The 263,021-nt window shown below is 41.0% G+C and overlaps 2 protein-coding genes and 1 pseudogene across 7 annotated transcripts; 1 reads left to right on the top strand and 2 right to left on the bottom strand.

Moving 5' to 3' along the window:
* Window positions 1–39,123: 39,123 nt before the first annotated feature.
* LRP2 (LDL receptor related protein 2) lies at window positions 39,124–196,482 on the top strand (the record flags this gene model as incomplete). The annotated part of the gene is made up of 78 exons (XM_022570207.2): window positions 39,124–39,268; window positions 41,604–41,726; window positions 45,253–45,369; window positions 57,249–57,359; window positions 57,669–57,782; window positions 59,212–59,331; window positions 60,479–60,631; window positions 62,229–62,348; window positions 67,385–67,513; window positions 69,129–69,298; window positions 73,383–73,606; window positions 75,493–75,699; window positions 78,197–78,399; window positions 80,231–80,371; window positions 82,922–83,125; window positions 89,518–89,710; window positions 91,975–92,100; window positions 92,787–92,917; window positions 93,614–93,751; window positions 94,098–94,379; window positions 95,407–95,649; window positions 96,791–96,910; window positions 97,530–97,646; window positions 99,145–99,522; window positions 100,675–100,923; window positions 102,013–102,224; window positions 103,106–103,290; window positions 104,151–104,379; window positions 105,175–105,349; window positions 107,025–107,147; window positions 111,694–111,860; window positions 112,814–112,957; window positions 117,032–117,141; window positions 119,258–119,435; window positions 121,471–121,684; window positions 122,842–123,078; window positions 125,040–125,228; window positions 126,917–127,837; window positions 127,970–128,135; window positions 128,492–128,650; window positions 129,920–130,206; window positions 130,919–131,122; window positions 131,694–131,936; window positions 134,970–135,095; window positions 136,237–136,356; window positions 138,943–139,074; window positions 140,369–140,570; window positions 141,523–141,818; window positions 143,276–143,792; window positions 146,837–146,989; window positions 147,499–147,669; window positions 153,120–153,346; window positions 154,515–154,692; window positions 155,756–155,952; window positions 156,687–156,932; window positions 157,651–157,779; window positions 158,717–158,836; window positions 159,589–159,705; window positions 160,462–160,578; window positions 161,439–161,576; window positions 165,247–165,369; window positions 168,836–168,964; window positions 172,408–172,539; window positions 173,555–173,686; window positions 175,348–175,491; window positions 177,222–177,387; window positions 179,019–179,147; window positions 180,211–180,431; window positions 181,209–181,385; window positions 184,573–184,692; window positions 186,250–186,340; window positions 187,040–187,107; window positions 187,265–187,382; window positions 187,889–188,018; window positions 189,057–189,164; window positions 190,726–190,833; window positions 194,215–194,286; window positions 194,464–196,482. Coding segments are annotated over 78 exons (13,917 nt in total), but the record flags the coding sequence as incomplete, so codon positions are not given.
* A 36,060-nt stretch (window positions 196,483–232,542) lies between these two features.
* DHRS9 (dehydrogenase/reductase 9) lies at window positions 232,543–249,413 on the bottom strand. Of its 6 annotated transcripts, XM_022569974.3 has the most exons (6): window positions 249,224–249,413; window positions 247,418–247,627; window positions 241,269–241,638; window positions 239,802–240,060; window positions 239,299–239,462; window positions 232,543–236,268 (listed from the first exon to the last, which is right to left on the bottom strand). In XM_022569974.3, exons 2-6 carry the CDS (start codon window positions 247,580–247,582, stop codon window positions 236,036–236,038), a joined length of 1,191 nt encoding a protein of 396 aa, XP_022425682.1. In that variant the 5' UTR covers window positions 247,583–247,627; window positions 249,224–249,413; the 3' UTR covers window positions 232,543–236,035. The 6 variants fall into 6 exon arrangements, with proteins under 6 accessions (XP_022425682.1, XP_089772845.1, XP_089772843.1 ...); XM_089916719.1 differs by lacking the exon at window positions 247,418–247,627 and having other exon boundaries at window positions 241,269–242,110; XM_089916717.1 differs by lacking the exon at window positions 249,224–249,413 and having other exon boundaries at window positions 247,418–248,903.
* A 12,119-nt stretch (window positions 249,414–261,532) lies between these two features.
* Window positions 261,533–262,322, bottom strand: LOC111172982 (ATP synthase F(0) complex subunit g, mitochondrial pseudogene; annotated as a pseudogene).
* Window positions 262,323–263,021: the final 699 nt, after the last annotated feature.

Genomic DNA, 263,021 nt, shown 5'->3' on the forward strand with positions numbered 1-263,021 from the left:
ACAACTTCATGTCCACTGCAGGAAGCAGAAGTTGGATCAGGATAGGAACAAATGCTCTGAAAATATTTCTAGTAATTTGGCGTTGAGATGCATAATAACATAGACAAGTCAAAAATAAATTTTAGGAAATCAATGAACACAAATTTACTAGTATAAATTTCACTTTTCCGTACTTTCCTGTCTCTTTTGGTTAACTGCGCTGTAATGTATAGATGCATAGATGTAGAGAGAAATGTGGAACATAAAGAAATTACACGTTTGCATTACGTAGAAACAATGCTGGCGTAAATCACAACTGCGTTAGCCTGTGCTTTGCCGGATGCTGGTCTTTAGTTGTAATCCTCCAAATCTAGCAACAGGCATTCTCAGGCATAGATGCGGAGATAAAGACATGCGCACGGTGCAGGCTGTAAAAGACGCTTGGTTTTAAGTGGCACGAGTTTGGAACTGTATTGAAAAAATGGGGTTTTCTAGTGGAAAAGAGTGTGGATGTGTGAGTTTACATACAGTGTCGGGAATGATGGGCGGTGCTTCGTTATTGGTCCCTTAGCCTCCATCCCCACCCCTTTATCTGCTCCACTCCCTCCCACCCCACTCCATTCTTCCCCTCTTCTCCGGCGTTATTCTGGGATTAACGGCGGGGTCGGCCCCATACACAAACGCAGCTGGTTCGTACGGTCAGCCTGAGCCCTGCTGTGCAACCACGTCAGGAATTCCAGTAAGTTGGCAACACTGGAGCACAAAGACAACAACAATGAGGGAAACCCTTCAGTGCAGAAAGGAATGTTTGGAGCGGGGGCTGCTACAGTGAAAGGACACAACCCTCCCCCCCACCCATCGCGCCTGCGCTCACCCTCCCGCACCTCCGCGAGCCCACGCGCGCCCTGGGAGGGACGCAGCCCCTCCCGCGCCTGCTGTGCCCCCGCCCGCGCGCCGCTCTAGGCGCGCGCCTCCCTCGCCCGCCGCAGCTCTTTGTAACTCGGTGGTGCGGGGACGCTCATTGACTATGCAGCGCGGCTCCGGCGGGCGTCGGAGCGGCTTGACCCCGGCGCGGTCTCGTACCATCGCCCCGGCCGCCCGGAACCGGCATAAATCACCCGCTGAGACTAAAGTGCAGCTTCTTGCCCCCTCGCCCCTTCCCTCCTCCCACTCGCCTCGTCCCCCTTACTTCCCAGCCCCCCCTGCCCCTCGGGTCCCCAATCCTGCCTCCTCCTCGGCGCCGCCCAGCGCCAGACTCTGTGCAGGGAGGCACATAGCGTTCCAGTGACTTTGGTCAGAGCAGAGAACTCTGGATTCCCAGTCCTCGAAAAGAAAGCCACAGAATCTCTCCCGCCCCTTCTCGCACCCTACTCTTTTTAAGGCGAAGTTTTCTCTATCTGTGGCTATTTCTCTCGTCTCGTCTTTCAAAAATAATACCTATCTCTCCCTTCCACCTCCCCGCAAAGCTTCACCAACCACTAAATTCCAACTGTTGGGGGTCAGCAGAGTCCCACAAGATCCATGCTCGGGGGACTACGTGGGTGTTGGGCTGCCGCCTTCACGTCCATGGCCCCTCTGGCTGAGGGAATGGGCTGCTGACTCCCTGGACCAGGGCCTGGCTCCAGGGGCAGGAAATTCTGGGGTGACCCCTGGCCCGGAAACGGCCCCTCCTCACACAGGGCTCCCAGTGGCCAGGAAAGAGGTTGCACCAACCCTCCTTCTTTCTGTGGGCACTGGAGTCACATATCGGGTGAGCTGTAAGGTTAGCTCACAGTGCTTTTGGTGGCCGCCCACCCCCCGCCCTCGCCACCCTGGCTAACGCTGCCCCAAAGAAAGGAACTGCGGGGCCCTCTGAACCCCTTACGTTTCTCCCTCACATAAAGGGGCACCAGCATCATCGAGAAGACGTCCATTCTTTCAATTTTGCTTCAAAATGGACAGATTTGTACAAAGTGCGATTTGGCTGTGACACCTGTAGACGTGGTGCTTAAGAAAACTAAACAAGGATCCGAGGCGCCCCCCTGCCCCAAATATTGATCCAACTCCCCCCATAACTTGTAAAAAACCCATCTCAGCGCCCTAAGGGGGAAACCGAGGTGTCCGAGGGAGCCTGAGGATTGCAGACTAGAGAATGGTCTGAAACCTCTCCAGCAGCCTCTTTACTTCTCTTTCCCCTTCCCTTCTCTTTTTTCCCCCTTTTCAAAAACTGTATAGGTGGCAGATATCCGCGTGGACCGCCTAGCGGACTTCAGTGCGGAGGCAAATCCTGCCCGCGTGTGAGTGTGTCAATGTGAGTGTGTGACTGTGAGGGGCGTGTGTGCGCGTATGAATGACCGCGTGTACCTGGGAAGTGTGCGTGCACGTGTGCGTGTGTGCGCGCGAGGGAGCGTATGAGACTGCGTGTGAGGAGTATGTGCCTCTGTGTGCGCGAGGCTGTTTCTGTAGGAGTGCATGCGTGAGTGTGCACGCGTGTGTTCGGGTCCCCGCTCCTCTCGGAGCTGCAAAGTGCAGGGGGCGGGCCGGGCGGCAGGGGGCCTGCCCCGCGGGATTCCCGCATGCTAGTTCCGGGGCGGGCGGGTCTAAAGGGCTTTATGCACTGTCTGGAGGGTGGGGACTGGCGCGGGTAGAAAACGGGATGCCTCGGGCGCGGGGCCCGGCTTTCTGCCACTGGGAGCCCGCCGAGGTGCGGGCCTGAAGGAGCGCTCTCCAGCGGAGGCGCTGCAGTGCTGAGTGCGACGCGCGCCCACCTCCCGGGGAAGGAACGGCGAGGCCGGGGACCCGGACCGTCGCGGGGATGGAGCGCAGGGCGTCGGCGGCGTGCACGCTGCTGCTGGCTTTCGCCGCCTGCCTGGCGCCGGCCAGGGGCCGAGGTAAGAGCTCACCGGCCGGAGTTCCGCGCGGACCGCCGGACTTCCCCGCCTGGGGCAGGGTCGGGTCCGCGGACAGGCGGAGGGGACCGCGGCCGGCAGAGGCCAGGAGCGGGCGGCGGCGCGGCCGCTCCCCCTGGGGCGCTCAGGTTGCCCAGCGCTGGCAGAGCGGGAGCGCCCCTCTTTCGCCCGCCCGGGAAGTGAGCTGTCGCAAACTTGAGAAAGCAGCCCCTCCGGTTTCGGTGACAGCGCACCCCACGGGGACCCCGCCTTTGTTCCCATCGGGGTTTGTCCCAACCCTTCTGGAAGGCACTTTGCGGTTCTCCCCGCGAGTACGCAGCCTGCTCCCCCCGCTGGTTTACTCTCTCCGGGGCCGAGCGGTCCTTGGCGCTGCTCGGTGCGCAGTTTTCCACCTGCAGCGCCCGGCCCGCGAGTCCCTTCGCGCGCCCAGGCTGCGGGCTCGAGCACCCCGCCTCTCTTCAGCAGCGAAACTTGGTCTCGCCGTGACCCCCAAGAGACCGTATTTCGATAAAGATCATTTACGAGCCAAGATAAGGCCGGGAGGTGGGATTGGTCGAGAGAGCGGCTGATGTGCTGCAGCGTTTTCTTGAAGGGTTTCCCTTTCCACCTTGGGGGGGGGGGGCTTTTGTGTTGATGAATGGGCCCGTCTGCGCGGCCAGAGTTTTAAGGGCTCGAATGGAGAAAGTTTCTGCTATGAAGAGCTGTAAACTTCTCTCAAGTCGTCGGGGAGTTTTCGTTTTTTTACAGAAACAGGCGAGGGAAAGAGGAGGAGCAAGTAGTGGAGAGAATAAAAATAGTAAGATGAAAAGGAGAGAAGACAAGCAAGTAGAGAGTAAAAGGGAGAGAAGGAGGGGAAAGAGAGAGCGGGGAGAGAGAGGGAGAGGGAGAGAGAGAGGGAGAGAGGGCAAGAGAGAGAAAGCTAGGGATGAATGGGAAGGGCGAGGAGGCAGGGGAAGCAGCGAGCTCTCTCCCTGGCTTTGCGTTGCTAGGTAGCAGCCAAGAGCTGCGTGTGACCGACCGCCAGACAGACAGAGCGAACTCTGCTGCCTCCACGGGGACTAATCTGTCTGTGGGGATGGGAGACCCCCCCTTCCCCTCCTGCTCGGACAACTTAATTGCCCTACAATGAAAATGAAACCCCTATTGTTGTAGGATTAGCCAAAGCAATAAATTGATTTCCCTGGATCACATATTGGGATTGACGGGTGGGGACTGCAGAAGCCCCCATTGATGACGGAGAGAGGGGAGGGCTTGTGGATGGGCCGTGGCGTGTATTCAAATGGTTAATCTGCTTTCTTTCCTCAATTCTTAGCGTAAGCTCCTTAGAAGGAATCAACTAAGTAATTATACAGCAACTCCTAGCAGTACCCATTGCAGACTTCCTGGGAAGAAGTTTGGAAACGCCAACAAACCCCACTGGTTGTGTAAAAGTCTTTGGAAAAGGAGGGGAGGCAGGGGGAGAACGTCAATAATTCTAACTTTGAACACCTTTTCTCACTGTTGGTAACACAGAAAGAGGATTTATTATTATTGTGGAGGGTTTACTGCAGTGCTTAGGGTTATATATATCTCGTGTCCTAAATATAGCCATAGGATTTACTGTATGTTCCTGTCAGTGCCTGGCAAAAGGAAATGTTGTCCGGATTCAACTGGGATACATCTGGGTTGTCCGCATACAACCAAAACAGATATTCTCTTCCCTGGATTGATGGTTTAGTCACCAAATAACCTGTACTTACTCTTCTTGGTAGTTTAGACCCATCCATCTTTCATTCTATAATAATAATAACATAATAATAATATGTATAGTAATAGTAACATATCATATACTTATATATGTGGCAGGCCCTGTTCTAAGTATTTTACACTTCTTGACATTTAATCTCTACCATACCCCTTTGAAGTAAGTACTCTTACTATTTCAGTTTTACAGATGGGAAATGGAGGCATAGAGCAATTAACTTGCCCAAGGTCATGCTGCTAGGAAATCACAGAGCTGTGAGGCAAATCCAAGAGATTCTGACTCCAGAGGCTATAATTTAACTCCTACTGTATGTGGCTCTCTATCTCTTTTGTACCAAAAATGTCATGCCCCCTAAGTTACTGTCCCCGTGTGAAGTTACTAAGGAAGCTGAGGGGCATTTTGCAAGTTTTTGCCACATAATGTAAAATCTGCTTACTGCTCATAACTAGATATTTTCAGAAACTCTTTTCTGGTTTCTATCACCTGAATCCTACTATCCTCACTCCCAGTCCTCCTTGATCATTTTTTACATACATGTCCTCTGAATGTCCTCAACCTGGGTGTTTAAGAAGATTTCTAGATTCCTGTTGTATTGAGTTTTGATTTAGATGAAGTAAAGTATGATGACAGTGTAAATGCCCTTATTTTAGCATAAAATATTTCAGGTAAGATCTTACTACAAACTTTGTATCATTAGAAGTTGGAAAGAGTGTCATAGTTAGTCTTTCAAAAAATATCACATATCTGTAGCTAAAAATTATTTGCATTGTCCTCTATTTTGTATAATGCTGTTTAAGAAAAAAAAAATGTGGGAGGGCCTGAACTCCATCAATGGCTTCACTACTTTCTAGCTGTGTGACCTTGGGGAAGTCATTTAACTTTGCATGGCTCAGATTGCTTATCTGTAAAATTGGTATGCTAATGAGAGAATCTGTTCCATGACATTTTACGAACATAAAGAGATAAATGTGCTTAGTGTGGTGTAAGGCATGGTAGACAGTTTTCATAAATAAACTAGCAGCTCTTTTTATTATATTGATCAACAATAAATGTTACTTTTTTTTTTGCTTACTACTCATATTTCTAATTTCCAAATGCACATAGGAAAGTCTTTAGGCATTTTCCATTTAACATTTCTTTGAGGAATTCCCAGATTCCAGGATGTGATTTGAAGTTTTTTGAGAAAATGGTATTGATTCTCAGGACAATGATATTCTTTCATCCAACAGAAGTTTGGTTGTGCCCTTAATAGTATCAGCTTTTATGACAATTACATCTTTGGGTGCAGTTTATATGGTTAAAAGGGTTGTGTGGCCAACAACAAACAGGCAACATTTTGGTTCCATCATATCTCTGATACCTGCTTCTGCTCTTATTTCACAGCAGTTGGCTTCTCTTTCTCTAACTGAAGTTCTTCCTTGCCAGTCTTTGGGGCTTCTCCTTAAACTCCCTTCAACAGTGTGCTTGTCCTGTTTTAATAGAAACTTTAATAACCTTAGATATCAACTGGTCTTGCATTATTTTATAGATAAGTAACTAAACCCTGGAGGGAGACTGAAAGGGAGTGAAAGGGTGGGGAATTAAGTGCCTTGCCTAAGGGCATATGACCTGTGATAGAGCCAGGATCTGAACCTGAGTCTCCTCTCCTCATTCTACAGGACCTTTTTTAGAGACATGTCCTCTAAATGTCCCCAGGTTGAGGAAATTTCTAGATTCCTTTTTTGTTGATCCTGACTTATCAGATGAGGCAAAGTATGATGAAGAGATTTGATCTTGGCGAATCTTCAGTTGGCTGGGTCACCTGTCTCAGGCCTAAGCTGAATCTTATGATAACCATGTGTTTTTAGCTTGGTCCAGAACTTATGCCATGTCAGCACCCCAACTCCCAAAGTCTCTACCTCTGGATCCATTTTTCAAAACCTTGGGCCATCAGAGCATATTCCTGAAGGTCTCTGGGTTTTGTAGTGAAGGCTGCTACATGACTAGATTTTTAGTCTTATTCAAGGTAATTATTCGGTCATGGTTAATCACTGTCCATGTTCTTTAGTCATGTGCTCTAAGAACACTGACAGGTTTCAAAAAATGTAAATTAAAAGTTAAAAAAATCATTTTAAAATAATGATATCAAGAACTTCAATGTATTTCCCATGTGACTAGAAGCACATTGCAATGTTGTCTTTGGGGTTTCTGCTAAGTCCTAGTAGCTAGAACAAGGTATGTAGAAAGTTGAGGTGCTTACAGCAGTTTGTTGAATTGAAAAGAGTTGGTATAACTCAAATAGTTATATCATATTCTATTAACTTCTTGATCTTGAGGAATTAAAAAAAATTGTCACCACTGTGGCATTCCACAAACATTTATTAATAAGTATCCACAGTGTGCTCGTGAGTCAGCAGTATCAACACTACAGAAAGGTTAAGGAGGATGAGAACTGAAAAAATCTAGGTTTCACAATTAAAATGGTCTGCTACTTTGCCTTTAAGATTCTGAGATCGTCATTCTCTAGTTCCTAATAACTCTGGCTATGATCTCACCAATATTAGAAAGGTTTGACATGTTCCAGCCTCAGTGTTTTGGGCTGCTTCTTTAGAATGATCAGGTTGGTAGATGTTTTGAAATTTCAGAGACATTTCTTTGATGCTCCCCATGTTTCTATAGGGGTCTGTGCAAATGTTTCCTAATTGATTTCTTGACAGTCTTAGTTAGCATTGTGAGACAAAGTAGGAAGAGTGTGAGATTTTGGGGTTAGGGGATCTGGGTTTGAAACTTGCCCCTGCCATTTGCTATCTGGGAAATTCATTACAGTGTACTCAACTGCTCTGGATTGGTTTTATCTGTAAAACAGGCACATGTCTACCTGATAGGGTGGCTATGCCAATTAACTGAGATGCGTGTGAAGTGTTCTTTAGACTGTGAGGTCTCATATATTCTTCTATCCATCATTACTGCCTTCTTCAAGAATCTAACTTTTTCCAAACTTGAGGAGAAGATATTGTATCTTGGTATCCTTTTTTTATTTTTATTTTTTTAATACAACTGATCCTTTGAGTGATATTCCTGGGCATGTTTGACATAGTGCTTTAGTGACTACAACAACTTTACATAGTAGTCTAAATTCTCACGTTTGTGAATGACAGAAACCTAAGTTAAACTGCTTGAAGCCAAAAGGGAAGTTTATTGAAATACGTAATTGAAAAGATAGAGCCGTTAGGTTGAACCATATGGGATTGCTGTTTTTCTAGGTCAGAAATAGTCAAATATGGCAATTTCACTTGGTTCAACCTAGTACAAATGGGGGCTCAGCATATGTCATGCTGATCTGGATTCTCTTTCTATCTTCTGGCTCTGAGATGACTCTGTTCTCTAGCGTGTTCTTCTCTGGTGTTATAAGATGGCTGTTAATGGCTTCTGGAGGCACATCCTTTCATGTCTTGTCCAATGGGAAAGAGCAAGAGTTTTTGTCTTAATTGTTCTCTGCAAAAGTCTCAGTTGCATTTCAGGGGCTCTGCTTAGGTCCTAAGCTTATCGGAGAACCAATCGCTGTATCCAGGGATGTGAAGTGTGCCTATAGCTTAGACTTGAGTCACATGCTTGGTCCCTGAAGTCATAGACTAAGGCTAGACCCCAGAGGGAAAATTGGGTAAGGCTCCCAGGAGAATTGTGAACAGATGTAGGGCTGCAAAAACAACATGCGTCTAGAACAGCTTATCAGATAAAACCATTTTTCCACGTTATGTATGAAGACAGACCTGAAAAGGCTGTAGAAATTTCTCAAGAGCAGGCAGTCCTGGGGTAACTCAATAATTGAAGGGGGAAAAGTATTGGAAACATTTAAGGCAAAAGACATGGTGCTGTGTTCGTGTGGTCATGTTGCAACTAGAAGATTTGCTTGTAGCCTAAAGGATTCTTATTTGGAGCAGAAATTTGTGATGGACAGGAACGTTCTAGAAAATGAGCCGAGAGATCAAAGCAAGGAGCTCTTGAGTGCATTGTAGGATTTCATTTTTCAGTGAGTCCTAGGTCCTTGCTCCTTTTCCAACTTACTTCATTTGTTTTTATTCCCAAGATGTTGTCCCTTTTCCAGGCACTAGACCTTGGCTGTGAGAAAGAGGTAGAGAGAAAGAAGAGAGAAGAAGGGTTTGGAGACATATTAAGATGCTTCTATGGAGACAAAATGCACCTTGGTGCAAATCTAAGAGTCCTTAGCATATACCCTAGGGTCTTCTTCTATAAATGGTAGAATAGTTGTCTTTCACACTTCACTGGATTAATTCAGAAATGCCAAACATTTGCACTCTATGCCGATGGTTATTTTGCTGGTCTTTAAGTCTTATTTCTAATATCATGTACCAAGAAACTGGAAACATCAGTTTCCTGGAAGTATAAGTCTCTTCAAGAAAATGACAGATTAGACAATGTGAAGTTTCATGTTAAAATCTCTATGCTTTTGGTCATTAGCCCTCAGGTCATGCCCAACCCCCAAGGTTATTGGAAACAGTGAGAAATGAATGAAAGCAGGAAATGTAATTACCATTCTGTGCATTGAAAAGTTAAGCCACTGTTACCATGGATACAATGGCTTGTTTATCGTCCAGATCTTGAGATTCCAAGTTTGGAAGCAATACCAGAGGTCTCCTTTAAGTTTATGTACCATCAGCCTCATGCAGATTCTTAGTAACTTTTAAAATAAGCCTTTACTCACTGATTCACATTAAGTAATAGCATACCTACTTTTGAGTGTCCAGCGGGTGTTGAGGAAACCCAATAAAGGGGAAGAAGACCGCAGCTACAATTCTGTTATGCTAGACTTTCTTGGATTCTCATATAAAAACATCCTGTCTTATAGTGTCAGAGATTTGCTTGTCACCTCGGGTCCAGTTCTTTGGTTTTTAATCTCATTAACAAGGAGAAGTTTTTCTCAGTAAAGGCTGAAAAATCAAAACATTATTTCAATAGGGAAATCCTCAAATAAAATTGAATTTAAGGATAGAAATCTTTTTCATATGTCAATCTTACCTACCTTTTAATCTCACTAAAGGGGAGGAGAAAATGCTAGTGTGTACTTCCACACAGGTTTGATTTTGATGTGGGAAGGGTGTGGAGGATACTTTTTGTTGCAAGAAACAGAAAACCCACCTCAAATTGGCTTAAACAATTAAGGGTATTTATTGGCTCATGTAAGTAAAAACTTCTGAGTCATAGTGGGGTTCAGGTGAGGTGCAGTCATGGCTCCAGTTCTCTCTCTTTGTATTTTTCTTGACTCTACTCCCCTCTAGGTTTCAGCTTTGTTTTCAGCCTGGCTTCCCATATTGTTATATTATAGCTGCCAGGACAAATGGGGCTACATGTTTTCTTGATCCTATCTAAGAACAATTGAACTTTGAGAAGATTTCAGCTATGTTTTCAAAAGCATTATTTCATCACGATTTATAGAATGCTATAATCTCTAGGGTCCCTAGATGGAAATCACCTAGCTTCCTACATGTGGCATATCATCAAAATCACATGGGGAGTTTTAAACGGTATGTAGATTCTTAGGCCAAAACCCACACTTACTAAATTAGAAGTATGGAATCTGTTTTGTTAAGTAATTCTGAGAGTCAGCCAGTTTGGGAACAACTGATCTGGGTAACCTGTCTGATTTTAGTTTTGTAAACTGAAACTAATTTGCCATGGCAAATTCCTTCCAGTAGCAGTGAAGTATACTCTGTTAAATCTGTTCTTTCTTTTGGGTGGGGATGTTACAAGGTAGTTACAGTAATGAGGAAAACTACTCTTTTATATCTGAGGGTGATATGAAGTACTGCCCCCATTCCTGGCGGTCTCCTTTCCTGGCCAACATGACAGTCCCTTCCTGTAGCTACTATTTGTGTCTTAATTAGATTCTTTGTTCTTTCCCTGGACACCCTTGATGCCCTTCCTCCCACTCTAAGAACCTGAGATTCTTTGAGCTACTACTTCCAACTACTGTTGGAGGTCTTCTTACCCTTTTCCACCCAAGTCAGGGATTCATCTCAAGAGAATCCCTGGCAGAACTCATTGGAATCTAAAGCAGCCGTCTATGTTTGGTATGGGAGTATTGGAAAACCTTGTAGCTCATTCACTTTATATCCTAAGCCCAACTCTTTGTTGATCCCACTGGTACTTATAGTCCATTGCTCCTGCCACCTCTTCACTGCCCTTCAAATTCCTCAGTTATTCACTTCCTCAGCTTATATTTTATGGCCCATCGTTAGCATCACTTCCTTGCCTCCACCCTCAGCAGTCTGGTCCTCTTTTCTCAAACCTCCATCCAACACCACCTGCTCAGACAACGTTGCTTCTTATAAACGTGAAAATAGAAGCAATCAACAGAACTCCACAAACGCCCATAGTTCAACCATCATCACTTGAACTTCAGCCTGTATATTTTGTCTTTCCTCCTGTTACTCTGGATGAACTTTCCATGCTCTGTAGTGCAACCAGTTCATTCATGTTCTAGATCACATTCTCTCTCACCTCTCACCATTTGTCTCCTTTCATGAAATCTTCTTTTCCCCACATTCCTTCTTGCTGTCACCTATTTTCTCTGTTTCTTGGCAAAAATCCCTTGGCAGATTTGTCTTTTTTTTTTTTTTTTTTGGCTGTGCCACACAGCTTGCAAAATCCCAGCTCCCCAACCAGGGACTGAGCCCAGACCCTTGGCAGTGAGGGCACAGAGTCCCAACCACTGGGACCACCAGGCAGATTTGTCTTTATCCACTGTAGTTTCGCGTCAGTTGTTCTCAAATCCATGCCATTCAAGTCCCCCCACCCCCTTGACAGGTATTTCTTTGGCCAAGGTCACCGATGACCTCCATGTTGTTAAATCCAAAGATCCATTCTCAGCTCTCATCTTGTTTAGCTGATTAGTGACGCTGCACACAGTGTGTCCTGCCTTCCTCCATGAAACCACATTCTCCTAGTTTCCTTCCTTCCTTGCTGGCCTCTCCTTGGTATCTCATGCTTGTTCTCATCCATCTTCCTGATTACTTTTCATCTCTATCTACATTACTTTGGTTGCCTCATCCTGTCTCTTTAAATACCATCTGTATGCAGACAACTTACAAATTTATGAGTGTAATCCAGACCCTACCGTAAACTCTAGTCCTATATGTCCAACTGCTTATTTGGTATATCTACCTGGTTGTGCAATAGTCATTTCAGACTTATGTCCAAAAACTGAACTCCTGATCTCCACTAATGCCCCAAACCTGCTTTCTCCATAGATTTCCCCATATTAGTAAGTGGCTTCTCCATCCTTGTTCAGACTCCAAACCTTGGACTCTGCTGTGACTCCTCTTTTTCTTTTATACCTCACATCCAATACGTCAGACAATCCCATTGTTTCGATCATCAGAATATATGTAGAATCCAACCACTTTTCGTCTTTACCACTACTGCATTGATCCAAGTCATGGTCACGTCTTACCTGGATTATTGCAATAGCTTCCCTACTGATCACCTGCTTCCCTTCTGTCCCCCTTCTGTCAACTCTCAACCCCCTTTTAGAAACCAGTCAGATCCTGTCACTCCTCTGCTCAAAAGCTCCAGTGGCTTTTGTCACACACTAGGTGGGTTTTCCAGAAACAGGCGCTGAGATGGAGTTTGGAATGCAAGATATTTAGTAAGATCAGTGTCTGTGAAGGGAAGGGGAGGAAGCAGAAATAGGCAGAGGAAGAAACTGAACTGTGACAAGGCCTTGCTTGACCCAGTGGGGAGTTCTGGAGCTACAGTTGGCAGAGAGAGTGTTCTATGTGTCAGGCTGAAATGGCCTTCCTCAGTTGCTAGATGTGGCCTGCCCTGGCAAGGTACCTTATTCTACAACTGAGATGGACCTCAGAGGAGCTCAGTGTAGGTAAAAGTCCTTCCCTGCAGCTGGTCCTTCCTTGAAGGGGAATCTGGGTGGTACATCTCCTCATCTACCTGTCTATCATTGCTTCCCAGCTCATAAAGAGTCAATGTCCAAGTAGACCCTAACCATCTGGCCTGCACATCACCTCCCTGAACTATCTCCTTCTCTCTCCCACTCACGTTGCTCTAGGTGCAATGATATTCTTGCTTTTTCTCCAACGCAGTGAGCACCTTAAGGCCTTCATACAGGCTTTCTCTCTTCCTGAACATTCTTGCCTCAGACTGTGTATGACTTGTCCCTCACCTTCGATAGGTCACTGCTTATATGTCACTTTCTCAGTGTCACCTTCTCTGATTTTTTCCTCTTACTTTCTTCATTGCACTTAACACCCTCTGACATGATGGACATAATTTATTTGTTTTTTTTAATTTACTTTGTTGTCCCTTCCCTAAGATATGAATTCCAAGAGGGCAGGCATTTTTCTGTCTTATTCATTGACTTATCCCTAGTGTCCATAATAGGGCTAACTAAATACATATAAGTTGAATGAATGATGGATAGATGTCACCATGAGTGCTAAAACCAAGAAGGGCAGCCTAAGCTCATCACCATGTCCTTGGTATTGCCAGCCCTTAATTCTGCCGGGCTCCTGGAGGCCCCATCAAGGTCCTGATGGGGAAAAAAGAAAATTGCTGTCTCTATCAAAACAAGTGGCTTAGCAACGCTGTTTCTCTCCATTTGACTCTCCCCCTTCCTCTGCCTCACTGCCCCCCAACTACTGATGGATCCCAGTGCATTTGATAGTAGCGGATTCTGCATCAGCCTTTTTAACTTCCACCCCAGACACTTGGTTACCCTGTGAGGATCCCCTGTACATACAGAATGGGGCTATTTTAGGGACAGATTTGGTACAGTTGCTTTTACGAAAAGATAAGCCAAAGTTTTTAGACTTTATGTTAGTGGACTGTCATTCTGTGTTTAAACAGAACACAAAAGAAATCTGTCTGAGACCATAGCACAGTGAAAACAGCCTTGATCAGACAAAAGGCCCTCTTTGAAGAGGGGAGTGGTTTCTAAACTTGGGGAGGCGGCGTAGACTATGGAGGAAAGAACATCACATGTCAAGTCAGGACATTCATGGGTCTTGTTCCTGATGAATGAACCAAAAATGGGCCCAACCGAAGAGGGCCAGACTGCTGAAAAATGCCTGTGGCTGCTTGTCCCTAGGCACAATCTTTCTCACTTTAGACCCCATTCTTTTTTTTTTTTTTTTTTTTAATTTGGCTGTGTCAGGTCTTAGTTGCAGCATGTGGGATCTTTCGTTGCAGCACATGGGCTCTCTAGTTGTGGCGTGCGGGCTTAGTTGCCCCACGACATGTGGGATCTTAGTTCCCTGACCAGGGATCGAACCCATGTCCCCTACAATGGAAGGTGGATTCTTAACCACTGGACCACCAGGGAAGTCCCTAGACCCCATTCTTTTGATAACTTCATAATGCAACCGTGACCAAATAGGTTAGAGGCAGAGGAATGACTCAGTGACATGCATGTATGGGTGAAGAAGTTGGGAGAATGACCTGACATAACTACTGCTAAAAAATTTGAGTGCTTTCTATGTGCCTGATACAGTCCTAAGCGTTTTACAGGCGTAATTTTACCCACTTCTTTATTAACAGTTTGAGCTTTATGGATAAAGGAGCAAGGCAAAGACAGGTGAGGTCATTTGCCCACAGCCATCTAGTTATTAAGTGGTGGAACCAAGATTTGAACCCAGAGTCCTTAATCTTATGTGTTATCACTGTGGGTAAGTAGGAGCAAGTGCAAGATAGCGCCTCTGTATCAATCAAACAAACCCTCATTTAATGGCTCATATTATGATCAGGTGACCTCATTTCAGAAGCTGGTACCTTTGCAACTCAACTCTTGGACATTTTTGTGCTACTTTTGGCAGTCATTCATTCGTTCATTCATTACATGTCGATGGAGACCATATCATGCTTTGGCATGTGTAACTGGGTACAACAGAGGACAGAGAGATTCCTGCCACATGGGCCTATCCAAAACAGCTTACTCTTGAAGAGTACATTTCCATTTTAACCTAGTTTTCCCTCTATACTCTTTTGGTACTGGCTGATTCCTGCTTGCTGACTTTCTCCTATACTACCATTCCTTTATCTAGGAATGTCCTCTTCTCTATAGTTACACATCTTTTAATTCAGAAGACCCTTCCCCAATCAGAGAGTTCTATTCTAACTTCCTCTTCGGGATGGCGGTGATGTACAGATTTTTAAAGTCTGCTGTTGCTTAATACTGATGGAAAAATTCCTACTAAGTTCTCTTATTCAAAGTCCTAGAAGAAAGTAATGAACAACCAAATGAGAACTGAGACTCTTTACAGCTGAGAAGTTTAATCGTGTAGAGATGGGGAAGGCGTTTGCCTGTGGGCCGGAAGGGCGGGAAGGGCTGGAAGTGCTGGAACATCTCTTGGCTCCAAAGCATCTCTCACCCTGGCCAAAGATGTCTGCTCCATCACCATTAGAGCCAGTTCTTTAGAGTAAGACACTCTTCCCCCCGAAACTCTGGTTAAAGTGAGACATGTTTACCCCGTCTGGTAAAGTAGTTCGTTGAGATAATAACGCACAGTAAACATTTGTCAGCGTGAGGTTCAGAAAGAACGAGACGCAAAGCTGATGGTTTGATGCGGTGGTGGTGCGAAAGAAGGGAAGAAGGCACCAGAAGGTGAGTCCTGAAAGGGAGCCAACCTCATCTCCTAATTATTTCGCCTAAATCAGCTTTTCTGGGGAAAAAAGATATTATTGCTTGTGCTTTTTCCTTAGGGTGACATTATAGGGAGCTTCTGCTGTGAATCTGTCAAAAGGATGTCAAAGATAGCACTTCTTACTTTCTAGTAAGGCTCTCCTTCCTCTAATTAGCTTAGCTGAAATACGATTGTTAGAACAAAAGGAAAGGTTGATCCTAAAAGCAACAAAGTTGCAGCACTCTGTCAATCATTCCTTCGGGATTCATCGGCATCAGGTAAGGTTGAGAGGAAGCTTTTGGATTTAGTGTAAATGGAAGTTATAATTTTTCTAGACCATAATGATGACTATTGATAGGAAATCCAGTGTTCTTCCTTAGTTAGTATGCAATAAAAAAAACAGTTTGCAAATGAATAAAGTGAAATCCACACATTTCCCAAATCTGTTGCTAAATGGTTAATTTTTATGTACCACCACTTTGAATTATTTTTCCAGTTCACTTCTGGCATAAAAATTTACTTCTCCCCTAATATTTGGTGCAGCGAGGTGTTGAAAGAATTTGCTAAGTAATCACTGGAAGCTAAGATTCTAGTGAAAAACAAAATGCGTGGTTTAAAAATTGAATGTACTAACTCGGAGACAGCAAAAATTAGATGCTTCTTGCTGTAAATAATTAAACCCAGCAGGGCAGACAGGAGAGAACATGGGACTTGAGCTAAGAAGGATGCATAGTGTATTGAACACTTTCACTTCCCTGTAAGGGAAATCAAAGAGGTCTTTAATAGTCGTTGCTCATTGTGAATATGTGCAACAAAATCCCACTGTAATCCAGATTTATTTTTCAAGCATTTTGCTTTGATTGAAGGAATGAGAAAGTGAAGGGAAGAGGAACGGTATTTGATTGAGGCCCTTTAGCCCTCTTTTTCTCTAGGAGGTCCAAGTGTGGTTTGTCACTGTGACCTGGGGCTTTGGTTCCCTTCAGGGCCTTCTTGCACTGGGGTTGCATTGGTAGATCAAAGACAACTGGCTCTATTTTCTTGCCAAGAAGCAGTGGATATACTAATTGAGAAGTGGACTGACACAAGACACATAGGATGGATTCTTTCTGATTTTCTCTAACAGGGTTGGTTTCCTTAGTCTCCCTACCTCCTCCACTTTTTTCGAGGTGGGGGGCAAGTAGCTGGCCTTAATTTTTCTGTCTGTGTAAAAGAGAATAAGATTTTACAGCTTTCATATGGGTGGGCTTGAATATTAGCCTTAATGAAGTGCTTTATTTTATTATTTAAAAAATTAACGTCGGGCTTCCCTGGTGGCGCAGTGGTTGAGAGCCCGCCTGCCGATGCAGGGGACACGGGTTCGTGCCCCGGTCTGGGAAGATCCCACATACCGCGGAGCGGCTGGGCCTGTGAGCCATGGCCGCTGAGCCTGCGCGTCCAGAGCCTGTGCTCCGCAACGGGAGAGGCCACAACAGTGAGAGAGAGGCCCGCGTACCGCAAAAAAAAAAAAAAAAAAAAAAATTTAACGTAGACTAAAATGGTGTGTGTATAGTTCTATAAATTTTCTTACGTGTATATATTCATGTAACCAGCACCGCAATTGGGATTAGAACAGTTCAATAACCCCCCACTCCCTCGATTCCCTTATGCTATTCCTTTGTAGTCACACACTCCAAATAAAGTTTCTAAGTTCTTTTTCTGAAAACTCACTTTCCCACATGAAAGCCTCAATTTCTGCCTTTCATTTGTTCATTTTAATTCAGGAAGTGTTTCTAGCTCATTTCTGAAGTAATTCAAAATGACATGGGTGAATGGTAAGTTTGCAAGGCTGGTCTCCCCTTATTGTATGGAGGAAAAAACTGGAAAGATGGAAGCTCTTTCAGTATAGCCATATAGGAAAAAAATTGCCTAAACTTGGCTTGTTGCTAGATTGGAATCTGCAAAGAAAACACACGCAAGAAATCTCCCTTGAAGAGGAGGACAGAGGTTTATTTTTTATTTAACGATTTACCCCTTGACACCTGGGAAATGATTAGTTGATGTTTTCAAAGAAGATTAAGTCAGTGTGGTTAATTAACTGTGGTAATCAGGTGACTTAAATTAATTAACTGCTTGTTAACAATTTCCATCAATTTTGTAAATAAATGACTAAATCAGTAAATTATATTCTTAAGATTAAAGGCTTTATTTCCTGATTTATTTTATTGATGACAAATTAGAGATTTTTCTCCTCATCTCATTCCCTTCCTGCCAACCTGACAAATGAGAACTAGCTGGTTATAGTTCGAGAGGAACACACCAGAGTACCTTTTAATATGTGGTTTTAAGGAAAAGTCAGGCTAAAGGACACTTTTGCTCCGTCATCTCAGCACATTTTAAAAGATTTAGGGGAATGAAACTTAAGAAGTATGTACATAGCAACGTTAAGGGAGAATGGAGGTAGCAAGTAATGACGAAACTCACTCCAGGATAAGCCTTTTACTATGAAGTTTTTAATGTTTTATTTTCTTTCTTTTTTCTATGTGAAAAGTGAATGAGGAATATAATAGCATGAAACAGAATTCGGCTTTGAGCTAGAAATAAATTTTAATGGATAATTAGGTGTTCTATTTAGAAGGAATTTATCAAAATGTTGGGATATAGTGATTGCATTAGTCAGTAAAGCTTGATTGCAGGTTTAAAATGCCATGCAAATATACAACTAGAATGTTCTTTCTTTTTAGAATCTTTATAATTGAAAATTCCCTTCCCTGCTTACATGATTATGTCTTGGTCTCCAATGAAACATGTGAGCTGGAACATTACCCACCTGTCCCCCATGCCCTCAAATATGCCATTGCATTTTCTGAAAGGCATTGGACACTCAGGGGATTTGCATTGTGAGACAGATGCTATAGGGTTATTTAGGATTCCTTCTAGAAGGAATATTTGTCATCTTGAATAACTTTTGAGGAGCTACAATATATTTATGTATTTGCAAAAATTCAATGCTAAGATCACTCACATTTTATAAAGAGAAAATTCCTACAGTTTCCTTGAAGGTATAGAAGGCAGCCTCAATTGTGGGAATGAGCTGAAACCAGTGATGTAAATTTACATCTCTGACTGCTAAGCAAAATTTTGGGGTCTTCCTACTATTATGGAAGCTCTCTGGCCACGCCCTCTGCCCCCTTCTCCACCTACCCAAGGATCCTCAATCTCAAGGGTCTTCCCTGGATGTAGTTCACCTGTGGCCAAACCTTTCTGGTGCTGGGGCGCTGCCTGGTGTTGTTGGAGTTTTGGAGATTTAGCTCTGTCACGTTCCAGATGTGCCCCTCTGGGCTATTTGACCTCTCTGAGCTTCAGTCTCCTGGACTACTTAGTAATTTCTACTCCACAGGTTCCTGGGAATATTTAAAGGACCTTGTGAGCATGCAAGGTCCTGGCACTTGGTGAGCCTTCAGTAAACATTTAACCCCACAGGGAGCCTGGTGCTAAATCATTCATAGTTGACCAGCTCTTGGTTAGGTCAATGCAGCAGAGCAGCCACCATGCTGTGTCTTTTGAAATAAAGGAATCACTTGTCACATTCTCTATCCATAGAAATTGTTGAGGAAAAAATACAGGTTTTTTTTTTTTTTTTTTAGGAGGGGGAACTGTCAAACAAGGAAGCATTAGAAGACAGGTGTTGTATCTTGCCTTTCTACCCCCCAAGAACATTTATTTGGACTTTCACCTTTAGGGCTTGAAAGCACAGACCCCAAATGTCATGTTACGTAGTATTTCAAACTTCTCAATGGACTCAGTGTTTCCATTTCGTGTGTCCTGTACCTACTTCCTGTAAACCTGGTCCTCTGCAGAGTTTACTGGTGATGTCTCTGTAACTCTGAGAACAAGAATGATAGAAGCATGGGTCTAAGTAGAGCTCAGGTGTGCCCTCTGGTCAAGGAGAGAGCTCTCCAGAGGGAAGAGTACATTAAAAGATGAACACTTGGCTTTGTGAGAAGTTATAATCAGACCACGTAAAAATCATAGTCAATGTTATAACAGTTCCTTATTATTCCGTAAAAATAGACAAGAGTCAGTGAGAAGTTTAAGAGGTGAAAAGCTATCAGTCAATCCAGATTTGGTTCATAATTACAGTGAATACATTGACGTATTTATTCCACATTTACTGAGAGAGCCTATTGGGTCCAGAACTGAAGACACAAAGATGAATAAGACATGTACACAAACAGTTGTGCTACAAGGTGAGAGGTGTTGTCATAGAGGTTTGGGAGCACAGAGAAGGGAGTGAAGTCAAGTGGACCTGAGGGGGCCAAGAGCCAGGGAAGAGTGCCCTGATTTGCTATTTGAACAGTCTTTTTTTTTTTTTTTTTTTTTTTAATTCTAATCAAAAGAGCAGCCATCCTAATTGAAGAAATATTTTTGTTTCCCAGTGTGGATTTAGATGTAGTTCAGAAATTGACTCCCTATATCAAATGTATACGTATGCTAAGCTAACCAGTCCACTACTTTATTTTTTTATTTTTTGAATTTTATTTTATTTATTGAACAGAGTCTTGAGGAGGGTGTGTTGGCAGGAGATGGAGCTGGGAGAGCCGACTCTGGTGAGACTAGAGGACTTTGTGTGTCAAGCTAAGCAGTTTGGTGCCTTTGAAAAAAATGTAAGCTGGGAAGCACAATGGTTAGACTTAGATTTTGTTTTGTTTTGTTTTGAAGATAATGCTTTTGCCATGAGGAAAAGCAGATCAACCAGTTAAATTAGAGAATTACTGTAATTATCTGAGAGACAGATGATAAGGGTCGAACTAGTGGACCTGAAGGTGACCAGAGGGAGAAAGAGTCATTGTGGAATACAGAAAAAGCTTTTATTTGTTGCTGTTTTTGATAATTCCCTTTTTTTTTTTTTTTGCGGTACGCGGGCCTCTCACTGCTGTGGCGTCTCCCGTTGCGGAGCACAGGCTCCGGACGCGCAGGCCCAGTGGCTATGGCTCATGGGCCCAGCCGCTCCACAGCATGTGGGATCTTCCCGGACCGAGGCACGAACCCGTGTCCCCTGCATCGGCAGGCGGACTCCCAACCACTGCGCCACCAGGGAAGCCCTGGATCTTGCATATTTAACTTTAATTCGCAAGTATAAGCGGAAAAGGAGAAAAACATTTTCTTTGTGCACTTGCAGTTAATCAAATCTCAGGATCCACCTCCAGGAAACATTTCTTCCAGTTCCAGAGAATATTGGCAAAGCATCACCTTCCAGTATTTTTTAAAATATGGAAAATATTTGATGACATTAAAAAAAAATAGGGTGGCATTATGGATTGGGAGAAACTCTCATCTGACAGCAAAACAGTTGGTGCTCCATAAATGCCTGGTGAATTGAACTGACTCCATGGAGGCACTCCGTGGCTTTAGAGGGTGCCAGGATCTTACAAATTTATTTTTTACTTCACATAAAAGGAAACCTGCTTCAAGCACAGTCTTGGTAATTTGAAGGCATGTGTCCGTGACATAGGATGAAGAATGTCCTCCTTCTTGGTCATGCCCTACACTCTCCTGCCAGTTCCAGTTTGTTCCTTCTGCCAGGCACACCCTCCCCTCAGACCCCCATATCGTAGCTTAAAAGCACCTTCCTCCACAGGGCCTTTCTTGATCTCCACTGAATGTTATCTGAGCCTCTCTCACAGCACTTATCATCACACCATGAATTACAATTATTTATGTATGTATTTTATCTCTTCCTCTAGAATAGGACCACTGATGCTAAGAGTTATGCCTGCTTCCTCTGGTATCCTGTGTCTGGCACAGAGCCACGTGTAAGCAGGAGCTCAAGAAATCTTTGTTTAGAGGAAAGTTCTTTTAAGAACTCCATGAGTTGTAGTAAAGCAACTCCGTCCCCCAGGGGAGGTGATAGGCATGCTCTACTGTGGATCGCTGTTGTAGAGAGGATTTTGTTTGGCTTTGTTTCTCCCTAACGTAACCAGCAATAGGAGGCTGGCTTGGTACTTCCATGGTATCATCAGGGACCTAGGTACCTATCTTCTTGCTCCACCATCCTCTGCTGGTGGCTTCCATCCTTAAGGTCACCTCATTGTCCAAAACAGTTCTGTAGCCATAGCTACTTCTGCTCCATGCTAGGTGCAGAGGAGGAAAAAGAAGGGCATGCCTTCGCTCTTTAAAGGAGACTTCCCAGAAGTCCTACGTAACCCTATTGCTTGCATTTCATCTCATTGATCAAGACTTACTCCAGTGACCATACTTAGCTGAAGTCTGGGAAATATAGCCTTTTGGCTGCACGCGCTGTTCACCTGAATAAAACTGGGATTCTGTGTCTGAAGAGGAAGGGGAATGAATATTGTGGTAGGCTATTGTGGTCCTGGCCATAGATGGCCAGGTGACAGTGGGCATTTGTTACACTTTGAGGACCACATCTTTGTAAAGACATTTGAACTGAATTTGGAGGACAGAAAAAAGGATGATGAGAGAACCAGAAACCATGTTACGGGAGGAATGATAGAAAAACTGGGGATGTTTCTTTTGGAGAAGAGAAGAATCAGGGGAACAATGGCTAGCTCTCTCTTCAGATATTCAAAGGACCATCACATGGAAGAAGGATAAGGCCTATTTTTAATGATTCTAAAGGATAAGAAGGGAATTGTAGGCACATAGCCTGCACCAAAAGAAAGCTGGAATTTGACTTTAATGTCTCTTTTAACCTTTGACTTTATAGAGATGTATACTATATACATGCATCTGTGAGTCTGATTTTGAGGTTAGAAATATTGCTTGTTCTATAGTTGCTTTGTTATCAGAATCCCCTTTTCTCAGTGGTTGCTGTAGTGGTGCTACTGCATTGGCAGTTTATATTTTGAAAAGCTCAGGACTTTTCCTTCTGTGAGGTGTGGGCTCTGTTTCCTTTATGCTTGGTCATTTTCAAAATGTCATCGAGAGTCAGAAACAGTTTCCATACTCAGGCTGCAGTGAGGAGAATTCTTAGGTTGTAGATACTAATATCAGGGCTTAAAAATTCCATATTGTCTAACTCAGTAATTCAGTAAATATTGTCACTATCAATATTGGACTAAGATATCTGTGCTTAGGCAACTGGTTAATGTTATTTAGTTAAACATGAATTCTTTTAAATTATTACTAAACATTTTAAACATCTGAAATGTAGTTGCTGTAATGTCTTAAAAACAGAGGCATTATCAACCAGAGAACTAAACTAGCAGAGTTAATTTATCTCACTAAATAGTGATTTATTTTTGAAACTGCATAGATGTGTACCTGAAAACTTGCCTATCTTTGTGAATTAAGTTCTGTTTTTCTAGTTCAGTTTTATTTTGAATATAGATGTTTTTCTTTTGTGAACCTCAGATATAAGAAATAGTTAAGGAGAGAGTATAATTTAAAATAGAAGCGATAATTTAGTAATTAGATACTATGAAATTTCTGTATTAAATCAGCTTTTTTGGGGCAATAAGCTATAATTCTAATTAGGGTAATTTAAAAAGATCTTCAAACTGGGCTGCAGATTGTGAATACAGAAGTGCTAGAATATAAGCAAATATATATTAAACAAACAAACAAAACCCTGAAAAATTCAAAGGGGGACCATATATAGAGTTTAAAGGATCAGAAAACACCTGCCTAAAAATAGTAACAATAGCTAACGTTCATTGACCATGTCCTTATGTGTCAGGCCCATACTTCTTACACTATTTCCATTTTAACATTATGAGTAGGAGCTCTTATTATCCTCATTTTTAGATGAGGAAACAGAGGCAAGGAAATTAAATAACATGCTCACTCACCATAGTGTTAGGAAGAGGTGGAGCTGGAGTATGAACCCAGGTGTAGACTTCAGGGGCTTCTCTCCGGAAAGTTACTTGGGTTTCTAAGCAGCCTTTCCTCTTCCCTCCCTTTCCTCACCCCCCCCGATCTTAGAGTAGTATATCAAGCATTCAGCCATCTGGTTATTCAGATTTCGTCTCTTAAACTTCTGTAGAAAAGCTTTAGACATGCTGGGCTGAATGAAAGAAGGGAAATATAGACTCCTATACTTGAGATGCATTCCTACAGGTGTAATGAAAAGTACACCTCCAGGAAAACATATCAAGTCCATTCCTTAGTCAGCAAGCTTTGAAATGTTGGGCTTCCTTGGTTGTGTGTGTGTGTGTGTGTATCTGTGTACATGCATGTATACACAGATACACACATACACGTTGGGTGGAGTTGGTGAATCTTGTATTTCCAATGGAAGGAGTTCTTTGAGTTACGTAGATAAGGGGTTTCAGTTTACAAAAGAACCAATACTACAGTGTTTCAATAAATCATGTTCATTTGTTACTTGATTCTCTAGGCCTTTGGAGTCATTCCTTTTGCAATATTTCCTTAGGGCCCTTTTCTTCAGTCCAGATTAATTTAAGACACATTACACTGATTTGAGATGTCACCAGTTCTCCTGGGAAACCCTTGGACTGTATTTTCAATGGCCTGTGCTTTTATGGAAAAATGCTGTCTCACTGCCGATGAGGTTTCTGGTATCAGCAAAGACAGTTGATCACGTACCACATTAGAAGCCCTGATAAGATCCTCTATCCCCCTAGAATCTGTGCCATCAATCTGGCGAGGAAGGTATTTGGACATTAGAAATGCCTAAAATGCCACAATTAGAAAATTCACTTCTTTGAGGGCCTCCTGTTTTCTGCTGAAAGTACCAGTATCCATAAAGGCTTTAAAACTCAAACTTTCTTGTGAATAAGTTCATTTGGGTGCAGATTTGGGGGCTCAGGGTCGAGAGCCGTGAAAACTCTGGCCACGTTATGGGGATCTAAGGGAGAGAGAGGAAAGGATTTTTAGACAAGGGTGAGGGAAATGAAGCAGAGGTAGGACCCTTTAACTAGATAAGGCCCTAATCGCCTCATTCCTGGACTATCAGAAGAGCCTTTTAGATTTAAGCTGCTTTTGCCTCTTTGTAACTTTACCGACCAAGCTTAGTGAGCTGTTGAGTGCTCTTAGTAATCAGAGTGACCATGGTCCTTCTCAGGGAAGAACTGGCTTCACTTAGTTTCTGGCAGGAGGTGGGCTGGCTGTGTGGGCTTGCAGGAGGACAGCCAAAGTTGTTGTGTGTTTGCTGTCTTTACCAGAGTCACCTGACAGTTGTTATTCTGTCTCCTTGAGAGCGCATAGATAAATGGTCTTCCAGACCCTCAACATGCTGTTGGATTGAATTGAGTTTGGAGCGTTTGCTCTGTGAGGTGGAGACTGTTTAGGAGGGTGGTGAGATCTCTCTGTTTCATTACGAGGGAAGCCTGTTGCTGGGGTCATGGCAATGATGGGATATTTTATTCCTCCTTTTGGAAGGGTTGGGTGTCTAGGTTCACGTAAATCCATTCTTATTCAACCAGAGAGAAGGTAATAACTGAAGGTGATAATCAAGTTTTCCTTCGAATGTATTGCAAGGCATAATCACAAATGATTTTAGTCAAAGAATGTGTGCATTTGTAGCATTTTTCTATTACGTAAGAGAATGTTTAGAAACTAGGATAATGAATATCTTAGCATTTTAAGGAAGAATTTGAAATTTCATTTTTTTGAACCTACGCCCTGGAGAATTTATGAGCTTTCTAAATGAAGAGCTTTTTAGCTTAGCTTCAGTTGATTAAAGTCCTGGATTTCTTTATGTCCTCAGTTCTGTGCCATATGTTGAGGCGAGCGCTGAGGTCAATGGGAATACTTTTATGACCATCAAAAGGTCACCGTGTCCAAGTTTAACGTGCAGTATAATGATTTAAAGTCCACTCTGGGAAAGCCTCTATATTTATCATCGAATTTTGTGTGTGTGTGTTGAAATTATACACTTATGGTATTCCACATGAAAACTCCAGAGGCTCACCTGAGATCGAGTGATTTAAAATAGACGAAGAATAAAAATGCTTGTTGTAGGAAAATAGGGAAATGCATAAAGAAGAAAATAGGAAACCAGTGGCAAGCTTGGTGTTGGCCCTAGCTTGACCTGTGTGTCCTAGGATAAATCTTGATTTTCAGTCTTGCCCTTGACCTCAGACTGGGCCAGTGGCTACTTTGTTCATGGACAGGCAACCACCATCTGTCCTTCCTCTAAATGCTGAGCCTCCCACAGGCAAGGTGGCTCAGGCTTTGGGAGTTTTCTCTCATTTAATTATTAAGGGAACAAACAGGTCTTATCTGGTGAAGACATTGGTCCCCAAATATTTTCCTTCCTAGGCTGTTAGAATGTTTGAGATGGATGAGAAGTGGGTGTGACCAGGAGGGAACCACCCTTCATGGAGGGACTGCTGTACTTCAGGCTTTATGCTAGTGGTTTACAGGGACCTCTTTAATCCTCACCAGAGCCTGGTTTTGCAGGTCAGAAACTTTGCCGGTAAGGAAACTGTGTATCAGAGTTTAAATCCCAGTTCACCAAGCCAAGTCAGTTAAGCAACAAATACTTACTGACTGAAGATTTAATGTTGAATAAAACAAACAGTTCCTGCCCTCATGGAACTTTTTGAATGATATGGAGACAGTAGTCAGTGCTACCCATGTGTCCTGGTTCTTAGTCTAGTATTTTCTCCATCACTATCTTCTTATTTCAGCACTTATTAAGAAATCTGAATTTCTTACTGGACTTGATTTAAATTGTCTTTATTATAATACCTAAGAACCTGTATTCTGAATATCAGTTCATTCATTCATTGTCTAAGTCAGCACTGTATAATTCTAGATGCCCAATTTCCAGACTTAAGACAGCCACTGAAAACTCTGTTCTTGACCAAATCCCTAATATCAGTTTATTTTCTTGTAATTACTTTTAAAAAAAGTGTAATGCAGACAAGATTCCAGTAAACAATGGTTTTAATTTGTTTGTGTCAGTTAATAGAGATTTTATTGTATGTACTTCCTAGTATAGTTTATTACTGAAACCATTACATTTTTCCAGCATTAGAATTCTAAGATTCTATTTTAATGCATGGTTAACAGTTTCTGTTTATTGTAACAATAAGTTCTTACTGTCACTACTTATTGATACTTAAAATACAGATTAGGTGAAATCTTAGGAAATATACGCTACCTTTTTTCTTCCTACTTTTGACAGTCATTGCAGATAAACTTGTAATTTTATTTAAGCTGCTCTTAATATTGGGGGAATTATAAATTCACCATATATAGTCAGAAACCCAAACAGCATTTCATTACACATTGGGTATCAGTGGGTGACAATATAATATTGTTGATTCTGTGTCAACAAGCTATTGAGTTTCACATTATAACATGAAGTGATGACATTTATAGAGCCTGGAAGTCATTGGGAGACCCGTAAATGTTGTTTAAGCCCAGGCATAATAAACCGGGGCCAAAGAACTCCTGGTTTAACAGATAACCTGCTGGTGAGGCATGTCCTGAAGTTCTTTTTGCTCAATTGCTAAAATCAGTATAGTAGAGGAGACACAGGAAATTTCGTGTCATTCTACCATGAAAATCTTTGTAAATGTAATAAATCCTATTTTATAGACTCTCAAGTTAACAAAATCAGCTTTACCTTTGACTCTATAGGGAAACTAAAGTCGTGCTTATGTTAGCAAATTGCTTACAATGAAAATTACAAATTTTGATTTGTGGAATCAGATATTCTCTGGTAGCTTTCTTTTTCTCCCTCCTATTTTTTTGTGGGGGAGGGTATAGAGTACTCTCTACTACAGAGTAATGCTAGATATAAATGTTTTGTATAATATGGGTGGGGCGGGGGGGAGGGGAAGTCCCATTCTTTATTGAAATAGCAGAGAATGACCTGGACATATAAATAGGTTCCTAAGGATTTGGAGTTGACTTCTTAAGAGTCTTTCTGGACTCTCATGAGGGTCAGTATGGAAGATAATTGTTCAGTTGGTAATTAGATTGGAAGAAACAGTGGCTCTAAACAGCAGGATCTATTAAAAAAGTACACAAGTCATCATGATCTCATGACTTTATCACCTTTTGGAAATCAACTTCACCCATATGTTACAATGCATCATATATCGTTTAGTTATTGAGGGTCATCTGGGTACTAGGACGTTCTGTGCTAGGCACTGGGATTACAGAGGTATTTATTCCTGCTTTTAGGAGGTCACACTTTAGAATAATGCTCTGTTATTGGTAGAATCATAATAAATTCTTGCCACCTTACTATCACTCTTCTTTTGGTCTCTTAATCTCATTTACTTTTTCTGTTCTTTATTTTTCATATATCAGGTCATGGTGGAAGAATTTTGAGCTTCTGCTTATAAAATCCTTTCTGAGATAGAACACCACTAGAAGGGAAAAAAATACAAAAACACTGTAAAACAACAAAACCAGTTTTTTTTTAAAAAGTTAATGACACAATACATATGTATTAAAAATGTTGACTTCAGTTTACCAGATGATTGGTTATCAGTACTTATTGCCCAGGAACAGGCTTTTAAACTTATTGGTGGAAATATTTTCACATTGTTGCTGCACAGTATTTCTTAAGAGTTTAGGAGAATTTGTTGTTGGCAGAAGCCATACATGGCCATAACTAAATCATCAAGGTTGAGTCATGCATGTGTGCTCACCTCAACTAGTCTCCTAACAAATTGATAAAAGTCAGTGTGTAAACACTGTGATAAGCCACCATAAGCCCCACCATGATCAACATTTCTGGTCAGAGTTGTCATCAGACTTGCTTATGTATGCGTAAGTATTTGTTGTTTCAGAGTAAATTTCATACACATATATGAAATTATGTATATTGTATATAAAAATATATCTGATCTCTACTTTCTGAAAATATACACATTTAGAATGAGAGCTTATTTAGTTCCTAGCTGAAATTTGTGACTCATAAACCCACTTACCAATTACAAACTGTTCCAGCCTGGATTTGGGCCATAGCTAGATAAGAATGAGTTACCATTTTGTATCAAATTGTGGTTAGGGTGCAAGATGCAAGGTCTCATTAAATTTAGTGTTTGGATGCTAATTGTTGACCTCGATATCTCTCCTTTCCTTCCCCTCTCTCTTCCTCTTTCCCCTTTTCTCCTTCTTCCTCTATTTCTGCCTCTTCTCCCTTTTCATGTCTTGAGAGCCTATTGGTGTAACTATTGTGAATGGTCAAGAACTAAATAACAGGGCTTCCCAGGTGGTGCAGTGGTTAAGAATCTGCCTGCCAATGCAGGGGACACAGGTTGGATCCCTGGCCCGGGAAGATCCCACATGCTGCGGAGCAACTAAGCCCGTGCGCCACAACTACTGAGCCTGCGCTCTAGAGCCTGTGAGCCACAGCTACTGAGCCCGCGTGCCACAACTACTGAAGCCCGCTCACCTAGAGCCCGTGCTCTGCGACAAGAGAAGTCACCACAGTGAGAAGTCCGCGCACCACAACGAAGAGTAGCCCCCGCTCGCCGCAACTAGAGAAAGCCCGCACACAGCAATGAAGACCCAACACAGCCAGAAATAAATAAATTAATTAATTTTAAAAAAAAAGAATGAAATAACATAGAGTAAGGGATAAAGAATACAGCAAAGTGTTTGTTAAATGAAAACAAGGAAAAATTGTACAGCACAAGGAAATATAGCCATTATTTTGTAATAACTTTAAATGGAGTATAATCTATAAAAATATTGAATCACTGTGTTGTACACCTGAAACTAATATAATATTGTCAATCAACTATACTTCAATAAAATCAATAATAAAAGTTAAAGAAAAACTAAAATAAGATCAGAACAAAAAGGTGTTTGTATGATTCAATCCAGAAGATCCGTTTAGTAGTTACAAATGATTTGCCCTGTGACTATAGAGAATCATCCCCAAATCCACCAGTTGGGAGTCAATTTCTTCTGCTTCTGCTGCTATTGTCATTGTTCACTTGATAACCTGGTCATCTAATTTGCTTGTTAAGGTGACCAAAACAGCAGTGATGCTTGCAGCTTTAACACACCTGTATTGATGTGACGTGTGGTTCAACACTTGGGACTAATTAATCAGAAAAACCCTGGTTTGGTGCTATTTATAAACTCTGTGTTAGGATTGAGAGTGGGTCTATCACACCCTATGTAATAAGCCTTAAGCAGGAAAGCTGCCTATCTGGAGATCTGTGTAGTCACTTATTTCTCACATGTGTGTGATTTTCCTTTTTAGCTTTTGATTCTGTTCAACCATCTTCCAATAATTTATCTTGCTAATCAGTAAGCTGTATAGGAATACTCTGGGCGGTTGAGGTTGGAAATCAGCTCTTAAATGGGGGGATTTATAGTTTTTGTACAAGTCATGTTAAAACATTGTGTTGAAGGGTGTTGTACTCTTTTCTCATGGAGTTTGATTCATTGGGTTCTTATTAACCAGAGCAGGCAGACTATCTTAAATTTTCTTCTGTTTGGATAGTGGTCTTTTCAGCATCCTATAAATGTAGCTCTTTGGTCATCAGATAACCAGTTAGTTCCTTGCGGGGGAGTGGGGACAAAGGTCTTGGACTTAGTTTTCTCTCATGTGGAGGAGGAGTCCACCTATAGGAACCTCAGTGATTCAGCTGATAGAGAAAACACTGCATGGATTATATGAGGAAATACAGAAAAGACTAATACAAACACAGTTTCAGTGTTTGGTAATGGCTGGCAGAAAGTTTTTGTTGCTGAGTGTTCTTGGACAAAACTCAGAGGTTCTTTCAAATGTTTTAGGCACTTAGATGATTGTCAATTCGTATCTTTATTTTTTTGTGAGCGTATGTGGCAGGGGTGGAGAGAGGACATTGGAAAAAAGTTTTTTCTTTTGTTCTGATAACTACACAGATGGGAAAACATTGCACCATGGGCAGGTGTGTTTATGACTGTTTTTCATAGCAATGACCTTTTCCATTAGTGAAGAACTGCTTGAGGACTTCAGATTTGGGGCTTGTTTTTTTGTGTGACTCCCCCCACCCTTGAATGGGGAAGCCTGTGGATGCCCTGTGGAGCTCTCCAGGGTGAAGCAGGCCTCCCTGGAACTGAGATGCCTTACCACACTCCCAGGGGAGTTCACTTCAAGGTGCTAGTACTAGCAGCTGCGGCATGATATTGCCCAATCTCAGGCCCTCTCATTGATGGGTGGGAGGGAGTGCGATCGCCGCTTAAGAAATTTTATTATCTTCAGGAGGGAAGAATTTTTTTATTTACAGGGGGTTTCGTAGATGATCTCTTTCATGTGGGTTAAGACATTTTGAGCTCTGAATGTCCATGCTGCTTAGAGGTTCTAAGTTGTTCTCAACTGGGGGTGGTACCACCACTCTCAAGGGGTGTTTGGACATGTATGTCACAGGGACAGGGGATGGGCACTACTGGCATTCCGCATGTCAGGGGCCAGGGACGCTAGACATCCTGCTTTGCCCACGGCAGTTGAATAATTATCCCATCCTACATGCCCATCACGTCCTGTCAGGAACCCCTGAGAAGCGTGGTTTTGTTTATAATGCACTTCAGTGCCGATGAACCATCGGGTTGTAGGTCGAGGAGGTGCTCAGTGAAAAAGAAGTGATGTGGAAGAGATGGGGAAAGGGGAGGAAGGCAGGTAGCTAGTGTTTAAACAAAATGCGTGAGGAATAGCTCAGTTAGGAAAGGTGGAAATGTAACTTCCCACTTCTCAGAATTGAGAGGCCGCTCTGGTAGTGCATCATATTATTCTGCCGGCTTTGGATCACTGAAAAGGCACTTTAAAAATTATTAAGCAAATATTTCAGCAGTCTCTGAGATCCTCTGTCTCTCGAGGTCTGGCTGAATTCCTCATGCTGGATGCTCAGACACACGCATTCAACTTGGAGAGAACAGGACACTAGGAGGCCTTGGGTGGCACCTGCGGAAACCGTTGGCCATTTGCCATGCATTGGAGCTGCTTTGGATCGGGCCTGGGGCAACTGGAGAGGCCGCAGGGTGAGCCCCATCCCTGCCAGAGCCTCTTGGTGAACCACCCACCGGCCTGTTCACTGAGCTCATGCTCTGGGCAGGGTTCTGAGGAGCCCAAGCCGTTCTCATGGCCAAAGTCTATATCCTCATTCAGATTTGCATCCACCCAGAGTGACTTTTAGTTTTAATATAGTTACTGGCACTAGAGATTTCTAAGCTTTCTCACTCTCAACCCATTTGATCATGTCACTCTGTTCTTGGCATTCAAGGCCCTTTCTTCCCCATCTCCCCAGCTTGGTTGTCCCCCACTTTAGAAGAGATTCCCTGCACTTGGGCCATGGAGGCCTACTTATTCCCCCCTCACCCATGCTGGGCCTCCCTGAAGTTGTTTGGGCCCTTGCACAAAGCATGGTCCCTCCTTCACCACCACCCCGCCCCCGCCAAGTCCTGCTCTTTCACACAGGCCCAGTGCAGTCTTATTCTCCTTCATGAAGCCTCTCTCATTGCATCATCTTGTGGTATTCATTTTTTTCTCCCTGAGACCAATTGGTTCTTATTACCTCTGCTGCTTATTTGGAAAGAAATCATCTACTGTCATATGGCACAACTTTGGAGTCATACTACCTAGGTGTGAATCCCTGCTTCTCCACCTACCAGTTGTGAGATTTGGTCAAGCCTCAGTTTTCTTGTCTATGAAATGGGGCTATTAGTACCATCTCATAGGATTGTTGTGAGGATAAGTGAGATAATCTATGGGAAACACTTAAAATACTGCTGGCACTTAATAAATTCTGGGTGATTGAAAGCTGTCATTTGTTTTGTGGGATGGGGGTTGAGGAATAGAGCACAGGCTCTGAAATCACACAGGCCCTGGGTCTGAATCAAAGTTTGACATTTTCTGCATCTGTGGGAATTTGATTAATGCCCTTGAGATTCAAGTTCCCCTTCTATTAAATAAATATAAATCTCACTTCACATATTTCTAAGAGGATCCAATAGATATGTATAGGGACCTCCCTGGTGGCGCAGTGGTTAAGAATCCACCTGCCAATGCAGGGGACATGGGTTCGAGCCCTGGTCTGGGAAGATCCCACATGTCGCAGAGCAACTAAGCCTGTGCTCCACAACTACTGAGCCTGTGCTCTCGAGCCCGTGCGCCACAACTACTGAGCCCGCGTGCCACAACTACTGAAGCCCATGCGCCTAGAGCCCGTGCTCCACAACAAGAGAAGCCACCGCAATGAGAAGCCCGCGCACCGCAATGAAGAGTAGCCCCAGTTCTCCACAACTAGAGAGAGCCCACGTACAGCAACAAAGACCCAACACAGACAAAAATAAATAAAATTAAATCTCGAAAAAAAATGGATGTGTATAAAGCTTTTTATATTGTCCAACACATAGTAGGTGCTCAACAAGTAGCAGCTATTGTTGTTACATGGCTATTTAATTTATAATGCATAAGTAACTTTTGTCCCCAATAAATTTGTAAGCTCTGTTAAAACAAAGGATCATATCTTATTCTTTGTTTCTTCCACAAGCCTTGAACAAAGTTTTGCACACAGTGGGTATGATTTTTTTTCGTGTGTGGCTTTATTGAATCTGACATCATATTCTTTTGGTCCTTTTTTAAAAAAAATTTCATTTAAGTGATGTGTGTACATGATCACACATCAGCTGGCTTGTGGGTTTCCCTCAAAGTCTTTGACTTCTTGAAATGTCCTCTCAATATCAATATTGTTTTCCTCTATCAAAACATCAGGGCTCTGAAACAATTTGGAAAAAGCAGTCAACTCAGTTGTTTGTAAACTGGATTGAAAAAAAAAAGAATAATTCTGGCCACCTATTTGGCGAACTGTTCTGAAAACCAGGCAGCTAAAATGTTGTACAGAAAGAGTAGTAGGCTGGTTTGCTGTACCCGTCTTGTTTCAGTTCCATCAGTTGAGTTGGTGGCTATTCCACCGGTTGACATTAGGCAGGGCAGGGTCTCCAGACAGTTTGTTACCCTTGGCTGTCATGGCTGCAGTGTCAAGTTTGGAAATTGGCAAGTGACTTTAAATCTTCAAAAGGGGACTGGCCTTGTTGGTGTGGACAAGGTGTGAGAATTGTAGTAAACCATCACCCAGCTTATAAACATCACAAGTATGTCTGTCAATACCAAGGGAATAAAAACAAAGTACCGAAAAAGTGAAGTAAAAATTATGGGTGAATTGAGGAATGTATTTCTTTGAGTTCAGTGGAGGTAAGACTATTAAAGTGCCACTCAGTGCTACATGTTTTTAAAAAGAGCACATGTGCCTCCTCAGGTAGACCAAAAGTGTCTGGAAAGACCAGCACATGTTAGAGGATCTAGCCGGAAAGTAGGATTTGCCACAGAAATTACCTTACTCTGTTAACTTTGGACAATGTTCCATTGACCACGACTTGCCTTTTTCTTCTAATAAGAGAATTCATGAAAGGAAAAAGAAACTCTTATAAGGAAAGGGCAAAAGAATGAAACATTAGGGGGCTTCCCTGGTGGTGCGGCGATTAAGAATCCGCCTGCCAATGCAGGGGACACGAGTTCGAGCCCTGGTCCGGGAAGATCCCACATGCCACGGAGCAGCTAAGCCTGTGCGCCACAACTACTGAGCCTGTGCCATAGAGCCTGCGTGCCACAACTACTGAAGCCTGCCTGCCTAGAGCCTGTGATCTGCAACAGGAGAAGCTACTGCAATAGGCCCACGCACCGCAATGAAGAGTAGCCCCCAGCGCAGCAACGAAGAGCCAGCGCAGCCAAAAATAAAACAAAATAAATAAATTTAAAAAAATTCAAAAAAGAATGAAACATTAGTATGACTCAATATTTTTTCTTTTTAAAACTTTTAGATATTCCTCCTATTTCAAATTATACCAGGTTTCATTTTTCTTTCTATAGATTTAAGATAGTAAACTCCAATTAAAAGACTCATTGTTTGCCTTGATAGTTTTATGAATCTCTGATATGTAATTTTACAAAGAGAAATCTTCATTACCTGGTGAATACGTGTTTACTGTCCCACATGTGCCTAGCACTGTGCCAGAGTTTGTAAAGGATACAGAAGTGGTGCTCTCAATTCCGTGCTGTGCCCCTTCTGGAAAAACAAACTTCTTCCCTCCTCTAGGCATTATCTGTTACTCCAGTATCTTATCTTAACACATTCTTAGTCCAACACTTAAACCAGGAAGCTTGGGCTATGGCTCTTTATGAAGAAAGGATTACTCTTGTTTTTCTCCAGCTTGGGGCACTATAACGTTGAAAAACAAGTTTATCCCTATATCTATTGTAATTTTTCTTGAAGAGATTGAAACTCTTTTTTTGATTTCCCTGCATTGCTTTTTTTTCTTTTTTTTTTTTCCAGCATTGCTTTTTCTAAAAAAATTTTATTGAAATGTAGTTGTTTTACAATGTTGTGTTAATTTCTACTGTACAGCAAAGTGATTCAGTTATACATATGTATACCTTTTTCATATTCTTTCCCATTATGTTTATCACAAGATATTTCATATAGTTCCCTGTGCTATGCAGTGAGAACTTGTTTTCCATTCTCTGTAGAATAGTTTGCATCTGCTAACCCCAAACTCCCAATACATCCCTCCCCCACACCCCTCCCTCCTTGCATTGCTTTTGATTGTTGCAAACTTTCCTTTGTTTTTATGTGTAATGTTTGTTGCTAAGTAGACTACTCTTCTCCAATTGTATTATATGAGCATATGGTGTGGTGTGGATTCCACACCAGTCCAGTTAATGAATCCAGTGAATGTTGATAGCAACTTTGGAAAATAATCAAATTTTTACATTCATTTTTTTGGTGGAATTTTTTTTTTTTTTTCTGGTTTGAAGAGAACATAGAGCACTGGTAGTCAGTACAGCACAGATGCTGGACCAAAACTGTCAGATCCACATCTTGCTTTGCACATGTTTGCTATTTGATCTTGGGCAAGTTACTGAATTGCTCTGTGTCTCAGTTTCTTTATTTGTAAAATGTGCATAATAATGACATCTATCTTGTAGGGTTGTTATGAAGGTTAAATGACAAAGTTTACAAAAAGTTTACAAAGTACTTAGAATGGTGCATACCATTTAAGTACCACACAAATAGTTTTTTCATCTTTGCACCATCTATTTTGATTTTGGGGAAAGGCAGGGCCAGCCTGGGAAAGTAGGGTGTCCCTTTGGTTCTAATGGTTCCTTGTCAATGACTGCCTGGTTCTTAATGATAGGTTTTTATTTCAGTGTGGATTATGATGTTTTCCTCTTTGGTTTTTTTTAGAGGGAGACTGTTTTAAAGTTATAAAAGATTGTTTGCAAAATTACCTCTTGGTTAAAAATGGATTGGTTGAATATGGATGTTTAGAGAGCATTTGTTGAAAGAAGTGTTAAATTTTGCTCTATTTAGATTCTTTTCTTTCATAAACTATGTTTAGCTCCAAAGTATGAAATTCCCCCACTCCCACCTTCTTTGGACTTCAAATTATTAAACAATGAAGTATAGATAATATGTAGTAACCTTTGGAGGGGTTATGAGTAAAGGCTACTTATTTAAAAAAAACCTCTCAGGGCTTCCCTGGTGGCGCAGTGGTTGAGAGTCCGCCTGACGATGCAGGGGACACGGGTTCGTGCCACGGTCCGGGAAGATCCCACATGCCGCGGAGCGGCTGGGCCCGTGAGCCATGGCCACTGAGCCTGTGCGTCCGGAGACTGTGCAAAAAACACTCTCAGAAGATAAAGTGCATACAAACCAGTTGAAATCAGGGGCAGCTGAAATTGTTATCAAACTTGATCTAGACCTTTTCACTAACAGTGTGTGTTTTTTAAAATTTATTTTTTATTTTTGCCTGTTTTGGAACTTTATTATTATTTTTGTTTGATTTCTATTTTATTATTGTTAAACAATGTATTTTATATTGGGGAATAGTTGATTTACAATGTTGTGTTAGGTGTACAGCAAAGTGATTGTGTTATATATCTACATATATCTATTCTTTTTCAGATGCTTTCCCCATATAGTTTATTACAAAGTATGGAAGAGTTCCCTGTGCTATACTAGCAGTTTGTTTTTCAACAACACATATTTCCTTTGTAATAGAATGGATGACAGTCTTCTGACACTAGTGGAGCATTCGGTTGATTACTAAGATGCCACCCAGCAAATGATAGAGTATCCATTTGTTCTTCTGCAGAGATGTTTCCAAACAATAGTCATTTGGGAGTTATAACAGGCATGGAAGTTAATATTGAAAAGATGAACTTGACAAATGAATTACCATGGATCTGTTGATAAGTTGAGTGAATTGGGCTTGATATATTATTTTAGATAACTGAGTATTTGGGAGGTCAAATGTGAAAAATACTAACTAGAAAGAGTTACATAATTGTAAAACTTCCCCTATCAGTTTAAATTTTTTTTTTTAATGTGTGATTTTTTTTTCCCCTATAATGCCAGCTGCTGGGCTTAGCATTGGGAATTTTTTTTTAAAATAAATTCATTTATTTATTTTTGGCTGCATTGGGTCTTTGTTGCCGCGAATAGCGGCTACTCTTCGTTGCGGTGAGCGGGCTTCTCATTGTGGTGGCTTCTCTTGTGGAGCACGGGCTCTAGGCGCACGGGCTTCAATAGTTGTGGCACATGGGCTCAGTAGTTGTGGCTTGCGGGCTCTAGAGCGCAGGCTTAGTAGTCGTGGCGCACGGGCTTAGTTGCTCTGCGGCATGTGGGATCTTCCCGGACCGGGGCACGAACCCGCGTCCCCTGCATCGTCAGGTGGATTCTTAACCATTGAGCCACCAGGGAAGCCCTAATGTGTGATTTTTAAATAATTGACTTTGAAGTGCTTAAAAAATGACTTTCGGGTATCTATTTTGTGTTCTTTTCATGATGTGCTTAACTTCATATTTTAGCAAAAACAAACTCAAAATTTGACTTGTAATAAAAATTGCTTAAGAAATGAAAAAAGAAAAAAAAACAAATAAAAATGTTGCTTAAGAAATAACACTAATTATACATATATTTAAAAACAGGCAGTATATTGTTCTGAGAATTTGCTTCAGTATGCTCAGTTTCTAAGTGTATGATTTTTCCAGCAAGAGGAAACTCTTTGTAGGTAGACTGACCTTTAGATTGTTATAATTTTTCAACCAGAAATTATTAGATACTAAGGGAAACAAATGTACTGAATTTACAGATGTATTATGTTGGATTTCTAACAATAGACCTAATTGATAAAAGTGATTTAATATATGTTGTGTTAATAGCTAAACCTCCAAAGCCTCTAATCTCTCATGGAAATATTGCTTTGTAGAACAAAATCCAATGAGAAGTTCTGGGATTCCAGAGTGAATTTGTACATTCCTTAGGGGCATTTTTGCAAGGGAGGTTGTTGTGTTTTAAAGGTAGTTGATAAGAGACCTGCACCACCAACCCCAGACCTGCACCACCAACCACCATCATGCATTAGTCTATAGAAGGTATTTGGGTGTACGTATTCCTGTACCACTCGGTACCACCATTTAGCCAAGGAAAGTTTCTGACCATTTGCAGCATACATTATAAATCAGTATGTCACTACCAGACAATCAGATTTGAACATTCCATGAACAAAGTAGCCTATATCCCCTAGGAATAGATCACTTAACTGTGTTTATGTCATGCTCATGATAGGCCTGCATTTACACAAGACAGGATAGCACATTGTTTATTTATTTTAGGAGTAGGTAATTGATCTGTATATTTACTTAATTTCAGTTTAATTAGTCAAACACTGAAATGGGTAATTTAGCATGATTGCTTAAATACATGGGGAAAGTATAATTATTCTTCCAACCCCCCTAATTATTCCTCTACCACCATGGGTTTGTGAAAGAATAATTTTGAGTCTTCTCCACGTTGGGCTGGTGTTGGCTGCTCTCTTAAAAATAAAATTCATACTTGGCACATAATGTATGGGGAGGTTGCTGGTCAGATATTTGGGGAAACTCAGAGGATCGCTAACTGCCAAATTAGTCCCCTGGGGAGAACTAGGAAAACTGCAGGATATACTGGTTGAATTAAATGAACTTGTTTAAGTTATATTCACTTTCTGGTATCACTAGGGGATATCACTGCCACTTGGAAGTGTGGCTAGTTTGATGCCAAGTTTGTGCACTCTGATTGGCTGCAGAGATTTTTGTTTGTTTATTTTTGGCCTTTGTTGGTTGGCAGAGAAGAGCCGTACCTGGCATCTTACAAATAAGTTACAAACAAAAAGCCATAATATTGGTCTTGTATCTAAGAATGAAGAACCATAAATTGATGTATATGATTTAGTAATAAAAAGGCACTTAAAAAGACTGTAGGGTGGCAAACTGAAAAAAGCACAGTCCCACAAATGAAAAGTTACTCATGATGGTATCAGAGATAACCACCCTTAACTTTCTGGCCTTTTCTGTGCTTTTTTTCTGCTATATATGACTCTGTTACAGGTAAAATTTGGCATCCTTGTCTTTGTTATAATGTGTAATGAAATATTACAAATATTTCTCCAAATCATTTAGAAGTTCTTCATAACTATTTTAATGAGTTCCTAATATGATATATATAGATATAAGAAAATTTATTCATTTTCATATTATTGGACATTTACGAGGTTTGCAATTTCCTTTATTATAAATTATGCTATGATGAAAACCTCTACACATAAATCTTTAATTCTCTGCTTAGTTCCTTAAGGGGAAAAAAAATTACCTAGAAGTAAAAGTATTAAGTTAAAGAATAAGCACTTTTAAAAAGCAGGATACCTTTTGTCAAATTGCTTTCCAGATTGGTTACCTCAAGGTGCACTCTAGTCAGCTGTGTGTGAAAATGACTTTCCTGCAGACCCGGACACAGAATATAATCATAAAAATGTTTTCCTAATTGTATAAATAATTTACATTCTTTGATTACTAATTAGTTGAATAATTTTTTGTTTTCATCAAAAATTTGTATTTTTTTGAAATATCTGTGTGGGTAACTTTTCAAACTGGCTTTCTCTTGCTTGTGGGATTACAGAATGTCACAGTGATGAGTTTCAGTGCCAACCTGGGCTTTGTATCATTGCGTCCTGGCGGTGTGATGGGACCAGAGACTGCGCGAATGGCTCAGATGAAATTGGCTGCCGTAAGTGAAGAGCGGTGGGGCTAAGCTCTGTTCTGAGTAGCAGAAGTGCTTCATGGTCATTTCAGCTGTAACAAAGAGAAAGAGTTGTGCCTTTAGTCGTAGATTGGACTGAGCTCCAATCTTTTGAGATAGAGAGCTGGTGGCATTAAGAATTCAGTCCCTTTTGATCACGAGGTTCAATTCACATCAGTTTCTATCTTACTCTTATCCCATGACCTTGGTATGGAACCAACTTTCTGAGCTGTTTTCTGAAGCCTATAAACGATTATTTCAGATTATTCAGTCTGCAAATTTTGTGCACTAAGAAGAACAAAAAAATAATGTCGTCTGTACTGCTGTGATTTGTAATTCAAGGAAGAGTCTGTTTTTATAAAAAGGAGGTAGTAGAACTTGTGTGCATTACTATCAAGAGGTCACAGAAGGGGCTAGTGCGGTTTATGTTTTTTAAATAATAGTTAAAAACGTGATAATATTATAAACCCCCAATTTAACTCTTTAATTTAGAGAAGAATTATAAAATCACTTTCATATATTTCTTCATTTAGTTCTCTCAACAATATTCTGAGGCAGGTTTCAGATGAGGAAACTGAGGCATAGAGAAGCTAAATTATTTATTAAAGGCTTCCCAGTTGGTGCACTAATCCCAACCCTTATGTCCATTGCTCTCCCACATTGCCATAGGTGAGCCATCACACTACTGCAATTTCATTCATTCTGACAGGTGAACGGGCAAGGGTTATCATCCAAAACCCAAGAAAGGAGGCGAAAATTTGTTTTGAATCGTTGGCCATCCTGTGGCACAACAGGACAAACTTTGGTGTATTGTTTGGATGACGATGCATTTGAAAATGGGAGAAGTGTGGGGATTAGGTCCTATAAGGTGCTTCTCAAACTTTCATGCAGAAATGGATCACATGGGGAGCTTGTTAAAGTGTAGGGCTTAATTCCACATGTTTGAGGTGGGACCTGAGATTCTGCATTTCTGCAAGCTCCCAGGTAATGCTGATGCTGCTAGTCTGGAAACCACACTTTGAGTAAGGGAGTAGTTCTATTTGTAGAGATATGATCAAGTGCTATCTATTTGCCTCCTCTGGGGCTTACTGAGTTCATTTTAGGTTAAACACTAGGAGCAGAAAGTCAGGAACAGTGTGTTCTGAGATGAAGGGATAATTGAGCAGTCATACCAACAATTTATCAATGTCCCATAACGATGATGATAAAAACATACCAATGACAATCACTCGCAACTTATTTACATGGTACTTTCACATATGTTACTCTACTTATTTTTTTTTTAACATCTTTATTGGAGTATAATTGCTTTACAATGGTGTGTTAGTTTCTGCTGTACAGCAAAGTGAATCAGCTATACATATACATATATCACCATATCCCCTCCCTCTTGCGTCTCCCTCCCACCCTCCCTATCCCACCCCTCTAGGTGGTCACAAAGCACCGAGCTGATCTCCCCGTGCCATGCAACTGCTTCCCACTAGCTATCTATTTTACATTTGGTAGTGTATATATGTCCATGCCACTATCTCACTTCGTCCCAGCTTACCCTTCCCCCTTCCCGTGTCCTCAAGTCCGTTCTCTACATCTGCATCTTTATTCCTGTCCTGCCCCTAGATTCATCAGAACCATTTTTTTTTTCTTTAGATTCCATATATATGTGTTAGCATATGGTATTTGATTTCCTCTTTCTGACTTACTTCACTGTGTATGACAGACTCTAGGTCCATCCACCTCACTGCAAATAACTCAATTTCGTTTCATTTTGTGGTTGAGTAATATTCCATTCTACTTTTTTTTATAGCACACCGTGAGAAAAATATAGTCCCCATTTTATGATGCATACATTGCAATTCAGAGAACCTGCTGAAGATTGTAAAGCAAGAAAATTGTGGAAATAATAAATTATTTGATTTTGGGTCTTGTTTTCCAAATCTCATGGATTTTACAGTTTATCATGATGTTTTACTATTAGTTATTACAAAACACTTCAAATAATTTAATAATTATAAACTCATGGTTGATTTTATTGAAATTAAAAATTTAATATTTTTTTGGTCATAACTTTGTATGAATGTGTGTTTGGGCTGTTTGTTTTATTCTCTGTATTTTGTATTGCTTTGGATCATCATTTTGTTGTGATGCCATTGCTGAGATTACTTGACAGTGAACACTGGTTAAAGTCCACAGGCTCTAAGGTTTTTTATATTTGCTATCGAATATATTGAGCAGGAGTTGACATACTTCTTTTGAAACGAGCATCGTTTGTTGGTATAATAGGGTGGATGTTAGACATAATGAGTTTTTTTCCGGTTTATTTTAGCTCACCCTACTTGCCGTTCCAACCAGTTCCTGTGTCAGAGTGAGGAGCTATGCATCCCTGTCCACTGGGTGTGTGACGAGGAAGAAGATTGTATCGATGGCTCAGATGAACGGCGGCATTGCCGTAAGTGCTTGTAGGGGAATCTTGTTTTGGCCCTTTGGTCACCTTAAATTCCAACCTGTTACAAATACAAAACACGATGGAATGAATCTTTATAAATGCAGAGTTGGGCCTTGAAGGACAAGGGAAACTGTGCCAGCCGTCTCACTCAGGGGTTGGATGATACTGAAGGTGTGAATGTGCTGAAGAATTATCAATATAGCCAGTGATTTGGACAGGGGATAGATTCCAAGTATTTAACTCAGGTTATGTTATGCTTAAGAAAGAAACAAAACACTTATTGGTACCTGTATGTGGAGGTCTTCATTTGTCTGGTTGGCAGTTGGATGGGTCCATGTGCTCCTGGAGCACACTGTGCAGGCAAAACCTTCCACCCCTTCTGCCCCACTATTAAACTCTCTTCTTTCTCACTGAGTGGAAGTGGAGGTCTGCTGGAGGCACTTCAGTGACGGCTGCTAGAGCCATCGTAGGATGAGCTGGAACCAGAAAGCAAATAGTAGCAAGGAAGAGGACGTGGGCGACTGCTGATTCCTGGACATTGAGGGGGTTCAGGGCAGTAACCTGGAAGAGACACTTCCATTCTGATTTCTTTGGGATGGAACTGGAAAAGAGTGTTTTATTGGGCTTAAACAGTTTTGGACAAGAGCATAATCTTGGGTGAATGTAAGATGGCAACATGTGAGAAAGATGTCTGTCATCTGTAGCATTCCTTTCTCTTAAGGATACTTGTGTAATTTAAAATTATTCTTGTATCAATGGGGATGTTTTTGGCTGCAAAGAGTGAAAAACACAACTCAAAAAAGTTAAGCATAAAGGGAATTTATTATCTCACCCATAAAGCCTAAACGTAGCATTGTTCCAGAATTGATTGGAAGATAATGGAAAGTCTCAATTCCTTGGATCAGTGACATCATCGAGTTTTCTTCCACTGTTCTGCCCTGCCCTGCCATCTTTTTAGCCTATTGGCTTTTCATGATTGCATGAAAGCTGCAGAAGTCCTGAATTTTACATTCCCATAATTCAAACTTCAATGTCTAGAAGAGAAAACATCACCATCTTTTCCCTGTGTTTTTATAAGACAAAAGAAAAAAACAACAACAAAAAAACCCCAAACTAAAACCTTTTAACGCGTCTAAGTTGGACTGAGGTGGAAATTGGAGAGAAGATACAAGGCTGTAATGAACCACCTCAGGCTCTTGACCTCAGTTGTCCTCTGGAAAAGTCCAGCTCTGATCACTGTGTAGCATTCACCTTTAAACTTCCCCACATTCTGTTTCATTAAATGCACATCCCACAAATCATGGACATCTATCATCACTGTGTGTTGGTTTTGAGATAGCCAAGATCCTGTTGGCATTTTCACATGGACATTGTCCGCAAAGATCAAAGAAGAAACAGATATTTTTGATGGCTACGTCACGTGGGAACTTGTTCGTTAGGTGACTAGCAGTGGAGATGCTGTGGGCTTCAGTAGGTTCTGGATGTATTTATAAAAAATTAGAATTAAGTCCAGGAATTTTGAGTCCAGCAATGGGAGTATGAACTCTCTTCAGTCGAGCCACTAGAAGCCTTCTTTTGAGGAAGATAATGGAAATTCTCAATACTTATGAGTTTGACTTTGGTGTAAAGGTAAAATGTAGACTGTATAATTAAACAATCTGTTAGGGCTTGTCAGTGCTGGTCATGAGGTCTGCCAGCAACAAAGAGATGGTGATCCTTGGGACAGAGTGGTTCAGGGGAAACCAGCAAACTATGTAGGTCTGTGGAGGGTGGTGGTGGTGACAAATGGCAGTCTTGAGGAGGGCACAGACAGGAGCTAGTCAAGGCCAGATAGGAGCACGGCATATCTACATCAGGTCCAGTTACGTGCATCCGGATCTGAGGTGGAGTGGCAAAAAGGGAGGGAGGTGGGGGACAGTAGTTCAGAAGGACTGAAAGGAGGAAGGAAAAGTACCAGGCATAGTAGGGAGCAGGGACAAATCCTTGTTTCTAGGAAATCTGTTCTGGGCTCTGATATTTCTGGCTGGCCTCTCAGAGGTCCTAGAGGAAAAGGGTGACCTAGTAGGTACTCAGTGCCAGATTGTGAAGCTCTGGAGAGCAGTGACTATGCTTTATTCAGCTTGTATCCCTAAGGCTTGGTATTCTGTCTAGCAGATAGTAGGTTCTTGATAAGTGGACACTGAATGAATGAATGATGGGTTATTTATCTTTTGGCTGGATATGCCATTTGGTTCCATTTTCCCTTGCTCCCCACACAGAGTAGGAAGAAAGCTGAGCTGTAGATTGTGATGCAATGTGTGGTGGATGACCCCTTGATAATAATACTACATAGAGGGGATGGGAACTACAAAGGGCAACTGCTTGGGGAGACTGGAAATAACTTTACTGCAATAATTTATGAGCAATGTTCCATACTATTTTAACTGAGTATGGATTTTATAAGGTAACTCTTGCATTTTAAATTTTACATTATTTTTTTATTAGATCATCTTTTCCCCAAATGCTTCTCTCTTATGTGGACAATTAAAAAGTCCCATCATAATTCCTGCCTCAGAGCTTCCCTGGTGGCACAGTGGTTAAGAGTCTGCCTGCCGATGCAGGGGACACGGGTTCGAGCCCTGGTCTGGGAAGATCCCACATGCTGCGGAGCAACTAAGCCCGTGCGCCACAACTCGTGAGGCTGTGCTCTAGAGCCCACGAACCACAAACACTTAAGCCCTTGTGCAACAACTACTGAAGCCCGTGTGCGTAGAGCCCATGCTCTGCAGCAAGAGAAGCCACCCCAATGAGAAACCCACGCACCACAACGAAGAGTAGCCCCCCTCGCCGGAACTAGAGAAAGCCCACGTGCAGCAACAAAGACCCAATGCAGCCAAAAATAAATAAATAAAAATAAATAAATTAAAAAAAATTCCTGCCTCAGACTCACAGAATAGAATTCACATGATGCTTGGAATATTGATTCATTTGATTTTGTCTGTTTTATCCAGAGGCAAATTTGATAAACTACTGGTGCTCTACTCTCACCTACCCTAATCAACTTAGGATAAAATCAAGCTAGCTTAAATTTATGTTTATGAAATTGACAGGTATTCAATGTAGAAAGCTTATATAGTAGAGAAAACTCTAAAGAAAAAAAAATCACCCATTCCAAATACTCAGAAATAACCACTGTTTACTCTTTGGCATGTTTCCTTCTTGTTTAAACAAGGATTTCAATGAGGGGGACCTTACTGATCCTTGATTAATACCTATACCTGCAAAATTCTTATTTCATTCATCCTTTTTACTGTATAGGTTTTCAAGCTATATTGTATTCTCAACACATGTTGTTAATATAATTGTCTACACTCACAACCTTGAATGTTGATATGATTCTGGGCATTTTGATGGTATCCTGATAATAACACTTTTGCTTTCACATTGTAAGATGTCTACCTTAGAGTAGCTGGGTTAATGTTACTGTCATATTTGTTAGTTGGTCTGTGTTTTTCAGTAATTACAAAGTAACATTTTTTTCCTTTCACAGCTGGGAGAACATGCTCAAGCCATCAGTTTACGTGCGACAACGGTGAATGTATCCCAGCAGAATTCAGATGTGACCATTCCACAGACTGCTTGGATGGAACTGATGAGAAAAACTGCCGTGAGTCCCTTACAGTCTTTGCACTGTATTTGGTTTCACCTTTGTCCCTTTGGCATTTTAATCAATTTGTTGATGGACAGAAATGCCTACAATATGCCTCTTGTTATTGAAATCTCTTGGCAGATTCTTGTGTGGATTAGAGGTGATGTTCTGATAGGAGTCTATTTTTAGCAAGACATTCTGAGTCTGTCCTGCCTTAGCACTTCAAGTTTCTGTATGTCTTGAAGTAAGAAACTTTTAACTTTAACACAGAATCACAAAAAGTCAATGAGTACAAAATCCAGTTTGGTCAATTTTAACTTTTAGTACGTTACCATGGTAAACTTCTAGGTCAAATGTCTCAGTTTTTCTGCTCTTATGGACTCAGTGTTTTCCAGATTACCTTTGGGAATGTGTTACATTTTGAAAATGGCTATCTGTGTAATGGAAGAATACTATATCAATTTGTAACTGATCACCACAAGATAAAGCATACAAATCACAGTATTCTATGTATAATGTTTAAATATGACCATAAGCAAAATAAGAAAGTGCAATCACTTCTTACAAATGAGTAAAGAGTAATCTGCCTCTCTTGAGGTTTATATAGAATTGTTAGAATACAAGAATATACTAATTATTCTGCTGTGTCCATCCTCTGGTCCATCTAACTCTGTCTTTAGTCTCAGACATACCCATTTTCTCTCAAAAGCGCTTATAGGCCTATCATTTATGAATTTACCCAGAGCTTCTTTGAGTTTTTATATATCTTACCCTGGCATTCTTTCTGGCATACTGCATTTCAGACTTCAAGGAGTTATTTTAATAATCTAGTATTCTAATAATCGGTGGATAGATTTTGTGTACCTTAGAAACCTTGATCATAAACTTCTTGGTTATTATGTTTCCAACTAAAGATTTAGGTTTTAGTCTCTTCTCATGGGACAACTCTTTTATTGTTTGATCATTTTGATAGGATTTTAGTTCTTGACTGTTTCTAAATTCCTTCCTTTGGTATATTGTATGCTTAATGAAAGAGCCATCTTGCTACACTTCCCAACATGGCGCCATGCCGAGGGTGGGAGCTAACATAAACTGGTTATGAGCAAAGTGTTCCTATTTACTGTAGTGTTCAAATTGTGCTCTTAATGGAAGAAACACTCGTATGTGTGTCCAGATTCACGCTGCAGCCTCACTGTCATCACACAGTACATTAAAACAAAACAAAAAACTTCTCCAATGCTTTCTTCTCTTGTATGTTATTTTCCTTTGAGAGGAGTCTGTGCTATTTGTCTTTGTGTTTCCATTTCCTAGCAGAATTTCTGGTATAGTTCTGTTGTAATTTCTAACTTACATGTTTTCTTTTGAAAGAGATTGTGTTGCCTCTAGGTTGGGTCTTCTTTAACTTTGGAAAAGTTATGGAGAATTTAGACTTGGTACCGGCAGTTTTAGAGATGGTAGTGTGTGTCTGGATGTCACAGATAGCAAGTGCAGAGTCAAGGACTCCCCTTTGAGTACTTTGTAAAGCAAACAATAAATTATTTATTGTGGCAAGTGAAGAAAATATTTTTGATTAATAATAGAGATAAATCATACATTATATTTTGCAGTATTGTGTAAACTTCAAAGTGTTATGTAAATTCCAGTGGTTATTGTTATTAGACCCCTCACTGAGGACATTAGGGCCAGTATTATAATACTGTCTTACGAATAAGGTAACTGAACCGGCAAAGGATGGAGTGGCTTGTTCAGGGTTAAATGGTGTGTGGCAGAGCTAGAGCTCAGCTCGTCCTCTGGTCCAAGTCTGATGATTACTGTTCATGAGGGACTTTATTTACAGCAGGAGGAAGTCCTACCTTGTGCAAGAACAGAACCAGAGGCCTGTGCCACCAGCCAACAGTCTGTGTCTTTATCCCTTATTTACAAGTGGATAAAAATGAGTGCTTTATTGCAAATGCAATGGTACTGCAGGAAATGCTATTTTAGGGAAAATAAAAGGCAGCCAAAACAGACTGTTTGGATTTATTCCACGTGAACACCCTGCAGCCAAGTCTCAAGTCACCAATACAGCTGCCTCATGACTTTGCCGACGGACCTTCTGGAAAAAAGCTGGCGGGGTACAAGCATTCAAGCAGCTCTTATAGAAAGGAATGAAGGAAAGGAAGTGAGCTTTGTAAAATATCTGGGCAGGAATCCTTAATCAAGATTTTGTTCATTTTTTTAAGTACATACAAGTAATTGTTGAACCAGAGTTAAACCTCATTGTTTCTGGAATCATACAAGTCATGAATCCTTCAGGGTTCATGGCCCTAAAGTGAATCTCACACATGTAAGGAGGTTTTACAATGAGGTATTTTTTCCTATTTCTCTCTACCTCATTTATTTATTGCTATGTGTTCTGTAAGGAAGAGTGTAAAAAAAAAAAAAACAAATCAGAGGAAATTAAAAAAGAATCCTCATACTTCCTTGTTAGTGCTTTGATCTCCTGGCCACAGCCAGATTTGTACAGGAAGGAAATGAATGACCTGGATCAAAGTCTAAAAAGTGCCAGTACTGGGGGGAGGATTTGCCTCATTTTATCTTCCGTCTTTGTTTGGAGCTCTTGTGGGAAATGGAAAAGGGGAGGGTCACTCCCAGGGCATCAATCACTATTATATTCAATTTTTTTTTTAATTGGAGTATAGTTGCTTTACAATGGTGTGTTAGTTTCTGCTGTATAACAGTGAATCAGCCATACGTATACATATATCCCCTCCCTCCTGGATTTCCTTCCCACCTAGGTCACCACAGAGCACCGAGTAGGATTCCTTGTGCTATACAGTAGGTTCTCACTAGTTCTCTGTTTTATACATAGTAGTGTATATATATCAATTGCAATCTCCCAATTCATCCCACCTTCCCTCTCCCCGCTTGGTGTCCATACGTTTGTTCTCTACATCTGTGTCTCTACTTCTGCTTTGCAAATCGTTTCATCTGTACCATTTTTCTAGATTCCACATATACGCATTAATCAGTACTACAAAGTAGGTGTGAGGACCATCTCCACTTTACAGAGATCAAGAGGTAAGGGTAGACGAACCAGGATATTAACCTAGGTCTAAACCCTATGCCCATGCTCTTGGAATACTTTACTTTTGTATAAGAAGTTTACAGAGCATTTTTGCCTATAGGTTACTTAGCTATTTTATTATTAAAATGATTGTTTAAAGCTTTTTATTTTGGAAGGTTTTAAACATAAGCAAAAGCAGAGTGATTACATCAACTCATAGCTAATTTTGTCTTACCTATATCTCTTCTCTCCATTATTTTGAAGCAGTTCTCAGATATCATATAAGTTTGTCTTTAAGTAATTCAGTATCTATATTGCTAAAATATAAGGACTGAAACATTACAGTATCATGATCACACCTAAAAGTTAATAACTGTTCTTTAAAGTAATCAGATATCCATTCAGTTTTAAAAATTCTTCAATTGGCTTATTATGTTTTTACAGTGTCATTTAAATAAAAATCCAAAGAAAATCTATATGTTGGAGTTAGCAAGTGACTTGTTCTGGTGTTTCCCATAGTCTGGGTTTTGCTCATTGCACCCACCCTCTGATGTCCTTTAACATGTTCTTCTGTCCCCTGTATTTCCTAGAAATTGGTAGCGAGATCTAGAGTAAGGTTTTTCCATCTCGGAAATAATGACATTTGGGTCCAAATCATTCTTTATTGTGGGGAGCTGTCCTGTGCATTGTAGAATAGCTATCAGTATCCTTGGCCTCTATTCACTAGAAGCCAGCAACACCTCCCAATTGTGATGGCCAAAAATGTCTCTAGACAGTGTCAAATGTCCTCTGGGAGCAGAATTCCCCTCCCCTGCTTCAGTTGAAAATAGCAGTAGTCTAGAGGCTTGAACACATGCAAGGTTTTGTGTGTGTGTGTGTGTGTATAAGGGCAACAACACTTTGTATATAAAGGTATGTATTTCCATCAGGAGGCACCTAATGTCTAACTGCCCCTTTGTGATATTAGCAGCCATTGATAATCATGCTAAGATCCATTTAGTCCTAGAGGTACTTAGCTCTTTTAAATGTCGCTTCAGATATATAGCAACTGTTTAATTAGTTGTTTTAAATTACAATGTTCCCACATAATGGAGGATTAAGTGAGGCTTAGACAGAAAACCTTTTTGTGAGACATGACACTTTGTTCTATTGTTTTTGGAGTCATGATGAATAGGAAAATTACTTTTGGACAAACTTAGAATCAGTTTATGAATATGGCTTTAATTTGTCTATTTCTCAGAAATAAGATTGTCTGTAGGAATGGGTCTTCTAGGCACTAGAAACCACTTAAATATAGTGGAGGATGTTGGAAAACTGCCAAGAAGGACTTATTTCTTTTCCCCAAATATTTGAAAGGATCAGGAAGCTTGACTCTGTAGTTCATAGTCCCGCCTGTCAGATCAGACCCCTAGGATATAGTTCTTACCCTTTCAAGCTTCTAAGATCAAGGTCTTGAGCTCCAAGACAGAGCACCTTGTGTCCATTCCAAGCACTCCTTTTACATAACAATGAATGGTGTGTAAGGGTCCACTCAGGGAAGCAGGGAGAAGGGAGGGAAAAGAATGGGTGAGATGGCAAGAAAGGCAAGGGTATTAATGTCCCAATAAAAAGATTATCCTTGAAATAAATAGTTTCGTATCATATTTGGTCTTTTTGTCTGCTGTGTTCCTATATGCATAAGGCATAAGATATTTTTGGTTATTCTACTGTTTGAGAACTTTCTGAAAATATATATATGTGTGTGTGTGTGTGTGTGTGTGTGTGTGTGTGTGTGTACAGCTATGAAACAGGTAAAAGTTCATTTTTCCTAAGTTATTTTGCTCTTCAGTCTGGCCATCTGTAAAATGGCACCTGCTATTAAACAGTTTGTCAATTATTACTATTTTTTAAGGAACAGAGAGTTGAAACTGCCATCCATTTTGCTTTTAATGGGATTAGCATCAAGGAAAACCCACTCACTCAGAGTCTAAGATAAACATCGGAACAATGCAGCAGTTATGGGTCATTCAATTAATAATGTTGCACTGACTTTCCGTTGCTCAAAAATAGTATAATTTTTTCTTAGCTAAGTAAACAGATTATTTCATCTTTATCAAGTACCATATTAGCATGCTTTTGGTGTGAGTAAAACTATTGCTAATTATCATTGGTTTGCAGCACTTCTCTTTTGTTACTTAGGAATGCCAAAGAAAGGGTCAAATCCTTGTTACAATGAAGGCTTTCTTGCCGGTAATCAGCAGTATTTGGTCTGCCTGCCACGGGGGCGGCTTCGTCTCTGAAGTTTTATTTCTACTGACTTTCTGTTCTTTAGAATTTTGTATATCTAACTTTATATTTCTAACTGTTGAAACTCCAACTGGGGGCATAACTGGGAGGGAGTGAAGAGGAGGGATAAGTCATTCTTTGGACAGTGATGCCTGGTGACGGACATGTTCATCAAACTCAGCCCCACTGCACCTTGCTCTTACTATTCTCTCTACTCGAGGTGAGAAGGAAGAAGCAGACTGACCGCATCTTACATATCACATCACAGACGGACCTTTTTTTTTTTTTAGCAGTTTGAGATAGGATTCAGAGCCCTGAAACCTTGAGGAAAGAGAAAAATCTCTTATTTAGTCTTCATCTTACAAGCACATTATAAATATCTCCCATCTTTTAAAAGACCCTAAGATCCCTCTCAGCTGTTACCCTACTTCTCTGCTCCCTTTCACAGCAAAGTTACATAGAATTGTCTTTAATCGCTGTCTATCTCCATTTCCTGTCCTTCTTTCTTTCTTGAACGCATTGAAAACAGTCCATCTCCAGATCTCCCAAAAACATTCTTGTCAGTGTCACCAGTGACCTCCATGTTGATAACCCTAATAGTTCTTGTTCAAACATCACCTTATCAGAGAGCTACTCCTCACTGTTACTCTTTCTCATTTATTTTAATGTCTGTCCTTCCACCCTCCTAAATAGAATGTAAGTTCCATGAGAGCAGGGATTTTATGCAGTTCATCATTTTCTGTAGTACTTAGCAGTCCGTTACTATCTGTTGAATGAAATAGTTTTAAAAACCTGTGTTACTTCACTTATAATTTCATTTATAATCTCTTTATCCAGTTTTTAGCACGGTGTCTAGGAAGATGGATTTCAATAAATATATGTTGCATTATTCCCTGGAGCATTTGAGGCACAGTGTTCCATCCTGTGGCTCAGTGACTCCAATGCTAGGGCTCCTGTGAGATTTTTATTATTTTTCAAAAAATTAGAAATATGTCAGTCTTAACCTCCTTTGCAGATTTTGGTGATAGTTCTGTGTATGTGAAGAAAGAGGTACTGCAGATCCAAACTCTTCAGAGCAGACCTTTTGGGTGCTTTTTAAACTTAGGTCTGAGATCAGGTCACCATGGATAGAGACCAGATAGGGATTTAGGACTTCAGACCAGGTAGTTCAAAGCGAAGGCAGTAAGGGAAACTATATAAGTTAATGTCTTTCCCTTTTTGGCTTCAGGCTCCTGAAAGCTGCTCAGACTAAACTTGATGTTAGTCCAATTCTAGTAGCCCTTGGGAAGACCATATTTACTTTCTCTTTGCAAGGTACTGAATTGTTATTCACATTTTATAAATATTATGTATATGCTTTTCATTGAAAGGCTCTTCAAATTATTTTTGGAGGGCTTCCGTGGTGGCGCAGTGGTTGAGAGTCCGCCTGCCGATGCAGGGGACACGGGTTCGTGCCCCGGTCCGGGAAGATCCCACATGCTGCGGAGCGGCTGGGCCCATGAGCCATGGCCGCTGAGCCTGCGCATCCGGAGCCTGTGCTCTGCACCAGGAGAGGCCACAGCAGTGAGAGGACCACGTACCGCCAAAAAAAAAAAAATTATTTTTGGAAAGAGGCAAGAAATGCTTCTCTGTTGTCCTCTTGCATATTACTGCACTCCCTAGATGCTAGTCCGTGATGACAGTCACTTCAGGGACTTGAATTTGACTGACACAGGAGGCGGGGGGGGGGGGGTCAGAAAGGAATAAGTTGGTCTCCTGCTGCTTTGTGGTCTGGTTTTTTTGGTATGGACTCTCTTGTTTGTCCTGGTACTCTTGGAAAGCTCTGTTTCCTAGCATAGGGTTTCCTGGAATTCTTAGATTATACCAGATTGAAGTCCTTAGTAGAATATGCCATAATTTGATGAAATTTAGATTTGGCCTGACTTCTCCAGACTTCCCAAAGTGGAATGAGAAACTGAAAGGAAGAAAGAAAAACTTTCCCTTGCGTTGCTTCTTCTCTTTCTTTTCATGCTATCTTTTTAAGATTATTTTCTTTCATTCAATTTCATTCTTCCTCCTGTAATTTTCTCTTCCTATTACTCTGAAGCCTGTAAGTGGTAGCAATACCTATTATAGTGGTTAGGAACAAGCGTAGTGGGGCCAGGTTGTTGAATTTGAGTTCAGGTTCTCCAGCTGACCAGTCGTATGACCTTTTTCAAATTGTTTAACCTCTCTGTACCTCAGAGAGGCATGTATGTAAGATCTCTAAAATGGGAACAATAGCGTAACTACCTCATTGGGTTGTTATAAGAACAAAATGAGTTCATACACATTGAGTACTTGAACAGGCTTCTGGCACATAGTTTTCAATACATGTTATTGATGATTATTATTGTTTTTGCTCATTTAACTTCGTGGATAGTACTTGCAGCTAAGTGCTGGTGGCCAAACTAGAAAACTTTTTCTGGCAAATCATTACTCTGACTGGATTATCCTGCCTTGGAAGCAGACTAACATAAAGTAACTTATAAAGGATGACTTCAAGACCTTGAAAAGTTCCAGGTGTCTGGGCAGGACTTATATCAGTAACTTCTTGTTTTCCTTTTAATCTTGGCTTAAGTGTCATAATATACCTTTAAGAGGCCCTCTCTTTCTTTAGAATCAATTTGTCTTCTTTTTGGCTATTTTGTCAAAATGTGAGAACAGAATGTATTTATAGCCTTCCTGTCAAGATAATAAAGAGTAGTGCCTAATATGTGTGTCTTACCCTGCTGTGAATGATTTCCATTCTGGGAGGCCTACGAGTTTCTCAAACCACATCTTCCTCCTTGATTATGTAAACAGAACTATAGCATGGAAATTTCTTGCTTCAAGCCAAATCATTAGCAGAGAAAACATTAAAAAAGTCTTCAAGCACCAATCTGACATGTATATTTGGAGACAGCTCCCAATTTCGAGGAGCAAACATGGACATGTATCGTGTGGAAGTTGGAGAAAGGAAGGGAGAGGGAAAAGGTGGTGTGAATGAGGATGTTCTTTTTTTAATTTTTTTTTTAGCATCTTTATTGGAGTATAATTGCTTTACAGTGGTGTGTTAGTTTCTGCTTTATAACAAAGTGAATCAGTTATATGTATACATATGTTCCCATATCTCTTCCCTCTTGTGTCTCCCTCCCTCCCGCCCTTCCTATCCCACCCCTCTAGGTGGTCACAAAGCACTGAGCTGATCTCCCTGTGCTATGCAGCTGCTTCCCACTAGCTATCTATTTTACATTTGGTAGTGTATATATGTCCATGCCCCTCTCTTACTTCATCCCAGCTTACCCTTCCCCCTCCCCACATCCTCAAGTCCATTCTCTAGTAGGTCTATGTCTTTATTCCCATCTTGCCCCTAGGTTCTTCATGAACTTTTTTTTTTTTCTTAGATTCCATATATATACGTGTTAGCATACAGTATTTGTTTTTCTCTTTCTGACTTACTTCACTCTGTATGACAGACTCTAGGTCCATCCACCTCACTACAAATAACTCAATTTTGTTTCTTTTTTATGGCTGAGTAATATTCCATTGTATATATGTGCCACATCTTCTTTATCCATTCATCTGTCGATGGACACTTAGGTTGCTTCCATGTCCTGGCTATTGTAAATAGAGCTGCAAAACAGTATGGAGCTTCCTTAAAAAACTAAAAATAGAACTACCATACGACCCAGCAATCTCACTACTGAGCATATACCCTGAGAAAACCATAATTCAAAAAGAGTCATGTACCACAATGTTCAATGAGGACGTTCTTGCATTTTCGTATCAGACAAACTTTAGAGGTCTGGGCCTTAGTTAACAGGTGTTTGTCCACCTTTCCATTAAAATAAAACTTAGCAGGATGAGTTTCTCTGGTGTTCTTGTACAGTGTCTCCTCTCTTACTACACTTCCCCTTTACTTCAAGTCCTGTAGGACATTTCAGCTACATGATGGATTTGCTCCTTGGGAAAAAGTTTACAAGGTTAGACTCAGACTCTCCAGGCAAATAAACCAAAAAGTAAGACTTTAGAGATCCCCTATCACAAAGTATTGTGACTTCCTCTTATCTGGGGTAGATTGAAACCCATTAATTAATACTGTTAGCAGTAGAAATCTTTAAAGGAAGTAGAATCTCTTCATTTCTTACTTTGCTTAGTGTACAACTTGGACCTGTTCCCTCTGTGTGGGTATCCAAAGGGGGAAAAACTTTTGGAAACAGTTTTCCAAATCTTTTGTGTATTTTGTGTCCTGGCTCTGTGCAGTCTTTCCTATGGGCATACCCCTCCACTTAATCATACACAGAAGAGACCAGAAGGTGTACAGGGGTTGAGGCAAGCCCTTAGCTGATTGACAGAGATTCATTATCAGCGTGGACGGAGACAAGAAAGCTGTTCATTCTTCATTCCAAGTGTCAAACTGCTAACCTCTAACCATTCCAATACCCTCTCTGATGACATCAGGCTGGCCTTGTTGTTTGTTGGGGGAATGAGCCATGTTAGCAAACTTTTAGTCTTGTTGGTGGATACTGGTTTTCAGTTTTATGGGACTGGTTCTCAAAAAGCAGGACAGGGAGAACAAGAGATCTGCCCGGCATATTTGTCTCAGATCCTTCATATCTACAATAATCACCTTAAATGAAAGACTCACAGTCCAAGCCCAGATAAATTTTCCTCCTGATAGATAACTTCTCTGTTGCAAAGAGTTGGGTTTTCTAAGATTTCTTTCCTGCCTGCTGCTCTCTTAAAAGGCTAGATGGCATACTGACCCTAAACGCTATCCGGCACATGGGGGAAAGGAATCGCTTGCTGGACTCAGCTGGCTTCTAGGCATCTCTTGAAGGCAGAATTACTTAACTGAGCTGTGTGACCCTTTGAAGGTGCATCTGCAATGTGCACCATCTCAGTGATGAAAAGACATCAATAACCCTAAACACTAGCTGGTTCTTGGGCTATTAAAAAATAAAATAGGGGCTTCCCTGGTGGCGCAGTGGTTGAGAATCTGCCTGCTAATGCAGGGGACACAGGTTCGAGCCCTGGTTGGGAAGATCCCATATGCCACGGAGCAACAAGGCCCGTGAGCCTGCGCGTCTGGAGCCTGTGCTCCGCAACAAGAGAGGCTGTGATAGTGAGAGGCCCGCACACCGCGATGAAGAGTGGCCCCCGCTTGCCACAACTAGAGAAAGCCCTCGCACAGAAACGAAGACCCAACACAGACAAAAATAAATGCATAAACAAATGTGGGGTTTAAAAAATAAATAAATAAATAAAATAAAATTCACAAAAATTAAAAATTTTAATCAGTTATTAAATGCCTTCCATTTTAGTATATGATCGACTACATGTAACTTTGGCAGTTAAAGTATTTAAAGACACTTAACAGACTAGCTTTGAACTTCTGGAGATGAGAATATTTGTGCTTATTCCTTTATTGGGGGACTTCACAAAATGGGACTGTGCTCTCTGGTGTTGGAGACATACCCTTTTCTTGCTTAAAAAGAAATCAGAAGAGAATCTGAGAATCATTGTGAAAATAATCTTTAATGAAACGAAGAATGGACCAAGAAAGATATCATACTTGTGAGAGGGAGGCTATTAAAAGATCATAAAAGGCAGACATTCAAACTATTTTTAAAAGCTTTTTTAAGTGATAACTCTAGCAATACCAAGCAATTCTTGAGCACAGTGAATAATGACCCAGTCCCTGTACTGAGTGATGGGGATTTAAAAATGAGTAAGACAGGATTCTTGATCTCAGAGGGTTTCATGATGTCATGGGGGAAACAGATAATCAACCAACAGGATGAAGCCTACACTTAGGGATCATGAGAGATACATGTTCCAAGTGTGGGGAAGCACAGGGGAGAGACTGACAGTACCTTTTTTCTTCAAGGGACATGCTGATTTTTCCATTGAGATCTCAAAAACCAGAGTTAAGCATCTGGTTAATAGCAGTGAAGTGACCATATGTGCATAATGTGGTAGCAGTTATTCAGGCTTTTCAAAAAGCTTTACTAGACGTTGTCTTTTGAGGTCCCTGTACCCTGTGAAGGAACTTATCCAAATGTGTGGATGGGGAAGTGGTGACACAGAGAGGATGAATAACTTGAGTAAGAGTAAATAGATACTGAGTGGTACCCCAGGTCCCAGGTTTCCTGGCTTCTAGGCCTGTTTTCTTTCTATGACCCTCCAGCCAAAGAACTGGCCCTTCGTTTCCCAAAGCATATGTGTGGCACATTACTTTTCTGGGATGTTATTTGTATTATGTAAACGAAGGTTCCATTTTGAAATAAGTTGAATTTCTTCTCATTCTTCAGCTCGAAGCTCGCAAGTCACTTCAGAGGAGACTTCCCTGGGCTCCCATTCCCTCCTACTATGCACTCTTTTGGCACTCTGTACTTCCCACATTAAGCATGTAATCCAGTTTGTAATTTGCTGTTTGTGTCATTCTTAGGTTATCCAGAGAATGTATCTTTTGTTTACCAATGTATGCTTAGCAGTTAGTGTCTAGAGTATAGTAGTCACTCAAGAAGTGATTGCTAAAGCAACATCTTCATTTAAGGTTTGTGTGCTCTTTCTGTTCTTTCAGGATACCCAATATGTGAGCAGAAAACTTGTGCCAATGGAGCCTGCTATAACACCAGTCAGAAGTGTGATGGGGAAACGGATTGCAGAGACGCCTCTGATGAACTCAACTGCAGTAAGTAATATGGTGAAGCTGGTTTATACTGGCCAGTTATGCACATTTCTTCTCAAGTTTGTGTTCAGTGAATTCATGTTGGTAGCTTGAAGTCAGCCACGGTGGAGTATTTACACCATGGAAATTGGCAGATACTACAGGTGAGGACTTTTATGTTCCTGGAGAACTGGTTATTAAACATTTACCAGAACACTACTGCATAGTAAGAATCTCTCTTTACACTTGAGACAGAATCTTCCTATGAAATTAAGTGGCTACAGTGGAATTGAAATTCTCTCTTTTCTTTCCCTTCTTAACCTTGTGTCCCAGCTCACCGATGCTTGCGCAGTGAGTTTCAGTGTGGCAGTGGGGAGTGCATTTATAAAACCTACGTCTGCGACCATGACCTTGACTGTGAAGATGGCAGTGATGAACGTTCTTGCAGTACGGTGATTTCCTTACGTTGGGTCGTGCTGTTAGAAGTGTTTTTGTGTGTGTGTTTTTTTTTTTCTCCCTACCAATGTGCTACTTTTTTCAAATCACAGAGTCACTATGTCTGATGGCAAAGGGAGCCAGACTGTCATTTAGGGCCCATGGCATGAGCCTCAGCAGTGTTGCTGAACTTGGACTTCTTTAATTTCCAAGGATCTGTGTAGAGTTGAAGGGTTGCTGATGGACAGTTTGCATTCTTTCCTTAGGCTACAAAGATACAGAGTGTATTGTATCACTGGACTCTCAAATTACTCATATCTCAGGAATGGGTCTAATAACCTTCACAGAGTGAGAGAAGGGCTTAGAAAGGGAGACAAGGTCCCTCATAGTAATGGCCCTAACTCTCCTCTTTACTTTGAAATCCTTACCACATTAAAATCACGAGTTGGGAAAGTTTCAGTATGGTTGCAGGTGGCTTTTTTTTTTTTTTTTTGCGGTACGCGGGCCTCTCACCGTTGTGGTCTCTCCCGTTGCGGAGCACAGGCTCCGGACGCACAGGCTCAGCGGCCATGGCTCACGGGCCCAGCCGCTCCGCGGCATGTGGGATCTTCCTGGACTGGGGCACGAACCCGTGTCCCCTGCATTGGCAGGCGGACTCTCAACCACTGCCCCACCACGGAAGCCCCGCAGGTGGCTTTTGTTACTTCCACATTTTCATTCTGACCCTCCTTTTCTTTCCATGATATTGCCTGCAATGCACACGAATGCTCTCATTGTTGCCACCTCCGGACTCATTTTATTAGAATATGAAATCTCCATGAGAGAGTTTTATAAATTCCAATAAATTGACAGGTTTTTTTTTTTTTTTTCTGGTGGTCACTTATTTGCCAGAATGAAGGATTTTCTACACACCCATTTTGATTGGTGGGTAACCATGCCTTAGAGGTTGTTAAATATTTTCAGTATCACTCTAATTTTCTGTGAGCCATGCCTGATTTCTTTTCTGGTGCCTGTGCTTGTTTCAGGGACTGTATTGAGAAGAATGTGACATCATGGAAGGAGTTACTCAGAATCATTAGGTCCTAGATAGCAATGACTGTGCTTGTGGTCAAGTAAGAGAATGTTGGCCATTGGCGTGTCTATAGCATCTTTGTCAGTCTGTGTTCTCTGTTCTGTGACAACCTATAACATAACTGTCTTGTTTTTAATCTTGATGCACCTGAGTTCATGTCCTGGACCCAAAGCTGCTGTTTTCTTCTCCTCCTTCTCCTCTTCTTTCTCCTTCTCTTCCTCCTTTTTTTCATTTTTGTCAAGATAGTTAAGGGACTAAACGGGCACAGAAATTTCAGTTTCTAGGAGCTCAGTTTAGGTGGCAAGATGAGCACTTTGATTTTTCCTGAGTGGTTTGTATCTTTGGAGTGCAGCTGTCATTTTCTTCCAGGTTCTTATCAGACCTGCAAAGGTAACGAATTCACTTGCCCCAACGGCTTCTGCATTAATCAAAATTGGGTTTGTGATGGAGAAGGTGACTGTGTAGATAATGCCGATGAAGACGGATGCGGTAAGGAGGGGAAGAGCTTCTGATTGTAAAGTGTTTTCTTAAAGTGTTTTCCAGAACTTGTTTTTCCTACTTTCCTTGTTACAAATTATCTGTGTGACATGCAAGTTTCTGGATTGGCTGGGCTTAAGGGGAATTAGTGGATGGGGAGGAAAGAGGTGATTCCACTAGCTTTTCCTAAAAAGACCCCAAACTCAAATATAACATAAATTATAATCCTTTCCTTCCAATACTAAGGCCAAATAGGTAGGACAGTCTCTCCCCTGTCTATAGCCCTATCCAAGGTTTTCCCTTTAAGACTCTTATTTTAATTAGATGTATCTGTATTAAAAAAAGGTAGGCTGGGGAAGGAGGGAAAATGTGATTTGTCTCAAGACCTTATAACCTTGAAAAGTGACTTAGAGCTGGAGATTGTTAGTTGTGGGAAAGGCCACTCTCCAGGGAAGTGAGAAGGAGATTGTCAGTGATATTCGCCCCCTTCACTGTGCTGTTATCATCACCTGTAGTACCTCCAAGAGTTCAGAAGTTGCTGACACCATGAATAAAGCACGTCACCTTTGCGGGTCTAGCCCCAGGTATTGGGTTGGCCAAAATGTTCGTTCAGCTTTTTCTGTAAGATCTTTATATTAAGAATGATGCTTGTTCTGGGAACATCCATTGGTTTCATGTTTCAGTGATCCAAGAAGTTGTTTTCCTACATTTGGGTGTTTCTTACACTGCTGACATTTCACTAAAAAAAAACACAAACTGAACAACTCAAAATGACACACACACACATAAAAACAAACATAGGAATCCTGGCATTACCTTGATAGCCCTATAGTTCTATTGTTCATGATTTAATTAACTAAATGTTCTCCTATGGATTATTCATCTAGTTTGTTGATAATTCAGGCCCATTTCTCCTTCCTCCTCTTATCTGGCTGGGAGTTGCTTCCCCTAGAAAGAGTGGAACTTAATGCCATTTGCCACTGCTTAGAATCTCAATAAAAGGTCAGTTGTAGAGTTAGAAACTACTAGTTTACTGTGAAATATAGGTCATTTGTAGACTTCTTGTCTACCTGATCTCTATCCTCTCTTAACCATGTATTGAAAAAGAGTTGGCTCTGCCTCTAATGTGGCCTGTAGTAACTCTCTTTTTTCCCCACAGAAAGCAGAATTAACCGTACTTATGAATGTTACCCAAATGAATGGGCTTGTCCAAAGTCTGGAAAATGCATCCCAATTACTAAAGTTTGTGATGGGACTTCAGATTGTCCGGAAGGAGAAGATGAAAGCAATATCACTGTAGGACAACACTGTGGTGAGTATGGAAATTTATCTGGGCATCTTTCAGGTAAAGGTGTGTCTGTTTCTCTATAACAGATTGCCAAATACAGAGACTGTCAGTTGGTGTTTGCAGAACGAACAGTCCCACGACTTAGTGGCTTTAACCAGGGAACATTTATTATTTCTCACAGTTCTGTGGGTTGGCTAGCTCACTCACACCTCAGGATGCTGCAGTAAAAGCATGGCTAGTCCAGGCTTGTTTGCATGGTGGTGGAAAGGGCAAACCCCAGTGTACAAGCTCTTTTTTTTTTTTTTGCGGTACGTGGGCCTCTCACTGTTGTGGCCTCTCCCGTTGCGGAGCACAGGCTCCGGACGCGCAGGCTCAGCGGCCATGGCTCACGGGCGCAGCCGTTCCGCGGCATGTGGGATCTTCCCGGACCGGGGCACGAAGCCGTGTTCCCTGCATCGGCAGGCAGACTCTCAACCACTGCGCCACCAGGGAAGCCCTACAGACTCTTTTAAGCCTCTGCTTATGTCATGTTTGCCGAGTGTTCTATTGGCCAAAACAAGTCACAGCAAGCCCAGATTCAATGGATTGAAGAAATAGACTCCATCTCTTGATGGGAGGAGCTTAAAAATATTTGTGACTCCCCTCTCCCCCTTCCCAGGAAGAATGGATTTAATGGTAATTGTGATGACTCTAAAGTGTTCTGGAGATTTTATTCCCTGGCTTATACCTATGGAAAAAGTGTTGTCTGGATATAACTCCAAGAGGCTTCTGGTTTCAGGGATATGTACTTTTGAGTCAGTGTTTCTTTTTTCCCTCTGTGGCTGTAGAATATTCCCCCACCATCAACCATCAATTCTGTGGACAACTGACTTTCCTGTAAGAAAATATAATTCATGGCCTTGATTTTATCAATAGCACTCTCTCTAAATTATCTAGTAGTTGCCTAGCAGTGGCCATTAACTATAACCCTAAAGTTTTGGGGATTTTTTTCCCTGGAGAAAAGAGACTTCTATGGCTTCTTTTTGGCATTTCATTTGGGGACCCTTTTAAATAGTCATGGTACAAAAGTTAGAAAACTAAAATTAACAGAAAAATATAGTCACCTGAAATTCCACCACTTAAAGCTAGCCATGATTAATTAACTTTTTAGTGTTAAAAGTTAAGAGTTTAGTGTTTAGTGTCCAGTGACTTGGGAATTCTTGGGAATTTCCTTCTATGATGTTGACACAAAGATAGACTTATGACCAGATTTTTCCATAAACAGCACTTCTGATGGCTTGTGCTTACACTTAGTTACAACTTTTTAAAAATATGTGCTGAGCTTTTTAAAATTATTATTATTAATTTTTAAAACATCTTTATTGGAGTATAATTGCTTTACAATGGTATGTTAGTTTCTACTTTTTAACAAAGTGAATCAGCTATACGTATACCTATATCTCCATATCTCCTCCCGAGCTTTTTCTTGCATTGTATTGCAGGAAGGCTTGAATGGTGACAGATTTCCTGTGGCTGCTGCATGCTTACTGAGCTTTTACTTTTGAAAGAAGTTCTTACTTCTTGTAAATCAGCCTTGTCCAGAGGTCACCATTCATTTCACCAAGTGTTTTTCTCTGTTTAGATGTGGATTTGTGTCCGTTCTTAGGCTGTGAGTACCAATGCCACAAGTCACCAGCTGGAGGGATGTGTTACTGTCCCTCAGGTTTTATTGTCAACGAAAATAGCACCCATAACTGTGTCGGTAAGTGACAGGTGGGAGGGCCTGGTCTTTCATCACGGTGCTTGTGCCACTGGTGGGATCCATGCCCTCTAACATCACGGAGTTTGTACTTGTGGATAGGAATGTCTATTAACAAAGAGCAACACAGTCCTCACCGAAAACATGGCAGTATGAAGTTTTAACTCTGAGAAGCTTTTGTGAGGCACCCAAGGCGAAAGAGTGGTTGTGTGATGAGTGAATTGACTAGCGATGTGTATATCTTTCTACCACCCGATGATGAAGGTAGTCTTTTGGTGTTTTGTGTATTATGTACTTGGAAGCAGAAATGATATGGCCACACTTGTTAAATACAGTTAGCCCTCCCTATCCGTGAATTCCGGAACTTCAGATTCAAATCAACTGGGGATTAAAAAAAAAAAAAAAAAAGGCAGAAAGTTCCAAATAGCAAAACTTGAACTTTCTGTGTGCAGGCAACTATTTATATAGCACTTAAATTGTATTTATAACTATTTACATAGCATTTACATTGTATTGATATTAGGCATTATAAGTAATCTAGGGATGATTTAAAGTATATAGGAAGATGTGTCTAGGTTATATGTAAACACTACACCATTTAATATAAGGGACTTGACCATCTTTGGATTTTGGTATCCCGGGGGGTCCTGGAACCAACCCCCGTAGAATGCCAAGGTGGACTGTACTGAAATACTTCCATGTAGTTGGTAAATAGCTGCTGTCTTGAATCCATCAAGTACCTTACCCTGCTCCTCTGGCCTCTTCCCAGGATGTCCAAACCTTCCCAGTTTCCAGGAGCTAAAGAGTGGTCACCCAACACAACAGAGGGTCACCAGGTCACTGATCCACTGACCACACTGGCCAGTCAGTGCCCATGCTGTGCTGGTTGTTAATCCCATTGATTTTCGAAGCTAATACTAAAGAAGAACAAACTCTATCATGTTATTTCCATCCAGTGGCTGGCATTGAATTAGACACCAGTGCACTAAATATTTCTGACATCTTTCCTATCTGAAAGATAAGAATGATTTCTCCTACTGGGAAAATTTTGATTTTGATGTAAGCCAGCTTTGCACCCCACTGTGATTAGGAAGGGGTTCTTATGATGGGAGAATTAGACATGGCCAAGTATCATCAATTTTCAGTTTTTTAGGGTTTGAACAATGAATTTTTAATGCTCTGATTTCTTTTTCCTTCTTTCTAACTTTTGTTATGTGAACAAAAGACATACTAGCAGAAAGTGACCACAGGGGTTTTCACTGGTGTTAGGAAAAGGCATCTGGAAGGCAACTGAAACAATTCATTACTATGAAGTATTCATCTATGGATCTTCAAAAGATAGATGATTCAGAATTTTACCAGGATATCTGTGTTCTTTAGATACTCCTTAGAAATTTGAGATTCTTTAGGGCTTTTTGGATGAAAAAAAACATAGCACATGTACGAAATACTTTTAGAAAAGTATTTCTTCTGAAATAATTTCTAAAATATTAATATAATTTGGCCCAAAATATTGAATTTGGATAAACTTAATGAAGTTATTCAGTCTTTAGTCTCAGCTCATGGCTTCCAACTTAATTATGGTTGATCTTAATAATTTCCTCATAGTCAGAAAAAATTTTAATGTCAGAAAGACTCTGGGGGGTTCCCTGGTGGTCCAGTGGTTAGGTCTCTGTTTCACTGTCGAGGGCCTGGGTTCGATCCCTGGTCAGGGAACTAAGATCCCACAAGCCATGTGGCACGGCCAAAAAAGAAAAGAAAAGAAAAAAGAAAAAAAGAAAGACTCTGGTTTACAAACTCTTGAGAAAGTCTATTCCTCAGTGTTACTGAGAACTATTGTAATGGGGCTCGCTCATTTACCTGTTGTATGCCAAGATTTTTATATCCGGTAAAGCAATCCAGTTGAGGTTGTTCTTGTGGTGTTCAAAGTAGGTAATTTTAGATTTCTAATATCAGGACCGTGTCCCAAAGTTTGCCCTGGATCTGATTGCTCCTCTTAAGTAACTCTATTCGACAAGACATGTTAAGATTAAATGCTTTATGCAAATCAGCCTGAGAGATCCTGAAGACTCAGAGAGAACTTTGAACTATTTAAGAAAGCTCCCAAATTTCTAATCGTCTCAAAACGTTTTATAAATAAAACATTTATGATCTGCAGCTACCATTAAGTGATATTATAGGACACTTTTTGTGTTTTATTATTATCATTATCATTATCGTAACACTGCAGATTCATTCAAGTCATTTAAAAACACTTTTCACACAAATGTCCTCATTTGTTAGGTGGTTTTCTGACTTTGGAACCCCTGCTTGTGCTTCCTGGCATCACTGCGAGGGCTGCATCCCTTTTTTCTCGGAGTGGTGCTCATCTGTAGGTATAAGGCTGCTCGTGTGTTTTTGCCAAATGTCAGGCTTCTCCACCCCCTTTACTGCCACCCAGCTGCCAATCCGATTTCCAGTCTCTTAGTTTTCTAGGCCTCTCTGCTTTCTCTTAGTAGAAAAGGAATTCCAGTAGAGATACCAGAAGCCATGTTCTCAGTATTACACTAGCTTTTCTGTTTTTCCTCTCAGCCCCAAAGAGGAGTTAGGCAAATGCACCCTTTGCCTCTGAGTTTTGAAGCTTGGTTAACAGTGATTTCACATTTCTTTCAAAGAAGACTATATTTTGCCCTCTTTGTAAAGAGAACTCATTCGTTTCAATACATGACACGACGAAACCAGTTACACTTGTTTCAGCTGAGCTTTTAGGGGAAATGTTTAGGTCTACTCTTTCAAGCGTTTCAAGTCTTTCAAGTTCAGCGAATACTCTCTTTATGGCTGTAATCCTCTGCATGGCTGACTCATCACAGAGGCTTCAGGTGTTGGAAACCTATACAACATTTACCATCTTAGATCCGGCTCCCCAGTGAATGCCTCAGTGGTCATCAAGAATAAAATGGAGTAATCCTGACAAGAAATTTTTGGTCCTTCCGTTCATCTGCTCCTGGTAGCCTTGCCCTGGCAGCGGAGCCTCTGAGGCATGCTGCCGGAGCAGTTTACCGGGGTGATTGTTTCTGATTGACAGGACATGCTGTTTGTTGAGGGAATGACATCGTGGTGCAGAGTTAGAGCAGGAAGGTCATTCAGCATGGTGGGATTTCACACAGCCAGGTGGGTCAGAGGGTGTCCAAGGGGGTCTATGCTAAAAAACATTTTTTTGAATTACTTTCAAAGCAGTATTTGTTGGGAGGCGGGGACAAAGAATAAAAACGAAAGTAGATCAAGGTAATGGGCTGGAGTATTGTAAAGCAGCATTTTAGTGTTTTTTACAGTTTCTACTACCTTTTCTAGTCTCTTGAAAACCTCAGGTCTCCTTTCATTTTTCTTGTCTTCCCTTTGGCTGACAATGGATATTAATTAGCCTTCATTCTTCTTCATAATGGAGAATAGAATCTTATTCAGTCATTAAAAGTGACAGTGTTTATACACTCATTTAAACCTGTAAAGTATTTGTAGCCCAGGTGATAGGAAGGGCATTTGCACCCAAGAATTCCTAGTTATGACTTCACCCTCTTTTTGACATGAGAACTGCTCCCAGGGTGACTCCAGACCCTTAGACATAGTCATAGTGTCTTGCATTCAAAATGAGGTCATGACACCCTGGGAGTTTGAGGGCGAATGTCCTGTACTTTTATTCCTGCTGAAGCGAAGCCTCACGTGGTGCTTTCTTAGGGCTGAGGCGAGGGCACAGGAGACATAGATCAAATGTGGGCCTTTTATTTTTACCCACATGTCCTTTTATCTTGTCATGTCCAAATTGGATTAATTTTTTCTTCGTCACGGTCCTTGGAATGAAAGATATGCTGGTCAATGTTTTGTTATACTTGGTCTGGAGGGTAAATGGGAACTGTTATCTTGATCCCAGGACTTTCTTGGTCTTTCTTGCTGGGGAGTCACGAGATGGTGGGCCACCCAGCAGGTGTGGTAGAACTCAACTCACAACTCTGCAACTGTGATCGGATCCTAGAAATTCTGGAGAATCCTAGACCTGAGGGTCTCAGGAATTATAATTTACTTGAGAATTTCCTGAAGCCCTGGGGGGTGGGAACCTTGTTGGTTTAGGCTGTGGAGGTCATTCTCCAAGGGAAGAGAGCAGGGTGAAGGAGGGTGAAGAGTGGATGTGAACTTGGGGGGTCAAATGAAATATTTGGCACCGGTGGACCAAAGATAGGACAATTTCTGTGCCCCTTAAGCTTTATAATCTTTGAGAAAGACACTTTCTTTCCCCCGCATACTGTATTGTTTATATGTCAATTATATTGAAACTCTTTTTACACGGTAGAACTGAGACTGTTATGGCATTGAACAGAGCTCTATTATGTAATGGATTTTCAATAAGCGCTTATTAAATGAATGAATAATGCTAATGAATAATCAGAAGAGAATATATTTTTCATGTCTTAAAAATGATTTTAATTTTGGTTACGATTTTTGACATCAGAGGAAAGGCAGCTGGGTAAACAGACCTTTCCAGATACTTTATTGCAGGCACAGATTTGTGTCTTACTGAGCCACTGGATATAAGGCAGTTCTTTCTGCAGTGATGGGAATGTCTGTGTCTTCCAGTATGGTAAACACTAATCATATGTAGCATTTGAAAGGTGGCAAGTGTGACTTGGAAATTGAATCATTAAATTTATTTTATTTTAGTTAATCTAAATGTAAATTTGAGAAGCTGCAGAGGGCAGTGGCTATCATATTGGAAAGCACAATTTTAAAGGGATGCATTTACACTAAAAGTCAGATATTTTGTAAACCAACATTAACAAATGAAATGCAAAGGCAATGTGTCCAAGCAGTGCTGTGCATCACCTGCAAAGTTATCCTTTACATAGATTTGAAAAAACCTTGGGTTTTCCCTAGTATGATGATGCCTATTTTTTTCCCCCAGAGGGTACTTACTTAGGCGGGGCATCACCATATTCCTGTATAGCTTGTCCAAGATGTTTTTCAGAAATGCTGTTAAACATGATTACAAACGGTTATTTCCTATATGGCAGATTTTGATGATTGCCAGATGTGGGGAGTTTGTGACCAGATATGTGAAGACCGAATTGGCCATCACCAGTGCCACTGTGTAGAGGGGTATATCTTGGAGCACCAGCAGCGCTGTAAAGCTAATTCTTCTTGTGAGTAAATTAAAGACGCTTGTGTTTCTGAACAGTAAACTTCTGATGACTATCCTCTTTCCATAGCAGATGACAAAAGAAATGTCAGCATTGATGCGGATGGCAAGGTTTTATTACCACAAATCAGGAGTGGCTCCCGCTGTTGGAAGAATAGGTCAACATTAATTTCATACTTTGGTTATTAGGGACCAACTTGTGGATTAACGGGTTTTTTAAAAATTTTTATTGGTTGCTTGTTCCCTTTGGGACTGGAATATTATGTCATCTATCACATAAATTTTATGAGTACATTTGACCTACTTTTAATTACTGTACTACCATATGGTGACGAGTACCAATAGGCATTGTTTGTGCAAAATTTAGAAGTGGTTCAAAACGGACCTGCTAAATTTGGATTAGTTTGTGAAAATGCCCTCATTCTAACAGTACTGTGGCAGAGGAAAGTCATGAAAATTTGTTTTAAAAAATTGGGCCTCCCAAAGCATTTTTGTGACCATGGATTTCTGGGTAGTAAGATCTTTACTCTTTTTTTCCAATTGTTTTTTTCACACCTGTTTAAGGTGCCTTTGGGGGCTTTCTGAAACTTATCCGCACACATGATCTATGAATTGACCATTTTCTAGTTGTTTTTGTGTTGAAATACTGATATGCTGTGGACGAACTTTTAGATTTTTACAACTGATTTTTACCATTTATTTATTTTTGAATAGATATTATACTCATATTTTCAAAAATTTAAAATTATTTAGAAGATATATGACATCCCCCCACCATCTCTGTTCCCCTCTGCCTAGTTTCCCACTTCTCCTCTCCTATGGATAATCACTGTTTATTTTAATTCTAGAGATTGTTAAATGCATAAATAAGAATATACAAATATAGACACAACCCTATTTTTACATATATGGTGGTAAACTATACATACAGTTCTTCATCTTCCTAATGTTGCATACTATATTTGCAAGGGCTTTCCATATCAACACAGACAGCTTTTTTTCATTTTTTAAAAAATTTTGTTGTATTTTTAAATTGAATTATAGTTGATTTCCAGTGTTTCAGGTGTACAGTTTTCTTTTTAATAGTGGCAAAGTCCATTTTTTTGGTTGTATATAATTTATTTAACTAGTCCTTTACTTATGGGCTTTTATATTATTTCTTACCCTCTGATATTGCAAACAAGACTTCAGTGAATAACCTTATTCATTTTGCATTCTTGTGAGTATACGGGTATAACAAATTTGGATCCACCATTGCCATGTTTTTCACAGAGTGGTTTCCCACTAATCCTTAAAATGTGTTTTGTGTTTTACACAATCTAAGGTTGTACCTGGGGTAAGGTGCCCACATCATCAAAGATTCTCGATGATACCTCAGTGTCATTGAACTAGCAATCAGGACATTCGAGTTCTTGGCAGACTCTGTTCCTAACTTAGTGTGATTTTGGACATTTCATTAAGCCTCTTTGTGCCTCAATTTTCCCATCTGGAAAATGGATAGAATGACATATATGTGTGCCTCAGAAGGTTTAAAACCAAATAAGAAAACATAGTTGTAAGTTGCTTCATCATCTTTGTTCACTTGAAAGACTGATAATGCCTTCCTTCTTCACATTTAGTTGGTGAGGTCTCTGTGATCTTCTCCAATGGTCGGGATTTGCTAAGGGGTGATATTCATGGAAGCACCTTTGAGATCCTGGTAGAATCTCAACATCGTGGATCGGCTGTGGGTGTGGATTTTCACTATCACCTACACAGAGTCTTTTGGACTGACATTGTGCAAGATAAGGTAAATAGAAATTTCTGGAGTGTAGCTTGGGAGCTGATAGAACTCCAAGCACAAAGTGTTGATAGCTTTTCATTTTTAGGGGAGTAGAGGGGAAAGTTCCTTTGTTTTCTAACAAAAAAGGCCCTTGAGATATTTTATGTTAATCAGCACCTTTTACAGCTATAGTATTACATGTGACCTATTAAACAAAGCACTCTATTATATGGATTAGCCTTGAGCAACTTTTAATTTTATTCGAAATGGAGTCCAAAAGCCTAATTAAAAGAAATAGTAGACATTCTTTCAAAACTGGGTAGATATTTGGTAGTAATTTTTGAAACTTGATCATTTAAAATGTAAAAAGTATTCTGCTTTCCTGTATGATAAAAATCAGATTTTTACCTGCATCTTCTAAATGGAACAGTAATTGAGGATTGGGTAACAAATATTGACAGTATTTTGTTTAACAGCCAAAATTTCATTATGCTCTCTTATTTGGAAAGTGTGATGGATCTGATTTCAACTTTGAGTAATGCAACGGAGATTGTTAAAACATAAATTTTAGAGACTCCTAAAGAGTTATGGAGTTTTATTTCTTCCCTTACATTTCCTTGTACCATTAATAAAATTTTAATTCAATTAACTGATAATTTGCATAACATTTCTAAAAATTGAGACTTCGGATTATAAGCAGATATGATTTAATGACAGCTAGAAATCAAAACAAACCACTACCACCTTCTCCACCAAGAAATCCACATTGAATTAAACTTTCTCTAACTACGAAGAATTAGAAATGCAGGCTTTTTTTTGTAAACCCAGCTTTTTATATATGCCTCATATGCTTTTAAAGAAACTCCCTGCCCCCAGTAACCCATGATGTAAAATAACAAGTCTCCAGTGAATTCTTTTTTTTTTTAATAGATCTTTATTGGAGTATAATTGCTTCACAATACTGTGTTAGTTTCTGTTGTACATCAAAGTGAATCAGCCATATGCATACATATGTCCCCATATCCCCTCCCTCCTGAGCTTCCCTCCCATCCTCCCTGTCCCACCCCTCTAGGTCATCGCAAAGCACCGAGCTGATCTCCCTGTGCTATGCGGCTGCTTCCCACTAGCTAACTATTTTATATTCGGTAGTGTATATATGTCCATGCCACTCTCACTTCGCCCCAGCTTCCCCCTCCCACCCCGTGTCCTCAAGTCCATTCTCTATGTCTACATCTTTATTCCTGCCCTGCAACTAGGTTCATCAGTACCATTTTTTAGTTTTTTTTTTTAGATTCCATATATATGTGTTAGCATAGAGTATTTGTTTTTCTCTTTTTGACTTACTTCACTCTGCATGACAGACTCTAGGTCCATCCATCTCACTACAAATAAGTCAATTTTGTTTCTTTTTATGGCTGGGTAATATTCCATTGTATATATGTGCCACATCTTCTTTATCCATTCATCTGTCGATGGACACTTAGGTTGCTTCCATGTCCTGGCTGTTGTAGATAGAGCTGCAATGAACATTGTGGTACATGACTCTTATTGAATTATGGTTTTCTCAGGGTATATGCCCGGTAGTGGGATTGCTGGGTCACATGACAGTTCTATTTTTAGTTTCTTAAGGAACCTCCATACTGTTCTCCATAGTGGCTGTATCAATTTACATTCCCACCGGCAGTGCAGGAGGGTTCCCTTTTCACCACACCCTTTCCAGCATTTACTGTTTCTAGCTTTTTTGATAATGGCCATTCTGACTGGCATGAGGTGATACCTCATTGCAGTTTTGATTTGCATTTCTCTAATAATTAGTGATGTTGAGCATCTTTTCATGTGCCTCTTGGCCATCTGTATGTCTTCCTTGGTGAAATGTCTATTTAGTTCTTCCACCCATTTTTTTTTTTTTTTTTTGCTGTACGCGGGCCTCTCACCGTTGTGGCCTCTCCCGTTGCGGAGCACAGGCTCCGGATGCACAGGCTCAGCGGCCATGGCTCACGGGCCCAGCCGCTCTGCGGCACGTGGGATCCTCCCGGACCAGGGCACAAACCCGTGTCCCCTGCATCGGCAGGCGGACTATCAACCACTGCGCCACCAGGGAAGTCCTCTTCCACCCATTTTTAAATTGGATTGTTTGTTTTTCTGATATTGAGCTCCACAGACTGGCTGAATGGATACAAAAACAAGACCCATATGTATGCTGTCTACAACAGACCGACTTCAGACCTAGGGACACATACAGACTGAAAATGAAGGGATGGAAAAAGATATTCCATGAAAATGGAAATCAAAAGAAAGCTGGAGTAGCAATATTCGTATCAGATAAAATAGACTTTAAAGTAAAGACTGTTACAAGAGATAAGGAGGGACACTACATAATGATCAAGGGATCAATCCAAGAAGAAGATTTAACAATTATAAATGTTTATGCACCCAACATAGGAACACCTCAATACATAAGGCAAATGCTAACAACTATGAAAGGGAAAATTGACAGTAACACAATAATAGTGGGGGACTTTAACACCCCACTTACACCAATGGACAGATCATCCAAACAGAAAATAAATAAGGAAACACAAGCTTTAAATGACACAATAGACCAGATAGACTTAACTGATATTTTTAGAACATTCCACCCAAAAGTGGAAGAATACACTTTCTTCTCAAGTGCACACGGAACATTCTCCAGGATAGATTACATCTTGGGTCACAAATCAAGCCTCGGAAAATTTAAGAAAATTGAAATTGTATCAAGCATCTTCTCTGACCACAACGCTATGAGATTGGAAATCAGTTACAGGAAAAAACTGTAAAAAACACAAACACATGGAGGCTAAACAGTGTGCTACTAAATAACCAAGAGATCACTGAAGAAATCAAAGAAGAAATAAACAAATAAATAGAAACAAATGACAATGAAAACACGACGACCCAAAACCTATGGGACGCAGCAAAAGCAGTTCTAAGGAGGAAGCTTACAGCAATTTAATCTCACCTCAAGAAACAAGAAAAATTTCAAATAAACAATCTGACCCTACACTTAAAACAACTAGAGAAAGAAGAACAAACAAAACCCAAAGTCAGTAGAAGGAAAGAAATCACAAAGATCAGAGCAGAAATAAATAGAAACGGAGAAAACAATAGCAAAGATCAATAAAACTAAAAGCTGGTTCTTTGAGAAGATAAACAAAATTGATAAACCCTTAGCCAGACTCATCAAGGAAGAAAGGGAGAGGACGCACATCAATAAAATTAGAAATGAAAAAGGAGAAATCACAACTGACACCACAGAAATACAAAAGATTATAAGATACTACTACAAACAACTATATGCCAATAAAATGGACAACCATGGAGAGATGGACAAATTCTTGGAAAGGTACAATTTTCCAAGACTGAGCCAGGAAGAATTAGAAAATAAATAAGCAGACCTATCACAGGTAATGAAATTGAAACCATAATTAAAAATCTTCCAACAAACAAAAGTCCAGGACCACATGGCTTCACAGGCGAATTCTATCAAACATTTAGAGAAGAGCTAACACTGATCCATCTCAAACTCTTCCAAAAAATTGCAGAGGGAGAAACACTCCCAAATTCATTCTATGAAGCCATGATCACCCTGATACCAAAACCAGAAAAAGACATCACAAAAAAAGAAAATTATAGACCAATATCACTGATGAACGTAGATGCAAAAATCCTGAACAAAATACTAGCAACCAGAATCCAACAGCACATTAAAAGGATTGTACACCGTGAACAAGTGGGGTTTATTCCAGGAATGCAAGGATTCTTCAATATACGCAAATCAATCCATGTGATACACCATATTAACAAATTGAAGAAGAAAAACCATATGATCACCTCAACAGATGCAGAGAAAGCTTTTGACAAAATTCAACACCCATTTATGATAAAAACTCTCCAGAAAATGGGCATAGAGGGAAACTACCTCAACATAAGAAAGGCCATATATGAATTCTTTTTTTTTTAAATCCAAATGACTGATTTGTGCAACAAAGATAGGTCCCTGGAATGAAGTATAGGAAAACTGCTCCCAGTGAATTATGCTTAAGAAGTGTAATAATTTTGGTTTTTCTTTCAGGTTTTTTCAGTTGACATTAATGGTTTAGATATCCAAGAAGTTCTCAATGTTTCTGTTGAAGACCCAGAGAATCTGGCTGTGGACTGGGTAAATAATAAACTTTATGTTGTAGAGACCAATGTCAACTGCATAGATATGGTAAATTTGGATGGAAGCCAACGGATTACCATTATAAGTGAACATTTGGGACATCCTAGAGGAATTGCCGTGGACCCAACTGTTGGGTAAGTTATGTGAAAACATACTGATTCCAGCATTTTTGGAGTTTTATTTCTCCCCCTGTACACAAAACATCCATTGGCAGAATTGAAGGTTAATCCTGACTTCTTTTAGGTTCTGTACTCTAGAATCCATGTTTATTTCATATCTCTTTTCATAGAAGCTTTAAAGGAGTTGGCTAAATATAATCCAATTTGAGGATATGCAGTCCAAACACACCTACTGGTGTCCTAAAAATATGTGATATTTTGGGGGTATGAATTTTATTCTTAGTGTTTGACACATTCTCCTGGCTGAGAAATTGGATTCTGTTTTCTGACTTTAATAGTATTGTCACAACTAAATCATTATTAACATGATCACTCTAACGTAAGTTGTAAAGTTGTTTTAAAGAGGGGATAGATCTGAAACCACTAGGTGGCGTTGCGAGGGGCTCTGAATATTCTTTATGTCTCAGTGCAGAGAGAATTCAGCGAGAGGCAAACTGATAGATAAGAAGTGATTTATTAGAATAGGATGCTTGTGAGGCTTACAAGCGGGCAGGCGAGTGTTGTGTTGCCCCGAGCACTTAGCGGGTTACATTTTTATAATCAAAGGAAGAGAGGGGAGGGGGAGAAGACCACCTTCTTTTTCATTCTTTGAGTCTTCCATCATTAACTCCTCCTATACGTTGGGCGGGGGGGTTTTTGAACCTACATGGTGTCTCCGGGACTGTCACGGCACTATGGAGAAATTATTTCAGGTCTCAGTACAATGAGGGTCTTTCACTTTGAAATATCACCTTTCCATAAGTTATTGTTTTTGCGTGTGTGCAAAGAGAATGTCCTAGGGGTCATTAACTTGTTGACATCACTGGGCAGATAGTAGACCTTATTTTCCACTGTTGTTTTATTGTTTTGGGGCATGTCTCATGCTTCTGTTGCATGGTTTTGTTGGTAAGCAAGTTGACTTGGTTTGGTTGTTAAGCAAGCCAGCCTGGCTTTGATGCTAAGCGACTTGCTCTGCTTTATGAGTCAAGCAAGTCCACATTGTTTCAGGATTTTTCCATTACTTTCTTGAGTGATCATTAACTTACTGTGGTCTCCCAAAGCCCCCTAAAGTTCCCTCTCTATCTGCAATCCCCTAATGTGGTTTCTAAGCTAACTATTTGATTACCCTACTCTATCCCCTATCAGATCTATCCCTTTTAGTGATTTCTTGTTAGAGACTGGGGTTGAGATGTCAGTGGTAACACCTCATCACAAGTTGTTCAACTGTGAATCAGTCCAGCAAGAGTGATAATGCTTACTTTTCTCCAGGTGTAAATTAAAATTTTCCTGATCTTCACATTTGAGACTAGTTATGGGAGACTAGCTTTCTCCTAGATTTTCACAGTTGGGTCTTAGGAGCCTTGGATGAACTTGAGGCTACTTAAGTGTTGGTGAATGGTGATTATTCATTCCTATTTCATGATTTCAGCTGTCCTTCCTTGAAAATGATGTATATGTTCTCTAGACTATGCCTTAGAATGAGGAATTAAGGAGGGAAATGGCTTGATAGTTTTTTCTTTTTTACAGCCTTTTTGCTGGCTGTAAAAAAGAGAAGTGAAGGATGGAGCCAGGGATCAGGGCAGAATATTAAGAAGTTAAGAAGGTAGATACGTTTTGTTTTTTTTTTTGCCTGCCAGTTAGTGCATTTTAATAGTTGCTATTTGGAATTGTTGACTCTCCTGATTGGCCCTCACAGTTTCTGATTTTTAATACTTCAAAATTTCTCTATTGTTTTAAACCCCCATGGTTCTCTAATCAGCTAGAGGAAATTTCCATTGATCCAAACATACAATCTCAAAAAATATTTTCTAGGTAAACTTGTAAAATAACTGATTCTTTCATCTTTTGGTTTTCTTTTGTAGTTATTTATTTTTCTCAGACTGGCAGAGCTTTTCTGGGACACCTAAGATAGAAAGGGCTTTCATGGATGGCTCCAACCGTAAAGACTTGGTGACAAGAAAGCTGGGATGGCCTGCTGGGATAACCCTGGATTTGGTATCAAAGCGTGTTTACTGGGTTGACTCCCGGTTTGATTACATTGAGACTGTAACTTATGATGGAATTCAAAGGTAAGAAGTATTTTTTTTATATCTTTATAAGTTTTGGGGAAATACATAAAATTTATGGAGAGAGAAACTGAAGGACTAGAATTAAAAGATTGCTTTGTTGGTTGACATAACTTGAATGACCTTTGTGTTGACATTGCACGTTGTGACCTGCTCTGAGTTTTAGCTTGTGTTCCATATTAACACTCATTAAATATTACCTACAGCATTTGTTCTTTGATTTCTCTTCTCCAAGCCCTCTCTCACTCCCAGATGAAGCACATTATTTTCATTAACTTCCGAGTCCACTTATTTGTTTGGGTCCCTTATGGTTTGTTTCCAAAGATCACCTTATCTTTTAGCTTTCTATCTTCCCTCCAGTAAATAAGTTTTATTATTATTTTTTAACATTACCTGGTGGGAACTAATTGGGTTTTATACTGTTCTTATATATATTTCAAATCTTAATGAGAAATTCTGACTTTACCTGATATACTTCAAAGACATTTAAACAATATTTGAACGCAGAGTATGGCATACCTTTTTCCTTCATCTTAGTCGGATTAGAGCTCACTATAAATTAATTAAATTGTTACCTATTTTAGATCCTCTTCTTTTGGTATTTTCAAAAACTGGTTAAAACATGGTCTTTAAATTTTGGCCAAGAAAAATTACTCTAGTCAATTTGATTTTTCCAAATGATGTGATTTTATTGTTTTCTCAATGAAAAGAATATTCTAGTTTTGGTTTCTCCTTTATCTCTATGTTGTAAGGATGGTATCACAGTTTGCCACTGGATTTTATATTCTTAGAACAATCTCTACTTGGTTAAATGAAGTGATTGGGTATTAAGGCTATGACGTATTGTCACTGAAACTGGTTCCCATAGTGAGGATAGGAATTAATTTAATGAAAAAATAATCATATAAGTCATATAAAAACAATTGAGAAGTTGCCTAATTTTTTTTCACTTTCACGGTTGTTTTGGCATTAATTTTATAGTCTAAATATTTTTATGCTATGGTTAAAGTAAAACATAAAAATCAATGGAATTTCAGAAAGATTCGAATGGTTTGCTGGCTGTGGAGAAACATGGAGGAGATACTAGAACTCACGAGTACAGCTAAAATCATAAAGTCATTGCCTCTTGCTTTACCAGCAGGTGGCATTTAGATTTATGGAATTTATTATTATTATTATTATTTTTTGGCTGCTTTTTGTCTTCATTGCTGTGTGCGGGCTTTCTCTAGTTGTGGCGAGCGGGGGCTACTTCTTTGTTGTGGTTCGTGGGCTTCTCATTGTGGTGGCTTCTCTTGTTGCAGAGCACGGGCTCTAGGCTTGCGGGCTTCAGTAGTCGTGGCACACAGGCTCAGCAGTTGTGGCACATGGGCTCAGTTGCTCTGCGGCATGTGGGATCTTCCTGCACCTGGGATCAAACCCGTGTCCCCTGCATTGGCAGGCGGATTCTTAACCACTGTGCCACCAGGGAAGTCTTCTAGACTTCTGGAATTTGCTAAATGAAAAAAAAAACCATTAATTTTAATGTACCATGTCACTATTGAGTGTTTCAAAGTTTGCACTCACTTGCCATCTTGGGTTTCTTTGTTTTTTTCGCGTGCAGTGTGATTCCCAGGGTTAGTATCTTCAAGTCTTTTCTTAAAGCTCTATTGTGCTCTTTAGTTTTTCAGGGCTGCTGAGATTTTTCTTTGAGGTCTTTCTCCTGTGCCAAAAGAAAAGAGGCTTGTTCACGTACCGTCCTCTACCTCACTTTACTTATGTGGCCTCAGTGAATTACTGTTTCTGTAGATGCAGTCATGGCAGCAGTATTGATTTCTTCCCCTTGCCTAGCACCTCTTACCTGTGTTGTCTTCCATTTTAGTGGCTCTGGGCACTCTGCCTCCACTACAAATATGCTCAGCTGACGGTTTCGTCAGGCAGAGGCATACCAGTGGTAGCCCTGCTTTTTCCCCTCCCTGGAGTGACATCAGGAATGAGTCTGTGTGTTTGCTGTGGGTTGAATTCTCCAGCTCACTGTCTTGCTCCCTAATTGCTGAGAAATGGTCAGTGGTGCAGCGTGGAGGAAGTGTTGAAGTTGTCTACCAGACTTCCAGTCCCTTGTTACACTCTTTCCCCTACAAATTTCAAAATGATATTTCACATCTTAGACCTTTTATATGTGGAGCAACCTTAAAAGAATGAAGAGCAGGTGGGAAAACAGTAATTTTTCAAAAGATCTAGAACAAGCGAAGATAGAGACTGGAATTTAAGTGCCAAGGCTCTTTTCGAAGAGACAATAGGAAAATCCTTCTAGCGAGTATAGACAGAAATACACCTGCATCTTAAAATGTTATAGACAGAAATACACCTGCATCTTAAAATGTATCTTGACTATATATTCTATATTTGTAGCAAGAAAGTTTTTAGCTTTTTAAGCATTTACGTGAACTAATTCCACCTTTTGTTTTTTTGGAACTAATTCCACCTTTAATCAAAATTGTATGGTATATATCTTTTGTAACAGGAAGACAGTAATTCATGGAGGCTCAAACATTCCTCATCCCTTTGCAATAAGCTTGTTTGAAGATCACGTGTTCTTTACCGATTGGACAAAGATGGCTGTAATGAAGGCAAACAAGTTCACGGAGACTGACCCACAACTGTACTACCGGTCTTCCCTGAGGCCTTTTGGAGTGACTGTTTACCATGCCCTCAGGCAGCCCTATGGTAGGCCCCTCAGCAGTGGAAAACCATGCTTGGTACTGGCCTTGGTAGAAAGGTTTTCTCAAGGTTCTCATGAGATTTGGGTGGCATTCTGAGATATATGATGGGTTATCTAGAGAGTTCAACCCTCTGAAATTGGCTTTGCAGATCGTTGGCATTCTGGAGAACTTGATGTATTTCAGAGTTAAAATGCCCAATCTACAAAGAACTTAGAGGTGTATTTAACAGATATTTATTGGCACCTGCAGTATACCAGATCCTGTCTACAGGCTGGAGAAAGAGCAGCAAACAAACCAAACTAAAATACCCATCCTTATTCTACGGGAGGAATCTCCCAATTCAACCCTCTAATATTGCAGTCGAGGAAACTGAGGCCCAGAAGAAGAAAATGACATGCTAAGTGGTCATTTTAGGTAGTGTCAGAGCTATTTTTTTCCTTCTTCTCTGTTGTATATTTATGACACCTGTTATTTGGTTTGCATTGGGTCTGTCATAGGTCAGCTGGGTTTGGTTATCTCTCAGGCTGGTCAGTTATCAAAGAAAAGAAATATTTTGATTCAGACACTGAATGTTATTTTATAGTACTTATGTTACTTACGTTATTTTACAGTAAGTTTTGTTTGTTTCAAGGTTTTAAATTGACATGACTGTTTAGACTGTGTGTACAGCTGTCTTCTGTATTTGCTCATGCATCAAAGAAACACAATAAACTAGACTACATCGGAAGAAAGCTTAATATCAGTGAACAGTAATTCAGAGAAAGACAGATTTCACTTTAAAACTGTAATGCTAAGTGATAGGTCTGGCTAGGATGGAGAGCGACTATAAAGTAATTAGGTTGATTAAAAAAACTCAAACCAACCAACCACTGAACTGATAGATTCAGATGACTACCCTTCAATGCCGTCATCCTAGGAAACAAATACGTCATTGGAAAATATATACTGTACCTGAAAGTATATACTGTATTAGAAAATACCTATATGGAATAATCAGTTCATGAGCTACTAAATTCACATCTGCCCTTGACCAAAAATATTACCCAGTTTTATTATCTAAATTATTTCTGTTATTTGCTTCAGAATTATACCTGCCTGTGTTTCTCAAAATTAATCTACCCGAGAAGGTGAAGAGACTATTTTAAAGAATAACTCAAAGGCTAAGAAGACAATTTCAAAAGCAGACATTTTTAGCTCTGACAGCCTTGTGTACAGTGAACTTCCTGATGTCACTGCTTTGAGAGTGGTTTTTGGAAGTATAAACTGGTTTGTGTTTCAGACATGTAGGGTTTGGGAATGAGATCTGGATTTGAATTCTAGTTTAGCTATTTAACCACTGAATAATCTTGAGCAAGTTGTCTCACCTTTTGGAACTTTGGTTTCCTTTTCTGTAAAATTGCGATAATATTTACCTCTTAGAGGCATTGATTGTTAAGTTGTCCTACAAAATAAGCATCCAGTGAGTTATAGTTATTTACTCTATTTTTTGAATGGTAAAAAATAATACTAAGGTTATTTGGGGGGCAGTTATATTTTAGTCACTGAGGCTAGCAGACAGAGTCTGTTACAGTTATAGGGGGGAAAGATCCCCCAAGGTTATCCAGTTGCAGGAATCTTGTCTTTTTTTTTTTTTGCGACCATCAGTTTAAGAGTAGATTCGAGAGCAACGATGACATTGGGAGCAGCTAAATGTGGATGTATTCAGTAGCAACCAGTAATGATTTCTCCAAGGAGTTTCAAACCCATTTCACCCACAGGTCTCAAAATGGCTTCGCATGTCTTGGATAAATATGCATTTCTAATTGAGATTTAACCATGTGCATTTTTCCCTCCAGCTAGCAATCCATGTGCAGATAACAATGGGGGCTGTCAACACATCTGTGTCCTCAGCCACAGAACATTTAATGGTGGTTTGGGCTACCGTTGCAAGTGCAGGCTCGGCTACATTCCAGATATGGATGACTACCACTGCGTTGGTAAGAAATCACTTTTGGACTGTCTTTCTGACGGTCAGCACAGGGGTATGTGCTGCTCTTGGACTGGGCCAGCTCCCTGTAGCACTTCTTCACAGGAAATAAGCTTTTGGTAGCCCACGGGCATCTTCCTTGGTAGGCACCTTTCCCTTTGTACAAAGAGCTGTGTTTGAAGATGTAAATTTCTGTCCTTTGGGACACATCTAGGGTTTCCTTGGGCTCCCCTTTCCCTTTATTTCCTTCCTGAAATCTCTGTCTCTTTTTAATTTTTTTTAACATCTTTATTGGAGTATAACTGCTTTACAATGGTGTGTTGGTTTCTGCTTTATAACAAAGTAAATCAGCTATACATATACATATATCCCCATATCTCCTCCCTCTGGCGTCTCCCTCCCTCCCACCCTCCATATCCCACCCCTCTAGGTGGTCACAGAGCACCGAGTTGATCTCCCTGTGCTATGTGGCTGCTTCCCGCTAGCTATCTCTTTTACATTTGGTAGTGTATATATGTCCATGACACTCTCTCACTTTGTCACAGCTTACCCTTCCCCCTCCCTGTATCCCCAAGTCCATTCTCTAGTAGGTCTGCGTCTTTATTCCCGTCCTGCCCCTAGGTTCTTCATGACCGTTTTTTTTTTTTTTTTAGATTCCATATATATGTGTTAGCATACGGTATTTGTTTTTCTCTTTCTGACTTACTTCACTCTGTATGACAGATTCTAGGTCCATCCACCTCAGTACGAATTAACTCAATTTCGTTTCTTTTTATGGCTGAGCAGTATTCCATTGTATATATGTGCCACATCTTCTTTATCCATTCATCTATCGATGGACACTTAGGTTGCTTCCATGTCCTGGCTATTGTAAATAGAGCTGCAATGAACATTGTGATACATGACTCTTTCTGAATTATGGTTTTCTCAGGGTATGTGCCCAGTAGTGGGATTGCTGGGTCGTATGGTAGTTCTATTTTTAGTTTTTTAAGGAAGCTCCATACTGTTCTCCATAGTGGCTGTATCAATTTACATTCCCACCAACAGTGCAGGAGGGTGGCCTTTTCTCCACACCCTCTCCAGCATTTATTTATTTAATTTTTAAAAACATCTTTATTGGAGTATAATTGCGTTACAATGGTGTGTTAGTTTCTGCTTTATAACAAAGTGAATCAGTTATACATATACATATGTTCCCATATCTCCTCCCTCTTACATCTCCAGCCCTTCCACCCTCCCTATCCCACCCCTCTAGGTGGTCACAAAGCACCGAGCTGATCTCCCTGTGCAATGCGGCTGCTTCCCACTAGCTATCTATTTTACGTTAGGTAGTGTATATATGTCAATGACACTCTCTCACTTCATTCCAGCTTACCCTTCCCCCTCCGCGTGTCCTTAAGTCCATTCTCTATGTCTGCATCTTTATTCCTGACCTGCAACTAGGTTCTTCAGAACCATTTTTTAGCATACGGTATTTGTTTTTCTCTTTCTGACTTACTTCACTCTGTATGACAGACTCTAGGTCCATCCACCTCACTACAAATAACTCAATTTTGTTTCTTTTTATGGCTGAGTAATATTCCATTATATATATGTGCCACATCTTCTTTATCCATTCATCTGTTGATGGACTCTTAGGTTGCTTCCATGTCCTGGCTATTGTAAATAGTGCTGCAATGAACATTGTGGTACATGACTCTTTCTGAATTATGGTTTTCTCAGGGTATATGCCCAGTAGTGGGATTGCTGGGTCATATGGTAGATCTGTTTTTAGTTTTTTAAGGAACCTCCATACTGTTCTCCATAGTGGCTGTATCAATTTACATTCCCACCAACAGTGCTAGAGGGTTCCCTTTTCTCCACACGCTCTCCAGCATTTATTGTTTGTAGATTTTTTGATGATGGCCATTCTGACCAGTGTGAGGTGATACCTCATTGTAGTTTTGACTTGCATTTCTCTAATAATTAGTGATGTTGAGCATCCTTTCATGTGTTTGTTGGCAATCTGTATATCTTCTTTGGAGAAATGTCTATTTAGGTCTTCTGCCCAGTTTTGGTTGGGTTGTTTGTTTTTTTGATAGTTAGCTGCATGAGCTGCTTGTATATTTTGGATATTAATCCTTTGTCAGTTGATTCATTTGCAAATATCTTTTCCTATTCTGAGGGTTGTCTTTTCGTCTTGCTTATGGTTTCCTTTGCTGTGCAAAAGCTTTTAAGTTTCATTAGGTCCCATTTGTTTTTGTTTTTATTTCCATTTCTCTAGGAGGTGGGTCAGAAAGTATCTTGCTGGGACACCATGTTTTATATAAATAAATATTAAGGATAAATTTTTCAGGGAAAAGTAAGATTGTAATACTTCAATTCAAGATTGTTTTGCCTTCACTGTATTTTCTTCTTCCCTTTTTTCCATTATTTCCAACTATGTTTTCTACAGATTTATTTTTTTATGTTTATTTCAGAATTATAACATGTACTTTATGGGTGTGTAAGTAATTTCTCTGGAATTGGGAGAACACAAGAACTATGCTGTGGCTGACTATGTGTGTCCCTCTTTCTACAGCTGCTGAGCGATTTCTGTTCTTTTCATCTGACGTGGCTGTTCGTGGCATCCCGCTCACCCTCTCTCACCAGGCAGATGTCATCCTTCCAGTGACAGGAGGTGCTTCCGTCTTTGTTGGGATTGATTTTGATGCCCAGGAGAAGGCTATCTTTTTTTCAGATACAACAAAAGACATGATTTGTAAACAAAAGATCGATGGCACAGGTGAGAAGGGGTTTAAAGGTTTTTTTTTTGCATATTTTGTCTGTCTTCAATAATAATACTAATAATTTTTTCACTAAAACTTTGCATTCACTTCTTAAGCAGGGTCTTTTACTAAGCTTGCTAAATACTTTTAGATTGGGAAAAGAAATCTCTTGCTTTTCTTTTGAATTAAGTTTAAGTGAACACTTCCTTTATTTTCAAAATAAGTTACAAATGAGAGTGCATTTTAAAACAAATATTGTTGTAATTGGACAATTAAGAATATCAATATTGACAAATATTAACCTATGGACACTCCATAATAGCAATGTCAAATGTATGAAAGCTGTTAATGGGTTAATTAACTAGAGGCTGTTTCCTATATTCAAGCAGCCAGACTGAGCCAATGGAATGACCTCCCTATAGGAATGCTGCACTACGTAAATGCTGGGCTTGGAATAATAATATTTATTTTTAAAAGACATGAATTATATGTAAATATGGATTTATTGTCAGTTTTCAGTTGATTGGAATTCTGTTAAAATCTTCATAATCCTCACAGAAAGATAAATTATAGTCAGTCATACCTTACCAGTTGGGTACTTTATTGGATGTTGGCCTGATCCAGTACTTTGATTTTAGAATCCACTAATGGGTCAAAACCTGAAGTTTGAAAAACAAATCAGTAGCCAGTATAACATAGCAACTAAGAGGGGCCAGCTTAGGAGCTAAACTGCCTAGTTTTGAATCCTGGCTCCTCACATTTCCTAGTTATGTAATCTTGGGGAAGTTACTTTCTTTGTACCTCAGTTTCCTAAATCTGTGAAATAGGAATAATAATAATAATAATAGAGGTACTACATAGCTCATAAAGTTGTTGAGAGAATTTTAGGCTAATACATGTAAAACACCTAGAATAATGCCTGGAAAATAGTAAATATTCAGTAAATGTTAGCTATTATTGTAGCTGTTCTCAATGAAAAAACTCTATTGCTCTGCCCCACCCTGCCCCCAACTCAGACCTGCTCGCTAGAGGTAATTCCTTACCATTCTTTTACCTGTTTGTTCTATTATTTGTCTCCGTGTTTCTAAATATTTTGCTTATACTGTTACTGAGTCCAAGTTTGTACTGCTCGCTGCATGACAGGCCAGTAAATCTAGAGATGAGGTGTTGGGGCAGGGAATAGCGACTTTATTCAGAAAGCCAGCAGACTGAGAAGATGGTGGATTAGCGTCCCAAAGAACCATCTTACCCGAGTTAGAATTCAGGCCTCTTTTAAACTAAGAGGGGAGAGGGTGTGGTTGGTTGTTGCAAACTTCTTGGTGCTGGAATCCTTTGTTCTTGCAGCTGTCCATGTACATCTGGTCACTGTGTTCTTATAAACCACTAACAAGACAAATGTTATTCTCTGTTCTGCAACTTTTTATCTCTATATGAATGGAAAAGTCTCACACCTTTAAAGATCAGAGCCTTGAGAATGGGCTTTCCTGTGTATTTCAGGCCATAGGCAACGTTCCTTTACAAAAGGTGCACAGCCAGCATGACTAAGCACAGGCAACAGAGCACACAGGTTAGAGCTAAAGGAATAGATTCAATATGGAGTCAGGTTTGTTCTTCTCTGTTGCAGTACTACCTCTTGATTTGCATATTAGACATTTATTTTCATTGTTATAGATAGGGATTTAGCCCTTACGTTCCCCTCTACCAACTTCCCTCTCCCCCTGTTCTCCCTAAAAAGCTAGATTGTAATTTTTGTTCGCTGCTAAGTCAAGTAGTATTCCATGATGACATTTCTTGAACAAATTTTGATTTTTTTTTCCCTGCAGTTAACAATTGCTCCATCTTCATTTGCTTAGTTTTCTATGTAGGTATTATATTTTCCCCCAGTGCTCCGACAGATCTATCAAATCCTTGTCTGTGTATCTATCAAATGTGAACAATCTATACTTTTTTCCCCCTCTGCTGTTCAGTTGGATCTGGTACACAACTCTTGTCTTCCGATTTCCCTTGGCCACTTTCCTGTGCTGGTTTTCCTGTTTCTGGCAAGCCACTTGTTTCTCTTTCCAGACTGATTTCCTTATTTTGCTGAAACACATTATATAGTAGCTTCTTAAGAAGAATGAGTTGGTGGTACATATTTCGAGTCTGAAGGTGTTTTTATTTTGCCCTCCAACTTGATCATTTGACTAGGTGTAGGATGAAAGTAATTTTACCTCAGAAATTTGAAGACATTGCTGCACTCTCTTCTAGTTGCCAGTGTTGAGAGTCCTATGCCATCCAGAGTAGCATTTCAGTGTGTACGACCTTTTTGGGGGGAGGTTGTTTTTGTTCCTTTCTGGAAACTTTTAGAATCTTTTGGTTATCCCATTCATCTTGAGATTTCTCTCCTATTCTGGGAATTTTCTTGCCTCTGCTTTTTCTATTCGAGAATGTTAGATTAATCATCTATTTTTTTCTTATCTTTTCTTTCCTGGTTTTCATCTCTATCATTTTGTTCTACTTTCTGTGAGACTTTTTGGCATTTTACTTTTAGCCTTTCTATTGAATATTTAATTTCTCTTATATTTTCAATGTTGAAGATCCCCTTCTTGCTCTCTGATTATTCCTTTTTTAAAAATAAAGCCTGTTCTTGCTTCAAAAGTTCAATCTTTTCTTATTCTATGAAGATATTAATTACATTAAAAAATTAATTTTCCTCTTTCCATCTTGTTTGGGTTCCTTTTTCCTTTTGGTTTGTTTCAACTTTCTCCTTCATGAAGGAAGCTTTCTTCAAATTTCCCTGAGCCTTGTTTGATATTAAGAGCAAAGCTATGAAACACTGATCAGAAGGCTGTTGGTATGAATGGGCCCCATCAGCTGGTGATAAGGCAGCCTTTTTGTTGGGAAGCTTCCAAATGACAGTATCAGAAAATCCTCTCTGGAGATAGTCAGTTTCTCCTTAGTAGCTGCTTCCATTCTCCCTATTGGGGTGAGAGGAGTAAGAGCGGGAAGCTAGTATCTGTTTGGGGAGCAGTACGGAGGACAGGGAGCTGAGGCCCGTTCAGTTCAGTGTTCACATATATAACCCTCCTGTGCTCAGTTCTGTGCCGATCCCAGCCCTCCATTGTGCAATGTGTCCTCAGCCCACAGCCTCTCTGCTTGAGGTCCCCCAGAGAAGAAAATCTCTGGTCTGTTAGAGGAGGTAGACGGAGAAGAGTGTCATACATGCTCAGGGTCTGAGAGGAACCTCTGGGTCCAGTCACTTCCGATGCCAACTTTTAACTAGGCCCCTTAGCGTCCCGCCCCTACCTTTTTCAGAGCCGGTGCTTCTGCGTGCAGACACGCTGTGGCTCTGTGTGTGTGGGTGTTGGCGCTCCCCGCTGCCGGCACATCTCTCCTTTCGCTTAGTGAGTTATGTTGGAGAAGTCTCTTTCTCTTCCAAACTCTGTGGAAATCTTTCATCTGCTGTTCTTTCACTGTCATTATTAAAAGGAGTTTGGAAGGAAGAGGAGTTAAACACAGTGGTCAATCTGTTATTTTGAACCAGAATGCATCTTTTCTGAGGACTAGAATTAGGTCTGCTGAGCTACACACAGGCTAAGTCTCCTGTAGATGCCTCCACAGGTCAGCTTCCTTCTGCTTTGGCAACAGCAATTCTCATCATGGGTTTTTTTGTTTTGTTTTGTTTTGTTTTTTTAACATCAATTTCAAGTCCACATGATGAGCAAATTGCCTTTTGAAAGTTTCTTATAGTTAGTGGTTAAACTGCTTGTGCTCCCGTGAGGGATGTATTATTGTACATTGCCCTGTTTTTCCTAGTGAGCAGGTTAAGTGTCAATGAGTTTATATGCGAAAACTGAATTGTCAGAAATCAAATTGAAGTCAAGATGGGCTGAATGAAGCCCTCAGGGAACTTGCTCCATCAATGATCCCTTCTCTCCTCCATCTTCTCTTGTTCTGCTGACTTTTCCCCATCAGATATGCTCAAGTCTCTCCCATACGAAAAAAACTTCAACCCACCCTTCACTCCACGTTCCTCTCTAGTTGCAGCCCTCTCTCCTCAAGTTCATGAACAAGCACCTTAAAAGTTTGGTCTACACTTTCCTGGCCCTACTTTCACATTTCTCACCTCTTCACACTATGTCACTTGAAACCCCTTATCCTGGTCACCTCCAGTCCCTTTGTTATAAACTTTATCCTTATCTTTGGCGCCTTAGTCGTCTTCTTTAAAATGCTTTTTTCCCCCTTGACAACACACTCGTGAATTTCCTTCTATTTCTTGACCATTCTTTCTAGTGTTCCTTACACGTCTTTTCTTCTTTGCCTGTCCTATACACAACTGTGATCTCTAGTGTTCAACATTGGTCCTCTTTTTATTTTTTTAATTTATTTTTATTTTTTAATTTGTGTATTTATTTTTGGCTGCGTTGGGTCTTCGTTGCTGCGCGTGGGCTTTCTCTAGTTGCGGGGAGTGGGGGCTACTCTTCGTTGTGGTGCACGGGCTTCTCATTGTGGTGGCTTGTCTTTGTTGTGGAGCACGGGCTCTAGGCGCGTGGGCTTCAGTAGTTGTGGCTCGTGGGCTCTAGAGTGCAGGCTCAGTAGTTGTGGCACACGGGCTTAGCTGCTCCGTGGCATGTGGGATCTTCCCGGACCAGGGCTCGAACCCGTGTCCCCTGCATTGGCAGGCAGATCCTTAACCACTGCGCCACCAGTGAAGTCCGGTCTTCTTTTCTTATTCTGCATTTTCTTCTGCATAATTTTGCGCCTTCCGTATCTTTCGTTACCATCTATGTAGAAGTTATAAATCAGTGTGAGGAGACTTATAATAGGCCATTTCCTGAATGTTTTTCCTCCTCACCTGGAGAATGAGGGGAAAGGTCAGGTAAGGCTTCTTACAGGAGGTGATGAAAATCTCCATCCAAACTCTCTCTCTGGGGTTTAGACCCATAGAGCCAACTGCCTTTTGGATGTCTCACCTGGATATCCCACAAACCACCTCCAAACCAATATGTCTAAATGTCTACCTTTATTCCACTTCTCCAGACCCCTGCCTTAGGGGAAGAGCACCACCTCTCCCCCTGCCCACCAAATCTGGTAATCACCCAAACTTCTTCCTTTCTTTCAGCCTCTACCATTAACTTATTAACCTCCAGCCACGCTTTGGAGCGTGTGGAATCCTGTCTCTCTCCCTCCCACTTCCACGTCTTTGCTTTCCTGCAGCCTCCCATTCACCACTTCCTTTGGGAAACCTCTCCACACCTGCACTTTGCCTCGGTTTCCATACCATCCTGTGCATACCTCCATCACAGCACCTGTTACTCTTCTATTGTTTTCCCTCTTGGCCTAATTGCCTCCCCCCACCTCTCCCACTTCATTACCTTGAAGATACCTTGAAGACAGTGTCCACATTTCTTTCAAAATGCTTCACTTTTCTATGACTCAGTTTCCTTATGTGCAAAATAGGGATAATAATAATTCCTACTGTTGAGCTGTTGCGAGGATGGATGAATTCATGTAAAGTACTTGGGCCAGTTCTAGGCTCATAGTAAGTGCTCGGTATAAGCTATTATTATTAATACTATTAGCAATATCATGTTTCCTCAATGTCTAATATGGTGTCTAGCACACAGAGGACTTTCTTTTTACAATTTGCTGAATAAATGAATGGAAAAAGCACCAGGATTGTTTTTCTTCCTTCAAAAGAAAGAGATGTGATTGTTTACTCTGATTCACTTTTTTTTTAAAGAATATTTTGTTGTGATAGTTTCAGGTGTACAGCAAAGTGATTCAGTTATACATTTTCCCATTTAGGTTGTTACATTTAGGTTGAGCAGAGTTTCCTGTGATTCACATTTTCTTTAGTAAAAAAAGAAAAAGGAGGGGAAAAGTCATAAAAAATTCACAAAGAAGAAAGTGGTCTTTTTTCTCCTTGTACCCAGTTCTGATTTCCTTTCTGGTTGCTGGTCTTTTCCAAACTTGGCAACTTTGTGGCTATGAAAGACTGTTGATGAGAAAGTTGGGCGGGAATACCTCATAGATACCCCCAGTCGTACCTGGCGGTGTCAGCTTATCAGCGCTGTCTGTGGGTGGTGGTTGTGAGTATGTGAACTCAGGTATCTCTTCTTCAGATGTTCTGTACTGAGAAATTTTTTCTGGAAGGTTGAACAAGGGAGTAAATCCAGGCCATACCACTCCTGATTCTATTTATCAGAGTCATATCTATTCTTTGCGATCCAAACTTTTAGAGATGGATAGATTCTAGGTTTATTTCATGTGTTGCTTTGCAGTTTACCGTTGCTTTATTTTTTAAAAGAATTCCACATTACTGAAATATTCTCTAGTTCTCACACAAAGTTTAAATATGCAGTGGTAGGAAAATGTATGTCATGTAAAATATGCTTACTTTAAGCCATGTCCATGTTTTAATTTACAGGAAGAGAAGTTATCACAGCTAACAGAGTGCCAAGTGTTGAAAGTTTGAGTTTTGACTGGATTTCAAAGAATCTTTATTGGACAGATGCTTCTTATAGGAGTGTCAGTGTCATAAGGCTAGCTGATAAATCGAGGCGCACAATAGTCCAGAATTTAAATAACCCACGATCAATCGTAGTTCATCCTATTGCTGGGTAAGTGTGTTCATGTTTTCCTAAGAGCTTGAAACTTATGTCTTGTACAGTCATTGCAAAGTGATGCCATAGGTATTTGGCAAATTCAGTAAATACAAGATTGAACCATGTAAATTGAAATCACCTTAGATTGTGTCCTTTTAGCATATGCTGAAGTGATCACTTTATCTCCTTCCAAAAACTTTCTCCTAAGCTTTGGCTTTTCAGTCTTCACTGGAGTGTGGTTTTTTTTTCACAGTCGCGGAGGACCAAACAATGAGACACAGATTCTGTGGAGAAGGAATGAATATGCAGCAGAATTATCAGGAAAGGCTCAAATTCTTTCCCTGCGTTAATGTATTGATATAAAGCTTACCAAAACTTGCTTAATCATTCAGTAGTTTTCAGAATAAAAAGTCTTTCAGGCCACAGACAAAGTTTCATGTTTAACCATTGCATTATTGGTGGAGTCAGACAAGAAGAGACAGCATTTCACGCCATGCCTTTTTGTTCTTACCTTTCTTATTTAAATATGCTTGATAGCTAACATAAAGTCTGAGATAGGCAGTTGTGTTTCAATAGAGTAGTTAAAAAAAAAAGATGACTGGTAATTCACTAAAGCCTGATTGAGGGTACATAGCAAACACTTTACATAGTACATAATCTCATCTAATCCAAAAGCTGGTTTGTGAGTGAGGTATATACAAGACCTGTTTTGGAGATAAAGAATCTGAGGGGCTTCCCTGGTGGCGCATGGCTTCCCTGGTGGCGCAGTGGTTGAGAATCCGCCTGCTAATGCAGGGGACACGGGTTCGAGCTCTGGTCTGGGAGGATCCCACATGCCGCGGAGCGACTGGGCCCGTGAGCCACAACTACTGAGCCTGCGCGTCTGGAGCCGTGCTCCGCAACGAGAGGCCACGACAGTGAGAGGCCCGCGCACCGCGATGAAGAGTGGCCCCCGCTTGCTGCAACTGGAGAAAGCCCTCACACAGCAACGAAGACCCAGCACAGCCAAAAATAAATAAATAAATTTATAAAATAAAAAAAAAGAATCTGAGGCTCAGAGAGATAAAGTAACTTGCTCAAGGACCCACAGCTATTAAGCAATAGTTAGTATTCAAATTCCAGGCCTGTCTGACTGCAAAGCCTGTGTGTCTAACATATTTTAAAACTGATGATGTTATTGATAAGAAATTTTATTGCCCAATAGACAGTTAAACAGTTGATTTTCTAGTGAATTTATCTTAAGCTAAATCTTTGGCGTTGGGTTTTGAAAAGGCGTTAAATTCCTTTCCTGATGTATCCTTCATATATTTATCCTTCATATATTTATTTTTATAAATGTATTTATTTTTATTTTTGGCTGTGTTGGGTCTTTGTTGCTGCGCGTGGCCTTTCTCTAGTTGTGGCAAGAGGGGGCTGCTCTTCGTTGCAGTGCACGGGCTCCTCATTGCGGTTGCTTGTCTTGTTGCAGATCACGGGCTGTAGGCGCGCAGGCTTCAGTAGTTGTGCCATGCGGGCTCAGTAGTTGTGGCACAGACTCAGTAGTTGTGGCACACAGGCTTAGTTGCTCCGCGGCATGTGGGATCTTCCCGGACCAAGGCTCGAACCCGTGTCCCCTGCATTGGCAGGCGGATTCTTAACCACTGTGCCACCAGGGAAGTCCCTGTCCTTAATTTAAAACAATGTGAAGTCACGTTTCAGAAAGTTACCTTTTGGAAAGACTAATTTTAGTTTTTAAGGCTCATATGAAAGAGAAAAGGTTTTTTCCCTACACTTATCTTTTTGCCACTCCTCGGGATAAAAAACGACCTCTTGGGTAAGATCGTTTAAGAGTTACGTTTATTTGGATGCATTTTTCATCAGGGATGAAATGCTTACCTGCAAATTTAATTCCTTGTGGAAGATGACTAAAGAGTGATCTAGTGGATCCTGGATGTTTAATCCAGAAAGAAAGTGGGAGATTAAAATCTGTTTTCTTGCTCATAGTTTATTTCAAGAGCATGAAGTATTTAAAATGTAACCTGAACTGTGTCTTTTTAAAGAATCTACTTGGTGACAATAGTTTTAGGTCCTGAAGTCTAGCACAGTGGTTCTCTGCTTTGGATGCCCATTTTAATACCATTTGTATTTTCGATATATTTTTCTATATAAACCCAATAGCATACAGAAAATGAAATTAATTTGCAGCAAGTCTCTGGAGAATCTATGTTTGTGCTAAATCTCTCTAAGTCATGTAGTTTGTCCCAATGTTAACATCTTTGATTTATTACCTCCTTTTCTAGGTATATATTCTTCACTGATTGGTACCGTCCCGCTAAAATTCTGAGAGCATGGAGTGATGGATCTAACCTTTTGCCTATAGTAAACACTACTCTTGGGTGGCCCAATGGGTTGGCCATTGATTGGAGGTAAGTAGGAATCATCCCAAATTGCTGAGTTCCCACTTACTATGGAAGACAAATACATAGATGGCCAGCTTCTGCTGGGATGAAAACATATGTAGTAATGAATAGTCTGAGGAAATTGCTAGAGGAAGCAGAATAGGGCAAGACCTAAACCCCACTAGAAGTAGAACAGGGATTTGATGAAGTACAGGTCATGTGCAGTTTTTACAGGGGGCATCTTGAGGATAGGAAATTGTGTCAACAAATGTGTATTTGCCTATATACACCGTGGGAGGATTTTTGGAATATGAGATTTAAATTTTAAGAAGTTAATCTGTCAAGGAGTATAGGAAAAGGTAACAGAGTAGATAAGCTTACAGACCTCAAATGCAAAAGCAGTTTATAGGAGAGAAAAAAGGAAGAAACGTGTTTAACCTTTTAAACATCAGTTACTACGAATATTTTTCCTAACTTGTGGATTTAATAAGGAGAAAGTAAAATTCCTAGCTTGAAGATAATAACATTTCAAGTTTTCTAAGACAATTGGAAATCACTTCATAAAAGTTGTTTTGCCTTTCTGGAGAGCATGAAACTATTAAACTTTGCTTAATAAATGTGTCAACTGAACGTGCTGTTTTTGAATGCCTTTAGTATAAAGTGTGCTTTGCTAGTTTCTGGATAACCAATAACCAAGTATTTTATTATTTTAGCTCTTCACGATTGTACTGGGTAGATGCCTTTTTTGATAAAATTGAGCACAGTACCTTTGATGGGTTAGATAGAAAAATCCTGGCCAGTATACAGCAGATAACACATCCGTTTGGACTTGCCGTCTTTGAAGGTACGTTTTGAAGCAAAAGAAGTGTGTCTTATTTATACTGTACAAGTTGTATAAAACTCATCCTCATTTGGCAATCTCACAATTCCAGAAAAGCTGGTCACTTTTTTAATTGAAATGGTGCTTTTATGTATAAATAAAACATTTGGTTAGTTGACTGAATATTTAACTTTTATTTTTTGTTTGAGAAATTTTGTTTGAGAAAATAAATAAATAAATAAATAAATAAATAAAAAAGGCTTCTAAGAGGTAGGGTCTCTCTCAGAGATCCATACCATCAACTCCTATTGTTTTTATTCCCTGGTTATATTACACTACTCTAGAGCTCTTCCCTTTCTCTCCAAATCATAGAATTTTCACCTCTACTGGTGCAGGAAAAATTTGTATCAGGAAGTATTCTTGCAACTCTGTTGTTTTATATGGGGTCCTTAGCTTCAGAAGCTCAAAAGTCAATGAATAAATGTTTTATTTAAGAAAAAAAAGAATATATATATATATATATATATATATATATATGGGCTTCTAAAGAATCATTTCTAGAGACTAACAAGTCATGGAAAATGATTACAGAAACATATTACAGATATTTATGGAAGAAGCTTCCCACATTTGGAAGAAGCATTACAAACATATTGCATTTTCCCAAGTGATTTGTAAGTGAACTGTGGCGAGTATACTAATCACCGTGTTCCTTCTTAGACTACGTATATTTTACTGACTGGAGACTGCGTGGTATTGTTCGAGTCAGGAAAACAGATGGTGGACAACTGGTGGTCCTCCGAAGTGGCGTTGGTGTTGTAATGCGTGTGAAGGTATATGATACCAGAATCCAGACCGGTGAGTGATGTTGCTAGCTTCTTTCATAGGGATGTGTTTAATATGGTGGCTCCTTTTCTCTTTAAGTACCTTATTATTTAATATAACTCCTGATAGTTTTATCTTCCTGTCACTCAGATAGTTTTAAAGTGTAAGATTTAGAATTTCTGTTCGACTCGGCTAACTTTAAAACTGTGTTTGAGAAAAACATGTTTCAGCACTTTCCTATATTTAAATTGAATGTGCTATTTGGCACGTTGATTTCCAAGAGGAATCGAGTTTTTAATGTTGGGTCTGACAACCAAACCTGTGATCAACCTAAAGGAAATGTGCTTGACTCACTTATCTAGGGGCATTGCTTTTTCAGGGTCTAACGCCTGTAACCGACCCACCAATCCGAACGGTGACTGCAGCCACTTCTGCTTCCCAGTGCCAAATCTCCAGCGGGTGTGTGGTTGCCCCTATGGAATGAGTCTGACTTCCGATCGTTTGACATGCGTGGAAGACCCATCCCGTGAGCCACCGTTGGAGCAGTGTGGTGCCTTTTCCTTCCCCTGTAACAATGGCAGATGTGTGCCCATTCACTACCGCTGTGATGGAATTGATGACTGTCATGATAACAGTGATGAGGTTCAATGTGGCACATTTAGTAAGTAGCTATACACTAGCAATACTTCCTAGGATGAATAGAACGGAGAGAGGGGGCTTAAAAAAAAAAGGCTTGGGTTATCGCTATAGGAAAGAATGTTCCTTTCGGTTTGTTAATATGTACCCCAAAGGCTTTTAGGAAGCTAGGCGATGAATATCATTCATAGATAATGTTGCAGGTGATTTCTAGCATTGATTTGGGCTATCTTCAACAAAATTTCTTTCTGACATTGGCTGTTTGGATCAATGCAGAGTCATTGCATCTTGGCATACTCCTCAAAAAGTCAACAAAACAAACTGGATCTAATCTTTAGTATTGGAGAGAATAATATCACAGAATAGGTGCTTGCAATAATAGCTTTTGAAAATCTCATGTGCTATAATATTCCTTTTTCCTCCTGTTGGTGTAAAATGAATTATGGGTGAAATGGTGGTTTTAACCTTTACATTCTTCTTTTGATGGTAATCCCATTTATAATAAATGCTATTGCAGAAGACAAAAAGATAGAGGACAGTTGAAATCTCAGAAATTTCTATCAAGGAAACATTAATAGAAAGAAAAGTGACATTTGAAAATGAAAATGCTCATTTGTACATTTTTGAAATTTCTAAAGTTTTATTTTGTGTATATCTTTTTGTTTTTAAAAGTGCAGATCTTACATGAATGTTTTATCAATTTCCAATGACCCATGTGATCAGAGGAAGCATAGCTTAGAAGTAAAGGACGGGCCTTAGAGTCACACCAACTAGAGCTTTGGTCCTGGGCAGATTCCTAAGCACTCAATTTCCTCATCTATAAGATGCAGATAATTATATGTACCTGACAGTATTCTTGTGAGGATTAAGAGAGAAAAAAAAATGTAAACACTTAGAAAAGTGCCTGGCATGTCATAGTTGCTGAATAAACTTGCCCATTTTGTATAACGCTCCCATTGAAAAAGGAGAAGAAATGGGCCTTTACAGGGTAAGATCTCATTTAAAAGGCGGTAAAAACAGATGTCTTTATGACCAGTTCGTTTCTGTTGTAGATACTTCCTGTGCACCTTCAGCGTTTGCGTGTGGCCACGGAGGACAGTGCATTCCTTCATACTGGCGCTGTGACAAACAAAATGACTGTGTGGATGGCAGTGATGAGCAGAACTGCCCTACCCGAGCACCCACTTCCTGTCGTGCAGACTTCTTCACCTGTGATAATAACTTGTGTATCCCAAAGAGCTGGGTCTGTGACACAGATAATGATTGCGGGGATGGATCTGATGAAAAGTCATGCGGTAAGTTTTGAACTGATTTCTCTTGGTTGGTCAGCCTAGTGAATAGATTTGAACAGTCAGTAGGCCTTGTGCACTTTCCTTGAAGGCTTACATAATTTTCATTGTATCTTAGCTACTTCTCTTCGTCTGTCAATCCCTGTATTAATAGACTAGAGGAGCAAAGACATGGGAAGTCTTCCTAAATATTTTCTATGCAAGCAAAACAAGGACTGTCTCTGATGTCTAACACCCAGATAGAAACTGGAAAATAAAATCCCTCAACTAACTATTCAGATATTTAAAACAATTTTTCTTTCTAAATCATATAAACACATCCAGACATTTGGCTATTGGTTTTCCTTTTCATTTATTCAGGCAAAAAGGCAACAGAATAAAGAGGCACAGGACATTTAAATTTCATTAATCTTACCCACCTGCTTTTCATCTTGCGAGTTCTGATTTCCTCTAGGTTGTCGTTTGTTTTCATATCAGCAGTCATAGTTTAAGGTGGAGCAAAGTTCCCTGGACTAAATTCCTGTCTTGGTTGCATGATTAGGCAATTCGCTTTTTCTCAGGACTAGATGAGCTTTAAGATCCCCTCCAGCTTTCACATTCTGTGAGACTATATTTACTATGACTTCACGTTTCGGGTAGGGGGAGGCAGCGCATCTGACTCTAAGGCTCTGTCTCTTCAGCCAGCTAGGACCCTGGTTTTGAGGATCGTTCTGCTTAGATTTTGGATTAAATCCAGTTATCACGGTCTGTCTCTACACTGTTGCTACTGGGCATTGTGGTCATGCGGACCATGTTGCCTTGCTGGGCTCCATTGCTTAGCTTTGGTGCAGAGTCTTGGACTTCACAGCATTCGGGAGGTATAGGCCAGTCCAAGGCCAGGATGCTTACTTTCTAAGTGTGGTCTGTTTTTCAAGGTGTAATCACAGTTTCTGACTCTGCCCTGTAATATTTTTGTTCCTCTTTCCAAAAAGTGTCCTAGCTGGGCTCTGGATGGGCTGACTTTGGCAATCTGGCTGACTTGAAGGAATTTTGACCACACGTACAACTGAGATAACTTACGTATTTCCTTAGCGTTTTACAGTTTGGCTCTGGTACACACTGAACAAGAAATAAACTGTTACTTGGTTTTGTTTTTGGATGACATTAGATCATACAGAGACATGCTCACCTAGTCAGTTTCATTGCCCCCATCATCGATGTATTGACCTGTCTTTTGTCTGTGACGGGACCAGCGACTGTGCTGATGGCTCTGACGAGAGTGCTTGTAGTAAGTACATTGTTTCATTTTTAAATTTTTAAATTAATTAATTAATCAATCCATTGAAGTCTAGTTGATTTACAATATTATATGTTTCAGGTGTATAACATACTGAGTCACAACTTTTAAAGATTAACTCCATTTATAATTATAAAATATTGGCTATATTCCTTTGTTGTATAATATATTCCTGTAGCTTATCCCTATCTTGCCCTGCCCCCTTCCTTCTGCCGATTGTTAACCACTAGTGTGTTCTCTATATCTGTGAGTCTGTTTCTTTTTGGTTACTTTCACTAGTTTGTTTTATTTTTTAGATTCCACATGTAAGTGACATTATACTGTATTTGTCTTTCTCTGACTTATTTCATTAAACATAGTACCCTCCATGTCCATCTCTGTTGCTGCAAGTGGCAAAATTTCATTCTTTTTTATGACTGAGTAGTACTCCATTGTGTATATGTGCCACATCTTTTTTATCCATTCATCTGTTGATGGGCACTTAGGTTGCTTACATATCTTGGCTATTGTAAATAATGCTTTATTTTTATTCATGATGTTTAGAAAAATCTCAATGTTTAGTTGTTTTCTCCTTGGCTTAATTTCTAATACTTTTCTCTCTCATTTTCAGTAATTAATTGCACTGCTTCTCAATTCAAATGTGTCAGTAATGGTAATTGTATTAGCAACACATATCGCTGTGATGGTGTTTTTGACTGCAATGACCACTCTGATGAGACAGATTGTCGTAAGTACCATATACCTAGCATGTTTCAGGTGAAGGGGTCATTTCATGTTTACCAGTATTGATATTACCACAGATTTTCTCTTAGACAAACTAGAGAGAAGGCAGCCTGAATTACAAAGCATTGTCAAAGGAACACAGTATTGAACATATAATAAAATCGACTTGACGTTACCAAACAGCAACTTATAATTTGTGAATCGAGGGGTTGTAAATGGGCACTTTCAAATTGTCTCTTGAGTAGGTTAAATATTTCTCAGATATTTTTGTTCTCACTATTAATTTTTCCTAGGGCATACCAAATTAGTGGGTTTCACATTTTTGAGGCTTACTATTTATAAAGATATTTTAATGGTTTCTTTTAAATCTCAATAGGGAGGTGAAATCAAGCAAATCATTTGTTTAGTATCTGCTAACATGTTACATAAGGTCTTTGTCCTGAGACTCTGGTAGGAGAAATTATCGAAAGTAAGAAACAAAGCAAGGTAGATAGTTACAAGGGCCTTATAGAAACGATACAGATAAAATTCTATGAAGGTTCAGAGAAAAGAAATGTTTTCAGAGGATTCAAGGAGGACTTCATGGACTATAAGTCTGTTGGACCTATAATCTCCACAAGCTGTAGACCTATAATGGACAGGATTTGTTATTCCCCACATTTTATATTAAATGAGGTGAGGTGGTCATTTGTTTGAATAATGGTATTTTGGACCACAAATAGTAGGTTTCTATCAATTCTCCTCCCTAATCAGAAAAGAAGTGTTTAAATCTATGGATCAAAAAGAAAAGTTAAATGCTTGCTTACTGTATAGGTGTGTACAACACCCAGAAATTCTTAATCACTGAATTTCCTGTCTCACATTGAAAACGTGGAATTCTTCTGTGGTGATCTGAGGTTAAAGTGCCATTGCCCCTGATTTGCTATTGCCTTAAAAAGTTCCTAGGAGGGAGTTTGGGTTTACTCCTGTGAAACAGGCAAGCAATTCTTACTTATCTCGTAAGGATTGCTTGGTGAATAGTGGAAAGTTTGTAAAGAATTGAGGATTTACAGTCATCTTTTGTTTACTTAATGTGTGCTGGTTTCATCTGATATAATTCACTTGAGGGAAAATGATAACATCCAAATATATGACATTAAACCCATGAATTCCAATTCACCGTAGCTATTTAAGCTCTATTTAAATGCTCTGGTGATTCTTTATTATTTAATCCATAATTAGAAACACAGGAAATAGAATTTTCTTTTGACCCAGGGACTTATCTTCTATCCAAGAGTTGTACATCCTTTGTTGTCAGATCCACTAATCTGACGCATAAAGATCTCTACGTGCCACAATGTCAGAGAAGACTCGTGTCATTTTAGATTTTAATATTACATTTGTCATAGTCATTATTATAAACCTGCCATTGATCCAAAATCATTTCCTCTGAATCTAGGAATTATATAAAAGGGATTATGGATTGCATTCACAAGCCCATTTTCCCCATTTTGTTCTCTCAGCCACCAGGCCTCCTGGTATGTGCCACCAAGATGAATTTCAGTGCCAAGCAGATGGTATCTGCATTCCGAAGATCTGGGAGTGTGATGGCCACCCAGACTGCCTCCATGGATCTGATGAGCACAATGGCTGTGTCCCCAAAACCTGCCCTTCATCTCATTTCCTCTGTGACAATGGAAACTGCATCTACAGAGAGTGGCTCTGTGATGGGGATAATGACTGCAGGGATATGAGCGATGAGAAGGACTGCCCTACGCAGGCCTTTCAATGTCCCAGTTGGCAATGGCAATGCCCCAGTTATAGCATCTGTGTGAATCTGAGTGCAGTATGTGATGGCAACCCTGACTGCCCCAGTGGGACAGATGAGTCCCCACTTTGCAGTAAGTTTCCTGACCACAGTTTACTGCCATAAATTCATCCTGAGCAGTAGCCGGCTGTGCATCATCATTGTCACAGTCACCATGTAGCTTTTGAGGAGGGGATCTCAGTTCCTCTCTGAATTTAGATCTGTGTAGATCCGGATAGCCATCATGGAATTCAAATAAATCATCGCTGGATAATATTTCTCATTAAATCCTTTGCACCTGGTTCTGTGTTTTTGCTTCATTAGATCGTCAAATTAAATTTGGTTCTGTTGGTAATGCGCTCATAAGTTTTTCTAACTTTAATATTTTCTGATTTCAATCAGAACTTGCCACAAAACAAATGAAGTCTGGGGATTTGTGTTTGCTATGATTAAAATCCTGTGATTGGCATGTAATCCTAATTACTGTCCTTTCTTTATTTCTTCTTTAATCAATGCTCACTCTCAGATGATACCCAGCCAGGTATGATTGCAAAGTATTTTAGATTCTTATGATTTTAAACGCATTGCGTTTGTGCTGAAAATGTCCTAATCATTTTGACTTACTTCCCCTTCTAGTGCATGTTCCATATCATGACTCTTATAAATAAGAGTACACATGGAAATAGAGGGCATTTGCATCCTCAGGTAGATGAACTATCTTTGGGTGCTTCAGGCATTGCCGTTTTAGCCCTGAAAGTAAGGATGATGGCATATCAGTGCACCTGTGCCCTGTAGTCTTCCAATTGCCTTTCTCCTTTATAGACCTTCCAGCTCTGCTCTTCAGTGTCAAAATCTTATCTTCCATTTCTGTGTAGGTAGAAGAATGACAGGAAGCAAATGGCAAGTAATTTAGGTCTCTTTGCATGCTTTACCAATGATAGTTGTGTTTCTTGATGTCCACCATATTTCCCCAAGTTTCTCTCATTGCACTAAATGGAGTTATAATAGAAGGCTGTAGTGAAGAAAGTGGTCCAAGTCCAGTGGATGTGAAAGATGGTAAATCCTCAGGTAAATCGGAGTACTGAACAGCCTGTGGACCTCATCCAGGTGGATTCTGCCCATAGCTCTTACCTGGGTATTGTGTTGAAGGTGACCTGAGACTGTATGACACATAATAAAACTGAGTGAACCAAAGAAGCAAAGATTCCTGACTTTTCCACTCTGTGATTCTTTTTCTTTATTCTAGACCAGGAGAGCTGTTCAGATTCCAATGGTGGTTGTACTTACCAGTGTATTCAAGGGCCCTATGGGGCTCAATGCCAGTGTCCATTGGGATACCTGCTTGCCAATGACTCTAAGACCTGTGAAGACATAGATGAATGTCGTATTCCAGGCTTTTGTAGCCAGCACTGTTACAATATGAGAGGTTCTTTTCGGTGCTGGTGTGATCCGGAATACAGGTTAGACGCTGACCAGAGGACCTGCAAAGCTACAGGTAATGAAAGTGAACTAACTCCAGCCAGTTTACCAAGCACACTCCAGAGCTTAAGATTAAATGTCACGTTTAACAAATTTCACCATCTTTATATAATGCTTAATGAATTCAATTCAACCAGTATTAATTCATTTCTACTACGTGAAAGTATTTGTACTATGTGTTAGGGTATTGCTTTGGCTGCTTTAAAAGTGACCAGATAGTGACCACCTAGAGGGGTGGGATAGGGAGGGTGGGAGGGAGACACAAGAGGGCGGGGATATGGAGATGAGAGATATGTATATGTATAGCTGATTCACTTTGTTATACAGCAGAAACTAACACAACATTGTAAAGCAATTATACTCCAATAAAGATGTTAAAAAAATAAATAAATAAAAGTGACCAGATAAAGAATGCTAAAACAAAGTAGGCAGTTTCTTTCTTTTTCGGGCAGGAGTCTGGAGGGTAGACGGTTCAGGGGGTAAAAGCTGGTGTGGCTTCCATCTTGGGATCCATTGCTTTTGCTCCAGTCTTTGTCTGCTCCCAGAAAGTAGGAAGGGGGCGAGTAGCTTCCTTTTAAGGATGGCACCTAGAATTTGACACATCGTTTGTGTTCACATTTTATTGTTTAAAACTTAGTCATGTGGTCACTCCAAACTGAAATGGAAATGGGGAAATGTCTCTAGCTGGTAGGCCCTGTGCTGTGCTAAAAAGTGGCATAATTTATTACTAGAAAGGAAGAAGAGGAGAGGGACATGGGGATGATTAGAAGTCTCTGCCACAGCTGAATGCAAAGTACAAAATAAGCAAGTACAAAAGTAACTATAGTAACAGGAAGAATGCAAGTAGAGTTCACTCCAGGTTGATATTTCGATAAACACTAAAGTGTAATTCAAGGAAGAAAGATATTTCGAAAAAGCTTACTTTCAACACTCATGAAAACCAGCTAACTGTTAAGGTAACATCATTCTTATAGGAATTTTTGTTTGTTTTTCCCATTACTCTAGTGTGGAATGACATCTTCTTTCTGTTACCAAAGGTATTACATCAAATATTGAGTGTTTCTTCTCCCAGAATCGTTGACACTTGTATTTTCTTCTTGGACAGCATCTGAAAGTCTGCTGTTACTTGTGGCGAGTCAGAACCAGCTTGTTGCTGACAACATCTCCAGGCAGGAGCACTCTATCCACGCCCTTGTCCAGGATGGTTCTCACATTGTGGCTGTTGATTTTGATTCAGTCAGTGGTCATATCTTTTGGTCGGATGGAACTCAGGGTAAAATCTGGAGTGCGTTTCAAAATGGAACAGATAGAAAACTAGTAAGTACATGTCTACTGGCCTTTGACCTGACTAGTTCCCCTGTCTTGGGTCTATTTGCTGTTGTTACTCACCAGTGAGAGAAGGCCCTACCTCATCTTAGGTGGTTCTCATGTTTTCCTCTGGGCCACATCACACCCAAGGGACCCCGATGTTCCTAACTCCTACTTGATGGGATCTGAAGGGAGATGCATGGCTCTGAATTGCAGGTCATATGATGCAGAGACCTCACAGCATCTTGGAGGTCCCTTCTGCAAATTTTTTTCCTAGTGGATGAGAGATAAGGGAAACACAGGGGAGGTTGCTTTTCTTTCTTTTATCTTTTAAAAATGTTTTTAAAATTTATCCTTTTCTTTGCCATTATGGTTTATTACAGGATACTGAATATAGTTCCCCATGCTATACAGTAGGACCTTGCTGTTGAGGTTGCTTTTCTTAGCTTTAATTCAGTTATGTTTCTTGATCAATCTCCTGGAGTTTCAGTTTCTTGATCCTTGATGGTTATGTTTCCTCTGCCCCTTAGAAATTTATTTTGTAATTGTTGGCACTCAATCAATAAAGGTATTACTTTTGCCATGTGAACACTGTAAAGTTTCATAGGGTTGCCAGCTTAGCAAACGGATACAGCTTTTGTTTAACTGAAAAAATTCTGAAACCAAAATGAAACTACATACTAAGCCAACAATAGAGTATTCAGTTCTACACAATCTTGTATATTTTTCCAGAAAACTCTACTGTTTCTACATGGGAAGACAAAGTTTTCTAATCTTCATAAGCCATCATAGGACAAATTAGATGCCTTATTCTCAATTTTCATATAATTTCCATGTTTGCGTTCATTTATTCCCTTTAGAATTCACTCGTTATTCACTCTTGTCTTTAGACGCTTGACAGTGGCATCACCATGACTGAAAGTATTGCAGTAGATTGGGTAGGACGCAATCTTTACTGGACAGACTTTTCTCTGCAAACAATCGAAGTCTCTAAACTGGATGGGAGTCACAGGACTGTGCTGCTTAGTGAAAACATAACAAATCCAAGGGGACTAGTGTTAGATCCCAGAACTACGTAAGACTTCTTCTTCTTTTTTTTAAGTGATGTTGCCTTAACATTGTATTGAGGGAAAAATAACATGACATGCTGTGGCTAATATTCATATCACAAAATTTACACATTGATTTATTAGCTTGGCAATATATGATTAAGTCTAATGAATGCATGCAGTAATATTCCATAGACGGGCCATGGTACTTGTTCTGCCACGTGTACCTCATGGTCATGCAACAAAACAGCCAGATTTTCCTGCTTCCGTTTCATATTGTTTACTAGAACTTCCTTTTATGTCATGTAAGGAAGTTTTTGCCTGCTGGCCCTAAAGGGAAGAAGAAGAAATTCTCCCATGTGCTTAGAAAACTTTGAAGGCTTCTTTCTTTGAATTTCCTTAGATTCTCTTAGATTCTTTTCTGCAGGAAGATGAGTTAGGCAAATTATGTTCAATGCAATGCAGACTTCCCAGATATTGTAAAGTAAATTTCACACCCGTGAAATTTATGATAAATCTCTGATGATGAATAAATTGACTTATCTTAAAAACGACAGGGTAGATAAACTGGGACAGATGAACTTTTCTAGATCAACTATTTGTGGATTGTACAGAAACATGAATCGGCCTTGAGACATTTCAGTGTCACAGTATACTGCATGTTTTCTGAACATTATAAAAACACCCAGATGGCTTGTGATTGCATTATGATTACAGTTTTACTTTGTGACTCTCAGAGGAAATAGTAAGCTCTGTGCATATATTCTGACCTGGAGATGAGTTATTTTAAGCAGAGCTTAAACATGATATTCTGTCACTTAAAATGACAGTTATTTTCCATTTTGAAATATGTCCCATCCAATCGGTAACTAGTTTCTTTTCACAGTGCCTGTGTGATGTTCTGGTCTGACTGGGGCCATCACCCTCGCATTGAGCGAGCTAGCATGGATGGCAGTCTGCGCACCGTCATTATCCAGGAGAAGGTTTTCTGGCCCAATGGCTTAGCTATTGACTACCCCAACAGGCTGCTGTACTTCGTGGATGGCTATCTTGATTACATAGACTATTGTGAATATGATGGAAGCAATCGGCGGCAGGTGATAGCCAGTGATTTGGTAAGTTGGTAGTGAGGAAAGGAAACTAAGACAATAATGGTTTAGTAGGAAGCAGATAGAGTAACAAGAAAGCTAAGAAATTCACTGTTGTGTCGTAGACATTACAAGGTCCATCGAGGAGATATCAACAGGAGGAAGGGTCCACCTATCTTTTATTACTGACAGAAAATCAATATTCTAGTTCATGGTCAGATTGTGCCACGTCCAGGAAGGATTAATAGCTCGTGTGACTTAGTTGATCTGTGGATGCTAATCCGTTGCTTCTCTAAGTCCATGTAAATAATGACTTAATTATATGTAGATTCCCTCCATGAAATCATAACCTGTTATGTATTTTTATTCAGGAAATTCTGGTGAATTTATTGTCACCAGTTAAATGAGAAAATATGTATTTTACCAAAAAGCTGTTATTGACTTCTATTTAAGATTGTGATTGTTTATAGTTCTGTGGCTTGAAGAGGCCCCGGGAGATCTCTCCTGTAACTAGACAGGTGATCTACCTAAGTCACCCTACTTTCTGCACTTCAGTTTTGCTTTTGTTTATAAGATGGATGCCCAGTGTAATTACCAGAGTAAAAATGAAGGCTAAGTGACACAGGTACATGAAAGTATTTTGGTTGGTAAGTGGGATATAGGTCAAGAAGTATATATTTTTTTGTCTCTTGACCAGTGATTTCACTATGTCTTTATTAAGTTAAATGCTAAAGGAAACCATCTTCTTGGGGAGGTATCCTTTTCTACTTTGTTCATCTTCATTTTTATTTCTAGTTCTCATTGTTCTCTTCTGCTTCACAGACTCTGCGGCATCCCTACTCCCTAAGTCTCTTTGAAGATTCCGTGTACTGGAGTGACCGTGCTACTCATGAGATTATGAAAGCCAACAAGTGGCATGGGGGGAACCAATCAGTAGTACTGTCTCTTCATCAGCCCCTTGGAATTGTTGTGGTTCATCCTGCAAAACAACCAGTTTGTAAGTGATAGAGATATCCTGCATGGTATAGCTTGGAAAACATTGATCTGGGGAATGTAAAATGTATAACGTCGCAGACCCATTTGTTTGGACAATACATTTCCATGACCTCTGTTTACCATGGAAAAGTCAAATCTCGTATGTCTTTACATACTCAAGTCTCCCCGGTCTTTTCTCCCACTTTCTTTTGCCACACTGGACTTCACTGGACTTCATTTTGGTACAGAAGCACACCAGGCTACTTACCATCTCTGAACGTCTGCACACCAGGCTACTTACCATCTCTGAATGTCTGCACTGGCTCTTCCTTTTGCCCTGGGACGCCCCTCGTCCAGATGTCTGCCTGAGTTGCTGCTTCACGTTATTTAGAATTCTCTTAGGTGCTCCTTGGTGGGCCTCGACCATCCTATCGAAAATGGCACCGCCTCTCACAATTCTTTTGCTCTTTACTCTCACGCTCTAAAGTCACACAACTTATGAGTTTAGTTTTATCTCCCTTTGTTAGACTACCTGCCTCATGTTTACAGTATTCCCAGTGCTTAGAGTGGTGTTTGATACATAGTGAAGGCTTGCTAGTTTTTGAGTGAACAAATGGATTACTGCATCTAACAAGGTGCATGTAATAAGAATATATAGGACCTAGAGAACATACTATGAGCACAGGGTGCGCACAGGATCCCTCTACTTCAAGGAGCAGAAACACACAAAAATGTCATCGATAGAAAAATAAAAGATTATTATCTAACCAAAACTTGGACAGCAGTGGGTAAATGCCAAGGTCACATAGGGAACACACAACTTGGTTTTATTTAATGTGAAAAGATCTCTTTGGGGTCAGCCAAGGAGACACATCTTATGTAGCATCAAATTTCTATTACTGAGCTCTGGATTACTCAGCGGCTGTTTGTTCTGTTTATAGACTGGATTGATCTGTGACCTTGGGAAAGTCACTCCTCCCTCTTATGCCTCTTATGAATTCTATGTTGAAAGAATGATGTTGGGGAAGGGTAAAGTAGTTTAGGGCAAATACCAAACCAGCCAAAGTAACTTAATGTATTGTGTCTCCAAATATTGGGGGCTTCTGGAAGGACAATTTATTAATTGAGATATAATTGACACATAACATTGTATTAGTGTTAGGTGTACAACATAATGATTTGACATATGTATGTATTGTGAAATGATCACTATAATAAGTTCAGTGAACATCTATTACCACACAGTTTTTTTTCTGTGCTGAAAACTTTTAAGATCGACTCTTTACTATAGTCATCATGCTGTACATTACATCCCCAAGACTTATTTACCTCGTAACTGGAAGTCTGTACCTTTTGACCACCTTCACATGTTTTGCCGCCCCGCATTCTCTGCTTCTGACAAGCACCAGTCTGTTCTCTCAGTTCATTTTTTTAAAAAATTTAGATTTAAAATTTAGATTATTAAAAGTGATATCATATAGTATCTGTCTTTCTCTGTCTGACTTATTTCACTTAGCATAATACCCTCCAGGTCCATCCGTGTGTTGCAAATGGAGGATTTCCTTTTCTGCGGGCCGAATAATATTCGATTATATGTGTATATATACATACCATGTCTTTATCCATTCATCCCGTGCACTTTAAAGTGGGCGGTTTTCCATTCACCAGTGTTTTCTTCTCTTCTCTTTGTATTACAGCCACAAACCCATGCGTCCATGCCCAATGCAGCCATCTATGCTTGCTTTCCTCAGAGAGGCTTTACTCCTGTGCTTGTCCTTCAGGGTGGCGTCTCTCTCGTGATTCTGTGACTTGCGTGAGAGGTACAGTATGTCCTTTAAGTATGCCCTGAAGGTGGAGCTTGCCACAGTATGTACAAAGCTGTGTGAGCTCTAAACCACTTGGTGATGGAGTGTGTGCTGTGTTCCCTCTGATCAGCAGGTATCTGTAGAGTGTGTGCTATATGGGGTGTTAACTGAGCACCATATACAGAAACTGTATTCTGATTGACCATATGCAGAAACTGTATTACAACTGAGTTGTAATTGTAATGTAGTTTCTGTACATGCAGCTAATATTATGTGTGCATGTAATTCAGCAATCTTTAACCTCACATTTTCTCTTACCTGGTTATAGTCAGGCAAGGTAGGATAATGGGAAGTTCCAGATTCTGCATTTAGAAGTAAAAATCCTTGATATTTGTGGATAGCTTCATTTTTTAGGTTCCTGATCTCATCTTTATTCTCATAACCAATAGTCAATAATGAGTGTTATAGTCTGGGTCTTCTGACTCCAGTTTCAGTACCTTTACTGTTACTGTATGGTACTTTAAAAATGAAAGTTTTCTCTGTATGAAATATTTAAAGGGATTATTTGAATAATTTATTCTTCATCTCATTCTAGATATCTTACTGGGTTGATTGAAGAGTATGTGGAGAGTTATACTAAGTACTTTAGGGAGCAAGAAAGGAAGGACAAGATGTAGTCAGTCCACAAAGGAAGATTTCTAAGAAATCATTTGCCTTTGCTTAAAAATCTAAAGAGGTAGTCTAAACTCAAGTTTCTTTCATTACTCGGTGAAGAGGAGTAAATGTGTTTTGATACTGATAAAAAATGGCTATAGACCAGTTAAAATGAAATGGTTAATGGGAAAAAATTGCTAAATTAAGAGAAAAATAGAGTCAGTCTAGAGGGAAATTTAGTTTTCAAATGGAAAGTATATTCCTGAATCCAGGAAATTTATGGTGTTTACAGGTTATGAGGATGTAAGCTTACTGAAAATCAAATTCCATCGACATGTGATATTTTGCAATGATACTTTTGTGATGAAAGATTTTAATTATTGGTAATGCCTACAAAGGGATTGGCATTTGCCATTTTTCTTCAGAGCTTTATTATAAACCTAATCCTTGTTGACACTGTTTAATTTAGTGTGTCCTCAGAGTCTTTCAGCAGAAGATTAAACTGGGCTCTAGACATTCTGCATACAAAGCATTCTTTCACCACACAAAGATTGTTGAACTGTGCATTGGGGATTGGTGTAATCTGTATTACTATCTGATGGTGATTGATAAGTGTAAACTCTAAATAGTACCTTTTGTTGTTTCACAAATAATTCCCCTAGTGGTTTTCCCATGGACTGACTTTACTGAGGTGGAACCTTTTCAATATTTTCCAACCGGCTTCTGAGCACCAGCTGGGTAACTGAGTGCTAATGTATGTGAACTAAAAAAAAATGTTGCATTTTTTTTTTCCAGCAGGAAGCTTAGAAGACTGTTAACATTCATAGATGAAAACGTTTTACTTGATTTAAATGTCCGATTGCCTCTAAAATTTTGTCTGCAAAGTGTCTAAAATATCTTTGGAAGTGTTTATGTGATAAGATCAAGCGAAAAAGCAGAGATGGTTTAATATTGGCTATGTAAAATCATGCATTAAAAAAATCTGGAGGACAAGATACACAAGTGCCAATAATACTTACAGTTGGGAAGGGGGATTATGGGATATTTCTATTTTTTCCTAATTTTATGCTATAAAATTTTAAAGGGAGAGCTTTCTCTGTATGAAATAGTTTTTTATTGTTTAGCAAATATGTTCCCCACAATGCCAAAGAAACCCCCAAAACTCAAACCAGAACATCTTCCCAGCACCCCCTAAAATTAACAACCGCACATCCAGGGCTGTTCAAGGTCATGCTTTGGGAGGAGCTAGGCTTGGGAGTCATAAATGTCACCTCTTAATGACAACATAAATTTCCCATTCCTGACTGTTGTTTTTCACTTCTTTGCTCTGCTAACACTAATCTTAATAGGATCATGACATGAAAGATAGAAAATGAAGAAATGTTCTGTCATTTCAAAAGACTAAGACCTTCTGAACTCCTTTCCAGCCAACCCTAGGTGCGGCTGTGCCTACTCTTTCATTGTCATGGTCCATATACTTTGTCTGGCCCTCCCGACTCTTAAGTTCCTTGGGAATAAATCCTCTACCTGATTCCTTGATGTATGCTTTTTGCCCGTGGCACACAGTGGCACTCAGTAAATGTTGAGTGAATGACAAACCCTCCAATGTCCCTTTTTGCTTCTTCTCCATTCCTGTTTTTCACCTGCTCATTCCTTTATAGATGTGTATAGTCATAAAATCACTCCTGTTTTCTTTCCCATGGAGCACTTTTCATGCACCTTCCTATGCCACCTGCTGACTCAGTGGTCACTTCTGCCAGTGCCGCATTAAATGATACCCCATCTCTGGTCTGTGGCCCACAAATGTTCACTGGCTGTAAACCCTTTCAAACACACCTGCAGTGATCTGATGATGGAGGTCCTGAGACCCATCCCCAGGGAAGAGTAATGGCTGAAGGAGTAGTGCTGGGTGCTCTCAAGGGAAGAGATTGTTAGAAGAATCAGGAAGGTCCATGTTTGATGGATGAGAAATGCAGTTTTTCAGGCCTTAAACAGTGCTTTGGTTGAAATTCTTCCAATTAAGCAAAAGAAAAATTACCCATTAAAAAGAACAGAATCAGGTTTTGAGTAAGTAATAGTTCCCCTGTGAAACTGGGAAATATTTCTTGTTTCTCTGAACCAATGAACATTTATAACATATAATTAATACATCATTAAATATCATCTCAGCATATTCAGGGTACATCTTAAACTCATAATGTTTAATTTCTGCCGTTAAATCAAATGAATTGAGTGGTGATCTGATATTCGATAAGTAGTACCCGGCCTGCACTTTTTGCAGAGGAGTGATTAAGAACATAGGTTTTGGAGAGTTCAAGCAACCTTGCTGTGACCTGGGTTAGATATGCTAATTTCTTTGTGCCTCATTTGAAATTTGGGGGAGGGAGATAACTATCTAACAAGCAGGGTTATGAGGCTTCAGGAAGAGAAATTAAATGAAGTAGTACTTATTTGCTGCATGCTGTGTAGCATGTCTTCTCAATAAGTGGCGAGGATTATTATGGTTATTGCAGTTGTTCAGAAGAGAGGCACAGTGGAGCCGCTGAGAGAGTCAAGGCTTGGGAGTTAATCTCATTGCCTTGTTTCCTGTGGAAGCTGCAAAGCTGTGGGAAGCTCCTTGGCCTCGGTTGTTTCTGAAAACAACTTTGCAGGGTTGCTGTGAAAGACTAAATGCTATATATTGTAATACTTTGGAAAGTATTAAGCATGAAGAGTTGCAAATTTTATTTTAGATTTGTACCAGGTTAATAAATTGAGTCATTTCTCCGTAGTGGAAATGCCAGGAACAAGGAAAAACTAATCGGACATGAAAGTAAGTAAAGAAAAAAATTGTCAAAATAATCCTGCTGAAGATGTAAAGCTTCCCTGATGCTCAAAATAATGCAAACACCATTTTTAGCCCATGAAGAGTATGCAATGATTAATCATTTTATATAGTGTCTTAATAGGTGCTGTATCTTTATATCTTAATAACACAAAACTCACATTCCAAAGTTTTCCTTTTCTCACAGAGCAATGATAATAAAACCCTACTCGTGAACTTCATTAATTTTTTGATAGAGGGACTATAATTTGGATGAAGATCATCTTTTAAAATGGACCTCATTGTCTATTAAAGAGCCTACTTGAACTGGTAGTTTAAATAAGGCATTATGAAGATGTTTAAGTTGCAATGTACAGATACTTTTGAGAACTTTAGAAGGCGCTCTTTACATATTTACTTATGTATCCATCCATTTATTCATTTATGCGGTCATTCAGTTAGCAAATATTTATTAGACAACTATTATAAGCCAAGCTCTGAGGGCATAATAGTGAGTAAATCAGACAGGGTCGCTGCCCTTTGGGAGTAGAATCTAATGTGGAAGGTCGACATTAGTCAAACAACAATTGGTGGGATTATAAATTAGATTTACTTAGTAATTAAAGTCTCTCATAAACACTAGGCAACACCGTGTGGTGTTATTTTCTGAACATAATTAAAACGAACTGCCATTCACCAAGAAGAGTCTATAAATTTTCTTTCATATTTTGGGGCAAAATCCAACTCTCCTTTCTCTGAGTTATTCTGCGTATAGAAATGGAAGAACTTCTTGTCTGTGACTCTTAGCAAACTTGGATAGTTTAGCAGCATGAGTAAGGAATTAATGAAGAGTATGATAAATGCTGATCTACTCTGGGTAATTCCAGAGGTCTTATGTGTGAAGTTGATGGTCTGGTGACGCAGCAACCCATTGAAACCCAATGGAAGGCCCTGGATTATCTGGTGAAATATCTATCATGCATTATGGTTATTGCAGCAGTTCTGCAGTGGCATTTTGTCCCATCAGATGGTACCAATCCACTACCTTCTGTTACTCTAAATGTCTGGGATATAATTTTGAGAGATATTCTGTTATTTTCACAGGTGATGAAGCATTCCTAATAGTTGTAAGACACAGTATAATTTTTGGAATCTCCCTTAACCCTGAGGTGAAGACCTTTGATGCTATGGTGCCCATATCAGGGATACAGAATGGTTATGACGTTGCAGTTGATTACTCAGAGCAATTCATCTATTGGCTTGAAAATCCAGTAAGTTTCGAATAACATTCAAAGTATGCAACTTGTTCTTGAAGAGCCTACCTGCCCTGAGGCCTTCTTATATTTTTGCTGGGTGTCAAGTGGCCCAGACATAAATAGATTTACCACTAAGCATTTTTTAATTTAGTGAGGGATGTCAGTGGGAAGTTGGCCTGGAGCAAAGACCTGATACTAAGCACGTTTAAGCTATTGGGTATATTTATCCATTCAGCAAGTATTAAGTGACTACTCTTCTCCCTGCACTGAACTCACTGCTTCCAACTGCAGAGTACATGCCAAGAGGAAGCAGTAACAAAGCTTGCTCCTAAGGAGCTTTAGTCTATTAGACGAACATAAAAATGAGGATATTAGACTAACATAAAAATGATCATCGCTCAAGACCAAAAGCAATAGTTCCCTAAGGGAATTCCAGGAAAGCATCTGCTGTGGCCGCTGTGGCCTTCGCTCAGAATCTTTCCCTCTAGGATAAAAAAGAACACTCCTCCAATTTCCTTCCCACTGGGACCCTTTCCTCACCCTTTAGGGAAGAAACCTGTGAGGATGGGGAAGGGGCAAGGAAAATACAAGTGAGGAAGAGAGGGAAGACCTTTGTGGTTGATGCTTGTCACCTCTGTGGAAAAATATACTCCTGGCCTCCTGATTCACACCTGTAACTTGGATTATTTTTATGACTCTTTGGCCTGTGGTGGTTAAGGAATAAACTTCTGTAGCCGATATCAGAGGGAGCCTGAATGGTAAGCCTTGTATATTCCTGTGATGCACTTGAAAATCAGTGTTTTCAGTGTTGCTGGCGTTAGCGTTATACACGGTAACCCCAGCCAGTGGCCCTGAAACTTTGCCTTTCTTCCTCGTGTGAGGCGTGTTAAAGAAACACAGTAGCTGGCAGTAGCTGCAGTGAAGCTGTGGCCTTGAAACAGCTCACCCCTCCTCGTCTTTCTCACCAGGGTGAAATTCACAGAGTGAAGACAGATGGCACCAACAGGACAGTGTTTGTTCCTCTTTCAAGTTTGGGGGCTTCTACGAGCCTGGCCTTAGATTGGCTATCAAGAAACCTTTATTATACCAATCGTGGAACTCAGTCAATTAAGGTAATGATTCCATAATACTATTGACACAAACACTGGTTTCTTAGTCACGTAAAATCTATTCTCAGGAAATGCTGTCATGTGGAGGAAGCACAAGGGATATTAACTATCAAAGTCTCTGAAGCCAAGGAGAAACCTAAAAATTGGAACTTTCTACTGCCCTACTTTGTCTCCTCCTAAGTATAAAGGGTAACTTGTTCATATAAAAGGATGTTAGATAATTTATTAAGATATATACAAAGGTAAATAAAAAATTATGTAAGGAGTTCAACATAAAGGGAAGCTTATAGTAGGCAAGGCATTTTCATTATCTTTCCTCATCAAGTATTCAATACGATTTCAGTTCTAAACCAAATTTATAGGTTACCTCTGTTCTTAGATGGAAATCTTTCTATGGCTCCAACAGTGAAACAGAAAGTAGAAACTTGATTCTGATTCCTTTGATGCTTTCCTTTTTTGAGATAAGTGTTTTTTTTTACTCTAATTCCCAGAAGAAATTCTATAGGGGCACAGGTATGAAATCACATGAAGTAAATCAGAGGTAACTTGACTAGTACTGGTTTGCTCCACTCTGGGACAAGGTTAAAACATGTGATGGATTATTCATTCAGAGTAATTTTGAGAGTGAGAATTCCTAATGCAAAGGGCTGGTCTTGGGAGAGCGACAGTAGGGTGACAATCCACTGCTCAGGATGGGGCACCAGTTAGTAAGTTGGTTCTCTTTGGGGCGTTCAGAAAGATTAATGCTAAAGATGAGGAAGGTACACAGCAGCTAAGTGGCTAATTTAGAGCAGATTTGCTAGGAGGAGTGCTTATTCGATAGTCAGAACAGTGCTTTACAGTTTACAAAGGTCTTCCGCAAACATCATCTCATCCAATCCTTACAACATTCCGGAGGGCAGGCAAGTGTAGTAAACGGTCACAGTGACGGGGACATTCGCAGTACGCATGCAGTATGCTCATCTCAAGCCGGGTAGAATCAGCAGGTCCTAACGTGAAGGGAACCTTGGAGCCTCATCTGGTTCAAGCTCTTTGTTAGATGAAAATCTGAAGCCCACAGAAGCTAAGAAACTGGCTTAAACAGTCAGCTTCACTGCCCTGATTCTGGGGAAGGTGGGTGGTCTAACCTTGCCTTGTTGTAAACCACAAGTTCGGCAGTCTAGCCTGCTTCAACCCCCTTTGACAGTGACAGAAGGTATTTTGCACAACCTCAACGAAAAATATCACTGACCCATCAAAACACAGGCAATATTTACTGCCCAAGACCTTTAATACCAAACTCACATTCTAGAGTCCACTCAGTAGAAAACTGTCTTCATTCCAAATGGCAGTTAATCTGCTCCTGCTTTGTAAGTGGGGTCTTCTCTTTTGGACTGATACTCTTCCAAGAGCAGGGCACGTGTCTTCTCCATCAGGGTTAGATACAACAGAAAAGCACCAGTTGAAGAACTGAGTATGTGCGTGTGCATGTGTGTGTATTGGCGAGGCCACTTTAACCACGGAAACCTAGAGTTGGTAATTGTGCTCCAAATGCAGTGAGGTCCAGAGGAGAGAGAACTTGCTTTGGAGTCCTGGCTTCGAGTCTGGCTTGCTTGCTCCTTTATGCATTCATTCAGTAAGCACTAGGAAATGCTTTCCATGGATTGGTGCCATGGTTAGTCCTGGATAGTCGAGGATGAATCAAACATTTGTTTTCCCTGCTTTTAAGAAGCTCACACATCTGAGAGCTAGACACCTAAACAAATATCTTTGCTCCAGTGTAAGTGTGATATGTGCGTTGAATATAAAGAGAGTGATTAAGGACAGAAGTAAGTGTGTGGGGAGAGAACGGTGGGCTTCCCCCAAGAGGTTACTTGAGAGCTAAGTCTTGAAGGATGACCATCCTTTATTTCTGCATAATGAAGAAGTAGGGAGAAAAAAAAAAACAACACTTGAATAAAGACCCTGAGATATGAAAATGCATTTTATGACTTAGCACGGTGTTTACTCACAGGCTGTTTGACCTTGGACAAATTATATAACTTCTCTGAGTCTGTGCTTCCTTATCCATAAAATGGGGTTAATAGTTCAGTAAGTAAAAGTACTTGACGCTAAGGTATCCTGCGAATACAGAGCCCTGTTTCCCTCAAATCATCAATATATTTAGACTATCCATAAAGGTAAATTGCCCCTTTAGTGTTTTTATCGGTTTTTTCCTTTGGTGGTATCAATTGTGACTCTTCCAGATGAATGTTAGATTGATTAAAAAAACAGAAATTGTGTCCAAGTACTGTTTTCCTGTATGATATCCGTTCCAGAGTAGGAGAAACTCACATTTCATTCCAACTCTTCCGCTAGGGGTAGCTGTGTGCTCACTCACTAAAAGCAATTCTGTAGCTGAAGAGTGAACCCTACAGCATGGCCGTGCGTGAGAGAGCTCCATCTCTGCCAAAACACAAGGAGACTTGAGGATATGGGGAGGGGGAAGGGTAAGCTGGGACAAAGTGAGAGAGTGACATGGACATATATACGCTACCAAACGTAAAATAGATAGCTAGTGGGAAGCAGCTGCATAGCACAGGGAGATCAGCTCGGTGCTTTGTGACCACCTAGAGGGGTGGGATAGGGAGGGTGGGATAGGGAGGGTGGGAGGGAGGGAGACGCAAGAGGGAAGAGATATGGGGACATATGTATATGTATAACTGATTCACTTTGTTATAAAGCAGAAACTAAGACACCATTATAAAGCAATTATACTCCAATAAAGATGTAAAATCTAAAAAAAAAAATGAGAGAAAAAAAAAACCCACAAGGAGACGGACTTCCCTTTGAACCAAAGCCATCCTTAGGGAAAGGAGAGAAATTGCAGCAGGAAGAGGCAAATTGAAAAGAGAAAAATTATTTTAGTCCAAATAGGAGAGAAACATACCACACAGGAGAGAGAAAATATAGAGAGAAGAGTGAGGGAGAGAAGGGTGTGTGTGTGTGTGGTGTGTGTGTGTGTGTGTGTGTGTGAGAGAGAGAGAGAGAGAGAGAGAGAGAGATGTATATAGATAGAGAGGCAGAGATAGAAACAAACACAAATAATCAGTTTGTGTTGAAATGTAATTTTATAGAAAAGCCTTCATGCAAATCAAGAGGTATTTTCTTATTTCTTACGAGTTTTTCTCATCTCAGACTGTCTCAAGTGCATATCAAAATAGCCTTGTTTCTATAAGAAACTGCGTCTAGTCCAGTAATCCATATCCCTCTGTGGTGTTTCACAGTGTTATAACGCTGTGGTTATAACAATTCTAGCAAGATTACTTAAAAACATAACATTGGGAAAACCACAAATCCTCTCTAGGCCTCTTTTTCATCACGTTATGTGAGCATAATAATGCCATCTATCTCACAAAATTACTGTGAGGATTAAATCTGATAATGCTTAGTATAAGGCCTGCTACATAGTGAGGTCCCAATAAAAAAAATTGAATACAGTGGTGCTGGGTGCTGTGCGAAGCACTTTACATGCATTGTCTCACGTTCCTGGCACCTCTATGCAGAAGGGAATTTGTCATCCACACTTACTGATAACGTTCAGAGAGGTGAACTTACTTACCTCAGGTCCTATAGTCAGATCTGGCCGGGTCAGGATTTGCACTCAGGCTGTTAACCTGGCACAGAATTCACTTTAACTCTGTGTAAATTTGGACTGTTTGATCAACTGTGTTTGCAGTGATGGGCCACTGCGTGCTATGGCCCAGTCACTGGGGTACAGGAGACCTGGGGGGTTCCCATTGGTCTTCCAGAGTTTTCTCATCTTTTTCTGTAGCTTCGCTCAGGCAATGATTCTGTATGTTCACTCATTTGAATCTTTCTTTTATCCGTATAAATATCCTCTCCTGGAACTTTAGGTGAATTGAAAATAGAAATTTGAGAGGTGATTTTTGTTTTCTTACTCCCATTTTCTAAGCCGATTTTCTCATAGCCCTGAAATGCAATTAGGGATTATCTGAATATCACGCAAACCCTCCCATTCACCACAATCATGCTTTGAATTCGTTGTGTGTTTAAGTTCTCCTTCATCATAGCTTTCTTTATTTTCCCCTTATATAGGTTTTGACACTCCGAGGAGATGTCAGATACGGAAAAACACTGATTACCAATGATGGGACGAATCTTGGAGTTGGTTTTCCGGTTGGCATAACTATTGATCCTGTTAATGGGTGAGAATTCATTCATAAGTAGTGTCTGTCTTCTATACAGCACCACCCTTGTTAATATTATGGTCTAATAAAATGGAAGATTTCAAACGTAGGGCCTTTTCTGATTTTATATGCTGACATTTGAAAAATATAGATCTCAGTAAGAAAGAAATAACTCTAAGTTATATTTAATGTGTATTGTGTTCTGTTTTTCAAATTAATAACATTGAACTTAAAATTAATTCCAAACAAATAAAAATTTCAGGCAGTTTAAAATAGAATTATAAGAATGAACAATAATGCATTTTGACTTTGAATGAATGTGGAAAGTTTTAAGGGGGTGGATAAACACTTGAAATAGACCTTGAAGGATGAGAAGGCTTCCAGCAGGTGCAGGATGGGTTGCAGCTGAGAACTGGTACTTGAGGCCAAAGAGCAGTGAAGGCCCAGAGACATGGTGGCATTTAACATGATTGTGTAGAGGGCTGGAACCAGAGACTTCGAGTAGGGGGCAATTGACTAGATGGGAGTTACAGCAGCTAAAGTCATTTGGGGACAAATCAGAGAGGGTCTTTATTTATTTTTTTAATATTTATTTATTTATTTGGCTGCGCCGGGTCTTAGCTGCAGCACATGGGATCTTCTTGCCTCGTGCGGGATCTTTAGTGGTGGTATGAGGGATCTTTTAGTTGTGGCATGCGAACTCTTAGTTGTGGCATGTGGGATCTAGTTCCCTGACCAGGGGTCAAATCCGGGCCCTCTGCATTGGGAGTGCGGAGTCTTAGCCACTGGACCACCAGGGAAGTCTAGGGAAGGACTTTAATGTCATGCTAAGGAGTTGCACTGTATTTTTTTTGAGAAATAAGGAGCCAGCAGGGAATTTGGAGGAAGGGAATGATAGAACCTAATCTGTATTTTAGAAAGATTGATCAGAACTGGAGTGGAAAGGGTCAGGGGAAGGAAGAAAGTGTTCAGTCAGGGATGAGAGTTCTTAGCTAAGTTTCGGTAGCTTAAATTTTTAGTGAACTCAGAATTCACAAGAGTTTTGTGACTCTGTCCAGAAAACTTCTGGCAGCCTGGCATGGGAAAGGAGAAAGAAAAGAATGACAGGAACTCAGAGTTAGTAGTTAGCAAGGTAGGCACAATGGGAGATCATGAGAATAAATCAGAATATTGTTAAAATGGTTACAATGGTATGAGGTCCAGGCATAGAGGGCCTGAAGGACTGAGAGCTCAGACAAGTTTTAAGTGCAAAGAACAGGTTCAATGGAAGAAATAAAATAGGAGCAAGGAAGAGATGGAAGAGTTGGGTTGAAGCAGGGAATTTTAGAGTCTGAGAACTTAGAGGTAGAGAAGTTTAGAATTGAAGAGGAGGTTCATGGGATGGGTATCTTGGATTGGTGGTGAAAGAGGTATGCATATAAAGATGATCGGAATTAAGTGTTTCGAGGACTTATAGGGAAAGAGTGTGAGAGGATTGTCTGTTGAGGCTATAGCAGGAGGTGAGATAGAAAGGAATGAAAACTTGGATTCGAGTCTAGAAGTTATGTCCTCACTGTGAATGGAAAGCAACCCTCGTGTATTTTAATGAAGTTTCATGGATCACGGGTTTGGTAATACTGTGTGCTGATTAGGGCTCATGTGTACACATTGCATTTTCCATCACGAAAATCAGAAAATAAAGTAGCTGGTCTTGTGGTAGATGATGTGGAAAAGAATTAAATAAGAGGGCTGAGAGGTGATCAGGGAGGTACTTGACCACATTTACATTAGCTTTGTCCTTCCTAGTGTGCTGGGCATACTGAGCCTTTGAAAAGGATCGACTGTTGATACAGGCTCTTCTTAGTCCGGGAACTTCCTGTGTGACCAAGCTAAAGGATTGCCCACCAATGGAAAATGGTATCCTGTATCAGATACCATTTTAAATGGCCTCTCCCCCAATAATAACTAAGAAGTATACAGACATTAGAGAACACTGATTAAGGACTCCTCCACATTGGATGTAACAAGATATTAACGTTTCAGACTTCCTGCCTTGAATGGTGTGCATCTTGAGGACAAGAAAGACATGTTTTTCATTTAAATATGTAGTGAAAGCATCTGTTTCACTAAATGCCTTTGTTTTTCATGGTTGTAGGAAACTGTACTGGTCAGACCGAGGAACCGACAGTGGCATTCCCCCCAAGATTGCCAGCGCTAACATGGATGGCACATCTCGAAAAACTCTCTTTACTGGGAGCCTTGATAATGTGGCGTTTATCACCCTCGATATTGAGGAGCAGAAACTCTACTGGGCAGTCAGCAGCACGGGAGTGGTATGAGCACACTTTCTAGTCTGTTGTTCTTTGTTGCCGAGCTTGCACAGAACAACTTGTTGTTCTGAGTTGTCTGGCAGTGGTTTTCAAGAAATCTCACTTGGCCATTTGTACCAGTGTTTTATTGCCCTTTCTCTCAATAACTTCTTTCCCTGAAGTCCAGTTCTTTATAGTGTGTGCATGGTTCCTTACAGAACGTATATTTTTTCCTTCATTCTTTCTTTTTCTTCAAGATAAAATAATTCCATTTCTCATTCCGTATTTGTCCTTTAAGAGCCCTTTCTTTCATGTTTCAGTGATTTCAGTGCTTTTCTTCGCAAGTTCTCAAAGGCTCTCCGATTGCACAGACTAAGAAAAAAAAAAAATAGCAAGCTTCTGAGCTCAGTGCCCCCTCACAGCTACATGTGATGCTCTAATGTCCTAACATGGTAGATGGATGTGTGAAAACTCCCTTTCCTGGTAATTTTAAACTCCAAGGTGGAGTTCATTACATTCTGCCATAAGAAGCAGGAACTATAAATTCCATTCATTGACAGAAATAACATTTGATCTTCACTACTGTGCTTATGCAGCTGAGCTGGGACTGGGCACATAGAAGGTGCTCAGTAATAATTATTGCTCAGCTAAAATATTGTTTTGGATGTTGAGTGTGTGCTAGTCTCTTCCTTGCTTTAAAGAACAGGAGTGATCTCAGAGCCGTCTTTGACATGGATGCTCTCCATAAAATTGTCCGGTAGGTTTGGTTTTCAGTTCATGACAGCTCGCTGAGTACTCATTTCACTCCTGATATGTGTTTATAATGTTGAAAAAGAAGTAGGTGATGTGTGTGAAAGCACTTTGCAGAAGCTCTTGCCACATGGTGTGGCTTCTGCTTACAAATTAGCGTGTCCCAGACCAGACTCCCCAGGCCCCTCCCCTTCCTGTTTCCACATCTGCTCCGCTCTCTGGAATCTGTGAGCTGGTTGGTGGTATGACTCCGCATCCTTTCTCCTAGGCTAGAACCCACATGGTCCTCCTTCACTCTAATAACCACATCCTTATTTAATCATCACAAAATCCTGGCAGCTTGTCCCCATGCCTCTTCTCTCAGGTCCAGCCTTTTTCTGCCACTTCCACCATTCTGGGCCACTTCTCTCTAGCCTTGACAAGAGCACGACCCTCACTAATGAACCTGAACCTGTTTTAGTGATGGAGGCATGTGGTCTTCATAAAACCACAAGGAACCCTGGAACCCTGGCCCAGATAAGTAGCTCCAGATACTTCAGCCAAGCGTGGTCAGCTCATCTGGTCCTGGTCACTCCCTCAGCAGCTCCCCTCAGAGCTTATCTCCCCTGTTCTCTACCCTTCCGGAACCTCTGTCTGTTTCTAGGGCATAACCTGCTCTCATAACTGCTGGGTTCCCTTGTCCAGGAAGGCAGGAGTCACACCCCGTTTCTCTGTTACCAGCACTCAGCTCAGATCCTGGCCCAGAGGAGGCACTTGAGACAAGTTTCTGGAATGAAATCAAACCAGCTATGTCTACATTTTGTTTTTCTTCCAGAGCAGAATGCTTGTCACTTCCCGTTAGAAACTTCATTCTTGAGTTCTTTTCTAGTTCATCAGAGTCATATTGGCTCAGGCTTGTTACTGTGCTGATATAACAGCGCTATCTTGCTGTCTTGCTGTGAGTGTGTTGAGCACGTTTCCTATCTCCGTTGCAGAAATAGTTGGTGAAGATGTTAAACGCAGGGCCAGTTAGACATTAAATGTGTATTATCCTTGACCAGAATATCACATGCAGGGATTAGTCCCCTATTTGTCACCATGCCATCTGAGAAAATTGATTGGCTTATTTGGATTTCAGCTTCATCGTCAGTGAAATGGGCACAATGACGTTTGTCTCACCTACGTAGATGTGACTATCAAATATAGTCAGAAATCCCTGGAAAGGAGAGAGTGCTATATACATGTGAAACATTATTAAGAGAATATTGGTTTTAAACATTTTCCTCATTGCACCATGAAACAGTCAATAATGAAAATTTTGATCTTTCAGATTGAAAAAGGAAACGTGGATGGTACAAATCGAATGATCCTGGTAAACCATCTTTCCTACCCCTGGGGACTTGCTGTCTATGGCCCCTTCCTTTATTATACCGATGAAGAATATGAGGTCATTGAAAGGGTTGACAAGGCTACTGGGGCCAACAAAATAGTCTTGAGAGATAATGTCCCAAATCTCAGGGGCCTTCAAATTTATCAAAGACGTGGTGAGTATTTGTCACTGAAACATACATATTCATGGGTGTATATATATTTATTCATGGGTGTCTGCACACTGACATGCCCACACAACAAACCCACATACGCACAAAACTGTGTGCATACACATGCATGCAAACTGAAATTACCCCAAGATATTTAAAAAATTATAACCATGTCTTAAGCATGGCTAAGTGTCAAAGACTAAGCTGGCATCTGAAAGCCCAGATTGACTGCAGAGTAAACTTACTCCCATTCTTTCCACGGCACTTTAAACTCCTTACTTTGCTTTTATTTTATCGTACTCCCTGACATATTACGTATGTGTTTATCATCTGGGATCTTCATTGGAAGGTAACCTCCATAAGGACAGGTATTTTGTCTGTCTTGTTTCTTACTCTCTCCCCAGTAACTAGAATAGTTGCTGGAGCATTGGAGGTGCTCAGTAAGTATTTGTTGGGTATCTGCTGGGAAAGTGATTAACATGATAGAATTTTTTTAATCTTAAAAGGAATACTCTTAGATGTTGCCTTTTTCAATAGGTTTTTTTCCCAGAGATAATCTAACTTCTGATTTGCCCCTTTATATTAACATTATGATCTGGAGATTATTTTTTATAATTTTGAAATATTTTATAGCTTTTAGTCCCTAGCCAAAGATTTGTTTGCTGTCCTATAACCTAGGTTTGTTACTTGGTATTATTTTATTGCATGTTCAAAAAACCCTTAAATATTCTTATTTAATATACTTTAAATCAAATGCTCATCACAGTGTTGATCATGTAATTAAAACTGATATAATTTAAACTGCCAGTACATAGGTCAGGAGGGCAAAAAAAGAAAAAATTAGAATTTGTTGACTGACCTCCCTAATTCCTCTAATTCTTGAATGATTTGTGGAAGAAAAACAATTGGTGCTCCATTCTCTATTATTATATAATATATAAACTATATAACTATTATATAGTTGTGGTCCTGTTTTAAACCTCTGTATGTGTTAATTCTATAAGCAGTAGGCTCTCCAATATTGTTTTTAGGTTAAATCAGATTCCATGTTTTGTTACTTCCTTTTATAATGACTTATTTGGTGACTCAGTTGAAAAATTTGACATGGAGTGGCAAGTAGGTGGGGTGAAAAGTTACAAACTAATTTTGATTTCATTTAGGCTCCGAATCCTCAAATGGCTGTAGCAACAACGTGAATGCCTGTCAGCAAATTTGCCTGCCTGTACCGGGAAGACTGTTCTCATGTGCCTGTGCCACCGGATTTAAACTCAGTCCTGATAACCGGACCTGCTCCCCATATCACTCTTTCATTGTTGTTTCCACGCTGTGGGCAATCAGGGGCTTTAGCTTGGAATTGTCAGATCATTCAGAAGCCATGGTGCCAGTGGCAGGCCAAGGTATGCCAACTCCAGTATAAGTCACATTTGACTCCATCTGGTGCCATGTTGAAGTCCTTGGTACCATAAAGCATTTCTCCACGTCTGGATTCGGCACATAAGGAAGCTTGTTTATCCTGCATGATAACCATATTCACATGTCCTCATGACTCATCTCTGTTTTCTTATCTCTAAAAAGTCATGGATCTAAGTTACCATCTTGTAAATAAAGTCACTAAGTTTTTCAACCAACTTTTCATTTTGAAAAATATCAAATGCAGAAAAGTTGAAAAAATGGTATAGAGAACATCCTTATACCTGCTAGATTCAACCATTCTTAACTTTTCACCACATTTGAGCCTTCAATCTCTCTGTGTGTTTATGTGTGTATACATACATATACATATATTTTGAATGAACCTTTCGAAGATATATTGCAGATATCATGACACTTCACCCCTGTCTACTTAGCATGCAGCTTGAAGGGCATTATCATCTAATTCATATTTTTTCCTGTTGGCCTCATAATATTTTTATAGCTGTGGATTTGTTCCAGCCAAGATCTAATCAAGATTCACGCATCGTTTTTGGAATGTCTGTTTTGTGTCTTTTGATCTGTAGTAGTTACCCCAGTATATTGTTATGACAGTGATTTTTTTGAAGAGACAAACCTATTGTCTTTTTAGCATCTCACATTGAGGATGTCTGATTACTTCCTCATAGTGTCGTTTAACTTGTCATTCAATTTATACCCTGATTTCCCATGAAATGAAAGTTAGGTCTAATTGCTTGATTAGATTGGGGTTGAACACACTTGAGAAGAATCCTTCACAGATGAAGCTGTGTCCCTGATACAGAACCTCATTAAAAAGGACATAATGTCAGCTTGTCCCCCTCTTAGTAATGCTTAAGCTTGATCACTTGGTTAAGGTGGTCACCGTGAAGTCTCTGCTTATTTTCCCCCTTTGTAATTTGTATGAAATCTTTGGGGTCACACTTTGGTACCCATGAATGTGTTTTTCCCTAGGCACCTTTTATTCATTGGTTTGAGCCATTGATGATCCTTGTCTGAAATGATTATTTAATTGGGCATTGCAAAATGGTGATTTTTCTTGTTCTATCATTCCTTCTACATTCATTCTCTTTTTAAAATAATTAATTAATTTTTGTCTGCATTGAGTCTTTGCTGCTGTGTGCGGGCTTTCTCTAGTTGCGGCGAGTAGGGGCTACTCTTTGTTGCGGTGTGTGGGCTTCTCATTGCGGTGGCTTCTCTTGCTGCGGAGGATGGGCTCTAGGCGCTCAAGCTTCAGTAATTGTGGCATGCGGGCTCAGTAGTTGTGGCTCACGGGCTCTAGAGCGCAGGCTCAGTAGTCGTGGCGCACAGGCTTAGTTGCTCTGTGGCTTGTGGGATCTTCCCGGATCGAACCCGTGTCTCCAGCATTGGCAGGCGGATTCTTATCCACTGCACCATCAGGGAAGTCCCTACATTCATTCTTCTATAAAGGAGAGCTCTCCTTTTTACTGTCACATGCACTCAAGTTTTTATTTTTTTAATTCAGTGTAGAATCATTTAGCATAATTATTCTTTTGATGCTCCAGGCAATCCATTTTGGCCGGGGAGAGCCTCTCAAAGTGACTGCCTGTATTTTTTCGACATGATCCCATTAGTGTTCGAGTGCTTCCTTGTTTCTTGGTCTAATAAATATGTTCCAGGCTCACCTTGTACCTTCCCTTCCCAAACCTATAATTAGCCATTTCTCCCAGGAGCCAGTGCTCTTTACTGTGGGAAGTGGTTTTTAGAAACTAAGATCTGGGGGTAAATGTGCTCATTGCAACTGGGAAATAAATAGCTTTATTTCATAATGGGGCATGGTTGGAGCAGGGGGGGGTGGGAATGAGAGTTTGAGAGGAAGGGCAGACATTTTTAAAAGTTCTAGTTCAAGCTAGAGTATTGTTTAATGATCTTTTCTTAAATGTTCTAGGACGAAATGCACTGCACGTGGATGTGGATGTATCTTCTGGCTTTATTTATTGGTGTGATTTTAGCAACTCTGTGCCATCTAATAATGCAATCCGTAGAATCAGACCAGATGGGTCTAGCTTTACAAACATCATTACAGATGGGATAGGAGAAAATGGAGTCCGGGGTATTGCAGTGGATTGGGTAGCAGGTGGGTAAGCTATATAGTGATTTTATTGAAAAGGCTTTTCATGTTTGCATTTCTTATTTATTTATCATCTTATTTATGCTATAAAGTTTAACATAAGTGCGACAGATCTGTTTTTCTGAATGTTTATTGAGATTACTTAAAATAGATTGAATTGTGTTTTTAGAATAAACGTAACAGACTTGTGTCTGTTAACGGTAAGGTGTTTCAGTTGACAGATTCATTAGAGATTATCTCATTTGCTTCTATTATTAACAGGATCAAACTGTAGGCAAAATAGATAGAAATATTTAATTATGTAGGTTTATTTCACACTTAGATGAGCATCTAATTTCTAAATTAGAAATGTCTAAATTTTCAAAGAGAAAGGGATATCAAAATATAATGTAAACCATGAAATATGACATTTACTTTAAAGGTTAGCAATTTTACTTGCCGAATTCTTAATTGCTTCCTCATGTTAATGTATGAAAACCGTTTTGATTATTAGGTACTTTATTGTAGTTAAATTGAAATGCCTGACCCAATATTACATTAACTTAGCTATACTGATTCATGTACTTAATTTTGGATTACCACTGAATTTTAATGATACACTGACAAACAAATGTATTATACTTCTAGAATATAATCCCGTTATATCAAAATAGGTATCACTGTGTGTTATCAAGCTTGGCAAATAGATATCACTTAGAAATATTAAAATATATTATGAAAATCTAGATACTATAATAGTTAATTGCCAATAGTAAACATGGTAATATGGTTAGGTAAGGCTTTAATTTGGTTCTTAAATTCCATTCTTGATTACAAATTTACTACATTATTTCTGAGGATATAGATAAAACAAGGGTCAACAGCCTATAGCCTGTTGGTCAAATGCAGCCCACCACCTGTTTTGTAAGTAAAGTTTTGCTGGAACACAGCTATGCCCATTCATTTATGTATTGTCTATGATCGCTTTCATGTTACTGTGGCATGAGTATACTGTATACTCTGCAAAGCCTAAAATATTTACTCTTTGGCCCCTTACAGAAAAAGCTTGCCAACCCTTAGTAGCAGTACAACAGACTTCTGACTACATGGAATCAATGCGGGCTCCCTCTCTATTCCTTAAACTATCTTCCTGCCAAGCTTCTTATTCTAGCATTTACATTGTTCTTTAGTGCCCAAAGGCAAATGGCCTTTTGTTTTGGTGACTTTAGAAGGTCCTTGGGATGAAAACCTCTACACTGCTTAGAAAGGCAAGAAAAGATCTCGCGTTAATGCCAAACAGAAAGAGCATTTGATGACATAGGTAACAACCTGAGATATTGCTGGCTCTCACTCTTTGCTCCTTTCATCATGTTGGAGTAGAAGGTATGTCATGATAATGAGTCTTTGAAGATTCAGGTAGAAGAGGAAGGACATTCTGGAAAATACACCTTTCAGTAGAAAGTGGGTTATGATGTTTGCTATGAATTCGGATCTGCTTTAGAAGCTGAAGAGAGTTACATTCTCTTTAAATGTGAAGAAACAATCTATTTAGTTCCTAAGAGTAAATATTTATTTTTCTAAGTCTAAACTGAGATATTAACCTATCATCCTGGAAAAGACAACATATACTGACCCAAACCTCAATCTTACAAACGGTATCTTCTTCTTCCTTCTTGTTTTTCCATTCATCAGCATGCTCTTTCATTTTTCTGCAGGAAATCTTTATTTCACCAATGCTTTTAGGTCTGAAACACTGATAGAAGTTCTAAGGATCAATACCACCCATCGCCGTGTTCTCCTTAAAACCACAGTGGATATGCCCAGGGATATTGTTGTAGACCCCAAGAACAGATACCTCTTCTGGTCTGACTATGGACAAAACCCAAAGATTGAACGTTCTTTTCTTGACTGTACCAATCGAACTGTGCTTGTATCAAACATCGTTGCCACACCACGGGGCTTGGCATTGGACCTTAGCAATGGCTACATTTATTGGGTTGATGATGCTTTAGATTTAATTGCAAGGGTCAGCATTGATGGAGGGGAATCTGAAGTAATTCGTTTTGGCAGTCGTTACCCCGCTCCTTATGCCATCACTATATTAGGAAATTCCATCATATGGGTAGACAGGAATTTAAAAAAAATCTTCCAAGCTAGCAAGGAGCCATATAAAGCAGATCCACCAACAGTTATAAGGGACAATATCGACTGGCTAAGAGATGTGACCATCTTTGACCAGAATGCTCAGCCCCGGTCACCAGCAGAGGTCGACAACAACCCTTGCTTGGAGGATAATGGAGGATGCACCCATTTCTGCTTTGCTCTGCCTAAATTGCACACCCCAAAATGTGGCTGTGCCTTTGGGACCCTGCAAGGTGATGGCAAGAGCTGTGCCATTTCATCAGAAAATTTCCTCATCTTTGCCTTGGATGATTCCTTGAGGAGCTTACACTTTGACCCTGAGGACTATAGTCAACCTTTCACAGCAATGAGTGTGGAAAGAATTGCCGTGGCCCTAGACTATGACAGCATAGATAACAGAATCTACTTCACACAAATTTTACAATCTGGAAAAGGCCAGATTTCCTATGTCAACCTGAATTCAAGGAGCAGTTCTCCCACCGTTGTTGTTTCGGGTAAGTGCACGCTAAGTGTAGCTTATCTTGGAAGGAGACACAATAGGGTCAACACACATGGATAACCCAGGGGTTCTAAAATGCATATTGAGACTCTAACTTCTTTTTGTGTTTTTGTTGGTGTATGTCCAGGCATAGGGAATCCTGAGGGCATTGCCTTTGACTGGATCAATAGAAGAATTTATTACAGTGACTACACCAACCAGACAATTAAGTCCATTGCCACGGATGGGTCTAAGCACACTGTGATAGCCCGAGTTACAAAGCCAAGAGCAATTGTGTTAGATCCTTGCCAAGGGTATGCCATGGTCTGCTTATTTCTGGAGGGAGTGGGGTCTGAAATTATTTTATGCTCAGAGAGAGCCAGTGTTTTGTGGGCTTGTAGCACTGTAGCTACAGATTCAAGGGTGAAAGAGCATGAGTGACTCTACCTGGGAAGGAACTCCCATTGATGCTAGGAAAATTGGCAGCATACTAGCGAATTAATGCTCTGACTCAGTAAATCCACATTGGGCAAGTTGTATGGATGGGAATGGAGTAGGGTTTCATTTTGCCATATTGGTGTCAATTTACAGTTAAAGAATGCTGCCATCTTTCTTAAGTAAAAAGAGTGAGGTTCTTTGTGATGAATTATGACTCCTTTTGGATCACTAGGTACATGTATTGGACCGACTGGAGTACTAATGCCCAAATTGAGAGAGCCACACTGGGAGGAAACTTCCGGGAATCCATCGTGAACAGTGACCTGGTCTGGCCCAACGGGCTCACTCTGGACTATGAAGAAGGCTGTCTCTACTGGGCAGATGCTAATCTGTATGTGTCTTTGGTTATTCCTGCGGGTGTTGATGAGAAGATTTCTTCCTCCCTCTTCAAAAAAAGAGGGATATGCATAATGTGATGAAATATTGGTGAATACACCTGTGAAAACTGATCTATATCATGAGGTTGAATAACTGTGAACTGAAGGCATCTAAAGATGCATTACTAGACAAGTTAATTTCAACTATAATTACAAATGTAGTCATTCAATTTATAATTTACGGGCCTCATGTAAGTACCATAAAATATGAATGACTTTTCAATGCACACTGATAGTAAGTTTTCTCTGGGCTTTTAGCATTCAGTATCTTGTAAAAACATTTTCCTTCAGTCTTTGACTTTTTGTTGTCTTCTCAAAAAAGTTCTTTCTTCTGTGCCAGCTTCTTCTCAATTTCATAGTGTTTTGCTTATAAACTTCTGTCAGCTCTAATTTTATATGTAACTCTCCAAGTACTCCTGAAATTACTCACATTCCAACCATCCGAATGATTGAAGAGATGAGATGATTTTGTTTATTATGGCTGGTGTCTGCATGGTGGGAATCTTAAATTTTCTTGCTTATTTTCTTATGATTTTGGTCTTGTGCCACTGAGCACCTAACAACTTCATCTTTATTTTCTCACTTGAAACAAAGCAGTGATGTTTTGTGTCTAAATTTGGATCATTCTAGGTAAATATCTCAAAGTAAATGACAAATGGAAAAAGTCATTAAGGGAGTGGGAAGGGAAAAGTAATTCACATTTTTAAAAAATATATTTATTTATTTGGCTGCATTGGGTCTTAGTCGCAGCATGTGGGAATCTTTAGTTGCAGCATGTGGGATCTAGTTCCCTGACCAGGGATTGAACCCGGGCCCCCCGCATTAGGATTGCGGAGCCTTAGCCACTGGACCACCAGGGAAGTCCCATGTAATTCACATTTTATTGAGTGACTACTCTGTGCTAAACACCGAGTTCCATGCGATACATGTATTATTTCATAATGCTCTCCCGTTTTCAAATGTTAGTCTGGTTCCCTTTGTAGGATTACTTGTGGGTTATATTAATATGTGGAAATCAATGATTTATATAGGTCATTGTTTGATAAGCAGATGAAGTTCTCCCATTACCAGAAGAAACATTTCTTGCTGCCATATGCTGCACTTGAAAAGAAAGTTGGGGGCTTGTGTAAAGCCATGGTTGGGCTCAGGCATTGGGTTCCAGTTGAGGAACGTATTCTTTCTGGATTCCAGCCTTTTTTTTTTTTTTTCCATCTTCGTTTTAGGCAGAGGATTGAGCGCATCACTCTACAGGGCCTGGAGCGGGAGGTCATTGTCAGCAGAGCCAATAATCCTTTTGGTTTGGCTGTCTATGGCCAGTATGTTTACTGGACTGACTGGTTCAATAAAAAAATTTACCGAGCAAACAAATATGATGGGTCAAGTCAGACTGCAATGACCACGACTCTTCCCTTCCTGCCTAAGGGTATTCGTGCTGTCGTGAAGGACCAACAGCAGTGTCACAATCCTTGCGATCAGTTTAATGGGGGCTGCAGCCATATTTGTGCACCAGGTAAGGCACTGGCCATGAAGATAGACTCATGGAGAGTAATAATAATGATGACCACTAGTAAGGAAGGCTGAGGGAATATTCAGCTCTAATAGGAGAAAAAATTCTCTTTGTTTTCAGAGTAACTTATAAAATAGATTTCAGGGTTTGTATGTTGAGAAGAAGACTTTGAAAGGTTTCTTTTGTATTCCATGTGGAGCCTTCTTACAAAGACATTTTTAATTCAAGCTTGATGGAGGTAGAAAGAAACATGCAGGTTAGGCTGCTGCATCTCATGTCTTGAATAGAAATTTCATCAATGAGCTAATGTTCCTTATAAAAGGATTTAATTCTTTCACTTAGGAGGTACAGTTTTTAGTGGATATTTTAGAGTGTGGTGTGTGCTTCAGAAGTGTGTTTTATAGAGAACAACAAATTCATAGGAAGACGTGCCTTTTGAGACTGTTGCTTTGCAGATTTTGCTGAGAAGGTAGAATCATTGCTAACGTTTCAGTGAAGACAAGAGATAGTGGTTTAAAGATTAAGGTGAAGTAGCCGCATTTATTAGAAATTGGTGGTGGTTCTTATTGATGGAAAAATGACCCAGAGTAGAGTTTCCATGGCTTGTCTTATAGCGTGTTTAATATAGAAGCTGTGGCCAATGCTCTTCTGGAGGAGAAAATATGAATGTTTGCTACACAAATCTTTAGCTTTTCCTGGGCCTACCTTTCTTCAGGTCCAAATGGCCCTGAGTGCCAGTGTCCACACGAGGGCCACTGGTACCTGGCCAACAACAATAAGTACTGCATCCGGGATAATGGTACAAGGTGCCATAGTTCCAAGTTCACCTGCCTCAGTGGGAACTGCATCCCAGAGCAGTGGAAATGTAACGACATTGATGACTGTGGTGACAGCAGTGACGAGCTGGAAACTCTCTGTGGTGAGTTGGACTCTTGGAACTTTTGTTAAGAACTCACAATGTACCAAGTGTTTGGTCCTTTTAGAAGTGAAAAACATTTACTCTGAGAATCTAGACTTGCACTTTGCTTAAATCACACATAAGCTGATATATGTGCTGTGAAGTAGTGTATGATGGTTTATTAGGAAGCACCTCTATAGTGGTTAAGAGCAAAGGTGCTGGATGCCATTTACAGTCTGTAGAGGCCTGGGAAAGTTACTTAACCTCTCTGAGCCTCAATCACATTAAAGCATTGTGTCTGAAAACTTAACGTGATTAAGTTTAATGTGATTGGGATAAACTTATACATTGAGATGGTAGAGAAATGGAGTGACTTTGCCATTTGCTTAAAATACTTCATTTGCTAAAAGAAGCATACAAAATATTTGCTTAATCTAACTAATTTAAAGTGTTATCTCACTTTGCATGCAGTGCGTTTTGCCTTGGAAGGTAAACCCAAAGTGTCTTATTTTATTTGCTTGTATCTTTTTAGAAAATGGGATGATGCTTTAATCCAGAAGCTTCTTCAATGTTTTTTTCCCCCTCCTTTTAGCGTATCACACCTGCCCTTTGACAAGCTTCACCTGTGCCAACGGGCGATGTGTCCAATATCGTTATCGTTGTGATCACTACAATGACTGTGGTGACAACAGTGATGAGGCAGGGTGCCTGTTCAGGGCTTGTAACGAAACCACGGAATTTACTTGCAGTAATGGAAAGTGCATCCCGCTTCACTTAGTCTGCGATGGAATGGACCACTGCCATGATCACAATGCTTCAGATGAGAAAAATTGCTGTAAGTTCATCTTCAGTACTTGTGCTTTGGAGTCTTGAAGTCTTAGAACTTGGGAGATGAAATTTTTGTATAAAGACAATGCATTTTCTGAGAAAAAACCCCATAGTATTCATCTAAAACATACATTTCATTTTAATACAGTCTACTAAGCGATTTTTTAAAACTATTCTACCTAGTATTTGAATTATTCACCTAAATTTATGGATCTGTACAACCATTGACTATTTAATGTCCAGTATTTTCTCCTTGGTTTATACATCTGACGGTTTTAAAGCTTTACCAGTGGTTACTGACAAAAATGATTGATTAATGTGTTGTGTTTAATGTTTGTTGTGCAAAAAGGTATGTAGTACAGTGTTGACTGAAATGATTTGTCTCTTTAGTTTTTCTGGTAAATTGCTTTTTAGTGAATTGATTTTCCAAAATTTCTGGGATTTGCACTTTAGAATCTTGAGAAAACAAAAGGGCGGAGCGTGAGCACAAATGTATTTTTAGTTTCGGTATATCTACATGTTCCATTGCTTTTGTAGGCACTTAAACACAATATTTATTCAGGTGTGCCTTTTTTTTTTTTTTATCAACAAGTGGCCAATCTGTTTCATCTATCTCCCCAAACTTTTTTTTTTTTTTTTTTTTTTTGGCGGTACTTGGGCCTCTCGCTGCCGTGGCCTCTCCCGTTGTGGAGCATAGGCTCCGGACGCGCAGGCTCAGCGGCCATGGCTCACGGGCCCAGCCGCTCCGCGGCATGTGGGATCCTCCTGGACCGGGGGCACAAACCCGCGTCCCCTGCATCGGCAGGCGGACTCTCAACCACTGCGCCACCAGGGAAGCCCCCAAACTTTATTTTGGGTATTTTAATGCAACTCCCAGACATACATATCACTGATAAAGACCTTCTGAAAAACAACTACTATGCCAGTATTATGCCCAACAAAATCAACAATACTTATTTAATATCCTCTAGTACTCAGTCCATATTCAAATTTTATCACTTGTCCCCAAAATGTCAACAGTTGCTCTGTTCAAATTATGATTCAGGCAAGGTCTACACATTGATTTAGGCTGGAATTGAGGCCTAGTGATTTGATTACATTAGACTCAATTCTTTGGGCAAGAACACTTCATAGGTGGAGCTATTTCTTGTCGTATCACATAATGAAGCACATAATGCTTGATTGTCCCACTTTAAGTGAGGATGAAATTAATTAGTGAATTTAGAAGTCAGCCTGAATCTTCCCTTAGGAAGTTCCCATCAACCTTTCACCCACTGGTTTTAGCATCCATGGATGGTTGTTCCATAAATTCATTATTACTTTAAGGGTTACAAAATAGGCATTTTAAAATTTTATCGTTCCTTGCACATTTATTTGCTGACGTTCCATAAAGAAGAAATTTCCCTTATTAACTATTTTGTTACCCTGAAATAAAATTCTGCAGCGTAAATGTCTGATTCTTTCCCTTTGTCATTTTTGAGAGTAATGAGTTGGTGACCAATGAGCACTAAGTTTTTGCTTTGTTTTGTTTTTACTGTTGTGTTAAACTCATGGATTTTTGCATTTTTGAGTTTAAATGCAGTGAAGTAAGTTACTGGTTTCGGTGCTTAATTGTTCTATCTTCGGCCAGCAGGAACCTGGTAAAGTTGGGTTCTCTGTTATTTTGACTTGACCCCATTCAGTCTTCCATAGCTCAGACTTGTACATTTCCTGTCTCAGACCTGGAATTGGCCTCATTCCTTTTGTGGTATTTAAAAATTACCACAGTGTTGCCTTACCCATTCCTATTTGGCTTTTATTGCTTTTAGGCCTTTTTATTGGAAGAGCTAGGAAATACAGTTCTTAAGGGGGAATAAATGATATTGGTATTTTCCATTTTAATTTGGGATAACAGGTTTTTTACCTTTTGGATTTTATAATCATGTCTCTTTTACTTAAAAATCTTGGTTTGTAATAAGTGACATTAACATAGTCACTTATTTGCTTTATTCTATAATAATTTCAACATGCCTATAATAATTTCAAAGTAACCACACAAATATAATTAAAGATTTTAGGTCCTTCTTGTTCTTAGATTATTTCCCACTAGGAATATGCAGTCATTTGTTACTGTTTCCAAATTTTAGGAATTGCTTTTCTTTATCTATTTTTATTTCATTATGTTTATTTATACAAAATAATGTGCATGGTTTCATAGTCAAAATTATATGACAAGGTGCATTCACAGAAGTCCTTCTTCCTTGTCCTCTCCACCCTGCTCCCTCCATACTATTCTCAATCTGTTCATAGGGGTTACAATTTTCATTAGTTTTATCTTTTCATCGTTGTTGTTGTTTTTAGTGTAAGCATTTCTTTCTTGTTAGACATACACACTGCCATCATTTTTCTTACACAAAAGATAGCCTAGTGTTCTGCTTTCTTTTTTTTTTGCTGTACGTGGGCCTCTCACTGTTGTGGCCTCTCCCATTGCGGAGCACAGGCTCTGGACACGCAGGTTCAGCAGCCATGGCTCACGGGCCCAGCTGCTCCGCAGCATGCGGGATCTTCCCGGACCCCGGCACGAACCCGTGTCCCCTGCATTGGAAGGCGAACTCTCAACCACTGCGCCACCAGGGAAGCCCTCTGCTTTCTTACTGTTGATATATCCTGGAGATCATACTATCATTCCTTATCAATATACAGAGATCTTCTTTCTTCATTCCTTTTTACAGCTACATATTACTCCATTGTGTGGATATGCCATCATTTATTTAACCAAGAGTGGGGAGTCATGCTGATGCTATTAAATAATGAAAACAGACAATTAAAACTATAAAGCAGCCTCCGCTCTCCTCCATGGCCTCCAGTATCAGCTGGAAATATCTGTTTTTACTGTAGAATGTATGGCATCCCATAAGTGTCATGGATCATGCCTCTGTGATAGCTTTGAACATCCTTCCCTTCTGGTGGTTTGATTCTGCAATAGATCTGTTAGTGTGGACGTGTATGATGTATATGTGGTGGGTAAGTTCCAAATGTTTATCTGGTTGTCTTTTTCAAGCTGATCGCACGTGCCAGCCTGGATATGTAAAATGTATGAATTCAACTGTTTGTATTCCTCATCTTTTCTTGTGTGATGGAGACAACGACTGTGGAGATATGAGTGATGAAAACCCCATTTTCTGTGGTAAGATAAAACTGCTTTTCCTTCTGTGGTTCCAGGGATGCATGTCTTGAGCTAATGCAAAGATACGTCGCCTGGGTGTTTGGGCTAATTTCAATTTGTCATCTCAAATTGACCTTGTAAGTAGATTCAGTAGGCAGTTACTTTAGGATGTAATTGTAGGGGCATAAGAAGCCCCTTCTCTCTGTTCCCTGGCTGGATGCCTGACTCCGAATATTTCTTCCAGAGACCAGCTCTAATGCCTAACTTTCTACAATTAAAGACCTTTTGTCTTCAGGAACTCCAGGCAGAATTTGTACATTGAGCCCTTGTATTTGCTCTCAATACATTTGTAGTAGCCATTAGTAACTGAAGTAATTTTTCTCTCTTTTTCATATGTTTGACTTTCAGAAACCTTAATTGCATATTTAGCCATTTGGTTTAATCAAATAATTTCCTGTGTCTATTAAACTAAAAGGCCTTTCTTAAGCACGATGATTTTGAGACTATTGCTGTAAGTAGATGCATCCTTTAAGAACTTAGTGATTGTCACCAGGCCAGGTTACAGTCCAAGAGCAGAAGTCAGTTGTAAAAACAGCAGCAAGAGGTAGCCGAAAATCTAGAAAACACATTAGACCAGGACTACCTCAGGTTATGTGAGAAAAGAATCAATGTTCACGTGTAGGCAGAGTCATTTACTCAAATGAATTATAAGGATGATTAAAAGCAGAACTTTGCTAACTCTCTAGAATCATGGTCTAAGATGGCTAAAAGATTGTGTGTAGGGTGAACTCAGATTTGGTTATATTGTTGATTTTGCTTTTCAATAGCATTTATTTTATGTTATGTTATGGCAGAAAACGTAGAACCAAGTTTTCTTTTATCTATAATTTGTGATTTCATGTGTCAAAAAATAGTCTTTTGGTATTTCTAACAAATGCAATTCATTTTTGAACTTCTGGAATTTAGAAAAAAATTCTGGGAAACTGGAGTGGTATTGCTCTCCCATACTCTTCCCTCCCAATGGAAAACTTATACAAAAACTCATTTCCCAGGCCTCAGCCTTCCTTTCTTGGCAGCTCGTATCCAGATCAGAGATACAGGCAGGTTATTAGGAACAAGCTTGTGTGTTGCTCATGAGTTTTATCTTCTTTGCCTCCTGCAGTCTCTAAGTCGTGTAAGAGCGATGAGTTCCACTGCACATCTGGATCCTGTATTCCTAGCTTTTGGTTTTGTGATCACGAAAGAGATTGTTCTGATGGCTCTGATGAACCTGACACTTGTGGTAAGAGAGTAAGCAAGCATGGAAAGCATTGTAATGCGGCCGAAGACCCCCTTCCGACTACTTCAAATATAGAGTATGATTCTGGCTGCGGAATGTTTGCACTCCTTGCTGAAACCACTCAGCAGACATTCATTAAAAACCTGCTCATGCAGGGCACTGGGTGGGTTGCTGATCAGGATATGGGGGCTGCTGATCGATGCAGATGAAAAGAGATTATGTTGGTGAAGCACCTGGTACCTGCCTGGCTTGTAGAACTCAATTAATTGTAATTGACTCTGAATTGGAATTTCTGAATTTGGCTGAGTTCTGACCCATAAGACTGTGGGAGGATCCAAGAGTGATTGAAATCATCATATACAGGTGGAGGGGGCATATGAGGGGCACATATTTCTTTCTGTTCTGTGTGCCAGCTGAGGAGGTAGGGTCCATGGCCATCTGAGCTTCCTGAGATGTTCCAAGGACCTTCTAGTTATATTCTTAGAGGCAGTTGTGTGTTGCTTGTGTTTGAAGGCTGCTATTTACCTTTGAAAGTCCTAATCTATATCCACGCACAATTTTTTTACATAATTTAAAAAATATAAAGGTAAAATCTAATACATTGCTTTTTTGTCTGTCAGTATTGCTGTATAGGGGTCAGCAAACTATGGCCATGGGCTAGCTGCTTGTCTTTATAAATAAAGTTTCATTAGAATGCAGCCACATCCTGGCTACGGCTGCTTTTTTGCTACAATGGCAGTGTCAAGTAGGCGTGACAGAGAACATATGGCCTGTGAGCCTAAAATATATACTGTCTGGTTAAGAGAGAGTTTGCTGACCCCTGTTACGAAGTCTTCGTACTCCTGTTTAATGGCTGTGTGATATTCCATTGAGTGGTTATATGATCATTGAGTTAACTGCCTCTATTTTAAGCATTTAGATTGCTTTATTTTTTTCCTGTATTATAAATATCACTGCAGTAAGTACCATCACATATAAAGCTTTTTTTTGGAGTGGTATTTTCTTTTTATAAATTTATTTACTTATTTTTGGCTGCGTTGGGTCTTCGTTGCTGCGTGCAGGCGTTCTCTAGTTGTGGTGCATGGGCTTCTCACAGTGGTGGCTTCTCTTGTTGCAGAGCACGGGCTCCAGGGCGCACGGGCTTCAGTAGTTGTGGCACACAGGCTCAGTAGTTGTGGCGCACGGGCTTAGTTGCTCCACGGCAATGTGGGATCTTCCCGGACCAGGGTTCGAACCTGTGTCCCCTGCATTGGCAGGCAGATTCCCAACCACTGCGCCACCAGGGAAGTCCCTGGAGGGGTATTTTCTTAAGACCATTAGCCTAGTTTTGCAGCTGAATTCAGACTATTTTCTATTCCTATCTTCCCTCAGGTTCAAATTCTGTGGCTAATAGAAAGTGATATTAGAAGCTCTTTGCCAATTTCTTTTTCCCCAACACTAAGAGTTTTGAGAAAACAAAGGGCACATAGAGTTTTGAAGATCTGTAAGGGAAATAATTAATAACTGTTAGGTGGGTAGAATAGTCTTAGAGATTGGTTTAAGTATATGAACTATTGGTTCAAATATATGAAGAATAAATATAGTTTCCAGACTTCTCCATGGGAACCAAAGTCATAGTAATAGCAATTAGTACCAACTGTCTGACATATTTAAAGAGAAGTAAACACACAATCTAATATGAATGCATTCTCATAATATGCAGAGATATATTTTTTTCTAGTTTTATTGAGATATAATTGACATACAGCACTGTGTAAGTTTAAGGTATAGAGCATGATTTACATATATCATGAAATGATTACCACAATAAGTTTGGTGAACATCCAATACACAGATATTATTTTAGAGAAATAATAAGATGTATATAAAAGAGTAAAATCCCCATTCCTTCAGCCTCCTACAGTCCCCTCCCTCCCTAGACATAATCACTATTAAGTGTGAATTCTTCTTATCTTTATCTATATATCCTGACATGTAGTTTTTAAAACACAAATAGGACCTTACTATATATATTTTTTCTGCAATTTCCCCCCCACTTTTTTTTTTAGCCTAACAGTAGCTTGTCAGTTAGAAAATGCAGCTCTATCTCATTCCTTTGCACTGCTGAATATTGCTGTAAAATATGGGTGTTCCATGTGTTTTTATCCCTTTCCCAGCTGATGGATATTTAGGTTGTTTCCATTTTCACTATAAGACATAATGCTAGCATGAATATCCTGCATATGTGGGAAGATTCTTATAGGTTAGATCTCTAGGAGTAGCGTTCGTGTGTCAAAGGGGATATGTTTCTTTCAAGGCTGTATTGATATGTACTCTTTTCTTACCAGCTTATGAAAGGTCATGTTTCTCCTTACTGTTATTATTGTGCTGTATTTTTAGTGGTTAAAATTAAATTTTCTTTAGCCCTAGGCTAATTTTGAGGGGTCTCTGGGTTTATTGGCATATGACAACTTGGTTCGTTGACATGTGGGATATGATTAAAGAACTCTAATTGGTGTTCTAGAAAGCCCATGCTGTAGTAGGCTTCTCTCAAGATTCCTGGACTGCAAACCACTCTTCTCACCAAGAGTGCTTTTTATATTTTTTCAGAGTTTTCTGAGCCAACATGCTTCAGTGATGAATTCAGGTGTGACAATAACAGGTGCATCCAAGTAGAGTGGGTCTGTGATGGTGATAATGACTGTGGGGACATGAGTGATGAGGATGAAAGACACCACTGTGGTAAGTGCAAACAATCAATTCCTCTGCATTGTCACATTCTAGGGAAACTCAGTAGATTTATTTTTCTGTCTTTGGAATATATGGTTGTCAGAGAGGTTCCTCTTTGTTGAATGCACACAGATAGAATGTTACCTTTATTTTTACGCTCAAGAATGTTTGATATCATCCACTTAAATGCTTTAAAATGATGAAAAATGATTTTAATGTTTACTTTTTTCTGTTGCATTTAGGTAATGGAAATAATGTCCTACATTTCTAGAGCAGATAAAGAGAACTCAGTTGGCCACTCTTAATAGCAGTTTTAATAACGTTGCAACTAACTGTGCCTCCAGTTTTATCCATTATCCTAGAGCTGTTAGGGGGTGGGGGGGTCATTCCTTTTAAGTGAATTATGGAACAAACTATGGAACACCATCTCCCATTACCAACAGAGCATAGGACTCTTAGCTAAGGTGTCTTGGAACAGTGTCTTTCCATGGTAGGATAATAGAAACAATGACTCCATGATGTTTGCATTTGATTGTTACCTCATATGTCCATGACTTTGGTGGTGGTCCATGGTTCTACATATATCCTATGAAATGGGTGGTTGGCAGCTGCACAAACATGGTCTGTAGCATATACTTTTCTCCCATATCTCCTCACCAAGACTCCCTTCCTCTTGTCTCCTCTTTACCCTCAGTGAGATTGGATAAAATACCTGTATTTTATTCTGCAGGCTTTCATGATTACATGTTAGCATCTTAGCTCTTTCCTAACAGTGTCTTGGTTTCTGACAACTCTTACTGACATACACAGCTCCTATATACCTAGGAAAGAAGCCCTAGCTTTTTGGAAAATTCTATGACTTTGAGCTATCTAGTCAACCATTGCGAGCTTCAGTTTTCTCATCTGTAGAACTGGCATAAAAATGCCTATCTCACATCGTGTTTGAGTGATTATACTTTGTAAGCTAAAAAGTGTTACCAAATGTAAGGGATTTTTGGTATCCAATTAATAAAATGTGAGTAGTTTTGATAGGCCTAAGGGAAAAATGTGACCTTACATTAATTTTATGGAAAACTAAATGAGGTGTTTTATTAACTTTACTTTTTACTTCTGAAAAAAATCAAAGATCCAAAGCAATTAAAATGAAAATTTGGGAGCATAGTTTGTCTACCTATTTTCCCTTCATTTCCTTTCATCCCTCAGACTATTATGTAATGTCAAGCAAGATAAATAATGCTTCAGAATGAATTTGACTTCTAGAATGAGCTCTCATGTGATTTCTGATTCTCATGTGCTTTGGTTTCAGAGAGTCACAGCTGCTCAAGTTCTGAGTTTCTCTGTGTAAGTAGCGTGTCTCCATCCAGGAGGTGCATCCCTCAATCTTGGGTTTGTGATGGCGATGCGGATTGCTCTGATGCCTATGATGAGCACCAGAACTGCACCAGGAGATCCTGCTCTGAAACGGAGTTCACCTGTAGTAATGGACTGTGTATCCCCGACTGGTTCAGGTGAATTGGGGATTAAACAATCTACAAACAAACCTAAACTTCCATGAGGCAGGACTGGGGCCTGGAGCCCATGGTACTTTTAGTGGTCTATGAAAATGTTTGGATTTCTTTTAAAATCAAAAGAAAAAAAAAAGAAATTTTAGGTCAAAGAAAGTATTATAATACCAAATAATATTAATATATCTGGCTTTATACCAATGTGGTCCTTAATTATAAATGTTTTTTATGGTGGTAAAAGTCACATAATATAAAACATACTATTTTAACCACATTTAAGTGTACAGTTCAGTGGCACTAAGTATATTCACATTGCTGTGCAACTCTTACCATCATCCATCTCTGGAATTTTTCACCTTCCTAAACCGAAACTCTGTCCTCTTTAAACACTAACTCCCCATTCGCCCTCCCCACTCCCCTTAACCCCCGGCCCCTGGCATCTACCAGTGTACTTTCTGACTCTATGAATTTGACTATTCTAGGGAAATAAATAAATATTTTTATGGAGGAAGGGGCCCATGAAGGCAAAAGTGCCTAGGGTCCATGAAGGTCATAACGTGACCTTGCACGGAGGGTCAGAGAGATGAATGAAGTGGGCTTGCTAGAAGAAAGTTGTTTCTTGAGGTAGCTGAGGCTCTTGGTTTTCCACTTGGAGTAGAGGCATGGGTACAAGAAATACTTCATTCTCTTCTCTCTGCTGTAAGAAGAATAACGGTGTGAGCATGATGATAAATGGGTCTGGGCGCTGCGGCTCAGGGTCAACCAGACAACAGTGAGGGGCAGGTGAGGTGGACCTTGGGCAAGTGCCCCAGCTAAGAGACGCAGACACTAGTCAGCGTCATTTGTTTGGAGGGAAGTTGCGAATCTGGATTTTCACCTGAAATATTCTGATTTTAAATGCTGGAAACATATTTTTAAAACCCTCTCAAGAGTGGTACTGGGTTTCATGACACAGGTGTGACCGGCGCAACGACTGTGGTGACTACAGTGATGAGAGGGACTGCGTGTACCCTGCCTGCGACAAGGTCCATTTTACCTGTCAGAATGGGCTCTGCATTTATAAGGCCTTCGTCTGTGATGGGGAAAATGACTGTGGAGATGACTCAGATGAGCTGGAACACCTGTGTCACACCCCGGAGACCACGTGTCCCCCTCATCAGTTCAGGTGTGACAATGGGAACTGCATCGAGATGGTGAAAGTCTGCAACCACCTAGATGACTGTTTAGACAACAGTGATGAGAAAGGATGTGGTGAGTATAACAGAAGATCGGGGAAAAGGAAACCAGGGGGACAATGTAGATTTTCAACCCTTCATGACTTAGCAGGACTTGTCAGTTGGTTCTCTAAGTAGAACATTGCCAGAAAATTACTATTGCTTGTCTAGCAAAAAGCAAGGATTTCTTGGTATATAAGGTCAGTCACAAACATTTTTTGGACTAATTCATGAGTTAGGCAGTCATTACAGAGAACAGGAGATGAACAAATTCAGGCCAACGGTGTCTAACAGCAGAGAGTATTGATTCTCTTTGGCCTCTTGCAATGACTTGTTTCCTTCACTGCCTCTCTGCTAGGATTCCTTAGCCTGTTTTTTTTTTTTTAATAAATTTATTTATTTTATTTATTTTTATTTTTGGCTGTATTGGGTCTTCGTTGCTGTGTGCAGGCTTTCTCTAATTGCGGTGAGCGGGGTCTACTCTTCGTTGCGGTGCGCAGGCTTCTCATTGCGGTGGCTTCTCTTGTTGTGCAGCACGGGCTCTGGGTGCGTGGGCTTCAGTAGTTGTGGCTTGCGGGCTCAGTAGTTGTGGCTCGCGGGCTTAGTTGCTCCGCGGCATGTGGGATCTGCCCGGACCAGGGCTCGAACCCGTGTCTCCTGCATTGGCAGGCGGATTCTTAACCACTGAGCCACCAGAGAAGTCCCCTTAGCCTGTTCTTAATTTTCATCCTCAGGTGGCTAAAGGGGAGAGTTTAACTGGCAGCCCCTCCCCCCACCCCCACCGAACTCCCACAAGTAAACCAGTCTAGAATTTATAAAATACAGACTCTTAAGGAAATGTTCTCCCCTCTGTGTAGTTTTTGAATGAGAATGGCCATGTGTCACAGGACCAGCCAGAGGTACCCTCCTGGGGTGCTGGGTGGCTCATCCCATTTGTGAGACTCAGTCAAGTGAGCACTTCTCTTCCCATCTCCATGTTCAGGGATGTCACACTGGGAGCCTGAAATTGGCCATGGTGTGAGTCGTGGCACCATTGAAATGGAAGAGGCTACAAATTAGAGCTCCCCCCTCCCCCCATCCCACCACACACCCCAGACTTGTTTTACCAGCACACCACTGTGTGGGCTCTTCTGCTCTTCTTTCTTCTCTCTCCTGCTATTTCACTTCTAAATTTATCGATTAAAAGAAGATTGGCAGGTATAGGATTAGAAGTCAAACTTGTTTGTTGTATTAGTTGTTGAAACCACTGGTGAAGGATCAAGTTGGGAGGAAGTTGAGTAAGAGTGACTTTTGAATAATGTAGGGCCTTTAGAAATCCCTTCTTATCTGTCTTCTGTTAGCATGATTCATTAAGAATTGGGTCTGTCCAAACGAAGCAAAACAAAACGAAACAAAAAGGATTGGGCCTGTCCAGTGGGAAGGTTGACTTTGGACCATTATGGTGGATCCATTGCTGTCAACTTAGGTTCTCTGATAACTGTCTTTTACCTACAGGTGTTAATGAATGCAATGACCCTTCACTCAGTGGCTGCGACCACAATTGCACAGACACTTTAACCAGTTTCTATTGTTCTTGTAACCCTGGTTACAAGCTGTTGTCTGACAAGCGGACTTGTGTTGATATTGATGAATGCAAGGAGACGCCCTTTGTCTGTAGCCAGAAGTGTGAGAACATACTGGGCTCTTACATCTGCAAGTGTGCCCCAGGCTACATCCGTGAGCCAGATGGAAAGACCTGCCGGCAGAACAGCAACATCGAGCCCGATCTCATTTTTAGCAACCGTTACTATTTGAGAAATCTAACTATCGATGGCCATTTATACTCCCTCATCTTGCAAGGACTGGGTAATGCTGTGGCAGTGGATTTTGACCGAGTAGAAAAGAGATTGTACTGGCTTGATATAGAGAATAAAGTCATTGAGAGAATGTTTCTGAATAAGACAAACAGGGAGACAGTCATAAAGTACAATCTACCAGGTACAGAAAGTCTGGCTGTCGACTGGGTTACCAGGTAAGAAAAAGCTGAGGAGCTTTTTAAGAGTTAAAAGGCTTTTTGCTTTTAAAAAAGTATTCAAGCCATGTTTCCATCCTAACAGAGAGCTGATCTCTTCCAACTTGGGTTAATGGGTGGATACATTTTAATGCTTCTGCATGTTTTTGTTTTTTTCTGCTATGTACCTAATAATCAAATGGGATACCACAGAACCTAAAATCTAGTGATTTTAAGAATTTATGATATCAATTTCATGGGGAGGGGCATCACAAAGGAGGAAAGAGCTCTGTTATTACTGGCCACTCAGTGAACTGGAGGTGATGTGAAGGGATGATGCATGCATTTGTTGGTGCATTCAGTCATTTAAAGCTGTTGCCTAAGTGCCTCCTGCATGCAGTGCTATGCTAGGAACTGGGGTCTAGAGGTCAACAAGACAGACACAGCCCCTGCTTTCCTGGCATTCACAGGCTGCTTGCAATGCTATTTATTCACAGCCTGGGCTGGTTGTAAAATGGAAAATGGCCGACTTGAAACTCTGAGCATCTTTAAGGGAGGTGGTGATACTTTAATTCAACTCCACCAGCTCAACCACACTTCTTCACATCTCTATTGAATATCGAATCTATCAGATATTTGGCTTTGTGGTTGACATGAAGCTGGAGGCACTTAGCCTGCAAATATTATTGCTTCAGTCACCTCAGACCTACAGAGGACTCTTCCACGTCTTCTCTGTTTGACCATCTTAAGGGTAAAGGTCCTAAGATGGGGGATGGAGAATTGGCCCCCTAGTTCTACCTGAATAGTAACTGGCCTGCCATAGGTGCTCAAGGACTGCCTACAGAAAAATGAATAAAATCTTGATCATGTGAATACAAGTATTTTATATATAGTGGCTCTTTTGTGTGTCAAAAAGCATAGTGATTAATGATTTGCAGGAACAGAACTAATTGTGGTACTGCTCCTATCTCATCCTTTGCTGCAATGCAAGAAAAGGTAACATTTTAGCCTTGATATTGTCATTCAGCCCTCTCTCCCCAAAACTGGTAGGATGAGATTTTCCCTGGATTTCAGCTACTTTCCTCTCATTCTAGGCATGTTCTTGACCAGGGGAAAGAATTAGGTATATATGTGGTACTGAGAAAGATGGAGCAAAAACGTCTAGGGTGAGGGTAGGATAAATATCTCATGACCGAAGCATTTTCTCAAATGTTCAAGGAGGAGTACAGCCAGGCTAAACATTCCTTAAAACACAAGGCAGGATAGAACCCAGTCACATTTAAGTTTGTAGGGGACAGTTCTAAGATACTAATTACATTGAAATTTGAAACCATTTCCCCAATATCAATAAAGATGTTCATAGCGAACTCAAGGATGTTTGGTTTCCAAGGCCCTTAAACTTGATATACAAGTTTTTCAAAGCACCATTATGCACAGTGGAAAATTGTGCCGGTTCTCAGTCCTCTTAATTTTTCCTGGAGTGGGCATGGAGTATCTTCTCCATATTCTGTTCACTGGGTCAGTGTTTTGACTGTGGAATAAAGAGAAATTAACGAGTTGGCAGTAAGCTCCACAGAGCGGAGTGCCCTGTGGTGGAGCCAGTCTTGAATTCCTGCTCTAGCTCTTACTAATCAGCAACCTCTGGGCCTCAGCAGCCTCATCAAGGAAACAGGAGTAATGGGCTTCCCTGGTGGCGCAGTGGTTGAGAGCCCGCCTGCCGATGCAGGGGACACGGGTTCGTGCCCCGGTCCCGGAAGATCCCACATGCCGCGGAGCGGCTGGGCCCGTGAGCCATGGCCGCTGAGCCTGCGCGTCCGGAGCCTGTGCTCCGCAACGGGAGAGGCCACAACAGTGAAAGGCCCGCATACCGCAAAAAAAAAAAAAAAAAAGAAAACAGGAATAAGATATTAAATAATATAATATTTTAAAAAGTCCCTAGCCCAGGGCTTGGCATTTAATAGATGTTTGCTATTATTATTGCTATTATTACCCTCTACAATGTTGGAATCTAAAATTGTGGGCATCTCATACATCAGGATTTACCCAACTGAATTAAATAGCAAGGCTTGTGCATTTATGCACACTCATTCCCTCATCCCCAAGCCTAAAAAGATGCTACTGTCCTAACAGTTAAATATTCTGACACCTCGCATGGTTGGATCAGGCTTACCTCTGGCAAGGAGACATTCGGGTCTTTTGGAAGAGAAATCGTTTCAGTAGGAATTGACTATCAGATCTCAAATGACACTCATTCTAGGAGTTTTGAACCCTTTGGAAGGTTATGGATACTTTAAGACTCTGGTGATACCCACAGACCCCTTGCTGGATAAAGGCACTTAACAAATTTATGCTTATACAATTTTGCATCAGTTTTAGAAGGTACACCCCCCCGCCCCCAGAGCCTAGGCTACCCTGGTGTCAGATTAAGGACCCCAGATTAAGAACCCTGCCTTATAGAAAATAAATGGATTTTATTGAATAGCAATATATTCAGAACTGAAATATCCTTGAGGTAAGAGATTCTAATACGTTTCTAAAGCTTTTTGAGTTTAAGTAAAACTTGGCACAGGGTAAGAAACTCATTTTGCCAGCCTACTGGGACGGGGCCAGGGAGGGGGTCAGGTTTTTCTTTATCTGAAGGATGCCATGATTCAGAGTTCCGTTGTGCAGTCTCAATGATAGCACTTAGACAAGTTTGTTTCCTTGACTCCACCATTTAAACTGTAGTTCATGATACTCATTGATCACTCTCGCTTCCGCTTCCCTGCTCCTCTAAAGCCTGGAACATTGCTTGGGGAAGATGCCTTTTGCTGCATGAAGCAAGTAAAGCTAGAATCCTTGTGTGAAGTGTGGCCCCAGAATTTCCTGTTGTAAGGTGACATCTGGAAGAGTAGCACACATTCTTGCATCTTCTGTTGCCTCATTGCAGGAAGGTCAACTGTGTTTCCCCTTGTCCTTGTTTGCCTGGGGGAAAAGTGCTTGGATCGGAAATTGTGTGGCTAAATGTGCATTTTTTCTCAAGTAAAATGGCTATAACTCCTGGTTCTCCATTTCTCCATTTTCAGAAAGCTGTATTGGGTGGATTCCCACCTGAATTGCCTTTCTGTCTCTGACCTCAATGGTCGATACCGCCGCAAGCTGGCCGAGCACTGTGTGGATGCCAACAACACCTTCTGCATTGAGAATCCCAGAGGAATTGCCCTTCACCCTCGATATGGGTATTGTCTCCCTGTAATCTTGGGCTCTTCTTTCATGCCCTTCTTCCACCTCTGTTACCACAAAGGCTGTTCACGTAGTGATATCAAGGCCAGTGTCTTGTTGGAGTTTGTCTTCTGCTTTTCCTACCTGGTAAATGGCTTAGTATAATGGGTAGAAGCATGGCTTGTTCAAATGCTATTCATCGGCTATTCTATTTTCTTTGCCATGACACACCGTTCACTTTCAAAGTCACATATTTTGGCTGCATGCAAGTAATTTATGGTTTAAAAAAAAAACAACCCACCTTTACTGGTCTTTCCATGTCAAATCCACTGAAATCCCCAGTTAATCACGTTCATTCCTGAGCACTTCCTGTGCATCATGTCCTGTTAGATTATTTTCTGTTCTCTTTCCTTTGTGAAAGGCTCTGTAGGATGTAAACTCCATTTCTCTAATTGGAGAAAGCTTATGTCTTTGCCACTGAGTTCTTTTGGCTTCAGGGACTGACCCTTTGTGTTTGCTCCAACAGGCATGTCTACTGGGGAGACTGGGCTGACGGAGCATACATTGGGAGAGTAGGCATGGACGGAACCCATAAGTCTGTGATTATTTCTACCAAGATCAAGTGGCCCAATGGCCTCACCATTGACTACACCAATGATCTACTATACTGGACAGATGCCCACCTGGGTTACATTGAGTACGTACTTAGAAAAGAATAAAGCAAACTAGGTGATTGCTGATTCCAAACACCAGTGCTTGTGTTGCCAGTGTATTTTTCCCAGGCAGCTTCTAACTGGCCTGTTTGTTGGAAGTCACTTCTAACTAAAGTGCCTATAGGCAATTCACCAAGCTCTGTGGTATGGTGCAAGAGAAAGAGCATGAACTTTGAAGTCGTACAGATCAGGATATTGTCTTGGTACTTTTACTTCTTATACTCCTAAAAAAGCAGCTAGTAATCTCTCCCCTATGGTAGTCAGCTTAGTGCTCAACTCATCTTAATTCCCTTATCCCTTTACTTTACCCTACCCTCCCAAATATATGATTAATAGACTTGGAAAAATTATACTGTTCAATGAAAAGTACTCCTTGTAAAAAAGATAATACAAATTATTAGCCAAGCAGTACATGTTTATTTCGGGGCATTGCTAATTATGGCCTAGTTGGACTATGGTAATGTCTTCTGGGCATTTATGAACTAGTACCCAGATACACAGCCTGTTGCATGCAAAAGCAGGGAATTGTCATTAATTCACTAGAGCTAATTTAAAGGTTTAAAAAATCCTGTCATTCTATTAAATTTATTTTGAAAAAAATTACACTTGACAAAAAATACCCATAAAAGTATCTGAGGTCTTTATATAGAGATCATGCAAGAACTGAAGGAGAAGACAAGACTGCTTTCTGGTTTATGACCTTTTTAAAGAAACAGATAATGACTAAGTTCTGGTCATTTATCTGCAGTCTTATTAACAGAGGTCAAGAAGATATTCAGGTTTTCCTATACCTTCTTTAAGTTTCCATAAATTATGATATTTTGGAAAAAATTTCTAACATCACATGGCTAATGTTCTCAACTTCTTTACTTGCTAGCTCATTCCACCTCTTGTGAGTTTTAGCGTCTGCTCCCAGTTTTTTAAATATTAAAATATCAGTATTCTGACATAGGTTCAGAGGAATGAATGAGACCTAGATTCACTAATAATGTCTGGGTCATGATTAATAATACATGTGCTACCAGTGTGTACAAAGCTAACCCTGCTGGCCTCTAGGTTAACTCAGCTAGTTCATACCGCTCAGGTTATACTGAGAATCAAGCTGTCTCTGAAAACTGCTTCTCCCCTTGTCTTCCTGAGGAGACAGAAGTCCAGCTTTAGATTGCTTTCCTCTGATTTCTTCTGATGGCTTAGGAAACAGTGTTCATCCCAGGATACTGAAGAATGCTTCATGGAGAACATCAACATAACAGGTTATAAACCTTCAAGAGCTGCATCAGCAGGAAAGCAGCTGTGGTTAGAAATTAGTGATCTTTAAACTCCTCTGGTTATTCCTATTTTTTTTTGTTTTGATTTTTTTTAACATCTTTATTAGAGTATAATTGCTTTACAATGGTGTGTTAGTTTCTGCTTTATAACAAAGTGAATCACGTATACGTATACATATGTCCCCATATCTCTTCCCTTTTGCGTCTCCCTCCCTCCCCCCTCCCTATCCCACCCCTCTAGGTGGTCACAAAGCACCGAGCTGATCTCCCTGTGCTATGTGGCTACTTCCTACTAGCTATCTACCTTACGTTTGGTAGTGTATATATGTCAATGCCACTCTCTCACTTTGTCCCAGCTTCCCCTTCCCCTTCCCCATATCCTCAGGTCCATTCTGTAGTAGGTCTGCGTCTTTATTCCCATCTTACCCCTAGGTTCTTCATGACCTTTTTTTTTTTTTTTACATCCATGTGTATGTGTTAGCATACGGTATTTGTTATTCTCTTTCTGACTTACTTCACTCTGTGTGACAGACTCTAGGTCCATCCACCTCACTACAAATAACTCAATTTCGTTTCTTTTTATGGCTGAGTAATATTCCATTGTATTTATGTGCAACATCTTCTTTATCCATTCATCTATCGATGGACACTTAGGTTGCTTCCATGTCCTGGCTATTGTAAATAGAGCTGCAATGAATATTTTGGTACATGACTCTTTTTGAATTATGATTTTCTCAGGGTACAGGCCCAGTAGAGGGATTGCTGGGTCGTATGGTAGTACTAGATTTAGCTTTTTTTTTTTTTTTTTTTTTTTTTTGCTGTACGCGGGCCTCTCACTGCTGTGGCCTCTCCAATTGTGGAGCACAGGCTGCGGACGCGCAGGCTCAGCGGCCATGGCTCACGGGCCTAGCCGCTTCGCGGCATGTGGGATCTTCCCGGACCGGGGCATGAACCCGTGTCCCCTGCATCGGCAGACGGACTCTCAACCACTGCACCACTAGGGAAGCCCATATTTTTAGCTTTTTAAGGAACTCCATACTGTTCTCCATAGTGGCCGTATCAATTTACATTCCCACCAACAGTGCAAGAGGGTTCCCTTTTCTCCACACCCTCTCCAGCATTTATTGTTTATAGATTTTTTTGATGATGGCCACTCTGACAGGTGTGAGATGATATCTCATTGTAGTTTTGATTTGCATTTCTCTAATGATTAATGATGTTGAGCATTCTTTCATGTGTTTGTGGGCAATCTGTATATCTTTTTTGGAGAAATGTCTATTTAGGTCTTCTGCCCATTTTTGAATTGGGTTGTTTGTTTTTTGATATTGAGCTGCATGAGCTGCTTGTAAATTTTGGAGATTAATCCTTTGTCAGTTACTTCATTTGCAAATATTTTTTCCCATTCTGAGGGTTTTCTTTTCGTCTCGTTTATGGTTTCCTTTGCTGTGCAAAAACTTTTAAGTTTCATTAGGTCCCATTTGTTTATTTTTGTTTTTAATTTCGATTTCTCTAGGAGGTGGGTCAAAAAGGATCGTGCTGTGATTTATGTCACAGAGTGTTCTGTCTATGTTTTCCTCTAAGAGTTTGATAGTGTCTGGCCTTACATTTAGGTCTTTAATCCATTTTGAGTTTATTTTTGTGTATGGTGTTAAGAAGTGTTCTAATTTCATTCTTTTACATGTAGCTGTCCAGTTTTCCCAGCACCACTGATTGAAGAGGCTGTCTTTTCTCCACTGTATATTCTTGCCTCCTTTATCAAAGATAAGGTGACCATATGTGCATGGGTTTATCTCTGGGCTTTCTATCCTGTTCCATTGATCTATATTTCTGTTTTTGTGCCAGTACCATACTGTCTTGATTACTGTAGCTTTGTAGTATAGTCTGAAGTCAGGGAGCCTGATTCCTCCAGCTCCGTTTTTCTTTCTCAAGATTCCTGTGGCTATTCGGGGTGTTTTGTGTTTCCATATAAATTGTGAAATTTTTTGTTCTAGTTCTGTAAAAAATGCCACTGGTAGTTTGATAGGGATTGCATTGAATCTGTAGATTGCTTTGGGTAGTAGAGTCATTTTCACAATATTGATTCTTCCAATCCAAGAACATGGTATATCTCTCCATCTATTTGTATCATCTTTAATTTCTTTCATCAGTGTCTTATAGTTTTCTGCATACAGTTCTTTTTTCTTCTTAGGTAGGTTTATTCCTAGGTATTTTATTCTATTTATTGCTGTGGTAAATGGGAGTGTTTCCTTAATTTCACTTTCAGATTTTTCATCATTAGTGTATAGGAATGCAAGAGATTTCTGTGCATTAATTTTGTATCCTGCTACTTTACCAAATTCATTGATTAGCTCTAGTAGTTTTCTGGTAGCATCTTCAGAATTCTCTACGTATGTTATCATGTCATCTGCAAACAGTGACAGCTTTATTTCTTCTTTTCCAATTTGGATTCCTTTTATTTCTTTTTCTTCTCTGATTGCTGTGCCTAAAACTTTCAAAACTATGTTGAATAATAGTGGTGAGAGTGGGCAACCTTGTCTTGTTCCTGATCTTAGTGGAAAGGGTTTCAGTTTTTCACCATTGAGGATGATGTTGGCTGTGGGTTTGTCATATATGGCCTTTATTATGTTGAGGAAAGTTCCCTCTGTGCTTACTTTCTGGAGGGTTTTTATCATAAATGGGTGTTGAATTTTGTCAAAAGCTTTCTCTGCATCTATTGAGATGATTTATGGTTTTTCTCCTTTAATTTGTTAATATGGTGTATCACATTGAGTGATTTGTGTATATTGAAGAATCCTTGCATTCCTAGGATAAACCCCACTTGATCATGGTGTATGATCCTTTTAATGTGCTGTTGGGTTCTGTTTGCTAGTATTTTGTTGAGGATATTTGCATCTATGTTCATCAGTGATATTGGCCTGTAGTTTTCTTTCTTTGTGACATCTTTATCTGGTTTTGGTACCAGGGTGATGGTGGCCTCGTAGAATGAGTTTGGGAATGTTCCTCCCTCTGCTATATTTTGGAAGAGTTTGAGAAGGATAGGTGTTAGCTCTTTTCTAAATGTTTGATAAAATTCTCCTGTGAAGCCATCTGGTCGTGGGCTTTTGTTTGTTGGAAGATTTTTAATCACAGTTTCAATTTCAGTGCTTGTGATTGGTCCGTTCATATTTTCTATTTCTTCCTGGTTCAGTCTCAGAAGGTTGTGTATTCCTAAGAATTTGTCCATTTCTTCCAGGTTGTCCATTTTATTGGCATAGAGTTGCCAATAAAATCTCTCATGGTCCTTTGTATTTCTGCAGTGTCAGTTGTTCCTTCTCCCTTTTCATTTCTAATTCTATTCATTTGAGTCTTCTCCCTTTTTTTCTTGATGAGTCTGGCTAATGGTTTATCAATTTTGTTTATCTTCTCAAAGAACCAGCTTTTAGTTTTATTGATCTTTGCTGTCGTTTCCTTCATTTCTTTTTCATTTATTTCTGATCTGGTCTTTATGATTTCTTTCCTTCTGCTAACTTTGGGGTTTTTTTGTTCTTCTTTCTCTAATTGTTTTAGGTGTAAGTTTAGGTTGTTTATTTGAGATGTTTCTCGTTTCGTAAGGTAGGATTGTATTGGTATAAACTTCCCTCTTAGAACTGCTTTTGCTGCATCCCATAAGGTTTTGGGTCGTTGTGTTTTCATTGTCATTTGTCTCTAGGTATTTTTTGATTTCCTCTTTGATTTCTTCAGTGATATCTTGGTTATTAAATAGTGTATTGTTTAGCCTCCATGTGTTTGTATTTTTTACAGATTTTTTCCTGTAATTGATATCTAGTCTCATAGTGTTGTGGTTGGAGAAGATACTTGATACGATTTCAATTTTCTTAAATTTACCAAGGCTTGATTTGTGACCCAAGACATGATCTATCCTTGAGAATGTTCCCTGAGCACTTGAGAAAGGTTACTCCTAATTTTAAGGCATTGCTTTTGCAACTTTTACATCTTTCATTCAGTCCAAATAAACTTTAAGTTTAGTTTTTGTTTTCATGGAAGACTAAAAGTTTTGAGGAAGATCTGAACTTCAGCTACCTCTAGAAGGTAGAACTTTATTCATTGATTTGTCAGTCTCTATCCTTAAAGGCATTAGAGGAGGGGCATTATCTTCACTGAGTGACTCTTCCTTCCTCCGACTCCAGGTACTCTGATTTGGAGGGCCACCATCGGCACACGGTGTACGAAACCGGGACACTGCCTCATCCCTTTGCTATTACTGTTTTTGAAGACACCATTTATTGGACAGATTGGAACACAAAGACAGTTGAAAAGGGAAACAAATACAATGGGTCAAATAGGGTGGCGCTGGTGAACACAACACACAGACCATATGACATCCGTGTGTATCATCCCTACAGGCAGCCAATTGGTGAGTAAGTGATTTGGAAGTTTTTGCACAGTTGCTTTAGGGTCTTGTGCATTCCATTCTTGTTTTTGTTTTTTAAGCATAAATATCATGATTTATACTGGGAATGGTGTTACTTGCTAATGTCTTCTACAAAGCAAATGCTGAGAGTTGAGAGGATGGAAATATCTTTAGAGTTTATTCCCCTATTCCTGGAAAAGTCTGCTTACAATTCTTTTTCATAGCACCTGCTCTATTGTTAAAGATCAGTCTGGGCTTTCTTTTTGATAAGAATCAACAGTTGTTATGTTGCCTTTTGACATTTCAGCCCTAAATACTTAAGAAAGCACCTCTGGAAAATACGGACATTTCCTGTATAACCACAATAAATTGTAACACCTAAGAGATGTATTATAATAACATGGATGCATTTATAACAATCATTTCTTTACAACATCAATCTACTGAAATGATTAGTTTAAAAGAAATGCTTAAAAGAAAGTTATAGTAACTATAAAACATCATTTATTAAATGTCTGTTTGCACTTGATATCTAGCCAAGTTCTGGAGTATTCTTTGGGGATAGAATGGATTTTGTGGGCCCGCTTTGTCGTGGTGTCTTGTTAAAATATACGATAAACTTGGAAGTTAGGAAAAATGAGAATTGGCAAAATATTTTTTTCTGGAAGTTAATATTCTTCATATTATTTAGCAGAAGTTCAAATTCATCTTTACCTCTGAGTTGTGGCCCAGAAAAGTAGTATAGTTGTTGCTCAGTTTATCCATCCACCTGATTCTTGTGCAACTTCTGTTGCCTATATCCTTAGAATGAGAGAATATAGCATCTGCTGAAAATGAAAACTTTAACTTAGATTGTGGGCACATGGATGTAAACTAAATTTCCCACCTGCTCTCCAAGAACTTTGGGAGACACATTTTTTCTAGCCCAACACCAGTGAGTAAGCCTCACTTCTGGTAGCACATAAATCAATTTTCTGTACTAGCAACAGGGTTGCTAAAACAGCTCTACCATATGTACTCTTTATGCACTTTTGCACAAAGCATGAATCTAGGATAACGTTTTTTTTTTTAACTAAGAGGTGATGAGTTTTATGCGGCTGGTAATCAGCGCGTCTGTGCTTGATACTCTCTTTAAGTGAATGAACATATATTTTCTTCCTTCTTTCACTAGTGACTAATCCCTGCAGTACCAACAATGGTGGCTGTTCTCATCTCTGCCTCATCAAAGAAGGAGGCAGTGGGTTCACTTGCGAGTGTCCAGATAACTTCCATACTGTCCGGCATAGTTACAGCACCCAGTGCCTGCCCATGTGCTCTAGCACCCAATTCCTGTGTGCCAACAGTGAAATGTAAGGCTCTCTTCTCCCTCTCCCCATTGCCTCTCCAGCCCTTGGACACACATTGAACTTCAAGGCTCCAGGGGATGGGAGTTTTCCAATGAACCAAGATTTTGGCTAATTAACGTTGCTCATTTGGGATGCACCAAGACCAGGAAAGTTGGATCTCCAACCGTCCAACTTTCTCTAACTTCGATAATTTCGTCCACGAAAGAAGGAATTTGTGAACCAAATGGTTACGCCCGTGCATGCAAGTTTTTGTTTCTGTAGCAAGGAAGCAAACTGTGTGTTTTTTTTATTTCTAAGGAATTGTCCAAAGTCTCAGGGCCAAGAATGTATATAAGTGTACACTGAAAAATAGCCCTCAGGAGTGATAGAATTTCTCTGTCTTTTTCAAACATATGCTGGCCTAGCTTCTTAAATGACTATGCCAGAGGATCCAGGGTCACACATTCAAATCCATTTTTGATGATTTGTATTTGTTATGAAACATGGTCACAGATTATTTCCCTCACAATGGCCACAGGCCTTGACGACTAGGGGCTCTGAGTCAGAGAGTGAGGTCAAGAGGAGATGTTAATGCAAATCATAACATCTAAGATTCTGTGGCAGATTATTTTGACGATTGAATAAGGTATCCTAGGTTAAGAATCTAGCATACACCCATCATGACATAGACTCTCAAAAAATGTCAGTGCCTCCAGCTTTCCAGCCAGTACCCAAATGTCATATATCCCTCTGGCTGACAGTCCCAACCAATCCCTGTTTCCAGAACCACAGCTCCAGACACACACTCCACTCTTTGTTGTGGCAGGAATTTAATCATCATACTCAAAGCATTTTTTCAGTGTGTGTTGGGTCTTAACGAACCTGTTCTATGTCACCTTGTTATGTTTTCTCTGAAAATATTCCACAGTAGCTAAGGTTTAATTGATCCTCTTCTTGGGCCGTGAGAGAACTCGTGTGTATCATTCCTTGGAATTCAATTTTGCCTTCTTCTCTCTGGATAGTCGTTGCCTGCTCCTCTAACCACTTGGTGTTTTGCTAGGAGAAGTGCTCTGTTTTCTCTGTGTAGGTGTATTCCTATCTGGTGGAAATGTGATGGGCAGAGAGACTGCTTGGATGGTTCCGATGAGCCCATCACTTGCCCGCAGCGCTACTGCCGGTTAGGACAGTACCAGTGCATGGATGGCAACTGTACCAGCCCACACTTCATATGCAATGCTCATCAGGATTGCCCTGATGGGTCTGATGAAGACTCTGTTCTTTGTGGTGTGTTGAATTGCTTTCTACCTTCTCTGCCCACTTCTATAGTTGATCCCCCATGGTTCTGTAGGGATTTTCTGAATGTCATAATCCAAAAACTGGTCCAAAATCCTAGGGAAAAAAAAAACAACTCAGAGTCCATCCTATATCTATTTTTATAAAGTTTAAATAAATTCTCAGGTCTCTACAAGGAAGATGGTTGAGGTGGATACTAAGTTGTCTATACTGATGGTTCTTTACTGTATGTTGTGCATAGAATCTCCTTTGAGAGCTAACATTGGGGGTGAAATGAGGGATTCCCACATTTTAAACAGGGACTCTCAGTTGTAGTATTTATGTTTCCATTTTCAAAAAGCCCAAAAATAAAAAAGCCCCACCAAAACCCAAAAAAAAAACCTCTCCAAACCAAAATCAACACAAACAATAGCAACAAACAGAAAGTTTGAAACCATTGTCCATTAGGGCAACAGGTACAGGAGAAGGTGAATTTAGCAGGCTGTCAGCGATTCAGTCCTTATCCCGTAATTCTGCATGCAAGAAAAAGATATTTAAGAATTTAGGAGACAGTAATAGTCAAGGGACTAACTGCTCACGTAGTGGTACTGGTTAATAATAAGTGCATTAGGGCATAAGTCCTCTAAGAAGAAATTATAATCGAGTTCTCCAGGATCCATTAGTGTAAATTAGGAGCTTTTGTTCCTGCCACCTTCAAGCTGATAACCAAATGTCCCCGCTTGCAGAGCATCACCAGTGTGAGTCCAACGAATGGCAGTGCGCCAACAAACGTTGCATCCCGGAATCCTGGCAGTGTGACATGGAGGACGACTGCGGAGATAACTCGGACGAAGACAGTTCCCACTGTGCCAGCAGGACCTGCCGGCCGGGCTATTTTAAGTGTGCCAATGGCCACTGCATCCCTCAGAGCTGGAAGTGTGATGTAGACAATGACTGCGGAGACTACTCAGATGAGCCCCTCCAGGAATGCTGTAAGTTCCTGTGAGAGGGACCTGGCCTGACCGGGAGCAGGGAACAAGATGGATGGAGAGAGGGTGTGCAGCCCCTGCTGCAGCCCCATGGGGTGCCCCCTCTTGGCTCTTCCCCGCGGCTCTTCCGGCACCGCAAGGCAAAGGAGAGCCGCACGCACAGCCTGCGGGTTGAACCACGCCCCCTGTTCTCAAGTGGCTGATTCCTGCTCTCCATAGACGAATGTCTAACTGTCCCGAATATGATAACAAGAGCTTACACTTTTTCTATCTAGCACTTTCTCTTTTGAGCCTCAGAGAAACATGGTGAGGTAGGGAAAGTGGGTGTAACCAACTCTCATTTTACAAGTGAGGAGCCTAAGCTTCATGTTAAGTGGCTGGTCACTTTTCTACTTCGTGCCAGAACTGACACTTCAACCTGGCTTTTTAATTTTACTTCAAACCCAGTTCGTCCCCCCACCCCGCCCCACTCCCCCCAAAGTTTGACTGCAACGTAAATGAGTGGAATGAAACGGTGAGAAAACTTAAGGACTCTGTCTTTCTGCTTTGGGTGAACAGATCACACCTAAAAGAGACACAGTTGCCAGAGTCTGTTTGGTTGGTAACACGGTCACCGTCACTCATCAGCACCGCATCTTAAATAAGACGATGGAAAGGTGTCTTTGGTTTCCTTTCAGGACCGAGACTTCGGTTCTGACCTTGCCCCTTCTTCTCTTTTCAGTGAGCCCTGCCTACCGCTGTGACAACTATACGGAATTCGACTGTAAAACAAACTACCGCTGCATCCTGCTGTGGGCTGTGTGCAATGGTTTCGATGACTGCCGGGACAACAGCGATGAGCAGGACTGTGGTAGGGAGGGGCTGCAGGGGAGGAGGGAGGGAGAAACAACTTAGCAGGAGATGAGAGCAGATTTCCCACATCATCCTTCCTTTGTTCGCCTCTAATAACAGGTTACATTTTTGTAGCATTTTACAGGGATATTGGGAGTTTACTTTATACATCTTAAATGAAATGTGTCTCAAAGGATACTATACTTGGGGAAGACCTTGTGAAGATATTAGGAATTTGTGTAATTTCTCCCAAATGCAGAATTCCTATTTACGCTTGACAAGTTTAAACTGTCTGTCTAATCGTAGAGATTGATTGAAAGGAATGGAAGGGGGAGTAGAGAAAAGATTTGGTATCTATCTCTAAAAAGGATATTTCAAAATCAGAATATTTCTTATTTCTGAATCTCCCTCTGACTTTCCACATCCTCTGTGTCTGGCAACATAGAAAATTTACGGACAAAAGGCCAAATGAATGAATGGAATTTGCCAAGATTAGGCATATACTCTAACTTGAAAACAATGTCTCTGTGTGTGTGTGTGTGTGTGTGTGTGTGTGTGTGTGTTAGGTTTAGTTGGAAGAGAGGTAAGGAAGATATTGGGTTATTTTAATAACACTGAATCTAATCAACTAAAGACAATGTGATGGACATGTTTTGTTTGCTGGTGGCATCACTAAATTTTCCTTTCCAGGCCTTCATGGCAAATTGCAAGCCAGGGACCAAATCATTTTTTGAACAGCTTCTACAAAAGAGAATGGATCTAGTTTCTAACAGTAGGATACATTCAGTTTAGCCTAAAGAGGAATATTGACAGTGAATGTGGCTGGCATTCCTCTTTCTGGGAGCTTTGAGAATATGGTAGCGTAAGCCTCAGACCATCTCACAAGAAAGCCAGGACTACTTCGACATTTCTTGACCATGGGTTTCTGAAGTATTTGCAATGACTGTGCTTTGCAGAGTCGATGGCATGCAAACCTTCTGGGGAATTTCGCTGTACAAATCACCACTGCATCCCTCTGCGCTGGAGATGTGATGGGCACAATGACTGTGGAGACCATTCAGATGAGGAGAACTGTAGTGAGTGTTCAGGGTCCTTCATCCTTACCTGCCACTGGAGCGGTGATGTCTGCTCTTTGTCTGTAATTCAACTGTCTATGCCGTTCATCCTCAAAGGGTAGGAGGACGGCTACCTGATCTCTTGTTTTCTGACTGGTACATTACTACTTTTTCATCTCCTTCTCAGCTGCTTGTAATCAAGCTCTGGGAGAAGAATATTTACCCAAGTATATCTTTTGTCTCTTATTTATTTATTTACACTCAAGTTTATTATTTTTTTTTCAAAAAGAACTTGAGGTGACTTACAATATATCATTGCCTTATGATATATATCGATTTCAGATTAACATGAAATACATTCTGACTTTAGTCCCCTTTTGGAAGTAAGAAGGTATAGGCAGTTGAGAGAATCAGGATGCTGGTTACACCTGCAATTATCAATTGACTAAAAACTTCTTACACAAAAGGGTGATCCAATTGGCATTTTATTGTTCATAAGAAAGTTCATGTTGAATCCTATAGGAGGTTATCTGGAGTTTCAGGAAATGAAAAATTATCTTAAGATTAAATCACCTTTGGACAAACTTTTTGACAAAGTCCATTCTTTACAGACTAACAATTGAGATGGAAAGTCTATTTTTGGAGGCTGGACAGCCTGGGACTTGGGACACAGGAGGGCGTTAGGCACAGAGGACACTTAGGCCAGTCCACAAGCCTGTCCCCTATGTATGATTCCTGGTGCCCTCTGATGGCCACGTGGCTTTCTTTTTCAGCGCCCCGGGAATGCACAGAGAGCGAGTTTCGGTGTGATGATCAGAGCTGCATTCCTTCTCGATGGATCTGTGACCAAAACAATGACTGTGGGGACAACTCAGATGAGCGGGACTGCGGTAACTGTCACAGCTCTTTAAGGGGCTTTCCAGAGAGTCTTGTACTAGGGTCAGCATATTGGTCGGAAGTAGGGGCTTCACATGTGTGTTTGGAAGGTTTTTTAGACTTAAATGATTTCTGTGTAATTTATGTAATATATAAACCTTAGCATTACAGTACCTTCTGCTTTATATATATTTTCTATGTTTATGATTACCTTATAGCAGTCTAGATCAATAATAATAGGGGAAAATCTCAAGAGAGTTTTAAAAATCTCATTTTAACTTAAACCTCTGCTAGGAGCAGACTTTAATCTGCATGGACCTCATAAACAAATAAAAACATTGGTCTTCCTACTGTTCTCCAGAAAGTGGCCCTAAGATATATACGGCTGTAGCTCCCTGGTGTAGAGGTCAGATGTTAGAGTAGGAATCATAAACCCCAAGTAGTTTTATAGCTTTTACTGATTAAGGGTCGAGTCTGAGAAAAATCAGCGTGCAAAACAGTAAAAGTTGGGGAGTTCAGGGTTTTGAGGAAAAGTTTAAGAGCTAGAGATATTTAATAGAGGAGAGATTGCTACTTCCATCTCCATATTTTGAACGGGGAAGGTGTACCTTTGAGAGTTTATTTACTCGCTAACCACAAGGCGTGGGTTTGTTGTGAGCCAGTCACCGGGTATGGATAGGAATGTGATGGAAGACTTACTACCCTCCACGGAACTAACAGTTGTCTGAGAATGCCAAGGCATCCTGGAAATGACAGTCTTTTCTCTTCAGAGATGATGACCTGCCATCCTGGATATTTTCAGTGTGATAGCGGGCACTGCGTTCCTGACCAAATGAAATGCGATGGGTTTGCCGATTGTCACGATGCCTCTGATGAAGCCACTTGTCGTAAGTTTCTAGACACCCGTGGCACCATTTGTCTGAAATGTATGGATATGGCAATTTAGACCCAACTTTTCCCATCAGCCACCACTTCTTATATTAAAAGACCATAGATATTTTCTATTCAGCATTCATTGATAATTATCAGTTTACCTGGGGCCTGAGTCACCATGTCCGTATATTTCACAGTAGACATTCAAGTGCATTTCATTAATAATATTTCAAATAGAGAATATATTAAGTGTGCTAACGGAAGTATTTATATGTTATCAGCTACTCTACAAATCGTTAATTGGATAAAAACTTGGCAGGTAAAAGAATATTCAAGCAATGAATAAAAGGGTATTCAAACATAATGAAGTCCCAGTATTAAACATTTTCTGAATTGAATAATGGCATATAAAATTGTTTAAAAGTATAAAGCCAATATGATCATTTGCATTTTAGTCTTTTTGAATCACTGAATAAATATTAACTGTTGATGATTGTCTATGATGGATTTTGTTGATAATGCGGTTGCCGCATCTTAAAACCTGGTTTCCAAGAGACTGTATAAATGGATGATAGGAAAAGCCAGTGCTGACGCCGCTGAAGGGTTGCGCTTGCCTATAACAAAAAAGTGCGGTGCTGTCCACAGAATGACTCATGTCATTAAATACTGGGCTTGGTCATCTATCCTTAAGAAACATTCCATCAGAATTTCAGACAGTTTAAAGCCACAGAACATCTGGTTGAATCATGAAGAGCACGCTATAATGGAACTCTTTCCATTAGGAGAGCTCTTTCTGTAAAGGAGAAATAGCCGGATAGCTTTCCAAAAAGTATCTTTTTCTAATAATTTGACTATGTCTCCTCCCCACCAACAGCCACTCGCTTTCCCAATGGGGCATACTGCCCAGCTACTATGTTCGAATGTAAAAATCATGTTTGTATCCAGTCATCTTGGAAGTGTGATGGTGATAACGACTGTGGCGATGGTTCCGATGAAGAACTTCATCTGTGCTGTGAGTGAGAGAGACTGGGGGTGATGTTGTCAATGTTTCTTACGTGGAGCCTGTGATCCAGGAGGGTGGTTGTACAATTTTTGAGTACTGGACACATGATCTGCATTAGTGTGCTTTCACTTGGCCTTCCTGCTTACTTCTCTACTTGGAACATGAGAAAGTTGGGCAGGCATCCGTAGTGTTAAACATTTTGTGGCCTTCAAAGGCAATTGGCATAAATAGCGGCAGAACTGTTGTGGTTGAAGTCTGAGGTAGGGTGGGGCTGTACATCTCTCCTGCTCCACTCTACTTCCAGTGCCCCTCAGAGTACTTCTGCTAAACCCCCCGAGCTTCAGAGAACACCTTTAGGACATTTTAAAACTAGTTAGTCCTTAGTCACTTCACGTTACATCATAATTCAAGCCCATCTAATTCTTTTCTGTTTTATGATGCATATGTATTTATTTATTTAAACATCTTTTTTTAAAAACATTTTTATTGGAGTATAATTGCTTTACAATGGTGTGTTAGTTTCTGCTGTATAACAAAGTGAATCAGTTATACATATACATATATCCCCGTATCTATCTCTTCACTCTTGCGTCTCCCTCTCTCCCTCCCTATCCCACTCCTCTAGGTGGACACAAAGCAGCGAGCTGATCTCCCTGTGCTTTGCGGCTGCTTCCCACTAGCTATCTATTTTACGTTTGGTAGTGTATATATGTCCATGCCACTCTCTCACTTTGTCCCAGCTTACCCTTCCCCCTCCCTGTGTCCTCAAGTCCATGCTCTAGTAGGTCTGTGTCTTTATTCCCGTCTTACCCCTAGGTACTTCATGACCTTTTTTTTTTTCTTAGATTCCATATATATGTGTTAGCATATGGTATTTGTTTTTCTCTTTCTGACTTGCTTCATTCTGTATGACAGACTCTAGGTCCATCCACCTCGCTACAAATAACTCAATTTCATTTCTTTTTATGGCTGAGTAATATTCCATTGTATATATGTGCCACATCTTCTTTATCCATTCATCTGTTGATGGGCACTTAGGTTGTTTCCATCTCCGGGCTATTGTAAATAGAGCTGCAATGAATATTTTGGTACATGACTCTTTTTGAATCATGGTTTTCTCAGGGTATATGCCCAGTAGTGGGATTGCTAGGTCGTATGGTAATTCTATTTTAGTTTCTTAAGGAACCTCCATACTGTTCTCCATAGTGGCTGTATCAATTTACATTCCCACCAACAGTGCAAGAGGGTTGCATTTTCTCCACACCCTCTCCAGCATTTATTTGTTTTCGTTTTGTTTTGTTTTGTTTTTAACATCTTTATTGGAGTATAATTGCTTTATAATGGTGTGTTAGTTTCTGCTGTATAACAAAGTGAATCAGTTATACATATACATATGTTCCCATATCTCTTCCCTCTTGCTTCTATTTATTTTTTAAACCAGTGAGTCTCAATTTGGGTACCCATCAGAATCACCTGGGGAGAGGTGTTTCAAAAGCACACGCTCTGGTCCCACCCTAGGCTTGGACCTATTGAACCAGAATGTCCAAGGACATGTCAGGCCTGGGCAAAACGTATATTGAGAAAGCTCCTTAGCTTTTAATTTAGTCTCCTGATTGAGAACTACTGATTTTAACAAAGTGAATGAAAATAGAGTTTGTTTTGGTCATTTTGCTCCATGCTTTGAGTCATTGGAGAGACTTGAGGGCAGTAGTTCTCAGAGTGTCATCTCTGTACTAGGAGAGTCAGTATTACCTGGGAACGTGTTAGAAATACAGATTCATGGGCCCACCCCAGATCTACCCGATCCGAATCTCTGGCAGGGGGACCTAGCACTCTCTGCATTAATAAGCCCTCCAGGTGATCCTGATGCAAGCTAAAGCTTAAGCATTTCATGTAAGTAAAAGCCCCCAACACAGGAGAAGACACTCCCAGAAACGCTACTTCTGGAGCTCTTGGTTAAATCCTAGTCTGACTTAGCTGCAGCTTGCTTCTGGGGTTCTCATCACCTCTTCCAGTCAGTTTCCTAGATTCATCTGCATCAGTGTGCTTTTCACTTTCCTGCTTAGTTCTCTACTTGGGACATGAGAAAGTTGGGCAAACATCCATAGTTTTAAACACTTTGTGGCCTTCAAAAACAATTCATTTTTAGCGCAGGGATTTGACTCTAGAAAATGATATATCAGAGTATTCCTTCCCCCCAGAGAACTTTGAATTAGCATACATTATATTTTCCCAGTGGCATCCCAACACTTTCCTTGCCACATCTTAGTTTTGTATAAGGAACTAACCATGTTTTGTTTTGTTTTTCACTTGATGAATCTTGAAAAACATCTTAAGCATGTGTAACTTTCAAAGAAGAAGTCCTCAGGAAGTTGCTTCCCTCTAAAAGATAAAGTGCCCATAGTTAGTAAAATTAAACTTTGCGGAGGCAGAGACATATAGCCACATGAAAAAGTGACCAACGCTGTTTTATAATATTGCATTTCACAGCAAATAATTCTTGCAAAGTTCTATTAACGATACTTCCAAGAACCAGTTCTCAGAGCTGAATTTTTTTTTTTTTTTTTTTTGCGGTACACGGGCCTCTCACTGTTGTGGCTTCTCCCGTTGTGGAGCACAGGCTCCGGATACGCAGGCTCAGCGGCCATAGCTCACAGGCCCAGCCGCTCCGCGGCATGTGGGATCTTCCTGGACTGGGGCACGAACCCATGTCCCCTGCATCGGCAGGCGGACTCTCAACCACTGTGCCACCAGGGAAGCCCTCAGAGCTGAATTTTTTCCCCCCAACCTCATTACAAGTCTCTCCTCTTGCTCCCTGTTTGTGGTACCAAGGCAGAAGGAAAATCAAACAGCCCAAGTCCTCCATGGGAAAGAGGAACACATGTGTGTCGAGTTCACTGAATTCCTGGTACATGCATAGAGGACCGTTTCCCTGTAGCAACTAAGGGACCTGGGTTCTACCTGTAGGTTCCTCACAGGGACACAAGCATGAGCCAGAGGTCTAATTCTGGATAATAAAGTGAGTCAGGGTTTGCTTATGAAGTATCAACTTTAAGTGCAATAGGTGAGGGAATTCAGGTAGGAAAGTCCATCATGGTGTAAAACTTTAATGAAAAGACTTTGTGTTCTAGAGGCTCAATGATAACTCCAGTCAGAGGGACAAACAGTGGCCTCTTGGCTCAGGTATGGTCCTGCTGGCCTCTCCAGCCTCCTGGCCACCATTGTCCTCCTCACTCCATGCTTCAGCCCAGAGACCTTTTATTCAGGTCCAGAAGCCTGCCTTCCTGACTCAGAATTTTTCCATGTGAAGCCTCTTCTGACCCCTCCCCCCCAGAACCATATCATATCTCCACAGTAGATGCTTTCACAGCATGTTTCCTTTGTGGCTCTTATCACAGTTGTAGTTGAATGGTTAATTTGTAAAGTCTGTTCTCCTGCTAGAATAAACATCCCATGAGGATAAGGATCGTGTCTTTCTTTTTCCCAATTGAATCTGATGCCCGGCACAGCGCCACGGTGTCAACTAGACACTCAAGAGCTATTTGTCGATTGGTTAATCGAACAAGCCAGTGAAGGGATGAATCAGGCAAGCCTGGCGCTGGCACGGGAGTGTTTTTAGATACTGACCCTTATGTTTTGCTCTTAACCTGTACTTTTGCTTTTCCGTCTTGTGTTTTAGTGAGTGTTCCCTGTGATTCACCACACCGTTTCCGGTGTGACAACAATCGCTGCATTTATCGTCACGAGCTGTGCAACCATGAGGATGACTGTGGAGATGGAAGTGATGAGAAGAAGGAGAACTGTAAGCAAAAGTCAAAAGGGAGAAGGGAGTGCTTCCCTGGTGGCGCAGTGGTTGAGAGTCTGCCTGCCGATGCAGGGGACACGGGTTCATGCCCCGGTCCGGGAGGATCCCACATGCTGCGGAGCGGCTGGGCCCGTGAGCCATGGCCGCTGAGCCTGTGCGTCCGGATCCTGTGCTCCGCAGCGGGAGAGGCCACAGCGGTGAGAGGCCGCGTACCACAAAAAAAAAAAAAAAAAAAAAGGGAGAAGGGAAAAAGAAGGGCCCCCAATTGCTTGCAGTTTGCAAAATGTACCTCAGGGATTTCAGTTTGTTCTGTAGAGGCTTGAGCTACACCTGTGAGTGCAGATCTCCGTGGACATTTTTGTTTGCAAGACCCTGTAAACACTCATTACTCAGATGCAACCCTTCCCCGCTTCTTCCTATTTCATTTGAACCAGATGTTGGCAAGTTCCTTAAGAAAGTGAGAATACTAAATAGTGGTTGAGTCACACTTGACAAACTAATGGTTTCTCTCTTTTCAAAGATGAGGTTTGGTCACTCTTCAGCCTAGAGTTTCTAATTGCCAATCTAGGCATGGGAAATTCTCAATGCCCCACTGAAAAGATCATGTTAAATAAGGCAGCTCTGGTGTTCACAGAGCTTATCTAATATCCTTCTTTAAAATGAAAATGTATTTCCCAGAAGAGAAAGATGATAGATTATTTTAAGAGAGAAGTTTCAAACTGGCTGCATTTAATATTTTAGATATTGAAAAATCTGTGCTTTTACATTTTGAGACTGTTTTAAACCTATCCATTGAAGGAGAGAGCTGATTAATTTTCTGGGCAATTTAATTTACCTAGAAAAGGTCAGTGAGGAAAATTATTTCTCCTGAGTCGAATTACTTTTTTTCCTAAAAGGATATTATCTGGGAAAATTTAGATAAATGCTTAACTTTTCTATTTTCTATTCCTTATTTTGATGTGGGCTTAGAATGCTTACTGTCAGCTGCCATCCCAGATGGCCATCCCGGGGACTGGGTGTCAGGGGCACTTTGATACTATTGCCATGTTCAAGTTTGTACCCTCCCTCTCCCTCACCTTTTTGGGGCAGAGATGAACCTGTGGTTATAACATTGTTAATATGTTTGTTTGAAGCATAGCACAAAAGAATGAAAACCCAGAAATAAAACCTTTTTAAAAAATTGGAGCAGGTTTACCCCTTTCCCTCTTCTCTTTCCATTTTCCCTATCAATCATGCCATTTTTCAGTGGAGCCAGACATTTGTAGCATATGGTCAAATCCCAGAGTGGAAAAAAAGGAGTAGTAAACTGAAATTCTTCTCGTGGAGCAGGAAGTTAGAGGAATCACTGCTAGCCATCACAGTAGGCGAACTGCAACATTTCAATAGCTTAAAACAGCAGAGGACTAAAGTTTGATGAAGGTCAGGCAGCTCCCTCCATCCTGTAATTATGCCATCTAGAACACATAGCCTTCAAGGCTGCTGAGGCAGGAGAAGAGAGAAATGGAGGAGACAGTTTCCTAAGTTCCTGGGCCTGGAAGTGACAGGTGTCACGCATACTCACAGTCCATTGGTTGGCAGTAGTCACGTGGTCCCAATCTAACTGCAACAGGGACTGGGAAATGCAGGGAAGTGCATGGATATTTAGTGAACACCATTTGTTTCTACCACAATTTACCCTAGTGTCACTAAAATTCCCTGTGCACTTTTCTTTCCATGCGTAGAACACTCTTAACCCCTCCCCCAGGGACATAACCTAGAGTCCCTCTCAGTAAATGAAATCCAGGAGCTCCAGGTGACAGGCACTAGTCATGCCATCAATTCCAGATGTGTTTCCTCTTGTTCTGGAGACCCATAAACTAAGAGACTAGTTTTATTTGTGTCTCCTGCCCCCAGTAGATAGTGGTAGAACAGGGGGAGCATAATGGAAATAAACATCCTCGTGGGGAAAGAAAGAATGAGACTCCTTGCCGTCCCTGTTCTGTAGCAATTCTGAAATTCCACTGGGCTATGGTGGCACACGTTGGCCCAGGACAGTCCTGATTTACGTCTGTTGCCCTAGTGGAATTGTTAATAGAGCTCCTTTCCCTCTCACAAGCGTATCGACTTGGAGAGTAAATTGTATGTTTACCCTGTGCAGACATTGTGAAGGCCCTTATATAGTGGGGATCGGAGGAGATTCATTGATGAGGTCAAGACTCTGCTCTCAGAGGAGCACCTATGCCCATTTTTCCTCATTGTCTCTGCCTCCGCCCTTTGGGAGTGGTTGCTTGTCTATATCCCTCTTCAAATGAAGAGGGAAGAGGGGAGTATGCCCTCCTTAGGGGCAGTACAGCTTTCCCAGCCACTCCCTGCTCGTAGAAGGGTGGGGGCCCAAGAGTCTTGTCACCTCAGTCACAGTGTTTTGGTTTATTTGGTCGTATGTTTCGGAAACCGAGCAGGCTTTTGATCTGCTTGCTTTCAGTTAGTTCTAAGTGTCAATAACCTTACTCAGTGTTTTTGTTTGTTTGTTTGTTTTGGTTTTGGGGTTTTTTTTTTTGAGACACAGTTCTTGAATTTGTTGCATTTCTTTGCTTTGTTTCCCTCACGCACCTTTAGGTCAACTTTGTCAGTTATATTCAGGCCAGAAAAGTAGATGGGCAGTCATTTAATTCAACTAAGAGATTTGACTGGTCCTTTTTAAACTTCAGAGTCTTATGTCATCTAAATGCAGTAGGTTCTCTGCAAACTGCAAATTTCTGGACTTTATTTTCTTTGATTTCTGCTTGTAAATCAACTAGTTCTTCCCCAAGCTTATCTCTTTCTTGCCAAACTCAGGTAATGGCAACCCGTGCACATTATTAACATTCCATTTTCTAACCTCTTTGCCCAGATTGACAAGTTCAGTAAACATGTGGTCCGCCTTCCAGTTTTTCCAAGGTGACAACTTTACAAATACTTTGCCACTGCGTAACACAGGCCTCCATCTTTCCCTCCTTTGGGATCACTTTCCTCGTTGCCTGCCTCCTGACTGACGCCAATGCCGAGTATTTTAGGTTTTGTTATGGAAGTGCCCTACTTCTATATCATTTAGGGTAATTAATACTAGTGACCACAACCAACAAATCTCAAACTCTCAGTGGTGTGACGTAGCCAAGGCTTATTTCTCACTCACATAAAGGCCAGTGCAGTTCGCACGCCCTTCTCCATCTTGACGCGAGGCCACCTGATACACATGGTCCCTGGGTTGCTGAGCAGGGAGGCACATAGGTTTTAATAGCTTCAGCTCAGAAGTGACACGTGTCACCTCCAACTCATAGTCCATTGGCCTGAACTAGACACATGGTCCCAACCTAACTGCAAGGGAGACGAGGAATTGTAGGGAAGCACACGAGCTTATTTGTGGAAATACTGCTTCTGCCACAGAAGGAAGCGTCGTGTTTCACGGAAGACAAAGTTTTGAGTTTACCTTATTCTTAAATTTTAGGTGTAGAACCGACTCCTAGACCTTGTACAGAAGATGAATTTAAGTGTAGCAATGGACGTTGCATTTCACAGCACCTGGTATGTGATGATGTCAATGACTGTGGTGACCATTTTGATGAGACGGGATGCAGTAAGTAAATACTTATTTTTATACTTCATTGTAGTAACTCAGGTTAACCTACTGGAAGCATGCAATAACATAAAGTAGACGATAACCGTGTTTCTCTTTAATTTACACGTTGTGTTCTGAACTGCAGCCAAGCCCATAGCTACCTGTTATTGAACACTTATTCTATACCAGACATTGTGCTAAACAGTACATGGATTATCTCATTTCATCCCTGTAACAATCCTGTGAGTTAGGTATTGTCTGTCTTTCTGTCTCTCTCTTTTAAACAAGTGAGGAAGCCAACTTACAGGTTAAATAAATTGGCTATGTCTTCCTGTCATCAAGAAACTGAGTCAGGATTTGAACTCTGATCTGTTTAACTGCAGGGCGTATCCTCTTCCCAGTTCATTAGGTGCCTCTCAGCACCTTGAAGCTATTAATTTTGTTTCTTAGTTTGTACATTTTTTCATCTTAAGCCAAATGCAGTAATCTTTGGCACATAGGGGAAGAGTGGTCGGTGAGAATGGAAATGTCACAGGGGACCTTGGAAGGACCACTTATTTTTAAGAGAGGATTTTGTGTAGGGAAAGGATGATGTATGCAATCAAGGGATGATTCTAGCTTAATATTGTGATGGAAATCTTGGAAGGGCATGCTAATTATTCACACTTTGGTAGTCCTTTGTAGCATTTATGAAATGCTTTCACATACATTCTCTAATTTGTCACTCAAGATAGCTCCAGGGGATTACTGCTATTATGTCTAACTATATAATAAAGCTCAGAGAGCTTAAGTAACTTGCTTGAGGTCACACAGAGTGGCAGAGGCAGAATTTGAACAGTCCTGGGACTGCAGTCTGGAAGAGCCAGCTTCTAGCTCCTCTGCAACTAGCTGTGCCACTTTGAGTACATACTGACTTCGTCAGGCCTCGATTTCTTCTTAGGAAAAAGGAGGGAGTTCTTCAAACCCTACAAGTCTGGACTTAGTCACCTTAGTTAGCTGCACATGCTTTCAATTTTGTGGGCTTTAATCGCCTTTTTCTGAGGCGCCCCAAAGAATTCCTGGCAAATTTTCTCCTGTGTGGGTTACAAAACAAGATGAAGAATCAGCCATGTTGAGTTGATTTGCCATTCGTTTCACACACTTTCTCAATGGGGCCTGGAGTTTTTGACATAATAATGTGACTTGATTAAATATTTAAAAAGCGTAAACATGATGGAATTTGTAAAACCCAAAGGTAGATTTGGGTTCTGCTGCCTAGAGACTGATATGTGAATGGTTCCAGGACTTTGGAATATTTCCAAGTTAGGCTCAGGTCAAACACTGGTTTCTCTTTTAGTTACCTGTGCCAATTAAAAGCCTTAAAATTAACCTCAGTACTTTTAATTCAAATGACATTTAATTAAAAGCAGGGCTTATTTAAAGGAAATAGGTATCACAGGCATTAATATGGTATGGAAGCAGCATTTCTTTTCAGATATTAAGCGGATCTGTGATATGGAATTAAGTCTTACTGCAGTGGGCTAATTTGACTAAGACATAGAATTCTTATTTAAAACACCAGTTCTTTGATGCTGGTAATCCACTTGCTTTCCTTTTCTTTTCCTTTCTTCTCCTCTTCCTCCTCCTTTTCTTTTAAACAGGATCACTGAAGTGTTTTGGACATGTGTTTTCTTTTTTAAAAATATTTAAAAATCATGAAAGGAAAGACATTAACATTTTGCTCATACCATTGAGGGATAAAGAAAAGAAGTTAACCTCAGGTTGCAAATATTATTTATGTGATTACAGAGATAGATTGACCTGCTATTTCTCTGTCTGGTAGTTCTTATTCCTTCTTCATAAAATGGAAAATAGAGTGCCTACTTCCGAAATAGAGTATCATATATCTGGGTTGGGGGAGATCTTTTGTATTATGAATTAAAATGGTGATTGTTTTCAAATGAAAAAAGTTACAGGAAGGTCTTTACATTTGAGGATGAATCTCATAATGTTATAGGGTTCTGCTCTCGTTAAAGACTCTTGCTTCACAAGAGTGAACACTCATTCAAGGGAACACTTGGTCCAGAAATTTTTACCTCCTGGGATCCCTAATCACATTGTAGATTTTAGAGCTGGGGAGGAAATCACAGAGCCTCATGGTGTACTTGAGACTCAGAGAGGTTATGTGACTGGCTCAAGGCTACTCATGTTGATAAAAATAGGGTCACATTTATTGAGCAATGCTGTGGAGACATTACTTACCCACCTTACAGAAATTTAAAAGGTAATAGAGAAATACTATGAGAAACTTCATGCCAACGCATTAGACAACTTAGGTGAAATGGATAAATTCTTAGACAAAAAATGCTAAAACTGCCTCAGGAAGAAATAGAAAATCTGAACAGACCTATTTAGCAATGTGTCATTGTTAAGAGCTCAGACTAGACCTTTATTATAAGAGTTTAACGCATAAAGCTTTTAAGTATGAAATCCAAGGGCAGCATTCCATTGAAGGTTATTGTGCTTTATTTTGTGTTTTTGAAACTGAATGTTTTTAATTTATTCAAACCACATATACCCATGGTCATTGTACCTTAAGGCAGCGGTCCCCAACCTTTTGGCACCAGGAAGACAATTTTTCCACGGATGGGAGCTGGAGGTGGGGTGATGGTTCAGGCGGTAATGCGAGCGATGGGGAGCGATGGGGAGCGGTGGGGAGCGATGGGAAACAGTGGGGAGCGGTGGGGAGCGGTGGGGAGTGATGGGGAGCGGTGGGGATCGATGGAGAGCGGTGGGGAGTAGTGGGGAGCGGCAGATGAAGCTTCACTCGCTTGCCCGCTGCTCACCGCCTGCTGTGCGGCCCTGTTCCTAACAGGCTGTGGACCGGTAGTGGTCTGCGGCCTGAGGGTGGGGGACCCCTGCCTTAGGGGACCCTGAGAAGTGGCTAAGTTCACTTCATTGCCTACTATAGAGGACAAATAGATATAAATCTATTTTTATTTAAAAGAATTGAGTCAGGAGATACCTGTATCAGTGTCTTTTATTTATACGTGTGTGTATATATATACATGTATACACACATTTGAGATGTATCTATTTATATATAAACATTATTTATATATAAATATAATTATATAATATTAAGATAGTGGAGCAGGTGGTTACAGGTGTAAAGAGTCCCTGGCTGTGATTCTGTCCAGAACTGGATGCTCTGAGAATGAGCCTGGCAGTGCTGTGTATAATCAGAAAATTGCCTCAAGGATCTAACATTACATGTATTTGTACAAATGGTTTTCAAGCCATTATCAGATATCCCTATACAGAGGTCTCTGGTACTCTGCAAAGCTTATGGAAAGGGGTCATCTCAAGGTGTTCTATAATTGGCTATCTGTAGGTGTTCTTCTGATATACCACTTGACTGTTCATTTGTGGCTGATGTGCTTTGTACTTTTCATTTGTAATGCTGGGATTTTGTTTTTCAGATACAGGAAAAGAAAGGTCATGTGCTGAAAATCTGTGTGAACACAACTGTACCCAATTAAGTGAAGGAGGATTCATCTGCTCCTGTAGACCTGGGTTCGAAGCCAATAGTTTCGACAGAAACTCCTGTGAAGGTAGAGTATATTTCCTCCACTTCCTATTAGGGAGAACCTTGTACTTTTTAGATTCTCCGTTCATTCCCTTTTACTAAACATGGTTTAATTCCCTTCATGGGGCTAAGCTCATGGTCCTAGCTCATGAGCTAGGACCATGACTCAAGGATGCCAGTTGCTTTTTCCAGGCTATCTTACTGGTGCCTTGCAGAGCATTGGGCCATAGCTCATCTTCAGTAATGTCTGTGAAATTGATATGATTAATGAAGACCTGAGTGATGATACTGTACCAGTGTCTGAGATCAAATTTTCTTTTTTTTCTTTTTAACATCTTTACTGGAGTATAATTGCTTTACAATGTTGTGTTAGTTTCTGCTGTATAACAAAGTGAATCAGCTGTACAACACAAGCCTTACTTTCTTCAAACAACATGTATTTATTACATACCTCCTACATCAGATGGAAATGAGTTCCCAGGTGTGGAGTCCTAAGGGAGCTTATCAAGAATGGTAAATATCAAGTATGATTTTAGGTGTATTTGATCATTTGAATTTACTGTTCCTATCTCATGATGTGCCATACTCAGATGGTTAGAATAGTTCTTTTAAGGGCTGAAGCTTAAGAACTCAGTCGAAAAAACCAATCAATGACTTCCCTTTCTGAAGCCAATTAGCAGGAGGGAAGTGGTACCAAACATCAACAGCACAACAGCTGCTTCCCCAAAGGGAAAATCTTATTCTGTTGTTGTACAGAGTCAGACTGCTTCCGTTTAAATCTGGTCTTTGGGGTTTTGGGTTCAATAATAGTCCCTACCTCAGAGAGTCTTGCTGGAAGATTAAATGAGGAAAAAACATGAAAAGCATGTGAAACGGTGTCTGAAACTTGGTCAGTGTTCCACAAACATTGGCATCATCGCTTATGTTCATCTGCACCCTTCTCATCCTTATTGCTCGTGAATATGGCTTTAAACAGAAGCAGGGTCTCTAAGGAATGGATGGGAGCAGATGTTGCCCACTTGGTTTTATTTTGCCTACAGACGTCAACGAATGTGAGCAATTTGGGGTTTGTCCCCAGAACTGCCTTAACACCAAAGGAAGTTACGAGTGTTCCTGCGCCGAAGGGTTCAGGTCCGTGACTGACAGCCACGGAGGACGGTGTGCAGCTGACGGTAGGATGATTGACCTCGGGATTAACTGATGTACCAGGAAATAAACTTTAGAGTCTTATTTTGTAAATTCACCAGCTACTTCTCTTCCAACACACCCATCCACCCTCTTCTCCTCTCTCCTCCCCTGCCAGATTAAAACACTAACTACAACCCCCCAACAAATACTTAGGAGTTAAAACAAGAGTCAGGGGTTACGTATTATTCTGGATTTAGCCTCTGGTCCACCTGGATAAAAACTTCAAAAAGTGGACAAGATGTCACTCTCCAGAGGATTCAAACAACAAGTGCTTCCCTGTAGGATGGTGGTCATCAAAAGCTCCCAGTCCACTGAGGTCAAGGTTTGAGGCCCAGTAATTCAACGCGGGTCACAAAAAACGTTCCATTCAATGGGTCGCAGTCAGTTGGGGCAAATCAGGGACATTCTGTTGAGAAATGTCTTTTTATTGTTCATGGACTACTGATCACATACAAAAAGCACCTGGCTTATTTGCGACTTCAATCATTAGCTCTACATTTTAGGTTAATGCCAATATTTGAGAATCAGGCCTGAGTGAAAGCAGTAATAAATACTAGATAGAAATGACAATAAAAGTCAGAAGTATCACAGTCCAGAGTTCCAGAGGTCTGATCTAAATCAGCATATCTCAGTTAAGGGGTCTTTATGATCTTATAGATTTGAATTTAAAGTTTGTAAATGAGTTTAAGGACTTGATAAGAAAATAGCATTTTTATTTTGCAAATGAAGGGTAAAATGGCTTTTCAATTTCTTCATACAAATTAGGCTTTTAAAGCACACATTTGACTAGCATACTTAAATATTTTACCCTCCAAGCATTTTTGACACTGAAGGAAAACTAGGATAAAGGCATTTGAACAGTTGGTGTGGTAATTAAGCAGCAAATTAGAAAATGTTTAACTCTTAACTAACGAGATGACTGAAATAAATTAGAATATTTATATAAAACATTATGTCAAGATAAAGGAAATATATAAAATGAACTTTCAAAAGTTACTTAAGTTAGATTCGACTGACATTATGCAAGTAAATTAAATTTTAAAAATTCTAGGCAATGCATCTTGGAATGAGTCACCATTTACATAGCTGCTTTAATTAAAAAAACCTTTTTTAAACCAAGAACAAGCTGTTTTTTGTCATTAGCTAGAAGCTAAATTGGGTCACAGAGCTGATTGCCTGCTAAAAGAACCATTAAAATCTGTCAGTAAAGAATGGGAAATGAGGACTTCCGGGTAAACTTTTAGTATGACTCTACATATTGTATTTCTTCTGTGAGACTGAATGTCTACAATCTTGTCTGTTTTACTGTCATTGAAAAAAAAATCAGTGAAAAAGAAGTAGCTATCCAGGGGTCTCAGTCTTGGCTTAGCTTTAAACTGTTGCCCAAAGATAAAGAACTGATAATATCCCTAACAGAAATGTTATCTTTCTACCTGAAATAGAGACAAGGATGTCGACAGTCACAGATTTTGCAACCCAGTTGATGGTCCTCTCTATTCATTAACAGAGATCAATTTTTAGAAAAATTCGTTTTTGTTTTATTTTTTAAGGGCAGGGAGGATATCTGCTGTTTTATATCCTACTGTTATAAACAAAAGTTCAGGTAGCACTCAAACAGATTAATCAGCCCTTCATTTGTTTACAGGTTACCCTCCTTTGCTGCTACTGCCCGAAAACGTGCGAATTCGAAAATACAATCTCTCATCTGAGAAGTTCTCAGAGTACCTTGAAGACCAGGAACGCATTCAGGCTATGGATTACGATTGGGATCCAGAGGGCACAGGCCTCAGTGAGTATGAACTGTGGCATCGGTCATTGATAACAGTTGAATACATTGAATTATAAAGTGTTGAACTTTGGGGAATTTATTTCTAATGAGTGAATGTTGTTGCCCGAGTGGAAGAGGATGCTCCCCCCGCCCAGCGTGCTCCAGACAATTTAGCTGTGGCCGTGCGTCCCAGCCAGTGTTTCCCACCTTCTCACGGAACCTTCTCCCATTTCTGGGGACTATCCTTTCAGGATCACCTCATGTCCCTTTGTTTACTATCTCCTTGTCTTTGCCCTTGCCTTCCCCACCGTTGTACGCTTGGAAAATTTCTACTCAAAGACCCAGTTCAAAGTCACCTCCCCTGTGATGTCTTTGATAATCCCTCCTGGCACAGTTCTGTGAGCCTGTAGCATTTTATACACGCTTCTACTAAAGCACATGTTATGTTGAGTTACAGCTAATTGTCCACGTATTTTTCTCCCTACATCTTAACTGTGTGCTCTTTGGAGACAGAGACTAAATCGAATTCATCTCTACATGCCTAGCATCTGACCCAGGATCTAGTACAGTGTGTGTGGTGGGCGTTCAATGAAGGAAAAATGAATGATGCTTACTGTGGAGTCTCTCATGGCTCTGGCGTGTGGGAGACGGTAGTGGGGCAGGAAAACTTGTGTTCTACGCCTGTCTCCCTCGTCTACTAGCTTTATGACCTTAAATAATGGAAACAGTTCTCTGGGTCCCCATTTCTCATCTGTAAAATAAAAGCGGTAATCTTGTTCGGCCTGCCTCCCTCTGAGAGTTGTTTGTAAAACCAAGTGAGATGACAGATATGAAAATGCTTTGCAAACTAACTATGTAAGATTTATTGCTGTTGTGTTTTCACATTTCATTATACAATACAATGAAATTTTCAAGAATGGTTCAGGGAACTTCCCTGGCGGTCCAGTGGTTAAAACTTCGCTTTCCAGTGCAGGGGTATGGGTTTGATCCCTGGTCAGGGAGCTAAGATCCCACATGCCTCGCGGCCAAAAATCCAAAACATAAAACAGAAGCAGTATCATAATAAATTCAGTAAAGACTTTAAAAGTGGTCCACATCAAAAAAAATCTTAAAAAATAAAAAAAAGAATGGTTCATACCTAGGAAAGTATGTGCCTTGAAAGTCAGTCTTCCTATGCTTTTTTTTTTTAACATCTTTATTGGAGTATAATTGCTTTACAATGTTGTGTTAGTTTCTGCTGTATAGCAAAGTGAATCAGCTATACGTATACATATATCCCCATATCCCCTCCCTCTTGCGTCTCCTTCTTCCTATGCTTTTTAAAATGTCTGCTGTCCAATATCCTTTAGTCTATACATAAAATAAGACTTCTCATCTACACAGCTCCTTTATTGCTAGTATGGACTCAAACTCTTAACAATTTGCCCCTGGTTTATCTATATGTTCTGTTTTGGAAACTAGAACGTGATCCTAATGGGGGTAAATAGGCTGAAATATATTTTAATGGATTACCTTCAAATAGAGAGGACTAAGTATCAATAAGTTATCAATTGAAGCATTTGTAGCTAATAGCTCAAGTATGATAGATTTTGAGGTTTGATCATACTGGTTAAATTGAATTATTAGTATTATAGGAACACCGAAGAGGTAGAGGTGTCAATGAATGAACAGCACTTCACCTGATTAGACCCAGTTCCTCCCTTACCTGGTGTTCCTAACAGGAAACTGACCTGTGTGTCTTGCCTCCGCAGGTGTTGTATATTACACTGTGCTAGGGCACGGCTCTAATTTTGGTGCTATCAAACGTGCCTACATCCCCAACTTTGAATCTGGCAGCAATAATCCTGTGAAGGAAGTTAACCTGGATCTGAAATACATAGTGCAGCCAGATGGGTTAGCAGTGGACTGGGTTGGAAGGTAAGTTTAGCCTCATTCTATTTTCCTGGCCAGAGCTCCCCTCTGCTCACCATGGCACGTGAGTTAAACTGGCCCAGATTATGGGCACACTCAGCCTCAGGGGCAGCTGGGTGATGCCTGGGCTTCCTGTAGCCTCAGCAACTACCTCGGCTTCCCCATTGTGTCATATAAACATCATCACTTCCTATATTCTATGTGTGCCATGAAAATTTTGGGAAAGCCCCAAGGTCAAGATTTTATATTTTATCTGGGAGAGCATTCTTGCCAACAGAGTTCTGGATTCCAAAATGAACTTTCAGTATGGCAGCGCTGTTCATTTTGTGAAGAAATGGGACAGCCTTACATTCTACCAGCAAAGCAGTTGAGATGAAACATGTTTCTTTATGGTATTGTTTTGAGGAGGAACAATCCACATGTTGTGTTTTTAGGAGGCTATGTTTTCTGAACAGATTGGAAATTTGACTTCCCTGTATAATCTTTGGGTTTGAGTTAATAGAGCTGTTAGCTTTGATCTGCTCTTCTACACCTTCTAGAACTTCAGGGACCAGAGCCAGACATTTTGGACGATACCTAAATAAGAACCTTAAGTAGGTTTGTCATCAGATACATGCATGAGAGGCAAACTGATGTGGAAGAATTAATAAGCTCCTTCTTCAAGGAAGAGCCTTGGGTTGGAATGACGTTTGTGGGAAAGTAATTACATTACAATCAGAATTCAACCATTTGTAGAACCTCTTATGTCCTTGAAATGAACTAATAAAGGAAAATGTTTGCTGCGCTCTGGGAGAACAGAGAATCCTATGTAGTATTAATTAATTTTCACCTTTTCGCTCACTTGTCTGGTGCTCTTGGAAGACTTGAGCATCTCTGCAGAAGTTAAGTAGGTCCCACTGTGCCTGCAGTGTAACAGGAGACTCATTTCAGCAACTTCTGTCAGGAAACAAGACCTCAGAGAGTCATGAACTGGAAACTCTAGACTTTAGCGCTTCCTTCTTCAAACCAACCACTTCCTTCTTCAAACCAACCAACCAAGATCTGTCTTCTTGTTTGAAATTTTACCTCTTCTCAGCCTTAATGAATGAGTAAATTTAAGCAACTGCTGGAACTCTTTCTGCTTGTTAGAGGCTGAGATCTGAAGCCTTAGGGATGGAATAAGGGCAGGATGGCTTTGCTGAGTTTGTTATTTTGCATGGCTATTTCCACTCATCCTTGGAGCTGATGCCAGATTCCTAGTGATTCCAATGGGCTCTTGGCTGAGGAGGAAGCCAACTCACAGGCAGTCAGAATGAAAGGCCAACAGTGCCTCACAACTCCTATCTAGAAGCAATTGTCTCATAATAGTGCCGGATGTGAGGTTCATCATCATTACCAATCCTGGCTGATACAGCTGCTTTGGCTGAATATCCCCTTCATCCGACACCCCATCACTTGTAACTTTCTACAGATGTGCCCTTGGCTGAAGAGATTGGGGCACTCCTGGGAGAGGGAGGCTGTGCTCTCATCATCACTGGTGCCTGAGTAGCTGTCTTGTTGGCCAGAACTTCCGAACTAAATGCTCTCATCTTCACACCTCTTCCCCAGAAGTCCAGTCTAGACTTTTCAATTGTTTACCTTTGTCTCTCTAAATTCAGGCATATTTACTGGTCAGATGCCAGGAGTCAGCGGATCGAGGTGGCTGAACTAGATGGAAGGTACAGAAAGTGGCTGATTTCCACTCAACTGGATCACCCAGCTGCAATAGTTGTGAATCCCAAACTAGGGTAAGTACTTGAAGGAGTCCTTAATGTTCTAGATATTTTCCACTAGATTCTCCAAAAAAAATTATATCTTCAATTATCTTTTCCTAATTGTACTGAAATTGTCCTTGGACTTTTTTGAGTGGCACCTATGACTATTTTCAAGAATTATAATATGCCCTAAAGATCACTTAGGACAAAACAGGCTTCAGAAGATGGACACTGTGTCAGGGGAAGGCCTCTGGCCGCACTTTTTCCACAGCCCAGTTTGTCTAAAACCCACACGTTTCTCAACAGAATTTAAGGATTGAGCAACACCTGATGATTGGTTTAGACTAGACATTGCAAAGTGGTGGCTGATGGGCTAAATATGGCCCATACACTTATTGGACTTGACCTTCACAGAGCTTTAAGATTTTTTTTTTTTGTAAACTTAGTAGATAACATTTAAATTAAAAATAAATATTTGTATTTTTGGCTTGAAAAATCAGAAGAACTGGTAAAGTTAGGTAGGTGTGCCTTCCTTGACGCGGTATTGCCTGGAACTCTTAGACAGGGCTTTGCTTGATGCGGTGTTTGCCCATCACTCTACATTCATAACTGCCCTGTTCCACCCATTTATCTTGCCTGCCTGATCCTTTCTAGGTGTTTAAAGGGTACAGTCCCTGGTCTGCTCAGTTCTTCTACAATTAAGTATTAATTGCATGCAAAGTAATACCTTTTCAAAGAGTTAGAATGTAAGCTCCATGAGGGAAGGAATCTGTTTTGTTCTCTGATACGTTCCAAATACAGGATAGTAGCTTCTCACACAGCGGGCATTCAAGAAATATTTTTTGAAGAATGAACAGCTTTTGTGATTATATATTTTAAAAGGTCTGGATATATATCTTTGGACAGGGCTGGCCAGTTTCTATTGGGAAAGTGCAGTTCTCAGGAAGGGTAGATCACAGATGCACAGGCTCCCCCCTTTCTCTCCCTGTCTTGTGTAAAGTATAAAAATAGCATCATTTAGGACCCAAGGCTCTTTGAAAACCAGTTGATTTCTCCACTAGATGAAATGCTGCCATGAGGAAACCTTCCGTTACAGGTTTATGTACTGGACTGACTGGGGCAAAGAACCTAAAATCGAGTCTGCTTGGATGGATGGGCAGCGTCGGAAAGTCCTGGTTCAGGAGGACCTCGGTTGGCCAACCGGCCTTTGTATAGATTATGTGAATGGTGACCGGATCTACTGGAGTGACCTCAAGGAGGACATTATTGAAACCATCAAATATGATGGGACCGATAGGAGAATTGTTGCAATTGCAGGTTAGAAATTTCACTTAGAATTTCATATATTAAATAATTAATGTATTTCCAGTCTCTTTGCCCATTTTCGTAAGAAGGAACCCTAATCTTAGGAGATGCTTTTTATAGTTTCTTAGATACCACTCTGCCCAGCTCCCAGCTGCTGATTTAAATGCAAATGAATCTATTAGCAGTTATTAAGTCCTTTTTGTATAATTAAAAGAACTTGCTGTCAGCAGCAGATGTTGAAATAACCGTTTCTTGTTGGGTTGCTCTGATAGAGATGGCCATCATGTGTTCCAATGGTAATCCGTGTCTAACCACTTCTAGGTACATTAGTTTTTAATGTGCTAGATTGCTTTTTATGCACAACTGGAAACGTCTAGGAGAGAAGCATTTTGTTTTCTTATCTAGACTCTACAGAACTACAACAATCCAGCACGTAACAGGTTTTTCTGATAAGTGGTGTCTTATGTTCACAGAAAAAAAAAAGATCTCTGCCCTACAGATTGTTTTCTAAAAATAAAATAAAATCAGCAACTTGAAAGTGAGCGAGTCCCCTATAATTGGTGTCATTCGGTAGGCATTGATCTATTTTAATTTCTGTCATCTTGATCTCCTGGTGCAGCACACTTTCATGGTCGTGTGTACAGAGAGTCTGCCTGAATGTTGCTGGAATTTTAAGGTGTTGCCTAAGAGATTGATCCAAGCGGTTTGACTTCTGACATAAAAGTGGGGCTCAGGTATCTTCTTTTCAGTAACCTTGTTTTGTTTTGCTTTTCCCCTGTGGGTGAACAGCAATGACCCCTTATAGTCTGGACATCTTCGAGAGCCAGTTATACTGGTCATCTAAGGATAAGGGAGAAGTATGGATCCAAGATAAATTTGGGCGAGACGAGAAAGAGAAATTGCTGATAGTGAACCCTTGGCTCACGCAAGTTCGAATATTCCATCAATGGAGATATAATCAGTCAGGTAGTCACCAACCTTATTTCAAATTAATGGCTATATTTCTTTTGGAAAATGGTGGTGGATAATAATAGGCTGATCTCCCTGTGCCTGAAACATGTGAGTGTGTGTGTGTCTGTGTGTGTGTCTGTGTGTCTGTGTGTATTTTAACCATTTTGACCAAAGAAGATAAAATTGGAGGTCGAATGCAATGATGCACACCACCAGCAGATATGGAGTAAAAATACTTCAGTCCTTGTTGCTGCTTGGAGTTGTGGGGTTGTACTCTTAGGCCACAGAATCCAGTAGGTGTCAGACCCCCTGCTAAATGTGAGTTGGGTTGCCAAGTCACGTAATAGGCTTCGTGGACATCAGAAGTCTTACCCACTCTAGCAATTGCAAGGCCGGGCTAGTCAAGTCATCCTGAGCTATGCGAGCCTTAGCTTAAAGCTTAAAGGATGCATTTCTACATCCTCCCTTCTTTCTCATTTTCTGAGTTCTTGGTCCTGCTTCCTCAGGTTACCTGTGTTCTAATTCATCCTTCATCATTGTGTGGAGTAATGTGAAAGAGAAAGGACATTATCTTTTTCCCGTGGGCACATTTTTATTCACTGATGTCTTTAATGATTTTTATTTCAGACATAGGTAATTATATATCAAAATATTCTATCAAATCTTTTTTTTGGAAATATCTTCCTTTTTTTTAAATTAATTTTTATTGGAGTATGCTTGCTTTACAATGTTGTGTTAGCCTCCACTGCACAACAAAATGAATCAGCCATCCTCATACAGATATCCCCTCCCTTTTGGACTTCCTTCCCATTTAGGTTACCACAGTGTATTAGGTAGAGTTCCCTGTGCTATACAGTATGTTCCCATCAGTTGTCTATTTTAGAGAATATCAATAATGTATAGTGGGGAAAGGACATTTTTGAAGTGAGGAAAGGAAATAGACTTTTATTAAGTTCTGTATGTCAGATTCTCTCTTCAGGATTAACCCAGACATCTGCTTCTTCAATTAATCTTCTCCCAAACTTATAAAGAGGTTTAATTTTCATCTCACAAGTAAGGAAACTGACAATAGGAAAGATTTAGTAACTGGTGCGCCCAAGTTACACAACCAGCGGATAAGCTTTAAACCCAGAAATGGTTTTTAAACTCAATGCCATTCACCCAAAAGCTCAGCACCTTTCTGTTCTGGTACTCAATGCCATTCACCCAAAAGCTCAGCACCTTTCTGTTCTGGTCCAGCTATCAGTGTACCCAATTCCGGATTGCATTCTGTGGCTGTGTGGCCTTTGACAAGTCACCTCCCTTCCACCTCCCTTCCAATCCCTGCATGTGAAACAGATGTGGAGCCTGAGGTCCCCCTGAGTTCTCTGATACTCTGAGAGCCTGAATCAGTCTTGACAAACTGAAGTGCAGAACGGAGGCTCCCAGGAGATTACACTGGCGGCAAATGCCTTTTCTAGGGATTAGCCCCCTTGTGTTGCTGGTAGCGATTACCCTTCTTCAGACCTTCTCCAAAACATTCCAGACCCCACTGATATAATAGCTCTTGTGTCCTAAATGCTCCTGCAGCTCTTATGTTTGGCAGTTTCAAGGGCAGGAGGGGAGAGCCCAGTATACCTGCGGAGCCCCCTCTGGCCCCTGTAGAGAGGACAGCCCAGGGGTCAGGCAGAGGAAAATCTGGAGACTTTCCCTGAAAAGCATCTCAGCCAGCTGATACTCTGAGCCTCCTTTGCAAAGTGTTGATTGATGAGTAGGCCAGAGGCTCAGCCCAGCTGTGCCAGATTAGCATTTACTCTGGACCAATAGCTCTCCAATTTTAGCACGTGTCAGAAACGTCTAGAGGGCTTGTTGAACACGCCTTGCTGGGTCCCACCTGAGGGGTTTCTGACTTAATAGGCCTGAGGTGGCCTAAGAATTTGCATTTCTGACAAGTTCCCAGGTGATGCTGATGTTGCTGGGTCAGGAACAACATTGTGAGGACCCCTGCTCTACTCAAAGGGTGGGCCAGGGACCAGGAGCATTGGTACAATACGGGGGCTAGTTGGAAGTGCAGACCCTCAGGCCTACCCCAGCCCTCTTGAATCCGATTCCCCAGGTTATTTGTACGACATTAAAATTTGAAAGCGTGCTCTAGAGAGCTGAAGAAATGGTCATGGGACAGGTTTTTTGTTGTTGTTGTTGTTGTTGTTTTCTTTGCGGCACGCGGGCCTCTCACTGCTGTGGCCCCTCCCGCCGCGGAGCACAGGCTCCGGACGCGCAGACTCAGTGGCCATGGCCCACGGGCCCAGCCGCTCCACGGCACGTGGGATCCTCCCGGACCGGGGCACGAACCCGTGTACCCCGCATCGGCAGGCAGACCCCCCAACCACTGCGCCACCAGGGAAGCCCATGGGACAGGTTTTCAGTGAGGCTTTTTACAGCCATGCCTCGTCCATGGTCACGTTTTTGCATGACAGAGAATCAGGATTATAGAATGTTAGTCTGAGAAAGAATTTAGAGACGACCTAATCCTTGGATAAATCATAATATATGCTAAGCTAGTTTCAGAATTACCTGAGGCGCTTTTAATGGTAATACTTGAGTTCCATCCCAGAGAGATTTAAATCTGGATTTCTGTGACAGGGCATCAATCATTGTGAATAGCTCCCAGGTGATTCTGATAATCATAGCTCTAAATTCCCTAATCTTGCAAATAATGAAACTGAAGCCCAGAAGGAAGTTCTCCGTGGAGAGCAGGGGTGGAAATCACATCCAATGTATGCTTTGGCTGGACCACACTTTATGATCTATCCAAATTTGGGTGATGACAAATCTTGATATAATAATGGGGTCTTACTGACCTTTTAGAAATATCTCAAATTGCTTAGTGCTGATTGGATTTTGAGGTCATGCAGTGAACCAGACGGACACCTATCTTCCAAACCTGCCAGAGCAATAGGGGAGATAAATGATGCCAGAAGAAAATGTGAGGGGTACAGCAGTGGGATGGAGAGCACGGGGAGGGACTGTGGCACTTTGGTGGGGTGGCAGGGGAAGGTAGCGTAAATGAGGGTGAGTTGCCAGGTGGCACGCGGCTTAAAGGTGTTGGTATGCTGCCTGGGCTCTGATGTCACCTGGCCACAACTCAGTGGATGGGCATGTCCTTGGTTGGGGTATTCGTTCCCTCCTCGGAAACTAACCGCTGTCCTCTTCTGCTTTCCAGTGCCCAACCGCTGCAAAAAGGTCTGCAGCCACCTTTGCCTTCTGAGACCTGAGGGATACACCTGTGCCTGTCCCCAAGGCTCCAGATTTATAGAAGGAAGCGTCACTGAGTGTGATGCAGGTAGGGACACTGCCTGGGGGCCTGGGACAGCTCCTTTGCCTTCGTTAGTAGGTTCCCTTACCCGTGCTTCACCTTTTTCAGGAGCATGAAGAATTCCTGTTTACTGGTCTCTTGCAGAATAGAGTGGGGATGGCTAGAAAGAGGGATGGGAGATGTGGAAAATATGAACAGAGCTGAGTGGGACTTAAGGGGCCAAACGGATCTTGTGTTCCAATGATTTCTGAGAATTATTTGCCAAGATCCGCAGAGATTTAGATCCAGTGCCCCTAAATCGACTGTTGTGTTGTCTATAAAGACATTTTGAAGAGTGAGTTTCCTATAAGGCCTCTTCCTCCTTTCTCCACCCCGTACTGGATCCCAATCGCCCCTGAATCTATTCAGTCTTAACGGAGCTCCTCAAGGTGGAGAACCAGGCTCCTGAGGTGGGACGGGGGCGCTTATCCAGTACAGAGGGGAGGCCTAGAGGAGGTTCACTGGTTTTCCCACATGCTCATTTCAAAGTTTGGACAAGTGAAAAAGGGCCACGTTTTAAAATGTACCTTATGCTCTTGGGAGATGGAAGCTGGAAGGAAGGAAGTAAACAGTGTTTAATTCTCATCCCAAATGCTATAGATGATCTATTCTTGGCAAGACCTTTCTTCAGTGACTCTTTTAAATGAAGGAGTTAATAAGCCATAGGGAGTAACTAGTTAGTGTCCCTAACTAGCATCCAATGCTTGATAAGGGTGTTAGAAAATCATCCTGCAATTCACTGGTGGCCCATTTTATGGCTCACATCCTTGGGCCCTTCCCCCTGCTTTAGCTGATGGGGAAATGAAGAGGCGTAACCATGTTCTGCCACCAGGGGGCGCAAGCGGTTAAACAAGGCACCTCCTGTTGACTTCCCAACCAGGCTGAAAAGTTGGCAGGTTTAGAGCACGAACTCAGCAAGTAAAAACTGCCCCCTCCCCTTCCCCTATCCCCGCTCTTATCCCAATGCTACTGGGGAAATATTGGCAAGATTACAATCTTTAGCAAGGGCAATTTTGAAGGTCTTAAAAAATGAGGAGATCTCCAACCAGCTGTCCATTAAGCGGCCATTTATCTGTCTACGTGTCCGTTTATTGATGAATGGATTGCTGATACTTCGGAGCCTTTAGTGGAAGTTTCGGGGTGTGCCTAAGTTGAATTCTTGATTTTAACTGGGTTCAAAGAGAAGAATTCTGAAAACTTCAAAAGAAAATGTCAATGTCCTGAGAGATTTCCTTTACCACAATGTTCTTTTTAACTATTAGTATATATTCTGGAGTCTAGTATCTCACCACTGTTTTGCGGGGGGGGGGGGGGGGATGCTATAAACTGCCTTTTTTTCCCTACCAAATGTATGTTACTCCCCAAGACCTTATTGATAAAGAAATTCATCTGACTTAAGGGGAAGGTGACATTTAAAAGGGAGACTAATTAGCTGCCCCACCACATGGGCTCCCCACTCCAGCCCTGGGCTGAAGCAGGTTTGCATGGTAGGGGGCTCTGCTGAGCGCCGCTGACTAACACCTGCGTGGCTTTCCCTTTCTGCAGCGATCGAAAGTCCTATCATCATGCCCCCTCCATGCAGGTGTATGAACGGAGGAAACTGCTATTTTGACGAGAATGACCTCCCCAAATGCAAGTAAGTCTGAATGCTGTAGGTCTTACATCTTCTGGGGGGAGTTTGAGACCTCAAAGTAGCCAGAAAAACAAGTACAAGAACCTTGCCTGTTCACTAATTTTCACATCATAACCAGCTTGCCCTCCAATGGGGGAGTCCACAGAGCGCTAAGGCAGTGCTTCTCAAACTATAATGTGCGTGAGAATCACCTGGGGCTCTGGAAAAAAATGCCCATCTCATTTACAGGGATTCTGCATTTCTGACAAGCTCCCGGGGAGATGCCACAGAACTGTGGGCCACGCTTTGGGGAGCAAGGAGTTAGAGAAGTGACAACCCCATTTTCCTACTCACCTCAGATTACTAATTATAATTGGATTGTGGGAGAGCAGCTGTCAGCAGAGCCGTTACAGTGCTAGGCGCTCACGAGGGGCAGAGACTGGGCTGAAGATTTGGAGAGCAGAGAATTATCAAGAGAGCTCTTAACATGGAGCAAGATGATATTTAACGAAAGCACGTCAAAGGAAAGAACACAATGAAGGTTTCCAGTTCCACTTTCCAAGGAGGAATTCCATAGATTAGAGAAGACACCAATAGGTTTATTTGTTGAGGCTGATTCTGTAGATGCCACAGGTATTCCCTCAAAAGTGAATTTCCACAGTCAGATTACAATCAGAGCCCAAGAAATCAACAGCTTGTGAATGATTCTTCTTTTCCTTTCAGATGTCCTAGTGCCTACGTGGGAGAATACTGTGAAATAGGGCTTTCAAAAGGCATTCCTCCCGGAACAAGTAAGTTTTAAGAATACGAGGGACATGGGAATGCATCATGGTAACTAAACTGAGTGTTGTCTATATTCTGTTTAACTCCAGTCCCTGTTGCTAAGACTACTGGCTCTTTTCCTTCTCCTCATGTTCATATGTTTGCTTCTTCTTCCCTCTTTGACAGCAGCGGCCGTGCTGTTGACAATCATCCTGATCATCATAATTGGAGCTTTAGCGACTTTAGGATTTTTCCACTATAGGAAAACTGGCTCTCTTTTGCCTTCTCTGCCCAAGCTGTCAAGGTCAGTTTCGTTAGGTGGAATATTGATTTTAGACGTCTGTGTGATCTGTAACCACGTAAATAACTTAGTTTTTCTTTTAAGTTAAAAAAGCATCCTAGGCTGTTCACCTATTCTGCGGAAACAAAAAATACTGAACTTAAAGCAGTCACTTCAGATCACAATGTCTTAATTGATTGCTTCTCTGAAGCCTGAGTACAAATCACATTTTAGAGTCTAAAGGGTTGTACGTTGAGGTTACACTGGAGAACAGCGTCGGCTGTTTGAGGGACCAGGCTTGCTTTCCGCAAGTGCCCAGCTGGTCCTCTCCTCATTCTCAAGCATTCGGGAATGTGCTCGAACATTTCCAGGAGGTCACTAAGGGAATTTATTCCCATATGTGATGTGTAAATGCGAAGTGGGAATCGAGCCTTTCATTTAAGGAAGAGCTAGGAAAGGGTACAAAGAAAGAATCCTATTGCAAAAGATTGGTTTTTAAAAATAATAAGACACTGATTACTTCTTTTCAGCTTAAGCAGTCTTAGCAAATCCTCTGAAAATGGAAATGGGGTGACCTTCAGATCAGGGGATGATGTTAACATGGATATTGGAGTATCTGGTTTGGGGCCCGAGTCTGCTATTGACAGATCAATGGCGATGGTGAGTTTGGTTTCAAAGTGACTATTTGAAGGTTATCATTTTTACTGTTTTATCAAAGAAACACTTTTTATAAAGAATAAAATTCACCTAGGAAAAAATGAAATACTGTATGCCCCCTCACTATACCAAGTTAGGAAACATTAGGTTTGTTGTAGAAATGTGTCTAAAAACATTAGTAATGAAATTGAAATTAACCCCTGATCTAAGCCACACGGTTGAACTGGAATCATGAACAGTTTTAAGTTTAATTGGAGTCTTAAACAATCTATGTTTTTTGGGAAACAGGGGAGAGGGACCATGATATTCTGTTTTTATTCGATGACTTTTTGTATGTTTAAAGGAAGAGGCAGGGAAATAACATGTTTCCTAGTCTCACATATTTTCCCACCAGTGTGTAGTGTTGGGATAAACAGTGGTTTTAGAGTCAGTGGTTGGTTCAAATCACAACTCTGCCACCTGCTAGGTATGTAATAGTAGGGATGGAGCTTGATCACTCTGTCCCCATCTGTAAAATAATCCCTCCTGTGAGGACCAAATACTTTATGAATGGACTAGTATCCACTCTGAAGTCTACCATCAGTGTTGGGAAATCATTCCCAGTATTCCGCCTCCCCACCAATCTTTCCTTTTTGTTCCTGCCTAAAGGTACAATATTATCCCTCCTGTCTTCTTTCCCCCTCTCCCTCTTCTCTTTGCTCCTCTTCCAGACCCCCACCCTTTTCTCTATGTCCAAAGCCAATCACCAAGTGAGTTATTTGCCTTAAGGAGCCATAGAGAACTCGGATAAGGGAAGAGGGTTTCTGTTCTCCTGACCTGAGGAGTTAGTGCATTTACATTACTTTACATAACGGTTTGCCTCGTGGAGGCCTTGTGTCTCCGTTGGCTTTTGTTGGAGGTGGGGGGCAAGTTCTTTTTGGGTCAGTTGGACGTCACACCTAGCGTACCTCCAGGTGTGAAGAGCACATCCTCCTCTGTGTATGAATCAGATCAGCACGGTATGATCTTCTTTTTTTTTTCTTTTTTCTTTCCCTCCATCAGAGTGAACATTTTGCCATGGACCTGGGGAAGCCGCCCATAATATTTGAAAACCCGACATACACCTCCAGGGACACTGCTGTCAAAGTGGCTCAGCCAACAACAACCCCGGTGAGAAATCACAGTCCGTGCTGTCAGCTTTGGCTGTTGCTGGATCTTGTTCTTTGGAATAATGTGCCTTTAGGGTCCTCCCAACCTTCCCTCCATGGAAGGAAGCACACTGGTCGCTTCCTCAGCTTCACTCCCTGCAGTAACAGGACTGACCCAAGGACAGAAGGCCTGAAAACAATCAGAATCCTGGGTTTTGGCAGCCATTCTTTGGCACCCAGACCAAGAGCCTTTTCATCCCGAGTGGTCAGAGCAGGAGGTCTGAGTGCATATTCAGAGGCTTGGCAAACACTGTGCCCGACACACACATACGGGCTCTCTGTAAATAACTGTGAACTGAATGAGTGGATGGTCGTCAGGTCATTATACAGAGGTTTGGGGTACTGGGCACACTCTCTGGGTTCTGACTGGTATCACAAGGGTGTGATTTGAGGTGACCTCCCTGCTTGCCCTTGTCATACTTTTCTGGAAAGTACAAAGGTCTTCGAAGTTGATAGACAGATATATAAATTTCCTTTGATGAGGCCCTATTACTCACTCATCTTTTAGAGGAACAGGGAGATGAGATAGACGTATGGATGAAGGAACAGAACTCTTCATTAGGGCTGGATCAATAGCCCCAGCGTCACTGCCAGTGCCTGTCAACTGTTAGGTAGCCTGTCTTTCCTTTGTCAAAACAGCTAGGGCCTCGGCAAAATACAGTTTCACTGTTAACACCTAAACTTCTTTTGAACTCACAAGGTATAGTACATTTTAATGTTAAGACAGAAATGTTTATTTTATGAATAACTTTCTTAAGATCAGCAATATTTGAATCTTGAAAGCATTTTGCCTGATCCTTTAATATCCAGATAGCAAAACTTTACATGATAAAATAGATTTTTGGCATTTTTCCCTTGAAATAAAACGAAGCCATGTTTACCAATACATTTCCAAGTTAGAGAAGAAATAAAGTGGTGAATGTAAAAATATAGGAAAAGGGGTGAATTTCTACCCTGTAATTTATTAATTATATATCCATGGTAATTTGTGCTTTAAGAGGGAACCTCGGAATCACATGAATGTTACAGAGGGGTATTAATGTCATTATGCCTCTTGTTTTAAAAATTCAACCTCTTTTAAGCAGTCCTCTGAAATTAATAATTTTATTCTAAATATCCAAACGTAATGCGTTTGGAAATAATTCATACTGTTCTATTAGGATTTAGCTGCCAATATACAACCAGAGTATCCTTTATCCAAAACTACGGTCAACAGTGGGAGTAAGGGGCCCTAGAGAACACGTAGAAGTTGCTATTACTACATGAGAGTGTGACCATTGATGGGTGTATTTGCCTCCCAAGATTAAGGCATCAGATAGACAACTTAGTAGTTGGTGCTCCTGATTTTGGGGAGACGAGAGTGGTGTTTATTCCTGGACCACAGGGTTGGTCTCATATAATAAAAATGGTGCCAGTTCATGTTTGTGGGAGAGCAAGGTGATAAACAGAACCAAAGAGCTGATAAGAAACTTTATAGCAAAAATTCTTTCAAAACTGAATAATGGCCTTCAACATGCACACAGGTAACCGAATCCGGAAATGTGTATAACGAAAACTATGGAAGTGCCATAAACCCTGCTGAATTAGCTCCAGACACAAAGCCAACTTCCCCAAGTGCTGATGAAACTCAGGTAACAGTGACTGACTACTGAAATGATACGGGATTTGGGAAGGACTTTGGAATTGCTGGGTTTATTAATCCTAGGCAAACTAGAGAGACCCTGATAGGCTCATAGAGCCCAAGATGTATAGGCAGTTAGTAAAGATAATTTTATCATAAACTGAAAGACTTTCCACTGAGTAAAGCTACATTCTAACACTGCGTTGGTAATGATGTTCCTTGTGACATGGGAGGTAAAGCAGAAAAGAAGGGCAGCCGACTTCTGGACGCAGCCTCTTCAAATCAGAGGCGTTTAATTTGAGATAACAACTTAGTATGAATAAAGACCTCACTGTGTCAGTGATGCACATAGAGGACCTTTTCCTTTCCCGTGCAATATAATTTTTCTACAGTGTATATCTTTGTTCCCTTAATAATGTATGTTGTTTTTAGCTCTACTCTTGTTACCAATGTTGACCACTAGATGGCACTAATTTACACTCTCTTCATCTATCCATCTGTCCATCTTCCATCTAACCATCCAGCGAACATTACTGCCCTCAGTGTGCCGGGCACAGTGTTTAATACAGAAGATTAAAAGAAAAAAAGTCCACTAGATGGAGCTTCTCTATCTTGTTTGCAGGGCCTTTGAAATTTGTAAACTATCTTGTCTACAGAGAGAAATTCAGTAAATAAACTTGATACAAAACATAATAGATAATATATCATTAGTTCTAACAGACACATAGGAAGCTATCTCAGATATAGCTGTTTGATTCTGGGCAGTTACTTTACCTCTGAGCACTAGAGTCTTAATGTTTCTCATTGGGGGCACTATTGGCTTATTGGGAGGGGCAGTTCTTTTTGGTACAAAACTATCCTATACATTGCAGGACATTTTAATATTCCTGGCCCCTGTCCACTAAGTGCCAGTAGTGTTTTACCCAATGCATTGTGATCCCAGAAATCACTCCCTCCCCCGCCCCTGGCCCCCAAACATGCTCTCCCAGTTGAGAACAATAGGATCTGGAATGTCTCAGTTTTAAGGTTCTATGACTTCTGTAAAGTAATATAAAGAAACAAAAGCCCAAAGGTAGTTAGAAATCTTACCACTTTTTACAATCTCTATTCTCAAATTGCATAATCTATAAACAAAATTGGTATCTGCAAAGTCATGTTGGATTTTCAGCACCTCACAAACTGGATCCTGTTCTGCTTGTTAGCGTCAAAATAGAAGTTGAACTAAATTGATGCTAATGAGGAGAGCTTATAACAAAGGTCACTTTGTCCACCTTTTCATATTCCATTTACTAATTCCTTCTCACACACACACATACACACACACACACGAATGTTGTCTTAGAAAGGAATTTCCAGTTTCATATTTTGCATATTTCATATTTTCAAGGGACTAATTTTTTTTTCCTTAAGCTACATTGAAAAGTTTATTTTGAACACTAATTTTCCACAGACACCAGAATACTTGAATGTTACATATTTGGTTCCCCAAGTCTGACTCAACTCCACAGCAGTGCCAGATCTATTTTATATTCTCAACATTTTTTCTCAGTCCATTTCGAGTCTAGTGATCTTCCCTAGGCAGAGTTCTCTCCCAGCTGAGCAGGAAGGGGAGTGTGATGGAGATGCTGCAACCTCTGACCTGCACATCAGTCATGAAAAACACTGAGAGACTGGCTTCCCTGGTGGCGCAGTGGTTGAGAGTCCGCCTGCCGATGCAGGGGACACGGGTTCGTGCCCCGGTCCAGGAAGATCCCACATGCCGCGGAGCGGCTGGGCCCGTGAGCCATGGCTGCTGAGCCTGCGCGTCTGGAGCCTGTGCTCCGCAGCGGGAGAGGCCACAGCAGTGAGAGGCCCGCGTACTGCAAAAAAAACAACAATAAAACCCCCAAAACAAACAAACAAACAAAAACACTGAGAGAGTCTTTCAAGTGAGAGCGAATGTTTACCAATTATAGTCCTTTTCTTTCTCATCTCCATCTTTGCAGTACATTGGCTCTTCTTCCTTTTTTTTAATCAGTTGAGGCTGAGACCCTCTAAGGTCTGTCCTCCATGGTACGTCCAGGGATTTTTCTATGACCTTTGCCTTTGGGAACTGAGAGAGCAGCCAGGGAGGCTTAAAGCGGTAGAAGCCTTTGGTTAGGATGACCCTAGGTTGACCTTAATATGCCAGAGAGGCTCACAGGTTTCTCTTTCATCAATAAATCTGCTCAAAGGACTCAAAGAACGTGAAGTCCTGTGGCTTAGTCCTGTCATTTTCAAAAGTCGTGTCGACATGCATTGGATTTCCCAAGGAGATGACAATGAAAATCACCCGCACTTCTCTTGTTAGTAGTTACTCAGCTCCATGTGGCCATTCCATACCAAAGCAATGAGTTTTGCCCTTCCCTATTGAAGTGTAGGTTTCCAGAGGCCGGGCTCTGACCTGAGTGTCTCCATCTTGCCCTCGTGCCAAGCAGGTGCTCACTTAAATGTGGGTGAATGGCTTCTTCTACTTCTCCTGTATTCACATGCTCCCCACTCCTTCACATGTTGGCCGCCTACTTTCACAGAGCAAGAGAGAATCCATAAAACACGTGGGCTACGTTAGCTCTGTGGGAGGAGGCTGTTTCCTCATCTCCTGTTCTCTTGTCTCCTTACATCCGGCAGCAGGGCCGTGGCCAGCACTGCTGCCACGGGCAGCTTTTCAGCCAGACAGGGGCCACTTATAATAGACTGGGGTGATTTCTCTTTGGGTTCTTCAGTTTTGAGACCTCTGTTTCCTGGAGGCCCTGCCTACTCCTCTATCTACAATTTAGTTAAATAAGTTTGCTGTGACTGCCTTTCCTCCTCTGCAAAAGAGCATCTACCTCACAGAGTCCTTGGGAAGATTACATCAGAAACTTGTAAAGCTCTTGGAATAGTCCCCGACACATAGTAAGCACTCAAGAAATGTTAGTTGTTTTTGTTGCCATCATTATTATTGATTACAGGAGGAAATGATGGAGCGAGACAGAACATGTTTGAGTTGACCAAGGATCAAGACATCGTTTTAGGAAATGAGAGTTACAATCTGGCTTGTTCCTTAAATTTTCAGGCAGCCCCTGAAGAAATCTCTTGCCTGGCTCTGTCAAAGCTTCTAGATACTCTGGGCACAGATTCTGTAAACTGTACACTTCAGATCAAGGATTTTTTTTGAAATTATTAGATAAAAAGAGCCCAAAGAGTTTCAGTTACTGTTCAGGGCCCAGCCGAGGAAGAACTGAACAACTTACTGCATGGGCCAGGTCACGTGGTCCCAGGTCCCAAATTGCTTTCTCCCTCTGTAAGAAGAAATTTTAAAACCTAAGCAGAAGGAAGAAACCCACCAAAAAATTCCATTACTGAAGGTTTTCTCTTTCCTCTTTTCACTTAGGCAACAAAGTGGAATATCTTCAAACGAAAACCGAAACAAAATGCCAACTTTGAAAATCCATTCTATTCCGAGGTAATTTTTAACAACTTTTCTCAGCCCAGGCATTCTTTCTTAGTATTAACTTGCTAAATCAGGCATACACTCAGATGATTCTGAGCAAATTGGCCAAGATTTGTCTTCTTCACACAAAACCATTTCCCATCACGTCGGGGGAATAAATGGCTGATTCCTGTTTCTTTGTGGCCTTAGATGGAGAGTGAACCAAAGGTTGGTGCTGCTGTGACCCCACCTCCATCACCTTCTCCCCCTGATAAGATTTCTTGGAAGAAAGGCCCAAGTCCAACCTACAGTGCAACAGAAGACACATTTAAAGACACCGCAAATCTCGTTAGAGAAGACTCTGAGGCATAGCTGTGCCAGCTATTTAGGGAATAATTAGAAACACACTTTTGCACATATATTTTTTACAAACAGATGAAAAAAATTAACATTCAGTACTTTATTAAAAAGATATTTTTTCCCCTGTACTCCTGTAGTTGGAAATATTTGTGGAAACAATACCTTGTGTGTCTTTTTTATTCATCTCATATTTTTACAAATAATTATCACAATGTACTATATGTATATCTTTGCACTGAAGCTATCTGAAGGTAATGCTATAAATATATTGTATATTTGTAAATTTTGGAAAGATTATCACATCATTAAATTTGCTAATGAAAGTATCTGCTGAATTGGAATTGGGTTCTTCAGTTTTGAGACCTCCGTTTCCTGGAGGCCCTGGAAATTGGTTGAATTGCTGAATTGGTTGGTGATCATTACATTAAATGATCCATTGGGACTTCCCTGGTGGCACAGTGGTTGAGAATCCGCCTGCCAATGCAGGGGACACGGGTTCGAGCCCTGGTCCGGGAAGATCCCACATGCCGCGGAGCAACTAAGCCCGTGCACCACAACTACTGAACCCACGCGCCTATAGCCCGTGCTCCACAACGGGAGAGGCCACCGCAATGAGAAACCCGTGCACTGCAATGAAGAGTAGCCCCTGCTCGCCGCAACTAGAGAAAGCCCACGCACAGCAACGAAGACCCAACGCAGCCAAAAATAAAATAAATTAATAAATTAATTTAAAAACAGAAAATGATCCATTGAAGAAAGGAATTGACTTGGGGCCTTTAGCCATGTCAAAAGAGGAGGCACCATTCATAGTCCCTATAGAATTATCAAGGAAGGGAATCCAGGCCACTCCTGGGTCCGTTTTCACACATCAGCACTCAGTGTTCAGTATTATATGTAACCTGATGAATAGCGTAATGATAGAGATGCAGATAACGCAGTAGGTAGAAAAGCAATTCAGTCCCACCCTTGTGCATGTTTGCGTTGTCTAACCAGAACACTGTCTCCTGTGCGTTATCTCGCTCGCCGCCAAGTCAACACTTTTATTTTAATGTCTGAGAAAGTCCCGTGTCATTAAGTGTAAGTGTTCTGCAAAGAGTTTGTATCTAATCGCATGAAATTTCATTTGATGGACCATAGGGTGATTGACACCCTTGCCTGGCATCTCAGGTGGTCACCTACCCTAGAAACTGGAGCTCAGGAGCTGAATTAACTGAAAGTAAATCTGTGTCTTCATAAAGGAAGGTGCAAAACAAATACCGGTTAAGCAAAGCCTCAGCTGGGTTTGTGTTTCTGTGTGTGAAAATTTCCTTATACTGACTATTTATTTCCTCAGTTGAACATGAATAGAAAGGGAAACCGTTCTTATTGAGCCTTTTTTAGGTCCTTGGCAAAATCGTTCATTTTGAGGAGCGTAGCCCTCCTCTTGAATAGCGGCTGTAGTCTCCACAGCGGGAACCGTGGCAGGAACACACAGTTTCCACACTAAGTAGGTAGGATTCCTGGCTTTCTGTGCTAATATGGCACATCTTTAAAACAATGAATGAATGAGTGTATGAATGGATGGATGGATGGGTGAAACATGTACTACTGATGATTTTATTCCCGAGTTCTCAAAATATTTTTTGTTCGTATTTTGAGTGCTTATTGTAAATTAATTTGACATGTACTTTGATTAGAAAGCAAATGGAAATGATGCTGCTGAAAAATTTCTAATAAATGTGTATTTTATCAGACTTGTTCTGTGTGCTTCATAAGCCCGGGTCATGAATCAGTTGTATTTTTTTTTTTTTTTTTTTGGTACGCGGGCCTCTCACTGCTGTGGCCCCTCACGTTGCGGAGCACAGGCTCCGGACGCGCAGGCTCAGCGGCCATGGCTCACGGGCCCAGCCGCGGATCTTCCCGGACCGGGGCACGAACCCGTGTCCCCTGCATCGGCAGGCGGACTCTCAAGCACTGCACCACCAGGGAAGCCCGAATCAGTTGTATTTTGCTGTGCAGAGAGCTTTGGGCTTTGAGTGCTAGGCAGCTGGGGAACCAGGAATGCCCAGGGTTCAGGGAGGTGGGGGGGAAGAGGAGGAGGAATCCACAGCTCACACAGCCCTGACAGGCCTGGCGGGGTGAGCTCAGGAGAGTAAACTGTAGGCTTCTGGGACTTCCCTGGCGGTCCAGTGGTCGAGACTTCACCTTCCAATGCAGGGGGTGCGGGTTCGATCCCTGGTCGGGGAGCTAAGATTCCCACATGCCTCGTGGCTAAAAAATCAAAAAACATAAAACAGAAGCAATACTGTAACAAATTCAATAAAGACTTTAAAAATGGTCCACATCAAAAAAATCTTAAGAAAAGAAAACAAACTAGGTTTCCACCTGAACTCTGGTCGGGTGGTCCCCTTAATTGCCTTTCAGAGTCACCCATTTCCCCCTACCTTTTTCCTTCCTCACACCCTAGGCCCTCAGCCAGTTTCCCATTTCGGATCTAACTGTGACGGGAGAGCAGCGAGCACGGTCACAGCTGGAGAGGGTTTTGTTCAGCCTGGGATTCGGGCTCCAGTGGGGTGCGTGAGACGTATCAGTCCACGAAGTGTGAAGTCAAGAGTAAAAGGGAGCTCAAAACTGGTTGTGATTTCCAGCTTTGATATTTGTCTCAGGCCTTAAGGGCAATAAGAAATTATTCTGGGGAATTTAAGGAACGAGAATTAGTTCCCTGCTTAGCTTCATTTGTGGGTCTCCCCAGAAAGGAATCAGAAAGCCTGCTGCTGCGTTTTTGTTCTCTCCCATGTGAGCTGGCACTCGCGGGTCAGAGCGTCAGTGGGAGGGTTGCCCCTGCCTGGTCGGCTCTCCCAGCCCAGGTCCTGCCCCTGCTTTACTCTCTCCAGTCGGAGCAGCTGGTGGGAAGTTGTGCAAGGTTGGTGGGGGTAACCTGGAGACAGGGTGCTGTTTAGAGGATGAAAAAGCTGATGTTATTCAGCATCTCATCACATGAAGCAGGAACAATTTTACTAGCAGAAGTGTATTACTGCACAATGTAAGATCACAACCATGAGCAGGTGTGTCCATAGGAAGCTGTCAAATCACACTGGTCACCTGTTCAGGGCTTCCCATTGATTTTTTTTTTTTTTTTTTACTATTTATTCCTTTCTTCCTTCATTCATTGATTCACTCACTCACTCACTCACTGGCCTGTGTTCTTACCAGCATTCAGTTGCAAACATATGGACATAAGAGACCATGAGTTTAAGGAAAATATGTGAGAGGAGAACTTTTAGTGGAGAATTCCATCCATTAACTTTTTTTTTTTTCCTGAATTGGGAAAAGATCACTATTATTCGATTTTTGAGGTAGAGTATCTCAGGCTGGCTCAAAGATGAGAGCTAGTTAGGCCCTGGGGTTAAGGAGTGGTCTGAGGAAGCTGGTTAGAGATGCACATTCTGGAAAGAGCCCTGGCCTCACAGCCTGTAGCCCTGGGTCGTCCTTTGAACTCTCAGCCTCTCTTCAGTCTTCCCCTCTGCATTCATCAAGGTCACAAGCCACAAGTCATACTGAGGATAACATATGATTATGTGTTTCTTTTTTTTTAATTTTTATTTTATATTGGAGTATAGTTGATTTACAATGAAAAGAGGTTGGACGTATATGAAAGGTCTGAAAAGCCTGGGAAAGGAAGGCCAGCTCTGGAGAGCATTGCCTCGTGCCGCTGGTGGCCCTAACCACGGCCATCGCAAGGTGGGGATCAAAAAAAAAAAAAAAAATCACCTGGGTGTGTCAACTCCTGAATTTTACCAGCCTTGCTGAGGGCTTTTAGTGACACCAATTCTGTGCCTCTTCCTGGAAGTGAATTCAGAGCATTTCGTGTGAAAATCAATCAAGCTTCTGCATTCACTTTGTGTCCATGATATTCTGGAATAAGTGATAGGAGACAAAATAAACAGGTCTCTAGAAGCTATTCGACGTCATTGAGTTCTCTTAGCTAACAATATCACCAGTCATAGAATGCTGTCCCCACCTTACGCAGACCAGAGAGGAAGGGCTCATATTTCTGTTCCTCTGATAACTAGTGTCCCCTAATGATAGTCATTTGCCAAGAACACAGTTTCCCAGTCAATTACTTTCATCGCGGGAGCTGGGTCACGCGCCTGCTGCTAATCTCCGAGGCTCAGCTGCACCTTCTATGAAATAGAGAGGTGGTTTGTGAACGGCCAGTGTGAAAATGTATGTAAAGAGTGTATGCAGCGCTTCCGGGAAGATGGCGGAAGAGTAAGACGCGGAGATCACCTTCCTCCCCACAGATACACCAGAAATACATTTACACGTGGAACAACTCCTACAGAACACCTACTGAACGCTGGCAGAAGACCTCAGACCTCCCAAAAGGCAAGAAACCCCCCACGTACCTGGGTAGAGCAAAAGAGAAAAGAATAAACAGAGACAAAAGGATAGGGACGGGTGGGAGGGAGCCGTGAAGGAGGAAAGTTTTCCACACACTAGGAAGCCCCTTCGCGGGCGGAGACCGCGGGTGGTGGAGGGGGGAAGCTTCGGAGCCGCGGAGGAGAGCACAGCAACAGGGGTGCGGGGGGCAAAGTGGAGAGATACCCGCACAGAGGATCAGTGCTGACCGGCACTCACCAGCCCGAGAGGCTCGGCTGCTCATCCGCCGGGGCGGGCGGGGCTGGGAGCTGAGGCTCGCGCTTCGGTCGGAGCGCAGGGAGAGGACTGGGGTTGGCCTTGTGAACACAGCCTGAGGGGACTAGTGCACCACGGCTAGCCGGGAGGGAGTCCGGGTAAAAGTCTGGACCTGCCGAAGAGGCAAGAGACTTTTTCTTCCCTCTTTCTTTCCTGGTGCGCGAGGAGAGGGGATTAAGAGCGCTGCTTAAAGGAGCTCCAGAGACGGGCGCGAGCCGCGGCTAAAAGCGCGGACCCCAGAGACGGGCATGAGACGCTAAGGCTGCTGCTAACGCCACCAAGAAGCCTGTGTGCGAGCACAGGTTACTATCCACACCCCCTTCCGGGGAGCCTGTCCAGCCCGCCACTGCCAGGGTCCCAGGATCCAGGGACAACTTCCCCAGGAGAACGCACGGCGCGCCTCAGGCTGGTGCAACATTATGCCGGCCTGTGCCGCAGGCTCGCCCCGCATCCGTGCCCCTCCCTCCTCCCGGCCTGACTGAGCGAGAGCCCGCGAATCAGCGGCTTCTTTAACCCCGTCCTGTCTGAGCGAAGAACAGACGCCCTCTGGCGACCTACACGCAGAGGCGGGGCCAAACCCAAAGCTGAGCCCCTGGGAGCTGTGAGAACAAAGAAGAGAAAGGGAAATCTCTCCCAGCAGCCTCAGAAGCAGCGGATTAAAGCTCCACAATCAGCTTGATATCTGTGGAATACATGAATAGACAAGGAATCATCCCAAATTGAGGAAGTGGACTTTGAGAGCAAGATTTATGCTGTATAGCTTTGCTTCCACCATTTGTCCTAGGGTTCTATCCATCCGTTTTTTTCTGTTTTTTGTCTTAATAATTATTTTTTTATTTTAATAACTTAATTATATTTTATCTTACTTTATTTTATTTTACTTTATCTTCTTTCTTTCTTTCTTTTTTCCCTCCTTCCCTCCCTCCTTCCTTCCTCCCTCCCTCCCTCCTTTCTTTCCTTCTACTTCTACTAATTCTTTCTTTCTACTTTTTCTCCCTTTTATTGTGAGCCGTCTGGATGAAAGGCTCTTGGTGCTACAGCCATGAGTCAGTGCTGTTCCTCTGAGGTGGGAGAGCCAACTTCAGGACACTGGTCCACAAGAGACCTCCCAGCTCCACGTAATATCAAATGGCGAAAATCTCCCAGAGATCTCCATCTCAACACCAGCACCCAGCTTCACTCAACGACCAGCAAGCTACAGTGGTGGACATCCTATGCCAAACAACTAGCAAGACAGGAACACAACCCCACCCATTAGCAGAGAGACTGCCTAAAATCATAATAAGTCCACAGACACCCCAAAACACACCACCAGACGTGGACCTGCCCACCAGAAAGACAAAATCAAGCCTCATCCACCAGAACACAGGCACTAGTCCCCTCCACCAGGAAGCCTACACAACCCACTGAACCAACCTTAGCCACTGGAGACAGACACCAAAAACAACAGGAACTACGAGCCTGCAGCCTGCAAAAAGGAGACGCCAAACACAGTAAGATAAGCAAAATGAGAAGACAGAAAAACACACAGCAGATGAAGGAGCAAGATAAAAACCCACCAGACCTAACAAATGAAGAGGAAATAGGCAGTCTACCTGAAAAAGAATTCAGAATAATGATAGTAAAGATGATCCAAAATCTTGGAAATAGAATGGACAAAATGCAAGAAACATTTAAAAAGGACCTAGAAGAACTAAAGATGAAACAAACAACAATGAACAACACAATAAATGAAAGTAAAAATACTCTAGACGGGATCAGTAGCAGAATAACTGAGGCAGAAGAACGGATAAGTGACCTGGAAGATAAAATAGTGGAAATAACTACTACAGAGCAGAATAAAGAAAAAAGAATGAAAAGAACTGAGGACAGTCTCAGAGACCTGTGGGACAACATTAAACCCACCAACATTCGAATTATAGGGGTTCCAGAAGAAGAAGAGAAAAAGAAAGGGGCTGAGAAAATATTTGAAGAGATTATAGTTGAAAACTTCCCTAATATGGGAAAGGAAATAGTTAATCAAGTCCAGGAAGCACAGAAAGTCCCATACAGGATAAATCCAAGGAGAAATATGCCAAGACACATATTAATCAAACTGTCAAAAATTAAATACAAAGAAAACATATTAAAAGCAGCAAGGGAAAAACAACAAATAACACACAAGGGAATCCCCATAAGGTTAACAGCTGATCTTTCAGCAGAAACTCTGCAAGCCAGAAGGGACTGGCAGGACATATTTAAAGTGATGAAAGGGGAAAACCTACAACCAAGATTACTCTACCTAGCAAGGATCTCATTCAGATTTCATGGAGAAATTAAAACCTTTACAGACAAGCAAAAGCTGAGAGAGTTCAGCACCACCAAACCAGCTTTACAACAACTGCTAAAGGAACTTCTCTAGGCAAGAAACACAAGAGAAGGAAAAGACCTACAATAACGAACCCAAAACAATCAAGAAAATGGGAATAGGAACATACATATCGATAATTACCTTAAATGTAAATGGACTAAATGCTCCCACCAAAAGACACAGATTGGCTGAATGGATACAAAAACAAGACCCATATATTTGCTGTCCACAAGAGACTCACTTCAGACCTAGAGACACATACAGACTGAAAGTAAGCGGATGGAAAAAGATATTTCATGCAAATGGAAACCAAAAGAAAGATAGAGTAGCAATTCTCATAGCAGAAAAAATAGACTTTAAAATAAAGACTATTACAAGAGACAAAGAAGGACACTACATAATGATCAAGGGATCGATCCAAGAAGAAGATATAACAATTGTAAATATTTATGCACCCAACATAGGAGCACCTCAATACATAAGACAAATACTAACAGCCATAAAAGGGGAAATCGACAGTAACACAATCATAGTAGGGGATTTTAACACCCCACTTTCACCAATGGACAGATCATCCAAAATGAAAATAAATAAGGAAACACAAGCTTTAAATGATACATTAAACAAGATGGACTTAATTGGTATTTATAGGACATTCCATCCAAAAACAACTGAATACACATCTTTCTCAAGTGCTCGTGGAACATTCTCCAGGATAGATCATATCTTGGGTCACAAGTCAAGCCTTGGTAAATTTAAGAACATTGAAATTGTTTCAAGTATCTTTTCTGACCACAACGCTATGAGACTAGATATCAATTACAGGAAAAGATCTGTAAGAAATACAAACACATGGAGGCTAAACAATACACTACTTAACAACGAAGTGATCACTGAAGAAATCAAAGAGGAAATAAAAAAATACCTAGAAACAAATGACAATGGAGACACGACGACCCAAAATCTATGGGTTGCAGCAAAAGCAGTTCTAAGAGGGAAGTTTATAGCAATACAATCCTACCTTAAGAAACAGGAAACATCTCGAATAAACAACCTAACCTTGCACCTAAAGCAATTAGAGAAAGAAGAACAAAAAAACCCCAAAGTTAGCAGAAGGAAAGAAATCATAAAAATCAGATCAGAAATAAATGAAAAAGAAATGAAGGAAATGATAGCAAAGATCAATAAAACTAAAAGCTGGTTCTTTGAGAAGATAAACAAAATTGATAAACCATTAGCCAGACTCATCAAGAAAAAAAGGGAGAAGACTCAAATGAATAGAATTAGAAATGAAAAGGGAGAAGTAACAACTGACACTGCAGAAATACAAAGGACCATGAGAGATTTTATTGGCAACTCTATGCCAATAAAATGGACAACCTGGAAGAAATGGACAAATTCTTAGAAATGCACAACCTGCCAAGACTGAATCAGGAAAAAATAGAAAATATGAACAGACCAATCACAAGCACTGAAATTGAAACTGTGATTAAAAATCTTCCAACAAACAAAAGCCCAGGACCAGATGGCTTCACAGGCGAATTCTATCAAACATTTAGAGAAGAGCTAACACCTATCCTTCTCAAACTCTTCCAAAATATAGCAGAGGGAGGAACACTCCCAAACTCATTGTGAGGCCACCATCACCTTGATATCAAAACCAGACAAGGATATCACAAAGAAAGAAAACTACAGGCCAATATCACTGATGAACATAGATGCAAAGATCCTCAACAAAATACTAGCAAACAGAATCCAACAGCACATTAAAAGGATCATACACCATGCTCAAGTGGGGTTTATTCCAGGAATGCAAGGATTCTTCAATATACACAAATCAATCAATGTGATAAACCATATTAACAAATTGAAGGAGAAAAACCATATGATCATCTCAATAGATGCAGAGAAAGTTTTCGACAAAATTCAACACCCATTTTTGATAAAAACCCTGCAGAAAGTAGGCATAGAGGGAGCTTCCCTCAACATAATAAAAGCCATATATGACAAACCCACAGCTAACATTGTCCTCAATGGTGAAAAACTGAAACCATTCCCACTAAGATCAGGAAGAAGACAAGGTTGCCCACTCTCACCACTCTTATTCAACAGTTTTGGAAGTTTTAGCCACAGCAATCAGAGAAGAAGAAGAAATAAAAGGAATCCAAATCGGAAAAGAAGAAGTAAAGCTGTCACTGTTTGCAGATGACATGATACTATACATAGAGAATCCTAAAGATGCTACTAGAAAACTACTAGAGCTAATCAATGAATTTGGTAAAGTAGCAGGATACAAAATTAATGCACAGAAATCTCTTGATTCCTATACACTAATGATGAAAAATCTGAAAGTGAAATCAAGAAATCATTTACCATTTACCATTGCAACAAAAAGAATAAAATATCTAGGAATAAACCTACGTAAGGAGACAAAAGACCTGTATAAAGAAAATTATAAGACACTGATGAAAGAAATTAAAGATGATACAAATAGATGGAGAGATATACCATGTTCTTGGATTGGTAGAATCAACACTGTGAAAATGACTCTACTACCCAGAGCAATCTACAGATTCAATGCAATCCTTATCAAACTACCACTGGTATTTTTCACAGAACTAGAACAAAAAATTTCACAATTTGTATGGAAACACAAAAGACCCCGAACAGCCAAAGCAATCTTGTGAACAAAAAACGGAGCTGGAGGAATCAGGCTCCCTGACCTCAGACTATACTACAAAGCTACAGTAGTCAAGACAGTAATGTACTGGCACAAAAACAGAACGATAGATCAATGGAACAGGATAGAAAGCCCAGAGATAAACCCACGCACATATAGTCACCTTATCTTTGATAAAGGAGGCAGGAATGTACAGTGGAGAAAGGACAGCCTCTTCAATAAGTGGTGCTGGGAAAACTGGACAGGTACATGTAAAAGTATGAGATCAGATCACTCCCTAACACCATACACAAAAATAAGCTCAAAATGGATTAAAGACCTAAATGTAAGGCCAGAAACTATCAAACTCTTAGAGGAAAACATAGGCAGAACACTCTATGACATAAATCACAGCGAGATCCTTTTTGACCCACCTCCTAGAGAAATGGAAATAAAAACAAAAGTAAACAAATGGGACCTAATGAAACTTCAAAGCTTTTGCACAGCAAAGGAAACCATAAACAAGACAAAAAGACAACCCTCAGAATAACAGAAAATATTTGCAAATGAAGCAACTGACAAAGGATTAATCTCCAAAATTTATAAGCAGCTCATGCAGCTCAATAACAAAAGAACAAACAATCCAGTCCAAAAATGGGCAGAAGACCTAAATAGACATTTCTCCAAAGAAGATATACAGACTGCCAAAAAACACATGAAAGAATGCTCAACTTCATTAATCATTAGAGAAATGCAAATCAAAACTACAAAGATATCATGTCACACAAGTCAGAATGGCCATCATCAAAAAATCTATAAACAATAAATGCTGGAGAGGGTGTGGAGAAAAGGGAACTCTCTTGCACTGTTGGTGGGAATGTAAATTGATACAGCCACTATGGAGAACAGTATGGAGGTTCCTTAAGAAACTAAAAATAGAACTACCATATGACCCAGCAATCCCACTACTGGGCATATACCCTGAGAAAACCATAATTCAAAAAGAGTCATGTACCAAAATGTTCATTGCAGCTCTATCTACAATAGCCCGGAGATGGAAACAACCTAAGTGTCCATCGACAGATGAATGGATAAAGAATATGTGGCACATATATACAGTGGAATATTACTCAGCCATAAAAAGAAACGAAATTGAGCTATTTGTAATGAGGTGGATAGACCTAGAGTCTGTCATACTGAGTGAAGTAAGTCAGAAAGAGAAAGACAAATACCGTATGCTAACACATATATATGGAATTTAAGAAAAAAAAGTTCATGAAGAACCTAGGGGTAAGACAGGAATAAAGACACAGACCTACTAGAGAATGGACTTGAGGACATGGGGAGGGGGAAGGGTGAGCTGTGACAAAGCGAGAGAGAGGCATGGACATATATACACTACGAAACGTAAGGTAGATAGCTAGTGGGAAGCAGCCGCATAGCACAGGGAGATCAGCTCTGTGCTTTGTGACCGCCTGGAGGGGTGGGATAGGGAGGGTGGGAGGGAGGGAGTCGCGAGAGGGAAGAGATATGGGAACATATGTATATGTATAACTGATTCACTTTGTTATAAAGCAGAAGCTGACACACCATTGTAAAGCAATTATACGCCAATAAAGATGTAAAAAAAAAAAAAAAGAGTGTATGCAGCCCACTGCCCGACACAAAGTAAGCTCTGAATCTGCAGTAGCCATGATTATGATCATTTATTAAGTGGAAGAGAAAGGAAGAGGTTTTTTTAAAAAGGGAGATGTATTTTTTAAAAGCTCCTTGGTGATTTTAACATGACGCCAGGGTTAGAACTAATCTAAATAGAAGTGGCTAATCTTCTTTAATTTTCTTTTTTTTTTAAATGAAGGATGTTATGGGGGTGGTCAAGATTTTCTCCTGGCCTTTGGAAGAATGCACAGATCTTGTCTGTAATGAGGCTGGAGTGAAGATGATAAAACGTAGGGTCTCATTTTATTGTCACTTAAGGGTAATGAGAAGGCAATAAAGACCCCTGATGTGAAAGATGGGAAACCTGAGGCTGAGAAAGGGAAAATACATATTCAGGTCACAGCATGGGGAACAGACCCACATTTCCTGTTCCAACAATCCAGGGGTAGGACCCTGCACAAAATTCCCAGTGTCCCGCACCCAGCCCTTCGCTGAGTTAAAGAACAGGTTGATGGAGGAATTTGTTCTTCTATCCCTTTCCATGGTTCCAGACACCAAGGGACTTTAATTATGTTCTATTAGCTTCCCTGAACCTCATTGTGGCTGTAATTCCTCAGGAGGCCTTTTGGGGGCCTGGGAAGAGGAGGAGACTGGAGCATCCTGAACCTTCCTGACACGACTTTTACCGCAAGACAGGTAGGATGCAGTCTATTTCCAAGAGTGCAGTTGTATATTTATTGCTTCTAGGTTTTCGTTTGTTGAGTTTTTATCTTTTTTGCAAATTTAGAATTTAGAGGATAAGCAACCTCGAGCTGTTCTTGGCAACAGTGCTTTGCCACCATTTTCCAAATCTTCAAGGGACAAGATTCATTCAGTGGAGGGCAATGGAGACTTTATTTGCTGCACAGAAAATGGTTCCCCACATTATGGAGGTAGTGCCTAGACTTTGGGTGTGGGGAGTCCATTTTTCTGTCGTTGGCCTTTGCCCAGGGCCTCGTGCAAATGGCTGACACAGACCTCAGTCACATGGGCAAGGAGCCCTTCTCCTGGAGAGAGTGAAGCTCTAAGTGGCCGTGTGACCTTGGGTAAGTCGTTTCACCTCCCTGCTGGTTAGTAGCTCTACCTGGAAAGTGAAGTGGTTGGACAAGGTTATCGCTAAGTTTTCCTTTAGTATTCAAGTTCGATGATTTCTCTCTGCTTCAGTCTTCATTTGGAATTTGGTTCAATTCAAAATCACTGCAGCTGTTTCTGTAAGTTCTAAGCCTGTTATAGCAACTTCAAAGAAGACAGATCAGATTATAACTTCTTAGTTTTTATCCTCAAATGCTGTCTCTCTCTAGGTGAGTTATCAAAGAGATGCATTTTAGAAAATCTTTTTTTTTTTTTTTTAAGTATCTGAAAGCCTGCCTGTCAGTTTCAGGGCTGAAAGTTGCCATGAGGGGTTTATTTTTGCAGGAAACTCCTACAAACTTCGTTTATAGAGCCAAGGCTGCAGGTGCCTTTCATGGGACCCCGGGTCCATAAGGAGTTTCCTAAGGCACATGAAGGGACCCTAGTCAGAGAGTAAGGCTGGCTGGAGGACCAGGAAGTCACCTATGAAGAGCCAGTGGCATCCTGCAGACTTCTAATGAGATGCGAGGCCCATAAATGGGCTCTGGATTAAAGAACAGATGAACCTAGAACTAAAATAAACTAATAATGATTTTCAATTCTTTGAATGTTAAACTTGAATTTAGTTTTCAATTGTGGTAAGATACACATAATGTAAAATTTTAAATTTGGATTTTTAATCATTGGTCTGACATCTGGAGCTGGTTTTTTTTTTTGTTTGTTTTTCCAAGACGGCCTTAGAAAGCTTCCTGTAATGGCTTTGAAAATCACTGAGGCATGGTATTCCTTCTAATATTCTGACTGTGTCAGAGCCCGTGAAAAGACAGCAGGAAACACAGCTCAGCCCAGGCCAGCAGGAAATGCCCTAGTCACCTACGTTGGCCACATGAGTTACTTCTCAGAATGGGTTGAGCTGGGGTGTTCAGAGTGCAAAGCCGCCAGTTAATAACTTAAGCAAATGGCCACCCACGTCCTGGTTTAGGAGTCAGCCGTGGCATCTGGGAAGGTGAAGTAGGGTTGGAGCCAGGGCTCTTTCCCTAGCTAGCTGGCTGACCTTGCAAAAGCTGTTGAGTTTCTCTAAACTTCTGTTTCTTACCTAAAAAAAAAATGAAGATAAATTCCATAGGGCTCTCATGAGGATAGTATTTATTAATTCATTCTACAAATATTGAATGAGCATCTACTAGGTACCAAGGAATAGTATCAAGTAGTAACAGCTAACATTTCCTGAGCACTTTAAGTGAAGTATCTCATTTAATTCTGGAAGATTTATACTGGAAGTACTATTTGTACCATTTTACAGATCAGTAAATGGAGGGAGGGGCTTCCCTGGTGGCGCAGTGGTTGAGAATCCGCCTGCCAGTGCAGGGGACACGGGCTCGATCCCTGGTCCAGGGAGATCCCACATGCCGCGGAGCAACTAAGCTCGTGCGCCACAACTACTGAGCCTGTGCTCTAGAGCCCGTGAGCCACAACTACTGAGCCCACGTGCTGCAACTGCTGAAGCCCACACGCCTAGAGCCCGTGCTCTGCAGCAAGAGAATCCACCGCAGTGAGAAACCCGCGCACTGCAATGAAGAGTAGCCCCCGCTTGCCGTAATTAGAGAAAGCCCGCGCGCAGCAACAAAGACACAACACAGCCAAAATAAATAAATAAATTTTTTAAAAAAGAAAAGAAAACGGAGGGAGACCACAGATAGGAAGATGCTGTTTTTTAAAAAAAATCATGAAATTATATTTTGATAATTATAGTTATAAAATAATTCTATAATTTTGTGTAAATTACAAAACACAATACAACATGCTTTGGCACAAGATCGTGACCTAGGAAAAATTTTCCTTTACTTCCTCCGTTTTATTTCTGTGAATCCTTAGTGACCTATACTGTCCAGCAACAACAGCTATAAGAGTAGGTATTCACTGTATCTTTCCTATGTGCCAGGACCCTTTCTAAGCACTTTCCAAGTATTAACTCATTTAATCCTCCCAACAGCTGTAGGAAGTAGATTATTATTATTATCCCCATTTTACAGATGAGGAGACTGAGGTAAGAGAGGTTAAATAACTTGCACAAGGTCTTATAGGTATTAAGTGTTGCATCCGGGACCCCACCTCAGTCTAGTCCCTGGGTCCACACTCCACACCATTGCGCCACACTGAGTCCTCACATAGGCAGACAAGGAAATATCCTGCCCTACCCAGCCCCGACTTAACTCCCTCTCCATCCCCTTCCCACTCTGCCCTGACTGTCCAACAGCTTCCTAGTCTTAAAAACCTTTCCAAACTCCTATCAAAACTTCCTGTCCAAAGGAAGCCTTCAGTGACTTGTATTCTACTGAGGGCAGGTCAATGCTTTCTGGCCCCTGTGGGTTAGTGTCTTGACTTCAGTTAATGCTAATGCGATTTCATAAGAACCCTTGGAGGAGAGGGCTCTGGTCACATGAGGGACCTCCTTGGGCTGGACTGGCTCCTGGGTGCTCCTTCCCCAGTTGGGTGCTGGCTTGTTTCCCTATGAAGGGCCACGCCAGCCCAGCCCACCTGTGCCATCCAGCATTAACCTTTTCTTCATGCAATCATTAGCCTTTAAGTATATAATTAATCAACGCCTTGATTTATTCTGCAGAGAAATAAATCTGCCAGGACAGGCTGAATATTCCTGGTGTGTCTCCTGCTGTGTCCGACCGTGAGGCTCTTGTTTCTGAGAAACAAAAGAAGCAGAAAAATGTGAAAGGCAGGCGAAATGATTTTTCTGAGCTCTGTCTCAAAACGGATGGTGGAGTCAAACAGCTAGGACAGCTAACCCTACCCTAATTGTTATTTGTAATTTCCCGGGCAGGGAGGGAGGCTGTGTGTGTGTGTGGTGTGTGTCTTTCTTTAATCAAGTGAGTTTCACACCCTTTTTCTGCCCTCACAGGACCTTCTAAGCTCACCTCCATTCTAGTCCTGGTATACATTTTAATAATCCCTTTTCTTGTCTCTCTCTCCAACCCTGTGTCAATGTCCCAGGGACAGTGACCATCTTTCACTCCTCTCTCCATAGCTCCTAACATTGAACCTGGCACTTAATAAGTGCTGAATAAATGTTAGTTAAGGAAATTAGTGAAAAAAAGTTAAAGGCTAAGGCAAGAAAGAAATCCATCAAATCCTGAGCCTCCAGTGAAAGATGCATGATCTCACGAGCACGTTCGTATCCTGTGTACCTCACGAGGTGGTTCAGAGCTCGTGTGTGTCAGGTGACTTTGGTCACAATCAGGTGCCATTTAAATTTGTACTTTGACTTTTTTCTTCTAAGCTCCTGGGACTCATAAAGGCTTCTTATTGAATAGAATGGTCAAATGTGTGGGCATATACCCTGATAAAACCATAATTCAAAAAGACACATGCACCCCAATGTTCATAGCAGCACTATTTACAATAGCCAGGACATGGAAGCAACCTAAATGTCCATCAACAGATGGATAAAGAAGAAGTGGTACATAGATACAATGGAATACTACTCAGCCATAAAAAGGAACAAAAATGGGTCATTTGTAGAGACGTGGATGGACCTAGAGTCTGTCATACAGAGTGAAGTAAGTCAGAAAGAGAAAAACAAATATCGTATATTAAAGCATATATGTGGAATCCAGAAAAATGGTACAGATGAACCTGTTGGCAGGGGAGGAATAGAGACACATACGTAGAGAGTGGACTTGTGGACACAGTGGGGGAAAGGGGGGTTGGGGTGAATTGGGAGATTGGGATTAACATATATACACTACCATGTGTAAAACAGATAGCTAGTGGGAACCTGCTGTATAGCACAGAGAGCTCAGCTCGGTGCTCTGTGATGACCTGGAAGGGTGGGATGGGGGGGGGAGGGAGGTCCAAGAGGGAGGGGATGTATGTATACATAGAGCTGGTTCACTTTGTTGTACAGCAGAAACTAACACAACATTGTAAAGCAACTATATCCCAATTAAAAAAAAAAAAAGACATCTGAAGAGTTAACCTCATGCTGTTCCAGAAAGATGACTGAGAGGAGATGAGCTATTACTAAAAGCTCACCTGGAGGTAGGCAGGGAAGCTCCACCCCTCCCGTGTCACTCAACCCCTAAAACTTACCAGTGCTCGTGTATAAGACAGGGCTGCGGAGAGCCACTCACAGAACCAGGCTGGCTGCCTGGCCTTTTGAGACCAGGCTGGCTAGGAGCCTAGGCCTGCGACAGCTGGTGTCCGCCAAGCAGTTGGCACATGCTGTTCTGTACGTAGGCCCTCATTCAGGGGGTACACCAAGCTGAGGGAGGTACTGTTATTAGCATCACCATTTTATGGAGGAGGAAACTCAGTCACGGAATTAAAACAACCTGCTCAGGATCGTTCAGCCAGGCAGTGGCAGAGCCAGGTTTTGAACCCAGGAGCTTTGACCCAGAGCACGTTTCTAACCAGGGTCAGAACTGCTTCCTGGTTCATCTCTATGACCTGAGACACGATGTAATGGAAAGAGTCCTGTTCCAGGGAGGAAGAGGTCCAAGTCTCAGTCCAGGTTGGCCAAAATTTAGCGATGTGATCTCAACAAGTTGCCTGCTTTTTGCGTTTCTTAAAAGGAGATTGAAGATCACTGCTTTACAACCTAAATATCCATTGACAGATGAATGGACAAAGAAGATATGGTACATTTGTACAATGAAATATTACTCAGCCATAAAAAAGAATGAAATAATGCCATTGCAGCAACATGGATGGACCTAGAGATTATCATACTAAGTGAAGTAAATCAGACAGAGAAAGACAAATACCATATGATATCGCTTCCATGTAGAATCTAAAATGTGACACAAATGAACTTATTTACAAAACAGAAAGAAACCCACAGACATAGAAAACAAACTTATGGTTACCAAAGGGGAAGGTGGGGGAGGGATAAATTGGGAATATGAGATTAACAGATACAAACTACTGTGTATAACATAGATGAACAACAAGGATTTACTGTATAGCACAAGGAACTGTATTTAATACCTTGTAATAACCTATAATGGAAAGGAGTGTGAAAAAGTATATATGGATATATGTATAACGGAATCACTTTGCTGTATACCTGAAACATTGTAAATCAACTATACTTCAACAAAAAAAATGAAAAAAAATTTTTTTAAAAAAAGATCACTGCTTTAAAGTCTTTCATAAAGGAAGACCCTCTTTAATTAATTACATGGGACCCATGCTTTGAAAGTAACATTAATCAAAAGAAGTGTATTTGTTGAGTAGCAATTACCTTGTTTTCCATTTTGAATTACTGAAGTCAAATTAGAGTTTGACTCAGTTTCAGTGAGGTCCTGCTTGTGCATTTCACCTAGTTTCCACCTTCTGTTTTCCTGTGTCCCATCATGGATTATTTTTCTTAGTCTTAGCCACCATTTTCTATGTAGTAAGTCTATCTTTTTACTCAGTTTTGTCTGTCTCTCCCTCCAGAGTGTAAGCTTCTGTGTGGGCCAGCAACTCACTGCCTTATTCTCCTCTGTATCTTCAGGGTCTAGCACCTAACAGTTGCTTGATGAGTTGTTGGACTAATGAATAAACTGACTTATAGGTATTGACAAGCCTGTTAGCTGAGGCTATTGAAGAGTAAGCACACCATTAATCTGGCTTTTAACAATATTGAAAATAACTTGAAGAGCTCCATTTTTGCTCTTTAAAAGTCTGTAGACTCTGGGTTGGGAAGGGCTGGATGGCATGACCTCTAAGCTCCCATCTGCTTCTGAAATTTCACAACCCAGTGGTTTTCCTTTGTGAAGGCGGCTGGAGAGATTCACTGAAGGCGGGACACTAGGAGGTGGTTTTCCCCCACTGATGTAATTCATGGGAAGTAGGGAATGCTCTGGTGCCACCCACTAATACCCATCTGTCTCCAAGCAGGGTGACCCCAAGGCCAGATGACAGCATAACTGTATTCATTCTGGAGAGACGTCCGCGGTAGCAGAACTTCTTTAAAGGTCCCAACTGACAGCAAACCGATAGCCTTTCTGCTCAGTTAATGTATAAGTTGAAGGAATTAGAAAAAATTATCCTCTCTCCTATACATATGAATGATTCTTAGATCTATCCTTTTACGAAACTAAATATTAATATTATGGGACCTCATGAATGCTGTGGAAAGCCATGTGTACAGCTATAAGGATGAGTGGGACGAAGGCAGGCTGGGGAGAGGGAGAAGCTCAACTCTGAGGCAGTTGCCATGGAGGCCTCAGCCAATGACATAGGATGCTCTGGAGCTGGGAATGGCCCTTCTGAGTCATCCCTAATTGAGGGTGGGGCCAAGCCTTTGGTCTCTCCATCAGCTCGGCATTGGCTACCAACCATTCTGTTTTAGTCTGTTCAGGCTGCTATAACAGAATGCCATAGACTGAGTGGCTTATAAACAATAGAAATTTATTTATTTCAGTTCTGGAGGCCGGGGAAGTTCAAGATCAAGGCACTTGCAGGTTCAGTGTCTGGTGAGAACCCACTTCTTGCTTCATAGACAGACCTTACATGGCAGAAGGGATAAAGGAGTTCTCTGAGGTCTCTTTTATAAGAGCACAATCTCATTCATGAAGGCTCCACCCTCACGACCTAATCACCTCTCAAAGGCCCCACCTCCAAATACCATCACATTAGGGGTTAGGGTTCCACCTATGAATTCTGGAGGGACACAAACATTCAGTGTCTATCACACCTCCATAAGCTTGTGTGAGGCAGCACACTGGCTGAGGGCAAGTCCATCAAAGGGCATAGTCCTGAGCCCTGAGCAGCTGGGGGATGGGTGCAGACGCCCCAAATAGGGATCCGAAAGGAGCACCAGATAGTCTTTAACTTTCATCTGATGCTGTCACCATATCCTTGCATACTTGATTTGCCAGAATGGAATAAAGTAGAACAAATTTCCCAGCCAGGACTGTGTTGCAGTCAGCAAAGGATGAATCAGCCTGAAAACAAAGATGACCTGGCCCTCCATTTGCCAGACCTCCTGGCAGAGCAGCCAACCCAAGAATAAGCACTGGAGGAAGGTTCCTAACCCTCCTCCCTCTGTCCTCACCTTCTCGCTTTCCCTTTCCCTCTTCTTAGTTTTATTCTCCAGCTAAGCTGTCAGAGGCAGCCTTTGAGGGGCGTGCCATTGGTCCTTGGAGAAGGAGGCTGAGGGAGCAGGGTGGGAAGGGGCTTGCATCTCCAGGTTGGGTGGCAGGGATGGGGATGGGAGTCTTCCTTCTGGGTCAGAATCCTTTTGCTGACAGAAATACACATATGATAGCTGTTTTAAATGGAGGAGTTGCCCAATTGTCTTCCTAGAACTTAAAACTGAGCTAGATGGCACCAAAAGTTCTATCTTGCAGAAGAGGGACATTTTGATCTTGTAGATGTAAAGGGTGTTTCTCTAAGGTCACATGTTAGCAGACGAGGTGTGTCCTGGGTTTGTTTGTTTGTTTTTGTCTTTGAAGAACAATGAATCGCCCTAAAGAACTAAACAGATACTCAATTCTAGGAAGTTCAGGGGTGTGAGACTGTGTTGTCCTTGACATAATGAGCCTACTTTCAGACCTCAGGGGAAGCTCGGTCCCTCTAGGTGTCTACTTGCTTCTTTAGCTCTTTGACTAGTGAGTGTGTATGTTTCATACTGGATTGCAAAGGAAATTTATATTTTCTAATTTTTTTCTTTTTGCGTAAAATATACCAATCCTTCAGATTCCAGGTGACAGCTTTTGAATGAACCTACTATTCTAAATGTTTTATTTCAAGATGGAACGATCTATAACATGACTCACCCGTTTGACAATTATGGGTTCTTGTGGCTTTAAGGAGGCTTGAGAAAACCTCTAATTAGATCCATGGAGGCAGTGGTCATAAAGACAGCCCGCACCCTCCCCGTTCACATATGGGCCAGGGCTCCCAGACTTCCTGTCCCCTCTACCCTCCCCTCAGCTTGGGGGAAAGGTGAGACCTCTTAAGAGTCCGTGAGTTCAGAAGACAAGGAAGGGAAGAGGCTGATAAAAGCACAAACATCCCGGGGCCATTGAGCCTGGGTTTGGGACCCCGTCTGTGGAGGGGGCAGGAGCTGGAGAGCACTGGCTCCCAGGTGGCCCACTGCTGAAGACATGGACTCAGGCATCACAGGGAGCCTGGCTTGGAGTCCTAGTTTCATTACTTAACCAGCATATTCTTGCAGTGCGTGATTTAATCTCCAGGCACCTGAGGCTTGGTTTTTTGTTTGTTTGTTTGTTTTTTACTGAGTAAATTGGGGGTATGACCTTCGCATGCTCCTAGGTTGTTATGAAAACTAAATGAGATAATGCACGGGAATGTAAGCTCCGTGAGGACAGGGACATTTGTTTCATTGGTGCTATAGTTCAAGTGCTCACATCATTCTTCCTGGTGCTGAAATATTTGACAAACCACGTAGCACAGGGCCTGGATTACGGCCAATGCTTGTAGCAACACAGCTGCTGTTCTTCTGCTGGGGATGCTTCCCTACACCCTGATGCTTGCAGATCTGAACGTCTGCCAGGAGCTCCTGTGCATACTCACGGGAGCGCCAATGCGCAGTCAGCCCTCGCACTTGATCACGAGTTGATTGGCTGGTTTCCTTTAGTGAGTCAGCAGATGGCAGACCTATGCAGAGGGACCCTGGAATTGGGGCAGCAGGTCCAGTATTGTTGCCTGGAGCCTGCTGAGGGTGGGCCAGCCTGGGGTGGGTATGGGGGACTGCCAAGCAGAAGGATTTCAAATGGCGGGAGTCCTGGAATGCTTGAGGAGAGGCTGTTAGGTTCTGGGGAAGGGGGGAAATGGCAGGGAGCCAAAGACGCAATGGCCTTGGTTTGTTTTAGGAAAGTTGCCAGGAAAGCAGAAAGACCTTTTCCTTTTCCCTTTTCTATATTCTTCTCTCTCTTAGAATGGAGCCTAGTACAGTTGGTTCTATAGCTGAACCACATTTTGGGTTCACAGGCTCTTGTGAGCTGGAGAGGGACCTGCACCACCATTGTTTCTATGAGAAATTCATTCTCAATTCCAAACAGATGGTGAATGGCCTTGGTCTCAGAGTGAAACCCGTTCTGTGCTCTGTCCTGGAATCCAGAAAAATCAGGACTTGTTTCTGGTGGGGGCCATTGGAGAGTTCTGTTTGCATACTAGAGACCTCGCAGGCCCCCGGGGAGGGCACAGGCAAATTCTGGGGCTGTCAGTCCCAGGGCAGAAAATTCTTGAATAAATGGGAGGGGTGCAAACTGGAGGCCAAACACCCTTCAACATCCTCGACATGCTAGGAAGTGTTCTAGTGGGGGAAGAACTCCACTTGAAGAGACAGCCATGCACCAGCTGGTCCGGAGGCTAGCTGAGTTTCAAGGAACGTCTTGACAGGGGCCATCAAAGGGTTCATATTTTCTCCCAGCCAGGTTCCTAAGAGGGCCTGGGGCACATGCAGGGGGAGAGACGCCCATGAAATGAGCAGAGAAGGCCAAGGGAAGATGTGCAACACTAGGGGTGTTAAGGACGCCCAGAGAAGAAAGTCCTTTCTTAGGAACCCCATCAAAGATTGATCATGCTGGTGGGAGGGGTCCTCGCCTGGGAGAGCAGTGACAGGGCCATGTCAGGTCTGAACGGGGAAGGTGACCAGATCACTCTTCAGTAGCCAAGGACTGACCTGGTCACCCGGGGGATGTTGGGTGTTGGGAAGAGGGCAGTTGGCAGGACTATTGGTACCCACAGCCTCCTGGCTGCCAAAAAGATGCAGAGCCCCACTCACCCTGCCTGAACATAACCTTCTTGGGTACTGTCAGAACTAGAGCTACATGTATAAAGAAACTTCTGGAATACACGACTTTTGAAATCTGGGGACTTACTTGAATGGATCTCAGCTTGGGGTCTCCTCCCACCTTCCCTCTAATGAGGAAGAGAGAGGAGGAGCTGGCCAGATGGTACCAGTGTTAATGGACCAAGCACAGTACATAAGGTAGAGTTGTTTCCAGTTAGTTCCCTGCCTCCCCTTGTTAGCTATGGTAAACTGATTGGACGGAGTTTCACCCAAAGGGCAGCCAGATCGCTTCTTACTGCCTCCTTCTCCTCTCCCTGCCCTCAGTAAGAATGCTAGAATTGTTGCCAAAGGATCAGAATAAAAGAAATGGGACACCAGGCGTTGACCCAATGCAGCCGGGAGTCCAGCTGCTATCTTGATATTGTGTTTCTCTAGAACATTGCAGCTCTTTTCACAGATCATAAAATGTTGAGTTAGCTTCAAAAAACAAGCCACCATGTGTCAATTATCCTCAGTAAGAAAGGCGAAGGGGAAACAAAATTGCATAAGAGAAGTTAAAAGGTAACTCCTAAACCCAGCCTTAGCAAGTGGTTTCCACTTCACCCACCCTGGGTGTCACCCCATCAAGAGGAGTTGCCAGAAAAGAGCCGTTTGGTGCCCACTGCCCAGTGGAGGCTCTAGGGCCCCAAGGGGATTCAGTTGATCTGCAGGGGGAGGCGAAAGGACAAAGGCCAAGGGTAGTAAACACAGGGGCGCATCCGCTCAATTAGGAGATACCCACGGCCGCTGGGCTGGCAGGAGATCTTGACGCTCCAGGGTTGCTCGGATGCTCTGTGCCTCTGGAATGTGATTCGTGGTTCCTGAGCCTCACTTTTTCCCTTCTTAAAAAATGTGACCCCTAATACCTGCCCCCATCTCGATAAGGAGATAAAATCCAAGAAAGGTTAAAAGGCGTTGACACCTCAGAGAAGGTTCCATGTAGGGGTGGTGGCCACAGGAGCAGCAGGTGCATAAGTGTGTTTCATACAAAAGGCACGGGTTATTATCAAAAACAGCAGGAGCCGGGCTTCCCAGGTGGCGCAGTGGTTGAGAGTCCGTCTGCCGATGCAGGGGACATGGGTTCGTGCCCGGGTCCGGGAAGATCCCACATGCCGCGGAGCGGCTGGGCCCGTGAGCCATGGCCGCTGAGCCTGCGCGTCCGGAGCCTGTGCTCCGCAACGGGAGAGGCCACAACAGTGAAAGGCCCGCGTACCGCAAAAAACAAAAAAACTAAAAAGCAGCAGGAGCCTTAGGGGCTATAGGAGCTGGAGAACATTGTTGGGAGTGTGGGTGTTGGGTGTGGGATGGCGGTAATCTTCTACCAGCCTGCAGAGGTGGGTCCTGGAGGCTTTCTTTTCATCCATGTTAGTGCAGCAGTCACGTTCCATGCGACATTAAGGCCACTTCTTCCCGGTTCTGCACTAGCACATAAAACATAGTCTTTGCCTGGTCTCCACCCTACATCTCCTGCAGCAAAATCTTGAATTCCCCTGCTCCCCGAGAACACAAAGGCAAAGAAACGTCTACAAACTCTGATTCCTTTCACAGAGTGCCAGGAATTTTGAACATGGGCGTAATTCATCTCCTAGGAACTAAACATTTTTTTCGTTGTTTGTTTCTTTACCATTCAGCTGTTTATATTGGTTTGGTATGACAGCCAATTCGGGCTTTATTTAAATGTGTCCCTTTCCCCACGGGCAGGGCAGACTTGCCATTGGGTTCATCAGTCAGCACCTGCTGTGTGCCTGCCCCGGTCCTCAGAGAGGGAGGAGTGAGAGAGCCTTACCATCACGTTAGTGTCTCCGAAAAGCAGTGGATAATGACGAAAATTCTTTTTTATAATTATGCTTTGCCCGGCAAATTCCCCAAACTCGTTGTCATATCTTGTTATAGAGATGTGCCTGCCTCTGAAGTGCCTCCCTCCAGGCCCTCCTCCGGGGAGCAGGCAAACAAAGGAACAAGTATGGGAGCCAAAGTGGTTATTGGGACCAGAGTGACAAGATGGAGGGACTGTAAGGAAATGATACGCACAGTTAGCAGCCTGGCAAGTTTACAGACGTTACTCATGAAAGATTTCCCCAAATATGTTGATGGGGCCTTTGTGGCAAACTTTAGTAGCTTCGTAACCATGTTAGTAGTAACGAAAATAGAGAACCGAAGTTGATTGACAGAACTGCATAGCGCCCATTTATCCATTCCCAAGCTTCTGTGAGAAGGGGAGGTGAAATGTCTTTGGCACTTAGTGGTCAAGACCTCAGCCATCTTTCTCTCTGGTCTGAAAAGTGCTTTGGCTCCAGCACAAGGAGGTCAGTGGGAGAAAACAAGCAAAGGTCAGACTACTTTTTCTTTCTCCTTTCTTTTCTGTTAGTCACGGTTAGTGACTGGATTTTTAAAAGGATCCAAAAGCATGAAATGGGAGACTTGAATCTTCTGATTTGCATATTCATGTCAAACCTGGGTTGCCAGCACTCAGTTATTTCAAAAGCTGTTGCCAAGAGTCCAGCTTCGAAAGGCCTCAGTATGTCAGGGGCACCTGGGGCCTCTTCATGGGGCTTCAGGAACTGAGAACACCCTGCCGCTCCCCTTCTTTCTGCTGTTTTCTGGGCTTCCCCGGGTGAAAAGAAAGACAGCTTCTCCAAGGGGCTGACGTCACCCGTCCAGCGCCACTTCCTCCGTGAAGACGTGTTAAGCACAGTGAGCTGTGGGCTCAGGAGATGGGCAGGACTTTGGAGATGGTGGTTATTTTTCTTTTATGCCTTGTACTATTTTTGATCCCCTGTTTTTTTAAAAAAAAAACGTTATTATATTCATCATTGACTGTGTTCTGCATTATTCTGGGTTATCCTAGAAGCAGCAATAGCGGGGCTGGGAGGATTATGGTTTTCCATCCGACAGAGGGAACTTGTTTTTTTTACCGTATTTTCATAGAACTAAACTACAGCATGTCAGATTTAGATGGTCTAAAAGGAAGACTTCTCCAGTAGGAAAAGCTATTAAAGAAAGAAACGAGCTCATCTTGAAACGGTAGATTTTAATCCGTTAGAAGTGATATTTCTTAGGGGTAGAAGGAATGATTATGTTCCTTCTCAATGAGATCGAACAGGAACTGCACGGTCCTGCCCGGGAATCCCAGGGATTTTTATGAGCATCAAGTGCCCCCTAGTGTCCAAGTGGCAGTATTGGCCTTGCATGCTTTGATCCCAACAAAAATGGAGCACAGGTACGGGGACTTAGGGGGGAATCTCAATTTGTCTCCATTTGTTTCCTGGGGCCAGAGGTGTTGGGGGGAGGAATAGAAGTAGGGAGGGGCCTGGTGTTAGGAAGTGGCTTGTCCAGTCCCCTGGAAGCTGCAGTTCCTGCACACACACCATTTGAAGAAAGAGCTGACTGCGCATCCTTACCCATTATCACCATGAGGGGACCAGGTCCGTGCAGTGGAAAGAGCTTAACGTTGGGAATTAAAGAGACTGGAGCTCAACTCCTAACTTCTTGGACTAAGCACTTAATCCTTTGGATGGAGCCGCCTTCAAAATGGTGGCAGGAATAAGTGTATTTCAGAGACAACACTTGTGAAGCTCCTGCTGCCTCTCAGTAAACCCCAGCCCCCTTTCCCCATGCCTGTCCCTCATCCCAGATTTGAAACAGCTTCCTGGGTCCAATTCACTTGACGCACAGCTATGTGGGCTGGCTTCATGCATGTACTATTTCTTTGTAAAAATATTATAAAGGTTTGTGGGTTTTTAATTTGTCTTGGGCTGCTTTCATTGATTTTTAGAAGTCAGTCTCCTTCAAACTTGACCCTGAAATAGCTCATGCAACCATTTCCACCTGAGATGTGGCCAGTGCACTTTGACAATTATGAGACACAGCTGAGCCTTCAAGTTTGTCCGGCCTGCCAGCCAATGAGGAAATCCACTAGAGCCGCCCTGGAGGCTCTGGCATAGTATCTCCAGGCAGCAAAACTCTCGTCTTGCTGATATAGTGCCTCTGGCTTCACTAGAAGTCGTGAATAGATTTTCCTAGTGACCCACTCCAATGTGATATCAGAATGTCTTCATAACAAATCCCAAATCTTTTTCGCTTCTAATTTTTCTCCTCTCTTTAATTCATTTGGGGCAGCTTTTCTATCACAGAAGAGTCTGGATTTAATCAGAAAATACTCTTCTGCCTTCCATTTTCACTATGGAGGGACGAAAGAGGGATAATTTTTAGCTTAGGTAGGTGAGGTAAATTGGGACTCTTTACAGGGTACCTTCTCTGACTATAGCCTTAACTACTTAAAAGAAAGGGGACTGAATTAGAACACATGAATAGGTCATTTTGAAAACTTGTCATGTGTTGGGGAAGGGGCAGCAGAGATGGAGACATGCACAAGTGTCTGGTGAACCAGGATTGGCTTCCAGGACAGTCAGAGGTGTGCGTGTGTGTGTGTCCTTGGGCATGACACTCGACCTCTCCCAAATCTCTAGTTTTCTCATCTGTATAAAATGAGGCATCATAATAGCACCTACCACAATGTTGTTGAGAAGATTATATCTGATACTGCATTATAGCCCACATTCACATAAAAATTCTTCCATAAATGGTATATCTACTATTATTCATTCACTTTCTTTCTGCTTTAACTGACTTTGGGTTCAGCTTGTACCTTTTGGAAGCTTCCTTGGCAATTTGCAGAAGTACAGGTCGTCTTTACTTCCTGCTGAAATGGAAGCGCAGTTGCTCTTTTAACCATCTAGGGATTAGATACAGAGGGAGATCCTATGCAGTCCTGCAACAGGACATTCTGCAGCTCTCAACTTGGCTCTGAAAACAGAACGTGTTCAGGAAATGCTTGTCACCTGCTTGGAGCCAAGTACAGTGCCAACTAGGAAATACACCAGCACTTACACATGCAAGCATCCCCTCAAGTACCCTCTCTCCAGCACACGGCTTCTGGGAGTTGAGGGGTGTCCCAAGTGGGGTCCCCCTGGTTTGCTCTTGGTTTGGGTTTAGATGGAGACATTTATAACCAAGACCCTTAAGTCAGTTCCCCTAGATGATGTTTCTCTTGTCCCCTAAATAAGGACAGGACCTCCCAATTATGTCACACCCCCCGCTTTGTTTTTATTCCACAGTACCCTTGTCGGACTTTTGGGATTGCGCGTGATGGCTCAAGTTCAAAACCCAACCACAGAGTCTCCTGTGGTTTCCACTGCATGTCATTACACTGTGCTAGAAAAGTACAAGGGGGAAATGCTGCTATGTCACCCAGGAGAAAAGCAATGATTACAGCAAGTTTCTGATAGTGCAAAAGCAATCAATACCAGACCCAAATGCCATGGAAGATTTTTGTCTGAGAGCCCATTCTTACACCAGGATGAATGTGGTGGTTATTTTTGATATCATTTTCACAGTTCCAAACTCTGTATGGAAGACCAGGTAAATCGCTTTCACTGATAAGAGATATAATTTCTCAGTGCTGTGGCTTGGATGTTCTAAAAATATATACTCACTGAGCAAGAAGGGCCCTTAGCAGCATCTGTTGCAGGGGGCTGCCTCTAAGAGGCCGTCCAACGTAGAAGCTGATGGCCTCACCGCTACCCACCAGCTCTAGGTGCTGCGGAAGTTGAGTATCCTATCTGAGCTTTCATCTTCTTTGTAACCACCTCGAAGGGCTGTTGTGTGAGGATTAAGTGAGGTAATCATGCATATAAAACAATTAACGCAGTGCTTGCTGTGCATGTAGTAGCCACTCAATATTTGGTACCATCATTACCATCATCATCACATCAACTTCGTTATCTTATTTCAGCAGCTCTTCAGGGACGATGATGTTGGAGCTCTTAGATTTCTACTGAGTCACTCTTTGAGGTCTCTTATCTTTCTCACAGGAGAAGTGGCCCATTTCTTATCTGAGCCCCATTCTGTTGTGACTCTGACAGATAATGTTGCTTTCAGGGCCTCTGTTCCCTTTTGTTTGAACAGAGATCTGAAGGGCCTTGCAACCCCGCCTCTCTCCATTCGAACACTCTTCTAGTAGCTGAAGGCTTTGCCAGGTCCATCCTGCCTCTTTTTTTTTTCCCCGTCCTGCATCTTGGACTCCCTTCCTCTGTAGTCACAGAAACTTGGGTGGGACTCTCCACGGAGTAGGTGCTGAGAAAACGGCGACCAAAGGATATTTTGTGTGGCTATTTTTTTCTCACAGGTCTTGATTCTTTTCCCTTACATTATTCTGAGTGCTGTGCTCTACATCCAATCCCTTCTTATCACACTTAACTTACAAAATTAGGAAAAACAAAAGGCAGAACATTGATCTTGCCAATGCATTCAAATAACCGGCCGAGTTGGGGCTGACCTACACTAAGTTCTGCCATGAACCAAGGCCAATTTGAGAAGGTGCCAATAGAATGAACAATAGCTGACATTTATTGAGCACCGTGCTAAGCTTTGCCATGCATTCACTAATTTAATTCTTGTAACTGTCTGAGGGACGGTTACACCCAGTCTACAGATGAGGAAACTAAGGTAGAGAAATTAAGTATCCTGCCAGTGGTGAAGCCAGTGCTAAGGGCAGAGCTTGGTTTTGACTCCAGCATCTTGATCCAAGAGTCCTTGTCCTTAACCACTTGTGAAGCACCTCTGGACAGATTTATTACAAGTTTTTAAAGGTACTCACCTGGGAAAGCTGCTTAGAGGCAAGAAACCGGACCAGGTGAGTTTCTAAGGATTCCTTTCACTCCAAGATTCTGCCAGACCAATGCCATGTTAGTACCATCACATGGTTCTAGAATAAAGTAGGACAAACTGGGTGGCACAGATGACAGAAATTTATTGTCTCGCAGTTCTAGAGGCCAGGAGTCAGGGTTGGTTCCTCCCAAAGGCTGTGAGGGAAGGATCTGTTCCGGGCTTCTGTCCTTGGCTTATAGATGGTGGTCTGCTCCCTGCGTCTCTCCACATTACATTGTTTTCCCTCTATATGTGTGGGTCTCTGTGTCCAAGTTTCCCTTTTTTAAAAAAAAAAAATTTATTTATTTTATTTATTTATTTTTGGCTATGTTGGGTCTTCATTGCTGTGCGCGGGCTTTCTCTAGTTGTGGCGAGTGGGAGCTACTCTTCGTTGTGGTGCACGGGCTTCTCATCGCAGTGGCTTCTCTTGTTGTGGAGCACAGGCTCTAGGTGTGTGGGCTTCAGTAGTTGTGGCATGCAGGCTCAGTAGTTGTGCCTCGTGGGCTCTAGAGCACAGGCTCAGTAGTTGTGGCACACAGGCTTAATTGCTCCGCAGCATGTGGGATCTTCCTGGACCAGGGCTCAAACCCGCGTCCCCTGCATTGGCAGGCGGATTCTTAACCACTGCGCCACCAGGGAAGCCCCCAAGTTTCCCTTTTTATAAGGATACCAGCCATATTGGATGAGGGCCCACCCTAATGACCTCACTTTATGTTGATTTCCTCTGTAAAGACCCTATCTCCAAATAAGGTCACATTTGGAGGTACCAGAAGTTAGGACTCCAGCATATCTTTTTTGCAGGGAGACACAATTCAACCCATAACAGCCCCCTCTCTGTCATTTTGAAGTAAGAGTCAGCAGGGAAGTAGTTTACTTAACAGGAATTGTCCAGGAGGTTTAGTTCTTGGAGTGGAATGGGCAACTTTGTTAATACCTCATTTGCTACTTTTAGCCAATAATCCAGTAAGCTGGTCTGTAGGTTCTCATCTACAAAAATAAGAAATAAAGGAAGAAAAGGAAGGTTTCAGTCAGTGTTTAACTTTTAGGAGCCCTTGACTCTTGATGACATGGAATGGACTCTCAGTGAATCAGACACTATTTAGGAATTAGATATCCCCCAAAGAGAATGTAGTGTTTTCTAATTGGTTTCTTAAAAGAGTTAATTACCCTCTCATAGAAGAGCAGCTTACCTTCAGACTTATTTATTAATACATTGGTGATTCCACCTGTAACTGCTAATGTTGATAAATAGCATTATGTTCTTTTCTGTTTGTTTGTTTTTTGGTTTTTGATGACATTTATGAGAGAGAGAACTGTAGATGTGAACAAATCCAGTTCAAAGTACACCCAATACACTAAGGTCTCTACAGAAAAATGTATCTGCTATATTCATTATTTTCAGAATCTAGTGATTCTATAAATCATTTTTGTTAGCTAGCTACATAATGAAATCTTATGACATTATACTACTACATTTTGGATAATGCTAACTATGTGATATTGCCCATCATGAAATGAGAAATGTAAAAATTAAGGATTCCATAAAAATCAAAACATAGGTTTCACAAACTGAAAATCATAGCTATTTCAAAGTGGAAGGTGAAATGAGTTTACTGTAACTTCCCAGAATCCCACTTGATAATTTGTATGAGGGTCTCAGCAACTTTACTTTGTTAACTTGAAAATTATTGTTTAAGGAGTTTTAGGTCATAGACTTGATCTTTTTCTGGACAATTTTACCATTTCTTTCTTTTCTTTTTAACATTTTTATTGGAGTATAATTGCTTTACAATGGTGTGTTAGTTTCTGCTTCATAACAAAGTCAATCAGCTATATGTATACATATATCCCCATATCTCTTCCCTCTTGCGTCTCCCTCCCACCCTCCCTATCCCACCCCTCTAGGTGGTCAAAAAGCACTGAGCTGATCTCCCTGTGTTATGCAGCTGCTTCCCACTAGCTATCTATTTTACATTTGGTAGTGTATATATGTCCATGCCACTCTCTCACTTTGTCCCAGCTTACCCTTCCCCCTCCCCATGTCCTCAAGTCCATTCTCTAGTAGGTCTGTGTCTTTATTCCCGTCTTACCCCTAGGTTCTTCATGAACTTTTTTTTTCTTAGATTCCATATATATGTGTTAACATACGGTATTTGTTTTTCTCCTTCTGACTTACTTCACTCTGTATGACAGTCTCTAGGTCCATCCACCTCACTACAAATAACTCAATTTCATTTCTTTTTATGGCTGAGTAATATTCCATTGTATATATGTGCCATATCTTCTTTATCCATTCATCTGTTGATGGACAGGATGCTTCCATGTCCTGGCTATTGTAAATAGAGCTGCAATGAACACTGTGGTACATGACTCTTTGAATTATGGTTTTCTCAGGGTGTATGCCCAGTAGTGGGATTGCTGGATCGTATGGTAGTTCTATTTTTAGTTTTTGAAGGACCCTCCATACTGTTCTCCGTAGTGGCTGTATCAATTTACATTCCCACCAACAGTACGAGAGGGTTCCCTTTTCTCCACACCCTCTCCAGCATTTATTGTTTGTAGATTGTTTGATGATGGCCATTCTGACTGGTGTGAGGTGATACCTCATTGTAGTTTTGAGTTGCATTTCTCTAATGATTAGTGATGTTGAGCATCCTTTCATGTGTTTGTTGGCAATCTGTATATCTTCTTTGGAGAAATGTCTATTTAGGTCTTCTGCCCATTTTTCGATTGGGTTGTTTGTTTTTTTGATATTGAGCTGCATGAGCTGCCTGTATATTTTGGAGATGAATCCTTTGTCAGTTGCTTCATTTGCAAATATTTTCTGCCATTGTGAGGGTTGTCTTTTCGTCTTGTTTATGGTTTCCTTTGCTGTGCAAAAGCTTTTAAGTTTCATTAGGTCCCATTTGTTTATTTTTGTTTTTATTTCCATTTCTCTAGGAGGTGGGTCAAAAAGGATCTTGCTGTGATTTATGTCATAGAGTGTTCTGCCTCTGTTTTCCTTTAAGAGTTTGATAGTGTCTGGGCTTACATTTAGGTCTTTGATCCATTTTGAGTTTATTTTTGTGTATGGTGTTAAGGAGTGTTCTAATTTCACTTTTTTTACATGTAGCTGTCCAGTTTTCCCAGTACCACTTATTGAAGAGGCTGTCTTTTCTAAATTGTATATTCTTCCCTTCTTTATCAAATATAAAGTGACCATATGTGCGTGGGTTTTTCTCTGGGCTTTCTATCCTGTTCCATTGATCTATATTTCTGTTTTTGTGCCAGTACCATACTGCCTTGATTACTGTAGCTTTGTAGTATAGTCTGAAGTCAGAGAGCCTGAAGCCTCCAGCTCTGTTTTTCTTTCTCAAGATTGCTTTGGCTATTCGGGGTCTTTTGTGTTTCCATACAAATTGTGAAATTTTTTGTTCTAGTTCTGTGAAAAATGCCATTGGTAGTTTGATAGGGATTGCACTGAATCTGTAGATTGCTTTGTGTAGTATAGTCATTTTCACAGTGTTGTTTCTTCTAATCCAAGAACATGCTATATCTCTCCATCTATTTGTATCATCTTTAATTTCTTTCATCAGTGCTCAGAGCAATGGTAAAATTTTGCAGCCATCACCAACCTTACTCTATATGTTGTAAAATTAAAGTTTAAAAAGGTCAAAGCATCATTTACTTTTTTTTCTTCTTGTGCGGTGAGGGGAAGGGGGAGAGTGGTTACGTCATATCATTACATCACACTGTTGGCTCACTTTGAGCTGATATTGCACAAAATGCATCAGCCATTTCCACAATGTGGCTCTGAGTCCCACGCTTGTTTTTTGGAACCACAGTAGAGCCCTGTGTCTTTCCCTTTATCATTTTGTCTTGTTAGTCCACAGTTAGATCTCATAGAGCATATGAGACCCTGATTCTATCTTATGTTTTTCCCCTGGTGTGTTGACACATCTGCCTCTGTGTCTTCATCTAAGTTGATGGTAAAAAGTGCTCCTCTCTGGGGCAGAAGTAGGATCAGATTCTGTTCCCTTTGGAGGGGAAGGAGGTGCCAGTGGGGGGAGGGGACATAAAGAAGACTTGAGTGTTTGGAGAGATTCCTGACCAGACTCTTTATTTCATTCAGAATGAACAATGGAATTTGTAAAGTGTGGAAATAACTGTTTGTATTTCTGCTCATGAAAACAGCTGTATTTCTTAGAGGGGTGTTAGCAGCAGGGGTGGAGAGTAAGTAGGAAAATGAGAAGAGCCTGCGTACCCTTGTCCATCATTTCTTTCAAGGGTTCAAGAGCATGGAGGAGCCTGGGAATCACTGGCCATGAGGTAGTCTTATGCTTTCAGTACTCAGAACTTTAGAGTTTTTCATTTATGATGGCTCTAGGGTTCCAGAAAAAAACTTTAAGAAAACATTTTGGGATTAAATCCACTGTCTGATTTTTCTCTCTCTCTCTCTCTCTCTTTTTTTTTTTTTTACCAAGAGGGAATTTAGGAACTGTTAGAGTTAAAAGCAACTTGGGGGAAGGGTAAGCTGGGATGAAGTGAGAGAGTGGCATGGACATATATACACTACCAAACGTAAGGTAGATAGCTAGTGGGAAGCAGCTGCATAGCACAGGAAGATCAGCTCGGTGCTTTGTGACCACCTAGAGGGGTGGGATAGGGAGGGTGGGAGGGAGATGCAAGAGGGAGGAGATATGGGGATATATGTATATGTATAGCTGATTCACTTTGTTATAAAGCAGAAACTAACACACCATTATAAAGCAATTATACTCCAATAAAGATGTTAAAAAAAAGCAATTTGGATATCAGGCTCCTCATTTGTAAGATGAGACAATAAAAGTACGTGTTGTGTAAAAGTTGTAAAGACTATACATGAGAAAATGCATGAACAGTCCTCTAGGTGAACCCTGGCTCATTTGAAAGACTCGATGAACACACTATTATTGTCATGATTGCAGAAATAGCATGGTTGCAGAAATAACAGACCTTTCTCTCCTCTTTCCTCTCCACTGATAGATTTTGGCTCAAAAATAATAAAGAACATTCTATTAACTAGAGCCAGTCAACAAGGTAATTAGAGGTGGGGAGCTTCCCATTCTCCAGTGGTATTGGAGCAGAAACTTGTTGTACTGGGAATGTCGTTCGTGGCAACATCTCTGTGAGACATTCTAAGCTTCATGTCCTCTTCCAGCCAAGTCAGAATGTCCAGCTACCTTACTAGTATTATCTTTGATTGCAGGGTGTTAGCACTAGGAAGACCTTACCTTGGCCCAGCTAAGATCCCCTCATTTTTCTCATTAGTATTTCCCAGCCTAGTGCCAGCCACAGTGACTAGGACAGTCTGCCTCATCACATCCCAGTGGTACTTACATCATCACTTCTCTGCATTGAAAAAAATACAGCCGTAAGGAAACATAGTATTTGCAGTATCTTAGTCTGCTGTTCCTTTTTCCTTTTTCTGGTCTTAAAAGCTAAGAGATTCAAGGAGTTGGTCTTGGGTCAGGACAGATAATCTAAGGCTTTTATTGAGATTAGAAAAAAGTATTTACATATAAATTCCTTAAATGATTAACAACAATAATAACAATAAATAAAATCAACAACAACAACAATGAAAAAAAGATAGAGAGAAGGAAAGAAAAGAAATCTAGAAATCGAGTTAGAAAACTTCAAGGACCTGAGGAATGATGTATAAGTACTTTTGTTATTTTATCACCAGTGAGAAAAATTTAAAAATAGAATATAGGAAAACAAAACAGAGTGTATATTTATATATGCTCAAAATTATGCATTACTCTTATGCATAATAATTATTAGCTAGACAATACTCATGTTAGATTAATTTAATTAAGGTTTTGTTTCTATAGACCCAGTATTGAAGTTTAGAAAAATACTCTGTAAGACTCAATTTCTATATACTACAGTGGTTCTGAGTGTGAGTTCTGGCATTAGCCTGCTTGGGTTTGAACCCTGGCCCATACTTGGGCAAATTGTTCACCTCTCTGTGACTTCATTTCTCTGTCTCTAAAAAGCGTACCTAATATCCAAAATATATAAGGAACTACTCCAACTTAATAGCAAAAAACCAAATAAGCTGATTAAAAAATGGGCAAAGGACTTGAATAGACTCTTCTTCAACGAAGATATGCAAATGACCAACAGGTACATGAAAAGATGCTCAATATCACTAATCATCAAATAATGCAAATCAAAACCACAATGAAGTATCACCTTACACCTGTTAGGATGGCTATTATCAAGAAAACAAAAGATAAGTGTTGGTGAGGATGTAGAGAAGCTGGAATGCTTAAGCATAGTTGATGGGAATGTAAAATGGTGGAGTTGCTATGGAAAACATTAAGGAGGTTCCTCAAAAAATTAAAAATAGAAATACCATATGATCCAGCAAATCCCACTTCTGGGCATTTATCCAAAAGAATTGAAATCAGAATCACAAAGAGATACTGGCACTTCCATGTTTATAGTAGTACTATTCAAAATAACCAAAATATGGAAACAATCTAAATGTTGAGCAACAGATGAATGGATTAAGAAAATGTGGTATATACATACACTGGAATATTATTCAGCCTTAACAAAGAAGGAAATCCTTCTATATGCCTCAACATGGATGAACCTAAAAGATATTACGCTAAGTGAAATAAACCAGTCACAGGGACTTCCCTGGTGGAGCAGTGGAAGACTTTGTGCTCCCAATGCAGGGGGCCTGGGTTTGATCCCTGGTCAGGGAACTATATCCCACATGCATGCCACAACTAAGAGTTCTCATGCCACAACTAAGGAGCAGCCCACCTGCCACAACTAAGACCCGGTGCAAACAAACAAATAAATAAATAAATATATAAAAAAAAGTAAGAAACCAGTCACGGAAAGACAAATATTGCATATTACCACTTATATCAGGCATGTAAAATAGTCAAACTCATAGAAGCAGGGTGTAGAATGGTAGTTGCCAGGGACTGGGGGGAAAGGAAAAAGGCGAGCTGCTGTTCAACTGGTGTAAAATTTCATTTATGCAAGATGATTGAGTTCCTGAGATCTTTTGTACAATACTGTACCTATAGTTTACAGTATCGTATTGTACACTTCCTTTGTTAAGAGGGTGGATTTAATGTTGTGTTCCTACCACATTAAAGATAAACAAAAAGCAAAAAAACCCCATACCTAAGATATGATTAGGGTTAGGTAAAATCATTCATGCAATGTACAAATGCATTAAGAACCTGACATGTACTGAGTGTTGAATAACCATTACTATATTTTTCTTATTATACCTGTGAGAAGCCAGGTTGCTTGGATTACTTGATCCATAACAAAGGTACCATCATTAATTGGGTGGCATCATGCTCAAGTTCTAGTTGTCATATCTAGGAGGACAAAACAGACCCAGAGGGCTGAGAGTAAATATTGTACCTAGGCATGGGACTGGATGGTTTTTGTCAGGGCTTAAGCTATGTGCCTATAGCAGAATGCTTTCCAAATCCAGTTTCTCAAAAGGAACTCAAATGGAATTGTTCAGGGCAGTTGCTGGTGTAGAATGTGACAGAATGTTATGTTGCTTTGCATGACCTGTTTCAGGCTGGAGTGTTATTTATTTCCAGGAACGAATTAGGCAAGAGCTGTGATCTGGTTTTTTCCTAGGCAGGTACTGTGTGCAGAAAGAGCTTGGAAACTTTGCTAAACCAGAATCTGCATTAGAGCCCTGGCTATTTTAATGCCTCATATAGAAAAATGGATATTACTCATATTGTTTTTTTAAAAATGAATCACAGAGTTGAGGAAGAATGTCTGAAGTGGGTATCAACAGAATTGTCTTATTTTTCAACATGCAAAAATTCATGAAACTCTTGGCCAGTATTATCCTTATAAACTGCGGCAAAGATTAAGTTGTCACAAATAATTTGTAAATATTAAAAAGCTTCTCATTTTACGAATGTTTAGCTCTTTCCTCCACACCGATGGCACTGTTATCTCTTGTGTTCTTGAGAATTATTGGGATTAATAGGGTGGAGAAGAGCCAAAATTGATCACTTTTCTTAGAAGCTCCTGAAAGTTTTCCTCATTAAATGCTGGGCTGGGTTTCCCACAGAAGTTATGGAGTTTCTGGAGAGATTTTAAATAGAAGAGATTCTCTTCAGCCTGGATGGCATGGACATATCCTGCCTACAGTCAGAGAAATGGACAAAATGATTTTTTTTTTTTTTTTTTTTTTGCCACATCATGCGGCTTGCAGGATCTTAGTTCCCTGACCAGGGATTGAACCCGGGCCCTCTGTAGTGAAAACACGCAGTCCTAACCCTTGGACTGCCAGGGAATTTCCTGGACAAAATGATTTCTAATGTTCTCTTTTTCTATGACCACTGGACCCAGGAAGTCTCAACATAGACGCAGGCTCCTTCACAGTATCTTTGGATCAACAGGTCATGGGAAATCACTATGGCAACACTGACTAATCTCTGAGGGAATGCTGATAGCAGAACCAGAGGTAGGGAGCCCTTGTGGAAGTACTCAAAGGCTTAAGGAAGTTACAGGATTTTGTTGAACTGACACATTGATAGCACAAGTAATGGGGCTGGCAAACTTGATCTTAAGTGATAGACGGCACCTTAGTCAGAACGGCTAATACAGGCTGATTTCTGAATTTATTCCACAAATATTTATTGAACACTGGTCTATGTGCCAGTAATGTGCTAGGCAAGGGAATACGAAGATAAGCAAATCATCATGGTTCCTGATTTCATGGAACTTAAAATTTGATAGGGAGAGTCATACTGTTCACTCTCAAGGTGACTGTCCCCCTCCCCCATATGTACAGACAATAATAGGTGTGGAATGTCATCAGTGGCAAACATTTCACAGATTTTTATTTTGTTTCTGTCTTCAACATTTTTGACACCGTGCTCATAGTTATATTCACTACATGAAAAGATACTACTGTGTTGAAAGCCTTTTAGGAAATTTTGACAGTATTTTTGTACAAAACATTTTTTTGAAAAAATACTTGTTAGGGCTTCCCTGGTGGCTCAATGGTTGAGAGTCGCCTGCCGATGCAGGGGACACGGGTTCGTGCCCCGGTCTGGGAAGATCCCACATGCCGCGGAGCGGCTGGGCCCGTGAGCCATGGCCGCTGAGCCTGCGCATCCGGAGCCTGTGCTCCGCAATGGGAGAGGCCACAGCAGTGAGAGGCCCGTGTACCGCAAAACAAACAAACAAAAAACCAACTTGTTAATTTATTCTATTTTAATTTGCCAATGTCAATAAAAAGTTAAGAAAAAAAATTGATAGGGAAAACCAATATTAACTAACTTACCAGCCACACAAATACATAATTACAGACTGTGATAAGTGCCCTGAAGTAAATTATAGGGTGCTGTGAGAATGTATGAGATGGGAACCTAGTTGGGATGAAAAGATGGTGGTCAGAGTTTGGAACTGTACACGCTTCCCTGAGGAAGGGGCTGAGATCGTAGGATGAGAAGACTAGATAAGCAGGTAAAATCGGAACATTCTAGGGAGAAGCATGGTCAAAGGCCCTGAGGTGGCAAAATGAGGATAGTAGCCTAAAATGAGGCTCATGAGGCATGCCAGGATAACGTGGTTTATGTTATGCATTTTAATCCAGTCAAAGCGCAATGGGAACATACTGAAGGGTTTAGGAAAGTGGAGGTGGGGAGAAGACCAGCATGATCAGATTTTAATTTTGAACAATCTGACTGAAGTGAGGAGAAATCATTGAAGCTACACAGGGCAAATATGCTATAGTTGAGGTAAGAGATGATGGAAGCTTGAACAGATGGTTGCGCTGGACATGAAGAGAAGTAGATGGACTTGAGGTCTCCTCAGGAGATAAAATTGACAGTAGCTGGTGCTGGACTGGGAAAGGGTAGGTGGGGCGAGGGAGATAGAAACTCCAGATTTGAATATATTGTTCAGATAGAGCTATATTGGACACAGCTGGATTTTTAGATCGGACCAGAGGGAACATTTGGGAAGTTCTCCTGGTCCCTCCAAACTAAGTGGGGAAGGACCTCCCAAGCTCAATGTGGCAGAAGACAACGTCTCAATTCATTTTGACCACAGATTCCTGGAGAAGCTCCTCTAAGGCATCCTGAGTGGCAGCCTCAGCCTTTGGATTACCTTAAGCTCTGTGAAGGAAGGGACCATATCCATTTTGTTCCTGACTGTAGGCCAGTGCTTAGCAGAAAGCCCAGCACATATGTCCACCAAAATATTATTGATAAAAATGTATTTCCCCAAGAGCACAGAGAATATGAGAAGTGATGGTGCAATGGAGAGACGTCTAGGAACCCATAGTTCAGACTCCTGGTGCCGTGACCTTCCCATGTCCCTCCCCCCTGAGTCCCTCCCTCCCCCCCAGGTCTTGTGCTTTTGTTGAGACTATGCCTTTATACTCCAAATGCCCCCACCTTCTCATTTAGTTGAAAAACTTTAGAAGTTGCTTGGATGAGTATATTTGGTTTCATTTTAAGGTGATATCATATTTGAGAGCATTCACTTAAGTACAGCATTTTTTTGGTTTGGTGAAACAGGGAGTTACCAATTGTAGCTACTTGGAGAAATGAGTAAAGAACTCAGGTCTAGGTGAAACAAAGGAAATAATACCATTAGGTAAGCCCAACGACACGGTGGAAAGTTCAGCAAAGGAGGTTCCTGCAGATTCTAAAGCCCTGGAGGCCCAGAAGGTCAGGGAGCAGCAGGCTAGATGTTTTTAAAGCAATGAAATGAAGCCAAGATCTAGGAATTCAAGGTGAGAAGGAGGAGCCCCAGCAAACAATGCGGATGAACTTCAGCTCCAAGGACAAGCCGAGTGACAGTCACCTAACCCATAGGTGGTTCGTTGCAACAAAAAGAAATCAGGAATCTATAGGTGGATGGTCTCTGGGGCTAGGACCAAGATGGAGATGAGTTCATAAGTAGGTAGTGATGATAGTCGAGATAACTTTGCCCAAGAATTTTTCTGTCTGATTCTTGCCGTGATTTTCTTCATTTTCATGCAAAAAGGATGAGAGTATCTACTCTCAAAATAATGAAATATATGTTCAGGTGGACCTGACACCATTGGAAATTTGATTTTGCAAAGTCATCAGTATGTCGCAAATGTGAAAGGAGGAAACTACCTCATAGGCAGATGTTTCCTGAAAGGTGAGTGTAAATGAATTGAATTACTGATATCTTCTGAGTGACATGGTTTCAAGCAGCAGACATGAAATAGTTTCTTCACTGTAAGTTCAGTGTGTGTGTGCGCATACACACAAATATGCACACTAGATAATTTCTCCCGCGGTTTCATCCTACATTAATCTGCAACAAATGTTAAATTTTGACAATTCAGGCTTTTCATGTAAATATTCAGCCAAACTCTGTGAGTGATACTGGGCTGGGCGCTGGGTTTTGGGCAAGCATCCGTTTAGGTAGCTGTTTCTTTTGGATGGGGGGGTGGGTCCAGAGTCAACCCAATTTAGAACCATGATATGAGCCAGGAGCAGACCTGCCCTCACTGTAACTGTAGGTGAAAGAGAGTCTTTGAATTTAGCTCTGTATTTTCATGGGGCTTCAGAGACCCCTTCAAATATTGGATTTCCAACCATCTCAGGTGTGATTGTATCAGATAGTCTATGTCTTGTTATATTTACAATAAACCAGAATAGACACACATGCTCTACATTTTTATTCTTTTGGAATGACTGGTTCCTCTGTTGTTACCATCTTTCCACAGAGAGCTGTATGGGCATCAGTGTTCACAGTGGCCTTGAAGAAGCTGTCCGTCCTCTGTAGTTCCCTCTAGGATAGGCAGGCTTGTCTTGGAATCTCCCTACCTCTACTTTTACACTTGTTTCTTTTTTTCAGTCCTCCTATTCCTTTTCTCCTTTTCCTTCCCTCCTCCTTGTAGTCTTACCTAGTACTTTTCTGCTGCCCCTTAGCTTATACCAGTTCCATAATGCTTCATTACCCTTCCTTTTCTTGCCTCCATCAAGGCTCACAGAACTGAGTTCTAATCCTTATTCCTAACCTTACTCTCAACAAGATAACACACCTAATCCACTTATGAAAGTATTCTACTTATCTCTCAATGTTTTGATAAGGGACAAATATTTAACATTCAGGAATTACTTTTAAGTGCTGTGGACTAGAAGCATGGGGCAGGCAAGGCGTGGAGATCATTTTGGATGGGAAAGCCTTCCCATTTTCCTTACATCATACCAAGCAGGCAAAGCCTAAATGTCGGGCAGGTGTCATACCTGCCCATCTTTTCAAATAAAGTTTGAAAAGGGACCCTGGGACATCATCAGTGACGGTGGGATCTCTTCTTTTACCAAAAGAAGCATCATCTAAATGAGTCCAGGTTGGATTCGGTAAAGAATGAGATGGAGAAGGAGATGTGTCCTTGGAATCAGCCAGTCTCATAGCCTGGGGCAGGCGTTTGTGGTCAGCTGAGTCCCACTGCCTTGGGATTAGCCAGCTCTACTTTCTGTTTCAACAGTAAAAAGTCTTGCAAAACTGCTGGCATGTGAGACAGAGGAATCCAGAAAATTTTGGCATCTTTTCCAGCAGCATAATGGGTTTTAGGGAAGAGACTTGTGAGAGCGTGGTCCATGCATTCCACCACCAGGGAGAGGTCCGTGTTCACAAGGGATGTAGTGCCTTTCAGTTTGTCTAGACCTGTAAAAAGAGACAAAAGTACATTTGCTCTGTGGAAGAAGAGGAATAGGGGAGTGTGAGCCTAGGTTGCAAAGGAGAGGATGCAGTGAGGGAATTTATTTTGAATTTGCCATTATAACTGGGTCCCCTTGTGATGGGTTTCTATCTATTCCTCAGAAAAGGATGCAATGGTGATTTCTTTAGACCACTGGCTCTCAAACTTGAGTGAGAAGCAGAATCTCCTAGAGGGCTTGTTAAAAGCCAGGTCCCGCCTCTAGTTTCTGACTCAGTGAGTGTGAAGTGGAGCCCAAGAATTTGCACTTCTATCAAGTTTCCAGCTGATGCTGATGGCGCTGGTCCACGGACCAAACTTTGAGAAGTGCTACTTTAAACCAATGTAGGAAAGATACTTCACAAAGTCTCGGAGGCTCCTGAACCCAGGAAGTTAGTAGTTTGATTCCGTATTTGTTTTACGGGAGTACTAAGTTTATAGGAAATGTGAGTGTTCACAAGTGCTTGCGCCTGTGTGTGCGTACACTCATATAGCATGTGCCTCTATAAGTCAGTGAATAAAGAGAGAATTATCTCCCAAAGTCCTGACTCAGGAAGCTAAAGGTATCCTGCTTCTCAGGTAAATGAAGTGTTTGGGTAACGAGCTAAGATACTTTTTAAAAAATAATAATAAATTTATTTATTTATTTTTGGCTACATTGGGTCTTCATTGCTGTGCACGGGCTTTCTCTATTTGCGGCAAGCGGGGGCTACTCTTTGTTGTGGTGCACGTGCTCTCATTGTGGCGGCTTCTCTTATTGTGGAGCATAGGCTCTAGGGGCGTGAGCTAGAGCAGCACGTGGGCTCAGTAGCTGTGGCACACGGGCTCAGTAGTTGTGGCTTGCGGCTCTAGAGCGCAGCCTCGGTAGTTATGGCACACGGGCTTAGTTGTTCCGCGGCATGTGGGATCTTCCCAGACCAGGGCTCAAACCCATGTCCCCTGCACTGGCAGGCAGATTCTTAACCACTGCGCCACCAGGGAAGTCCCGAGCTAAGATACCTTTAAAGAGGCAGGTATTTTATCAAGGGAGTGGTGATGGCTTGGAGCATTCCTCCTAAGCTCTTAAAACATACCTTGCGTTGTGTCTTCTCAAGGGAAAATCTATTGTGTTAAATCTTTCTTTCTACTTCAGGGCCAGTAGCCAAAAGTTGTTCAAAGAGTCTAATTGAGGCTAGCTCGTAAGTCTTAGTCAATTTTAAACTCCTACTACTCCACCTTGCGCAATGAAGCAAGGTGAGCTTAAATTTGTGGTCTACTTTGGAACTGAGTCTGGCTGATCTTGAGGTCCTGGCTCAGAAAACTCTAATGAGCACCCAGGACAAAATAGGGCTCTAAGCCTTTGGGAATTCTGAGAAAGGACACCTGACCCAGGGGCCAAGTCAAAAATAATTTTGAGATGGAAGTTGATGATATATTCACAGGCACTTAGAAAGTATCAACGTCAACATCAAACAGGGAAAGCTCTTTTCAATGAGGGATTTTGTTTCCGAATTTACTTAGAACCTTCAGAGGCTGTACGTGAGTGAGAAACAGAGTTTAATGGCAGTGGTTGTAACCCTACACATAGTGACATATCAGCACTGGGAGGTTTGTCAAACCAGATGTTCTAGTTGATGTGTGTGTGTGTGTGTGTGTGTGTGTGTGTGTGTGTGTGTGTGTGTGTGTGGTGAGGTGGCTGGGGAACTCAGTCAGTCTACAAACTTCCCCAGGTGGATCTGACTAGGCTCTTGGCTCCACCTTGAAAACTCCTGACCTTGAACCTTGCCATAGTTGGCTGTCTTACCAAGCCTGCTGATGAAGAGGTAAGGTCACAGCTGGGGTTAGAGTGACACAAAATTAGGTGGGGCCCTGTGTGGCTCAAAGCAGGAGCTTAGTAAGTGTTCGAGGAATGGCAAATAAACTAACAGGGCCATGACGTTTGACGTGGAGGTGGGCCCCTCATACAGGAAGTTCCAGCAGTTCCTCAATGCCTCTTCACTGTTGCAGTGCACGGCCCGAGAACAGATGGCGAAGTCAGGCTGTCTGGGTTTAGATCTAGCTCTTCCACTTACTAGCTGTGCCACTTTGGGCAAGTTAAATCCCTGTGTCTCTGTTTCTATAAAATTCAGAGGGTTTGTTTGGGCGTTTTAAATGAAAGAGTTTGTGTAAAGCACTTAGAATGGTGACAAGTACATAGTAAATGTTCACTATGTGTTAGTCATTGTTATCCAATCTTTATGATTATTCCTCTATCCCTGACTCAGTCTGACTTATGTTACTTTTCCTTCCATCTCCATCTCCCATGCATTCCTGCTCCAGAAGACTTCCACCCAAATAATTTCTTCCTGTTTAGGCTTATTCAAACCTGACCTTTCATATAAAGGCTTCTTAACCAGCAGTACTTTTTATCCTGTGCTGAATTTCTTGGTAATTAGACAGCATACTATCTAGCACCCCTTCTGGGCTGTTGGGTTGTGTCTCAGAAGTAAAGGATCAAGTTTCTTGCATGTTGTACAGTCTCATCTGCTTACATTTTGTTGTCAACTAGCTTGTAAGCTAGTTAAGGGTCAAAGTCTGAGTCTTTATATTTTGTAACCTCCATAAATCCTTGAACAATGTTGAATGAGTGGTCGGTGATTACCAAAAAGAGGAGGTTTGGGTAGAGGTGATGACCGTGGGCTCCAGTTCAGGCATGGCCTGGGGGAGTTGTATAAGCTTGGGTAGGACATTTCCCCTTTCCAAGCCTCTGCTCACTACTATAGTTCTTTTGAGGAATAAATGATATAATTTATAAGGCACTTAGTATAGAACTTGGCACTTAGTAAATGCTCAGTAAGTGTTTATAAACACTTGGAGGAGCAAGAGATGACACCGGAATTAATAAGGATCCCTGATCCATATTTGAGATCTCTATTGGTGTATTACCATGAGAACCTTATTTTTTCAATTATGTTTGAGTCTCCTTCAAGCTGTCTAGGACAATGAATACCAGAGAACCCTGGGTCCACCCAGAAACTCACTTTTTTCGATGTAGCCTTCTCCGTATTGTTGTTTGATATCTGGAGACAGATGCTTCCAAATGGTGAGTTTTCTTTCGGTGGTCTTTACTGGATCTGACAGATCTGTTTTGAACAATCCTGGTTCAATGCATGCGACGTGCACATCAAAAGCTTTCATGTCCCGCCTGTGAAAAGAGCCCATAGAAGATGTTTAATCCAGGCTTACTTGGAGAATGTTTGCTTATGAATCTTTTCATGGAATCATGGAATGGGGTGCATGGGAAAAAGCATCTTGTTCTACCCTCTCAGTTTGCAGATGAGGAAACTGAAGTTCAGGGTGGTGAAGTGAGGGCTGGTTTAGTGGCAGAACAGGGAAGGGATCTGGGTAGACCCATCCCCAGTGCAGTGTTCCCCCAAAAGATAGTGTCTCATTAAGTTGACAAGCATATAGTGTCTGGTACATAAATAAATGTTCAGTGAATGTTAGCACCTATTATTTTCTAATATGCCCATCTTTGCTTTACCTTAAGCTGTCATTGAAGGCTTCTACTGCATATTTGGATGGAGCGTAGCCCCCTCCGCTGAATGCAAGCCGACCCCCAATGCTGGAGACGTTGATAACCCTCCCTCGAGCTTTCTTGACCAAGGGAAGCATATTTAACGTGACACTGATGAGTCCAAACAGGTTCACTTCAATAGGTTCTCTGTAGTCCTCCACTGTCAGCCAGTCGGTGGGCGCCAGCACGCCGAGAACACCAGCATTGTTGATCAGACCCCAGAGACCTAGAACAGAGAGGAAGGGAAGGAGGTGTGGTAGAAGGTGACATTATATGGGCATCCTTGATGGAAATACAGCCCCTTGCTTTACCTGATGGTGCCATTTCCTGCTCCTAGTCATACTCCTTCCTGCTTTGAAATACTTTACTGTCTTGGGAAGTGAGAGCACAGAGGGTGGGAGGCTAAACTGAAATGGCTGAAGTTCTGTGACTGGAAGCCAATCTCACAATTCTGCTTCTGTTTCTGCTTCTGAATGTCAAATACTGATACTGTCTGAGTGAGACTTTTTGCTTTTTAATCTCAGATGTGAGTAAATTGGTCGATTTTTCCTACCGTGCTAGATGGCAAAGCCAGAGAATATTTATAAACAGTTCTTTATAGACAAAGAACAACATTGATCTATTTCCCAGTTATTTTTGGTAAAAATCCAGTCATTCACTTGGCTTATTTTATGGTGGGGAGCATTTAATATTGTTAAAGGTGTTTGGAATTCAAGCATTAAAAAATAACTGGAGCCTCATCAAACCGTTGTTTTTGAAAGTTTCAGAGTCTCAACTATATGATGAAGATGTGATAGAAAAAAATCACATACATTTGTTTTTTCCTTTGTGGACTCAAATATCTTCATTCATGAGAATATTTCAAACTTGATCCAAGCCAATAAAAGTATTCTAGTTCAGAATGCTGCCATCTTTGCAGAATCTAAGGCAGAATGAGGTCCAGTGACTCACTACTCTATCACGACTATCTAAGACACCTTTGCTCAGATCCTCAGACCATTTTCTTCCTTTCCCAGTGAAAATGTGTGAGCTCTGGAACCATTTTGTAGTGAGAAGTGGGTCCCAATCCAGCTGACAATTTGGAGATTGCCCCCATGATCTCCTGTGGCTTTTAGCCCCAAGTTCTTTGCTGTGCAGGGGGCTAGAGTAACAGTTCACAGGAAAAGACCAGGAAAAGTTAATACCTCTATCTCAGTTCTAAATTCACCCACTGGGACTTAGGATAACGTGGGCTGTGTCTCTCATGCACGTAGAGAGCTTGCAACTTAGAACTACTCAGGGGGTTATTCTAAAATTTCTCCAGTCTTCTCCAGTACACAGCTGGTATTTAGGAAGCATTTTTTTGGAGGAACTATTTAAAATCAGAACACATTTTATTTAGCTTTGGTAACGTCTCAACACCCCTTTCATTCTTCCCATCCCCACATCACTCACCTTTCTCCCCTGCTTGGTTTTTCACCCACTGGGCAGTCCTCTTGACACTTTCTGGGTCAGTTACATCCAGAAGCACCGTATGAAGCCTTTCTGAGGTTTCTTCCTTTAAAGCTGTTGATCCTGATTCAGTCAGACAGGCAGCAATTACATGAAATCCTTTTTTATCAAAAGTTCTGGCTGCCAAGTTTCCAAAGCCAGTGTCACACCCGGTGATGAAAATGTACTTATCAGTGATGTCTGTGATCTTTAGCTGTCCTTTATAATGCCATAGAAAACCACAAAGGATCAGGAGGGCTAACACCCAAAAGAGCATTTCCCCCTGTGTATGACAGAGACACTTCTTTCTTGAACAGTAAAAGAAGGTGGCGTCCTGAGTGTTCAAAATTAGAAAGAAAATTCAAATTAGAACCATTAAGGCATTATAACCCAGGAGTGATGAACTTAAGATATCTTAATGCATTTGAGTGGATAAATAGATAGTTAAAAATACAATAACTCTTATTTGGTTGGGAAGATGGCCATTTAAGTGCTAAAACACTCCTCTAAAGTAATGCAAAAACTAACCAAGTAGTAGAAAAAGTAATGGCAAAGTTGACACAGGTCATTGGGTTGATAAGACATTTATTTCCTGCATATATTTCTTTCCTTAATAAGGAATACAAACATACATACAGATAGAATGGTACACACACACACTCATGTGCACACATACACACAATTTTATTTCTATTGCTTTACAAGGAACATATTGTTTCAGATAAAAAATAGTGTAATATATCTTCACTTATCATGGAAAATTTGGGCTCTGCTTTCATCTTTTTTTCCTGCCAAAAGATCTATAGCTAAAGAAAGAAAAAAGAGTAAAAGAATTACTAACTGATAAACATAAGTCAGAGGTAAGTGGTAGGTTTGTGAAAACTAGTTGATTCTTGTGATATAGTTGTGACTATTTCTAAAGCAGTCAGGTTTTTAGACTATCGTGGCGTAAAAATTTGGTATAGTTTCTCCAAATCTTCCCTCTGTAGGAGTTATTCATTTGTTGCAAATCATGTCCATGTAGCAGGATTTCCCCTTCTCAAATATATAAATACATTAAAAATATATAATTTTGAGGGGTGGGGTGGTGTAACCAACTCTTGCAAAATTTCATATTTAGACATTTTAAGGAAATTTCATGTTTACACATTCAATTAGTATAGTGTTTTGTTCAAGTCCTGGTCTTGATAAATAATTGTCAAATAACGAAATGTTGACTATATTCCCTGAATAGACTCTGTAGCCTTTATTGCAATCCGAACTCCCAAGGGAATTTTGTGAAAAATGCAAATACTCATGGGGTTTAACGTGCCCTAGAGCAGAGAGTGGAAATTTTCTGTGTCGTTGTGTTTGGCCGATGGCAGGCATAAGGTGAGCAATAGTAAAACAATGGCTTACATTTATGAAGCATTCTGCACTGTATTTACATATAGGTCTCATTTGATCCTCTTAACAGCTTTCTCAGTTAGAGAGGGCACATTACCTGCCTCATTTTATAGGAGAATTAATATGCCAGTTAATAAGTGTAAAATGAATGATGGAATTAGCAAATCATCATTTGGCAACTGACATAGTGACAATTGTTCCAGGCAATTTTAAACTAGTGGGTGAAATTCTGACGAGAAACAATAACCATAGAATCTCAAAGAATCTCTGCATAAGATTTGTACTAATTAAAAAGAGAGTAATAGTAATTTCACAGTGGAGAAATCTGACAGATACCACTTTAACCAAGTGATAAAAATGAACACTACTAGTTATGGGACAAACCAACATCATGTTCCTCCTGGTATAGCCACTGAGAAGGACACAGCAGCACTTCTGTGCATAACTGAAAGCTAATCATGCATAAGGCACATCTTTCAATTCCACACAATGTATGGCCTGTACTCTTCAAAAATGTCAAAGGCATGAATGAAGGAAAAGAAGGACTGAAGACTGTTCCTGATTAATGGAGACTAAATAGGAGTGACAACCCCATGCAACTTGTGATCTTGCACCAGAAAATCATTTTTGTCTTTTGTCAAAAAGAACATTTTTAGGTTGACAAGTGAAATTTGAGTAAGCTCTGATAAATAATACTGCATGAATATCAATTTCTCAATCTTGATAATTTACTATGATTATGTAGAAAATGTCCTGCTTTTTAGGAAATACACACAGAAATATTTAAAGATTAAGTAGCACCATGTCTTCAACTTACTCTCAAACAGTTTAGGAAATAATAAGAATATGTATATAAACAAATATATTAAGAACACATTTGTTCTCTAAGGAGAGAATAAGAGTGTAAATGTGGTACAATGTCAATATCTGGGGATTCTGGGTTGTACTATTCTTTCAACTTTTCCATAAGTTTGAAATTAATTCAAAACAAAAAAGTTAAAAATTTGGCAAAGGAAAAGAAAACTTTTTTTTTTTTTTCTTCTGAGAAAAGTGTTCGACTGCTTTGAGTTCCATGCACAGAATAGGTAAGAACTATTTCATACCCAGGACTTCAGAACCTAGTGACCTTGGACACTGAGTTTTCTGCCTTCTACTCTTTGGCAAGTTCACCTTCATAACCACTGGAGAAAAACAAAAACTCAAACCAAACCAGTCAGACTCCCTCTTCTCTCCTCATCTTCTCTACACCCCATTCAACCTCCTCCTTCCCTAGCCAAACCAATTTTTCCTTGATAACAAGCAAACAGAGAGTAGGTTTTAGTTGTTAGGGATGGGCTCATGTTCAAATGTGTTGTCCTCACTAGTTACCCCTCTGGGCTGAGGGTCATTTCAGATGCTGGTGTCCCAGCCTGCAGCCTGAATTTGAGGACAGCAAACCTTGACCTAGAGTTTTGCAAAGCCTGTCCTTCCCCCAAAGATTATCATCCCAAAATACTGGTCTTCTTCAGTTCCTAAGGTTCACATTCCTCTAGGTCACTGGACAAAGTCAGCCACGAACCAACACATACCTTTGTCCTCTAATAGTATTTTAGCCAAGATGCCACCTCTGAGTAACAACCATGGGTCGGTCAGAGTCATTGGGAACGTGACCTGTACACAGAAGCTGATTGATGGCTGATTGGTTCATTGACCACCGAGAAGTAAATGAGTAACAGCAACTAATAGGTCTGCTTCAACCTTAGTCTGCCAGGTGTGGTCACCTCCACATAGTTCTCTGGTGACAGCAATTCAGTGACTCAGGACACTGACTTTAGTTGCTTGGGTTGTTTGCTTATATGTTGTGTTTTCCAATTTATCTCACACAAACTGCTTGGTAGGGGTACAAATCCCTTGGCAAGAAGCACCTAGGTCTGCAATAGTCCTTCTAGCACTCAGGGGCTGTGAGCCCCTTGACTCGTCAAGGACAAGAACCAAGTAAGAGAAAGCAGATCTGCAGCCCCTACAGTGCAGTGCAAAGGGATGGGTGCAATTCTGAATATAAGTCCTCTGAACTGGTCATGGAAATTTTTCTTAAGCCAAGATAAAATTTGGAAAAACAAGGACCAAGATCACACACACACACACACACACACACACACACACACACACACACACAACAATTAGAGCAGGGATTAGGAGCCCAGGCCTTGGAATCAGGCCGGTAAAGTTTCAGTCTCAGTTCCTCTACCGTCAGAAGGCCTTTGGGTAAATTACTTTTATTGTCTTCACCTCCATTTTTCTATCTGTAATATGGAGATAATAACTTCTACCTTGAAGAGTACTTGGTGAAATAAAGTGACTAGGCGTGCTACACAGGAAGAACCTTGTCGTATGGCAGGATCAATCACTTTCACTTTGTGAGGGGACTGCTCTATGCATTGCCCATATTTTGGATTAGGTTCTCAACCTCAGTACTTCTGCAATTTTGGGTCAGATAATTCTTTGTTATGGGGTTTGTCCTGTGTATTACAGGGTGTTTAGCAGCACCCCTGGTCTCTATCATCTAGATGCCAGTAGACCCCCTCCCCAGTTGTGACAACCAAAAAACCAAAAGTGTCTCCAGACATTGCCAGATGGCCCCCGGGGATAAAAGCACTCCCATTTGAGAACCACTGGTCTAGCACTGCCTTGTCTTGGGGGCCCAGAACTGTACAGCCTCAGAACTACTTTTCTGGAAACTCAGTTGTTGGTTCCTCAGTAGTGCCACATTGATAAGAGTTCATATTTTTTTATAGTCTTACCAGGAAAGTTTTGTTATTTATAAATATTATTCATACCCTGCTGCTGTAAGCATCAATTTCTATGTTTATAAAAAAATAATTGCCTTTTTGTCATCAGGAGGATAGGAGGCAGTGAACAAAGCCAAATTTATGTGTGATACAATTTGTGAATTTAGAAATTACCAAATGAGCACTCACAGCTTTTATGAGGCCTAAATTCTGGCTGAGCCTTTTGAGTTTGGACCTCTCTGGACATCTCTGGGGCACCTTTCAGATGGGTGGCCTGCTGACTACAGAATTCAGAGGATGCTCCTAGAAAGCCATGGTCCTTGGGATTCCCAGTTGACCAAGTCAGGTAGAAATGATAATAACTCTATGATTTATTGAGTATTACCACATTCTAGGTGCTCTGCTAGGATCTAGAAATATCTTTCTTGTTCAAACCTTACAGTAAAATGATCTGTATTTTATAGATGAGGAAACAAATTCAGAAGTGCATGTTAACTGGCTCAAGATAGAATTGTGCTGCTCTGGGGACTGCTATGCGGGCCACTCAATCCCAGCATCCATGCTTTAATCCTCTGCTCCACTGCTACCTGGATTCCCACGCAACTCTGGGCTATGTGTACACTTCTCTACACCACCTGTGCATTGTGTGATAGTTGGCATTAAGTAAATAAATGTGGAAGGAAAGAAGGAGGAGAGGGAGAGAAGGAAGTTTCCACTTGAACACCAGGGTTCTAGTGATAATTGGATTAATCTTTGAGCCCTCTAAATCATCAGGGCATCATCAACATCATTATTATCGTCATCTAGTCACACTTCCAATTTAGATAACTTTAAACGTTTTTGAAAAGTGTTCAAATAAAATTTATCTCATTAAATTGTCAGAATACTTCTGTGAGCTAAGTAGGGTAGATGTCATACATAAGGTCGTTTGCCAGAGAGCAGCTAGATCTAAAATTTTGATCTCAATTCCTAAACTGTGTAAAAAGAAAAGTAGAAATAGAAAGAGATGAACACATTATCAGTCAATAGGAAAAATGAAAATACATTATCAGAATGCTTCACCATGCCACAAAGCCTCAAAAGGAACCAAGAAAGGAGAACTGATTTTCTCTTTCATCTGCACGTGAAGGGCTGAAGAGTAACTGCTTGGCTGCAGCTACAGGAAAATATTGCAACTCGATTGCTGACCTTGCCCACTTCTGCTTCTTTTAATTTTCTCTCTCTGGCTTTCTTTTCCTAGTAAAATATCTAAAATAAGATCCTTTGATATCACTTCTCTTAGCCATCTTCCTCTGCCCTTTAAAAATAAATGACACAGTTTAAAAGAAACAAAACGGAAAATAATGTCTTAATGTTTCAATGTCATTGCAAGGTATACTTTTTATAACAAATGTAGAATTCTTTCCATACAACTTGGTTTTATTTCCACAGAACTTCACAAAAGACTTTGTTTTAGAAAGCAATACTGAGACTAGTCAATCACACTGATCGTTAAGGGATTTGTAGAATCTTTATTTTTTTTCAATTTGTTGCAATCATGGCCTGAGTTGAATCCACAACTAAGTTTTTATCAAAATACATCAAATAGAGAACATTTAGCAATTGTTTTCTAAAATATTTTCTTTCTGAGGTTCTCTTGCACAAGCTTTCTTAGTGTTGACAGCAGTCTGACCGGACGTGTATGTCCTTTGTACGTTTAAATATTGTAAACCTGGTTAATTGACACCAAATTCCTTTTTATTTTTACCTTTTCATTGAGTCAAGAAATTCTGTCACTATTTAACCTAACTGCCCTTTCTGAGATTTCTGTGGCACTTTTCTTTAAGAAAAATGACACTTGCGCCTAATGACACAAACTAATTCGTATGACTAATGAATGATGTTCCTGTGAAAAAAATGTTCAAGTTGGGCACCCAGAAATCTAAAAAAATTTTTAAAAATGAAGCTGAGGGACCTTACCTGAAATAGCCTTACGTAAGGCAACAAGCGGTCCGTTGAGGGTCTGATTAAAATTATAATGATTATGATGTCCCTGATAATACGGCTGAGATGGTATTTATCCTTGTAAGTTCCCTCACTCAGTGGGATGAAGAAGCTCCTCCACCAGTTATGTTCCTCTTGCATCCTGCTTCCTGCAGGAGGGAGGCAGCCCACGGTACCCAGTGTGCCCTGTGGAGTGGGACATTGAGGTATGGAGAGGGGTGTTCCTCTTTGCAGACTCATTCAGCCTCCTGGCAGAGGTGTGCCAGCCCACTCTTTTGTAGGGAAGACCTGACGAATTTACGTTTTGCATTCTTTAGTTCTAAGGAAAAAAGTTTCTCTTTCTTTTGCTTTCTCTCAAAACTTTTAAATTATAATTGATAAAAACATCCATAATAATAAATAAATTAATTAATATTATTATTTTGCCCATATGCTTCCTGACAGTACTGGCAGGTTAAGAATTGTTGTTAAAGCCATGGTTACCTTATTTATGTTGCTGAATAAAAGTTGCTAATTGGAAGACATTGTATATTGTATTTTATTATAGCTTAGTTACAAAGCTTCAAGGAAAGCTTAGAATACAGAGAGAATGTTATGTAGAGATGCAGAAAGCATGTTCAGATCTTCAGTATATTTCTTTTAGTCTCAGTTATCTTTGAGCAGAAGCAGAGTTTTTAAAGACAGTACCTTGAGAAAGTGACATGCCTTATAAGGGTTTTAGAACGAATTCCCATTTTCTCCATTTGATATGTATGAGATAATAATTTTTTCCTTGCATTTAAATATTGAGCTTTGTCCTAAAAATTGGGCACACTTTTCGAATGTCTAAAGTACAACAAAGATGATACAACATTTAATTTGCATTTTATGCAGTATCTAGCCAAGGATTTTTTTTAGAGCACTTACTAAGCTAAATAAAACATAATCCTTACCCTGGAGCTAATAGTGTAGCAGGACATTTCAGAACTATTTGTACAACCCTAAATTGAATTTTAATTTAAAAGTGTGTTTTCTTTAAACTTTTTCCCCAGCTGCTAAAAATCAACCCGCTGAGAGAGCGACACCACACTACCGTTTGCATCATAAAGCCTTTAACAAGGGCTGTCCTTGAAGCCACTAAACTGACTTTCTCCCTTTCTCATTGTATGTTGGGAGTTTCAGGTAAAATCCCAACCTTATTCATAAAGTGGAGAGTAAATATACGAAGTGGGTTTATTATTGTCATCCCAGTGTCCAAGGATCAAATGTGTGTTGAGGAATTTCCCTGCTTCCTTCTGGACTAGACAACATCTTTCTCACTCAGCTAGCGTGTGTGTATATAATATTTGCCTAAATTGACATCTGAAAATATTGGTAAAGCAGGTAGACAAACAGACCTGACCTGCAGTTGGTAGCAAATCTGTTGTTCCAATCAGAAACTCAGCTAAGATTCCCACTCTTTTTGGAGCCTCTTCCCACTCCAGTTTGCAATTAATTATAAGATTCACAGATGGTGTCAAATAAGCACAGAGAGATGAACTAGATGTAAATGTAATTGTAACTCTAGGGTGCTAAAGAACATTCAAAGAGAAACCTGGGGAAGTTCAAGGCCAGGTCTTGAGGGACACTGAGATCACTTCTGTGGTGAGATGGACCCAGGGCCCGTTACAGCCTCCTAACATATCACTCTTTTTTTTTTTTATAGCAACCGTTGACTGCAGCATGAAAGACAACTTGATTCATTTTGTAAGACAAAACAGTGTGAAGACTGACATGAGAAATGAAGGAATAAATGACAGTTACCTTATTTAAGATGAACGGGGACACAGAAGCTGGTGTGGACTGGCTGGGCTGCTTGTTGTGATCTGCCCGATCTGCCCGCTGTGCTGGGGAAAGAAGGGTTGTGCCACCCTGACGTCAAAGATCCTCTTAGGGTGGAGGTGCCTGGGCTCCTGTCAAACTCAAAGTGCTTAAATGTGTGAGGAGTCCTCAGGTTCCCTCCTCGCTCTGTGAGTCACCCTCGCTGTGACTCGGGGTGATGACTAAATCTCTCTTCTGCGGTTGAAGGAAGCCAAGAAGTTGTGGGTCACGTGTTTCCAAAGGAATCAGCAGTATCTTTAGTAAATGAAAGGTAATTACTTTTAGAAGGGACTTACAAATGATCAATAACACCACTTTCACTGTGAGTACTGAAATAATTAACATGGAGACATTCTTTTGCCCAGTGCATTGTTTTAATTATTTAATTTTTGAATTATGATTATTGCTCATGATCTCTAGTTATTTTTTTCCTCCCTGTTAACACGCCTTTGCTGATTTAGTACTCCTTCCCTCCTAAGAGTGTAGGTAGGGGAAACCAGTCTCTGATGATTCGTTTTTACCACTTTTGTTGTTGTTGTTGCTATACATTGGAGAGCAAGGAGATCAAAACATTTTAAGGAAATGAGAGAGTGGACTTATTTAAAAGTCTTAATTTGTGTTTTAATGTATGACAAGGAGATATTACTGAAGTGGTCTCTAGAACTGAGACCACTGGGAAGAGGAAAGGACGCCCCCTCCCTGCCCAGAGTTGGTCTGTTTTAGGGTCATCACAATTGACCTGGCATATCCTGGGATGCAACAGAAAATACCAAGGCTGCAGGTGCTAATATATACACCAGCCCCACCCACCCCCAAGCCTGTCACCTTCACCCTAGGCACTCAAGCTGGTACAAACGCCACTGATTGTTTAGTTTCAGTCTCTTTATATACTGATTTGTTGCTATACGTCTCAGATTTCCCAGGCTTCTGTGTCCCTTCTTTGAAAAACACAGTTTCTTATGGTTGAGCTGAGATGAGTGGATGAATGAACATATCTGTCTAGGTAGAGTCTAGACAACTGCTATCACTCTTTAAATTACACAGGGATCTTTTTTCTCCAAAAGAACAAAACACCAAAACTGAAATTTACTCAGGTAAAGATTTAGTGTGTGCAAAATGTCCAAGTATAGTTTTTTCCCTTTGACATTTCACATGTCAGAGTAAGGCTTAAATAGAAATCTTCTTTGAGAGATAATACATTGACTTACATCCTCATGAAGACAGGTATAAATGATTACTGTCTGACCTTTCCTGCAAGCAAGTTACTGTCACTGAGAGGTGGAGAGAGCCACAGACACCTGGGTGGTCATGGGGTAGAGATGGGAAAAGGGCCAAGAAAAGGCTGTAACATCAGTAGGTTTTGCTGACTCAGCAATCGTGTTTGGCGCCCTGTTTTAAAATTTTCCCAAGTAGACTTTAAAAAAAAAATCAGATGTTTTGACTGATCTGCATTCTTGCCGTGTGTCTGGATCCCTCAATTCCAGTGGACCCAATTTAGGAGTTCAGCTTCAGTAGCCCTGGCACCAGGGTTGGAACACTTGCTTCCTTTGCCAAATGATCCCATCTAGGTGTTCAGTTAATGAAATCATTTGTCAGCAGCGCCTTATCTGGACTGTTAACATATCTGCATTTAAATTCACTTCTTAAGTGCTAAGCTTTCTTTCATTTCCATTCCTTAATAAGGCAACATATGAAAGTGTTTTTTTGTTCAGAACTCTCCCTACATTAGACTTCTGGTCATCAAAGGTGATGTAAAAAATCAAGAATGAAATTGCAATTCCATTTTCTTCCTAGTTCCTTTTTAAAACAGAGATTGTATTGTGAATTTCATTCAAATGTAAATTTCGATGTTGATACTTGGGCTGTAATTATACAGGGGTAAGTCTAGATACTGCCATAGAAAAAACACTAAACATGACTCTCCTTTTTCTTCTAAGTGTGTATGTCCCCCATATTTCCCTCTGATTTCTGCCCAAAGATGCCTTCTCCACTCTTTTCCAGACACCAAAACACAAGGAGAATATCCGGATCCAACACTGTCTCAGAGGACATACATCAAGTTCCTTGTCACGGCACTCTGCTGGGGTGGTCCAAGCCACAGGTATTCTTAAAATGGGAGTCAAATGGAAAAAAGCACGTACTCCAGCACTGCAGGCTGTAGGAGATCCAATTCCTGGAGTATGGCTGGTGTCACTCTTGTAAGGGTTGCCAGAGAGAAAAGACTGTTTATGGAGTTTGCGTGTTGACTTCCTCCTTCCTGGCATAATAATATAGTCCTCTCTCCAAGGTCGCTCTCAGTGGAGTGCGTTTCTCTGAATAACCAATAATGAATTGGATTTATGGCTTCCTGGTAAAAACAGTACAGGCTGTAATTTCTACCTCCTTCCTTTGTCAACAGGCAGCTCTCTTATTTCCACTCTAAAGGTTCCCCGACTACACCAACAATGCCTCTGACATGCGAGGAGCTGAATTGCAAATGCTGTTCATAAATGCATAGCTAGGCTTGGTCAAAACCAGGAGCTTTGTTATTCATTTGGCATTCCCTGACTGTCCCAGCTGTAAGATGAAGCTGGGCTATTCTTTTGTTCCCCTACACTGTAAGATATTTAGGTATAGTAATAAGGGACTGAGTCACGGGAACATTTGGTAGATTATTTGAAGAAAGATTCTTCTTATTTGCAGAACACACATCATTTTAACTTACTCAAACAAGAGGTCTTGGTTTGAAAGGTGGGGTGAGGAGTATCATATTGGTGAGCATTGTCCCGTCAAGGCACATGGAGCAAGAGAAGATGGGTGAGAATGGAGGGGAAAGATCAGAAACACTGGGGATTCTCAGCAACAGGGAGACTTGCGAGAAATAAGGGTGGAGGTTTAGTAAGAAAAATGTGACTCTCACAGAGGGAGGGAGGTGTTTACTCCTTCTGGTGTGACCAACACACGTAGAGCATTAAACATTTTTTTATCCCCTGGCTTAAGAATGATCCTCTTGCTAACTTTACTGGTTTCTTCCTTTCCAAGACAACTTCCTTTTCCCAGAATCTTAACTGAGATGATAAAGAATCAAAGGAAATTATGAGCAGATGCTTGATGATATACAAGTGCCATCCAGTAGGAAAGAACTCACTGGGATCCAGGAAATGGAGAGGAGTTAAAAACAACATTTGGTAGTTAGAGATAACTGTCTTCAGACCCTGTTTTAAGGTCTTCTGAGCTGTTTGTTCTATGCCACTCTGTGTTAGGCTCATGAGATGCAAGGATAAATAAGTAGGGCCTTTCCTGTTGAGGAATCACTCACCATTGGCTCATTAATTGTTGATGAAGGAAGCCCACAGAGCTTTTTCCTCTCCTTGAATGACCACTGCCCCTTGCTGGCTCCCAACATGTGACTCTCATCTGTGACTATTTTTTGCTCCTTGAGACTGTTTTATATTGTCAGAGAAAGGGTGATCTCATCCTTGGCTGGTGGATATGTGAACCGCTACAGCCTTTTTTGAAAGCTAACTGGAAACATCTATTAAAATAAAAAATACATATTACTTTTTGACCCAGCAATCCCACTGCTGGGAATCCATTTTATAAAAACAAAGCCAGGGGCTTCCCTGGTGGCGCAGTGATTGGGAGTCTGCCTGCCGATGCGGGGGACGCGGGTTCGTGCCCCGGTCCGGGAGGATCCCATGTGCCGCGGAGCGGCTGGGCCCGTGGGCCGTGGCCGCTGAGCCTGCGCGTCCGGGGCCTGTGCTCCGCAGCGGGAGAGGCCACAACAGTGGGAGGGCCGCGTACCGCAAAAAACAAACAAACAAAAAAAACACAAAGCCAGTATACATGTACATATGAACCAGAGGTGGCAACAAGATCCAGGACTGCCAAAGAGCAAAGTGATTGCCACCAAAAGTGGGATGGCTGAGTAAATCATGGTAGATGTGTACATGGAATATTATTTTAAAGCCATTAAATAGAACAAATTACAGCTCTACCACTTGGCTTGGAAGGCTTTCCATGACCTCACTTTTGTAAAGTAGACAGGGAATCTCTATGTGCACGTGTGTAAAGATAGTTAAGTGAACAGGGAGAAACTATGGAGGGATATGCCCTGGGTTGTTAAAAAGGGGCACTAGTAGATGGGTGGTGTAGGTGAAACAAAGAGAGGATGAAACAAGAGAAAAAGGAAAAGATACGTATATATGTGTATATATGTGTGTGTGTGTGTGTGTGTGTGTGTGTGTGTGTATATATGTTTTTTTTTTTTGGCTATGCTGCGTGGCTTGCAGGAGTTCCCTGACCAGGGATTGAACCCAGGCCCTCAAAAGCACAGAGTCCTAACCAGTTGACCACCAGGGAATTCCTGGAAAAGGTATTTTTAAAAGACTGCACTGGGGACTTTCCTGGTGGCAAAGTGGTTAAGAATCCCTGCTAGTGCAGGGAACACAGGTTCGAGCCCTGGTCCAGGAAGATCCCACACGCTGCGGAGCAACTAAGCCCGTGTGCCACAGCTACTGAGCCTGTGTTCTAAAGCCCGCGAGCCACAACTACTGAGCCCACGTGCCACAACTACTGAAGCCTGCATGCCTACAGCCTGTGCTCTGCAACAAGAGAATCCACTGCAATGAGAAGCCCGCGCACTGCAAAGAAGAGTAGCCCCCACTCACCGCAACTAGAGAAAGCCCGCGCGCAGCAACGAAGACCCAACGCAGCCAAAAATAAATAAATAATTTTTTAAAAAAAAAGACTGCACTGAAAATGATATGACCCAACACAGTGCCAGCTAGGAAAAAGTCCTGCCATATCCCCAACCACCCAAAAAACCAAACACCAACCCCGCCACCAAAAACCCCTTGAATCTCATAGAGCCTTTACATCCAATTACCAATTTATAGGAAATATAGAGAATAGGGGAAACAAGTCAAACTATATCTTGGGGGTTATAATCAATAAACCAATGAGGGAATCTTAAGGACAAACAACTTGATTTTTTCAGTAAAAATGAATCACACACAAAATAGTGGAGACGGAATCTACTGATTAAAGGAGACTTAAAAGATATAACCAATTGCAGTATGCAGACCTTATCTGGATCCTGAGAGGACATACTTTAAAATAACAATAAATCTATTTATGGCAATTTTTATGGGACAGGAATTTAAATTAACTGGGATAGGCTTCCCTGGTGGCGCAGTGGTTAAGAATACGCCTGCCAATGAAGGGGACACGGGTTCGAGCCCTGGTCAGGGAAGATCACACATGCCGCGGAGCAACTAAGCCCGTGTGCCACATCTACTGAGCCTGCGCTCTAGAGCCTGCGAGCCACAACTGCTGAGCCCGTGTGCCACAACTACTGAAGGCTGCGTGCCTAGAGCCCGTGCTCTGCAACAAGAGAAGCCACCGCAATGAGAAGCCCGCACACTGCAACAAAGAGTAGCCCCTGCTCCCTGCAACTAGAGAAAGCCCACGCACAGCAATGAAGACCCAATGCAGCCAAAAATAAACAAAAAATAAACAAATTAACTGGGATAGTTGATTACATTAAGTAATTTTTGTTAATTTTTCAGATATTATGATGGTATTAGAGTTATCAGTAAAGGAGCCCTTATCATTTAGGTTAATTACTGAAATGTTAGTGGATGAAATAATAGGATGTCTGGGAATTGTTTCAAAATACTATGGAAGTGGGAGGAATGAATGAGAGTGTGGCTGGGCTGGTGATGTGTACGTAGGACTTCAGGATACTAATTTGTCTACTTTTATGTATGCTTGAAATATTCCATTATAAAAAGTTTAAAACATGATATAACCACACTTTGTTATTTATATAAAATTTTTTGCAAATTTTTTAAAGAAATTATGTAAATTAAAAAGAAAGACTGACTTTGAGATATTAAACATATTTATTTTATCAATGTTCTCCTGAATGAAAATTCAAAACTGAATTAAAGCATTACAGAAGAGGGGGCCATACTAGATTAGCTTCCAGTCTCATAACCTGTGCCTGAGATGAATATCTTGTTAAGAACAGACTGCTTACCTAATGGAAGGTATAGTTTTGCTGTAGGTGTTTTACACTCTAAATATGCTTTCAATTTGTCTCTGTTCCTTTGCCATAATGATGTCTAAAAAGTAAGATGCCTCATTGTTATTTATAAAGTGCATCAAATGCTTTCCCTATGGTTATGGAATTGAGCCTGTATTTGCAAGACAACAGCACCCAACGTCAATTCATGTGTTTTGGATATTAGTCAAGAAAACCAATCTGGCCCATGTATTTTTATTTTTAAAAATTTTTATTTATTTATTTATTTATTGGCTCTGTTGGGTCTTTGTTGCTGAGCTCGGGCTCTCTCTAGTTGTAGGGAGTGCTGGCTACTCTTCGATGCAGTGCACAGGCTTCTCATTGTGGTGGCTTCGCTTGTTGTGGAGCATGGGCTCTAGAGCACAGGCTCAGTAGTTGTGGCTCACAGGCTTAGTTGCTCCGTGGCATGTGGGATCTTCCCGGACCAGGGCTTGAACCCATGTCCCCTGCATTGGCAGACGGTTTCTTTTTTTTTCGGTACACGGGCCTCTCACTGTTGTGGCCTCTCCCGTTGCGGAGCACAGGCTCCAGACGCACAGGCCCATCGGCCATGGCTCACGGGCCCAGCCGCTCCGCGGCACGTGGGATCCTCCCGGACCGGGGCACGAACCCGTGTATCCTGCATCGGCAGGCGGACTCTCAACCACTGCATCACCAGGGAAGCCCCTTCACTCCTTTTTGTAGCCAAATAATGTTCCATTGTATGGTTATAACACATTTTGTCTAACTATTCATCTGTTGATGAACATTTGGGTTGCTTTTGGCTATTATAAACAGAGCTACTATGAACATCCTTGTACAATTTTTTTGAATATCTATTGTTTTTTAAAAAATATATATACCTAGGAGTAGAATTTCTGGGTCATATGGTAATTCTATGTTTAACTTTTGAGGAAGCACTGAACTGTTTTCTACAATGGCTGCACCATTTTACATTTCCACTAGCAATGTATGAGGGTTCCAATTTCTCCACACCCCTGTGAGAACTTTTTATTACCTGTCCTTTTAATTTTAGCCAGCCTGGTGGGTGTAAAGGGGTATCTCATTGTGATTTTGATTTGCATTTCCCTAATGACTAAAGATGTTGAGTATCTTTTCATGTACTACTTGGCCATTTGTGTTTCTTCTTTGGAGAAATGTCTATTCAAGTCCCTTGCCTGGTTTTTAATTGGGTTGTTTACCTTTTTGTTGTTGAGTTACAAGTGTTCTTTACATATTCTAGATACTAGATCCATATCAGATATATGATTTGAAAACATTTTCTCCCATTTTGTGGATTGTCATCTCACTCACTGTCATTTGATGCAAAAAAGTTTTTAATTTTGATAAAGTCTAATTTTTCTTTTGTTGCTTATGCTTTGGGTATCATATTTAAGAAACCGCAGCAAAACTGAGGTCGTGAAGATTTGTTTATATATGTTCTTCCAAGTTTTATAATTTTTGCTCTTACATTTAGGTCTTTGTTCTATTTTGAGTTAATTTTAGTGTTAGGTGTGAGGTAGGAGTCCAATTTTATTCTTTTGCGTGTGGATATCCAGTTGTTCCTGTGCCCTTTGTTAAAAGAAAACTATTCTTTCTAAACAGAAAACTCTGAAAATCAAACACTCTTCTTTCTAGAACCTGTTGTTGGTCCTTGCTGTGGGGTGTAGTTGTTTGTTTAGTGACCTTTCTAAGCTATTTTTGTAAAGAATGTATTCTTTGTTGGATCTCTGAAGTCTCCATTTCTTTAGCTTAGTAGTCAGCTACTTGTTTGATAGTGACTTCTTTAAATGACTGGAACCAAGAAAAAAAGAAAAGAAATGAAAAGAAAATTGTCTCCAGGTCTTTGCAGATTGGCTCTGTGTTGGGCCAATCCTCAGTGCTTAGCCAGGCCATTTACAACTCTGAATTAGCCTTCACTTCCTGCTTACGCTGAGCCTAAAGTTCAGCTAAAAGTGGGGAAATCCCTGGCTGTCCAGTGGTTAGGACTCTGTGCTTCCACTCTAGGGGGCACGGGTTTGATCCCTGGTTGGGGGACTAAGATCCTGCATGCTGCGATGAGCCCCTGCCCCCAGCAAAAAAGTGAAAGCTTACAGTCTTTTCTAAGTCTTTTCTGAGCATTCATGATGCCCTGGGCATGTGCATGGCTTTCTAGATTCCCTGGTATACTCAGAAGTTTTGCAAAGCCTTTATTCCCCAGAATCTTACTCCCCAACTTTTTCTTCCTTTTGTCACGTCTATTGTTTGCTTCAACTGTTGATTTTTGTCCTAGGTGGCAGCAGCTTGTTCATTTGGCTGTCAATATTTTCGAGGAACGTCCTCCACCCTGAGGGCATTCCAAGATAGGTGAAGCAAGGCAGGCTTCTTGTGTTGTTCTTCAAGGAACCCATAGACACGTCAAAACAAACGTGATTCCTTGGGAACAAGGTTTTCTCTACTCCCTCCAGTACCAGGTACTCGTACTTGGAACTCAAACTGTTATCTTGAAGACCACCATGTGGGGAGAAGGGCGGGACAAGGCTAAGTTAAAATGCCACAGAGTTCTCTGACTATGTTTTAGTGGCCTTCTTCTGGTTAAATGTTTACTTGGTTGCTGTTAAGCTTTGTCTGTTTTCCAGAGTTCCAATAAGGTTGATCCTTACAGTTTTTGCCAGATAATTTGATGTTTCTGGGGAGGGACAAGCCCCTTGTGGTCGCTATTCTGCCATCTTCATTGGTGTTACCAATCCACTTGGATGATGCTTGAATCCCTTTTGTATATCTCCAGTTGGATAGCAGACTCGGTGCTCTGTGTCGACCTAGATGGGTGGGATGGGGCAGGGGGTGGGAGGTGGGGTGGGAGGGAGGTCCAAGAGGGAGGGGATATAGGTATACATATAGCTGATTCCCTTCATTGTACAGCAGAAACTAACACAACATTGCAAAACATTTATACTCCAATAAAAAAAATTAAATTAAAAAAATAAAATAAAATGCTGCAGAGACATAGACAACAAACTCATGGTTACTGAAGTGGAAAGGTAGGGGGGAGGGATAAATTAGGAGTATGGGATTAATAGATACACACTACTATAAATAACATAGATAAACAACAAGGATTTACTGTATAGCATATGGAACTATATTCAATATCTTTTTAATAACCTGTAATGAAAAAGAATCTGAGAAAGAATATATATATATGCATAACTGAATCACCTTGCTGTATACTTGAAACCAACACCATATTGCAAATCAACTACACTTTAATTAAAAAAAAAACACAGCAGAATGAGATATTATTTCTATTACATCTTAAATTTAATTAAAATGTAATTAAAATTAAAGTTTTAATGATAATATTCAGTGTTGCTAGAACTGTGAACAGTGTTTTTTCCTAAGAAAAAAGTGCATTTCTAGAACCTTGAAAATGCTTGAGTCCTGTGCCTCAGTAATTCCCCTTTTAGTAATTATCCTAAGGGTATAATCAAATTTGCAGTCAAACATTTATCAAATATTTATCTACTGGTCATCATTCATACGTCTTAAAAGTACATTCAAACTTTTTTAAAAAGTGCGATAATCGGGGCTTCCCTGGTGGCGCAGTGGTTGAGAGTCCGCCTGCCGATGCAGGGAACACGGGTTCGTGCCCCGGTCCGGGAGGATCCCACATGCCGCGGAGCGGCTGGGCCCGTGAGCCATGGCCGCTGAGCCTGCGCGTCCGGAGCCTGTGCTCCGCAATGGGAGAGGCCACAACAGGGAGAGGCCCGCGTACCGCAAAAAAAAAAAAATAAATAAAGTGCGATAATCTATGTTGAGCATGGTGGTTAAACGGATTGTGTTAAATCTATATCAGAGACTATAATGCAGGTTTTATAAACCTTGTTTGTGATGAATATGTAATAACATAGGAAACTGTTACAGTGCTGTGGAAAAGGATGATATAAAATTAAATACGGTGTATATTTGTAAAGTTTATTTTTAAATGCATATCAATTTTAAGTGCACAGAAAAGGACTGGAATAATAAGCAGCCAAATGTTAACAGCGAAAAAAACAACTTTTGCAGCCTAACATACTTTCTTCTTTGATGATTATAGAGGATAATGGCAGGATCTTTTTTTTCTGGCTCAATTTCTGATTCTCTGATATGCTGAAAAGATGCTTGATTATCTGAAAAACTTAGTTTACAGAATCCACTACTACAGACCCTTCTGGTTTTTAATCAACATTTCTAGAAGTCAGTTTTTAGTCTCCTTTGGCCCAACCTTAAATGATGGAGTCCTTCAGGGATCAATTGTAAAAATTTTTTTTCATTCTATACTCTCCAAGGAGAATTTTTTTTTTTTTTTTTTTTTGGTACGCGGGCCTCTCAATGTTGTGGCCTCTCCCACTGCGGAGCACAGGCTCCAGACGCACAGGCTCAGCGGCCATGGCTCATGGGCCTAGCCGCTCCGCGGCATGTGGGATCTTCCCGGACTGGGGCACGAACCCATGTCCCCTGCATCGGCAGGCGGACTCTCAACCACTGTGCCACCAGGGAAGCCCAAGGGGATTTTATATTCTTCCAAACTCATAAATACTGCAGGTACTCCAAAGACTCCAAAATTAACATCTCCAGTCCATGGTTATTTGCTGAATTCCAGACCCAACTGCTACTCACAGTTGTCCTTAATATCTCACAATATCTCAAAATAAACTTATAAAAAACTGAACACTTAGTTCTTACACTTACAATTATTTTTCTCCTCAGTTCTTCCCCATCTTAGTAAATGACAGTTCTATCCATCTATTCATTTATTCTAGAAATTTTGGAGTCATCCTTGACTCTCCACTCCTCTTGACCCACAAATTCTATTAATTTTGATAATTAATAAGTAATAATTAACCCTATATATATTTCTTGAAAGTGGCCAGTTCTTGACAACTCCACTATTAGCATCATAAGATAAGCTGCCATATCATATTTTGCCTGTTTTACTCCATAGCCTTCTACCTGTTTCTCTGCTTCCATGCTTGCCCCCTTCAACTCACCCTGCCATGAGTGAATGTTTAATAATGAAAATCAGATCCCATTACTCTTCTGCTGAATCGTAACTCGTGAGTGTGGCTTTCAAGGTCCTGTGTGATTAGCCTTCCACCCACCTGTCCAGCCACAGGCCTTGCCACTCTCTCCCTTTCTCATCACTCTCCAGCCACAGTGGGGTCCTTTTAGTCATTCAAATCTACAGGCTCTCTCCTGACGTAGGGCTTTTGTATGAACTATTTTCCCCTAACTGTTGTCCTCTTCTTTCTACTCTTTTCCTGGCCAATCCCTTCACCCTCTCTTTCTCAGGCCAGCCTCCTCCAAATCCTCAATCTAAGTTAAATCCCTCTTCTCAACTCTCCCATAGCCTCTTGAACATTTCCTTAATAGACTTTATGACCTTTATCATCATTTCTATGCTTGTGTGATTATTTACTATTGGTTCTCCTTTGGATTATAAACTTCATGAGACCACACCTGTTTTTTTTTTTTTTTTTTGACCACACCTGTTTTGCTCATCATCTCTATCCATAATGCCTATCGAGATGCTAAGCTAATAGTCATTGATAAATGAATATTTGTTGAATGAATAAATAAAAGATTGAGTGGATTAGGGATCAGAAGCAGTCCTATTGTGATTTTTCCCAAGGGGTAACAGTATTAAGTATTTCTTGGGCACCTGTCCACATTACAGCAATGGGAGTAAACCCCTACTTTCCCTTTCCCCTCATATGTGTCAGGAGTATGATGTACTTTGTTCAAAGACTGCTCTGGGATGAAGGAACTGAATGCCAAGATGAGCCAAGGGCAAGAGAGGAATCTTCTTTACGCTCAAGATGAACTAGGAATTACCATGAAGGAGAGAAGCTAAACCCATTAGATTAAAAAAAAGGTTTTTTTTTATTGAGATATTTACAATTGAAGTTGATTTACAATGTTGTGTTAATTTCAGGTATGCAGCAAAGTGATTTATATATATACAAATATTCATTTACAGATTCTTTTCCCTTATAGGTTATTACAAAATTTTGACTATAGTTCCCTGTGCTATACAGTAGGTCCTTGTTGGTTATTTATTTTATATATAGTGTGTATATGTTAATCCCAAACTCCTAATTTATCCCTTGCCCCACCTTTCCCCTTTTAAACCCATTAGATTGTTTAAAAAGTTCAAAAGGCCATAGGTTTATAAAGAGGGATTTATCAGAAATGTTATGATGATGTGAGTAAAATAAAAATGAGAGCAAAGGTCATTGGAGTTATGACAAAATCTAACACCTGTGTCAAAAAACACAGCTGCAGGCCCTTGCAAGGGGAAGTTGAAAAATGTGAATCCAGCAGGAGGGTAAAGACAAGAGGAAGTGGTTTCTCAGTGTTGGGAGTTATAAGTAGTTCAGGGGCTTATAGATTTGAAGGTGATAATTGAGAAGCAATGTTGGAAATTATGAGGAAAGATGTATAAACTTAAGTATTGCTGTGAATTTTAGCCTTATTATAAAAGCTAAATATGAATGTTCTGAAACTTAGGATATCGTAGGAAATATTAGAATTGATAAATGGGGTTTCATGCATGAAAAAGGTGTAAGTATTTTTTATCATACGTTATGTTATTTTATTCAGATACCAGTCTGATCACACATGGTCCAAGAACACTCAAATAATAAACCAAATATAATCAAGTGTTAAAGACTGGTCCTTAAACATTATAGTCAATAATACCAGGCTTGCCTATGATCTCACTGATATAAAGCCACAACCATGCCTCACTGGCCACCAAACCCTTCAGCACAGCTTCCTTAACTGTGAGCTACTTACAGCAACCAGTTTGAGCACAATTGATTATTTTTTCAGGCTCTAAGTAGTTGTAGAAATCTTAGCAGAGGTTGGAGAAACCAGCTCAATCTCAAGGTCATGCCAAGATGTGGCTAATCTAGGCTTTGAGTAAGTCACAGCAGCATTTATTTGCACTGGGGCCTTCTCAGTGAGGTTATGGACAGATTGTCACCTTGGATGGTTGACTGTATCAGGTATAGGTATTTTACAAGGCTGATGAGAAGAAAGGGTTCCGGGAAGTAGAAGTACGGAGAAGAGCAGAGCTTAATGTTTTACCAGTGGATCTGAGCTGGCAGTGACACATCAGGAATCAGGCTGAAGGAAGAGAGGGAAGTCAGTAATCACTTAGGTGGGGGAATCACTCAGAGTGGCCACGAGAAGTTGTTGGAATGAAGATTTGAGATGAATCATTGCAGAGTCACTTAGTTGAGTTGTCACTTCCTTTTTTTTCTTACTTATTTTCTTGTGCCATTTTCTGAATTCTCTATGATGAAATCTTCAGAATGTATAAAATTTTGTACCTGTGTCCCTCCTTGAAAAGTAATAATGCAATTTAATTTCTGGAGCTTTCTAGGAATGTAAAGAGTTTCTGTTAGCATATACCTAGCTGCCTATGAAAGAATATCCTGGTAATGGTGGCTTAAATAATAAGAGCAGTGATTTCACCGTACATGAAATATGGAGGTATTTGGTTTCAGGGTTGGTTCAGTGGTTCAAGTATATCATCAGGACCCAGACTCTATCTCTCCACCCTGCTGCCCTCAGTATATGGCTCTTCATTTTTTAGTATGTCATCACCTCATGATCACCAGACATAATTTCTTTCTTTTTTTGTTGTTGTCTAAATGAGGTTTTATT

Source organism: Delphinapterus leucas, chromosome 8 (assembly GCF_059928025.1).
Source record: "Delphinapterus leucas isolate spDelLeu-1000000601 "Yukka" chromosome 8, BTC_Dleu_Yukka2, whole genome shotgun sequence".
Classification (NCBI taxonomy): Eukaryota; Metazoa; Chordata; class Mammalia; order Artiodactyla; family Monodontidae; genus Delphinapterus; species Delphinapterus leucas.

Excerpts from the sequence above, each read along its gene's own strand:
- DHRS9 (XM_089916717.1), bottom strand. The coding sequence starts at position 247,681 with ATGAGTCTGCAAAGAGGAACACCCCTCTCCATACCTCAATGTCCCACT. Across the intron at positions 241,639-247,417 it reads CTTACGTAAGGCTATTTCAG|GACGCCACCTTCTTTTACTG; the intron begins GTAAGGTCCCTC and ends TTGAACACTCAG. Across the intron at positions 239,463-239,801 it reads GCCTTCAATGACAGCTTAAG|GCGGGACATGAAAGCTTTTG; the intron begins GTAAAGCAAAGA and ends CTCTTTTCACAG.